Source organism: Homo sapiens, chromosome 6 (genome assembly GCF_000001405.40).
Source record: "Homo sapiens chromosome 6, GRCh38.p14 Primary Assembly".
Lineage (NCBI taxonomy): Eukaryota > Metazoa > Chordata > Mammalia > Primates > Hominidae > Homo > Homo sapiens.
Genome location: NC_000006.12, coordinates 34,018,170 through 34,278,615, shown reverse-complemented (window position 1 = coordinate 34,278,615; position 260,446 = coordinate 34,018,170). Strand labels below are relative to the sequence as shown.

The 260,446-nt window shown below is 52.7% G+C and overlaps 4 protein-coding genes, 1 long non-coding RNA gene, 1 other non-coding gene and 3 pseudogenes across 28 annotated transcripts, besides 48 other annotated features; 3 read left to right on the top strand and 6 right to left on the bottom strand.

Annotated features, from left to right (window-relative positions):
• Window positions 1-14,604: 14,604 nt before the first annotated feature.
• SMIM29-AS1 (SMIM29 antisense RNA 1) lies at window positions 14,605-30,048 on the bottom strand. 2 transcript variants are annotated; one of them, NR_199000.1, is made up of 3 exons: window positions 29,946-30,048; window positions 18,147-18,237; window positions 14,605-15,340 (listed from the first exon to the last, which is right to left on the bottom strand). It is a non-coding gene; the product is annotated as an SMIM29 antisense RNA 1 (long non-coding RNA). The 2 variants fall into 2 exon arrangements; NR_199001.1 differs by lacking the exon at window positions 18,147-18,237.
• Window positions 14,893-15,346, top strand: RPL35P2 (ribosomal protein L35 pseudogene 2; annotated as a pseudogene).
• Window positions 29,301-29,510: a silencer, noted in NCBI's record as "silent region_17071". NCBI's record gives its function as "represses an Ori minimal core promoter by ATAC-STARR-seq in GM12878 lymphoblastoid cells {active_cell/tissue: GM12878}" and the evidence as "EXISTENCE:reporter gene assay evidence [ECO:0000049][PMID:35858748]".
• On the top strand, window positions 29,610-32,221 carry SMIM29 (small integral membrane protein 29). 6 transcript variants are annotated; one of them, NM_001008704.4, is made up of 5 exons: window positions 29,610-29,637; window positions 30,752-30,875; window positions 31,124-31,149; window positions 31,467-31,572; window positions 31,748-32,221. In NM_001008704.4, the coding sequence occupies exons 2-5, from the start codon at window positions 30,825-30,827 to the stop codon at window positions 31,811-31,813; spliced, it is 249 nt and encodes an 82-aa protein (NP_001008704.2). In that variant the 5' UTR covers window positions 29,610-29,637; window positions 30,752-30,824; the 3' UTR covers window positions 31,814-32,221. The 6 variants fall into 6 exon arrangements, 4 of the variants coding, with proteins under 4 accessions (NP_001008704.2, NP_001008703.2, NP_001274325.2 ...); NM_001008703.4 differs by having other exon boundaries at window positions 30,752-30,935; NM_001287396.3 differs by having other exon boundaries at window positions 29,610-29,889.
• Window positions 29,691-29,760: a silencer, noted in NCBI's record as "silent region_17070". NCBI's record gives its function as "represses an Ori minimal core promoter by ATAC-STARR-seq in GM12878 lymphoblastoid cells {active_cell/tissue: GM12878}" and the evidence as "EXISTENCE:reporter gene assay evidence [ECO:0000049][PMID:35858748]".
• Window positions 32,385-41,743, bottom strand: HMGA1 (high mobility group AT-hook 1). 12 transcript variants are annotated; one of them, NM_001319082.2, is made up of 6 exons: window positions 41,633-41,743; window positions 41,299-41,412; window positions 37,701-37,879; window positions 35,821-35,904; window positions 35,098-35,148; window positions 32,385-33,785 (listed from the first exon to the last, which is right to left on the bottom strand). In NM_001319082.2, the coding sequence occupies exons 3-6, from the start codon at window positions 37,833-37,835 to the stop codon at window positions 33,732-33,734; spliced, it is 324 nt and encodes a 107-aa protein (NP_001306011.1). In that variant the 5' UTR covers window positions 37,836-37,879; window positions 41,299-41,412; window positions 41,633-41,743; the 3' UTR covers window positions 32,385-33,731. The 12 variants fall into 12 exon arrangements, with proteins under 12 accessions (NP_001306011.1, NP_665906.1, NP_001306009.1 ...); NM_145899.3 differs by having other exon boundaries at window positions 41,653-41,743; NM_001319080.2 differs by having other exon boundaries at window positions 35,821-35,901; window positions 41,653-41,743.
• Window positions 33,849-33,993: an enhancer, noted in NCBI's record as "145 bp enhancer 296 fragment used in the MPRA reporter construct; PK_construct_3398". NCBI's record gives its function as "activates an SV40 promoter by MPRA in HepG2 cells {active_cell/tissue: HepG2}" and the evidence as "EXISTENCE:reporter gene assay evidence [ECO:0000049][PMID:23512712]".
• Window positions 33,916-33,926: a transcriptional cis regulatory region, noted in NCBI's record as "NFE2L2 motif; enhancer activity is reduced when this motif is scrambled". NCBI's record gives its function as "necessary for full MPRA enhancer 296 activity {active_cell/tissue: HepG2}" and the evidence as "EXISTENCE:site-directed mutagenesis evidence [ECO:0005528][PMID:23512712]".
• Window positions 34,091-35,290: an enhancer, noted in NCBI's record as "P300/CBP strongly-dependent group 1 enhancer chr6:34211103-34212302 (GRCh37/hg19 assembly coordinates)". NCBI's record gives its function as "activates an origin of replication core promoter dependent on BRD2, BRD4, P300/CBP, MED14 and CDK7 cofactors, with strong dependence on P300/CBP, by STARR-seq in HCT116 cells {active_cell/tissue: HCT116}" and the evidence as "EXISTENCE:reporter gene assay evidence [ECO:0000049][PMID:35650434]".
• Window positions 34,098-34,938: an enhancer, noted in NCBI's record as "H3K27ac-H3K4me1 hESC enhancer chr6:34211455-34212295 (GRCh37/hg19 assembly coordinates)". NCBI's record gives its function as "activates a minimal SCP1, AML or CMV promoter by ChIP-STARR-seq in naive H9 embryonic stem cells {active_cell/tissue: H9 hESC(naive)}" and the evidence as "EXISTENCE:reporter gene assay evidence [ECO:0000049][PMID:30033119]".
• MIR6835 (microRNA 6835) lies at window positions 37,880-37,943 on the bottom strand. Its single transcript, NR_106893.1, has one exon. It is a non-coding gene; the product is annotated as a microRNA 6835 (primary transcript).
• Window positions 40,236-42,370, bottom strand: LOC124901225 (translation initiation factor IF-2-like). The gene is made up of 5 exons (XM_047419608.1): window positions 42,360-42,370; window positions 41,886-42,041; window positions 41,653-41,734; window positions 41,299-41,412; window positions 40,236-41,201 (listed from the first exon to the last, which is right to left on the bottom strand). Exons 1-5 carry the CDS (start codon window positions 42,368-42,370, stop codon window positions 40,236-40,238), a joined length of 1,329 nt encoding a protein of 442 aa, XP_047275564.1.
• Window positions 40,332-40,571: a silencer, noted in NCBI's record as "silent region_17069". NCBI's record gives its function as "represses an Ori minimal core promoter by ATAC-STARR-seq in GM12878 lymphoblastoid cells {active_cell/tissue: GM12878}" and the evidence as "EXISTENCE:reporter gene assay evidence [ECO:0000049][PMID:35858748]".
• Window positions 40,762-41,051: a silencer, noted in NCBI's record as "silent region_17068". NCBI's record gives its function as "represses an Ori minimal core promoter by ATAC-STARR-seq in GM12878 lymphoblastoid cells {active_cell/tissue: GM12878}" and the evidence as "EXISTENCE:reporter gene assay evidence [ECO:0000049][PMID:35858748]".
• Window positions 41,272-41,421: a silencer, noted in NCBI's record as "silent region_17067". NCBI's record gives its function as "represses an Ori minimal core promoter by ATAC-STARR-seq in GM12878 lymphoblastoid cells {active_cell/tissue: GM12878}" and the evidence as "EXISTENCE:reporter gene assay evidence [ECO:0000049][PMID:35858748]".
• Window positions 41,672-41,931: a silencer, noted in NCBI's record as "silent region_17066". NCBI's record gives its function as "represses an Ori minimal core promoter by ATAC-STARR-seq in GM12878 lymphoblastoid cells {active_cell/tissue: GM12878}" and the evidence as "EXISTENCE:reporter gene assay evidence [ECO:0000049][PMID:35858748]".
• Window positions 41,672-42,430: a biological region, named in NCBI's record as "NANOG-H3K27ac-H3K4me1 hESC enhancer GRCh37_chr6:34203963-34204584".
• Window positions 41,809-42,430: an enhancer, noted in NCBI's record as "NANOG-H3K27ac-H3K4me1 hESC enhancer chr6:34203963-34204584 (GRCh37/hg19 assembly coordinates)". NCBI's record gives its function as "activates a minimal SCP1, AML or CMV promoter by ChIP-STARR-seq in naive and primed H9 embryonic stem cells {active_cell/tissue: H9 hESC(naive and primed)}" and the evidence as "EXISTENCE:reporter gene assay evidence [ECO:0000049][PMID:30033119]".
• Window positions 41,942-42,231: a silencer, noted in NCBI's record as "silent region_17065". NCBI's record gives its function as "represses an Ori minimal core promoter by ATAC-STARR-seq in GM12878 lymphoblastoid cells {active_cell/tissue: GM12878}" and the evidence as "EXISTENCE:reporter gene assay evidence [ECO:0000049][PMID:35858748]".
• Window positions 42,431-43,054: an enhancer, noted in NCBI's record as "NANOG-H3K27ac-H3K4me1 hESC enhancer chr6:34203339-34203962 (GRCh37/hg19 assembly coordinates)". NCBI's record gives its function as "activates a minimal SCP1, AML or CMV promoter by ChIP-STARR-seq in naive H9 embryonic stem cells {active_cell/tissue: H9 hESC(naive)}" and the evidence as "EXISTENCE:reporter gene assay evidence [ECO:0000049][PMID:30033119]".
• Window positions 42,582-42,831: a silencer, noted in NCBI's record as "silent region_17064". NCBI's record gives its function as "represses an Ori minimal core promoter by ATAC-STARR-seq in GM12878 lymphoblastoid cells {active_cell/tissue: GM12878}" and the evidence as "EXISTENCE:reporter gene assay evidence [ECO:0000049][PMID:35858748]".
• Window positions 42,912-42,961: a silencer, noted in NCBI's record as "silent region_17063". NCBI's record gives its function as "represses an Ori minimal core promoter by ATAC-STARR-seq in GM12878 lymphoblastoid cells {active_cell/tissue: GM12878}" and the evidence as "EXISTENCE:reporter gene assay evidence [ECO:0000049][PMID:35858748]".
• Window positions 43,055-43,678: an enhancer, noted in NCBI's record as "NANOG-H3K27ac-H3K4me1 hESC enhancer chr6:34202715-34203338 (GRCh37/hg19 assembly coordinates)". NCBI's record gives its function as "activates a minimal SCP1, AML or CMV promoter by ChIP-STARR-seq in primed H9 embryonic stem cells {active_cell/tissue: H9 hESC(primed)}" and the evidence as "EXISTENCE:reporter gene assay evidence [ECO:0000049][PMID:30033119]".
• Window positions 43,142-43,231: a silencer, noted in NCBI's record as "silent region_17062". NCBI's record gives its function as "represses an Ori minimal core promoter by ATAC-STARR-seq in GM12878 lymphoblastoid cells {active_cell/tissue: GM12878}" and the evidence as "EXISTENCE:reporter gene assay evidence [ECO:0000049][PMID:35858748]".
• Window positions 43,679-44,302: an enhancer, noted in NCBI's record as "NANOG-H3K27ac-H3K4me1 hESC enhancer chr6:34202091-34202714 (GRCh37/hg19 assembly coordinates)". NCBI's record gives its function as "activates a minimal SCP1, AML or CMV promoter by ChIP-STARR-seq in naive H9 embryonic stem cells {active_cell/tissue: H9 hESC(naive)}" and the evidence as "EXISTENCE:reporter gene assay evidence [ECO:0000049][PMID:30033119]".
• Window positions 48,877-49,421: an enhancer, noted in NCBI's record as "H3K27ac-H3K4me1 hESC enhancer chr6:34196972-34197516 (GRCh37/hg19 assembly coordinates)". NCBI's record gives its function as "activates a minimal SCP1, AML or CMV promoter by ChIP-STARR-seq in naive H9 embryonic stem cells {active_cell/tissue: H9 hESC(naive)}" and the evidence as "EXISTENCE:reporter gene assay evidence [ECO:0000049][PMID:30033119]".
• Window positions 51,649-52,464: an enhancer, noted in NCBI's record as "NANOG-H3K27ac-H3K4me1 hESC enhancer chr6:34193929-34194744 (GRCh37/hg19 assembly coordinates)". NCBI's record gives its function as "activates a minimal SCP1, AML or CMV promoter by ChIP-STARR-seq in naive H9 embryonic stem cells {active_cell/tissue: H9 hESC(naive)}" and the evidence as "EXISTENCE:reporter gene assay evidence [ECO:0000049][PMID:30033119]".
• Window positions 54,226-54,355: a silencer, noted in NCBI's record as "silent region_17061". NCBI's record gives its function as "represses an Ori minimal core promoter by ATAC-STARR-seq in GM12878 lymphoblastoid cells {active_cell/tissue: GM12878}" and the evidence as "EXISTENCE:reporter gene assay evidence [ECO:0000049][PMID:35858748]".
• Window positions 54,456-54,745: a silencer, noted in NCBI's record as "silent region_17060". NCBI's record gives its function as "represses an Ori minimal core promoter by ATAC-STARR-seq in GM12878 lymphoblastoid cells {active_cell/tissue: GM12878}" and the evidence as "EXISTENCE:reporter gene assay evidence [ECO:0000049][PMID:35858748]".
• CYCSP55 (CYCS pseudogene 55) lies at window positions 57,679-59,244 on the bottom strand (annotated as a pseudogene).
• On the bottom strand, window positions 87,472-88,884 carry KRT18P9 (keratin 18 pseudogene 9; annotated as a pseudogene).
• Window positions 88,139-88,208: an enhancer, noted in NCBI's record as "active region_24379". NCBI's record gives its function as "activates an Ori minimal core promoter by ATAC-STARR-seq in GM12878 lymphoblastoid cells {active_cell/tissue: GM12878}" and the evidence as "EXISTENCE:reporter gene assay evidence [ECO:0000049][PMID:35858748]".
• Window positions 88,359-88,418: an enhancer, noted in NCBI's record as "active region_24378". NCBI's record gives its function as "activates an Ori minimal core promoter by ATAC-STARR-seq in GM12878 lymphoblastoid cells {active_cell/tissue: GM12878}" and the evidence as "EXISTENCE:reporter gene assay evidence [ECO:0000049][PMID:35858748]".
• Window positions 95,527-95,856: an enhancer, noted in NCBI's record as "active region_24377". NCBI's record gives its function as "activates an Ori minimal core promoter by ATAC-STARR-seq in GM12878 lymphoblastoid cells {active_cell/tissue: GM12878}" and the evidence as "EXISTENCE:reporter gene assay evidence [ECO:0000049][PMID:35858748]".
• Window positions 114,710-114,919: an enhancer, noted in NCBI's record as "active region_24376". NCBI's record gives its function as "activates an Ori minimal core promoter by ATAC-STARR-seq in GM12878 lymphoblastoid cells {active_cell/tissue: GM12878}" and the evidence as "EXISTENCE:reporter gene assay evidence [ECO:0000049][PMID:35858748]".
• On the top strand, window positions 122,994-259,973 carry GRM4 (glutamate metabotropic receptor 4). 6 transcript variants are annotated; one of them, NM_000841.4, is made up of 11 exons: window positions 132,529-132,616; window positions 144,757-145,638; window positions 186,517-186,733; window positions 216,588-216,723; window positions 219,488-219,642; window positions 221,932-222,072; window positions 237,868-238,068; window positions 238,302-238,438; window positions 242,013-242,948; window positions 250,250-250,496; window positions 255,746-259,973. In NM_000841.4, exons 2-11 carry the CDS (start codon window positions 145,120-145,122, stop codon window positions 255,793-255,795), a joined length of 2,739 nt encoding a protein of 912 aa, NP_000832.1. In that variant the 5' UTR covers window positions 132,529-132,616; window positions 144,757-145,119; the 3' UTR covers window positions 255,796-259,973. The 6 variants fall into 6 exon arrangements, with proteins under 6 accessions (NP_001243738.1, NP_000832.1, NP_001269776.1 ...); NM_001256813.3 differs by lacking the exons at window positions 132,529-132,616; window positions 144,757-145,638 and adding exons at window positions 172,649-172,691; window positions 174,766-175,035; NM_001282847.2 differs by lacking the exon at window positions 186,517-186,733.
• Window positions 123,554-123,783: a silencer, noted in NCBI's record as "silent region_17059". NCBI's record gives its function as "represses an Ori minimal core promoter by ATAC-STARR-seq in GM12878 lymphoblastoid cells {active_cell/tissue: GM12878}" and the evidence as "EXISTENCE:reporter gene assay evidence [ECO:0000049][PMID:35858748]".
• Window positions 124,125-124,982: an enhancer, noted in NCBI's record as "H3K4me1 hESC enhancer chr6:34121411-34122268 (GRCh37/hg19 assembly coordinates)". NCBI's record gives its function as "activates a minimal SCP1, AML or CMV promoter by ChIP-STARR-seq in primed H9 embryonic stem cells {active_cell/tissue: H9 hESC(primed)}" and the evidence as "EXISTENCE:reporter gene assay evidence [ECO:0000049][PMID:30033119]".
• Window positions 145,750-146,044: a silencer, noted in NCBI's record as "tiled region #15272; HepG2 Repressive non-DNase unmatched - State 10:DNaseD, and K562 Repressive non-DNase unmatched - State 12:CtcfO". NCBI's record gives its function as "represses a minimal TATA promoter and a strong SV40 promoter by Sharpr-MPRA in HepG2 and K562 cells {active_cell/tissue: HepG2 | K562}" and the evidence as "EXISTENCE:reporter gene assay evidence [ECO:0000049][PMID:27701403]".
• Window positions 146,252-147,078: an enhancer, noted in NCBI's record as "NANOG-H3K27ac-H3K4me1 hESC enhancer chr6:34099315-34100141 (GRCh37/hg19 assembly coordinates)". NCBI's record gives its function as "activates a minimal SCP1, AML or CMV promoter by ChIP-STARR-seq in primed H9 embryonic stem cells {active_cell/tissue: H9 hESC(primed)}" and the evidence as "EXISTENCE:reporter gene assay evidence [ECO:0000049][PMID:30033119]".
• Window positions 157,627-158,415: an enhancer, noted in NCBI's record as "H3K27ac-H3K4me1 hESC enhancer chr6:34087978-34088766 (GRCh37/hg19 assembly coordinates)". NCBI's record gives its function as "activates a minimal SCP1, AML or CMV promoter by ChIP-STARR-seq in naive H9 embryonic stem cells {active_cell/tissue: H9 hESC(naive)}" and the evidence as "EXISTENCE:reporter gene assay evidence [ECO:0000049][PMID:30033119]".
• Window positions 162,977-163,177: a silencer, noted in NCBI's record as "peak5759 fragment used in MPRA reporter construct". NCBI's record gives its function as "represses an SCP1 promoter by STARR-seq MPRAs in K562 erythroleukemia cells {active_cell/tissue: K562}" and the evidence as "EXISTENCE:reporter gene assay evidence [ECO:0000049][PMID:32103011]".
• Window positions 171,603-172,103: an enhancer, noted in NCBI's record as "H3K4me1 hESC enhancer chr6:34074290-34074790 (GRCh37/hg19 assembly coordinates)". NCBI's record gives its function as "activates a minimal SCP1, AML or CMV promoter by ChIP-STARR-seq in naive H9 embryonic stem cells {active_cell/tissue: H9 hESC(naive)}" and the evidence as "EXISTENCE:reporter gene assay evidence [ECO:0000049][PMID:30033119]".
• Window positions 194,575-195,414: an enhancer, noted in NCBI's record as "H3K4me1 hESC enhancer chr6:34050979-34051818 (GRCh37/hg19 assembly coordinates)". NCBI's record gives its function as "activates a minimal SCP1, AML or CMV promoter by ChIP-STARR-seq in naive H9 embryonic stem cells {active_cell/tissue: H9 hESC(naive)}" and the evidence as "EXISTENCE:reporter gene assay evidence [ECO:0000049][PMID:30033119]".
• Window positions 195,415-196,254: an enhancer, noted in NCBI's record as "H3K4me1 hESC enhancer chr6:34050139-34050978 (GRCh37/hg19 assembly coordinates)". NCBI's record gives its function as "activates a minimal SCP1, AML or CMV promoter by ChIP-STARR-seq in naive H9 embryonic stem cells {active_cell/tissue: H9 hESC(naive)}" and the evidence as "EXISTENCE:reporter gene assay evidence [ECO:0000049][PMID:30033119]".
• Window positions 198,939-199,684: an enhancer, noted in NCBI's record as "H3K4me1 hESC enhancer chr6:34046709-34047454 (GRCh37/hg19 assembly coordinates)". NCBI's record gives its function as "activates a minimal SCP1, AML or CMV promoter by ChIP-STARR-seq in naive H9 embryonic stem cells {active_cell/tissue: H9 hESC(naive)}" and the evidence as "EXISTENCE:reporter gene assay evidence [ECO:0000049][PMID:30033119]".
• Window positions 200,724-201,554: an enhancer, noted in NCBI's record as "H3K4me1 hESC enhancer chr6:34044839-34045669 (GRCh37/hg19 assembly coordinates)". NCBI's record gives its function as "activates a minimal SCP1, AML or CMV promoter by ChIP-STARR-seq in primed H9 embryonic stem cells {active_cell/tissue: H9 hESC(primed)}" and the evidence as "EXISTENCE:reporter gene assay evidence [ECO:0000049][PMID:30033119]".
• Window positions 214,564-215,145: an enhancer, noted in NCBI's record as "H3K27ac-H3K4me1 hESC enhancer chr6:34031248-34031829 (GRCh37/hg19 assembly coordinates)". NCBI's record gives its function as "activates a minimal SCP1, AML or CMV promoter by ChIP-STARR-seq in primed H9 embryonic stem cells {active_cell/tissue: H9 hESC(primed)}" and the evidence as "EXISTENCE:reporter gene assay evidence [ECO:0000049][PMID:30033119]".
• Window positions 222,070-222,364: an enhancer, noted in NCBI's record as "tiled region #4098; K562 Activating DNase matched - State 4:PromP". NCBI's record gives its function as "activates a minimal TATA promoter and a strong SV40 promoter by Sharpr-MPRA in K562 cells {active_cell/tissue: K562}" and the evidence as "EXISTENCE:reporter gene assay evidence [ECO:0000049][PMID:27701403]".
• Window positions 223,010-223,304: a silencer, noted in NCBI's record as "tiled region #5466; HepG2 Repressive DNase unmatched - State 12:CtcfO". NCBI's record gives its function as "represses a minimal TATA promoter and a strong SV40 promoter by Sharpr-MPRA in HepG2 cells {active_cell/tissue: HepG2}" and the evidence as "EXISTENCE:reporter gene assay evidence [ECO:0000049][PMID:27701403]".
• Window positions 229,193-229,746: an enhancer, noted in NCBI's record as "NANOG-H3K4me1 hESC enhancer chr6:34016647-34017200 (GRCh37/hg19 assembly coordinates)". NCBI's record gives its function as "activates a minimal SCP1, AML or CMV promoter by ChIP-STARR-seq in naive H9 embryonic stem cells {active_cell/tissue: H9 hESC(naive)}" and the evidence as "EXISTENCE:reporter gene assay evidence [ECO:0000049][PMID:30033119]".
• Window positions 229,747-230,300: an enhancer, noted in NCBI's record as "NANOG-H3K4me1 hESC enhancer chr6:34016093-34016646 (GRCh37/hg19 assembly coordinates)". NCBI's record gives its function as "activates a minimal SCP1, AML or CMV promoter by ChIP-STARR-seq in naive and primed H9 embryonic stem cells {active_cell/tissue: H9 hESC(naive and primed)}" and the evidence as "EXISTENCE:reporter gene assay evidence [ECO:0000049][PMID:30033119]".
• Window positions 230,301-230,855: an enhancer, noted in NCBI's record as "H3K4me1 hESC enhancer chr6:34015538-34016092 (GRCh37/hg19 assembly coordinates)". NCBI's record gives its function as "activates a minimal SCP1, AML or CMV promoter by ChIP-STARR-seq in primed H9 embryonic stem cells {active_cell/tissue: H9 hESC(primed)}" and the evidence as "EXISTENCE:reporter gene assay evidence [ECO:0000049][PMID:30033119]".
• Window positions 241,575-241,634: an enhancer, noted in NCBI's record as "active region_24375". NCBI's record gives its function as "activates an Ori minimal core promoter by ATAC-STARR-seq in GM12878 lymphoblastoid cells {active_cell/tissue: GM12878}" and the evidence as "EXISTENCE:reporter gene assay evidence [ECO:0000049][PMID:35858748]".
• Window positions 246,776-247,298: an enhancer, noted in NCBI's record as "H3K4me1 hESC enhancer chr6:33999095-33999617 (GRCh37/hg19 assembly coordinates)". NCBI's record gives its function as "activates a minimal SCP1, AML or CMV promoter by ChIP-STARR-seq in naive H9 embryonic stem cells {active_cell/tissue: H9 hESC(naive)}" and the evidence as "EXISTENCE:reporter gene assay evidence [ECO:0000049][PMID:30033119]".
• Window positions 250,741-250,910: a silencer, noted in NCBI's record as "silent region_17058". NCBI's record gives its function as "represses an Ori minimal core promoter by ATAC-STARR-seq in GM12878 lymphoblastoid cells {active_cell/tissue: GM12878}" and the evidence as "EXISTENCE:reporter gene assay evidence [ECO:0000049][PMID:35858748]".
• Window positions 252,083-252,810: an enhancer, noted in NCBI's record as "H3K4me1 hESC enhancer chr6:33993583-33994310 (GRCh37/hg19 assembly coordinates)". NCBI's record gives its function as "activates a minimal SCP1, AML or CMV promoter by ChIP-STARR-seq in primed H9 embryonic stem cells {active_cell/tissue: H9 hESC(primed)}" and the evidence as "EXISTENCE:reporter gene assay evidence [ECO:0000049][PMID:30033119]".

Sequence of the window (260,446 nt, the reverse complement as noted above, 5' to 3'; positions counted from 1 at the left end):
AAAGTTGGTTACTGAGCAATAATAATGGTGTATTGACTTCATTCCACCACAGGACAAATTCCCTATCAGTTGGTCAGAGAACGCTCCCCCTAAAATTCTGATTCTGCAGGCTTCATTGTCCGTTCCATGATGATCACCCTTAATTCCTCCATCAAAGGATTCTTTTGCCAGATTTAGTGTATATGATGAGGCTATGAGCTCATACATGCTGATACAGGTGGGCCAGATTTAGTGTGTGTGATGAGGCTATGAACTCATACATGGTGATACAGGTGATGTACTCTGGAAACCACCAACTGGCCACCTCTAATTGGGATTTGAGTGTTCTGGAAACTTCCCACTCGCCCATGTCAGATCATTATGGACCATTCTAAAGCTGATCCATCATCACATTTACTACATGATGAGGGTAAATGGCAAAGTTCAGGATTACCTTTCTGCAGCCTAGTCTTCCAATGGCCTGCAGGACTTGTGGCTAGAGAGAAAGAACTCTAAAGAGACGCCCCAAAACTTCGGACGTGGGTGGAGAGAGGAAATCAGCCCAAAGGACACCATTGCAGCTCATATCATTGCGGGGAGCAGCACTGCACTTCCTCCATCCTTTGTTGACATGCCAGGTGGTAGCACTGACCGTCTAAGCCAGTTTGAGTTGGTGAAGTAACTGCTCATCCCCAGTCAGGGTGGCTTCCATCTCTGGGCACCTGATAACTGTTCCAAGAAAGCCTGGTGTTAACAAGCTATGGCCTTGCTTGCTTTCTGGTTTCCAACAGATTTAGGCTGTGAAGGGTTTATTTATGTCCTTGATCTTGTGACACCCAGCTAACATCTCAGCATCTGAGGATGTAGCCATGAGGTTCCATGTTCTGTGTTCTGAATACCAGCAGTGTGCTAAACCTAGGACACACAGTCCTCACAGAGGCACCTGCTTGGGTGACAGATGGCATGAAATGGGAGAGGTGACAGCCTGGGAAAAGTAAGCCACGTGGGGGGTGAAGTAGGAAGGAGCAATATCAGAGAGAGCTTGGGTGGGAGGACCATGGAAGGATGAGACGGAGATAAGAAATTCAGAAAAGGGAAGAAGGACAGTCATTCATCCGAAGGCTGCCTGGTGTAATAGAAGATACGAATGTTGGGAATTAGCCCAGGTCTCTGCTCCGCTGCTGACAAGCTCTTTGATCTTGAACAAATTACCATCCCTGCTCCCTCCTGTTCAGTGGGGGAGAAGTCTACTTTGCAGGATTAGTGTGTTAAATAAGTGAAAGAGTGTGTGTGACACCAAAGTCAGTGTGTGATTATCAAATGGTGGCACCTCTTTGGAAATGCCAAGGCCTGTGCTGAGTTCACTAAATAAGACACAAAGTCACAACAGACACAAGTAATCACAATGCAAAGCGATACATGCAATACAAGAAGCCCGAGGGAGTGTCTTAACTCCTCAAAGGAGGCATCGTCTGAGAGGATCCATGAGGGATGCATGGGATCCCAGCGTGAAGGGACAGCATGTTCGAGGGCAGAGCACTGTGTTCAGGGAACATGATAGGGATAGTGGGCAGGGAGGAGGGAGAAGCAGGAGGTGCCATAGGAAAGGTTAGCTGGGGTCAGGTGGCTTAGCAGGCTGTGTTTGAACTTTACTCTGCATGCCTGGGAAGCCAACAATGTTTTTAACAGAACAGTGACTGCATCAGGTTGGGCATTTGGGGAAGATGATACTATCTACTCAATGTTTCTTGTGTTCCTGGCCAGGTGGTGGTCACTGTTTTACACTTAAGTCTTCGCAGGCCTGTGAGGCATAGGTCATGGTAAAGGAAATGGAGGCTTAGGGAAGCTGTTTTCTAAAGGACCTAGACAAACTTATCTAAAAACTACAGGGTAAAGCACCAAGGATGTCTAAGACAATTTGAAGAAACTGCCAGGGAAAACACAGGACTACAATGGAAATCCTATGTTCAATCAGTATCAAGACTTAATATAAAGGTACAGTAACTAAATGTGATAAATGGAATAGCTGGATAGAAATAGAAATCAATTAGACAATAAAAGTGAGCAGGGGACCAAAAAACAGACCTGTGCATACATACATGGGAATATGGTAGGAGCCAGAGGAACCATGCACCTGAGTAGGGAAAGGAAGGGATCTTTAGCAAGTGGGGTTGGGACAATCAAGTAACAAGGATTGCTTGAGCCCAGAAGCAGGAGGCAACAGTGAGCTATGATTGCGCTAGTGCGCTCCAGCCTAGGACACAGAGGGAGACCTGGCTCGAAAAAGAAAAAAAAAGTCACAGTGGCTCATGCCTGTAATCCTAGCACTTTGGGAGGCCAGATCACCTGAGGTCAGGAGTTCAAGACCAGCCCAGCCAACATGGTTAAACCCCATCTCTATGAAAAATACAAAAATTAGCCCGGCGTGGTGGCAGGTGCCTGTAATTCCAGCTACTTGGGAGACTGAGGCAGGAGAATCGCTTGAACCTGGAAGGCAGAGGTTGTAGTGAGCCGAGATCATGCCACTGCACTCCATCCTGCCTGGGCAACAGAGCAAGACTCCGTCTAAAAAAGTAAAAATAAAAATTCCTACCTCCATTCACACCATTTATGAAAATAAATTCACAAATATGAAAAAAGAGTCATTTGTGAAATATCTAAGCTAAAGGAACTATAAATATGAACTTTTTAAGCCTGATTCTTCTTTCACTTACATTTTGTTCTCAAATAAAAGGAAGGTTTTTCTAAAAAAAAAAAAAGAAAAGAAAAAAGTCATAACGTTTAGAAGAAAATGTGGAAGTAAAGTAACATATCCAAGGTAATAGAAGTGCAGTTCAGCATGGGGGTCTGGTGTGCCAGAACCTGCCCACTTGGCAGTTCTCTCTTGGTCCTTTCAGACTGTAAGATGGACCAGGGCAAGGAGAAACTGAAGGTGGGGAGGGGCGAATGAGGGCTGGATTTGCACCTGGTCCCTACACACCTCACAGGAAGGGTTGCAAGGGAGGCAGAGGGAGGGACTTCCTCATGACATCACCATCACTCAATAAACAGGCAGTGGTGATGGGCCTAGATGCTGACAGGTGTCTTTTGTGAGAGAGACCATCAGGTACTCCACACAAACATCTATTGAGGGCAGATGGCTGGTCATTATGCTTAGGTAGGTGTGAAGAGGATACAGATAAAACAATAGCAGTGAATCCTTGCATGATAGAGCAGGAAGGATTTTAGGGATCATCTAGTCCAATCCTCTGTTTCACAGATTTAGAAATAGACACAATGAGAAGGGATTTCACCAGTATTCTAATTTGGAACTCTAAGTGGAAAATACAGATCACTGGCCATGCTGTAAATAGCTAGCTGCTCTGTTTCTATTGACATGAAAATCTTTTTTAAAATGGTTATCCTGGCTGGGCGTGGTGGCTCACACCTGTAATCCCAGCATTTTGGGAGGCCAACGCAGGTGGATCACTTGAGCTTAGGAGTTTGAGACCAGCTTGGCCAACATGGCAAAATCCCATCTCTACTAAAAATACGAAAAAATTAGCAGGGTGTGGTGGTGCATGCCTATAATCTCAGCTACTCGGGAGGCTGAGACATGAGAATTGCTTGAACCCAGGAGGCGGAGGTTGCAGTGAGCCAAGATCGCACCACTGCACTCCAGCCTGGAAGCCAGAGTGAGACTCTGTCTCCAAAAAAAGGTTATCCCACTCTGGCCACCAAACTCTATCAGCCAGTGCCACATCAAGACCCATGCCCATGACTTCATCACTCATTCACCATTAATTACTCCATCTTTCTTGTCCCCATGTCCTTCCAGTGTAGTCTCCCTCAGAATGCCAGACCCGAATTAATCCATCTTTTTTTTTTTTTTTTTGAGACGTCTCACTCTGCACTCTGTCACCAGGCTGGAGGGCAGTGGCACGATCTTGGCTCACTGCAACCTCCACCTCCCGGGTTCAAGCAGTTCTCCTACCTCAGCCTCGCGAGTAGCTGGGATTACAGGCACATGCCACCACACCCAGCTAATTTTCGTATTTTTAGTAGAGATGGGCTTTCACCATGTTGGTTCAGGATGGTCTCGATCTCTTGACCTCATGATCCGCCCGCCTCGGCCTCCCAAAGTGCTGGGATAATCCATCCATTTTTATCCCCTCCTATGTGAGAGCTGAGCCTGCCCAGAGAAAACCATATACACCATGGGGTCACTATGGGTTCATGCCTCCCCTCCACTCAGCCTCCAATGCTTCCTGTCAATGGCCAGTGACTACCACATTGACAAGTCCAAAGGTCACTTGTCAGTTCTCATCTGACCACTGACCACTGGCCCCCAAATCCTGTGGTGTCCTTGGCAACATTTCTTGTTCTCTTCCTACCCACAGCTTTCAGGGTAAGGTTCCACCTCCTTAGATTAGTACCCAATACCTTTTGTGAGTTAGCCCCTGCCCACCTCACCAGACTAATTTCTTGCCACTGCCTCATCCTTGTTTTCTCCTGGCCTCATAGAACTTCTTGCAGTTCTCCAAATGCATCCTATACCATCACACTGTTTCACAATTCACACCTTCTGTGCCCTCCTTTGGGAAAGATCTCTGAGATACTTCTCCCTACGCTGGACTGTGTGTCCGCCTGGACATGCCCCTGTTCTGAAGGTGCCTTCTGAACGAAGGGAAGATATTTCTCCATTGTGGTATCCAGCTAAGTGGTACAGAGCAGGTACCCTGGAAATGAAATATGGGTTGGAACAAGCAAAGAGCCAAATGACATTTTGGGGATGTCCACCACACAAGAAATGTGTGCCAGTGTCACCTGGTCCCCTCAACCCCCTCCCTCCAAATACCCCTTTCACTTCCCCCAAACCCTGGAAGCAAATGCAAGGTCCCCTGGGACCTGGTGTGGGAGACATTTGGAGCAGGTGGAGGAGGTGGGGAGAGCCATGCAAAGAGGCTCTTCCTTTGCGGCAAGGGTGACATTCAAACAGTGTGGCACCCACTGACCAGTCAGAATGAACACATGATGGAGGCCTCTCCTCTGAGGCCCCTTCCCCAGGTTTCTCTTCCTGCCTTGAGTCTGGAGGGCAAAGGAGTAGTAGGAGGAGGTGCTTTTCTAGGGTGAGGAAACCCTCAGTTCCTGCCGGTCCTCTTATCTCAGCTCAGCAGCCTGTGAACTCTCCCAGACCTGTGGCAAGAGCTAATGGGAGGCTGGTCACTTCCTGCCAGGCCTGTGCCTGGGACAGGCAGAGGAAGCCAAGTTTGGGTGAGCCTGGAAAGGAGGAGAAGAGGAGGGGCAGTTATGGGGACTTGCAGTTTATGGGGTGGAGTTGAGGGAAATTTGTTTTGCTTGGGGCGAACTCCATCTGAGGAAGTTGAGTGGACCAATTATAATAGCTAATATTATTTTTCTAGTGTTTTTCAACTTATAAAACACTCTCCCGGCCGGGTGCGGTGGCTCACGCCTGTAATCCCAGCACTTTGGGAGGCCGAGGTGGGCGGATCACAAGGTCAGGAGATTGAGACCATCCTGGCTAACACGGTGAAACCCGGTCTCTACTAAAAACACAAAAAAATTAGCCGGGCGTGGTGGCGGGCGCCTGTAGTCCCAGCTACTTGGGAAGCTGAGGCAGGAGAATGGTGTGAACCCGGGAGGTGGAGCTTGCAGTGAGCCGAGATTGCGCCACTGCACTCCAGCCTGGGCGACAGAGCAAGACTCCGTCTCAAAAAAAAAAAAAAAAAAAAAAAAAAAAAAGCACTCTCCCATCACTTCAGACCATTCCTTGAACACCTACTACCTGCATAGGCCCAGGGCCCAGGACCCAGACCTTCACATCTACCCTGAGAGGCAGGTACTTCCATCCACACCTCACTGCAGAGGCAGTTGAAGCCTGCAGGGGGCTGGAGGACGGGAGGGAAAATCAGTTGAATATGGAGCAGGTTGGGAAGGTGAAGGAAAGCTGGGGATGGAGAACAAGTATGTTGCAAGTCAGGCCTCTGGTGCTGTCAGGGGCTGGTCGGTGAGGGGTTCCCTCCGTTGAATCTTCAGGACTCACTTAGTCCCCGCTCACTTGTCCCTTGGAGGTATGCAGGCCCAGCATGGGGCACCTCATCCTCCCTCCCCCTAGCCTTGGCCCTGCCCAGCTCCACCGACCCCTTACCTCAGAGTGGGGTGGGAGCCCGAGGCCAACCTGGCCCCAGCTCCAGCCTCCCACAGGAGACCAACGGGTTTCCAACTGGCAGAGATGGTGGGAAAACCGCTCGAGTGAAGGTAGGAAAGTGGGAAAACACAGGGGCTGCACAAGGAACAAGTGATTTCGCAAAAAAGTGAGCCAGTGTAGGGAAAAGCCTGGAAGAAGGCGCCCCTGGGGTCAGGACACCCTGGGCTGGCCTGGCAAGGCTGGGCCTGTGCAACAAAGCGGCAGGCAGGAAGAGTCTGCGGGCAGTCTCAGTTCCTCTTCCTTACTGTGTCTGCCTCTTCCCAGTCCCTGGAGCTTGGTCTGTGGAGTTGTCAGTCATTAATTCCACTAATTAATTTTTAAAAGACTCTTTAAAAAACAATTTTTTGGCCAGGCTCAGTGGCTCACACCTGTAGTCCTAACACTTTGGGAGGCTGAGGTGGGAGGATGGCTTGAGCCCAGGAGTTAAAGACCATCCTGGACAACAAACTGAGACTCCCTTTCTACTAAAAATAAAAACCTAGCCAGGCATGGTGCTATGGGCCTGTAATCCCAGCTACTTGGGAGGCTGAGGTAGGAAGATCCCTTGAGCCCAGGAGTTCGAGGCTGCAGTGAACTATGATGGTGCCACTGTACTTCAGCCTGGGTGACAAAATGAGACCCTGTCTCTAAAACAAATTTTTTTAATTAAAATAAATTTAATTACTTAAAATCTTTAAAATAAATTTAAAACAATTTTAGGACAGGCACAATGGCTCATGCCTGTAATTCCAGCACTTTGGGAGGCCGAGGCAAGAGAATTGCTTGAGCCCAGGTTTTTGAGTCCAGCTGGGACTAAAGGCACACGTCACCACATTCTGATAATTTTTTTTTTATTTTTAGTGGAGACGGGGGTCTCACTATTTTGCCCAGGCTAATCTCCCGTTTCCTGGCTCAAGCAGTCCTCTTGCTTGGCGTCCCCAAATAATGGAATTACAGGCATAAGCCACCCCACCCGACTTTAAAAGGCATTCTTTATTACTTTTTTTTTTTTTTTTGTAGACAGTTTTGCTCTTGTCACCCAGGCTGGAGTGTAGTGGCACGACTTTGGCTCACTGCAACCTCCACCTCCCAGGTTCAAGTGATTCTCCTGCCTCAGCCTCCTGAGTGGCTGGGATTACAGGTGCCTGCCACCACGCCCAACTAATTTTTGTATTTTTTGTGGAGAAGGGGTTTTACCATGTTGGCCAGGCTGATCTTGAACTCCTGACCTCAGGTGATCTGCCTGCCTTGGCCTCCCAAAGAGCTAGGATTACAGGTGTGAGCCATCGTGCCCGACCTCTTTATCACATTTTTTAAAAAGTTGTATTGAGGCCGGGAGCAGTGGCTCACACCTGTAATCCCAGCACTTTGGGAGGCCAAGGCGGGTGGATCACAAGGTCAGGAGTTTGAGACCAGCCTGGCCAACATGATGAAACCCCGTCTCTACTAAAAAACACAAAAATTAGCTGGGCATGGTGGCTAAAGCCTGTAATCCCAGCTACTCGGGAGGCTGAGGCAGGAGAATTGCTTGAACCTGGGAGGCAGAGGTTGCATTGAGCCAAGATCGCACCACTGCACTCCAGCCTGGACGACAGAGTGAGACTCCGTCTCAAAAAAAAAAAAACGAAAACAAAAAACAGTATTGAACTATAATTAACATACAATAAGCTGCACATATTTAAAATGCGTAACTTGAAAAGTCATGACATGTTCGCCTATGAAACTATCACTACAACCAAGATAACGTACATATCCATCACTGCCAAAAGTTTTTTGTGCCCCTTTGTGCCCTCTCCCCTGGCCCTTGGCCCCCTAACCCTGGGCAAACACTAATCTGCTTTCTGTCCCATTACATGAGTTTGCATGTTCTAGAGTTTTCTATAAATGAAATCATACATCATAAATGTTGTATATGTTGTGAGGTATAGAGCCGGATTGATTTTTTTCCATGTAGATATCCAATTATTCCAACACCATTTGCTAAAATCCTTATTCCTGGTGTGCTGATTTTTCAGTCATAAAAGGGTGTTGATTTGTCAAATGCATTTTTTTGCATCCATTGAGATGATCATGGCTGGCACAGTGACCCATGCATGTAATCCCAGCACTTTGGGAAACCAAGGCTGGAGGATTGCTTGAGCCCGAGTTCAAGACCAGCCTGGGCAACATAGTGAGCGACCCCCATCTCTACAAAACATAAAAAAACTTAGCTGGGCATGGTGGCATGCACTTGTAGTCTCAGCTACGTGGGAGGCTGAGGTGGGAGGATCACTTGAGCCCAGGAAATTGATGCTGCAGTGAGCTATGATCATACTGTGTCCGGAATTGGTGGGTTCTTGGTCTCACTGACTTAAAGAACAAAGCCACAAACCCTCACGGTGAGTGTTACAGCTCTTAATGTGGCACGTCTGGAGTCTGTGCCTTCTGATCGATGTTCAGATGTGTTCGGAGTTTCTTCCTTCTGGTGGGCTCGTTGTCTCGCTGGCTCAGGAGTGAAACTGCAGATCTTCCCAGTGAGTGTTACAGCTCATAAAAGCAGTGTGGGCACAAAGAATGAGCAGTAGCAACATTTATTGCAAAGAGTGAAACAACAAAGCTTCCACAGTGTAGAAAGGATCCCGAGAGGGTTACCAACAAGGGCTCGGGCAGCCTGCTTTTATTCTCTTATCTGGCCCCACCCACATCCTGCTGATTGGTAGAGCCGAGTGGCCTGTTTTGTCAGGGCGCTGATTGGTGCGTTTACAATCCCTGAGCTAGATACAAAGGTTCTCCACGTCTCCGTCAGATTAGTTAGATACAGAGTTTGGACACACAGGTTCTCCAAGGCCCCACCAGAGCAGCTAGATACAGAGTGTCGATTGGTGCACTCACAAACCTTGAGCTAAACACAGGGTGCTGATTGGTGTATTTACAATCCCTGAGCTACATATAAAGACTCTCCACGTCCCCACCAGACTCAGGAGCCCAGCTGGCTTCACCTAGTGGATCCCGCACCGGGGCTGCAGGTGGAGCTGCCTGCCAGTCCGGCGCCGTGCGCTCGCACTCCTCAGCCCTTGGGTGGTCGATGGGACTGGGCGCCGTGGAGCAGGGGGTGGTGCTCGTTGGGGAGGCTCGGGCGGCACAGGAGCCCATGGAGTGGGTGGGAGGCTCAGGCATGGCGGGCTGCAGGTCCCGAGCCCTGCCCCGCAGGAAGGCAGCTAAGGCCCAGCGAGAAATCGAGCGCAGCGCCGGTGGGCCGGCACTGCTGGGGGACTCAGTACACCCTCTGCAGCCACTGGCCCGGGTGCTAAGTCCCCCATTGCCCGGGGCCAGCAGGGCTGGCTGGCTGCTCCGAGTGCGGGGCCCACCAAGCCCACGCCCACCCGGAACTCCAGCTGGCCCGCAAGCGCCGCACGCAGCCCCGGTTCCCGCTCTTGCCTCTCCCTCCACACCTCCCTGCAAGCTGAGGGAGTGGGCTCCAGCCTTGGCCAGCCCAGAAAGGGGCTCCCACAGTGCAGTGGGGGCGGCTGAAGGGCTCCTCAAATGCCACCAAAGTGGGAGCCCAGGCAGGGGAGGTGCCGAGAGCAAGCGAGGGCTCTGAGGACTGCCAGCATGCTGTCACCTCTCAATACTACATAATCCCACTGCACTCCAGCCTGGGCAACAGAGTGAGATTTTGTCTCAAACATAAATAATAAAATATTTTTATTAAAAAAGAGAGAGACGATCATGTGGGCAGTCTTGTTTCCCACTGTCACACTGCCTGTGCTCACCCTTGCCAGGTTGGCGTGGAGTACCCTGACCCCACTACTCACTACCCTTGGAGCCTCCAGTCACTTAGTACCTTAATCTCAGAGTCCCTAGCTTCAAAATGGAGCTAATGACATCTACCTCATAAAGATTATTAGTAGATTGAAAGAAATAACATACACGGGGTATGTTATTGTCTCACTGTCCTATTAATGTGGTGTATGACATTGAGTTTCTGTTGAACTACCTTTACATTCTTAGAATAAATCTTTGGTCATGGTATATAATCCTTTTTGATGTGCTACTGGATTTTTTATACTAGTTTGCTAGTAGTTGGTTGAGGGTTTTTTGTTTTTTGTTTTTTGAGACAGGGTCTCACTCTTTTGCCCAAGCTGGAGCACAGTGGTGCTATCACGGCTCACTGCAGCCTCAACCTCCCCGGGCTCAGGTGATCCTTCCACCTCAGTTTCCCAAGTAGCTGGGACTGCAGGTGCATGCCACCATGCCCAGCTAATTTTTTGTATTTTCTGTAGAGATGGGGTCTCACCATGTTGCCCAGGCTGGTCTTAAACTCCTGAGCTCAAGTGATTCTCCCCTCTCAGCCTGGCAAAGTGCTGGGATTACAAGCATGAGGCGCCACACCCAGCCTCAAACAACTGTCTTGGCTCAGTGTCCCAAGCGGCTAGGACTACAGGCATGGGCCACCACACCTGGCTAAAAAAATTTTTATTTTATTGATTGATTGATTGATTGCAGACAGTGTCTCACTCTGTTGCCCAGGCTGGAGTACAGTGGTACAATCAGCTCACTGCAGCCTTGAACTTCTGGGCTCAAGGGATTCTGCTGCCTCAGCCTCCTGAGTGGCTAGGACTATAGGTGCTTGTTGAGGATTTTTATATCTATATTCATAAGGAATATTGGTCTATCAATTTCTTGTGGACTCTTTCTCTGGCTTTGGTATCAAGGTAATGCTGGCCTAATAGAATGTGTTAGGAAGTGGATCCTCTTCAATTTTTGCAAGAGGCTGTGTAGGGTTGGTATCCATTCTTTTTTTTTTTCTTTTCTTTTTTTCTTTTTTTTTTCTTGTGGAGTCTCGCTTTGTCTCCCAGACTGGAGTGCAGTGGCGCAATCTCTGCCTCCCGGGTTCAAGCGATTCTCCCACCTCAGCCTCTCAAGTAGCTGGGATTACAGGCATGAGCCACCACACCCAGCTAATTTTTGTACTTTTAGTAGAGTCAGGTTTTCACCATGTTGGTTAGCCAGGCTGGTCTCAAACTCCTGACCACAGGTGATCCACCCGCCTCGGCCTCCCAAAGTGCTGGGATTACAGGCATGAGCCACTGGACCCCACCTACTTTTTTTCTTTTTTTGAGACAAAGTCTCTCTCTGTCAACTAGACTGGAGTACAGTGGTGTGATCATAGCTCACTGTAACCTTAAATTCCTGGGTTCAAACAATCCTCCTACCTTGGCTTCCCAAAGTGTCAATATTACAAGCATGTGCTACTGCACCTAGCCTTAATTTTTCTTTTTCTCTTTTTTTTTGAGATGGAGTCTCGTTCTGTCACCAGGCTGGAGTGCAGTGGCACAATCTCGGGTCACTGCAACCTCTGCCTCCCAGGTTCATGTGATTCTCCTGCCTCAGCCTCCCGAGTGGCTGAAACTACAGGCATGTGCCACCACACCCAGCTGAATTTTGTTGGTATTTTTAGTAGAGATGGGGTTTCACCATGTTGGTCAGGATAGTCTTGATCTCTTGACCTCGTGATCCACCCACCTCAGCCTCCCGAAGTGCTAGGATTACAGGCGTGAGCCACTGCGCCCAGCCCTTAATTTTTCTTTAAATGTTTGATAGAACTGGCCAATGAAGCCAACCTGATCCTGGACTTTTCTTTGTTGGGAGATTTTTTTTTTTTTGAGACAGAGTTTAGTTCTTGTTGCCCAGGCTGGAGTGAGTGCAGTGGCACCATCTCAGCTCTCTGCAAGCTCCACCTCCGGGGTTCAAGTGATTCTCCTGCCTCAACCTCCCTAGTAGCTGGGATTACAGGCATGCACCACCACGCCTGGCTAATTTTGTATTTTTAGTACAGATGAGGTTTCACCATGTTGGCCAGGCTGGTCTTGAACTCCTGACCTCAGGTGATCCAGCCGCCTTGGTCTTCCAAAATGCTGGAATTATAGGCATAAGCCATCGTGCCCAGCTGTTGGGAGATTTTTGAGTACGGATTCTATCTTTTATTATAGGTCTGTTGAGATTTTTTATTTCTTCTTGAGTCAGTTTAGATAATTTGTGTGTTTCTAGGAATTTTTCCATTTCATCCAGATTATTTTATTTGTTGGCATACAATTGTTCATAGTATTTGCTTATAATCCTCTTAATTTCCGTAAGGTCAGTAGCAATATTTCTGCATTTATTTCTGATTTTAGGTATTTGCGTCTTCTCTCTCTTTTTCTTAGTCTAAAGTTTTAATTTTTCTTGGGTCTTTTCAAAGAACCAACTTTGGTTTTACTGATTCTACTTTTTTTTTTGACGGAGTCTCACTCTGTCGCCCAGGGTGGAGTGCAGTGGTACGATCTCGGCTCACTGCAACCTCCGCCTCCCAGGTTCAAGCAGTTCTCCTGTCTCAGCCTCCAGAGTAGCTGGGACTACAGGCGCGTGCCACCACACCCAGCTAACTTCTTTGTATCTTTAGTAGAGACAGGGTTTCACCATATTGGTCAGGCTGGTCTCGAACTGCTGACCTCAGGTAATCTACCTGCCTCAGCCTCCCAAAGTGCTGGGATTACAGGCGTGAGCCATTGAGCTTGGCCAATTCTACTTTTAAAAATTCTCTACATCATTTATCTGTTATCTAATCTTTATTGTTTCTATCCTTCTGCTGGGTTTAGGTTTTGTTTGCTCTTCTTTTTCTAATTCCTTAAGGTGTAAAGCTAGGTTGTTGATTTGAGATCTTTAGGCATTTACAGCTATAAATTTTCCTCTGAGTACTGCCTTTACTACATCCCATCAGTTTTGGTATGTTTTCATTGGTCTAAAAATATCTTATATTTCCCTAGTGGTTTCTTCTTTGACTTGCTGGTTTAAGAGTGTGTGGTTTACTTTCCACATATTTGCAAATTTTCCAGTTTTTCTTCCACATTTGATTTCTAGCTTCATTCCACTGTGGTCAGAGAAAGTACTTTGTATGAGTTTAGTCCTTTGAAATTAATTGAGAATTCTTCCATGGGCTAACACCTATGTTAGTAAGGGATTTTGGCCTGTAGTTTTCTTTTGCACCTTTGTCTGCTTTTGATATCAGGGAAAAACTGAGTCAGAATGAGTTAGAAAATATTCTCTCCTCTCAATTTTTTGGAAGAGTTTAGGAAAGATTGGTATTAATTCTCCTTTAGATGTTTGGTTACAAAAAAAAATTGACCAGTGAAGCCATCTAATTCTGGGCTTTTCTTTGTTGGAAGGTTTTTACGTTTATTAAGATCTGTTTTGTGGCCTAACATATCGTCTATCTGGGAGTGTGTTCCATGTGCCCTTGAGGATACTGTATAGTCTGCTGTTGCTGAGTGGAGGGTTTTGTATATGTCTGTTAGGTCTAGTTGGTTTATACTGGTTTTCTTTTCTTTCTTTTTTTTTTTTTTTAAGACAGTTTCACTCTCGTTGCCCAGGCTGGAGCGATCTCAGCTCACTGCAACCTCCGCCTCCCAGGTTCAAGCGATTCTCCTGCCTCAGTCTCCCGAGTAGCTGGGATTACAGGCATGTACCACCATGCCCGGCTAATTTTGTATTTAGAGACGAGGTTTCTCCATGTTGGTCCAGCTGGTCTCGAACTCCCGACCTCAGGAGATCACCTGCCTCTGCCTCCCAAAGTGCTGGGATTGGAGGCATGAGCCACCACACCCGGCATGGTTTATACTGGTTTTCAAGTCCTATGTTTCCTTATTGATCATCTCTGTAGGAATGTATTCCACCCATTGAGAGTAGGGGATTGAAGTCTCCAACTACTATTGAACTATTTCTAAACAAATACCTCATGTTCCTATGTATGTGGAAAATAAAACAATCAAACTCATAGAAGTGAAGAGTATATTGGCCAGGCGCAGTGGCTCACGCCTGTAATCCCAGCACTTTGGGAGGCCGAGGCGGCTGGATCACGAGGTCAGGAAATCGAGACCATCCTGGCTAACATGGTGAAACCCTGTCTCTACTAAAAAATACAAAAAATTAGCTGGGTGCGGTGGCGGGCGCCTGTAATCCCAGCTACTCGGGAGGCTGAGACAAGATCGCGCCACTGCACTCCAGTCTGGGCGACAGAGCGAGACTCCATCTCAAAAAAAAAAGAAGCAAAGAGTATATTGGTGGTTACCAGAGGCCACGCGTAGGGGGAATGGAGAGATGTTGGTCAAATTGTATAAAGTTGCAGTTAGACAGGAGGAATAAATGGTAAGTATTTAAGGACATGGATATGTAATTCGCTTGATTCAATAATTCCAAACTATAAACATATATAATAATATCACTTTGTACCCCTTAAAGATGTAAAATTATAATTTGTCAAAAATTAAAAATTTTAAATAGTAACTAAATAAAATAATGCTGCTACAGGCCAGGCGCCATGGTGCACGCCTGTAATCCCAGCACTTTGGGAGTCCAAGGTGGGAGGATCACTTGAATCCAAGAGTTCTAGACTGGCTTAGGCAATATAGTGAGACTTCACCTCTACAATTTTTTTTTTTTAATTAGCCAAGCATGGTGGCACACACCTGTAATCCCACCTACTCAAGGAAGTGAAGATGGGAGGATCACATGAGCCCAGGCCGCGAAGGCTGCAGTGAGCCAAGACAGCGCCACTGCATTCCAGCCTGAGTGACAGAGTGAGACCCTGTCTCAAAAAATAATAATCTGCTATAAATATTTTTGTACACATTTGTTGAAGACATATATTTTCATTTTTTTCTGGGCATGTACTTGCCGTATCATTAGGTAAGTTTATATTTGAATCTACGCTCTTTCCCTCGGAGCGGGCGGCGCGGCGGCGTCGGCGGCCTGTGCAGCAATGGCCAAGATCAAGGCTCGAGATCTTCGCGGGAAGAAGGAGGAGCTGCTGAAACAGCTGGACGACCTGAAGGTGGAGCTGTCCCAGCTGCGCGTCGCCAAAGTGACAGGCGGTGCGGCCTCCAAGCTCTCTAAGATCCGAGTCGTCCGCAAATCCATTGCCTGTGTTCTCACTGTTATTAACTAGACTCAGAAAGAAAACCTCAGGAAATTCTACAAGGGCAGGAACTACAAGCCCCTGGACCTGCGGCCTAAGAAGACACGCGCCATGCGCCGCCGGCTCAACAAGCATGAGGAGAACCCGAAGACCAAGAAGCAGCAGCGGAAGGAGCGGCTGTACCCGCTGGGGAAGTACGCGGTCAAGGCCTGAGGAGCGCATTGTCCATAAAGCACGCCTGGCTGAGAAAAAAAAAAAAAATCTATAAGAAAATTCTAAACAGTTTTCCAAAGTGGTTGTACCATGCCACACCACTACCAGTGATGCATGAGAATTTCAGTTGTGCCATATTCTCTTAAAAATTAAATATCTTTCTTTTTTAAAAACTATTTCTGCCCCCAACTCTGCCAATACTTGCTTCATATATTATGGGACTCTGTTGTTCAACATGTATGTTATTATACTTGCCGTATCTTCTTGATGAATTGACTCCTTTATCATTATAAAATGTCTTCCTTTATCTTGTGTAACACTTTTTTACTTAAAATCGATTTTGTCTAATATTAGTATAGCCATTTTTGCTCTCTTTACACTCTTCATGGGATACCTTTCCCATCCTTCCACTTTCAATTTATTTGTGTCTTTGAGTCTAAAGTAAGTTTCTTTTTTTTTTTTTTTTTTGAGGCAGAGTCTTGCTCTGTCACCCAGGCTGGAGTGCAGTGGCGCTATCTCGGCTCACTGCAAGCTCCACCTCCCGGGTTCACGCCATTCTCTTGCCTCTCAAGCTCCACCTCCTGGGTTCACACCATTCTCCTGCCTCAGCCTCCTGAGTAGCTGGGACTACAGGCGCCCGCCACCACGCCTGGCTAATTTTTTGTATTTTTGGTAGAGACGGGGTTTCACCGTGTTAGCCAGGATGATCTCAATCTCCTGACCTCGTGATCCACCCACCTCGGCCTCCCAAAGTGCTGGGATTACAGGCGTGAGCCACCGCACCCGGCCTAAAGTTTCTTATAAATAGCATATACTTAATGTACTTGGATTTTCTTTTCTTTTTTTTTTTTTGAGACAGAGTCTCGCTCTGTCGCCAGGCTGGAGTGCAGTGGCATGATTTCGGCTCACTGCAACCTCTGACTCCCTGGTTCAAGTGATTCTCCTGCCTCAGCCTCCTTAGTAGCTGGGATTACAGGCACGTGCCACCATGCCTTGCTCATTTTTGTGTTTTTAGTAGAGACAGGGTTTCACCATGTTGATAAGGCTGGTGTTGAACTCCTGACATCAGGTGATCCACCCACCTCGGCCTCCCAAAGTGCTGGGATTACAGGCCTGAGCCACCACGCCCAGCCACTTGGATTTTAAAAACCGTTTCAAGGCTGGGCATCGTGGCTCAGAAAAAACACTTTTTTCTGTTTTTTTCAACAGAGCGAGACTCCATCTCAAAAACTAAAGTAAAATAAATTAAAAAAAAAAAAAAAACATTTCTGGCTAGGCGTGGTGGCTCATGCCTGTAATCCCAGCACTTCGGGAGGCCAAGGTAGGCAGATCATGAGGTCAGGAGTTCGAGACCAGCCTGACCAACATGGTGAAAGCCTGTCTCTACTAAAAAAATACAAAAATTAGGTGGGTATGGTGGCCCATGCCTGTAATCCCAGCTACTCAGGTGGCTGAGGCAGGAGAATCATTTGAACCCAGGAGGCGGAGGTTACAATGAGCCAAGGTCACGCCACTGCACTCCAGCCTGGGCAACAGAGCGAGACTCCATCTATAAATAAATAAATAAAATAAACATTTCAACCATTTTTCAGTCTACATTTCAGTGGCATTAAGTACATTCACACTTTACAACTATTGCCACCATCAATTTCCGGAACCTTTTTCCTCTTCCCAAACTGAAACTCTGTACACATTTAACAATAACTCTCATTCTCCTCTCCTCCTAGTCCCTGGAAAGTCCTATTCTTTCTATGAATTTGGTTATTCTAGGTACCTCATATGAGTGGAATCATACAGTTTTTGTTCTTTTTTTGATTGGCTTATTTCATTTAGCATACTGTCTTCCAGGTTCATTTCTGTTGTAGCATGTGTGAGAATTTCATTCTTTTTGAAGGCTGAATAAAATATTCCATTGTATGTATATACCACAGTTTGTTTATTCATTCAATTGTTGATGAGCACTTGGGTTGCTTCCACCTTTTGGCTGTTGTGAATGCTGTGAACATGGGTGTACAAATATCTGTTCAAATCCCTGCTTTCACTTCTTTGGGATAATATCAGATACGGTTTGGCTGTGTTCCCACCCAAATCTCAACTTGAATTGTATCGTCCAGAATTCCCACGTGATGTGGGAGAGGCCCAGAGAGAGGTAATTGAATCATGGGGCCGGTCTTGCCCATGCTATTCTCGCGATAGTGAATAAGTCTCACAAGATCTGATTCGTTTGCTGCAGGGGCGGGGCCCTCATGGAGAACCTCTGCTAAGGCAGTGTGGAAGGGAAATGTGGGGTCGGCGCCCCCACACAGAGTCCTTCCTGGGGCTCTGCCTAGTGAAGCTGTGAGAAGAGGGCCACCATCCTCCAGACCCCAGAATGGTAGATCCACCTACAGCTTGCACCGTGGACCTGGAAAAGACACAGACACTCAACGACAGCCTGTGAAAGCAGCAGCAGGAGGCTGTACCCTGCAAAGCCACAGAGGCGGAGCTGCCCAAGACCGTGGGCACCCCTATCTTGCATCAGCGTGACCTGCATATGAGACCTGAAGTCAAAGGACATCATTTTGGAGTTTTAAAATTTGACTGTCCTGCTGGATTTCAGACTTGCATGCGCCCTGTAACCCGTTTGTTTTGGCCAATTTCTCCCAATTGGAACAGCTGTATTTACCCAATACCTGTGAACCCCATTGTATCTAGGAAGTAGTTAGCTTGCTTTTGATTTTATAGGCTCATAGGTGGAAGGGACTTGCCTTGTCTCAGATGAGGCTTTGAACTGTGGACTTTTGGGTTAATGCTGAAAAGAGTTAAGACTTTGAGACCCGGCGCTGTGGCTCACACCTGTAATCCCAGCACTTTGGGAGGCCGAGGCGGGCGGATCACGAGGTCAGGAGATCAAGACCATCCTGGCTTACACGGTAAAACCCCGTCTCTAATAAAAACAAAAAAATACAAAAAATTAGCTGAGCGTAGTGGCGGGCGCCTCTAGTCCCAGCTACCCCAGAGGCTGAGGCAGGAGAATGGCGTGAACCTGGGAGGCGAAGCTTGCAGTGAGCTGAGATCGTGCCACTGCACTCCAGCCTGTGTGACAGAGCAAGACTCCGTCTCAAAAAAACACAAAAAAACAAAAAAAGACTTTCAGGCACTGTTGGAAAGCCATGATTGGTTTTGAAATGTGAGGACATGAGATTTGGAGGGGCCAGGGGCAGAATGATATGGTGTGGCTGTGTCCCCACCCAAATATCAACTTGAATTGTATCTCCCAGAATTCCCATGTGTTGTGGGAGGATCCCAGGGGAGATAATTGAATCATGGGGGCTGGTCTTTGCCGTGCTATTCTCATGATAGTGAATAAGTCTCACATGATCTGATGGGTTTATCAGGGGTTTCCTCTTTTGCTTCTTCCCATTTTTCTCTTGCCGCCACCATGTAAGAAGTGCCTTTTGCCTCCTACCGTGATGCTGAGGCCTCCCCAGGCATGTGGAACTGTAAGTCCAATTAAATCTCTTTTTCTTCCCAGTCTTGGGTATGGCTTTATCAGCAGCATGAAAATGAACTAATACAATATCCAAAAAAGTGTAATTGCTGAGTCATATGGTAATTCTATTTTTTTTTTTTTTTAAAGACGGGGTCTTCCCATGTTGTCCAGGCTGGTTTCAAACTCCTGAGCTCAAGCAATTCTCCTACGTCAGCCTCCCAAGTAGCTGGGACTACAGGCACATACCATAACGCCTGGCTTATTTTTAATTTTTTGAGGAACTTCCATACTGTTTTCCTTAGTGGCTGCATCTCTTTACATTCCCACCAGCAGGGTACAAGGGTTGTAATTTCTTCACATGCTCATGAACACTTTTTCTGTTTTTTTAAAATATATTATTTAAAAAATGTATTATTTAGAAAATATCCATCCTAACGGGTATGAAGTGGTATCTCATTGTGGTTCTGATTTTTTTTTTTTTTTTTTCTGGTAGAGATGGGCGTCTCACAACGTTGCCCAGGCTGATCTTGAACTCCTGGGCTCAAGCAATCCTCCCATCTCAGCTTCCCAAAATACTGGAATTACAGGCATGAACTAACATGCCTGACCCATTGTGGTTCTGATTTGCATTTCCCTAATTATTAGTGATGTTGAACATATTTTTATTTGCTTATTTGCCATTTGTCTTTCTTCTTTGGATAAATGTCTGTTCAAGAGTAGTTGGATCATTTTAAAATCCATTCTGCCAATCTCTGTCTTATATTCTGAGTGGTAAAATATAAATAATAGGCCAAACATGGTCGCTCATGCCTGTAATCACAGCACTTTGGAAGGCCGAAGTGGGTGCATCACTTAAGGTCAGGAGTTTGCGACCAGGCTGGCCAACATGGAGAAACCCCATCTCTACTAAAAATACAAAAATTAGCCAGGCGTGGTGGTGCGTGCCTGTAATCCCAGCTACTCAGGAGGCTGAGGCACGAGAATTGCTTGAACCCAGGAGGCAGAGGTTGCAGTGAGCTGAGATCATGTCACTGTACTCCAGCCTGGATGACAGAGTAAGACTCTGTCTCAAAAAAAAAAAAAATATATATATATATACACACACACACACACACACACACACACACACATATATGTATACATGTATATATGTGTATATATATAAAATATAAAATTTACCATTTTAACCTTTTTTTTGAGATGGCTATATATATATGTAATTATATATATAATTATATATATCTATATTATATATAATATATATAATAGATTATATAATATATAATAGATATATAATAGATTATATAATATATAATAGATATATAATAGATTATATAATATATAATAGATATATAATAGATTATATAATATATAATATATATATAGAAACCCCGTCTCTACTAAAAATACAAAAAATTAGCCGGGCGTGTTGGCGGGCACCTGTAGGCCCAGCTACTTGGGAGGCTGAGGCAGGAGAATGGCGTGAACCCAGGAGGCGGAGCTTGCAGTAAGCTAAGATCGTGCCACTGCACTCCAGCCTGGGTGACAGGGCGAGACTCCGTCTCAAAATAAATAAATAAATAAATGCATTCTTGTGGGCAGCATATATTGAATCTTGCTTTTTTATCCAGTCTAAAAATCTCTGATATTTAAATAGGTTGTTTAAACCATTTACTTTATTATCATTATTATTTTTCTTGAGACAGAGTCTCACTCTGCTACCCAGGCTGCAGTGCAGTGGTGCAGTCACAGCTCACTGCAGCCTCAACCACCTGGCCTTAAGTGATCCTCCCAACTTAGCCTCCAGGTATCTAGGATTACAGGCATGTGCTACCACGCTGGGCTTTTTTTTTTTTTTTTTTTTTTTGGTAGAGACAGGGTCTTCCTATGTTGCCCAGGCTTGTCTTGAGCTCCTGGGCTCAAGCAAATCTCCCACCTCAGCCACTCCAAGTTCTTGGATTATAGGCAAATGCCACCACGCCTAGCCTCCCATTTACTTTATTATTATTATTTTTTTTTTTGAGACGGAGTCTCGCTCTTTCGCCCAGGCCGGAGTGCAGTGGCGCTATCTTGGCTCACTGCAAACTCCGCCTCCCGGGTTCACGCCATTCTCTTGCCTCAGCCTCCCGAGTAGCTGGGTCTACAGGCGCCCGCCACCGTGCCTGGCTAATTTTTTGTATTTTTAGTAGAGACGGGGTTTCACCGTGTTAGCCAGGATGGTCTCGATCTCCTGACCTCGTGATCTGCCTGCCTCGGCCTCCCAAAGTGCTGGGATTACAGGCTTGAGCCACCGCGCCCGGCCTTTTTTTTTTTTTTTTTTTTTTTTTTTTTTGAGACGGAGTCTAGTTCTGTCACCCAGGCTGGAGTGCAGTGGTGTGATCTTGGCTCACTGCAACCTCTGCCTCCTGGGTTCAAACGATACTCCTGCCTCAGCCTCCCGAGTAGCTGGGATTACAGGCGTGTGCCACCACGCCCAGGTAATTTTTGTATTTTTAGTAGAGACAGGGTTTCACTGTGTTGGCCAGGCTGGTCTCAAACTCTTGACCTCGTGATCCGCCCACCTCGGCCTCACAAAGTGCTGGGATTACAAGCGTGAGCCACCGTGCCCGGCTCCCATTTACTTTTTTTTTTTTTTTTGAGACAGAGTCTTGCTGTGTCGCCCAGGCTGGAGTGCAGTGACAAGATCTCGGCTCACTGCAAGCTCTGCCTCCTGGGTTCACGCCATTCTCCTGCTTCAGCCTCCCGAGCAGCTGGGAATACAGGCGCCCACCTCCATGCCCTGCTAATTTTTTGTGTATTTTTAGTAGAGCCTGGGTTTCACTGTGTTAGCCAGGATGGTCTCAATCTCCTGACCTCGTGATGCGCTCGCCTCGGCCTCGCAGTGCTGGGATTACAGGAGTGAGCCACCGTGCCTGGCCCCCATTTACTTTTAATGTAATGATTGATATAGTATGTTTCATTTTATCATCCTGCTATTTTTTTTTTCTTTTAGACGGAGTCTCGCTCTGTTGCCTAGGCTGGAGTGCAATGGCGCAATCTCTGCTCACTGCAACCTCCGCCTCCCGGGTTGATGCCCTTCTCCTGCCTCAGCCTCCTGAGTAGCTGGGACTACAGGCACATGCCGACATGCCCGGCTAATTTTTTGTATTTTTAGTAAAGACGGGGTTTCACCGTGTTAGCCAGGATGGTCTTGATCTCCTGACCTCATGATCCTCCCGCCTCTGCCTCCCAAAGTGCTGGGATTACAGGCATGAGCCACCATGCCCGGCCTTGTTTTTGTTTTGTTTTGTTTTGTTTTTTGGTTTGTTTGTTTGGAGATGGAGTCTTGCTCTGTTGCCAAGGCTGAAGGGCAGTGGCATGATCTTGGCTCACTGCAACCTCTGCCTCCCGGTTTTAAGTGATTCTCCTGCCTCAGCCTCCCAAGTAGCTGGGATTACAGGCACCTGCCACCATGCCTGGCTAATTTTTGTATTTTTAGTAGAGACGGGGTTTCTCCCTGTTGGCCAGGCTGGTCTCGAACTCTTGATCTCAGGTGATCCACCCGCCTTGGCCTCCCAAAGTGCTGGGATTACAGCGTGAGCCACCGTGCCGGCCTTTGTTATTTGTTTTCTAATTATCTTATCTGTTCTTGGTTCCCCTGTTCCTCTTTTTCTGCTTTTTTTTTTTTTTTAGATTTCTTATTTTATATCCACTTTATTTTCTTTGTTGGTATCTATAACTCTGTTACTTTATTAGTTACTTTAGGGTTCATACTATACATCATTAACTCACCACAGTCTATCATTAAGTGATATTATACAACCTCATATATATATGAATACAGTAGTATATTCCCATTTCTTTCCCAACCTTTATGCTATTAAAGTAATACATTAAATTGAATCCTTTATATTTATCGAGACTTGTTTTTTGTTTTGTTTTGTTTGAGACAGAGTTTCACTCTTGTCACCCAGGCTGTAGTGCAGTGGCATGATCTCTTCTCACTGCAACCTCCGCCTCCCGGGTTCAAGTGATTCTCCTGCCTCAGCTCCCAAGTAGCTGGAATCACATGCATGTGCCACCACACCTGGCTAATTTTTGCATTTTTAGTAGAGACGAGGTTTCACCATGTTGGCCAGGCTAGTCTGGAACTCCTGACATCAGGTGATCCACCCGCCTTGGCCTCCCAAAGTGCTGGGATTACAGGCGTGAGCCACCACGCCTGGCTGAGACTTGTTTTATGGCTCAGAATATGGTCTGTCTTGATAAATGTTCCATGTGCAAAAGTCCCACAATACAGTATTGGGCTTTTTGTTTTGTTTTTTACAATCGATTACTTTTTTTTTTCTTTTTTTGAGATGGAGTCTTGCTCTGTCTTCCAGGGTGGAATGCAGTGGTACAATCTCGGCTCACTTTAACCTTCGTCTCCTGGGTTCAAGCGATTCTCCTGCCTCAGTCTCCCCGAGTAGCTGGGACTACAGGTGCGTGCCACCACACCCGGCTATTTTTAGTAAAGACGGGGTTTCGCCATGTTAGCCAGGCTGGTCTCAAATTCCTTACCTCAGGTGATTGGCCTGCCTTGGCCTCCCAAAGTGTTGGGATTACAGGTGTGAGCCAACGTACCTGGCCTCAATTACCTCTTTAAAAAGATTTAACTAACAGATGGGGCAAGCCGGGCACAGTGACATGCTTCTGTAATCCCAGCTACTTGGGAGGCTGAGGCATGAGGATTGCTTGAACCAAGGAGTTCTAGACCAGCCTAGGCAACATAGGGGGAACTGGTCTCTAAAAACAAACAGGCCAGGCATGGTGGCTCATGCCTGTAATCCCAGCACTTTGCGTGGCTGAGGCGGGTGGGTCACCTGAGGTCAGGAGTTTGAGACTAGCCTGGCCAAGGTGAAACCCCATCTCCACGAAAAATACAAAAATTAGCCGGGCGTGGTGGTGGGTGCCTGTAATCCTAGTTACTCAGGAGGCTGAGGCAGGAGAATCGCTTGAACCTGGGAGGCGGAGGTTGCAGTGAGCCGAGATCGCGCCATTGCACTCCAGCCTGGGCAACAAGAGTGAAACTCTGTCTCAAAAAAATAAATAAATAAAAGCAAACAAAGAAAAATGGTGGTGGTGGAGGGAATATATGTGTATATGTGTGTGGAATATATGTGCATATATGTTTGTACATATATACATACTGACACATATATATATATTTACATATATACATACTCACATAGCTACCATTTTCAGTATTCTTCATTCCTTTGGATAGGTCCATATTTTTTTTGAATTTTTTTTTTCAGTAGGTTTTTGGGGAACAGGTGGTGTTTGGTAAGTTCTTTAGTAGTGATTTCTGAGATTCTGGTGCACCCATCCCCTGAGTCGTGTACACTGTACCCGATGTGTAGTCTTTTATCCCTCACCCCCCTCCCATCCTTTCCCCCAAGTCCTCCAAGTCCACTGTATCATTCTTATGCCTTTGCATCCTCATGGCTTAGCTCCTACTTACAAGTGAGAACATATGGTGTTTGGTTTTCCATTTCTGAGTTACTTCACTTAGAATAATGGTCTCCAACTCCATCCAGGTTGCTGCAAATCCTATTATTTCATTCCTTTTTATGGCTGAGTAGTATTCCATGGTGTGTGTATATATATATATATATATATATATATATATATATATATATATATATATATATAAAATAGTATTCCATGGTATGTATATATATCACATTTTCTTTATTCACTCATTCATTGATGGGCATTTGGGCTGGTTCCATATTTTGGCAATTCCGAATTGTGCTGCTATAAACATGTGTGTGCAAGTGTCTTCTTTCTTTTTCTTTTTTTTGTTGAGACAAGTTCTCGCTCTGTCTTATTCTTTTGCCCAGGCTGGAGTGGAGTGCAGTGGCGTGATCTCGGCTCATTGCAACCTCCACCTCTTGGGTTCAAGCGATTCTCGTGCCTCAGCCTCCAAAGTAGCTGGGACTACAGGTGTGTGCCATCACGCCCAGCTAATTTTTGTAGTTTTAGTAGAGACGGGGTTTCACCATGTTGGCCAGGCTGGTCTCAAACTCCCGACCTTAGGTGATCCGTCCACCTCGGCCTCCCAAAGTGCTGGGACTACAAAGTGCTGAGCCACTGAGCCCAGCTGCAAGTGTCTTTTTTTCATATAATGACTTCTTTTACTCTGGGTAGATACCCAGTAGTGGGATTGCTCAATCAAATGGTAGATCTACTTTTAGTTATTTAAGGAATATCCACACTGTTTTCCACAGTGGTCGTACTAGTTTACATTCCCACCAGCAGCGTAAAAGTGTTCCCTTTTCACCACATCCATGCCAATATCTATTGTGTTTCTTTCTTTTTTTTTTTTTTTTTTTTTGAGGCAGAGTCAGTCTCACTCTGTCGCCCAGGCTGGAGTGCAGTGGCACGATCTCAGTTCACTGCAACCTCCACCTCCCAGGTTCAAGTGATTCTCCTGCCTCAGCCTCCCAAGTAGCTGGGATTACAGGGGCATGCCACCACACCCGGCTAATTTTTTGTATTTTTAGTAGAGACGGGGTTTCATTGGGTTAGCCAGGGTGGTTTCGATCTCCTGACCTCATGATCTGCTCGCCTTGGCCTCCCAAAGTGCTGGGATTACAGACATGAGCCACCATGCCCAGCCTACTTTTTGATTTTTAAAATTATGGCCATCTTGCAGGAGTAAGGTGGTATCACATTGTGGTTTTGATTTGCATTTCCCTGATCATTAGTGATGTTGAGCATTTTTTCATGTTTGTTGGCCACTTGCATATCTTTTTCTTGAGAATTGTCTATTCATTCCTTAGCCTACTTTTTGATGAGATTGTTTGGTTTTTTCTCGCTGATTTGTTTCAGTTCCTTGTAGAATCTGGATATTAGTCCTTTGTTAGATGTATAGATTGTGAAGATTTTCTCCCATTCTGTGGGTTGTCTGTTTGCTGATTATTTCTTTTGCTGTGCAGAAGCTATTTAGTTTAATTAATCCCATCTATTTATCTTTGCTTTTGTTGAATCTGCTTTTGGGTTCTTGGTCATGAAGTCTTTGCCTAAGCCAATGTCTAGAGGGGATTTTCTGATGTTATCTTCTAGAATTTTTATGGTTTTAGGTCTTAGATTTACATCTTTGATCCATCTTGAGTTGATTTTTGTATAAGGTGAGAGATGAGGATCCAGTTTCATTCTCCTACATGTGGCTTGCCAATTATCCCAGCACCATTTGTTGAATAGGGTGTGCTTTCCCCACTTTATGTTTTTGTTTGCTTTGTCAAAGATCATATCATCGGCAAACAGTGACAGTATGACTTCCTCTTTACCGATTTGGATGCTCTTTCTTTCTCTTGTGGGATCATATTTTTATTTGGTACAATTACCTTTCTGCCTGAAGAATTTCCTTTAACAGTTCTTGTAGTGCAGGTCTACTGGTGATGATTCCTTTCAGTTTTGTATGTCTGAAAACATCGTTTTCAAAAATTTTTTAATTTTATGTTTTAATTTTTATCTATTTATTTATTTTGAGACCAGGTTATGAGACTGGCTAATGTTTGTATTTCTGGTAGAGACAGGCTTTGACCATGCTGCCCAGGCTGGTCTCAAACTCCTGGGCTCAAGTGATCCACCCGCCTCGGCTTCCCAAAGTGCTGGAATTACAGGCGTGAGTCACCACGCCTGGCCTGAAAACATCTTTATTTCTTGTTTTTGACAGATTTTTTTTCCCCAATATTCTAGATCGAGAGTTTTTTCTTTAAGTAGTTAAAAGATGTTAGCCAGGCGCGGTGGCTCACGCCTGTAATCCCAGCACTTTTCAAGGCCGAGGCGGGCGTATCACGAGATCAGAGGATCGAGACCATCCTGGCTAACACGGTGAAACCCTGTCTCTACTAAAAATACAAAAAATTAGCAGGGCGTGGTAGTGGGTGCCTGTAGTCCCAGCTACTCGGGAGCCTGAGGCAGGAGAATGGCGGGAACCCTGGAGGCGGAGCTTGCAGTGAGCTGAGATTGCACCACTGCACTCCAGCCTGGGCGACAGAGCGAGACTCTGTCTCAAAAAAAAAAAATAAAATAAAATAAAAATAAATAAAAAAATAAAAGATGTTGCTCCACCATCTTTTCACCTGGATTGTTTCAAGTGAAATTTTATGCCATTCTTAACTTTGTTCCTCTGTGTGTAACATCTTTACCACTGGCTTTGAGCAATTTGATTACGATGTGCTTTGGCACAGTTTCTTCATGTTGCTTGTGCTTGGGCTTATTGTGCTTCCTGGGTCTGTAGGTTTATAGCCATCTTTAAGTTTGGAAAGTTTTTTGTTGTTGTTGTTTTGTTTTTTGAGACGGGAGTTTTGCTCTTGTTGCCCAGGCTGGAGTACAATGGCACAGTCTCAGCTCACTGCAACCTCTGCCTCCCGGGTTCAAGCGATCCTCCTACCTCAGCCTCCCAAGTAGCTGGGATTACAGGCATGTGCCAACACGCCTGGCAAATTTTTGTATTTTTAGTAGAGATGGGGTTTCTTCATGTTGGCCGGCTGGTCTCAAACTCCTGACCTCAGGTGATACACCTGCCTCGGCCTCCCAAAGTGCTGGGATTACAGGAGTGAGCCACTGCGCCTGGCCCAAGTTTGGAAAGCTTTTGGTCATGGTTTCTTCAAATATTTTTCTGTCCTTTCTTTCTTCTCCTTTTGGACCTCTAATTATCCATATATTAGGCCACTTACGGTTATCCCGCAACTCACTGATCCTTTTTTCATTTTTCTTTTTTTTTTTTTTTGGATTTTTTTATCTTTGGGTTTTATTTTGGGTAGTTTCTATTGCTATGCCCTCAAGTTCACTTGTCTTTTCTTCTGTAATATCTAACCTGCCATTAATCCTGTCCAGTGTGATTAATCCTGTCCAGTATGATTTTTTTAATCTGATATTGTAGTTTTCATCTCTAGAAGATCACTGGGATATTTTCATACATTCCTTGTCTTAAGTGCTGGGATTACAAGTGTGAGCCACAGCACCCAGCCAGGGTCCTTTTTTTTTAATTTTTGAGACAGAGTTTCACTCTTGTCACCAGACTGGAGTGCAATGGCATGATCTCGGCTCACTGCAACCTCTGCCTCCTGGGTTCAAGTGATTCTCCTGCCTCAGTCTCCTGAGTAGCTGGAATTACAAGCTCCTGCCACCACGCCCAGCTAATTTTTGTATTTTTAGTAGAGATGGGGTTTCACCTCTTTGGCCAGGCTGGTCTCGAACTCCTGACATCAGGTGATCCACCACCTCGGCCTCCCAAAGTGCTAGGATTACAGGCATGAGCCACCGCACCTGGCCACCAGGTTCCATTTTTTAGTGGATGTCAGATATTATAAAAACTGGATATTTTTGCCTTCCTATAAATCTTCTTGAGCTTCATTCTAAAAGTTAACTGAAAATAGTTCAATCCTTTCAGGTCTTGCTTTTATGGTTTGTTCAGTGGATCCAGAGCTGGAGGACACGAGGATGAGTGAGGCATTAGCTGAAGTGGGCAGACAAGTCCAGGCACTAACCACAGCAGCATGGATCAGGAGGCAGTCAAAACTCGAGCATGGTAGCACAATGTAGCCTCAACCCCACCCTAGCCTCCCGCTTCCTGAAACGGTAGCTGCATGAAGAGGGAAGGCAGAGCTGCAGTTTTCCCGGCTATACTTGGAGGTACTCTCATCAGATATGAAGCCTGAACACAGCAAGACACCAGGCCTCAAATGTAGCTCTGGGGCCGCTGTCAGCAGAGAGCTGTCCAAGAAGAGAGGCCCACCTGTCATCTCATCCCACCCTGCCCTTAATGATCAGGCCAAGGGCCCTGAGAAGTCATCTCATTGCTTGAGCATCAATTAACTCATCTGCAAATTGCGATTGCTCCACTTGCCCTGCCTAGCTCACAAGGGTGTTCTCTCTTAGGAGAAAAGAAAGTAAAATCCGGCCAGGCCCAGTGGCTCACGCCTCTAATCCCAGCACTTTAGGAGGCTGAGACAGGTGGATCACCTGAGGTCAGGTGTTAAGAGACCATCCTGGCGAACATGTTGAAACCCCCTCTCTACTAAAAATACAAAAATTAGCCAGGCATGGTGGTGCACACCTGTAGTCCCAGCTACTCGGGAGGCTGAGGCAAGAGAATAGCTTGAACCAGGGAGGCAGAGATTGCAGTGAGCTGAGATCGTGCCACTGCACTCCAGCCTGGACGACAGAGACAGACTCCATCTCAAAAAAAAAGTAATAATAATAATCCTCACACAGCTTGTTTTACAGACGTTAAGACAGGCGCAGAGAGGGTGGGCGTGCCAGGGCCCTCGGTAGCCCAGACCTGCCGTACTCTACCAGCCGAGCACAGCCCGAAGGCCAGGGAACAAACACAGACGGAGGCCGAGTGGGCCCGGAGCAGGGTCTTGCCGCGAAGGGCCTGGGCTCAACGTTAGAGCGTGGCGCGACCCTATTCTGGCTGCAACGAGAGGGGTGAATGAAGTGGGCGCCGGGGACCTCCCAGAATCGGAGCTCCAGACGCGGGCGGGCCAGGGGCCGCCGGAAAACTGCGCGCGCCCCGCCCTACCCCGTCCGGCCCCGCGTCGCGTTCTCCTCCCCCACTGCGCAGCCCTCGGCTGCCCCCTGCCGCCGCCGGGCGGACCCTGCAAGCCCCGCTGTCCCCGCCTTCGCACCGCCCACCCCCGCCTCCGGATTGGCGGCTCCAGAAATCTCCAGGCCACCGGCTTTCCGCTACCGGATTGGCTGCGTCCGGGTGCTGAGGCCCGGCCCATTTCCCCGGGTCCTTTGATCACGCGCCTGACGGCTTTTCCGGGGCCCGGGAGCCAACCGAGGGCGTTCCTGTCGGGGCTGCAGCGGCGGGAGGTAAGGCATGGCCAGGCCGGCTGGGCTGCAGAGCGCCGGCACGGGTCCACGCCTCGGGTGACGGGCTTCCAGGATGTTCGGGCGCGGGGCGGCCCATCCGCATCCCCCAACACCCCCACCTCCGGCCTGAGCCTCCCAGCGCCGTGGGAACCACCTCCTGTCCGCTGTTGCTGGCCCGCATCCTAGCAGCGGCCTGACGCCCTCCCCACCCTGGCATGCCCCCTTGACCTGGGACGATGAGCATACGACTGGGTAAGGGCAAGCTCGATGCCCCGTGCCCTACGGACACGGGGGTAGGTCGCTCATACCTTGCCCTCTGATAGAGACTCAAGCGAACCTGGGTCGCGGACCTTGGGCCATCAGCGTGCAAACTGCCCCAGGACGATCTCTTTGCTTCTGTCGATGGGGACTGACCCTCTCCACCTCTGCCTGTCAGCTCAGGCCAGGAGGGGAGGGACCTGGGCGGAGCCCCGGGTGGAGACAAGAGGAAGGTGACATCATCTTGAAGATACAATCCAGCTTTACCCACTCGTGTCCACCCTGGCACACGAGACAGATGGGGGAGAGGGTGTTTGGGCTGTATGTCTGAGGTGACACCAGGGACAAGGGCATAGAACTCAGGCATGGAGCCCATCGCTTGAAGTGGGATTGGACCAGGATGGAAGCGGGCTCCTTCAGATGCTCCCATCTCACCCCTGGCTGCAGTGCAGGTCCTTCCTTTAGACCTCATTTATCCATTTTGCTCCACTGGACAGGTGCTGGCAGCCCAATGCCCCAAAAGGGCTGGGGCAGGCACCTGAAACCTGCACTTAATCTTTCCCCAGAAGCTGAGACTTGTAAATGTTTGGCCAGCATCTGAGCTGGGCCCCACCCTGATTTAGGGATAGGAGTTGGGCAAGACTCAGCCCTGGATCCAGGCCTTCCCTTGATCCCCTTTCCTGCCAGGATTTGCCAAGACTCACTGGAGGGTCACACCCAGTACATCTACCTGGAGGATCCCTCCTCCCAGGATTTGACCTGGGACCAGTTTTCATAGATCTTCAGCTCTGGGGGAGGGATCCAGAGTCTGGATGTCACCTGGGTGCAACTGATAACCTCCCTTCCTCCTTCCCAGGGAGCCCAGTGGAGGCGCCCTCCCGAAGCGCCACTGCCCATGCTGACCACCCAGCCCTCCGGCTGCTGATGTCATGAGTAACACCACTGTGCCCAATGCCCCCCAGGCCAACAGCGACTCCATGGTGGGCTATGTGTTGGGGCCCTTCTTCCTCATCACCCTGGTCGGGGTGGTGGTGGCTGTGGTAAGGAGCCCTCATATACACACAGACACCCACAGCTTTGCTAAGGCAGGGGCTGGGTGGGCCTGGTCCAGTCTGCACAGAGTCCCCACTGTCCTGTTAAGGGAGTGAAGGGTGTGGAGGTGGGCCTCTCTCTGCCTGTGGGCCTTCCTGGGCTCAGCAGCCCCCACAGTGCTGTGTCTCTGTTGCAGGTAATGTATGTACAGAAGAAAAAGCGGTGAGTGTCCCTGTCCCCCACCCGCCCTAACCCCACACCCGTTCTGAAATTCCTGCTCATAGGCTCTGACTTTTCTGTAAGATGTCCCTCAGCCATCCTGATACAAGCCTGAAATTTGTTTTCCCTGCCCCAGCCTCAGGTTACTCACTGGGGAAAGCCCCTTTGTAGAATCAGGGTTGTATTCTTGGAGGTATAGTGTGTCCCAAAAGGCACCCACTGGAATTGCCCCTGCCTGGGAAAGGGAGGAGACGAGGCAGCCAGGTGTTTGATGAGGGTTGGGGGGACCTCCTAGCTGAGTCCCCTCCCCTGCTCCCCAGGGTGGACCGGCTGCGCCATCACCTGCTCCCCATGTACAGCTATGACCCAGCTGAGGAACTGCATGAGGCTGAGCAGGAGCTGCTCTCTGACATGGGAGACCCCAAGGTGAGCACTTGGGGGCCAGGGGGAGAATGAGGCAAGGTGGGAGTCAGCCCTGTTCCCAGCCATACTCGTCCACACTGAAACCAGAGCCTGGTTCTGCTTACTTGGGCTGTAACTGGGTGCTGCAGACTCCCAGGGAACACAGCCCAGCCTTGTGGTGTGGTCTCCTCCCCGACAGGTGGTACATGGCTGGCAGAGTGGCTACCAGCACAAGCGGATGCCACTGCTGGATGTCAAGACGTGACCTGACCCCCTTGCCCCACCCTTCAGAGCCTGGGGTCCTGGACTGCCTGGGGCCCTGCCATCTGCTTCCCCTGCTGTCACCTGGCTCCCCCTGCTGGGTGCTGGGTCTCCATTTCTCCCTCCACCCACCCTCAGCAGCATCTGCTTCCCATGCCCTCACCATCACCTCACTGCCCCCAGGCCTTCTGCCCTTTGTGGGTGTTGAGCTCACCGCCCACCCACAGGCACTCATGGGAAGAGGCTTTCCTTCTGGGATGGGGGCGGCTGGTAGACACCTTTGCTTTCTCTAGCCCTCCTGGGCTGGGCTTGGGCACAAATCCCCAGGCAGGCTTTGGAGTTGTTTCCATGGTGATGGGGCCAGATGTATAGTATTCAGTATATATTTTGTAAATAAAATGTTTTGTGGCTAGGGGTTTTGATTTCATCAAGAGGCTTAAAATGACCTTCCCCGGAGGTGATTCCAGTGCTATTTCCCCTCCCTTCCTGCAGCCTGAAGGATGGGGGCCAGAACACAAGTGTCACCCATCCTACCTGCCCCAGGCTTTAGGGGCACACACCACAGGAGACTCCAGTCCAGAAAAGGATATTTTTTTTATTCAAGTAACTGCAAATAGGAAACCAGAGAGGGAGCCCCAGGCTGGGACAAATCATGGCTACCCCTCCCCAACAGAACAGGGGGAGGAGGTGGCCCCTACACCCTTTATGGTCGATTTGGGCCCCCTTGCTCACTCTGCTGCAGCATCCTAGGGGCAGGGCCCCACCTTCCCTGGGACTGGGGTAGTCGGTCACCCAGCCTGCCATGCCCCAGCCCCTCTTCCCCACAAAGAGTATCTTGGGGGAGGGGATCGTGGGCAGAACAGGAGGCAATGAGGATGAACATTTGGCGCTGGTAGCAGCAGCAATGACGGATGTCGAAGAATGGAACATTGAACAAAAAACAACACAACTGTCCAGAGGTAGTTTGTGAACAGAGGAAAAATGGAACCAGAACCTTGGGGGGCAGGGAGGAGCAGGAGGGGGGTTGGGAGCGGGCAGGGTGAGCTCCTTGTTATTGGTGCCCCATCTGAGGAGGGGGAAATGGCTGAGTGGCGGAAGCAAAGTAGGGTTAGGGGAGCAGCCCCAGCCCACCTCAGGTGGCGGCCACAGGGCTCTTGGGCCTCACCTGGACAATAAGTGACTGCATCTCCATCACCACAATATGTACTCAGATCCCAGGCGGAGGGCAAGGGGGCTGTGGCCACAGTGAAGAGGGAGTAGGGGACTCACCCCTCCTGCCTTCCTGTAACCGAAGGGGGCTGTCCAACCTAGTACGGGGACTAGGGAAGTTGGGGAAGGATGAAAAGTGAGCCCCACGTGGTGACAAAGACAGTTTGGCTGGGGGAATCCTGGGGGCCAGCACCCCCCTCCATTGGCCACACCTGCTGCTGCCAGGGCAGTGGAGTAGGGCGTGCCAGGATGAGATGGGGCTTGGGCCCCTTTTAAGGCCAGGGGAACCCTCCCAGGCCCCACTATGGGAAGCCAGAGGGAACAGTGAAGGAGCAGAGAGGGCGCCCCCAAACCAAAAGCCCAGAGAGCAATGTCCCCACCACCAAGGGAGTGGGGACGCAGCAGGTGCAGGGTGCGGCTAAGTGGGATGTTAGCCTTGTCCAGGAGGGCATGTGTGTATGCGTGGGTGGGCGGGGGGAGCTGGGAACTGAGGCCAGGGGAAAACTGCTCCCCACTCAGCCCATGGGAGCCCTGCAGCGGCTGGTGTGCTGTGTAGTGTGGTGGTGAGGGCACAGGTGGAAGATGGGGGTGGCGGCCAGAGGCGGTGGTGATGGTGGGCCTGGGGAAGGGGTGGGGGCGGTGGGAGCGGAGCAAAGCTGTCCAGTCCCAGAAGGAAGCTGCTCCTCCAGTGAGGAGCAGGCGGCACGCATGGGTCACTGCTCCTCCTCCGAGGACTCCTGCGAGATGCCCTCCTCTTCCTCCTTCTCCTGTGAGGTGGGCAGTTGTTGGTGTGAGCTCTGGCCCGGTCCCCCTCTTCCACCCCCAGAGGCTGGCCCCACCCGCTCCCTGCACTCCCTGGCTCTCCTGAAGAGGGATGAGTCAGGGCTGAGTGTGTGGGTGACTCAGCAACCTCCACGGCCCGGCTTCATTCATAAAAAGAATTTAAAAGGAGGAAAAAACCCCACACACATGCTGCTCTCACCCAGAGCCAGGAGCCAAGCCCCCTTGGCCCCCAGGCCCAGGGAGGGCAGGAGGGCAGAGCTCAGGGCAGCAATGAGCTTCAGGATGTGACTGACTCCCTAGGGGAGAAGAGGAGGTGGGGGAAGAGGTGGCTGGGGGAGGAAATGGGAAGGGGTGGCTGGAAGGTGCAAGAGCCCGCTGGTGGGTGCAGGGGAACCAGGTCCTTGGCCCACAGGGGCAGATGCTGTGCTGTGGTGCCCTGGCCCTCCGGGGTGGCCGAGGGCTGACCCTAGGCCGGGGTGGGGAGGAAGGGGAAGTGTGTGCCGCCGGGGCTCACTCACTGGGCGGGAATGTCGGGACACCACACGGGGCTACAGCCCCCGTGCCAGGCACAAACTCCAAAACAACTTGTTTCCTGTTACTCACTCTTGGGGCCTGGCCAGCAGCACCCCCTAACCCCCCCACCCCAGCAGTGGCTCAGCTCAAGGAATGACAGCTTCAGGGATTTGAGGGGGCAGGCTGGGGGTAGGAGAGGGCCAGGAGCTGGAAGGCTGGGGTGACCCTAACTGCAGTGGCCCCCTAGAGGCAGCTTCTTGACTCAGCCCACCGAGCCTTTCCACCAGCTGTTTGGGGACCCAGAATTGGATGGTGCCCTCCAGTGCAGTGTGGTGGGTCACATCAGAACTCCAGCACCGACCCCTCCCAGGGCCCAGCTCCTTCGCTGTTTCTCTTCTGCAGAGGCTCATAGGAAGGACAAACCTTCCCCCTATGGCTTCCTTTCCTCATCTCTAATTGAGGGGGACACAGGCTAGATGACTTCCAAGATCTCCCCTAGAAGTTCTGAGTATTCTAGGAGCAGGAGAGGGAGGGACCCCCACACACAACTAGGGCAGGGCAGGGCAGGGGGATGTGGTCTGATTTATACCTGGGACCCCTCACTTCTCATGGGCACAGCCCAGGCCAGGTACCTTCCCCTCTCTGGACTTCTGTAAAATCTGATGTCCCAGCAGGTCAAGGAGAGCCTTTCCATAGGGGGTGCATAGCATCAGGTACTGTGTACTCAACACCCTCAACTCAAAAGAGCCCAGGAGGCAAGCAGCAGTCTGCTTCTTCACCTACCAGTTTTTTGGGTCTGCCCCTTGGTTTCCTTCCTGGAGTTGTGGTGGTTTTCTAGAGGGTTAGAGAAAATATCTCCTAAGTCCAAAATGCTCATCAGTGCTCACCCGATGCCCAATAGTGATGGGGGGCAGACCTACCTGCCTGTTCAGGGTGACCCAACACTCTCACCCAACAGGCCCACCCAAGTCCAGCTGGCAATGACTGGCCAGCCACATTTGCCCCCTCGACATACACACACGCCCCCTACTCCCACCTCCGCCCATGACTCAGAGGATATGAGTCGTGTCTTAGAAAAAATAAAATAAAAAACAAAACAACTTTTCTGAAAGGCTAATGTCACTGTGAATCTGGCCTTTGCTGCCTGTCCCCACCCCTTCAGGCTCCAGGGAACCCCAAGAGAAGGTAACATTCTCAGCCCAGGGACTGGCAGGGACCCTCCATTCTCCCCACTCTGCCCTTCTCTAGATCAGGAAAGCTGTGGGACTTCTGACCTGATCTCCGCAGTGTCCTGGGCAGGACCAACCCCCCAGAAGTAAGACCTTAGTCATCGCCCCACTCTCCCCAGTTAGCAAAGACTCACTGCCATCCCTGTACCAGGGAAGGGGGTACACAACTGAGATGACTGAGCCCCTTCCCAGACCTCCCCACAGCCGTGGCCATGGTGCCAACAAGAGGATCCTCTGCTAGTCATCCACCCAGGGGTAGTCCCATCTCAAGTCTCACCCGGGTCTTGGCAGCACCCTTGTTTTTGCTTCCCTTTGGTCGGCCCCGAGGTCTCTTAGGTGTTGGCACTTCGCTGGGCTCCTTCTGTAAAGACAGAGGGGGTAGTCAGGGACAGTCATCACCTGTTTCCACCCCCTCAGAAGACACAGCCCTCTGCCTCCTCAACAAGGTTAAGTCAGCAAGAACCAAGAACCACAAACCATCCCTGACCTAGGAATCCCTTCAGGATCCAAAGCTCCAGTTTGAGCATCTTTGCAAAGTGCCTCCCACCTCTCCCCTTGCTTCCCTGCAGGTTTCTAAGATGCAAAATGACAAGAGCCCAGAAGACCCCTAGGAAAGGCATTCTGGGGACAGAAAGACAGTTAGGTGGCTCTGCCCAAGTCTCAGTTCTGACACTTATCTTGGGTGGGACACTTAATGCTGGAGCCTCAGTTTCCTCATCTATAAATGGTGAAGACTTCCCTTGCAGGGTGTCATGGAGATTAAATGGGTAATGTATGGTTATCTAGCACTGGGCCATGATCACTGCCCACCCTCTCAGATGACCTATGCTGGACACACACTCCCTGCCTGCACTTGCAAACCTGGAGCCCATCCAGGCTGCCCCCAGAGAAGGGGAATTATAGCCGGACTCCAGAGATCCCTGCCATCATTCCCACTGAAATTTTAATAAGCCGTAGATAGAATAAAAAGCTGCTGCATAATGCATATAAGGTGTGTGGTGAAGGCGCGCCAGCTACTGTTTCCTAGGGGGCCGCCCATGGTCTGTCTATAACCAGGGTCCAGTAACCCTGCACCCCTCCTGACACCTCCCACTGACCATGGCTAACAGGTGGGGTAGGAGGGGAGGCTGAGGGAGCTAGGCTAAGAGGACAAATGACCCCACCCCAGGCTCTGAATTCCAACACAGCAGACTCCTCACAGCTCGTGTCTCCCTGGGCCCAGGTCAGCACAGACCACTCTCCACCGTACGGACAGGGAAAACCTGCAGGTGAACAACCTGTATCATGTTTAAGGGGCAGAGGTCGAACTCAACTCCTCTTACCTCTCTCCCAGGGAAGGGAAGTAACTGGGCTTCACCAACAGCCACCCTTCACTTGGGTGACAGCTGCCTCTGTAAGAGGCCAATATGGGGTCCCCCCCATGCCCAAATGGCCATGCTCCCTAGGGTGCCCCACAGCGCCAGGCTGGCAGCCTCATCCTTCTATGAGGACTTTGTGGGGAGAGCAGCACCAGGGTTCTGAGGGTCACTGCCACCAACTCCCCAACATTTTTGACTTCTTGGGCTTCAATTTCCATCTAAAGAGCCAGGGGCAATGCCCATTCCAGAACTACTCATAACTGGCCTGTGCACAAACAGGTGCTGGCCCACGCAGGCACCCGTTTCTCACCTGGGATGAGGAAGTACAAGAATCGACCATAAGTATTCAGCAACTTTACAGCAAATTGACAAAAATCATTTTACGTGCACTGAATCTAATGATTAAAAACCCTGGGCTTCTATGTTCATTTTTGTTCATTCGTCTTTACTGCATTTTAAAATTACTGGTCCACAGTGGATTGGAAATTAAGAAAAAGGCGAGTGTTTTAAGCACTGGCCATGTGACCTCTGGGGTGCTTTAGGTTTGGACTGTTTGCCATTGGCTTCAGAATTTATCTTGAATTCCTCGGCCCCCGGTTCTCTCCTGGGGTCTCTATAGAGATCTGACCAGGGTTGCAAGTGGGGCAGGAGTACACACAGGTGGGAGGACACACCCACACGCTTACTGCGCAGAATCATTCTGCACCCTCCATGCATGGTCTCGCCTGCTGAATGAAACTCCAGGCACCTCCCTAGCCCCAAAGGGTAAACCAAGTGAAGCAAAGGTTTGGACACCCACCTGACTCCCTACCAGCGCTGTCCCGGGACTCACCGGAGGCTGCTTGCGCGGCCTGCCCCGGCCCCGCTTCTCAGTGCCGTCCTTTTCCTGCTTGGAGGCCAAGGGCTGGCTGGACTTCGAGCTCGACTCACTCATCTTCCCTTCTCTAAGGAGCAGGTGGAAGAGTGATGGCTGGGATGCTGGGAGACAGAAAAGTGCTTTTAGACAAACATCTCGCTTCAGCCACTTTCTACCCCCTCATCACCCACACCTTCAAGGCACACTGCAGAAAACTGTGCTCCCATGGGCCCCCAGGCCTCCTACTCTGCCCAGGATGGAGGGGTCTGCCCACCCCCAGATGCTGCCAAGGGCGGGGAAGGGCCGTTGGCCCTAATCAGCTTCTTATCTATCTCCTGTTCAGAAGGGCTCTTTGTTGTCCTGCCTTAACACCGCCCCAGTGCAGCGTGGTGGGGGGGGTCCCAGGAGGTACAGCCAGCCCAGACCTAGCTACATGGGTGAGGCCACCCTGGGACAAAGGTGTGGGGAGGTGAGATCTGACGTATTGCCAGCATCCCCTCCTTCTGTAGTCAACTGCTGCCCTTTCTCTTTAAGAGAAAATCCAGCCTACGCAGTTCAGTGGGAAAATGGAAAGAATGAGACCTTGCGATCTGGCAGCTATGGACATTGATCCCCTGCCCACCTCACTGACAATATTGCCTATCTGGCAAGGTGCAAGACTCAGGACCAAAAAGAGCCAATCACACAGCCAGGGGTGGTGCCCACCACCAGCTCTCTTCTCTGTTCTCACCCAGGGTAAATCCCTGGAGAATTCAGATTGGTATAATTGAGGGAGGGAGGAGATGGTTGAAGCTAGTGGGTGAGGTGGGGGAGGAAAGTGAGCCCAAAGCCAAAGGCCACCCTCCTCTTTCCCCTTACCCCTCCTCTGCCCAACTGGAGTCAGATGGGACTTTGTCAGATGGGTAGGGAATTCTCCAACTGAAATGCACCGCCTAACAGACCCTGGCTGGCCCTCATCCTTTAGGATGAGGTTTAGGGCTCATCCTAAAACCTTCTTGGTCATTTTCTAGCATCTTCCTTCTTCTTAGAGGCCTGTTGGGGTTTAATTAACCCCATCAATTTTGAGTTTTCCTAAAACTTCTCATTGGAAGGAGGGCCTGCAACCTGTATTTGGGAATACCCTGTATTACAGGCTTAAAAAGGACAGTCCTCCACATCTTCATCCTAGTCCTTATCCCCAGGCTACAGATGGATGAGACGCCGGAGGCCTAGGCTACACATTTTTCCAGTAACCAATCCCTGCCTGCCATGGTAAGGGGTGGGACAAGCGGCTCCACTTCTGAACCCCTCTCAATCTGTAAGATCAAGGTAATTATAAGGTACCTGCCTGAACTACCTCCTGACTGCTTCAAGGATCAAACTAGGTAATAGTTTAGAAAAACTTAAAATAATAGAAAGAAATCTTCACTCTAACCAAAATAAGAACTAGACCATTTGAAAATGATTTATGGGCCAGGTGAGGTGACTCATGCCTGTAATCCCAGCACTTTGGGATGCCAAAGCAGGAGGACTGCTTGAGGTCAGGAGTTCGAGACCAGCCTGGACAATACGGTGGGACTCCCATGTCTAATTTAAAAGAAAAAAAAAAAAGAAGAAAAAGAGTTTTTACCCCAATGAGAGGAAAAAAACATTTTTGCAAACTTGTGATTTCTAGAGGGCCCAGGACCTCCATTTTCAAGCATCAAGAGACCCTCCAGACAGCAGGACTTTGGTAATTATTCTATCTTATAATGTTTCAGACTTGGAGACCCTTTTAAACAAGGTGGTTGGTGATTTATCCTGCTCCGTCATTAGTGGCTTGGCCTGCTCTGCAATTACAGGCAGTGATTAGAATCTTATATTACACCACAGGTCCCCCTTCAAACTAAACATCAAAATTAATCAACTAAACGAGTGCTGACCTCATATAAGGTCTGCCTGGGGCCCCCTCATCGAGGGGGTTCCAGTTGGGCGAAGCCAGTCCGGAATCCCAGAGAGCCTGGCCCGGCCTGCCTGGAGATCTTGGCGGGTCTCCCTGGAAGCTCTCATACCATCTGGTGCCTCCCCCCACCTCTTGCTGCTGGGGACCCTTTAATCCCCTCAGCCAACCCCCCACGAACTAAATGAAGGCCCGAGGCCCTTTCCAGTGAGGCCAAGAAACGTTCGTCTTTTCCACCTGTTTCTGAACATCAGAGGCCTGTCTTGGAGGAACTACATTTAGGGCCTAACCCCAATCCCTCACTTTGTAATAAGCCCGCTTGGGCCTCAAGCCTGTCTCCTCCATACACTGTGCATGCAAACTGTGCTCCTCAAATACTTAAGGACTCTGCAGGAAAGGCCCTAGGAAATTATCTTGGGGGTTCCCTTGTTTTCTTCCCCGTCCCCCGTAAAAAAGTAGCCCAGAGAAGCCTTGAGTTGCCTAAGGTCACACAGCAAGTTGGCGAGCAGGAAGAAGTAGGTTCCCGGAGACCCTTTCAACCCGACACTTTGCCTACCCGCCTAGCGGCTAGGGCTAAACCCCCGAGGCATCAGGCTCCAGACCCGGCCCGAGGGTGACTCTGCAAGTGTCTGCGCCCGGCCGTTGCAGGCCGGCCGGCGGGACCCGGGGCCAGGGCGCGCGGGGGGAGGGGCGCAGGCCGCTCCTGCAGGCGCGGGAAAGCAGCGCACCCCGACCGCATGCACCGCCACGCGGGTGCACCCGGCCCCACTTCCTGCCAGAGGGGGCACCCAAGCCCGCCTTGGGGCAGGAAACCTGGCGCGCGCGGGCGCGGGGGAGAGGAAGAAAGCCCCCTCCCTCCGTCCCCTCCCCGCAAAATAAAGCCCCAGAAGAAAATAAAATAGAAACGGGGAGTCAAAGGGACTAGTTCCAACAGAGCCCAGCAAAGCAGCGAAACCAGTTTGTGGGGGCGGAGGGCAGGCCCGGCCCCTGGGGCTGAAGAGGCGCGGGCCAGGCCAGAGGTGGGGTCGGGGTGAAGCCCCAAACCCAGGCCCGCGCTCCGGCCTCATCTGCGGAGGGGGCGCGAGAGAAAGGCCGAGAGGGCGTAGGGCCGAATTTGGGGGTTCCTCCCCATCTCCCTCACTTCCAGAACTTCCCTGAGCTGCGGGGGGCGCCCGACCCCCCACTCTCCTGCCGCGCCGCAGCCCGTGTCTCTCCCCGCCCCTCACCCGGGCCCGGGCTCGGGCTCGGGCTCCGGCTCCAGCGGGAGCGGCCGCCGCGCGAGGTGCGCCGGGCTCCTCCGGGCTCCGCCGGGTGCACAACTCGCGCTCGCCGCAGCTGCGCGCCCCCTCCCCCACCGCGCGCCTTTCCCGGGTCCCCGCCCCCCGCAGGGCGCCCGCGGCGCGGGGGAAGGGGTGCGGGCGTCCTCCCCGCGCCGCCGGGCCCCGCCGCCCGCCCCCGCGCCGCGCGGCCCTCCCCCGCCGCCGGCTCGCGCCGCCCCGGCCTGGGAATAAAGCCGGCGGCGCGCGCTGCAGCCCCGGGCGGCTCGCAGGAGGGGCGACGTGCGGGCGGGGGCGCGGGCGCCCCCCTCCGCCGCCGCCGCCGCGGGCCCCGGGGACGACTCACCGCGAGCTCGGCCGCCGGCCTGCGGTGCGCGCTCCGGGTTGCCGGGAGCGGCGGTGCTGGGCGCTGAGGACCGGCCTGGCTCCGCCGCGGCCGCCGCTGGTAGCAAATGCGGATCTGAAACCGGGAGAGAGCAGAGGCGCTCAGAGACCGCCGCCGCCGCGTGCTCGCCGCCCAGGCCCCCGCGGGGTATTTATGTGTCACAGCCAGGCGGGGGGACAAAAATATTCCCCCTCCCCCGAAGGATGGCGAGGGGCAGGAAGCTGGGCACGGCCCGTGCGCGGCCTCAATAAATAAATAATTTAATTAAATTATAGATATAAAAAAAAGAAGCCACCGGAGCGGCCGCGAACTCACGCCTTCTTGGAGCCGCGCCAGCGCCAGAAATAGCCCCGGCTCGGAGTCCCAATTAGAGGAGCGCAGCACCGGCTCAGGGGAGCTTAAAAAGAGCGACCCAGGGGCAGGGGGGACGGGCCCGCCCGCGCCAGCCGTGTCACTCAGGGGGCGGGGCCATGCAAATGAGCCCGGGGATTTAAAAGGGCGGCCGCCCGCCAGCCGCCGCCGCCGCTGCCGCGCGGGTGGGTGCTGACGGCAGGGAGGGGCGTGTGGGAGGCCTGGGCTGCGAACTCGAGTCGACCGCCCACTCCTCGCAGTCCCGGACGGAGGAGGTGTGGGAAGGCACGCGCAGAGGAGTCACGAAGGAGCTTCTGGCGGGGGGTGGTGACGGGTGGCGGTATCCTTCCTCCCTGGTACAGGGGTCCCAGGGAGAGTCACCTCTAGGGGCTTCCAGGGCGTGTGGGCCCGGCCCCCCCCCCAGGGCGTGTGGGGGTGGACGGGGGTCCACGCGGGCCCAGGGGGTGAAGAGAAACGCGCTCGTTAGAGAATTCCGCGGCCTACACGCCGCCCCCTAACTAAAATAGAGAGATGGTAGATTTCCCCTGGGCGGACAGGTGTCAGCATGTGCCTTTCAGTGTCAACCCGCGTGTGGCTGATTGGTGAGATACAAGTCTTGTGAAATTCAAACGTGAAACTTGTGAAATCCAAAGTGTTTTATTAATGGCCACCAGCGAGCCATGATCAAGGTGGAGCCTTCCAGCGAAACCAACGATTGGCTCGTTGGCAGGTACACCCAAGGGAGGCTTCATACCTTGAGGTGACTTAGATGGTGTTCTGGAGATACGCAGGCCCACTTGGGGACCTGGGCCCTTCCGTTGGGACTGTAAATAAAAATAAAAGGTGGGCCAGAGGTCGCCTGGAAGCGCTTTGAGGGCAGGGGCCGAGCACGCAGGCCATCTCCGCCACGCCTGGCCCGCCCGGCGCCCGGCTTAACAAAGACTTGTTGCACCGAGCGAGAAGGAAGCCAAAGGGGAAGATGGCGGGGAGGGCGGTGGGGGAGGAAAGGGCGCAGGCGGAGCGGCGCGCCCTGCAGGCCGGCCCGGGGCCTTCTCGGGCGCACCTCCCGCGCCCGGTCCCCGAGGCGGCCTTCCACACCTCCTGTGATGCAGGGAATTGAAATGCGCTCCAGTGACACACGGCTGTGACTCATGTTTTTCTCTGCTCCCCTTCTTCCTCCCCGGTCAGCCGAGGCCCTGGCCCAGCCCCCTCCTCAGGGGGCGAGCCGGCGGTGGAGGGGACGCAGGAAAGCCCTGGGCCCGGCGCGGAGGCGGGGTGGGGAGCGGCGGGCTGGGCCTTGCAGTTGCAGGAATGTGGCAGGAATGTTTCCGGTGGGGGTGGGGAGCGGGCGGGGGGTGGGCCCAGCCCCCACCCGTGCGGCGGGAAGCGCTCGGGGCCCGGGCAGCACGTGCTTGACCGGGTGGGGGCGGGGGCGCCTGGGCGGGAAGGCGCCAGGGGCCGGGAGCGCGGGTTCAAAGGGGAGGGCGCGGGCCTGGGGCCGGCTCGGCCTAGGGGTGGGCCCGGAGGCCGCCCTCTGCGCGCCGGCTCCCCGCCCCACGTCCAGGTGAAACGCAGTTCCTGAGAAGTCCCGGGGCCGCCCTTGGAGGGGAAAGGAAGTCACCAAAGGGCGGCCCGAGGGGAGGGGAGCAGAGGGCGGCGGGGCCCGCGAAGAAGGCTGGGGGAGGGGCGGCCTGCCCCTTTGTCTGGTGGGTGGGGGTGGGGCGGGTGGATCGCGCCGCTCCCTCCATCTTTGTGCCCTGGGCCCGGAGCGCGCGCTTAGTAGGCCGTGAGTGGTGGTGGCTGGAGGGCGTTCGGTTTCGAGCGCGGGAACCTCTGCGGCGTGGCATGGAGGCGCGATTCCTCAGCCTCCAGCACCCCGTCCCAGGTCACAGGCTCCCCGCCAGCACCTTGGGACCCAGGTCTGGGCTCGGGCTGCCCCCCAGAGCCGCGCGCCCCTCCACTTCGCGCTCTCCAAGGCCGCGGAGGCTGCTAGGCCCGGGCACCGGGCTGGCGGCCTGGCGGCTGGGGAGGTGCGGAGAGGGTCCTGTCCGCCCTCTCTCTCGGGTACATCTCTCCCCGTCCGTGTGGGACGTGTGGCCGCCCCTGAGACGGGGAGGGGAGAGGGACTTCCGCCTCGAGTGGGCTGTGGAAAACTTGGCCAACTTTTTGGCCCACTTGTAGCAAGCCGACTCGATCTTATTTTTCCTACTCTTATTTTCCTCTCGGCCTGATTTCCTCAGCGACTTGTTTTTTACCTTGTATTGTGTGTATTTTTGTCAGCCACCTCAAACCCTTTCTGGAAGGAGGCAGGTATAAATAAATTCGTAGGCAAATAAATATAGTAGCTTGTTCCTCTCCAGGATTACCCACACCCTTGAAATCCAAATAACTCTCTACTCACTGACCCCCACCTCCACGCTTTCTGGATTGTCAATGCCCTGAATTCACTGTCTTTCCTTTCTTTCCCCTTTAAATAAGTATTAAGCAGAAGAGCGAGTGGTAGAGATAAAAAGATGGGTAGGATCTAGTCCTTGTCCCAGCGAATTTCACGTCTAGGGAAATCAGAATCAGGCCTGCACTAGAGAAAACTGAATAGCAGTACAGGAGATGCCATGTTAGAAAACATTTCATTCAGTAGTTATTGAGAACCTACTCTGTAGCAGGAACTGGGCCAAATTCTTGGGGTACAATTAATGAACAAAGTCCCCTGCACTCTTGAAACTTGGACCAAGGGGTCAGGCGCTTACAGACTTAGGAGGAAATACAGGAGGAGAGGATGGGAGCCCAGGGTGGTCAGGGAAGTCCTGGAGGAGACGGGCTTGAGCAGGCCTTCGTGAGACTTGGATAGGTGGGTGGCTGAGGAGTTGGGGACAGGGCAAGCAGGAAGAGGGAGCTATTCCAGGCCAAGGACATGGTCAAGGCCCGGGGGGTTGAGTTGGTCGATACCAGAACCCGTCTTCCCCACAGGAAGCATTTTCTGTTATTGGAGTCAGTCTATACAGTTTGCTCAAGGACGACCCAGTGAGCTTCAGTGAACCCAATGGGAATGTCCAGGGAATGGGGAGTTTGAGTCAACTTTATATTTTGGGACGCTGACTCTTAAGCTCATTTTCTAGATGAGTAGGTGAAAAAACTAATGTGGATGGTTCCATTTAGTTCTATTAAGTATTCAGCTTGATGCATTTTCACAAAGTGAACACCTTTGTGTCACCAGCATGCAGACCAAGAAATACAACATCTCCAGTACCCCTGTGTAACCACCATCTCAACTTAAGCAGCGCTTCGTTTCACCTGTTCGTGCACACGTAGGGATATGGAGTCTTACATTATGTATTCTCCTGGGTTAGTTTCCTTTGCTTACCCTTATGTCTGTGAGGTTCATCCATGCTATTGTGTGTGGCTGCAGAATGTTCATTCTCAGGGCTGCTTAGTGATGTGATATGAATGTACCACAATTTTATATCCATTCTGTTGAAGGACATTTGGATAGTTTCTGGCGGGGGGCTATTATGAATAGTGCTGCCATGAATGTTCTAGAATATAGGTGAGTAGATGTGCAAATTTCTGTTGCGTACGTGCCTAGGAGAGGAATTATTGGATCACAGGATGTGTATGCTCAGCTTCAGCAGACGAGCAGGGCACTTCAGAGTGAAAGCGGCACTATTAATACTTATGGCCAGACAACAGGCATAAACCTGACCTGGCCCCTATCAACCAGGACTGACCCAGGCCGGTAGGAGGTGGGGCTACCCTGGTACACAATGTTTGACCACTCTCCTCAAGAGTCACCCAGCTACTAGTGCATCTGGTCATCTGGCAGGATCAGGCTTCCAGGCTCTGCTGACCACAAGTTCTGCTGCCAGCAAGGCTGGCAGGCCTAGAAGGGGAGGAGGGCCTCTGCTGCTTCCAACTTTCGAGGGAAAAACTCTCAAGTGAAAAGGAGGGCCCAGGAATCAGGGCCCTCTCCGCCTTCCTACTGTGAGCTAATGACCCACCTTGCATGGCCCCAAGATGCCATGGACTTGTCAGCTTACTTCTTCAGGGCTAAATCCCCAAGGAAGCCCAGCTCCTCTCCAACCCCTGAAGAAATCTAAGGAGAGAGTGGAGTTGATAAGCATATACTGAATGCACATGTTCTCTCAGATCCTCCACATCCCTACTGGTGAGTGATACTGTTGCCCCATTTCACAGGTATTAAAACCAGGTCTTGGCCGGGTGTGGTGGCTCAAGCCTGTAATCCCAGCACTTTGGGAGACTGAGGTGGGCGGATCACCTTAGGTCAGGAGTTCGAGACCAGCCTGACCAACATGGGGAAACTCCGTCTCTACTAAAAATACAAAAATAAGCCGAGCTTGGTGACGCGTGCATGTAATCCCAGCTAGCCGGGAGGCTGAGGCAGGAAAATCACTTGAACCTGGGAGGTAGAGGTTGCCGTGAGCCAAGATGGCGCCACTGCACTCCAGCCTGGGCAACAGAGTGAGACTCCCTCTCAAAAAAATAACCAAACAAGTCTTGGGGCAGTTAAATATAAATAGCTAAGGATTTTGCCTCTTTCCGCTCTACTGCTTCTATTCCCAGGCTGGATGGGCTTGCTGCCTCCTCCCAGCCTGGCCAGATGGATCCCTCCACGTACCACCACCAAGGGTGTGGCCTTGAAATGGGTAGCTACATTCCTGTCCTCAAGGGGCTTGCATTGAGTGGGGTGCACGAGGGGATAGACAAGTACACAGGCAATTCCACCAGCGTGGTACATGCTGTAATGCCAGCCTGAGGAAGCACAGGGCAGGGGCCCAGGGTGTGGGTGGAGCATCCCAGGAGGCCTAGGAAGCAGGCAGGTGGGAGCAGTAGGGTGTTTGGCATGGGGCTGGACTTGGGCCTGTGAGAGATGCGGTGGGCAGGTATTTGGTATGCACCATGCCCTACATTCCTTTGAAGCAAGTTTTGGATATGAATTGGGTTCCATCAAAGAAAGAAATTTGGGGCCAGGCACAGTGGCTCATGCCTGTAATCCCAGCATTTTGGGAGGCCGAGGCGGGAGGATCATTTGAAGTCAGGAGTTTGAGACCAGCCTGACCACATGGTGAAACCCATCTCTACTAAAATTACAAAAAACGTAGCCAGGCATGGTGGCGCATGCCTGTGATCTCAGTTACTCGAGAGGCTGAGGCAGGAGGACTGCTTAAACCCTGGAGGCAGAGGTTACAGTGAGCTGAGATCATGCTACCGCACTCCAGCCTGGGCGACAGAGTAAGACTCCGTCTCAAAAACATAAACAAAATAATAAAGTGGCTGGGCGCAGTCGCTCAAGCCTGTAATCCCAGCACTTTGGGAGGCCGAGGCGGCTGGATCACCTGAGGTCGGGAGTTCGAGACCAGCCTGACCAACATGGAGAAACCTCGTCTCTACTAAAAATACAAAATTAGCTGGGCATGGTGGTGCATGCCCGTAATCCCAGCTACTCGGGAGGCTGAGGCAGGAGAATTGCTTGAACCCGGGAGGCAAAGGTTGTGGTGAGCCAACATCGTGCCATTGCTATCCAGCTTGGGCAACAAGAGCGAAACTCCGTCTCAAAAAAAATAAAAATAATAAAGTGAAATTTGGTGGGAGGAAGTGCAGAGGGAAATATTGCTGTGAGGAAGTGCAGAGGGAAATATTGCTGTGTGGGCTGTGGAGATACGGGTTTTCTACAAGACATCCAGCATCTAATCACTAGCTTCATGGTGTTCAAGAGGCAGGTGCAGTGGCACAAGGCCTCCTGACCCTAGATCAGATCTCAACCATGCCCGTGGGGCCTCCTGATTCTGTACCCTCCTCATCAGGGCAGAGGCCAGGCTGGCAGTTCAATCATGTTCCAGTGGGCCCAGCATGGAGCCGGCTCCTCCAGTTCTTCCAATGGTTTTGTAAGCACCTAATTCTTGGCATTCAATCTCTCTACATGAAACCTAAGGCATGTTTCTCCTCTGCTCAGATTCCTCCAGGGTGTCTCATCTCATACAGTAAAAAGAGAGGCTTCCAAGGCCCTGCAGTCTGCCCTCTGACCTCATCTCCTACCTGTTGCTCTCTCTGCTTCAGCCACATGGGCTGCTTGATGTTCCCCAGGCCTGCCAGGCATGAGCCCGCCACAGGGCCTTTGCACTTGCTGTGCCCTCTGCCTGGCATGCTTTTCCCCTGATGTCCTCAGGGCTTGCCCTCTCACTGCCTTCAGGTCTCTGTTCAGTGTTACTCATCTACACTATTTACAACTGTACATCTCTAGCCAGGCCCAGCACTTTGAGAGGCTGAGGTGGGCAGATCACTTGAGAGTTTGAGATAAGCTTTGCCAACATGATGAAACCCTGTCTCTATTAAAAATACAAAAAAATTAGCCAGCCGTTGTGGCACATGCCTGTAATCCCAGCTATTTAGGAGGCTGAGGCACGAGAATCATTTGAACCCAAGAGGCGGAGGTTGCAGTCAGCCGAGATCAGGGCACTGCACTCTAGCCTGGGGGACAGATCTAGATTCTGTCTCAAACAAACAACCTGTACATCTTCCCTTACAATCCCTCATCCACTTGATCATGCTTTTTCTCTTGTAACGCTTATCAATTTCTGACATAAATAAACTCATCTATTTAACTGCTATCGAGTATAAATATGTGTGGTATTTTCTGTGTAGTTCCCTCCACTGGAAAGCCAGCTCCATTAGGTTACGGAATTTTATCTTTTGTGTTCCTTGGGGTATCCCTAGGGCCTAGCGTAGTGTTCAAACTAAAAAAAAAAAATGCGTTGAATGAAGAATGATTAGCCAGAGTGGTTTCTGTTATCCGCAAAGGCCAAGCCACAGGGCATCTGTCCCCAAACCTCAAGGCAAAGAAGAGGTCAGGGAACCCAGCAATCATCATGGGAATGGCAGGGTGGCCAAGCCTGAGACAGGTGGGAAGGCTTTTGCACCTTCCAGAGATAGGCGCTTTTTTTTTTTTTTGAGGTGGAGTTTTGCTCTTGTCGCCCAGGCCGGAGTGCAATGGAGCGATCTTGGCTCACCCCAACCTCTGCCTCCCAGGTTCAAGTGATTCTCCTGCCTCAGCCTCCCAAGTAGCTGGGATTACAGGCATGTGCCACCACGCCTGGCTAATTTTGTATTTTTAGTAGAGACAAGGTTTCCCCATGTTGGTCAGGCTGGTCTTGAACTCCTCATCTCAGGTGATCCGCCCACCTTGGCCTCCCAAAGTGCTGGGATTACAGGCATGAGCCACGGCGCCCGGCCCAGGAAATTGTTTTTTTCACTTGATCTCAGGTTTAGTCACAGGAGCTGGCAGCCATCTGACAACAACCACTTTGTCCCTTTGGTTGGGGCAGACTGGCTGGTTTGCTTGTTGGTGACCAGGCAGTGGTGGCAGCTCACCAGACTGTGAGTTGGGCTGGATGAGTGCAAGATTTTGGCTTTTTGTGGAACAAAATCGTTTCCCTTTGGTCTGAGTAACGTGCAGTCCACAGTCCAATGTTACAGGATCTGCAGGTAAAATGCCCCTAAACACAATGCCCCTTTCCACCCAGGACCAGCTGAAAACACATGCACTGCTAAGCTGTGTAGCCTGTGAAAGCCCCATTCGTGTGAGTCGGTAGAAGGAAGCCTGTTAGGATGGCTACTGCACACACATGTGACCCCATTACCCAGGTGCTGGCGTGTTTTCTGGAATCCAGCTTGAGGCCTGGGCTGGGTTTGCCTCCCAGGCCACACACCAGGATTGGAAGTCCATGTCAGCTCACTAGCCAGCATTAGGAAGTGGGGGGTCAAGTCCTGTAACTTTAGCCACTGCTGCTACCCATGTCACACCCACTAGGGAACAGGCACTGACTGAAGTTTCAGGGGATTCTCATATGGTCTTTAACTTATTTCTCTTGTTTCTATTTCTTGCCTGCTTTTTTTTTTTTTCTTTTTTTTGAAATGGAGTCTCACTCTGTCACCCAGGCTGGAGTGCAGTGGCGCGATCTTAGCTCACTGCAACCTCCACCTCCCAGGTTCAAGCGATTCTCCTGCCTCAGCCTCCCGAGTAGCTGGTATTACAGGCTTGCGGCACCACACCTGGCTAATTTTTGTATTTTTAGTAGAGACGTGGTTTCACCATGTTGGTCAGGCTGGTCTCGAACTCCTGACCTCGTGATCTGCCCACCTTGGCCTCCCAAAGTGCTAGGATTACAGGTGTGAGTCATCGAGCCCAGCCTCTTTTTTGTTTTTGAGACAGAGTCTCACTCTGTCACCCAGGCTCCAGGCTGGAGTGCAGTGGCATGATCTTGGCTCAGGGCAACCTCTGCCACCTGGGTTCAAGCAATTCTTTTTTTTTTTTTGAGACGGAGTCTTGCTCTGTCACCCAGGCTGGAGTGCAGTGGTGTGATCTTGGCTGACTGCAACCTCCACCTCCCGGGTTTGACCGATTCTTCTGCCTTAGCCTCCCAAGCAGCTGGGATTACAGGCGCGTGCCACCATGCCCAGCTAATTTTGTATTTTTAGTAGAGACAGGGTTTCACCATATTGGCCAGGCTGGTCTGGAATTCCCGACCTCGTGATCCACCCACCTTGGCCTCCCAAAGTGCTGGAATTACAGGCGTGAGCCACGGCGCCTGGCAGGGGTTCAAGCAATTTTTATGTTTCCGCCTCCTGAGTAGCTGGGATTACAAGTTTGCACCACCACGCCTGGCTAATTTTTCTGTATTTTTAGCAGAGACAGAATTTCGCCATGTTGGCCAGGCTGGTCGTGAACTCCTGACCTCAAGTGATCCACCCACCTCAGCCTCCCAAAGTGCTAGGATTACAGGCGTGAGTCACCACACCTGGCCTCTTTCCTGCTTTCTAAGCCAGGTGGGAATGTGTTGTGGGCTGTGGAGGGGGAACAGTGACCCCAGGTCTGGCTGCCCTGAGCCTCCAAGCCTGACTGTTCTCCATCATTAGCTGTGGGCAGGCTCCCTCCCACCGCTGTCTGGGTTTGCATGAGTTTTGGGTCATTTCCTTCTGCCTCTACAGGCTGCACCATTTACTGAAGGTGTGTCACGGCTAGGGGACACTGTCCTGATTAGGGAGTCATGTGAGACCAGGACTCCAGGCCACCCTGCGTCCTCACCCCGAACCTTTCTCAGGGCTGAGTATGGTATTGGGGTCTCCGTCCTAGAAGGGGCAGGAGGGTACGCTGCCTGCCTGAAACCAGAAGCACAGGGGTACCTGGGGTGGGACATACAGCCCCACAAGCTGTGGGCCAAAGTCAGGAGATGGAACTGAGAGCCGGGTGGAGGTCGAGGGGTGGGGGTCTGGGCTGGGGTGGAGGTGGGCTAGGGGAAAGGGGCCAACACCAAGCTGGAGATTTGTGGGAAGCCTCCAAGGCTTTGTTTTGTTCTTCTCCACACCCACAAGCTTCGCACCAGGGCCTAAGGGGAACTTGGCGCTCAGCAAAAGTTTGGTGAATGGATGGTTGAATGAGAGTGAAAAGGGCTGGGGGAGGGGTAGAGGAAGTGGGTAGCTGGGGGAGGGGAGGAAAGCAGAGTGGGGGAGGGGAGGTAGCCACTGGTGGGAGAGCGGAGGAGGGAGGCAGGCCAAGCTGGGCAAGCCTGCTGGTCTGGAATCTGGCTAGGAGATGGTGGTGGGGAGCGGCCCAGCTGGCTCCCTCTTCCACGCCAACCTCCTCTCCTGCTCCCTGCTCACCCAGTCCTCAGGTCTTTCCCCCACCCATAAATCCCGGGGGTCGATATACCCTCTAAGACCCAGTTAGTCCTCGCTGTAAATTGGGTTGGAGCCTCTTTATTTTCTTACTTTCTAGGAACCCAGCCACTAGGGGGTCTCTAGAATACCTGAGTGGCCTAGAGGGTGAGCAGCGTGAATCTGGTGGCCAGCCCAGGCTGGGACACCTCCCAACTCCTGCCTTCCCTCTGAGGTCTGCTGGATGGCGGGAAATACAGCTACTGGGAACTGGGCATGCCTTGCAGTCTGGGGTGGGATCTGTAAGGGAGACTGGTAAGCTAGCGAGTAGAGAAACTCCAGGGCCTTCCCTGCTGGCAGCTGCCCGGGACTCCCTGGAAGAGCAGTGGAGCTCGCCATGGGCAGTGTCAGGCAGAAGCTGCTGACATTCAGGTTTCTGTGTCATCATACAGGGGGCCTGTTGAGATCCCCGGCTTTTGGTGAGGGGCAAGGGCGGGTCTGCATCCCAAGGCTGGTCCTGCTGCTGCTTGTCTGGGCACTTCTGGGCCTGCTTTCATCTCCCACCTCCAGCCTTGCTGCAGTCTCAATCTTGGTCCCACAGGTCCCCCAGGAAGGGCTGGTTGTTGATCCCAATACTTCTCTTGTGTTTGTGGGCCTGTTGCCTACCAGCCCAGGTGGAGGTGGAGTGTATAACAGTGATCAACAGCTCCTCTCGAAGCAGCTTCTTGACTTGGGGCCCTCTCCTCCACCCCTGCTCCCTGGGATCTGTGCGCATTTCAGATGCATCCTTTCATATCATTTTTGTCCTTGGCTGGAAGGGGCTTTGAGGGTAGGATGGCTGTTGTGGGCAGAAAAGAGGGCCAGTCGTTTTTTTTTTGAGACAGATTTTTGCTCTTGTTGCCTAGGCTGGAGTGCAATGGCGTGATCTCGGCTCACCGCAACCTCCGGAAAAGAGGGCCGGTTTTTCTCCCAGTTCCCAAAGAGGTGTGGTGGGGTTGGCACCTGGAACCTGCTGGCCCCACCCACCTCAGCATTGGCCTGGGTCCATCTTAAGAGGGTGGCTTGGTCTTCTGGAAGTCTACAATGCTTTTCTTTGAAGAGCTTAAAGCACCTACTACGTAGTGAAACAGAAGCCTGAGAAGGTTAAGTATCTTGCTGTAGCAAGGAGTAGAAATGGATAAAAGATGGAGGGTCTGGGGGTGGGGTGGGGCATAGGCCGCCTTTGGTGGCCATAAGAGTTGCGGGTGGAAAGGATGTGACTCTGAGATTGGGGGCCTGTGCCCTGCCTACTGTTGCAGACAGGTGAGATAAGGATAACATTTAATGAGTGCCTCATAGCCTCAGATGCATAACTCCAATCCACACTGGAGGAAAATGCCCTTATTCAGCAAGGTCAGGTGAATTGCGAAGGCCAGTGGCCAAGCCTGGATTCAGATTGCAGGTAATCTGCAGGTCTTATCTGTGGCCCGACTCCTGTCCTCACCACCCGGTCAGGGCTGCCCAGGGCAGACCACCCCCACTTAGCGCTTCCTATCCCAGCCCCTTTGCCCGCCTCTACTTTCCTTATGTTCCACAGCCCACATCTAACATCAAGACTCTGCTGCCCATTGCTATAGCCATTAGGCACATGTGGCCACTGAGTGCTGGGAATGTGTTCAGGCTGAGCTGAAATGTGCTGGAAGTATAAGTACTCACTGGATTTACAAGGCTTAGTACAAGAAAAAAGAAAAAGAAAAACTCAATAGTTTTTTGTATATTGATTACATGTTGAAATGGTAACATCTGGATATATTGGATTAAATAGAATACATTATTAAAGTTAATTTTGGCCAAGCCCAGTGGCTCACGCCTGTAATCTCAGGGCTTTGGAAGGCTGAGGCAGGAGCATCAGGAGTTGGAGGCCGCAGTGAGGTATGATCGCACCACTGAACTCCAGCCTGGACCACAAAGTAGAGACCTGGTTCCTTAAGGAACCCTTTAAGAAGACCCGGTTCCTTAAAAAAAAAAATTAAAATTGGCCAGGCGCGGTGGCTCACGCCTGTAATCCCAGCACTTTGGGAGGTCAAGGCGGGCGGATCACCTGAGGTCGGGAGTTCGAGACCAGCCTGACCAACATGGAGAAACTCCATCTCTACCAAAAATACAAAATTAGTCAGGAGTGGTGGTGAATACCTGTAATCCCAGCTACTTGGGAGGCTGAGGCAGGGGAATTGCTTGAATTCAGGAGGCAGAGGTTGTGGTGAGTCGACATCATTGTATTCCAGCCTGGGCAACAAGAGCGAAACTCGGTCTCAAAAAAAAAAATTAAAGTTAATTTCATGTGTTTCTTTTTACCATCTTAACATGGTTACTACAAAATTAAACATTACATTCATGGCTTCCCTTCTATTTCTATCGGGCAGCACTAGCCTAGATCATTTGCTTATTTTTTGTTTATCATCTCCCTCACCTAACTAGAATGCCAGTTCCTGAAAGGCAGGGGTTAATATATTTTGTTTACTGTCCTGCTTTGTTTACCATCTTGTCCCAGGTTTTTATAACTTGGCATATAGTCGGTGTTTAATAAATATTTCTGTAACTGAATCCCATCGATTGATTCTAGGATGAGGAGGAGAGCCTGGGGGCAGGAGGGAGTTCATCCCTGGTTCCCCCGGGCGCTGCAGGACCTCAAATTGCCCTCCTCCTTCTGCCATACTCCACGAGGCTCCACAAGGTGACGTGGAAGACCCTCAGGGGTCCTTCTTTACACCTCGTGGGAGAAGTGGGTCTGGGGTCTGGCAGTAGGTGAGCAACGCTAGCTTTTGGAAGCTGGAAAAGGGACTGCCCTGTGGAGGGGCCGGGTCCAGGCTGCTGGACCCTCGATACCCCGCTCGCCCAACCCCACAGGGACGCGCAGGCCCGACCCGGGAGTGCGGGCAGCGGCCGCGTACCGTGAGCCGGCCGGGGGTGTGCGTGCTGCTGTCTGCGGGGAGGGCGTGGGTGGGGGGGGTGTGTGCAGCTAGGGCTCACACAAGGTCACTGTGTCAAAGCAGCGTTTCGAACACTTTCTCTTTCCCTGCGATTCGACTGCAGCTCCGAAAGCCCCTTCCGCAGGGACTTCCCTCCGCGCCTGACTCACGCTGCCTCATGCGTGTGACTCAGGCCGGCGCCGCGCCAGCCCGGGCCCCGCCCCCGCCTGCCACCCGGCCCGCCGCCCAGCGCAGGGGAGGGCGGCCCGGCAGGGGCGGGGCCACGGCGGGCAGAGGGGGCGGAGCTCGGGAATGGCAAAGAAACTGAGCCTTAGGAGGATGCACCCTTGTGAGCCTGCTATAGGGAAAGACTGAGGGAAATGAAGACAGCGACTGAGTGAGGGAGACAAGAAGACTGAGAAAAAAGGGAGAGACAAAGTGGGGAAGCACACAGAGGAAAGGGGCCACAGCCTTCTTGAGAGGAGGCCAGGGGAGGCCCAGCTAAGGCAGACAGAAGGTGGGAGGGTGGGAGAGCTGAGCAGTGAGGGGAGGGAGGAGAAAGGAGGGAGACCGGGAGCATGGGGTGCTGGCCTGCTCCGCGCTCTGCTCGCGCCTTGAGGCTGGGATTGTATTAGGAGGCTGGGCGGAGGGCCTCAGAGCCTGGCTCTCCTCTAGCTCCACCTTCCCAGCTCTGTGGCAGCCGGCAGGTTACTTCATGTCTCTGGGCCTCAGTCTTCTTATCTGCGAAATGGCATGGAGCAGGATAATCCTGCTTCCCTATGCTTGTTATTCTTCCTTCGCCCCGCCCCTTCCCCTCCCATGCCGACTTCGTGGCCCGGGCTCCCTTACCAGCTGGCTTTCTGTTGAGCAGCACCCATGCAGCCGACCTGAGGGGAGGCGAGAGAGAAGTCAGGGTACTCCTGGCCCTGTTTTGGTCCTTGGTCTGACTGTGGCTATGCCCCCTCATGATGTCAGCTCGGGAACACTGCATTTTCCCATTGCCCTTTCAGCCCAGAAGTTGCAGTGTCTTGTCATCACTGCCGGTCCCAATACCCAGGTTGATCCCCTTCACCCTGCCCCCACCCCTGTCGTCCTTCCATTAAAGCCTCTTGCACCCTTTGGTTGGATTCCATTTCCTGCCTGGGCCCTGTTTGCTATACAGCAGGGTGAGCACTAAGTGAGGCAGCACAGGACTTAGCATCCATTAAGTGCTCAATAAATCACAGCTCTTACCATCATCATCCTGCTTCTTCAAGAATAGGGGTGTGGGCAAAAATGATAATCATGAGGGGAATGATGCACAGCCTAAAAAAGCTCTTTTTGTTTTTTGAGACAAGGGTTTGCTCTCTTGCCCAGGCTGGAGCGCAGTGGCATGATGGAACCTCACTGGAACCTCGAACTCCTAGGCTCAAAGCATCCTCCCACCTCAGCCTCCCAGGTAGCTGGGACTACAGGTGCACACCACCAGGCCTGGCTAATTTTTAAATTTTTTTTTTTTTTTGAGACGGAGTTTCACTCTTGTTGCCCAGGCTGGAGTGCAATGGCGTGATCTTGGGTCACCGCAACCTCTGCCTCCCAGGTTCAAGTGATTCTCCTGCCTCAGCCTCCCGAGTAGCTGGGATTAGAAGCCTGCGCCACCACGCCTGGCTTATTTTATATTTTTTAGTAGAGATGGGGTTTCTCCATGTTGGTCAGGCTGGTCTCGAACTCCCGACCTCAAGTGATCCGCCTGCTTGTTTTTAAATTTTTTGTAGAGACAGGGGTCTCACTGTGTTGCCCAGGCTGGTCTCGAACTCCTGACCTCAAGCCATCCTTCATTGTTTGTAATGCTGTCTGTTATGGGTTGACCTGGGTCTCCTGCCAAACTCCTGGCCTCAAGCGATCCTCTCACCTTAGCCTTCCAAAGTACTGGGATTACTTCTGCGAGCCACTGTTTGTGGCCCCCATAAATCTTTAAATCATCACGGTGAGTCTGTGAAGCAGGTACGGGTTATTAGTCATTTAGACGCGCAACCTCTGCCTTCCAGGTTCAAGTGATTCTCCTGCCTTAGCCTCCTGAGTAGCTGGAATTACAGGCAAGTGCCACCACACCCGTCTAATTTTTGTATTTTTTAAGTAGAGACGGGGTTTCACCATGTTGACCAGGCTGGTCTCGAATTCCTGACCTCAAGTAATCCAATCGCCTGGGCCTCCCAAAGTGTTGGGGTCACAGGTGTAGGCCACCACACACGGCCCAATTGGCAGAGTTTTTAAATGACCAGTCTCAGTGCTGGCTGTGTTTCAGCCCACTGAGTCCTCTCACATGTTGCTGATGAGAATGGGAAACATGCTTGATCTTTCTGACAAGCAGCTCAATCGTGTGTAGGACTTGAGAAGAGTTCAGCTTTTCGGCCTGCTAATCCCATTTCTAGGAATCTCTCCTCTGACATAATTTAAAAAGGGGTCAAAGGTTTATGTCCCAGCATCTGAAATGTATTCTATCATTATAGTAATAATAATAACAGCAATAAAAGAAAACAACATAAATGCCCAACAGGAGGCAATTGGTAAAACATATTAAGAGTGAACGGCCAGGCGAGGTGGCTCACACCTGTAATCCCAACACTTTGGGAGGCCAAGGCAGGCGGATCACAAGGTTAGGAGTTGGGGACCAGCCTGGCCAACATAGTGAAACCGTGTCTCTACTAAAAATACAAGAATTAGCTGGGCATGGTGGTGTGCGCCTGTAGTCCCAGTTATTTGGGAGGCTGACGCAGGAGAATCCCTTGAACCCGGGAGGCGGAGGTTGCAGTGAGCTGAGATGGAGCCACTGCCCTCTAGCCTGGACGACAGAGCCAGACTCTGTCTCAAAAAAAAAAAAAAAAAAAAGAGGTCGGGTGCGGTGGCTCACGCATGTAATCCCAGCACTTTGGGAGGCCGAGGCAGGTGGATCACAAGGTCAGGAATTCAAGACCAGACTGGCCAATATGGTGAAACCCTGTCTCTACTAAAAATACAAAAATTAACCGGGTGTGGTGGCAGGCGCCTGTAGTCCCAGCTCCTCGGGAGACTGAGGAAGGAGAATCACTTGAACCCGGGAGGCAGAGGTTGCAGTGAGCTGAGATTGCACCACTGCACTCCAGCATGGGCGACAGAGCGAGACTCCATCTCAGGAAAAAAAAAGAAAAGAAAAAGAGTGAAAGATGATGGATTTTTTTTTGAGGGGGACAGAATCTCACTCAGTCGCCCCGACTGGCGTGCAGTGGTTCGATCTCAGTTCACTGCAACCTCCACCTCCCAGGTTCAAGCCATTCTCCTGCCTCAGCCTCCTGAGTAACTGGGATTACAGGTGCGCACCACTGCACCTGGCTAGTTTTTGTGTGTGTGTGTGTGTGTGTGTGGTTTTCTTTTTAATTATCTTTAGTCTTGTAATCACACATAATTTTAAAATTTGTGTATATCTCCATTACTTTAATCCTTTTAAGTTGGCAAAAGCACCATTCCCAATCACAAATACACAGTTCTACAGTTTTATGTTTCTGAATGGCTGTTTAAAGACAATCCTAAATTATAACCTAGTTTGACTTAGATTGTAAAGAATTCAAGAGTGAAGTTTAACTTGCTACTATTTTAAAAGCATGTGACCTTATAGATCTATAAGATGTGAGAGGTGTTGAATAATCTTTAATATTACACATAAACCACACTAAAATGCCTTTCAATAAGTAAAAGGAACCATTTTAAATACAGGGAATTATAATTAGATTGTTATAGTTAAGGCCAAAACTATAGACATTGCTCCCTTACTTATCTTCAACCCTTGCCTTTAAGAGGCAAATGAACACAAAACACAGGTGAATCTTGCTTGGTTCTAAGACAGTGTAGGAATTTCCCCAGTATTTAAATATATTCACATAACCAGTTATAGAAATCTAAATATAAAACCAATCTCCAGTAAGTTTTAAGATGGCACTCACCATCTTTGTGAAAAGTTGAACATTACTAACGAAGTCTAATCATATCTTTAGAAGGGGTAAACAGTGATAGCATTTACTGAATTGGAGTTACTATTAAAATCAAAAACTGAACATATTCATTTAACCACAAGCCAGTCTTAGTTTTAAATCAGGACTGCCCAACAAAATATTCTGTCAGTCATTCATGATCTGAATTCTGGTGTATGAGATCTATTAAAGGATGGTACACATAAAAAAGTCATGAGACATTTCTGTTTTGTAATAAATAAGGCAGTGGCCAATTATTACTCATTAGTAGCTTTTTTGAGATAAGCTATCAAGTCTGCCCTTTCTTCCTCTTTTTTTTTTTTTTTGTTTTTTTTTTTTTGAGATGGAGTCTCGCTCTGTCACCCAGGCTGGAGTGCAGTGGCGCGATCTCGGCTCACTGCAAGCTCCACCTCCCGGGTTCACGCCATTCTCCTGCCTCAGCCTCCAGAGTAGCTGGGACTACAGGCACCTGCCACCACGCCCGGCTAATTTTTTATATTTTTAGTAGAGACGGGATTTAACCGTGTTAGCCAGGATGGTCTCGATCTCCTGACTTCGTGATCTGTCTGCCTCAGCCTCCCAAAGTGCTCGGATTACAGGCGTGAGCCACCGTGCCCAGCCTCTTCCTTCTTAATGCCGACAAAGATCATTTTTGTTCCAGGGATGTACTTCTTGGGATTCTCCAAATACTCCATCAGTGTATCCTCTCCCCAGATGATGTCTTTGTTCTTAATGGTGGCTATGTAAGAGTGTCCAGGGGCCTGACCTGTCTTCCGCCCGAAGAGACCATGGAGATTTGGCCCAGTCTTATGCTTGCCTCCCTTTTCAACAATGTGGCACTGGGAACGCTTCATAATAAAAATCTTCTTGCCTTTCTCAACATCACCCATATTTAATTCTCTTTTTAGTCGCTGGCGCAACGAAGACTCCCGCTCTGAAGCCGGACGTCCCCACTCTCTCTAGTTTTTATATTTTTAGTGGAGATGGGGTTTCATCATGTTGGCCATGCTGGTCTCCAACTGCTGACCTCATGTGATCTACCTGCCTCGGCCTCCCAAAGTGCTGGGATTACAGGCGTGAGCTACTGTGTCCGGCCAGATGATGGAATATTTTATAGCAATGAATATAATTTTTTCAGAGTAAATGCCATTAGGAATGCTGGACACCTATTATAGAACTCCTAGAAGTAATAACTGAGTTTCTCGTGGCCACAGAATATAAGATCAACACATGAAATTCAATTGTGTTCCTATATGTTAGCAATGAGTAATTAGAAGCTGAAATTAAGAACACAATACTATTTATAATAGCTCTAAAAAGAAAGAAACAAAAAAGGAAATATTTGGGTATAACTAAACCTACACAACATACACAGGATGTTCTAACATAATATATGCAGGATGTCTATGCTGAAAACTACAAAAAAATGCTGATGAAAGAAATCAAAGATCTACACAAATGGAGAAACATACTATGTTCGTGGACTGGAAGACTCAACATAGTAAAGATGTTATTTCTCCCCAAACTAATTGAATTTAGTTTCCTAGGGCTGTCATAACAAAGTGCCACAAACTAAGTGGCTGAAAACAATAGAAATTTATTGTCTCACGGTTCTGGAAGCCAGAAGTCTGAAATTAAGATGTGGGCAGGGCGGTGCTTTCTCTTAAGCCTCCAGGGGAGGATTCTTTTCAGCATCTTTCCAGCTTCTGGTGGCTTGCCTGCAGTCACTGGTGTTCCTTGGCTTGTGACAGAAGCACTCTAACTTCTGCCTCAGTTGTCACCTGGCGTTCTCTCTGTGTCTCTGTGTCTCTTCTCCTCCTATAAGAATATCAAACATATTGGATTAAGGGCTGACCTTATCTTAACTACATCTACAATGTGTCTATTTCCAACTGAGGTCATATTTCAAGGTGTTGAGGGTTAGGGCTTCAACATATCTTTTTTTTTTTTTCCTTTCTTGAGACAAGATCTCCATCTGTCACCCAGGCTGGAGTACAGTGGCGCAAATACAGTTCCGTCCACTGCAGCCTTGACCTCCCAGGCTTAAGCAATCCCCTGCCTCAGCCTCCTGAGTAGCTGGGACCACAGATGTGGGCCACCACACCTGGTTAATCTTTTTTTAAAATTAATTAATTAATTAATTTATTTATTTATTTATTTTTGAGACGGAGTCTCACTCTGTCCCCCAGGCTGGAGTGCAGTGGCTTGATCTAGGCTCACTACAAGCTCCGCCTCCCGGGTTCACGCCGTTCTCCTGCCTCAGCCTCCCGAGTCGACGGGACTACAGGCTCCTGCCACCACACCCAGCTAATTTTTTTTTTTTTGTATTTTTAGTAGAGATGGGGTTTTGCCGTATTAGCCAGGGTGGTATCGATCTCCTGACCTCATGATCCACCTGCCTCAGCCTCCCAAAGTGCTGGGATTACAGGCATGAGCCACCACGCCCGACCAATTTATTTATTTATTTATTTTGTTTATTTTTTTGAGATGGAGTCTCCCTCTGTCACCTGGGCTAGAGTGCAGTGGCGCGATCTGGGCTCACTGCAACCTCCACCTCCTGGGTTCAAGCAATTCTCCTTCCTCAGCCTCCCAAGTAGCTAGGACTACAGGCGTGCGCCACCATGCCCAGCTAATTTTTGTATTTTTGGTAGAGACAGGGTTTCACCATGTTGGTTGGCCAGGATGGTCTCGATCTCTTGACCTTGTGATCCGCCTGCCTTGGCCTCCCAAAGTGCTGGGATTATAGGTGTGAACCACCGTGACCGGCCAATTTTTTTTTTTTTAAATGGAGTTTCACTCTTGTCACCCAGGCTGGAGTGCAGTGGCGTGATCTCAGCTCACTGGAAGCTCTGCCTCCCAGGTTCAAGTGACTCTCCTGCCTCAGCCTCCTGAGCAGCTGGGATTACAGGCATGTGCCACCACGCCCGGCTAATTTTTTGTATTTTTAGTAGAGACGGGGTTTCATCATGTTGGCCAGGATGGTTTCAAACTCCTGACCTCAGATGATCCACCTGCCTCGGCCTTCCAAAGTGCTGGGATTACAGGCATGAGCCACCACGCCTGGCCACTAATCTTTTAAATTTTTTGTAGATATGAGGCCTCACTATATTTCCCAGACTGATCTCAAACTTCTGGACTCAAGTGATCCTCCCACCTTGGCCTCCCAAAGCGCTGGGATTACAGGGATGAGCCACTGTGCCAGGCCCAACATACCTTTTTGGGAGACACAATTCAAACCATAACGCTGATCTGTAGATTTAACACAATTCTAATAAAAATGCCAGCAGGAATTTGTATATATAAAAACAAATTAATCGTAAAACTTATATGGAAAGGCAAAGAATAGCTACAACAATTTTGAAAAAGAAGAATAAAGTTGGAGGAATTACGCTACCTGGTTTTAGGATTTGCTATATAGCAACAGGATGGTATTGTATTGTCAGAGGAATGGACACATAGATCGATGAAACAGAATAGAGAGTCCAGAAATAGACCCACATAAGTATGGACAATTGATTTTTTTTTTTTTTTTTGAGATGGAGTCTCGCTCTGTCGCCCAGGCTGGAGTGCAGTGGCACAATCTCGGCTCACTGCAAGCTCTGCCTCCCAGGTTCACGCCATTCTCCTGCCTCAGCCTCCCGAGTTGCTGGGACTACAGGCGCCTGCCACCACGCCTGGCTAATTTTTTGTATTTTTAGTAGAGACGAGGTTTCACTGTGTTAGCCAGGATGGTCTCAATCTCCTGACCTCGTGATCCGCCTGCCTTGGCCTCCCAAAGTGCTCGGATTACAGGCGTGAGCCACCGTGCCTGGCCAGCCAATTGATTTTTGACAAAGGTGCAAAAGCAATTCAATGGAGAAAGGATAGTCTTTGCAACAAATCGTGCTTGAACAAGCAGACATCCATATACAAAATATGCATGACTCACATCTGTAATCCCAGCACTTTGGGAGGCCAAGTCTGGAGGACTGCTAGAACCAAGTGTTTGAGACCAGCCTGGGCAAAATTGTGAGACCCTGTCCAAAAAAAAGGAAGGAAAGAAGGAAGGAAGGAATGGAGGGAGGGAAGGAAGGAAGGAAGGAAGGAGATCTAAATGTAAGGCCTAAAACTATACAACATCTGGAGGAATACATAGGAGAAAATCTTTGTGATCTGGGGTTAAAGAGTCCTTAAACGTGACACTAGGCCGGGTGCTGTGGCTCATGCCTCTAATCCTAGCACTTTGGGAGGCCATGGCAGGTGGATCTCCTGAGGTCAGGAGTTTGAGACCAGCCTGGTCAACTTGGTGAAACCCTGTCTCTACTAAAAATACAAAAATTAGCCAGGTGTGGTGGCGGGCGCCTGGAATCCTAGCTACTCAGGAGGCTGAGGCAGGAGAATCACTTGAACCCAGGAGGCGGATGTTGCAGTGAGCTGAGATCACACCACTGTACTCCAGCCTGGGCGACAGACCGAGACTCTGTCTCAAGAAAAAAAAAAAAATTCTGGGCACAGTGGCTCACGCCTGTAATCCCAGTACTTTGGGAGGCCAAGGCGGGTGGTTCGCCTGAGGTCAGGAGTTCAAGACCAGCCTGGCCAACATGGTAAAAACCCTGTATCTCCTAAAAATACAAAAATTAGCCGGGTGTGATGGTGGGCGCCTCTAATCCCAGCTACTCAGGAGGCTGAAGCAGGAGAATTGCTTGAACCCCCGGGAGGTGGAGGTTGAACCGAGATCGTACCACTGCACTCCAGCCTGGGTGACAGAGTGAGCCTCCGTCTCAAAAAACAAACAAACAAACAAACAAACAAACAACAACAACAAAAAACACTAAAAGCAGGATCCACAAAAGAATAAAAATTGATCAATTGGACTTCATCAACATTAAAGGCTTTTGCTCTGCAAAAGACACCATTAGGAGAATGAAAAGACAAGTTACAGGCTGAGAGACAATATTTACAAATCACATATTTGACAAAAGACTTGTATCCAGAATATATTTTAAAAACTCTCCCAGGCCTGGCACGGTGGCTTACGCCTGTAATCCTAGCACTTTGGGAGTTCAAGATGCGTGGATCACTACTGGAGGCCAGGGGTTCAAGACCAGCCTGGCCAACATGACGAAACCCTGTCTCTACTGAAACAAAACAAAACAAAGATTAGCCAGGGGTGGTGGCGCACAGCTGTAATCCCAGCTACCCTGGAGGCTGAGGTTGCAGTGAACCAAGATCATGACACTGCTCTCCAGCCTGGATGACAGAGCCTCTGTCTCAAAAAAAAAAACAAACAAAACAAACAAAAACAAGACCTCTTCTAACTACTTAGGACACTGAAATGGGAGGATCCCTTGAACTCAGGAGGGTGAGGCTGCAGTGAGCTGTGGTCACACCGCTTCACTCCAGCCTGAGCGACACAGTGAGATCTTCTCTAAAAATGAAAAGAAAAAGAAAAAAACTCTAAAAACTCAACAGTAAGAAAATAAACAAATAATTTTGTTTGGGAGGGGGTTAACCTCCACAACCCCTCTTTCAACCAACAAATTTTAAAATGAGCAGACACTTCACCAAAAAGAATATACAAATGTGCAGAATATAAAGCACGTGAGAGACATTGGCCAGGCATGGTGGCTTATGCCTGTAACCCCAGAACTTTGGGAGGCCGAGGCGAGCGAGCTGATCGCTTGAACTCAGGAGTTCCAGACCAGTCTGGGCAAAATGGCTATACTCAATCTCTACAAAAAATACAAAAAGTAGCTAGGTGTGGTGGCGCCTGTAATCCCAGCCACCCAGGAGGCTGAGGCAAGAGCATTGCTTGAGCCCGGAAGGTGGAGGTTGCAGTGAGCCGAGATCACACCATTGCACTTCAGCCTGGGCAACAGAGTGAGACACTGTTTCCAAAAAAAAAAAAAAAAAGAAAGAAAAAGAAGAAAGAACGATGCTCAACATCATTAGCCACTGGATGAGTGCGCAAATTCAAATCACAATGACCCAGCATTCACACTTCTAGTTATTTACCCTAGAGAAATAAAGAAAAAAACTTATATTCACACAAAAACCTGTACAAGAATTGTTTTTTTTTTTTTTTTTTTTGAGTCAGGGTCTTGCTCAGTCATCCAGGCTGGAGTGCAGTGGTGTGATCATGGCTCACTGCAGTCCTGAACTCGTGAGCTCAAGCAATCCTCCCACCTCAGCCTCCTGAGTAGCTGAGACTACAGATCCACACCAACACACTCAGCAAATTTTTAAATTTTTTGTAGAGATGGGGGAAGGGGGTGTCTTGCTGTGTTGCCCAGGCTGGTCTCAAACTCCTGGCCTCAAGTGACCCTCCCACCTCGGCCTCCCCAAGTGCTAGGATTACAGGCGTGAGTCATCATGCCTGGACTTATGTGAGAATGTTTAAGCAGCTTTATTCATAATCACCGAAAACTGTAAGCAATAGAAATTGGGCGAATGGATAAACAAACTGTCCATCCATTCATGGAATACTGCTCAGTCATCAAAAGGAATGAACTGTTTTGATATACATAACATTATGGATAGAAGAAGTCAGACTGAGAAGTTTACATGCTGCATGATTCCATTTTCGTAACATTCTAGAAAAGACAAAACAATGGTGATGAGAACAGATTAGTGCTTCTCAGGGTTTAGGGATGGAGGAAGGTGTGGCCACAGGGAATAACAACTAGCGAGTTTTTTGGGAGTGATGGAACTGTTCAGAATCTTAATTGTCAAGGTGGTTACAAGCATCTGTACAAGTAAAATTCATAGAACTATATACCAAAAGAGGTCAGCATGACTGTATGATAATTCAAAGGAAACCCAGCCTGGTGAGGTGGCTCACATCTGTAATCCCAGCACTTTGGGAGGCCAAGGTGGGCGGATCACGAGGTCAAGAGATTGAGACCATCCTGGCCAACATGGTGAAACCCTGTCTCTACTAAAAATAAAAAAATTAGCTGGGCGTGGTGGTGGGCTTCTATAGTCCCAGCTACTCCGGAGGCTGAGGCAGGAGAATCACTTGAACCTGGGAGGAGGAGGTTGCAGTGAGTCAAGATGGCACCACTGCACTCCAGCCTGGTGACAAAGCCTGACTCTGTCTCAAAAAAAAACCAAAAAACAAAAACAAAAAAAACCCATATCCAGTTGGATAACTGTGTGATAAAGCAAGTTTAGTACAGTGTTAATGGGAGAATCCAGGTGGTGGGGATGAGTGTTCAACAAACATTTCTTTTAGCTTTGCTGTTTGAAAATATTCATAATAAAATGTTGAAAAAAAGTCTATATCCACAATGGCACTGAGTTTGTTTTAAAAATCTCTCTTTTGGCCTGGTGCAGTGGCTCACGCCTGTAATCCCAGCACTTCGGGAGGCTCAGGCAGGCAGTTCTCAAGGTCAGGAGTTCGAGACCAGCCTGGCCAATATGGTGAAAACTCATCTCTACTAAAAATACAAAAAAAAATTAGCTGGGCGTGGTGGTGGGCGCCTGTAGTCCCAGCTACTCGGGAGGCCGAGGCAGGAGAATTGCTTGAACCCAGGAGGAGGAGGTTGCAGTGAGCTGAGATCGCGCCACTGCACTTCAGCCCGGGCGACAGAGATCAAGATTTCGTCTCAAAAAACAAACAAACAAAAAAAAACAACTCTCTTCTCTCTCTACTTATCTACCCCTATATGTGTAGGGAAAAGAGTGAAGGTATTATGCCAATATACTATCAGTGGTGATCTTGCTGAAGAGTGAAAATGCAGGTGATTACAAATTTCTTTTTGTATATTCATGTGTTTTATTTTGTTTTCCTTTTTTTTTGAGACGGAGTTTCACTCTCGTCACCCAGGCTGGAGTGCAATGGCACGATCTCGGCTCACTGCAACCTCTGCCTCCTGGGTTCAAGCGATTCTCCTGCCTCAGCCTCCAGAGTAGCTGGGAGTACAGGCGCCTGCCACCACACCCAGCTAATTTTTGTGTTTTTTTTTTAGTAGAGAGAGGGTTTCACCATGTTGGCCAGGCTGGTCTCAAACTCCTGACCTCAGGTGATCTGCCTGCCTCAGCCTCCCAAAGTGTTGGGATTACAGGCGGGAGCCACCGCGCCTGACCTATATTCATGTGTTTTCTATAACCGGCATATATTATTTAGGGAGATTATAAACTATATTTTTAAAATGCTTTTTAAACAAATTTACATGTGCAATGCATACTTGTTGTAAAGTTCAAATGATACAGCAATCTGAATCTCCCAAGGGCAAATCCCTCATGCTTACTCCTGACACTGTTAATAATCTGTGTATATTCTAAGGGCTATATATTATATATATATATATATATATATATTTTTTTTTTTTTTTTTTTTTTTTTTTTGAGACAGGGTCTTGCTCTGTTGCCGGGCTGGAGTGCTGTGGTGCCGTCACTGCTCACTGCAGCCTCGACCTCCCAGGCTCAGGTAATCCTCCCATTTCAGCCTCCTGAGTAGCTAGGACTGTATGTAGGTGTGAGCCACCAAGCCTGGCTAATTTGTTTTTTTTTTTTTTTTTCAAGACAGAGTCTTGCTCTGTCACCCAGGCTGGAGTGCAGTGGCGTGATCTCAGCTCACTGCAACCTCCACCTTCTGGGTTCAAGCAATTCTTCTGCCTCAGACTCCCGAGTAGCTGGGATTACAGGTGCCTGGCACCAAACCTGGCGAATTTTTGTATTTTGTATTTTTTTTAGATGGAGTCTCACTCTGTTGCTCAGGCTGGAGTGCAGTGGCGTGATCTCGGCTAACTTCAACCTCCCCCTCCTGGGTCATATGATTCTCCTGCCTCAGCCTCCTGAGTAGCTGGGATTACAGGCACGTGATACCAAGCCCGGCTAATTTTTGTATTTTTAGTAGAGATGGGTTTTCATCATGTTGGCCAGGCTTGTCTCGAACTCCTGACCTTGTATCCGCCCGTCTTGGCCTCCCAAAGTACTGGGATTACAGGCGTGAGCCACCGTGCCTGGCCAATTTTTGTATTGTTGGTAGAGACAGAATTTTGCCATGTTGGCCAGGCTTGTCTCGAACCCCTGACCTCAGGTGATCCGCCTGCCTCGGCCTCTCAAAGTGCTGGGATTACAGGTGAGCCACTGCACCCAGCAATTTTTGTATTTTTTGTAGAGACATGGTTTCACCATATTGCCCAGGCTGATTTTGAACTCCTGGTCTCAAATTATATATATATAATTAAATTAAATTAAAATAAAATAAAATACAAAAAAAGGGTGACTCCATGTTTCAAGGAGGCAAATTTTCCTGGTCCAATTCTCGGAACCAGAAGTTATTGCACTTTACATTCTCTTCACTTCAGGATCTGTGCCTTGAACCTATAGAATAGAAGCCATTTTCTGGCCAGGCACATTGGCTCACGCCTGTAATCCCAGCACTTTGGGAGGCCGAGGCAGGAGGATCATGAGGTCAGGAGATCGATACCATCCTGGCTAACACGGTGAAACCCTGTCTCTACTAAAAATACAAAAAATTAGCTGGGCGAGGTGGCGGGCGCCTGTAGTCCCAGCTACTCAGGAGGCTGAGGCAGGAGCTCCTGAGGCAGGTGCTGGGATGCCACCTGTCTTGGCATCCCAAAGTGCTGGGATTACAGGCGGGAGCGACAACACCTGGCCCTAAAGGCTAAATCTTACATTCAGGTTCGTTGCTTTCATATTTTGTCATCTTTTCAAAATTAAGCAGCTCTTATATACTGTTTTTATTTGTCAGTTAAAACAAGTAAAATTAAGTCGAGTGTGGTGGTGCACGCCTATACTATAGTTCTAGCTATTCAGGAGCCTGTGGTGGGAGGATCACTTGAGCCCAGGAGTTCCAGGCCAGCCTGGGCCACACCAAAAGACCTGAGACCTCCGATCTAAAAATAAATAAATAATAAAAAAGTAAAAAGCAAGCAAACAAACAAAAACAAAAACTAGGCAGCTCCAACATATTTTATTTTTATTTCCCATTATTAACATCACTTAGCAATAAGTTCTATGTTTAAAGAAAGAAAATGGCTTCCTTTTTTTTTTTTTTGAGATGGGGTCTCCCTCTGTCGCCCAGGCTGGAGTGCAGTGGCAGATCTCGGCTCACCTCGGCTCACTGCAAGCTTCGCCTCTCAGGTTCACGCCATTCTCCTGCCTCAGCCTCCTGAGTAGCTGGGACTACAGGCGCCCGCCACCTCGCCCAGCTAATTTTTTGTATTTTTAGTAGAGACAGGGTTTCACCGTGTTAGCCAGGATGGTATCGATCTCCTGACCTCATGATCCTCCTGCCTTGGCCTCCCAAAGTGCTGGGATTACAGGCGTGAGCCACTGTGCCTGGCCAGAAAATGGCTTCTATTCTATAGGTTCAAGGCACAGATCCTGAAGTGAAGAGAATGTAAAGTGCAATAACTTCTGGTTCCGAGAATTGGACCAGGAAAATTTGCCTCCTTGAAACATGGAGTCACCCTTTTTTTGTATTTTATTTTATTTTAATTTAATTTAATTATATATATATATATTTATATATATATATATATATATATATATATATATATATATATATATATATATTTTGAGACAGAGTCTTGCTCTGTCACCCAGGCTGGAGTGCAGTGTCATGATTTTGGTTCACTGCAACTTCAATCTCCCGGGTTCAAGGGATCCTCCTTCCTCAGCTTCCCGAGTAGCTGGGATTATAGGAGTCTGCCACCACGCCAGGCTAATTTTTTGTATTTTTAGTAGAGACGGGGTTTCATCATGTTGGCCAGATTGGTCTTGAACTCCTGACCTCAGGTGATCCACTTGCCTCAGCCTCGGCCTTCCAAATTGCTGGGATTACAGGCGTGAGTCACTGCACCTGGCCCTTTTTTGTTATTTTAAAAGATATAACTATAAATACTCGTTTTCAATTTCTTTTGTAACATAGGTCAAACCTCTGTTGTTGTACGTTTGTGTGTTTCAGCTCCCTGATTATAAAATAATACCAGCTGAGGAAACTAAGGCCAGAGTAGGGAGGGACTGCAGGGGTCAGGGTGTACCTCTGGCACAGCCACCAACTCTGTGACTCCTCTCTGGGCCTCAGCTTCCTAAACTGTAATATTTTATAATGAAGAATAAGCAAATGAAAGTAATAATAAAACCCTGTTACTGGGTAGCAGTGTGGAGAGCACTGCAGACTGTCCCTCATGCCCGATCTCCTTTTCTTCCTGAGTACTAAACCTCTGTATTTTTAGCTGAGCACATGACACATTTTGACCCTCAAAATAGACTGCTTTTCCTTGCCTCCTTTGCTAGATACGGTTAGTGGAAAACAAACAAAATGTTTTTAAAGGCAAGGGATGTTTTGTTTTTCTCCAGTTACTCCTTTCTAATGGCTAGAATGTGGACATGATGGCTGGCGTACATGCAGCTATTTTAGATTATGAGGTAGCCTTGGGGATGAAAGCTGCCCACTGCAGAGCAACGAGATGGAAGGTACTCGCCTGGGTTCCTGGCACTGTAGCACATCATGCCAGCTCTGGACTGCCTGCCTTGGGCCTTCTCAAACAGGAGAGAGAAATACACCTCTGTCTAGCAGAATCTACAGATATTTGGGGATTTTGTTCTTTGCAGCTGTATACAAGGTAGGAAAATTGGTGAGGAGGCTGTTTCAATAATTGAGGGAAGAGACCAGGGGCCTGAACAGTGGCAGAGAATGGATTGAAGAGATATTTGTCTGGGACATGCCAAGCTCCCAGGGCCTGAGGGCCTTCACAAGGGCTGCTGATTGAGTTGATCTGAAGTTCAGTAGAAAGGTCTGAACTGGAGAAAAGAGATACGTTCAGAGAGGTAAAGATGCCCCTGGTAATATGGCCAGGAGGGCTGGACTCTGAATGGAGTGCATATTAGTTATCTATTAAAGAGTAGCACATTACTACAAAACCTTAATGAGTGGGAGGTCAGAAATCTGGGATCTGCTTAGCTAGGTGGTTCTGGCTTGGGGGTTCTCTCCTGAGATTGCAGTTAAGATCTTGGCCAGGACTGCAGTCATATGAAGGCTTGATGGGGGCTAGAGGAGCCACTTACATGGTGGCTGACTCACATGGCTGTAGGCAGAGGCCCTAGTTTCTCACCACGTGTGCCTCTCCCTAGGGCTGTGTGGGCCTCCTCATGACCTGGTGGCTGGGTCTCCCCAGAGTGAGTTATCCAGAGTGCAAGCAAGGCAGTTACCGTGATGCCTTTTATGACCTCCTTGGAAGCCACACATTGTCAGTTCTGCCATATCTTGTTGGTTATGCAGGTCACCTTATACCATGTGGGAGGGACCACACAAAGGTGTCAGTGCCAGGAGATGGGGACCCTTGGGCCTCATCTTGAGGCTGGCTACCACATAGGGAGGATCAGTAAGGGCTGGAGGAGACCAGAGCTGACCTGCTCTGGTGACCTGCCATGTGCCGAACATTTCATGGGAGCAAAGATTGATGCCACTTCCTGGGCATGTGTCACATGGTGGTTAGACGTGCAGGCAGGGCCTTTGAAGGCTATGTGGCCTCTGAGAAGTTCCAGCAAAGGCAGTTTTGATGATTAAGAGAAATAATGTGTAAAAGGCAAAGGGACCACAGGAAGTGCTCACTAAATGTCAGCTCCTGAGGCCAGGTGCAGTGGCTCACACCTATAATCCCAACACTTTGGGAGAGTGAGGCAGGCAGATCGCTCGAGTCTAGAAGTTCAAGAGCAGCCTGGGCAACATGGTGAAACCTCGTATCTACAGAAAATACAAAAATTAGCTGGGCGTGTGCCTGTAGTCCCAGCTACTCAGGAGGCTAAGGTGGGAGGATCGAGCCCAGGAGGTTGAGGCTGTAGTAAGCTGAGATCGTGCCACTGCCACTGCACTCCAGCCCTGGTGACAGAGTGAGACCCTGTTTCAAACAACAACAACAAAGTCAGCTCCTGGTGAGGACAGGGTCAGAAAGACTGAGGGTCAAGTCCCCACTTTGTCGCTTGGTAGTTGCAGTGCCTTAGCCATCAAATGGGGATGCCAATATCCATCTTACAGGGCGTTGTGAGGATTGAGGGAGGAAATACATGTAAAATGCCGACACAGTGCCTGGCATATCAGAATTACTCAAATAAAGCTTTCTGATGGTTAATTTCTCTGCTCAGAATTCTCAGCGGCTTCCCCTAGCCTGCATCACCAAGGGCATTCGAAGCCTTCCCTGACCTAGCTTTGCCAACTGAATTTCATCTCCACGCCTGTGCGACCCCGTTCCCGCCACCCCACAGGCCATCCCCCTGCCCAGCCTCTTCCTTCTGTTCATCTCTTCCCCAAGCCTTTCCCCCGGGGTCTCCCAGATAGGGCCTCACCTGCTTTTTATCCCAGAGCACTTTATGTCTCTCAGGCATGTCCCTGCCTTGTTCCCTGTGCCTGGAGACATGCTGGGCACAGCCTGGGGTGGTGGAAATCCACACAGGGACTGTGTCAATGACTCAGCTGAGATGAGGGTCACCGGGGGCTAACTGGGCTGACTGGGGAGCAGGAGGGTAACCCACTGAGACGGGAAGCAGCGAGAAAGGGGAGAACTGCCCCAGGAAGGCTGCCCGGAGGTGATGAGTAGTGCCCCTCCCTCCCGCCCCTTCAGGATGTCCAGCCAGCAAAGGGTGGAAATTGAGTCTTTTTCATCTGCACACTTTAGGTGCTCAATAGTTAAATTAAAATTTGAATTTAGTTGGGAAAAGTGTAATTTAAGCATTTGAGGGTAATAAAATCCCTGCTTTTCCCCCAAATAAACTCCATACCAGCTTGCTCAAGGTGCCTGAAATCCTCCTAGTAGAATCGTGTTCAGCTTAAAAGCTGGCATCTCCAGAAAGCTCCCGTTCCAACCTGCACCCAGTGTGTTCCGTGGGAGGGTAACAAAGGGCCCATGAGTCCCGATTAACTGATCTGACAAACCGTCTGTCACCCACAGCCCTAAGCCACACTGTGAAACTGCCTAGGGTGGCACCAGCTTTTTATCTTCCTCAGGGTCCTCCCCTCAGGCCCCCAAGTCACCCCATCATGGTCCAGATTCTCCCCTGAGTGACTCCATCCCCATGGTCATCTCCCCTCCTGAGCCTCCCCCTCTGAGGGCCAAGGGCTGTCCTCAGGGCCCTCCTGGGGCTTCCTGGTGGGGAACAACCTGAGGCAGGATAAGCTCTTATTCAGAGCGTTGAGAGGAAATGCCCCCACCTCCACTCCTCTCCCCACACACTACCCTGGCAGGAATGTAGGGCCCTGTCCTGAGTCTTCGCCCATGGAATGCAGGTGCAGCTGTGCTGGGGTAGAGTAAGGTGGGGTCATACAGCCACAGGGCTCAGAGTTGCAAGGAACCCCAAGAAGTCAGTTGGTCCAGTCCCCTGCTGTTAGGCAGGCAAGGGACTGCTGATTGTCCATGGTTTTGAATGAGCTATTTCATTGGTGGTATTATCCACCTCCCTGGATAATACCAGCAATCTCTCTCATGGGGAAGTGCTTCTCACCTGGGGCTTTTGCATGGGATTGTCTCACAACATGCCCAGGAGGGAGATAGGAGTGCTGTACCGGTGAGCAAGATTCAGGCTGCCTATCCCTGGACACCTTGACTCAAATGGCTCCAACGATGAGGACATTTATACTCTCTGGTAACAAGGTGGCCGGAGTGGGGTGTTTCCCATGCTGATTAATTGAGTGACTCAACAGCATCATCAAGGACTGAGGTTGTTTTTAGCTTTCATTTCTGCCATTGCCAAAGGGTAGGCCATGTTTTTTCTCATAGTCACAAGATGGCTGCCTGTCACCAGGCACTATGTCTAGACATGACAACATGAAGTGAAAAGAGAGCAGCCTTCCCAGGAGCTGCCAACAATATGTCCTCCTGTTTCAGTGGCCACAATTACACCACTGCTCTCATAATCTGATATTAGTGCAATGTTGGGAGACAATTACTTCTCCATGATTCTCTCATGTTTCTGCATATCAGGTGAGCAGAGAGTGTCTTTTTCTGTCTTTTTTGTGTTTTCTTTGTAAGCAATAGCTGTACATATTCTGATTGTCTTTTTCCTATCTTTTCAAGGAGGTTTATATAGTGAACAGCTTTGGAAGATAATGTTTTCCTCCAACCAAAGGGCAGGTTTGCTTAGGTCCCATTATAAAATATTCAGGTTCCCGGCTGGGCGCAGTGGTTCATGCCTGTAATCCCAGCACTTTGGGAGGCCGAAGGGGCAGATCATTTGAGGTCAGGAGTTCAAGACTAGCCTGGCCAACATGGTGAAACCCCATCTCTACTAAAAATACAAAAATTAGCCGGGCGTCATGGCGCACTCCTGTATCCCAGCTACTCAGGAGGCTGAGGCAGGAGAATCGTTTGAACCCAGGAGGTGGAGATTGCAGTAAGCTGAGAAGTGCCACTGCACTCCAGCCTGGGTGGCAGAGCAAGACTCTGTCTCAAAAAAAATTTCCTCCCCTGTAATAGCCCACTTCAGTCACATGACCACACCTCACCCCAAGGGATGCTGGGAAATATAATCTTTAACTAGACAGTCATGTGCTTAGCTAAAATTTCCATTTCTTGTATGTATGTGTGTATGTATGTATGTATTTTTGCAACAGAGTCTTGCCCCATTGCCCAATGGGGAGTGCAATGGTGCCTGGAGTGCAATGGTGCCATCACATCTCACTGCAGCCTCAACCTCAGCCTCCCAAGTAGCTGGGACCACACAGGTACACACCACCATGCCTGGCTTTTTTTTTTTTTTTTTTTTTTTTTGAGATGGAGTCTCGCTCTGTCGCCCAGGCTAGAGTGCGGTGGCGCGATCTCGGCTCACTGCAAGCTCCGCCTCCCGGGTTCACGCCATTCTCCTGCTTCAGCCTCCAGAGTAGCTGGGACTACAGGCACCTGCCACCACGCCCGGCTAGTTTTTCCTATTTTTTAGTAGAGATGGGGTTTCACCGTGTTAGCCAGGATGGTCTCGACCTCCTGACCTCATGATCCGCCAGCCTTGGCCTCCCAAAGTGCTCGGATTACAGGCGTGAGCCACGGCGCCCGGCCCACCATGCCTGGCTTTTAAAATTTATTTATTTATTTACTTATTTTATTTTTTTTGTGTGTCGGAGTTTCACTGTTGTTGCACTGGAGTGCAATGGGGCAATCTTGGCTCACCACAACCTCCGCCTCCCAGGTTCAAGCAATTATCCTGCCTCAGCCTCCCGAGTAGATGGGATTATAGGCATGCACCACCACACCTGGCTAATTTTATATTTTTAGTAGAGATGGGGTTTCTCCACGTTGGTCAGGATGGTCTCGAACTCCCAACCTCAGGTGATCTGCCTGCCTCAGCCTCCCAAAGTGCTGGGATTACAGGCCTGAGCTACCGTGCCCAGCTACTTAAATTTATTTTTAAAATTAATTATTTTTTGTTGTTGTAGAGTTGAGGTCTCACTATGTTGCCCAAGCTGGTCTAAACTCCTAGGCTCAAGCGGTCCTCTCTCTTCAGCCTCTCAAAGTATTGGGATTACAGACATGAGCCACTGCACCTGGCCTAAAGTTTTCATTTCTACCTAAGAATGGAGAATGTATACTGGGGCAATTGGTGGTCTGTGCCACAGTTACCCCAATAAATCTGGGGTTCTACTAGGGAGTCAGGAGGAATAGTGTTGGAGAGACAACAGCAGTATCTGCCATGGTAGGGTTAGTGCTGTGTCCGCATTTTATAGATAGGGACTGGGTTCCAGAGTGGGCGGTATTGCTGCCAGGTCCAGAACCCAGGCCGCTGACTCCTGACTTTAGTTTTCTTCCATTCTTTTCCTGCTTCTGCATCAATACAGATCAGGTTAGGCTGTGGGCAGGTGAAGCCTCCCACTGGCCTTGGCGTGCGGGGCCACATCCTCTTCTCAAGACACTCAGTCCCTTTGGCTTCCTGAGTCCTCTCTCTCCTGCTGTTCTTCAGGTCTTTGGCCTCTCTTCCTCAGGCTCCTTCTCTGCTTCCTTTTCTTTCCAGCCTGTCACTTCCAGAGTTCCTCAGGTGCTCACTTGCACCTGTGTTTGCTGGTTCAAATTAAATATCATCTCTTGCCATGTCCCCACACTCCTGGCGGTGGCTGCTGCCATCACGCCAGCTGCAGCAGGGAGGTACGGCTGGGGCTGCACACTCCATGGAGCCAGTGGGAGCCCCGCCCCTTCTGAGTTGGGGGCAGGAGCGCCCTGGGGTGCCGCTGCAGCCACCCAAACCATGGCCACCCAAACCAAACGGAGGCAGACCCGGGCCTCCGGCTCCATGGAGCCGACAGAAGCCCCGCCCTCTTGGGCGGGGCTACAGCCACCCAAACTGTGGCTGCGGATCGGAGCCTCCCTGTGCTCTTGGAGGGGGTCAGGAGCAGGCAGGAGCTGCCCTCCTGGGTGCAGCTGCAACCACCTGACCGGTGGCTGCAGACCTGGACCTCTTGCTACATGGAGCAGGCAGGAGCCGGGGACAAGCAGGAACTGAGCCCCTTCTGAGCTGGTGGGGTGGGAGCTCCCAGGTGCAACTGCAGCCACCTTCCCTGGCGCAGGACCCGGGCATCTCTGCAGCCTGCACCCTCGGGGCCTCAGGAAGAACCCACCCCCTTTCTGTCCCTGCAGGCTCGGGGGTGTCTGCTCCCGCTGCCTAGCTTCTTTCCACTCCCAGGGCCTGCTCAGATCTTGGAGCAGGGGTTGGGGCAGAGCCCCAGGGGCTTTGAATGGCAGTGGGAGGCTGATTCCTGAGTGGAAGTGGGTGGGTCCCCAGTAAGGCCCCACCTTCAGGCCAAGGAGGGCCTGAAGTCTGGGGGCGGGGCTGCCAGTCCCAAGGACTGGAGTAGGAACTTGTGGTGCCTCTCTGGGCTGCCCACGGCCATCCATGGACCAATCAGCATGCACTTCCTCTCCTCTGAGGTCCATAAAAGCCCCGGGCTCAGCCAGAACAGGGCAGAGGATGGCCAGAGGATGAAGAGGGCAGAGTGATGGCAGGATGACCAGCTGCAGAGAGGAGCTGCTCTCTCTGCTGATAGCTGGAGATGACAGAATGACCAGTTGCAGAGAAGAGCTACCCTCTCTGCTGAGAGCTGCAGAGACAACCTGCCAGCAGAGAAGAGCCACCCTCTCCAGGGCCTCCTCTCTGAGAGCTGAAAACTCGAGGGATGACCTGCCTACAGAGAGGAGCTACCCACTGTTGGTCTCTGAGCTGTTGTAACACTTGATAAAGCTCATCTTCATCTTCACGCTTCGCTTGTCTGCGTACCTCATTCTTCCTGGACGCACCTGGACACAGGACAAGAACTCAGGCAAAGGTGCCAGGGCCACAGGGGTTTCCGGCCTGAAACTGACACCTTAAAGACCCTGTTACACTCCTATCTGCCTAGACCTCTCTGTGTGCTCTGGGCTTGTGTATCCAGCTGCCCATCTCACATCCCATTTGGGTGTCATACAGGCACCCTGATGTCATGTTTAAAAGTGAACTCATAGCTGGGCATGGTGACTCACACCTGTAATCCTAGCATTATGGGAAGCTGAGGCGGCAGGATCCTAGAGCCCAGCTAGGAGTTTGAGACCAGCCTGGGTAAAATAGTGAGACCCCTGTCTCTACAAAAAAATGAAAAATTTGCCAGGCATGGTAGCATGCGTCTGTAGTCCCAGGTATTCAGGAGGTTGGGGCAGGAGGATCCTTTGAGCCAAGGAGGTCAAGAGTGTAGTGAGCTGTGATCTCATCAGTGTACTCCAGTTCACCACAGAGTGAGACCCTGTGTAAAAAACAAAACAAAACAAAACAAAAACTCATGACATCACCCACAAACTTGCTTTTTCACTCTCGGCAATCTCAGTAAATGCTTCCACCCTCCAGCTAGCAATGTTGGCACCTTTGATGCCTTCCTTTACCTCTCCCTCCACATCCATCCCCCTGCATACCAGATTATTGCCATAGCCTCCTACTCTGCCTCCCTGAAGCTACCCTGGCTTGCCCATCCATTCCTTACTATCTTTTTTTTTTTCTTTTTTTCGAGAAGGAGTCTCTCTCTGTTGCCCAGGCTGGAGTGCAGTGGTGTGATCTCAGCTCACTGCAACCTCCACCCCCCCCGTTTAAGCGATTCTCCTGCCTCAGCCCCCCAAGTAGCTGGGATTACAGGTGCGCACCACTTCACTAGGCTAATTTTTGTGTTTTTAGTAGAGACGGGGTTTCACCATGTTGGCCAGGCTGGTCTTGAACTCCTGACCTCGTGATCCATCCACCTTGGCCTCCCAAAGTGCTGAGATTACAGGCGTGAGCCACCGCACCCAGCTCTTTTCTATCTTAAAATGCAAGTATGATCACACTAACCTTCTTAAAAATCTTCAATGGCTTGCCATTGCTTTTAGGATAAAGACCAACATTCTTTAAATGATGTGGCAGAACACTTGCCCCTCCCTTGTCCATTCTTTTCAATTTGTAGCTGGGCACAAAGCCATTTAAATAAATATTCCACTTCCCAGCCTCCCTTGTGACTGGGTGGGACCACGTGACTAAATCCTGGCCAATTGGATGCAGACAGAAATGTAACGTTCTTAGGTAGGGAGGGGGCAGGACTTCTTTTGACCTTTCCTCTTGCCTGCTGATAAGCATGAGAAGCAGCCATCTTGGACCAGCAGGAGGATTGCTGAGGCTGGGGGAGCACTACCTTAGAAGAACACACACTAGCCTTAGATCGCCTACCTACCTTCGGGCTTTGGTTATGGAAAACAGTTAAGCACTGAGCTTGTTTGAGTCACTATTTTGCATTTTCTCACAGCCCAAACAAATCCTGCCTGAATCACATGGCCCCACTGGGCCCTTCCCCTTGCTTACTCTGCTCTAGCCACAGTGGTAGTGTTGAGTTTCTTCTGCATACCTACCTTCTTGACTCAGGGCCTTTGCACATACTCCTGCCTCTGCCTGCAGCACCCTCCTCATCACACTTTCCTGGTAATCTCCAACCCACCCTTTCAGGTGGGATGTTGCTTACTCCAGGAAGCCTTCCTTGACGGCAAGGTCATACCTACAGTAGTTCATACCTAGAGCATAATTTTCTTAAGGTTTTTTTGGACAGCATAGAGCAGGTATATATTTTTTTTAACACCTCTCCTTTATTCAACATTACCTTCAATAATAATAATGACTTGAATAATAATAACGACCAATAAAAATGCAGTAAAATAAAGTTCTTTCTTTCCTTTTTTTTTTTTTTTTTTTTTGAGACAGGGTCTCACTCTGTCACCCAGGTTGGAGTGCAGTGGCACAATCCTAGCTCACTGCAGCCTCAACCACCCGGGGCTCAAGTGATCCTCCCACTTGAGCCTCCTGAATAGCTGGAGCTACAGACGCACTTTTTTGTATTTTTTACTAGAGACTGGGTTGCATTATGTTGCCTGGGCTGGTCTTGAACTCCTGAGCTCAAGCCATCCTCTTGCCTTAGGTTCCTGGAGTGTTGGGATTACAGGCGTGAGCCACCACGCCTGGCCAAAAATTTTCTTTTATTGGATTTCATACATATACAATTATCCTAGTTAAAAAAAAAAAACAAATATGATAGAACCAAAAAAAAAAGAAAGAGGCCGGGCGCGGTGGCTCACGCCTGTAATCCCAGCACTTTGGGAGGCTGAGGCAGGTGGATCACCAGGTCAAGAGATAGAGACCATCCTGGCCAACATGGTGAAACATCGTCTCTACTAAAAATACAAAAATTAGCTGGGTGTGGTGGCGTGTGCCTGTAGTCCCAGCTACTTGGGAGGCTGAGGCAGGAGAATGGATTGAACCTGGGAGGTGGAGGTTGCAGTGAGCCAAGATTGCACCACTGCACCCCAACCTGGTGACAGAGTGAGACTTTGTCTCAAAAAAAAAAAAGTATTAGGTTAATATTTTTAAATTATATTAATGCGTTTTTTGACAAAAGAGAAAAATGAATATCTAGATCTATTGCAGCAATGAATAACATTACATTTTGTTTTCCAGCCTTCTGCAAATTTGTCAAAGACTTTGTCAAAACTGATCTTTGCATATTCGTGTTCTAGTGTAGGCAAATTTGTCATAGAAGATTTGTTTATCTTCTATCATAGTTGACCAAAAAACACTTCTTACTAATTTTTATTTGGGGCCGGGCGCGGTGGCTCAAGCCTGTAATCCCAGCACTTTGGTAGGCTGAGGCGGGTGGATCACCTGAGGTCAGGAGTTCGAGACGAGCCTGGCCAGCATGGTGAAACCCCATCTCTACTAAAAATACAAAAAATTATCCAGGCGTAGTGGCGCGCGCCTGTAGTCCCAGCTACTCGGGAGGCTGAGGCAGGAGAATTGCTTGAATCCAGCAGGCGGAGGTTGTAGCTAGCCAAGGTCACGCCACTGCACACTCCAGTCTGGGTGCCAGAGTGAGACTCCATTTCCAAAAAAAAAAAATTACTTGGAAATGTTTCTTTTCGCATGAGGCAATAGATACACAAATAGTTAGGGAAAGCCTTAAACATAAGGATAAGTTTGGCAGAAATTCATTCATTTTTGTAAAATGAAAAAAAATCATTTTACAATAAATTCCAGAAATTACAGTACTGTCAATATCTGTGTTTCTTTGAGATTGATTGTAAAAGCTTTCGAGTATCTTCCCAGTGGAAAAACTTTAAACAAATACAAACTCCCAAGTGACCACATAAAATTATGCTACCAATGTTTGTTTCAAACCCAATGTTTAAACACAGAACAATATAGTACAACAGGGATTCTAGACACAACTTTTCTCTGCAGTGAGTGTAAATAATTCTGAATCCATATGGACAGGGGCAGCTGGGTTCTCCTGTGCTGGGGATTGGCTAAAATAACAGGGAATTCTCTCAATTAACTACCAGGCAAAATCAATGCTTATTAAAGAATAAGTAATAAAATTGTGTTAATTTGAGACTTACATATAGGTTATTAAAAGTCAACAGTAAGGGAAGCAATTGTTGAGGTTTTAAACCACCAAAATAATTTGCAGGGGAGAACGTTGTTTAGAGTCGCTTGTGTGTAGTGATCCTAAAGAGCAGACTGGCTTTTAGCTCCTTCTTATTGTTTGAAAATGTGTTACCGACACCCCCTCTTATTGCTGGCATCAGTGCGGATGTGCAGCCACTTACCCCTGGTGCGTTCTCTGAGGTTCTGACTCCCGACATTCTCCTTCGAGGCACTTGCCTCAATTATGAGTTCAGACTGTGATTGTGTCACAATTTGTTTTTTTCATTTTTTCCCCTCTGTTCTTTATTTTTAGGGAGGATGTCATTATTTCTTTGAGATCTGTTCCCCACTAGGCTGTCTGCTCAACTCCAAGTGGGTGGTCACTGCTGTGTATGGCTATGCCCAGCTCCCAGCAGAGTACCTGGCACTCGAAAGGGCCTCAATACCTATTTGTTGAACGAATGTAGGTGAAGAACCTGGCACAGAGTATGCATTTCATAAAGGCAGTGACAGTGACCGTCACCTGCAGCACATTCAAGGTCAACACCCCTTCTTGGTTCCCTTCAGGCAAACCTATGTCTCCCTCTCCTGGATCGCTTTATCTCTGGAAAAGAACCTTATCTTGGCCAACAGTCCTTCCTGGAGGGCGGCAGTCACATCTCATTCATCTCTGGGGTTCCCTGAACCCCAGCAGAGGGCCTGGCACAAAATAGGAGTTAATCGATACTCCTGGAGGCCGGGCGCGGTGGCTCACGCCTGTAATCCCAGCACTTTGGGAGGCCGAGGCGGGCGGATCACGAGGTCAGGAGATCGAGACCATCCTGGCTAACACGGTGAAACCCCGTCTCTACTAAAAATACAAAAAAATTAGCCAGGTGTGGTGGCGGGCGCCTATAGTCCCAGCTATTCGGGAGGCTGAGGGAGGAGAATGGCTTGAACCCGGGAGGCAGAGCTTGCAGTGAGCGGAGATCCCGCCACTGCACTCTAGCCTGGGCGACAGAGCGAAACTGTCTCGAAAAAGAAAAAAACAATTAATACTCCTGGAATAATCATAGTTTATTGAGCGTCCACACACAACAGGTATTTTATGTCATGCATATGGTTTCGCTTCTCCAGGGTGAGCATGAGGAAAGTTAAATGATGTGTCCAAGATCACACAGCCAGTAGTGGCAGAACCCGCTTTAGTCCAGATCTCCAGATCTCTGAGGCTCCAAAGCCCCTGTTCTTTCTATGATTCCTCTTCCTAGGACAGGGCGTGTCGGGGAGGTGGGGGGGGGCGGGGGGGGGGCTGAGGGGGGTAGGGGGGCTGAGAGGGGTAGGGGGGTGGGGTCGATGGGGAGGACTCCAGTACTGGGGCGCGCCTATCCTGGGGATCCAGCTTGCTCAGGCAGCAGGAGCCTGGGCTTCCGGTCAGGCACGTGCCAGGTACCTGGGCTGATTCCTGGTCAGCACCTCTGCCTTTCCATGGGATGGAGGAGCCCAGGTGTGGACCGGGAGCTCCAATGCCAGCCCCACCACTGGTGAGCTGTGCAGCCTGGGCAGGGCAGAAAATCCCTCCAGGTTTTGGTTTCTCCACACATACAACGGCAGGCCATAGGTGCACCCCAATCAAGATGACCAGTACTGTACTGCCTAAGGCATCGGCCCCAGGCGGAGCTCTGCCAGTGCCAGTGTCTTTGGGTCCATGTTCCGTTCTCCCCGCTCCCTTTCACAATGCAGGAGGCGCAAGGTGCACTCCGACGGGCCGCGCACGGAGGGCGTGCAGCACACTTGATGGGCCGCAGCGGTCCCCAGGCTCCTTCCACAAGGACGCCTCTGTGGCCGCACCGGGATGCCAGGCAGCCGGCTCCCCTGTAAACTGGGGTTCCCGTGCGGACAGGAGTTGAGAGGGATTCGACTTGCAGCAGTCAGCAGCGTGGAGGCACGGGCGCCGTGTGTGCCGACTTGGGAAGCGGAAGAGTAGTGCGGCTGGTGGCCCGCGTGGGCCTGACCCTGGGAGTCTCGCGTGGCTGCCTGGCGCCCCCTCGCGGTCGTGGCCCGCTTCGCCGCGCCTATTCAGCGGAGCTGCTGGAGGGCGCGGGTGGACTGGGCTTGGGACAATTTGGGCTCTTGGGCTGCGATACTGCGACAAACTCCCAACCCCGTTTCCTGTCTTCCGAGGGAGGGAAAACCAAGGCTTTGAGGGTCCTCTGAGGCCTGCGGCGAGCCGGGAAGGCTGGGAAGGAAACACCCAGTGAGGCAGGTTGGGACGAAGGACCCTCCTGGAGCTCAGGAGGCCGCCCAGCGTCCACACCATGGCTCAGATTCCACCGTCCAGTCCCGCAGCCTTTCAGTTGTAAATCTGCGGCCCAGGCTGGATACCCAGGCGTGGAGATGGGCTTGAAGCATGGTCCACTGTCTCCTGACCACTGCAGACAGATGGCGGAAGCTGGGGCTTGGCCCTAACTCCTGTCCTGGACCAGGGACCCGGAGTGTGACTGTGGAACTGAGACGAGCTCCCGGGCCAGCCCTCCTCAGCAGTGGGGCTCCCATGGCTTTGGTGGCTCAGTGCCAGCAGCCAGCGTCTATCTTTTGCCTTGAGACACCTCCAAGCTGGCAACATGATTAAGGCAGCCAAGGGTGGCTGGGCAGCAGTGTGGGGGACTCTGGGTCCCCCAGATTCCCCAGGATGCCCCAGCACCCTCACAGCAGTGCCAGGGGCTGCTCTGGTCCCTGTTGGAGAGAAGGGGCAGTCCAGGAGCGACCCTCAGGAGAAGCTGTGGGCATCTGTTGGTCTGCAGTTTGAAGTCACAGCCCTCATCTGTCTCATGGGTCCCCACGGTAGAGGGTGAGACCTAGGGCCACCTCCCTGGCTTGACCTCCTGCAGCTTCCACCTCAAACTTTCCATCTCCGTAGCCCTTGCCTGTCTTGCTCTGTACACCCGCGTCCCTTACGCCGGTGGGTCATGCTCTCTTCTCCACTCTTTTCTTCTTCAGCCAACATGTAAACCTAGATACTTTAATCAGGAAGGTTTTGCACATAAATGAATGAAAAAGCGGTCAATATAAAAACTGGGTAGAAGCACAGGTCTGTCTGCGAATGAGACGGGCACTGCTAGTGCTGTTGGATGAAGCCTCCGCTGGACAGAGCCTCTGGTCCCAGTCAGCCTTCAGCTACCCTGAGAGGGGACAAAAGCCCCTTCTGGAAAAGTCAGTGGGTGAGGTCGATAATGAGTCTTGAAAACTGGGGGCTCCCTACAGGTCTAGAGCGAGGTGTGTGTCTGGGGGCCCAGCGGGCATCTGTGTAGGAGCAGGCCCCTCTGGATTTCTGCTTCTCAGTTTCCTCTGGCTGGAGGGTAGGTGATCTCTAGGGATCTGGGGTGGTGCCAGCCAGCCCTGTTGTCAGGTAGGGGCACTGAGTCCTAGGGACACAGGGCAGGGGGTGGAGGAGGTCAGAGACCCTGGGATTCCAGGCAGGGATGGAAAACAGTGCCCTCTTGTTGTCGCTCCCCTGCCCTGCCGGCACCAGGCAGCATCACTGGGGTATCCCAGCACTCTTTCTGTTTGTTTTACTTTTAATTACTCATTTAAAAATATTTGACTCATAAAGAAAAATACAAAAAATGATATAAAAACACACATACACCCTCCAACAAGATGATTTTGTTTTTAATATTTTGACTATTTGCTTCAGATCCTTTTTTTTTTTGAGACAGAATCTCACTGTGTCGCCCAGTTTTGAGTACAGTAGTGCAATCACAGTTCACTGTAACCTTGACCTCCCAGGCTCAAGTGCAATCCTCCCACCTCACCCTCCTGAGTAGCTGAGACTACAGGTGCATGCCACCACACCCTGCTAACTTCTGTATTTTTTGTAGAGACAAGGTCTCCTTCTGTTACCCAGGCTGGTCTCGAACTCCTGGGCTCAAGCAATCTGGCTTCCTCAGCCTCCTAAAGTGTTGGGATTACAGGAGTGAGCCACGATGCCCGGGCATCTTTTTTCTTTTTTTTCGAGACTGGGTCTCACTCTGTTGCCCAGGCTGGAGTGCAATGGTGTGATTACAGTTCACTGCAGCCTCGACCTCACCCCAGCTCAGGTGATCCCCCCACCTCAGCCTCCAGAGTAGCTGGTAACATGGTTGTGCCACCATGCCTAACTAATTTTTCTTTTTTCTTTGAGGCTGAGTTTTGTTCTTGTTGCCCAGGTGTGATCTCGGCTCACTGCAACCTCCACCTCCCGGGTTTAAGCGATTCTCCTGCCTCAGCCTCCCAAGTAGCTGGATTACAGGCATGCACCACTATGCCTGGATAATTTTCTATTTTTTAGTAGAGACAGGGTTTCTCCATGTTAGTCAGGCTGCTCTCGAACTCCTGACCTCAGGTGATCCGCCTGCCTCAGCCTCCCAAAGTGCTGGGAATTACAGGCGTGCGGCAGGCCTAATTTTTGTATTTTTTGTAGAGACGGGATTTCTCCATGTTGCTCAGACTGGTCTCGAACTCCTGGGTTCAATCTTCCCGTCTAGGCCTCCCAAAGTATTGGGATTACAGGTGTGAGCCACCACACCTGACCTCTTTTTTTTTTAATATAAAATGTCACAGAAATAACTAAAGCCCACCCTTGTGGCCTCTCCCCTCTCCCTTCCCTGAAGTTGTTTTTTTTTTTTCTGAGATGGAGTCTTGCTCTGTCACCTAGGCTGGAGTGCAGTTACACGATCTCGGCTCACTGCAACCTCTGCCTCCCGGGATCAAGCGATTCTCCTGCCACAGCCTCCCGAGTAGCTGGGATTACAGGCACGGGCCACCATGACCGGCTAATTTTTGTATTTTTAGTAGAGACAGGGTTTCACCATGTTGGCCAGGCTGGTCTCAATCTCCTGACCTCATGATCCACCCCCCTTGGCCTCCCAAAGTGTTGGGATTACAGGCGTGAGCCACTGTGCCCAGTCTGTATTTTTTATTCTCAAACATGTTTTAAAACTTTTACCCAATAGGTATATATCTTTATTTTATTTTTTATTTTTTTTGAGATGCAGTGTTGCTCTGTCACCCAGGCTGGAGTGCAGTGGCGTGATCTCGGCTCACTGCAACCTCTGCCTCCTGGGTTCAAGCAATTCTTCTGCCACAGCCTCCCGAGTAGCTGGGATTACAAGTGCACGCCACCACACCCAGCTAATTTTTGTATTTTTAGTAGAGACAGGGTTTGACCATGTTGGCCAGGCTGATCTCAAACTCCTGACCTTGTGATATGCCCTCCTCGGCCTCCCAAAGGGCTGGGATTACAGGCGTGAGCCACTGTGCCTGGCCCAGGTATATATCTTTAAACAATATATGGTATTGCTTTATGTTCTAAAATTTTACATGAATGGTGTCATAATGTTATATATCATTTTGCAAATTACTTTATCTCAACATTATGCTTTTGAGATCTATCAGTGCTTATCTTTGTAAATTTAATCCATTCATTGTAATCTCTGTGTGTCTTTCATTTTAACTACTCTCCTGCTGAGAATAGGTTGCTTGTAAAATGTCATAATTATGATCAATGCCTCAGAGAACCTTCTTGAGCACATCTCCTTGGAAAAGAAACAAAAGTTTATCTACAGTATCAACTGGAAATGGAAGTTCTGGGTCATGATGCTCATGCATCTTCACCTTGACAAAGATTTGTCAAATTGCTTTTCAAAGTGGTTGTACAAATTTACACTCCCATGGACAAACTATATAACTCCCATTTCTTCAATTACTCTTATTGGGTGTATTAATTTTTGCCAGTCTGTTGGGTGTGAAATGGTATTTCAATCTTGTTTTAATTTGCATTTCCCTAATTACTAGTGAGACTAAACAGCTTTTCATGTATATTGGGCATGAGTGGCCTCCTCTTCTTTGAAAAGCCTGTTCAGATCCTTTGCCTATTTTTAGTTTAGGTTGTTTATCTTTATCTTTTTTTTCTTTCTTTCTTATTATTATTATTATTATTATTATTATTATTATACTTTAAGTTTTAGGGTCTTTTTTTTTTTTTTTTTTGAGATGGAGTTTTGCTCTTGTTGCCCAGGCTGGAGTGCAATGGCACGATCTTGGCTCGCCGCAACCTCCACCTCCCGGGTTCAAGCAATGCTCCTGCCTCAGCCTCCTAAGTAGCTGGGATTACATGCATGCGCCACCATGCCCGGCTAATTTTGTATTTTTAGTGGAGACGGTTTCTCCATGTTGGTCAGGCTGGTCTCGAACTCCCTACCTCAGGTGATCTACCCACCTTGGCCTCCCAAAGTGCTGGGATTACAGGTGTGAGGCATGGTGCTCGGCCAATTTTTGTATTTTTAATAGAGATAGAATTTCGCCTTGTTGGCCAGGCTGGTCATGAACTCCTGGCCTCAGGTGATGTGCCTGCCTTGGCCTCCCAAAGTGATAGGATTACAGGTATGAGCTACCGCACCCCTCCCCAACTTTATTTGTTTACTTTATTTTTTATTTTATTTATTTATTTATTTTGAGACAGAGTCTCGCTCTGTCGCCCAGGCTAGAGTGCAATGGCGTGATCTCGGCTCACTGCCACCTCCGCCTCCCGGTTCAAGCGATTCTCCTGCCTCAGCTTCCTGAGTAGCTGGGACTACAGGTGCCTGCCACCGTGCCTGGCTAATTTTTTGTATTTTTAGTAGAGACTGGGTTCCACCGTGTTAGCCAGGATGGTCCTGATCTCCTGACCTCGTGATCCGCCCGCCTTGGCCTCCCAAAGTGCTGGGATTACAGGCGTGAGCCACCGTAACCGGACTTTTTTTGTGTTTCCTGAGACAGAGTCTCATTCTGTTACCCAGGCTAGAGTGCAGTGGCATGATCTTGGCTCACTGCCACTGCCACCTCTTGGGTTCAAGTGATTCTCCTGCCTCAGCCTCCCAAGTAGCTGGAACTACAGGCGCCTGCCACCACGCCTGGCTAATTTTTGTCTTTTTGGTAGAGATGGGGTTTGGTCAGGCTGGTCTCGAAAATCGCCCGCCTCGGCCTCCCAAAGTGCTGGGATTACAGGCGTGAGCCACTGCGCCTGGCCTTTATTTTTTATTTTTTAGAGATAGGCTCTTGTTCTGTCACCCAGGCTGGAGTGCACCAGCACAATCATGGCTCACTGCAGCTTTAAACTCCTGGGCTCAAGGGATCCTCTTGCCCAGCCTCCCAAGTAGCTGGGACTACAGGTGTGAGCCATTGCACCTGGCCTATGTCTAAGTATTTTTAAATTACTTTTAACTGTTTGATAAGAATATGTTTTTTTTTAAAAAACTTTTTGTTTATTTACTTATTTATTATTTCTTTTTTTTTTTCCACAATGACCTTGGAACTTTTTATTGGCCTTCTGCTCCCCAAAGGGTACCCTGCTTCTGCTGGCTCAATGCCTCTGAACTTTGGTGTTGTTAGTCTCGTACACCACTTTGCCATCCACTATCCTGGCGGCGGGGGGAGGGTGGTCTGTTGGATGGTGGTCGTTTGCATGGAATTGCTGCTGTCCAGGGCATCCCAAGATTGAAGTCCTTGCCGTCTTCCAGCAGGTGGTGGTAGGTGGCCATCTCGGCCTCCAGCTTGACCTGGATATTCAGCAGGGCCTTGTACTCCTGGGCCTGGCGCTGCTCCTCTGCCCGGGTCTGTGCCAGCTCCAACTCCAGGTGCAGCAGGACCCCACTGGGCTACTCCATCTGCAGGGCGTAGTGGGCCTTCGCCTCCCTCAGGCTGTTCTCCAAGCTGGCCTTCAGATTTCTCACTGAGTCCAGGTTGATCTCCAAGGACTGGACTGTACGTCTCAGCTTCATGAGCGTCATCTCAGCAGCTCTGATCTTGGCAGACTGCGTGGTGACCACTGTGGTGCTCTCCTCAGTCTGGTGGGAGCAGTACTGGTTCAGCTTCTCTCGATTCTTCTGAGACAGCTTGTCATATTGGGCCTGGATGTCTGCCATGATCTTGGCAAGATCCTGTGATTTGGGGGCATCTACCTCCACGGTTAACCCAGAGCTGGCAATTAGGGCTTGTTGGCCTTTAACTTCCTCATGTTATTCTTCTTCATGAAGAGCAGTTCCTCCTCGAAAACCTTGATCTCTGTCTCCAGCTGCAACCGAGTGACATTGGTGTCATCTTTGACCTAGCAGAGCCTACAGATGTCGCTCTCCAGACTGGCACATGGCCAGCTCTGTCTCATCAGCGGCAAGATGGGGATTGTCAATCTGCAGAATGATGCTGGCATTGTTCACAGAATTTGCGAAGATCTGAGCCCTCAGGTCCTCCATGGTCTTGAAGTAATGCCCCCAATCTCTGACCTGGGGTCCCTTCTTCTCCAGATACTCCTGGATTTTGCTCTCCAGCCTCCGATTCTCAGTCTCCAGGCTCCTCACTCTATCCAGGTAGGAGGCCAGGCAGCCGTTCAAGCCTTGATTGGTCTCCTTCTGGTTCTAGATGTCCCCCATTTCAGCCAGACCCCTGGCCATCCATGTGGCCAAGCCTCCAGACCCCAAGGCACCCTGGAAGCTGGTGGAGTGGGACACAGAGATCTGAGAGCCTGGGCCCTCTGAGAGCCTGGGCCCTCAGCATCTGCATAGACGCTGGCTGTGCCGCTGACCAGCTGGGCGCTGTACCTGGGCGGCTGCATTGAGTCCAGGGACTGGTAGTTGGTGGAGAAGGTGGTAGAGCGAGTGGTGAAGCTCATGCTGTCCAGGGAAGAAAGCGAGAGGACAGGACTCAGGTTTTGCCGAGGGCCTGTTTAATTTCTTTAGAGATGGAGACTAGCTATGTTGCCCAGCCTGATCTTGAACTCCTGGGCTCAAATGATTCTCCCACTTCAGCCTCCCAAAGTGCTGGGATTATAGGTGCACACTACCATGCTTAAAAAGCTTTTTGTTATGGAAAAAAGGAAATATATAAAAGATAAGAGATTATATAATGAACCGCAGTGGGTACCTGTTAGCCAGGTTCAGCAGCATTATTAACATGGCCAGTCTTTTTAAAATCTATATTCCCATATACTCCTCCAATTCCCAGACCGGATTTATTTTGAAACATTGTGTTTTAAATTCTCAAATGTATGGAAAGTTTTTTTTTTTTTTTTTTAGACGGAGTCTTGCTCTGTCGCCCAGGCTGGAGTGCAGTGTCATGATCTTGGCTCACTGCAAGCTCCGCCTCCCGGGTTCATGCCATTCTCCTGCCTCAGCCTCCCAAGTAGCTGGGACTACAGGTGCCTGCCACCACGCCTGGCTAACTTTTTTGTATTTTTAATAGAGACGAAGTTTTACCATGTTAGCCAGGATGGTCTCGATCTCCTGAACTTGTGATCTGCCTGCCTCGGCCTCCCAAAGTACTGGGATTACAGACATGAGCCACCATGCCCAGCCAAATGTATGGAAAGTTTTTATTTATCTTTTTTTGCTAATAACTAATAACATAATTGCATTATAGTCAAAGATTATGGTCTGCATGATACTGAATTGCCAATATTACTTGAGACTTGCTCTGTGACTAGCGTGTGATCATTTTTGGTATATGTGACATGTGTGTTTGAGAGTAATGTGTATTCTCCAATTGTTTGGTGCAGGCTTCTACATACTAAAGTTTGTTAATTTTGTCATTCAAGTCTTCTATACCTTTGCTGACTTTTTATCTTCTTTATTTATTAGTAGTTGGAAGGCGGGGTGAATTACACCTGTGATCCCGGCACTTTGGGAGGCTGAGGCAGGAGGATCACTTGAGCCCAGGAATTCAAGACCAGCCTGGGCAACATAGTGAGACCCTGTCTCTACAAAAAATTAAAAAAATTAGCTGGGCATGACAGTGCACACCTGTAGTCCTAGCTACTCGGGAGGCTGAAACAGGAGGATTACTTGAGCCTAGGAGGTCGAGGCTGCAGTGAGCCGTGATCGTGGCCCTGCACTCCAGCCTGGGCAACAGAGCAAGACCTTGTAACAACAACAATAACAACAACAACAACAGCAGCTGCAAACTCCATTCTTGTCTGATATTAATAAAGATATGCTAAGGGCTGGGCGAGGTGGCTCACTCCTGTAATCCCAGCAATTTGGGAGTCTGAGGCGGGTGAATCACTTGAGATCAGGAGTTTGAGACCAGCCTGGCCAACATGGTGAAACCCTGTCTCTACTAAAAATACAAAAATTAGCTGGGCATGGTGGTTCATGCCTGTAGTCCCCGCTATTCGGGAGGCTGAGGCAGCAGAATTGCTTGAACCCAGGAGGTGGACGTTGCAGTGAGCTGAGATCCTGCCGCTGAACTCCAGCCTGGAAGAAAGAGGGGGACTCCATCTCAAAAAAGAAAAAAAAAGATATGCTAAAGTTTTGGGGGGAATGTTAATATTTACCCGCTATATCTTTTTTCATCCTTTGACTTTCAGACTTGCTGTGTCTTATGACTTCGATGTGTCTTTTATAAACAGTATATAGCAGGCTTTTAAAAAATGCATATGTAGCTTAACAGAATGTATAATTAAACAATATATTATCCCCTTTCCTAAATACTGCAAGAAAGACCTCAGAAAACTTCAGTGCTGGCCATCCTCCTTTGCCTGGCTTGTTGTGTATTTTAGGTCTGTCCTCTTTTTTGCACCCTCAAATTCTACCTTACTATTGTTACTTTATGACGATGGGGCTTGTTTGAATTTCCTCACGCTTACCACGGGATTGTTCACTGTTTCTTCCTGCAGCTCAGGCTTCCCTTCTGGGATGGCTTTGCCTCCTCCTGCAGTACATCCTCCACCTGTAGATCTGATAGTGGCAAGCACTCCCGGTTTCATTTTGTTTGGAACTTTTAAAAATTTTTACTTATTTATTTATTTTGAGATGGAGTCTCGCTCTGTCGCCCAGGCTGGAGTACAGTGGTGCAATCTCAGCTCACTGCAACCTCCGCTTCCCGGGTTCAAGCGATTCTCCTGCCTCAGCCTCCCGAGTAGCTGGGACTACAGGAGCATACCACCACGCCCAGCTAATTTTTTGTATTTTTAGTAGAGATGGGGTTTCACTGTGTTAGCCAGGATGGTCTCGATCTCCTGACCTTGTGATCCACCTGCCTCGGCCTTCCAAAGTGTTGAGATTACAGGCGTGAGCCACTGTGCCCGGAACTTTTAAATAATTATAAAATACAACACACATAGAAAAATGCATAAGACAGGCCAGGCGCAGTGGCTCACGCCTGTAATCCCAGCACTTTGGGAGGCCGAGGCAGGTGGATCACGAGGTCAGGAGATCGAGACCATCCTGGCTAACACGGTGAAACCCCGTCTCTACTAAGAATACAATAGATTAGCTGGACGTGGTGGCGGGCGCCTGTAGTCCCAGCTACTCTGGAGGCTGAGGCAGGGGAATGGCGTGAACCCGGGAGGCAGAGCTTGCAGTGAGCCGAGATGGCGCCACTGCACTCCAGCCTGGGCAACAGAGCGAGACTCTGTCTCAAAAAAAAAAAAAAAAAAAAAGAAAAGAAAAAAGAAAAAAGAAAAATGCATAAGACAAAAATGGACAGAATAATTATAAAATGAACACTAGAAGCACCACTGGTGTCCTGCCCCCCTACTTTTTTTTTTTTGAGACGAGGTCTGGCTTTGTCAACCCAGGCTGGAGTGCAGTGGCCTGATCACGGTTCACTGCAGCCTTGACTTCCCAGACTCAAGTGATCCTCCCACCCCAGCCTCCTGAGTAGCTGGGACTATGGGCATGCGCCACCACGCCTGGCTAATTTTTGAATTTTTGTAGAGATGGAGTCTTCCTATGTTGCCCATGCTGGTCTCAAACTCCTGGGCTAAGCAATCCTCCTGTCTCGGCTTCCCAAAGTGTTCAGATTACAGGCATGAGCCACTGCACCTGGCCCTGTGTCCCTTTAGGATCATGTCTCAGTCTCTATCCTTTTTTGTTAATCATGTCCTTGCATTTCTTTATAGTTCCATCTACTTATTTTTTTTTATTTATTTATTTTGAGATGGAGTCTTGCGCTGTTGCCCAGGCTGGAGTGCAGTGGCGCAATCTCAGCTCACTGCAAGCTCCACCTCCCGGGTTCACGCCATTCTCCTGCCTCAGCCTCCTGAGTAGCTGGGGCTACAAGTGCCCGCCAACACGCCCAGCTAATTTATTGTGTTTTTAGCAGAGACAGGGTTTCACCGTGTTAGCCAGGATGGTCTCGATCTCCTGACCTTGTGATCTGCCCGCCTCGGCCTCCCAAAGTGTTGGGATTACAGGCGTGAGCCACTGCGCCCGGTCTGTTTATTTATTTTTGAGATGGAGTCTTTCTCTGTCGCCCAGGCTGGAGTGCAGTGGCGCAACCTGGGCTCACTGCAACCTCCGCCTCCCAGGTTCAAGCGATTCTCCTGCCTCAGCCTCCTGAGTAGCTGGGATTATGCACCCCACCACACCTGGCCAATTTTTGTATTTATTTATTTATTTATTTATTTATTTTTTGAGATGGAGTCTTGCTCTGTCACCCAGGCTGGAGTGCAGTGGCACAATTTCAGCTCACTGAAAGCTCCGCCTCCTGGGTTTATGCCCAGCTAATTTTTTTTGTATTTTTAGTAGAGATGGGGTTTCACCATGTTAGCCAGGATGGTCTTGATCTCCTGACTTCGTGATCAGCCTGCCTCAGCCTCCCAAAGTGCTGGGATTACAGGTGTGAGCCACCACACCCGGCCTCAATTTTTGTGTTTTTAGTAGAGACAAGGTTTTGCCATGTTGGCCAGGCTGGCCTTGAACTCCTGACCTCAGGTGATCCACCCGCCTCAGCCTCGCAAAGTGTTGGGATTACAGCCGTGCGCCACTGCGTCCGGTCATAGTTCCATCTACTTATGCATCTGATGATATACTAGAGATTAGTATATCGAAGGATCTAATTTCGAACCTTCTACAGGTGGAATCTTTCTGCATGTAGCTTTTTGCCTCTGGCTCTTTCTCTCAGCATTGCTAGTAAGGCTCATCGAGATTGTTTCATGTAGTTGAAATTCACTTATTTTTATTACCATATTGTATCTTATCATATTACTATGCCATAATTTATCTAGGCCTCTGCTGATGGGCCTATGGATTGTTTACAGTGGGGCTGTCATGAACAAGGCTGCTGTGAGCACTTTCAGCATGTCCCTTGTGCATGTGTATGTGTGTGGGCGGGTGCATTTCTCCAGTCCAGTGTATAGACTCAGGACTGGACTTGCTGGGTTATAGGTTAGGCATATTTTCAGTTTCATCAGATAATGCCCAGATTTACACCTATGCACCCATTTACACTCCTACCACATCCTTGACAACACGTGGTCTTGTCAGATTATAAATTTCTCTCTGTTTTTATTTATATGAAAACAATTTTATTTCATCCTAGTCCTTGAAAGGTAGTTTTGCCAGGCACAGAATCTAGCCTTACTTTAAAAAAAAATAAATTAATTAAATTTTTTTTCTTTTTGAGACAGAGTATCACTGTGTTGCCCAGGCTGCCAGGCCCAAGTGTAGTGACACTATCTCGGCTCACTGCAACCTCTGCCTCCCAGGTTCAAGTGATTCTCCCACGTCGGCCTCCCAAGTAGCTGGGACTACAGGTGTGCACCACCATGCCCAGCTGATTTTTGTATTTTTAGTAGAGGCAGGGTTTTGCCATGTTGGTCAGGCTGGTCTTGAACTCCTGGCCTCTGATCCACCCACCTCGGCCTCCCAAAGTGCTAGGATTATAGGCATGAGCCAACATACTCGGCCTGTTTTTATTTTTTAGGTAAAGGGACAACAGCAATGGGGTCTTGCAGTGATGATGGGGAGGGTGTATTTACTACAAGGTATCGAGGCGTGGGCTTTTCTTTATTTAGCTGCTTGGCATATGTGCTCTTTTTGTGGATTTATGTTGCTTATCACTTCTCCAGGTTTCATAGTCATTATCTCTTTTTTTTTTTTTTTTTTTTTTTTGAGACGGAGTCTTGCTCTGTCACCCAGGTTGGAGTGCAGTGGCATGATCTCAGCTCACTGAAACCTCTGCCTCCTGGGTTCAAGCGATTCTCCTGCCTCAGCCCCCTGAGTAGCTGGGATTACAGGCACCCGCCACCACACCCGGTTAATTTATTTTACTATATATATATATATATATATATATATTTTTTTTTTTTTGAGACGGAGTCTCGCTGTGTCGCCCAGGCTGGAGTGTAGTGGCGCGATCTCGGCTCACTGCAACCTCCGCCTCCTGGGTTCAAGCGATTCTCCTGCCTCAGCCTCCTGAGTAGCTGGGATTACAGGCACCTGGCACCATGCCCGGCTAATTTTTTGTATTTTTAGTAGAGACGGGGTTTCACCATGTTGGCCAGGCTGGTTTCGAACTCCTCACCTCAAGTGATCCGCCCGCCTTGGCCTCCCAAAGTGCTGGGATTACAGGTGTCAGCCACTGCGCCCGGCCTAATTTTTTTCTATTTTTAATAGAGACAGGGTTTCACTATGTTGGCCAGGCTGGTCTCAAACTCCTGATTTCAGGTGATCCACCCACCTTGGCCTCCCAAAGTGCTGGGATTACAGGCGTGAGCCACTGCACCCAGCCATCATTATCTCTTTAAATATCTCATCTCCTTCTTTTTCTCTATTCTTTCTTTTTCAGATGCTGATCAAATATATATTAAATCTTCTTCTATCCTCTACGGCTCTTAAAATCTTTTTCAAACTCATTTTCTTGCCTCATTGTGCTGTTTTCTAGGCAAATTCTTTGGAAGTATTTTCAGCTCACTAACTGTCTCTTCAGCTATAACTAATATACTTTTAATAAGATTTTACATTTCAACCTTTATATTTTTTATTTCTCAAAGTTCCATGTAAAAATCTATCTATTCATTCCTAATGGTCTTTTGTTGAGTGTATTTTTTTAAAATACATCTTTTATTTCTTTAAGTATGTCATAAATATCTACTTGACATTTTGTATCTGAAAATCCTCAAATCTTTAGTCCTTAGGGATCTGCAGTTCATTGTTTCTGCCACCTCACGGACAGAGTACCTCACCTCCTTGTGTGCTGGTGATCTTTGTGAGTTCATTGTTTGTTTAAAATTTGTAGAAGTCTCAGTTTGGGGAAGAGTTTTGCAGACAGCATTTGCATTTCTATTTCTGTTGGTATCAGGAAGTGATCTGAGATTACTTCATATCCCCTTGAAAGAACAAGTCCCAGACTCCCTTTCTCAATTTTGAGCTGGCTCAAGGCTCAGTTTCCCCACAACACGGCAATTTACCTAACTGCCTGCCGCTTCAGCCCTGGCCAGTCCCCATTTCCTTGTCTGGGAGGTAGTATTTTTGGAAACATACCCTATCTCTTGTCAGATCAGCTACATCTAAAAAAATTATGCTGTTCAGGGTTTAACTGTTCTCAGTCATGATGCCACAATGGCTGAGAACCTCTAATACTTTCCTTTTCTACTTCTCTGACTGGCCATGGGTCACATGACCCAAGATAGCCAACTGGAGTCCTTCCCTGGGATTTTCTGAATTAGAGTGGTAAGAGAAGCTTCTTCCTCTTTGGGGCAGCATCTTAAGGATGTGAGCTCAGTGAGGGTGGCAGTCATGCTTCCCACACATGGGGAGAAAGCCTGCCGAGAATGGAACCGCATGCTGAGAGATGAGAGAAGGTGGGAGACAGGGGAAGCTGCAGCATTTCCTGTATGATCTGTGGTTTGATCACGTGAGCCAGAATATTCGGCCCTTGTTGCTTGGGTTTTCTGTCTTTTGCGGTCTTGGTTTTTACATAGTGAGATGATGGATGGTGATTATTTTGTTTTCTGCTTTTCTGTGTTTTAAAATGCTCTATCTATCTATCTATCTATATTTTTTTGAGAGAGGGTCTCACTCTGTTGCCCAGGCTGGAGTGCAGCGGTGCAATCGTGGCTCACTATAGCCTTGACCTCCCAGACTCGAATGATCCTCATGTCTCAGCCTCCTGAGTAGCTGGGACTACAGGTGCGTGCCACCACATCCAGCTAATTTTTAAATTTTTGTAGAGACAGGGTCTCACCATGTTGTCGAGGCTGGTCTTGAACTTCTGGCCTCAAGCAATCTTCCTGCCTTGGCCTCCTAAAGTGTTGGGATTACAGGCGTGAGTCAGTGTGCCTGGCCGTCTGTATATTTTTTAAAAATAAGGAAGTATTATTAATTTAAAAAGTGTTATCTAAAAATCCTGCTTTCATTTCTTTGGTGAAGAAAATATCCTAACCCCAGTTGATTTCTGTAAAGTGAGATCACACATTGGGTTTGGCTAAAGCAGGGACCTGTGAAGTGGTTGAGGACTGAGTTGTATGTCCTTCTGTTGATGGTGAGGGAGCAGCATGCCATCCGCATGAAAGACAGCCTGGGCTTGTTTGTGCCAAGTGTCTGTGGTGTCCCTGATGGTGGAACAGTGGCTTTGGAGCTCCCTGCCCTGTGCCAGCCTCTGCCTCTGACTCCCCCTCACAAGGCTGTACTGTTTGAGGGACTGCTCAGTCACCCTGGTGTCCCTGGCACCCAGCACTGAACTGCCAAGAAATGTTTTTGATTGACTTATGCTAGACCTCATTTTTTTTTTCTTTGAGATGGAGTCTCACTCTGTTGCTCAAGCTGGAGTGCAGTGGCACGAGCTCACTGCCATCTTTGCTTCCCAGGTTCAAGTGATTCTCCTGCCTCAGCCTCCCGAGTGGAATTACAGGCTCTCACCACCATGCCCAGCTACTTTTTGTATTTTTAGTAGAGACGGGGTTTCATCATGTTGGCCAGGCTGATCTCAGACTCCTGGTCTCAGGTGATCTGTCCACCCTGGCCTCCCAAGGTGCTGGGATTATGGGTGTGAGCCACTGCACCTGGCCTGGACTTCAAATTTTTTGTTTTTTTGAGACGGAGTCTCGCTCTGTCGCCCAGGCTGGAGTGCAGTGGCGCGATCTTGGCTCACTGCAAGCTCCGCCTCCCGGGTTCACGCCATTGTCTTGACTCAGCCTCCCGAGTAGCTGGGACTACAGGCGCCAGTCACCACGCCTGGCTAATTTTTTGTATTTTTAGTAGAGACAGGGTTTCACCGTATTAGCCAGGATAGGATGGTCTTGATCTCCTGACCTCATGATCCGCCCTCCTTAGCCTCCCAAAGTGCTGGGATTACAGGCGTGAGCCACCGTGCCCGGCGGACCTCAAATTTTTATTTTATTTTTGAGACGGAGTCTCGCCCTGTTGCCCAGGCTGGAGTGCAGTGGCACAATCTTGGCTCACTACAACCTCCATCACCCGGGTTCAAGTGATTCTCCTGCCTCAGCCTCCAGAGTAGCTGGGATTACAGGTGTGCACTACCACGCCTGGATAATTTTTGTATTTTTAGTAGAGACGGGGTTTCACCATGTTGACCAGGCTGGTCTCAAACTCCTGACTTCAGTGATCTGCCTGCCTCGGCCTCCCAAAGTGCTGGGATTACAGGCATAACCCACTGCGCCCAGCTGCTGGGCTAATTTATTATTATTATTATTATTATTATTATTATTATTATTATTATTTTGAGACAGAGTCTTGCTCTGTCACTCAGGCTGGAGTGCAGTGGCACTATCTCGGCTCACTATAACCTTCACCTCCCAGGTTCAAGCAATTCTTATGCCTCAGCCACCGAAGTAGCTGGGACTACAGATATGCATCACCATACCTGGCTAATTTTTGTATGTTTAGTAGAGACAGAGTTTCACCATGTTGGCCAGGCTGGTCTCGAACTCTTGACCTCAGGTGTTGTGCCCGCTTTGGCCTCCCAAAGTGCTGGGATTGCAGGCGTGAGCCACTGCGCCTGGCCTTAATTTTTTAATTTTATTTTTCACAGAAACGAGGTCTTGCTGTGATGCCTAGGCTAGTCTTGAACTCCTGGGCTCAAGCAATCCTCCTGCCTTGGCCTCCCAAAGTGCTAGGATTACAGGTCTGAGCCAGTGCACCCAGCCCAGACTCAGATTTTGAGGTCTCCACACAGCTTAGTGCAATCAGAATGAGTCAAAAAAAGATACGGGATGCTTTGAGATACTTGGCTTCTCTGAGTCTCAGTTTCCTCTTCTGTAAAGTGGGTGCAACAATAGGTAACCTTCTGCAGCGTTGTTGTAAGGATTGGACACAATGTACAGAGTGCGAGCATTGGCTCAGTAATCCAACTATGATGTCGGGGGAGAAGGAAAGATTAAATGGTAGGTGTTGACAGTCCCAAATTGTGTAAAAGCATATTGAATCAGGCTTTTCTTGTTGTCACTTAGAATCACAGTTGGGACAAAGAAGCATTAAGACTCATAGTCTAGAGAACGTGGACATTACCGTGTGGCAGACTCCTCCAGGACCTGTTAAAAGGTGGATGAACCAGTTCTGCTTCTCCTGAACATTCTGCCAGTTACCAGCAAGGATGGCGTGTTCCTAAACTAAGTAACTGGTGAAGTTGCCTAATTTCCCTGTGCCTCAGGCACCTCACCTGTAAAATAGGGATAATAATAGTATCCACCTTTTTTTTTTTGAGACAGAGTCTTGCTGTGTCTCCCAATCTCTGCCTCCCAGGTTCAAGTGATTCTCCTGCCTCAGCCTCCTGAGTAGCTGGGATTACAGGTGCCCGCCACAGTGCCTGGCTAATTTTTGTATTTTTAGTAGAGATGGGGTTTCACTGTATTGGCCAGGCTGGTCTTGAACTCCTGACCTCAGGTAATCCGCCTGCCTCAGACTCCCAAAGTGCTGGGATTACAGGTGTGAGTGACTGTACCCTGCGTAGTACCCACCTTTTAGGGTTGCTGTGAGGATTAAGTGAGTCTGATGGTGGTAGTGGTCCGTCTGGAGTGGCTGCTGAAAAGACTCTGGCTGCAGTGGGGGAGGCATGACCGGGGCTGCTAGCTCCACGGAGCCAGCAGGAACCAGAAACAGGCGGGAGCTGCGCCCCCTTCTGAGTTGTTAGGGTGGGAACAGCTGCAGCCGCCCAGCCACAACTGTGGACCCCAGCATCCCTGTGCTCTCAGGGCCCTGGGAAACCCCTCCACCCCCGCAGGCTCGGCAGTGCCTGCTCCCACTGCCTGGCCTCTCCCCACTTCTACTGCCTGCTCTGATATCACAGCAAAGTTGTGGCCAAGTCCAGGTGCTGTCACACCCAGAGCCTGGGTGCTGTCATGACCCAGCTGGGTGTGCATGCACTTGGTGCAGTGCTGACACACCAGCCCCCTGCCGCCTTGGCCCCCTCCAGACTTTGGGTGCTGACAAGCATGGGAGGGTGTCCAAAGTGGGGCTGAGGGTGCGTTGGCTCAGGCCTGCAGGTGCCCCTCGACATGAACAGCCTGGGCACCATGAATGGTGGCAGGAGGCAGACAGGTTTCTGGGTGGAAAGGGGTGGATCCCTGGTGAAACCCCACCTTCAAGCCACGGACAGCCTGAAGTCTAGGGGCCAGGCTGCCAGTTCTGCTGACTGGAGTAAGAACTTATAGTGCTTTTACCAGGCCTCCCATGGCCGCCCATGGACCAATCAGCACACACTTCCTCCCCTCTGAAGCCCATTAAAAACCCCAGACTTGGTCAGACTTGGGCAGACAATGGATGACCTGCCTGCAGATAGGAGCTACCCACTCCGGGTCTCCTGAGAGCTGTACTGTCGCTCAGTAAAGCACCTCTTCACCTTGCTTACACAAACAGGGCTGAAACACGCACCCTGCTTGCCATGTTGCGAGCAACAAGAAGGATTGAAGAGAGAAAGAAAGAAGAGCTTCAGCCCTTCGGTGAACCCAGGCTTGGGAGCTCCCCAAGCCAGGGTTTGACATGCTTTTTGGGGCTCTGCAGTTCCTGGCATCTCCAAGCTTCTGGGCGCCACCATGTTCCCTGGTGCCCACAGTGGAAGCTGCTTGTGGTACGTCTGGACCAGCTGCAGCAGGGAGCCAGTGCCTGTGCTGGCGCCTGGAGCGGCCTGCCTCGCCGCAGCTGGTGTGCCCGGCTGTGTACGCAGTGGCCGGACCCTGTGCCTGCTCGCTCACACACCCCTTGCCACTCCGCACCTGGCTCGCCTTTGGCAGGCATGGGATCCAGGCTGGTAGCAAAAGCTGAATGCAGCCTGCCAGGCCAAGTGGGTAGAACAAGCCAGTGGGCCTGAGCAAAACTTGTGAAAAGGCGCCAACAGCCACAGAGGTTTCCAGCTGGTGAAGTGATACCCTGAGGATCCCGTAACAAATCAATGCAAGAACAGTGACCAGGACCTCAGAAGCAATGTATCCTTTATTAGCATTGCTTTTGTTTTTGTTTTGAGATGGAGTCTCGCTCTGTTGCCCAGGCTGGAGTGCAGTGGTACAATCTCGGCTCACTGCAACCTCCACCTCCCAGGTTCAAGTGATTCTCCGACCTTAGCCTCCAGAGTAGCTGGGATTACAGGCACGAGCCACTATGCCTGGCTAATTTTTTATATTTCTAGTAGAGACTGGGTTTCACCATGTTGGCTAGGCTGGTCTTGAACTCCTGAGCTCAAGTAATTCACCTGCCTCGGCCTCTCAAAGTGCTGGGATTACAGGCATGAGCCACAGTGCCTGCCTCTGATATTAGTATTATTACCCCAATTCCTTACCTACCCCCAACTCCCATCTGGGTCTATATAAGCCAGAATTTAGGAAATCTAGAGAAATCCTAGGAGAGAGGGTGGTGGCTTTCCTCTCTCACTCCTCTAGCCAGCTATGGGTGGGGGGCGGGGGAGATGCTAGGGCTTCCTCTCCTGGCGGTGGGGGGGTCGGGGGAGTGCCTGTAGAAAGGGGAGCCCACATTGCATTCTCTGGCTGGATGTTTGCCTCCTCAGTGGTCAGGCTAATCTTCCCCTAGGCCCACTTGAGCAGTGACAGGTGGGATGAGGACAGCAGGGGTCTCTTACATGGCCCCTGCTTGGTGAGGCCAGGATGAGTGAGTGTGCTGTGGCCAAGTGGGCTCTGGGAGCATGAGAGCCACTTTGCTTGTCTCCCCAGGGAGGGCTGGCTGCTGGGCAAGGGGCCCTTAGCAGCAGGAGAGGGAGCTGGACCCCAGGTGGGAGCTGAGAGGTGGTAAAAGGGCTGGGGCCAGCACAGGGGTCCCCTGTCAAGGCACTGAATTGGCAGGGACCCAGCCGGGACCCTGCCAGCCCACCATCACTCTACGAGAGGCTGGCTGTGTGGCTGCCACACAGCAGGGAGCCGCTGACACCCACAGGGAGGCGATGCTGTGAAGCACAGGGTCCCTCACTTCACCCCTCCCTCCTTCCCAGAGGGGGGAAGGCCTGGGTCCCTCCTGTTCACAGGTCCCTGGGCATGGCCGTGGGCCAGGGAGGGAGGAGGGGAGTGCTTGACCAGACATCAGGTGGAGTTCAAGTTGGCACCAGATGGGGCAGGGCTTTTTTATGTCTGAAAGTCACCAGAAAGCAATGGGATGTGCTTGAGATGGTGCTAAGGGGTAGGAAGATGTTAAAGGCTGGATGTGAGGGAGACAAATGTTTTGTGTTAAAGCACTGCTGAGCTGAGAAGGTCCTTGGAACCAGTCACCAGTTCAGTGTCCCTGAGGCAGGGTGGTGGCCTCTGCTCACCCTGGCGCTGTGCCAGGGGTGTCCAGCTCAACACAAGGAACTGGGGGTGAGTGACTCCTGAAGTGAGGCTAAGCCCCCTGCCCTTGCCAGGCATGATGTGGGCAGCCTTGGGGTTGAGGAGGGAGCCCTCCTGGTCTGACACCCCTGTCTGACCCACAGTTTAGGGCAACGGAGGCCGAGTAGGAGGGTAAGTCCCCAAAACTGCATCAGCCGGGCATGGGGCCTGATAGCAACCCTCCCTCCCATCCTTCCTCTGTAGGGGTCAAGCTCAGACCAGGGTCAGATGACAGCAAAAGGTCCTTGGAGACCCAGAGGAGTAACACCTGTGACAAGAGCAGAGGCAGGGGGCTCTGCCAGGGCAGAGAAACAAGATGGTGGCTCTCCCTGGTGGCCTGAGCCTAGGCCTGGCTGAGGGAACAGGGTCAGAGGGCAGCAGTGTGGGCTGCTTCAGGCCACAGGGCCCCAGAGAGGGCAAGATGGGTGGACCAAGGACAAACCCATGCCAGAGACCAGCTGAGGAAACCAGGCAGGGAACCAGGATCCCAAAGGGTTCCCGCCAAAGCGAGGCATCTGTTTTGGGCTGGGACCTGCCGGGGGACACTACCTGGCCTGCCTGCTGTTTGCAGCCTCAGACGGCTCTCTTTTGTTGGTGTTTTTCTTATCGTTGCTTTTGTAAGGTCTTTTAATTTAAACCTTGTTTGCTGAGTGAATGAAAGTAGACCTTTTTCCAGGAGCTGTGTACACTTGATGGAAAAAGTTTCCAAAGAAAACCTTTTTTTTTTTTTTTTTTTTTTTTTTGAGACGGAGTCTTGCTGCTCTGTGGCCCAGGCTGGAGTGCAGTGATGTGATCTCAGCTCACTGCAACCTCCGCCTCCCTGGTTCAAGCAATTCTCCTGTTTCAGCCTCCTGAGTAGCTGAGATTACAGGTGCCCGCCACCACACCTGGCTAATTTTTGTATTTTTAGTAGAGACGGGGTTTCACCACATTGGTCAGTCTGGTCTTGAACTCCTGACCTTAGGTGATCCACACACCTTACTCCTGACCTTAGGTGATCCACACACCTTGGCCTCCCAAAGTGCTGGGATTACAGGCGTGAGCCACCTAGCCAAGCCCCAAAGACAACCTTTCTAAGCCTGAATTTCCTCACACATGAATGGGGAGTAGCAATATTTACCTGAAAGGGCTGATGTGAGGGGTAAGTGAAATAGTGTAAAGGGTCTGGCACAGTGCCTGGGACACAATAGGTACTCAGTAAATGGCAGGTTGTTATTCTGCCTCCTCCTTCTATACCCACATACCTTCCCATGTTTCCTGGTACCTGTATTAAGAAGGAAAAGGTTACAAGGAAGAGGTGAAGCAAGATGGCAGAATAGAAGGCCCCACTGATCATCTCCCCCACAGAAACACCAGATTCCACAACTATCTACATAAAAAGCACCTTAATAAGAAACAAAAATGAGGTGAGCATTTACAGTACCTGGTTTTAACTTCACGTCACTGAGAGTGGCACTGAAGAGGGTAAGAAAGGCAGTCTTGAATTGCCAACACTACCCCTTCCCATTCCCCTGCAGCAGCTACATGGTGCAGAGAAGTCTGTGATTGGGAAAGGGAGAGCGCAGTGATTCTGAGACTTCAGATTGAGCCCAGTGCTGCCCTGCCACAGTGGAAAGCAAAAGCAGGCTGAGCTCAGCTGATGCCCATGCATAAGGGGAGCATTCAGATCAGCTCTAACCAGAGGGGAATCACCCCTCCCAGTGGTCAGAAATTGAGTTCTGGCAAGCCTTGCCACCACAGGCTAAAGTGCTCCAGGGTCTTAAATAAACTTGAAATGCTGTCTAGGCCACAAGGACTGCAACTCCTAGGTGAGTCCTAGTATTGAGCTGGGGTTGGAGCCAGTGGACCCGGGGGGCACACAACCTATTGAGGGTGGCTAAGGAAGTGCTTGCACCACCCATCCTCCGGCCCCATGCTGCACAGCTCATGGCTGCAAAAGAGATCCATTCCTTCTGCTTGAAGAGAGGAGAGGAGAGGGAAGAGTAAAGAGGACTTTGTCTTGCATCTTGGATACCAGCCTAGCCACAGTAGGATAGGGCATCAGGCAGAGTCATGAGTCTAAGGCTCCCATTCCAGGATCCCAGATGACATTTCTAGGCACACTCAGGGCTAGAAGGGAATCTGCTGCGTTGAAGGGAAGGGCCCAGGCCTGGCGGGATCCATCACTTGCTGACTGTAAGAGCCCTTGGGCCCTGAATAACCAGCAGCAATACCCAGGTAGTACACTGTGGGCCTTGGGTGAGACACTGAGGTGTGGCTTCAGTGTGACCCAACACAATCCCAGCTGTGGTGGCTATGGTGAGAGACTCCTTCTTGAAAAAAGCAGAGGGAAAAGTAAGGGAGATTTTTTCTTGCACCTTAGGCACCAGCCTATCTGCAGTGGGGTAGAACACCAAGCAGGCCCTTGGCGTCCTCGATTCCAGACCTTAGCTCTTGGATGGCATTTCTGGGCCTGCTCTGGGCCAGAGGGGAGCCTGCTGCCCTGGGAGGAGAGACCTGGGCCGGACAGCATCCACCACGAGCTGACTGAAGAGCTCTTGGGCCTTAACCCTTTTCTCGTTTAGGAAAAAAAAAAAAAGTGCAGCTCACTGCCAGCACTCATTTAATTTTACATAAACACGCTCTTTGAGGCTGAAGCAAATCTGACTGATTTTCAACGTGAAAATAAAATATAAAAACTGTTCTTGGAGTTATTTCTAAACAGAACTAATATCATCAGAATCATCTGAATCATTAGAATCATCTATTTCAGGAAAATCGGATTCATTAAATGAATCTTTGGCCAAAAACTGTTCGAGAATGATGTTAACATCAAGCGTAGGAATGCTATGTTTTCTAGGATTTGACATTTTCAGCAATCAAGAATTACTATATTTTGTAAATGGAAATATCACTACTAAAACCAGAATGCTCTAAATAGAATAATGTCTTTTGTTTTCAAAGTCAATATACTAGGACAATGTGAAAATAATAATAAAAAGGAGATATTTTGTGACAAAGTTATCTCAGAGTAAAGCACTCCAGCAAGTATTCTTGGCGCAAATGGGAAATTCAGTGAACATCAGCAGTGGCCTGGCAGTGCTTCCCATGGACCTGTGGTGGTGGCCATGGGGTGAGGCTCCTGTGCCTGCGGAAAGGGGAGGGAAGAGTGGGAAGAACTGTGTCTTGTGTTTTGAGGGCTGCCTCAGCCACAGAGAAAACCAGGTAGACTTCTAAGGTTTTTGACTCCTGTCCCTAGCTCCCAGATGGCACCTCTGGACCCACTTGGGGCCCAGGAGAACTCACCACCCTGAAGGGAAGGACACAGCCTGGCTGGCTTCACCACCTGCTAATCGTAGAGCCGTAGGGACTTGAGTGAACATAAGTGGTAGCGAGGCCGCAGTTACAGCAGGCCTTGGGCAAGGCCCAGAGCTGTGCTGGCTTTAAGTCTGACCCAGTCCAGTCCCAGCCACAGGAGTGCTTGTATCACCCCTCCGCCAGGACTGAGACCAGGACCAGGTAGCTCAGGAGAGAGAGGGAGAGGGAGAGGGAGAGGGAGAGGGAGAGGGAGAGGGAGACTATTTATTTGGGAGAAAGTAAGGGAAGAGAATAAGGGTCTTTGCCTGCTGATCCAGAGAATTCTTCTGATCTTATCCAAAACCACCAAAGCAGTACCTCTATCAGTCTGCGAGAACTACAGCATAACTGGGCTTGGGCTGCTCCCTATTGCACACGCAGCTTGGATCACAACACCCAAATCCTTTTGAATACTTGGAAAGCCTTTCTAAGAAGGACAGGTACAAACAAGCCCAGACTGCAAAGACTACAATAAATACCTAACTCTTCAATGTCCAGACACCAACAAACATCAATGAGCATCAAAACCATGCAGGAAAACATGACCTTGCCAACCGAACTAAACAAGGCACCAGAGACCACTCCTGGAGAAACAGATATGTGACCTTTCAGACAGTAAATTCAAAATAGCTGTTTTGAGGAAACTCAAAGACATTCAAGATAACACAGAGAAGGAATTCAGAATTCTATCAGATGCATTTAACAAAGGGATCGAAATAATTTTTAAAAATCAGATGCATTTAACAAAGGGATCAAAATAATTTTTAAAAATCAAGCAGAAATTCTGAAGTTAAAAAACGCAATTCACATACTGAAGAATGCATGAGTCTCTCTCCCTCTCTCTTTTTTTTTTTTGAGACGGAGTTTCACTCTTGTTGCCCAGGCTAGAGTGCAATGGCGCGATCTCTGCTCACTGCAACCTCCACCTCCCGGATTCAAGCGATTCTTCTGCCTCAGCCTCCCAGGTAGCTGGGATTACAGGCATGTGCCACTACGCCTAGATAATTTTGTATTGTTAGTAGACATGGGGTTTCTCCATGTTGGCCAGGGTAGTCTCAAACTCCTGACCTCAGGTGATCCGCCCGTCTCAGCCTCCCAAAGTGCTGGGATTACAGGCTGAGCCATCGTGCCCGGCCAAGAGTCTCTTAATAGCAGAACTGATCAAGCACGGCTGGGCACGACGGCTTATGCCTGTAATCCCAGCACTTTGGCAGGCCGAGGTGGGTGGATCACCTGAGGTCAGGAGTTCAAGATCAGCCTGGCCAACATGGTGAAAACCCATCCCTACTAAAAATACAAAACTCAGGCAGGTGTGGTGGCACGTGCCTGTATTCCCAGCTACTTGGGAGGCTGAGGCAGGAAAATCTCTTGAACCTGAGAGGCAGAGGTTGCAGTGAGCCGAGATCGTGCCACTGTACTCCAGCCTGGGCGACAGAGCAAGACTCGGCCTCAAAAACAAAGCAAAACAAAAAAATAAGTGATCAAGCAGAAGAAAGAATTAGTGAGCTTGAAGACAGGCTATTTGAAAATACACAGTCAGAGGAGACAAAAGGAAAAAGAATAAAAAATAATAAAGCACACCTACAGGATTCAGAAAATAGCCTCAAAGGACAAATCTAAGAGTTACTGGCCTTAAAGAAGAGGTGGAGAAAGAGACGGGTAGAAAGTTTATTCAAAGGGATAATAACAGAGAACTTCTCAAACCTAGAGAAAGATATCAATACCCAAGTACAAGAAGGTTCTAGAACAGCAAGCAGATTTAACCCAAAGAAGACTACCTCAAAACATTTAATAATCAAACTCCAAAAGGTCAAGGATAAAGAAAGGATACTAAAAGCAGCCAGAGAAAAGAAACAAACAAAATACAACGGAGCTCCAGCACACCTGGCAGCAGACTTTTCAGTGGGAGATTTACAGGCCAAGAGAGAGTGGCATGACATATTTAAAGTGCTGAAGGAAAGAAACTGTTACCGTAGAATAGTATATCTGGTGAAAATACCCTTCAAACACGAGGGAGAAATACTTTCTCAGACAAACAAAAGCTAAGGGATTTCATCAAAGTCCAAAATAAATGCAAAAGAGAGTTCTTCAATCCGAAAGAAAATAACGTTAATGAGCAATAAGACATCATCTGAAAGTACAAAACTCACTGGCAATAGTAAGTACACTGAAAAACATAGAATATTATAACACTGTAACTGTGATGTGTAAACACTCTTAAGTACAAAGACTAAAAGATGAACCAATCAAAAATAGTAACTACAACAACGTTTCAAGACATAGGCAGTAAACATTCTTCCTCCCTCCCTCCCTCCCTCCTTCCCTCCCTCCCTCCCTCCCTCCTTTCTTTCCTTCTTTCTTTCCTTCCTTCCTTCCTTCCTTCCTCTCTCTCTCTCTCTCTCTCTTTCTTTCTTTCTTTTTTTCTCTCTCTTTCTTGACAGAGTTTCTCTCTGTTGCCCAGGCTGGAGTGCAGCGTCACAGTCTCAGCTTACTGCAGCCTCTGCCTCCTGGGTTCAAGTAATCCTCCTGCCTCAGCCTCCTGAGTAGCTGGGTTGACAGGCACACATCAGGGCACCCGGCTAGTTTTTGTATTTTTAGTAGAGATGGGGTTTCATCATATTGGCCCTATACTGCTCTCTAACTCCTGGCATCATGTGATCCACCCATCTCAGCCTCACAAAGTGCTGGGATTACAGGTGTGAGCCACCATGCCTGACCTATCCTTCACTCTTAATATGTTTTACCAATTGTCTCTTGTTGGACATTTATATTTTTTCTTTTATTATTGTTATTATTATTATTATTATTATTATTACTGTAATGATGGAATGAATTTCAGATGCTGGGACATAAACCTCTGACCCCTTTTTAAATTATGTCAGAGAGAGATTCCTAGAAATGGGATTAGCAGATCGAAGAGCTGAATCCTCCTCAAGTCCTATGCACAATTGAGCTGCTTGCCAGAAAGGTCAAGCATGTTTCCCATTCTCATCAGCAACACGTGAGAGGACTCAGTGAGCTGAAACACGGCCAGCGCTGCAACTGGTCATTTAAAAACTCTGCCAATTGGGGCCAGGCCTGGTGGCTCCATGAGGCTTTGTTGTTTCTATGAAAAAGTGGGGAGACAAAGTTAAAGTGTAGAGTTTTTACTAGTTTTCTTCTTGCTTGTTAGTTTGTGCAAGCAGAATTAAGTTGTTATCAGCTTAAAATAATGGGTTATAAGATAGTATTTGCAAGCCTCATGGTAACCTCAAATTGAGAAACACAACAGATACACAAAAAATAAAAAAAGCAGGAAATTAAATCATATCACCAGAGAAAATCACCTTCACTACAAAAAAAGACAGGAAGAAAGGAAAGAGGATGAGAAGATCACAAAACAACCAGAAAACAAATAACAAAATGGCAGAAGTAAGTCCTTACTTATCAAGAATAACATTGCATGTAAATGGACTAAACTCTCCAATCAAAAGACATAGAATGGCTCAATGGATAAAAAAACAAGACCCAATAATCTGTTGCCTGCAAGAAACACACCTCACCTATGAATACACATATAGGCTGAAAATAAAAGGATAGGAAAAGATATTCCATGCCAATGAAAACAAAAAAAGAGCGGGAGCAGCTATACTGATATCAGACAAAATAGATTTCAAGACAAAAACTATAAGAAGGGAAAAAGAAAGTATGTAGACCAAAGCCAGATGTGGTGGCTCACACCTGTAATTGTGGCACTTTTGGAGGCTGAGGCAAGTGGGTCACTTGAGGCCAGGAGTTTGAAACCAGCCTGGCTATCATGGTGAAACCCCATCTCTATTAAAAATACAAAAGTGTAATCCCAACACTTTGGGAGGCCAAGACAGGCAGATCCCCTGAGGTCAGGAGTTCGAGACCAACCTGGTCAACATGGCAAAACCCCATCTCTACTGAAAATACAAAAATTAGCAAGGTGTGGTGGCATGCATCTGTAGTCCCAGCTACTCGGGAGGCCAAGGCAGGAGAATCACTTGAACCTAGGAGGTGGTTGTTGCAGGGGACCAAGATTACACCACTGTACTGCAGTCTGGGCTACAGAGAGAGATTCTGTCTAAAATAAATAAATAAATAAATAAATAATAAAAATTTAGCTGGGCATGGTGGCATGCACTTGTAGTCCCAGCTACTCAGGAGACTGAGGCATGAGAATTGCTTGAACCTGGGAGGCAGAGGTTGCAGTGAGCCTAGATCATGCCACTGCACTCCATCCTGGGTGACAGAATGAGACTCTGTCTGAAAAAAAGAAAAAAAGCCTGGGCGCAGTGGCTCATGCCTGTAATCCCAGCACTTTGGGAGGCCGAGACAGGTGGATCCCTTAAAGTCAGGAGTTAGAGAGCAGTCTGGCCAACATGGTGAAACCCCTTCTCTACTAAAAATACAAAAATTAGCCAGGCATGGTGGTGCACACCTGTAGTCCCAGCTACTCAGGAGGCTGAGCTGGGAGAATTGCTTCAACCCAGGAGGTGGAGGTTGCAGTGAGCCGAGATTGTGCCATTGCACTCCAACCTGGGTGACAGAGTGAGACTCTGTTTCAAAAAAAAAAAAAAAAAAAAAAGAGTAGACCAAATGTTAGGTGACAAAATACAACTTAAAACATTCAAAAAAATTTGAAATAATATCAAGCATCTTCTCTGACTACAATGGAATAAAGCTAGAAATCAATAACAACAGGAATTTTGGCAACTATACAAACAAATGGAAATTAAATAATATGCTCCTGAATGACCAGTGGGTCAACGAAGAAATTAAGAAGAAAGTTGAAAAAGTTATTGAAACAGATGATAATAGAAAACAACATACCAAAACCTACGGGATACAGCAAAAGCAGTACTAAGAGGGAAATTTATACTTAAAAGTGCCTACATCAAAAAATAAGAAAAACTTCAAATAAACAACATAATGATGCATCTTAAAGAACTACAAGATCAGGAACAAACCAAAACCAAAATTAGTAGAAGAAAATAAATAATAAAGAGCAGAGATAAATGAAATTGAAATGACGAAAATAATACAAAATATCAGTGAAACAAAAAGTTGTTTTATTGAAAAGGTAAATAAAATTGACAAACCCTTAGCCAGACTAACTAGAAAAAAGAGAGAAGGCCCGAATAAATAAAATCAGAGATGGAAAAGGAGATATTACGACCAATATCGCAGAAACTCAAAGGATCATTATGGCTATTATGGGCAACTATATGCCAATAAATTGGAAAATCTAGAAGAAATGGATAAATTCCTAGACACACACCACCTACCAAGATTGAACCATGAAGAAATCCAAAACCTGAATAAACCAATAACAAGTAATGATATCAAAGCTGTATTAGTCTGTGCTCACATTACAAGAAAGAAATACCTGAGACTGGGTAATCTCTAAAGAAAAGAGGTTAATTGGCTGATGGTTCTGCAAGCTGTACAGGAAGCATAATGCTGCCATCTGCTTGGCTTCTGGGGAGGCCTTTGGAAGCTTGCAGTCATGGCAGAAGGTGAAGTAGGAGCTTGCACATTACACGGCCAGAGCAGGGGCAAGCGACAGGATGAGGAGGGAGGTGGTACACACTTTTAGACAATCAGATCTCTTGAGAACTCATTCACTATTTTTTTTTTTTTGAGATGGAGTTTTGCTCTTGTTGCCCAGGCTGGAGTGCAATGGTGTGATCTCGGCTCACCATAACCTCCGCCTCCCGGGTTCAAGCGATTCTCCTGCCTCAGCCTCCCGAGTAGCTGGGATTACAGGCATGTGCCACCACGCCTGGCTAATTTTGTATTTTTAGTAGAGACAGGGTTTCTCCATGTTGGTCAGGCTGATCTCGAACTTCCGACCTCAGGTGATCCACCCGCCTGGGCCTCCCAAAGTGCTGGGATTACAGGCTTGAGCCACTGCGCCCGGCCTAGACTCATGCACCCTCATAAGAACAGCACCAAAGGGATGGCGCTAAACCATTAATGAGAAACACCTCCATGATCCAGTCGCCTCCCACCAGGCCCCACCTCCAACATTGGGGATTACAATTCCACATGAAATTTGGTGGAGAGAGAGATCCAAACCATATCAGAAGCCATAATAAAAAGTCTCCAGCAAAGATAAGCCTGAGACCTGATGACTTCACTGTTGAATTCTACCAAAGACTTAAAGAAGAATGAATACAGATCCTACTCAAACTAGACCAAAAAATAGAGAAGGAGAGAATATTTCCAACTCATTCCATAAGGCTACTATTACCCTGATACCAAAACCAGACAAGGATACATTAAAAAAAACTACAGGCTAATATTGCTGATGAATATTGATGCAAAAATCCTCAACAAAATACTAGTAAACTGAATTCAACAACACATTGGAAAGATCGTTCATCATCACCAAGTGAGATTTATCCCATGAATGATTAAACATATGCAAATCAATCCATGTGATACATCATATCAACAGAACGAAGGACAAAAACCAACTGATGCTGAAAAAGCATTTGATAAAATGCAACATCCTTTCGTGATAAAACTGGGTAGAAGGAACATACCTCAACATAATAAAAGCCATATATGACAGATCCATGGCTAGTATCAAACTGAATGAGGATAAACTGAAAGTCATTCCTCTAAGATCTGGAACATGACAAGGATGCCCACTTTTACCACTGTTGTTCAACATAGCACTGGAAGGCATAGCTAGAACAATCAGACAAGAGAAGGAAATAAAGGGCATCCAACTTGGAAAGAAAGAAGTCAAATTATCCTTGTTTGCAGATGATATGATCTTACATTTAGAAACACCTAAAGACTCCACCAAAACACTATTACAACTGATAAATTCAGTAGAGTTGCAGGATACAAAATCAACACATAACGATCAGTAGCATTTATACATGCCAACAGTGAAAAATCTGAAAAAGAAATCAAGGAAGTAATCTCATTTGTGATAGCTACAAATAAAATAGAATACCTAGGAATTAACTGAACCAAATAAGTGAAAGATCGCTACAATCAAAACTATAAAACACAGATGCAAGGCATTGAAGAGGACACACAAAAAATGGAAAGATATTCCATGTTCATGGATTGGAAGAATCAATATTGTTAAAATGTCCATACTACCCAAAGCAGTATACAGATTTAATGCAATCTCTACAAAAATACCAATGACATCCTTCACAGAAATAGAAAAAAAATTCCTAAGATTTATATGTAATCACAAAAGACCCAGAATAGCCAAAGCTATCCTAAGCAAAATGAACAAAAGTGGAGAGATCGCATTACCTGACTTCAAATTATACTACAGAGCTATAGGAACCAAAATGGCATGGTACTGGCATAAAAACGGAGACATAGACCAGTGGAACAGAATAGAGAAGCCAGAAATAAATCCTTACATTTACAGTGAACTCGTTTTTGACAAAGGTGCCAAGAACATACAGTCTCTTGGACAGTCTCTTCAATAAACGATGCTGGGAAAACTGGATATCCATATGCAGAAGAATGAAGGTAGGCCCCTATCTCTCACCATATACAAACATCAAATCAAAATGGATTAAAGACTTAAATCTAAGACTTCAAACTATGAAACTACTAAAAGAAAACACTAGGGAAACCCCCCAAGACATTGGAGTGGGCAGAAATTTCTTGACTAATACCCCACAAGCACAGGCAACCAAAACAAAAATGGTCAAATGGGACCATATCATGTTAAAAAGCTCCAGCACAGCAGAGGAACCGATCAACAAAGGGAAGAAACAACCCAAGAAATGGTAGAAAATATATCAAAACTACCCGTCTGACAGGGGATTAATAACCAGAATATATAAGGAGTTCAAATAACTCTATAAGGAATAACCTAATAAAAATCTAATAAAAAGTGGGCAAAAGGTCTGAATAGACATTTCGTAAAAGAAGACATACAAATGGCAAACAGGCATATGAAAATGTACTCAATATCACTGATCATCAGATAAATGCAAATCAAAACTACAATGAAATGTCATCTCACCCCAGTTGAAATGGCTTTTATTCCAAGACAGGCGATAATGAATGCTGGGGGTGTTGTGGAGAAAAGAAAACCCTCATACACTGTTGGTGAGAATGTAAAGTAGTACAGCCACTATGGAGAACAGTTTGGAGGTTCCTCAAAAAACTAAAAATAGAAGTACCATATGATCCAGCAATCCCACTGCTAGGTATACACCCAAAGAAAGGAAATCAGTGTGTCGAAGAGATATCTGCACTCCCATTTTTCTGCAGCACTATTCACAGTAGCCAAGATTTGGAAGCAACCTAAATGTTCATCAGCAGATGAATGGATAAAGAAAATGTGGTACTTATACACAATGGAGCACTATTCAGCGATAAAAAAAATAAGATGCTGTCGTTTACAACAACATGGATAGAACTGGAGGTCATCATGTTAAGTGAAATAAGCCAGACACAGAAAGACAAACTTTGCATGTTCTCACTTATTTGTGAGAACTAAAAATAAAAACAATTGAACTCATGGAGATAGAGAGTAGAAGGATGGTTACCAGCGGGTTGGGAAGGGTAGTTGGGGGGTGGCGGGGAAGTGGAGATGGTTAATGGATACAAAAAATAGAAAGAATGGATAGACCTAGTATTTGCCAGCACAACAGGGTGACTAGAGTAAAAAATATATTTTTTTATTTTTTATTTTTTTGAGACAGAGTCTCACTCTGTTGCCCAGGCTGGAGTGCAGTGATCTCGACGCACTGCAACCTCCACCTCCTGGGTTCAAGTGATTCTCGTGCCTTAGCCTCCTGAGTAGCTGGGATTACAGGCATGTACCACCACGCCTGCCTCATTTTGTATTTTTAGTAGAGATGGGGTTTTACCATGTTGGCCAGGCTAGTCTCAAACTCCTGACCTCAAGTGATCAGCCCGCCTTGGCCTCCCAAAGTGCTGGGATTACAGGCATGAGCCACTGTGCCAGGGCTATAGTAAAAAATAATTTAATTGTACATTTAAAAAAACAAATAATATAATTGGATTGTGTGTAACACAAAGGATAAATGCTTCAGGTGATGGATACATTTACCCTGATGTGATTATTACACATTGCATGCGTGCATCAGAATGTCTTATGTAACCCGTAAAATATATACACCTACTATGTATCCACAAAAATTAAAAAATAATTTAAAAAAAGGAAAAATAGTCCTGGCGTGGTGGCTCACGCCTGTAATCCCAGCGGTTTGGGAGGCCGAGGCGGGCGGATTACAAGGTCAGGAGTTCGAGACCAGCCTGGTCAACATGGTGAAACCCCGTCTCTACTAAAAATACAAAAAATTAGCCGGGCGTGGTGGCAGGTGCCTGTAATCCCAGCTCCTAGGGAGGCTGAGGCAGGAGAATCGCTTGAACCCGGAAGGTGGAGGTTGCGGTGAGCCGAGGTGAACCGAGATCTGCCACTGCACTCCAGCTTGGGCAACAGAGCAAGACTCCGTCTCAAGAAAAAAAAAAAAAAAGAGAGAGAAAGGAAAAGGTCAAAAAGAGAAACGAGGTTGAAAGGACCAAAAGGGGTGTTGGAGTGCCCTCTGCTGGCCAGTGTTGACTGAGGGCTGAGTCAGAACCTGTCAAAGAACCAGGCCGGCTGAGAAAGCAGCTGCCCTGTCCTCCTTCCTAAGATCCCTGTCTTCTCGAGAGGAGGGAGCAGCTTCTGTCCCTGTGGGGAGGGGTATCAGTAGCTGCCCAGGCACATCTGCTACAGCAGGGACACGCGCTCCCCGATTCTGTTACTCTTGCACTGTGAGGGTCTCCTGGCTGGCAACACTTTCGGCAGATGTGGTTGGAGGGAGGAGGCGCGGGAGGCCCGGGGAGGCTCGGTGCAGGCCTGGAATGTGGTACCGAGTCATCTGCTCCCAAGCTTGTGATCGCCCCCATTGCCCCCACATTGAGTAGCTCTCCTGCCTGGGAGAGTTCTTCATGGTTACAAAGTGGGTCACCTTCAGCCTCTCACTGGTTCCTCATACAGTCCATGACAGATTTTCATTCCTCTCTACAGCTACTTTTCAGAGAGGTTTAGGGACTTGGCCAAGGCCAAGCTTTGTGGTTGTCTCAGACCCGAGGCTCCAAGTCCTGCGTTCTTCGTGTTCTTCATGTTGCCTCTCAGAGAATCATAGAAATTTTATCTCCTGACCAGGCACGGTGGCTCACGCTTGTAATCCCAGCACTTTGGGAGGCCGAGGCGGGTGGATCACCTAAGGTCAGGACTTTGAGACCAGCCTGGCCAACACGGTGAAACCCAGTCTTTACTGAAAATATACAAATTAGCTAGGCATGGGCTGGGTGCGGTGGCTCAAGCCTGTGATCCCAGCACTTTGGGAGGCCGAGGTGGGTGGATCACGAGGTCAGGAGTTCAAGACCAGCCTGGCCAAGATGGTGAAACCCTGTCTCTACTAAAAATACAAAAAGTAGCCAGGTATGGTGGTTGGCGCCTGTAATCCCAGCTACTCGAGATGCTGAGGCAGAGAATTGCTTGAACCCAAGAGGCGGAGGTTGCAGTGAGCTGAGATCGCGCCACTGCACTCCAGCCTGGGTGACAGAGTGAGACTCCGTTTCAAAAACAAAAAACAAAAAGCAAATTAGCTGGCGTGGTGGTGTGCACCTGTAATCTCAGCTACTAGGGAGGCTGAGGCAGCAGAATCGCTTGAACCCGGGAGGAGGAAGTTGCAGTGAGCTGAGATTGTGCCACTGAACTCCAGGATGGGCAACAGAGCAAGACTCTGTCTCAAAAAAAAAAAAAAAAAAGAAAAGAAAAGAAATTTGATCTCCTTGTTGTCTGATGCTTGAGTCACCTGCAGTATCTGTGACACGTGGCCATGCAGTGATGCTGGTCCTCCAGTGCACACCTTGCCGGGCAAGGACCTCCCTTTCCCTGGGGCAGCCGTTCCCGCGGTGGCCGACTGCTTCAGCCTCCTGACTTGGATTCGCCATGTGGAAGACACTTCTTCCTGTCTGTGGTTTCTCTCTCTGGACAAGTTCTCCTCCTTGGGCCATGGAATGAGAATATTCAACCTGCTGCCTGGAAATATTTGAAGATATTATTGGGGATCCCTGAATCTTTCCCTGGCAGACCCCAATTCTGCTTCTCCTGTGTTCCCAACATCAACCAACACTGGCATCATTGGCTCAGCTCTACACCTCCTAGATGGGTCCCTTCTGAGCCCGCCCCCGTGACCCGAGCCAGGCCGACTCTCCCCTATCGTCTCTGCATCTTTTCCTTCTCCACCCCCTGCCACCTGTCTGAGCTCTGTGTGACCCTTAGGATTACCCCAACAGCTTCCTAATGGGCCTCCCTGCCTCCAGCTTTGCCCCCTTGGGGCCATTATCCACTCTACATCAAGAGGATTTTCCTAAAAGGTTTCATCACCAGCGTCCATTGCCTTGCAGTAAGTCCCAACTCCTTCCCCCATCAGAGGGGACCCTGTGCCCACACCCTCCCTGGACCTTGGGCTTGTTGAATGATTCCCCCCAGCTGCTTGGTTTGGGCTTCTGACCTCTTCGCTTTGTACTTGTGGGAGGACTGGAGCTGGGAAGAACAGAGGCCCCTTTCAGCTGCATGAAGGGGAGCCATGGTCAGAGGTGGGCAGGGACACGGCCAGGTCTAAGGAGGCAAGCTCATTTTCCCTCTTCCTTCTCCATATGTGGGCAGATTTTCATTTCCTCTCAGGCTGCAGGGCGGTGAGTGTCCCAATTCATGAATGACAGGTGCAGCACACAATTAGAGTCAATCTCTCTCTCTCTCTCTTCCAGGTTCCTGGGAGAAAACACCAGGCTGGTCTAAGCCCGCTGCTGTGCAGGGCAGGGGCACGTGAGGCAACCTGGAGTGCCCATCACTCCAAGGCCCAACCCTGGTGTTTGCCCAGCAGCCTCCCTGCCCTCACCCAGGTCTGAGCCTGCTGCTTCTCCTCTGGGCTCTAAGGTTATCCAGGGTTCACCCTGCATAGTGGACAATGTCTGTTCAGAATCCCCCTTTTCCTAGAATCCCCCACCTCCTAGAATCCTCCACCTCCTAGAATCCCCCACTTCCCCCATAACACGTAAAGCAGCCACTTTCTTTTCTTTTCTTTCTTTCTTTTTTTTTTTTGAGACGGACTCTCACTCTGTCGCCCAGACTGGAGTGCAGTGGCACAATCTCAGCTCACTGCAACTTCCACCTTCTGGGCTCAAGCAATTCTCCTGCCTCAGCCTCCCGAGTAGCTGAGATTACAGTCACGCATCACCATACCCAGCTAATTTTTTTTTTTTTTTGAGACAGGTTCTTGCTCTGTGGCCCAGGCTGGCGTGCAGTGGCTTGATCTTGGCTCACTGCAACCTCTGCTTCTGGGTTCAAGCCATTCTCCTGTCTCAGAACCCGAGTAGCTGGGATTACAGGTGTCCGCCACCATGCCTGGCTAATTTTTGTAGTTTTAGTAGAGATGGGGTTTCACCATGTTGGCCAGGCTGGTCTTGAACTCCTGACCTCAGGTGATCCACCCGCCTCGGCCTCCCAAAGTGCTGGGATTACAGGCGTGCGACCGCACCCAGCCCCTACTATTTTTGTCTGATGCCAGGTGGTATGGTGTGTGTGTAATCCCAACTACTCGAGAGGCTGAGGCAGAAGGATTCCTTGAGACTGGGAGTTCAAGTCCAGCCTGGGCAACACAGTGAGATCCCCACTTCTAAATATATATATATATATATATATATATATATATATATATATATATGTGTTTGTGTGTGTGGGGTTGTATAGATATAAATATATATGAGTATATGTGTGTGTATATATATGTATATAAATATATATATGTGATGGTTTCCTCATAATTAGATTCAGGTTAAAACATTTTTAGCAAGAGGCCGGGCATGGTGGCTCACGCCTGTAATCCCAGCACTTTGGGAGGCCGAGGCGGCGGATCATGAGATCAGGAGATTGAGACCATCCTGGCTAACACAGTGAAACCCCATCTCCACTAAAAATACAAAAAATTAGCCAGGCGTGGTGGCGGGCACCTGTAGTCCCAGCTACTTGGGAGGCTGAGGCAAGAGAATGGAGTGAACCTGGGAGGCGGAGGTTGCAGTGAGCCGAGATCGTGCCACTGCACTCCAGCCTGGGTGACTGAGCGAGACTCCATCTCAAACAAAACAAAACAAAGCATTTTTAGCAAGAATGCTACCTAGGTGGTATCATGTACTTTCTGTAGCACATCTGGGGACACACAATGTCAGTGGTGATGCTGAACTGGATCACCTGCTTAAGGTGGAGTCCACCAGATTTTCCATGGTAAAGGTGCCTTTCTCCTTTTCCAGGTTTTTACTAAGATATAATTCAGAGTCCACTATTCCAGGTCAACTTCTCTAAATACTTGATGGGCCCCTTCAATTTGTAGACTCAAGTTGTTCATTTCTAGAAAGTTTCCTCTTTTTGCCTGGGGAGGGGTTATGCTTTAGTTTGATATTTTTTCTGTTGTTTTGTTCTTCTTCAGGCACTCCAATTATGTGTATGTTGGATTATCTTTGCCTATCTTCTTTAGCCATGTCTTTCTCTTTCTCTCTGACATTTAAAAAAATATCTTTTTTTTTTTTGCAACATGGCTCCCTCTGTCACCCAGGCTGGAGTGCAGTGGCACAATCCTAGCTCACTGCAACCTCAACCTCCTGGGCTAAAGTGATCCTCCCACCTTAGCCTCCTGAGGAGCTGGGACTACAGACGTGCACAACTATGCCTGGATACTTTTAAATTTTTTTGTAGAGATGAGGTTTCACTTTGTTGCCTAGACTCGTCTCGAACTCCTGGATGCAAGCAACTCTCCTGTCTCAGCCTCCCAAAGTGCTGAGATTACAGGTATGTACCACTGTGCCTGGTGGAAAACTCTTTTTATTGATTTTATTTCTGTTCTCTTGGCTCTTTTCATTTCTTTCATGAATCTCTTATTATATTTTCCATTAAATTTAATTTCCCCTTAGAGTATCTTTCAATTTATTTATTTAAATATTTTATTTTATTTTATGTTTATATTTATATTTTTTTGAGATGGAGTCACCCAGGATGGAGTGCAATGGCCCAATCTTGGCTCATTGCAAACTCCACCTCCTGGGCTCAAGTGATTCTCCTGCCTCAGCTTCATGAGTAGCTGTGATTACAGGCGTGCACCACCACATCTGGTTAATTTTTGGATTTTTAGTAGAGACAGATACCTGTCTCTACTGTTTCACCATGTTGGCCAAGCTGGTCTCGAACTCCTGATATCAGATGATCTGCCTACCTCGGCTTCCCAAAGTGCTGCAATTACAGGCATGAGCTGCTGTACCTGGCCATATTTTTAATTTTTATTTTTATGGGTGAGTACCTTGCAATTTAATCTTCATTTCTGAAATGATTTTGACTTTTCTTTTTTTTTTTTTTTGAGACAGGGTCTCACTACATTGCCCTGGCTGGAGTGCAGTGGCACAATCTCAGCTCACTGCAACCTCTGCCTCCCGGGCTCAAGGGATCCTTCCATCTCAGCCTCCCATGTAGCTGGGACTACAGGCGTGCGCCACCACACCTAGCTAATTTTGTATTTCTCACTATGTTGCCCAGATCTGTCACTTTTTCTTTAATTTCTTTCCTGATTTTTGTTAACTCTCATTTCCTGCTTTTCCCCTTTTTTGGTCTATTTCTGTTTGGTGTTTTAAAAGTTTTTATTTAAAGGGTGTTTCAGGCTGCAAATGCTTATGTAAGAATACTTAGTTTGGGTTGGAGTATTGTGTTACAGTTTTCTGCTTGGTATTTTTCTGGAGGAGAATTTTCATCAGCTAAAATGTTTTGATTCTCACTTTCTATTTTTTTCTTATAGTAGATTCGTATGAATGTTTGCTTTTTTCAGTTCATGTTGAAATATCTGCTATTTCCCTTGACCAGCAATATAGGCACTTGCAGACAGAAGCAGGGGGTTTGGGTGGATTACTAGGTTTCTTAGTTCAAGGGCACCCTCTTCTAAAGAAATTTTTTTCCCCTAGGCTCTGTTGCCCAGGCTGGTGTGCAGTGGCACCATCTCAGCTCACTGCAGCTTCAACCTCCTGGGCTCAAGCGATCCTCCTGCCTCAGGCCTCCCCCATCTTCCCCCAGTAGCTGGGACTACAGGTGCACACCACCACACCCAGCTAATTTTTGTATTTTTTGGTAGCTATGAGGTTTTACCATGTTGTCTAGGCTGGTCTCGAACTCCTGGACTCAAGTGATCCACCTGCCTCAGCCCCGCAAAGTGCTGGGATTACAGGCGTGAGCCACCACGCCCAGCCTCTAAAGAATTTTTTTAAAAAAATCAGTGATACTTTTGTTGTGGGGAGGGGATGATACGTCTTTTGATTTTGTGATTGTTATTGTTTTGTAAAACCTTTAACTTCCACAGCTTACTCCCTTCTCTGCGTTCACCACCAAGCTTCCAAGGGACACCTTCCCCTTTCGGGTCGCCCCCTCTCCCTTCCACTTCCTCAGCCCTTTCAAGACTGCCACTCTGGCCCTGCACATTCTCAATTCCCCCAGAAGTCCGTGCTCTGATCCACCCAGCATCAGCCCTTTCTCAGCATTGCCCCACTCAGAGCAGGCCTTGCTCTCTCTGGGGTCATTGTTTGTGTCTACACTCAGGCCTTGGCTGCCCTCTCCTCTTTTGTATGGAGTCTCCACCGGACTGTGTACTCTCTGGGCTCCAGACCTTGTTCTGTCATTTTCAGATGTTTATTTCTCTACTTGGTTGTGGAAGGAGTTTGTAGTGCTCCATCCACAGATGATGTTAAGGGCAGGGTGTAGGAATGACTTTCTTTGCTCTCCCTGTTGTTCTGCATGGCTTTGGGGGGCTATGCAAAGAGGCTGGGTTACGGTGGCTGCCATTATCCTAAGGGAGCCTGGAAGGCAGCTCACGTCCTCTCAGTGAACAGCAGTGACCGTCAGCAAGTTACACGTGTGTTGTCAAGTCAGTTCCTGTTATTTTCTTTTACAATTTTTACATTTATTGCTTAAATTGGCCAGAGGCATCCTGCTGTTTGCAGCTGAAGAATCCTAGATGCAGCAGCGTACTTCCTGCCACCTGGATGAGGCTGGATTGCAGGGCGAGGCGGAGGTGAGCTGGAGGGAGAGGTGGAGATGCTTGGAGCTCCTGTTTCAAGCCATCCCGAGTGCAGGGGCATTTCTGGGAACTGGACACCTTTGGAATTCCTTTATTTATTTATTTACAGACATGGTCTCACTCTGTCACCCAGGGTGGAGTGCAGTGGTGCAATCTCAGCTCACGGCAGCCTCAACGTCCTGTGTTCCAGTGATCCTCCCACCTCAGCCTCCTGAGTAGCTGTGACCACAAGCACATACCACCATACCTGGCTATTTTTTTTTATTGTTTATTTTTTGTAGAGACAGGGTCTTCTTATGTTTCTCAGGCTGGTCTCAAACTTCTGGGCTCAAGCGATCCTCCTGCCTTGGCCTCCTAAAGTGTTGGGATTACAGGCATGAGCCACTGCACCCCCTCCATGTATTTATTGAAACAAAACACTTTCAGAGTGAACACACCCATGTCATCAGCACCCAGGTGAAGGACAGAACAGCACCCAGGTGAAGGAAGAAGCCCCCAGGGGCCCCTGCATGTCCCTTTTGGTCTCTACCCACTTCAAAGGTAACCAATATTCTGACTTCTCTCACTATAGGCCGGTTTTTATACTTTGTAGAAATGGAATCACATAGAGTTTGTGCATGTCTGCTTGAGTCTGGCTTCTTTTGCTCAACATTACCTCTGAGTTCCCCCCATGTGGATGTGTAGATGCAGAATATGTTTTGGAGTTGGAAGTGACGGGACTTGGAGATTCATCCAGTGCCCTTGGACAAACCACTTCACATCTCCCACTCAGTCCCTTTGTCTTTCAAATGGGGCAGATGGTGACAATACACAGCTGTTAGTGCTGCAGTTTTCACATCCCGGTCTGTTAACGGACCTGGAATAGGGCAGAGGCCCCAGGGCCCTCTCCCCCACTTTGCCTGAGAGGGTGGGGCCTGGGAGCACTTGAGCTTCAGTTGGCTCCAGTGTGTGAAACTCACACACCTCTCCCTACCCACACACTCCTTGACATTTGCACTTTTAACTTTTAAAATAGCTCTTTTCTTTTCTTCCTTTCTTTCTCTCTTTCTTTCTCTCTCTCTTTCTCTCTTTCTTTCTTTCTTAGATGGAGTCTCGCTCTGTCGCCCAGGCTGGAGTGCAATGGCGCAATCTTGGCTCACTGCAACCTCCATCTCCTGGATTTAGCGATTCTCCTGCCTCAGCCTCCTGAGAAGCTGGGACTACGCGCCTAGTTAATTTTTGTATTTTTAGTAGAGACGGGGTTTCGCCAAGCTGGCCAGGCTGGTCTCAAACTCCTGACCTCAGATGATCCACCCTCCTCGGCCTCCCAAAGTGTTGGGATTACAGGCATGAGCCACCGCACCCGGCCTAAAATAGCTCTTTTCATGGAGTGCCTGCCTGCCCTGGCTCTCCACTCTGTCCCTCTGTCCTCAGCGCTTGGGCCCCTGGCAGGACATGGCTGTATTATTAGTAAAAATATTAAAATATTGCACAGGTAATGACACATGTTAGTGACAATCTCTCTCAGCATATGGGGCTTTAGTTTGCCTGGACAGACATGGCACAGGGCTGGGCGTAGGGGGTTGAAGCCCAACTCCTGGCTAAGTTCTCTTAGCTTCTGAAGATAGAGAACGCCCTATGTACCTCTGGGGCTGTGATGAAGATGAAAGGGGCTACCCCCTGCCAGAGTCTGCCGACGCTGTGCCTATAATGCCTGGCAGCGCCTGTAATGCCTGGCATGGAGGTCTCAGGCGTGGCTGCACCTGGCATCTTCTGGGATAGCTGGAGCCTGGGTCCTCCCGCACACAATCTGGTTTAGGCCGGCGCCGCAGCTCCTGTCCGTAATCCCAGCGCTTTGCTGGAGGATCGCTTGAGCCCAGGAATTCAAGACCAGCCTGGGCAACATGGCGAGACCCTGTCTGTCCCAAAACAAAAAAACAGATTTTAATTGGTTTGGGATGCGGCCTGGACACAGGGAAATTTTAAAGCTCTCTAGGTAACTCCAATGTGCGTCGAGGTTGCGAACCGCCGGCCTGTCACACAGAGGGAGCTCAGGAGATGCTGAGAGTGGGAGGATGCCGGCTTGGGAGCCTGGAGTTGCAGCTTCCTGCGGCTGGCGCGCCCCTCCTTGCTCCCCTCTACGCCTCTGCATCGCACCCCACCCCTGTACCCCACCTTCCTCCCACCAAGGAAACCTCACCTGCCGCCTCCCGCCCAGGTCCTTTGGATTTTGCCGGTGTGTGTGGGTGCGCACAAGAGGCCCCTCCCTGCCAGGAGAGCAGGTGAGCCTGGCCGCGCACGAATCCGAGGGGGCGGCCGCCCAGCTGGGAAGCAGCCCTGAAATAGACCCCCGCCGCCCCCGCTGCCTCCTTCCGGAATCTGCTCAGGTGAAAAACAAGCCTCTCAATCCGGGCGTGTCCCCGGGCGTGGGACGGGGAGGTGCCCAGCACTGTGGGAGGCGTAGACTGGGCCTGGGTCCCGCTCGGACCCGCCCCAGGCCCGGCCGCTGGGTGCAATGAGGGCGTTCGGCCACCGGGCGGCGGTGCTGGCCCGCGATGGGGAGCCTGGCTGGTGGGGCGCTAGGCTCGCGCTCGGGCGCGCGGGAATCGAGGCTCCTCACGTTCTTCTCAGCGATCTTGCCGCGTTTCTGGGGTGGCTGAACTGGCCCTCCATCCTGAGGAGGCCGGCGCAAGGGGCCTGCCCGGGGCAGTGGCACTCCCTTCTGCGGGCACAGAGAGCCGGGCCGGGGTGCCGACTCCCCCCCACGTGTCTGTCTCCCTGCCCTCCTGCTGCTGCTTTTTGTCCCGCATTTCCCACGAGCTTCCTGAAGTCTAAGAGTGTGTGTGTGTGTGTGTGTGTGTGTGTGTGTGTGTGTAGTCAGGACCATCCGTCCATCTAACCTCCCATCTGTCTGTCCATCCGACCACCCACCCATGTCACATTTGTTGCCCAAGGACTGTAAACCAGCTGGACCAAAGAAATGGGGTGGGAAGGGACACATTCCTTCCGGTCTGGGAAGGCAGACCAGTGAGCGGGATGCCTCGGAATTCTGGACTAGGGGTGCTGCTTAAGCTGGGCCTTGAAAGTTGAGGAGGGGGCTTTTGGGTGCCGAAGAGAAGGTAATTTGGCCACAGAGGTGAGAACGAGAGGGCCCAGGGGCTGGGCTGGGCTGGGGTCGGGGAGCAGGACCGCGGTGAGGGGAGGTGTGTGCGGGGAGCCGTGCTCACCATCTCACAGGGCCATCGCAGCAGCCTGAGCTGTGGGCTTTATCTTCCTCTCCTTACCAATGAGGAAACCTGGGCTGGAGAGGTCAAGTGCCCACGCAGTGGGGAATGTCACAGCCCAGGCTGAATACGGCTGAATGTGGCTGTGGAAAGAGCCTAGCCTTTAACACAGAGCGTGACACTTGGGAGAGTGCTGTGCCAGGGTCAGCCCGCACCCACAGACAGTCCCAAACACCCCATGTGGTCCTGGACCTGGCGCTGGCCTCCCAGGAATACAGGGGGTCTTTCCTGGCTTCAACTTTTTTTTTTTTTTTTTGAGACAGAGTCTCACTCTGTTGTCAGGTTGGAGTGCAGTGGAGTGATCTTGGTTCATTGCAATCTCTGCCTCCCAGGTTCAAGTGATTCTCATGCCTCAGCCTCCCCAGTAGCCGGGATTACAGGCATGTGCCACCACGCCTGGCTAACTTTTGTATTTTTAGTAGAAACGGGGTTCACACCTGGCTAACTTTTGTATTTTTAGTAGAAACGGGGTTTCACCATGTTGGTCAGGCTGGTCTTGAACTCCTGACCTCAGGTGATCCGCCCACCTCAGCCTCCCAAAGTGCTAGGATTACAGGTGTGAGCCACCACACCCGGTCCTGGCTTCTACTTTTGTGCCCCCAAGTTTCCTGTGGTTCTGTTCTCCCCGCTCACAGCTGCTCACAGGAGAGCGTCAGCCATGACCTCTGCAGTGTTCGGCAAAAGGCTTTGCCCCTGGGCAGGCAATTCAGTTTTGTCAACAGGTGGGGAGCACTTGGTGGGGACAAGCCAAGGCAGTCTTGGGGTTCCCAGCAGTCCTGAGGATGGAGATGCCCGGAGTGTGGGGGATGGAGGCTTGGAGCTGGGCTGGCCAGAATCTGGGGCAGGGACTGAGGCCAGAGACTGAGCCAGGCATGAAATCTCTGTGCAGCCCTGGCCTCTCTGGGCCCTGCGTGCGTGTCTGTACCCTGAAGGGGTGATGCAGATCCCGGAGGTAGGGAGGGCTGAGGAGAGGCTCAGGGGTGGGGATATAGGGATGAGCTGGGTGTGTGCGTCGGGGAGCCCTGGGTTTTCTGCCAAGGTCCCTTCTTGTCCAGGGTGGAGTCCATATGTCTCAGCAGGTGAGGAGGTCTCCAGGGTCGCACCGCAGGGGCTCACACCTGGACCCTCCCTCCTCTGTGCCTCTCAGCTTCCCCATTTGTGGAGTGGAATCATTGCACTGGCTGGTCCATCACAGGGCTGTTGTGGAGACTCTGATGAGCACCTGGCATGCAGCAAGGGCTCCGGTGTGCCACCTACTCCACCCCCAGCCTGGGTCTCTGCAGGCCCTGGCCCTCCTGAGATGCCCCACCTTCCCATCCCCAGCCACCCTCCCACCTTGCTCCTGCCTGTCCCCCTTGTCTTCCATTGTGGGGGCCTCATACCCCACTCCAGCTGGTTAGAATTCTATTAATATTTCAGTTTGATGAATTAAAGATTCTTTTCTACCCTCATTCTGATGTCCCAGGAGGGAATTAAAAGCGCATCGGATCCAATCAAACGCCATTAAAATGCAGCCCACGAGGGTAGGAGCTGGCGTGTGGGCTTTTCTTCCCCAGCACTGCTTTGTCCTCTTTGGGGGGTCTAGGTGATGGGTCGGTTGCTGGGAGGTGGGTACAGGAAGAGAGGGAGAAAGCTGAAGAGGAGGAGGAGGACAAGGGGTGTTTGCAGAAATGCTGCTGCCTCCTTCGAGGGGAGCAGAATCCTCCCCACCCCTGTAGCTCATGTTTCCCCAGGAATGAGGAGGACAGAGTTGGGGGCAGTGCAGCTGTGACCTCAGCCCCAGGACCAGACCACAATACCCCTTCTCCTCTGCCTTGATGGGACTTTTTCCAGGGCAGTGCAGCCTGCCTGGTGTCCGTGCTGGAGATACCGCAGCAGCCAGGCTTGGAGGTGGCCTGAGTGGGATGCGGGCTCCTCCAGGCTCTGCCGGTGGGAGGTCCCGGGGCCTACGTCCAGCTCTCTGTCTTGTCAGCTGTCTGGGTCCTGCTTGGGAAGGAGCAAACATTGTCCATGGAGTTTCCTAAGTAGAACCAAGGCTAGAGTGTGGTAGGGGGACATTGACAGAGGGGCCCACCTGGTATTCTCAACTGCCGATCAGTTAACGAGCTTGTGTGGTCTTTGCCCTGTGCCAAGGGGCCTGGAGCTTGCTTGGAAGACAGGGGCATCAGACACAATCTAAGGCCCCAGTCGTGAGGTCCCTGGCCCTTGAAAAGCATTTCTCACTCCATTCTTTCATCCCCCAAACTGCCCCGAGTGGCCTGCCACATTGGGACTCACATTTGGCAGTGGATGACGCTAAGGCTCAAAGTAGTGGAGTGCCATGGAACACTCACTTGTGAGGACCCTGAGTGCTGTGGACAGTGTCCACACTGGTCTGTTCGTGGAGTGTGTGCAACAAGATCCTGGAAGAGTGCAGTGGAGAGCTCGGAAAAAGGATTGGAGGGTCTGAGGAAGATGGGTGGGGTGGGGGTGGGGGCGGGGTGGGCAGCGCTCCAGGTTGGGGGCAGTGAAGCAAGGACACTGGCCTCCCAGGGCACCGCCTCCTGCAGGTCTCCTCCCAGGGCCAGGTGGACTGCGCCCCTCCCGTGCCTGTCACCTGGCTGCTCCCCCTGGCGCCCGGAGCCCTGCCACTCTGCCGAAGGAGCAGGCGGCCACGAGGTCTTGGGCGGAAGGGGCTTTTAAATGTTAATTGTATTTTGACATCCCGGCTTGTGACATCCATGCTAATGACATTTGGCTCACGGCTGACAGCCCCCGGACATGTGGAGAGAGAGATGATAAGTTGTTTTAAATTGCAGCGAGGCAAAGAGGCTGGAAAATCGTGAGTCTTAAGAAAAAAGAGACAGGGAGAGGACCAAGAGAGAGAAGGAGGAGGAGAAAGAGTCTTTCTAGGTGGGTCGTTCATTCATTCATTTAACAATTTGTTGGACAATAAATTCTTACTGTAAACTCGGCACAGTGTCAGCCCAGTGGAGGGCCAGGTGCTCAGTCTGGCCGTGTATCCCACTCCCCCTTAGCTAGGTCTCTCGGCTCTTCTAAATCCTACTTGTCTTTTAGGGTCTAATTCAAGGGGAGGCCTCCTTTGACCTCCCAGCCTCAGCCATCCCTGCCTTCCTGGCCACTCTTATGCTGGAGGCAGCACCAGGTGCTTAGCGCATGGCAGGGCGTGGGAGGGGCACAGTCAGGACCTGTGCCTGCGTCCTCTGCTTCATACCACCAGGACCTGTGCTTTAGGGGTGACCCATTGAGCACCCAGCCTACCACTTGCTGCCCTGCTCTGAGAATAAGGCGCAGTCCCGAATCCCACCATCCCTCCCTTCTTTTTGAATAAAGTGCTTCCTCCTCTCTGCCCAGTGGCAGGAGGAATTTCACTCTGGCTTCTCTCAACTTCTGCCCCGTGGCCGCTGGAAAGGAAGAAGCAGTTTTCCTGCTTCCTCTGCTTTTCCTTTCTCATATTCCCTCCCTCTTCAGCCCTATAGGTGGGGAAACTGAGGCTGGGGAAGGGAAGTGGAAGCATCATCTCTCAGGTCAGGGAGCCCTATAGGCGGGGAAACTGAGGCTGGGGAAGGAAAGAGGAAGCATCATCTCTCAGGTCAGGGAACTCTGGAGCAGACAATTGGAAAGGCTCAAGTTGACCTTGGACCACTCGTCTCCTTCACCCACCCCACTCACAGCCCTTCTGCCCACCCCCCAGCCACTTGGTGAGCATCCCCTCCTTCCCAGCTGCCTTGACCTCCATGCAAGTGGGAAGAGACAGAGACCCCAGCCTAGCCTCTAACTCTCTGTCCTGCACCCCCACTCTTGCGGGGTGCTCCTGCAGCATGTGTGAAGGCCTCTCTAGCATGCTGGTGCCAAATGTACTCTATCATAAATCCTCACCTACCTGCTCCTGCTTAGTCCTGGGTGAATGCATTTAGCAGAGCTGTGTTCAGATCCAGCTCTCTCTGCTCTTAGCCTGCTTGGCCCCAGCCAGTCTCTCTCCTCCTTCAGCCTGCCAGGGCAGGTGGGGTACAGGTACAAATGCGCTGTGTACCTGGGAAAGCCCTTAGTCCAAATGGGATGATTACAGGTGCAAGGCCCTTATCTGAGACCCTTGGGGCCAGGTCTTTTTTGGAATTTAGAAAGATATTATGGTGCAAATGCCATACAGTATGCAATACCCCCAGGAGGCCTGGGGCAGTATCCTGAGAGCAAATTTGGGCTGGCCTTCCTGCAGTGCAACAGACAGTGTTCCCCCACCAAGGCACTAGGCAGGGGCAGGGAATAGCTTTGATGCAAGTTTTGTTGCCAGTTGAGTTGCCGAAAACTATGGACAAACTTGTGGCTTTCAGAGCATTTCGGATTTTGGAATTGTGGAAAGGGGAGTTTAGTCTTAGTCAAGTTATTACTCCAAGCCAAAAGCTGGAGAAAGTCCCAGAGAGGTGGGAGGATTCCTGGAGGCTGGATTCATACTGGCCTGAGGGAAGAGCAAATTCCCAGGGCTCTGTCCCCTAGCCATCAAAGGTGTCACTCATACCTGTCCCAGCCTGTCCCGAGCAGGCTGTGGGAATTTCTAAGTGCCCTTGAGGTGAAGGAGCGGGGCTGAGGTGACCTCTGGAGGCAGGACAGGGACAACTTACCCCAGGATTGTTAACCCGGGGCCCTAGCCCCTTGACCTCAGCCCATGGCTCCTCCTCAGTGCCTGCGGGGTGACTTACGGCTCCCTGGAGAGCCTGGGGCCACTGCATTCTCTTTGCAGTCAGCTCTTCATCCTGAAAATGTCCTGCCAGGGGACAGTTATTGTTTAAACAGACTCCCCCATCAGAGACATTTTCATCTAATGGCCTGGTTTAGGGGAAACCAAAATTGAAACCCATCAGACACAGAGGCTGAGGTGATGGCTGGGTCAGCTCAACACGGAAGCATTTATCAGGTGTTCTGGGTCTGCTCGGTTCTCTCAGGGAATCTGCACCTCCAGGCTCACTTTATTTCAACAAATCCTAAAGGTCAGGATTTTCAAAGACAATTGTCCTCCTCTATTAGGATTCTTTCAAAAGGTTGGGGGGGAGTTGCTTTCCCTCACCAGGGAGGCCAGAAAAAGAGCAGGAAGAAACAATCTGATGCAGCAGGAGGGAGTTAGGTCAGACCTCAGGAAGAACTTCCAGGTCACACAGGTATGAAACACAGGCTCAGGACTCTGTATTATTATTTTCTCTAGAACTCCCTGCCTCTCTCTCTTCCCTTCACCCTTCCCCTTCCCCTGCAGAGATGGTGTTGCCATTTCCCTGGATGAGGACTGGTGCAGGAACGGGCGGGTCAGCATCACTCCCTGCTTACTCCACGAGTAGCAGGCCAGCCTCCTTTAAAGGTTTAAGAGTGAGACCCAGTTCTGAATCCCAGCATCCTTAGGGAGACCTTGGCCCAGCCCCTGGTCTCACTGATGGGAAAACCAATGCTCAGAGAGGCTGGGGGGCTCCCCCACGTCACATGGTTCTTAGCGCAGAAGTCTCGGCTTCCTGGTTTCCCACCTTGTGTCCTCTTCCCCTCACCCCAACTCTTCCCAGTCAGAGCACGACTTACAGGGGAGGCAGCTTGTTGGAGACACGGTTAGAAATCAGGCCTTGGAGCAGCTGGTCCAGGCCAAGTCCCTTGAAACATGACTCCTTGAGGTCATCTCTGATTGCTTTTCTCCCACAGCATGGTCCCCTAGCTCCCCCAGGGCAGGGGACGCCACTGGAAGTTCTTTGAGGTGTGTGTGTGTGTGTCTCTCAGTGTGTGTGTTAGTCTATGTGTCTGTGTGTGTGTCTCTGTGTGTGTGTGTGTGAGTCTGTGTTTGGGTCTCTGAGTCTGTCTCCATGGCAAGTCAAGTCAGCCACGACCCAGCAGAGAGAACAAGAGTGAGAAGAGCGTGCCCCAGCTGGGCAAGGGGGGCCCACAGGTGAGGGCCGCTGACGGAGCGCTTGGCCACTGTGATGGTCTGGAGGCCCGGGGTGGTCAGGATGTTGCCCGGAAGAGCTAGGCCTCAGGCTGGGAACCTGCAAACTGGACGAGTCCACAAACTCAGCCATCTGCCAGCCAACAGTGTTTCTTTTTTTAACCCCTGAAAAATATAGCCTGCCCAGCCTTCTGCGACACAGCTGGTGGGGGGCGGGGGGTGGGATAATTATGGCCAGAGTGAAAGCAACACTGAGGGGCAGGGGGTGGGGAGAGTGGCTGGGTTTGTTTTATCTCTCAATAAACCATGGCCCATGTTATCTTCACTTTAATTAGTTCATTCATTCATTCATTCATTCATTCATTCAACAAAAGTATATTGAGGATTCTGTTCTGTGTTAAAAATTTCAGTGGCTCCCACTTACAGCCGCCTAAATACAGTACTAGGTGCTGGGCATACATTATTTCATTCTGTTTTTATGAACACCTTGTAAGTAGGGCCCCAGTCACTAGCCCATATGGTACCTCTGAGAAGATCAGAAAAAGGAAACCCATCTTTTGGGCAGACACAGCCACAAGTCAGGATGTGTCACTTGTCAAGACCAAGGCAGGGTGAATTTGAGCTGTCCTGAGCCCCCTCAACTGGGTGGCCTCTTGGCAGTGAACGATGCACACCCCATACCTGCAGTTCTGCTTTGAGATTAGTGTCGTAATCCTTGTTCTACAGATAGGAAACTGAGGACCTTGAGCAATGTGACCCAGACATGCACATGTGACACAGGCGGGTTTGAACCCAGGCAGGCTGTTCCCAAGAACACTGCCTCTCCAGGAATAACTTGAGTTCCCTGCAAGCCCAGAGCAGTGCACACTTGGCTGGGCAGAGCTGCTGGGCAGCAGGAACTTTCAAGGCCTTTGCTTATATCTCTACAAAATGTGTGGTGCTGAGGTCCGAATGGCCACGGGGTGCACTCCTCAAGGGCAGAACTGCGTTCAGTCGTGTGTTTACACCTAGAGCTGGGAATGGAGCAGGACCTCAGTCAGTGTTGTTTGCATTAAAAAAAATAAAAGCATGAATGAATGAACAATCTGGGTGCTTCCCTCAGAGACTTCAGACCGATTGGGTAAATGAGACATGTATTTGGGTCATTACATGTGACAGCAAAGAGAGTGCAAGCTTTGCCAACATTTATTCACTCACCAAACATTCCTTGAGCTTACGCTACCGTTCAGGCATGGTGCCAGGCTCCATGGCCAAATGATGCTGAACGAGATGTGGTTTTGGCCTAGCATAGTCTGGAGATCTGGAGGAGGTGGAGCCTAAGCAGGTCTTCAGGAAAGGGCAGGAGCATGGAAAAGGGCAAGGAGGGAGAAAGGGCAGTCCAGTTGCAAGGGATGGGGGTCTGTCCCTGTTATTCCCAGACCCTCCCAGACATTCCCCTCACCTAATTTCCCCTGTAGAAATTAGGGTTGGCCGAGTCCTGCCAGGCCTGGGCATCGTCAAGCACAAGGTAGCACTTGGCAGGTCAGCCGGGGGTCGAGGTACTGATGGGGAGGGAGGCCTCTGGCCAACCTCTCCAGCTCTGCTGCCTGCCACCTTCTTCCCCCAGCTCTCTGGCACAGTGTTGTGCTCCCTCCCCAGGACAAGGACAGTCACACATCACGGCTCTAATTGAAGCCGCTTCTGCAGTCTGGGGTGAGATGCTCTTGCAATCCTAAGAGGGCTGCGTGGCTCCCTCACTTCCACGCTGCCTGCCTCTAGCAACACTCTCCTGAGAGTTTTCAAGCCCCCTCTGGGAAGGGGGCGAGCTGGCTTTATGGTTGGCTAAGGGATTCTTCCCGAGTCTCACTGCAGCCTGCCGACCAGGAGGCCACCTGTTACACTTTTGCCATCCAGTGCTGGAGGGAGACCAGCGGGTGGGGTGTTTCCCTAGCCTGGTGGGGTTTTGAGGTGGTAAGGGGGCTCTGTGGAAAGTGTCCCCTGGACAGGCTGTGAGATCTGGGGCAAGTGGAGTCACCTCACTGGGCCTCAGTTTCTCCCCTTGTTATATACTTGAATCAGGAGCAGTGGGGTGTGCAAATGAACATGCCACATGGGGGCATACGCCACGTGCGCGCGGATGTGTGAGGTTCCAGTGACGCACCAGGGTGGGAGTAGCGCGCCCCTCTGCGTCCCTGTGCTTTGCTGTACTTTTCTGGGTGTGTGTTAGGGAGGCTATGTTCCTGACCCTCCCCCTCTGGGGTGAGAAGGGGTCCCCGCCATGTCCTCGGGGTAGGTGAGCTGGCACGCGCACGGGGAGGAGGAAGGGGGGGGCTTCCGGAAGAGGGCGCCGGTGGGGTGTGGTGGAAGGGGGAGCTGCCAGCAGGGCGGGTGTGGAGGGGTGGCGGAGCGCCGCGAGAGCCCTGGCCTTCCGGAGGTGGAGGTGTGGGGTAGGGGGTGGGCTCCAGGTGCTCTCTCTTTAAAAGGCCGGCAGAAGCGCCGTGAGCTTGGCCCGCACTTTCAGCGCAAACTTGCCGGATTGGTCTCGTGCCTCCTCGGGTGCAGCAGCGGCTGTGGGCGCCGGGGCAAGCGGCTGCGGCCCCCTCGCCCCCTTGCGCTTCCCGGCTCTCCCGCCCTCTCCCGCAGCCTCCCCTCTCAGCGCCTTCCTCGCTCTCTCGTCTCTCGCTCCCTCTCTCGCTCGCTCTCCAGCGCGCTCTCTAGCTCGCTCTCATTTTTTTTCCTGCTGCTGTTGCCGCTGTTGCGGCGCCGCCAGGCGCCCGTACCTCGGCCGGCTGCGCTCGCTGGTCGCTCCCGCTCCGCTCCCTTCCCAGCCCGGAGCTCTCGGCCAGACCCAGCTCCTCTTGCCGCCTCTCCCGCTCCTTCCGGCTCGGACGCCGGGCTCCGCCGCAGCAGGAGCAGGGGTTGCCGCCGATCTCCCTCTCGCTTGCTCGCTTGCCGGAGCAGCAGCCGAACGCCGCGCGCTTGGCGGCGGCTCCGGCCGGGCGGCCGCCAGCTCATCCCTGCTGCGTCCCGGACTCCGGGCGGCTCCGCGGCGCGCTGGGTCCGCAGCGTCAGCGCTGCCCGCCGCGGCCCGGGCTCTGGGCACCGCGAGAACCGTGCCTCCGGCCGTCGACTGCCTGCGCCCCCGGGGCAGGCCGGCACGCAGCCGACCCCTCGCCGCGGCTTAAACCTTGCTGGCGCGCGGTGAGTTGTGGCCCGAGGGGGACCGACAGAGGGGACCGTGCCCTCCGGCCTCCTGGGGCGAGGGCTGCGGCGGGGACATCGGGGCTCGGGGAGGTGGCCTCCGGCGAGCTCCCGCGCTTGGAGTGCTCCGAGGAGAGCTGGCGCCCCCGGAGCCCTAGGGGCCGGAGGGCGCGGGATCTGAACTAGAGGGTCTCCCCTCGGGGCTAAGGCAGGCTTTCCGGGTGCCCCTGAGGGAGGGAATGGGGCAGAGGCTTTTTTGCGGGCCCGGTGGAAAGTACTGTCTCTGTATACAGGGGCTTCCACCGGATGGAGGGTCGTGCCAGCTTTCAGGTGGGGGCGGCGGCATTAGCGCATCCCGGTCTGCGGAGAGGCGGGACAGGCGGGGGCGCGGGGCATTATTTGCACCTCTTCCCGGCAGTCTCCCGGCGGGAGGGCACCCAGCCTCGCGCGCCTCGGCTCCTTTCCCAGGCACCGCGTCCAGCTCCCGTGCCCGCCCCAGCGCCGCCTTCGCCAGCGGCCGGAGCCCGGCAACCGCTTGCCCGTGGCCTCGGCAGGTTGTGGGGGTCTCTAGGGTCTGGGGTCTCCCTGCAGCCCCAGGACTTCAGGGTCAGGCTCTCTCCGGACACTCGGGACCGTCCCTCCCCGGGACCGTGATGAACCTGCGCGTCTACGCGGCCGCCGGGCGAGCGGACCGGCAGTGGTCTCTGTGTGTGCATGTGTGTACGCGCGTGTGTGCTGGGGGTCCCCGCTCCGGGGTCGGTCTTCCCCGGCGCTCGCAGGTGGGAGGCGTCTCCTCCCCGCGCGGGGGCGGGGCCGGGAGGTGGAGGCCTCGACTGCGAGAGGCGCCCCCGCACCAGGGCGGTCTGAGGCTGTTTGTGCTGAGATGGGGCAGCAGCATCGGCGGCGGCAGGGAGTCCTGAGGCCCGAACGTACGAGCGCCCCCTGCCCCTAGGCCTTGAGTGACATCCCGCCCTCAGACTTTCAGTCCCTGTCGGAGGAGGCGCCTTGCTTCTTTCTCCCCTCTCCGCACCATTGCCGGCCCCTGGCGCGGGAGAACGCGGCCTTTCCGGACACCGACTGAGCTGGGCTTGCCTAGCTGGGTGCCCGAAGCCACGTGTCTCTCAGAGCGGTGGCTGCCCCTGTGTCAATCTGGCAGAAAGCCCGAAGTGACAGGGAGGGAGGGGCATGTATGTTCCCATCATAGTCCCTCGCCTTGTCCGTTCTGGGGTGAGTGGGGGCCTAGGGCAGGCAGGGAGACCAGTGCTCCCAGGGTCTCCATACGGAGCACCCCATCCCACACCCTGCCATTCTGCAGCGCTCAGCCTCCCGCCCCGGGGCCAGCCAATGGTGGACGTGAAGAATGCTCTCATACCCATCTGCCCACACTCCCGGGATGCGTCCTGGGCTAGCCCCACTTTCCCCCGGATCCCAATGGGATGCTGAACCTCAGGCTCTGGTTCTGCATGCTCAGCTCCTCAGAGCCCAGAAGGGCCTCAGGGCCTTCCGGCCTAGGGTAGGGGGAAGCTTTCATGAAGAGGGGAGGACTAGCAGGAGCCCTTTCGGAGGTGGCAGAACTTCCGCAGAGGCCTCTGGGTACTCTGGGGTGTGAGCACCCATAGCGCAGGGGCCTCGTCACCTCTTCTTGGCAGGCCCTGGGGACTGCTGAACCGGCTCTCGAAATGGGCCTGGCTGCGGTGGAGAGTGGAGGTTGGAGCCTTGTCCCCTCTCTCACTTCCTGGAGGGCTTCACCAGCCCTTAGTCAGATCCTGTCCTTGGGGTGCGGTGGGCGGGGGGCTTTGAGGATGGTGCCTCCAAGCCTCTGCTCAGCACTGGGCTGGGCGTGATGTCCGCTTGTGAATTGGGTGGCCGCTGTCTTTATGTTCCTCCAACTTCTGTCCTTTTACACATAAGCTTTTGCCTACCTGCCAATACCTTCACACCTGTCAGGGACAAAAATACCTCAAAAGTTATCCCCCCCACACCCCGCACCTTAGCCACTTCAGGGACTACCCTTTCCAGGGGCATCTGCATTTAAGAGAGACGGGAGAGGAAGATGGCAAGGCTTAACCCAAAGGAGTGCTCTACCCTACTCATGGATTCTTAGGCATTTTCAGGAGCGAGATATATTGGTGGGGGGGTGGCAGCATGTAGCTCGTCACCAAGCACAGGTCCTGAGCAGGCGGAGGGGAGGCGGGAGCATGTCAGGAGTTGAGCTGCTTTCTGGGCCTCAGTGGCCTTGCGTAGGCCGCTCCTCCTCCCCCCCTCCTCCCTCCTCCCCCAACCTGCGTCTGGGCGGCTTCATTCCGTTGGAGGCGTGACTTCTCTGAGAGGGAGCGCCTTGCACAGCGGCAGGCAGCCCGAGGTAGGTGAGAGAGCGAGCGGGTGAGCGATCGAGTGAAACTGGAACTGAGCAGTGTGCTAGCCAGAAGGGTCAGGGGGCCGGGTTCAGGCCTAGAAGGGCTCTGCAGCTCCCACTCACTTCCTGAGGGGTCCACAGTCCAGCGCCAGGATGTGTGGCCACACCCATCCCCACCCTGCTGCGGGGGACAGCTGGCAGCAAAAGATGGGAGCAGAACCCACAGGCTCCTTAGCTGAATAATTACTGCCGATAGACGTGTCCTCTCTCCTAGACAAGTGTGGAGCCTGCAGCCTCTAATTACCACCCACCCCAAGATATCTGCCCACCCCACTGTCCTCCTCTGCTCGGTCTAGAACCCAACTTTCCAGTGGGCAGGACGCACTGGCAGCCTGGACAGCTGGGCCTGCCGGCTGTTGGCTGGCAGGTTATCTCATTTCTGCAGAGTGGCGGCTGCCTTTGCCTCCTGAAGAAGGCATGTGGGGAGCTGGCATTGGAGCTCTGGCCCCACTCACCGGGGCTGCAGAAGAGCTGCTGGCTGTCTTGGCGGGCCTAAGGGGCTTGCACTGGTGGGCATGGGCCTGGAGCACTGGACACCAGCTCTCTGTCACTCCCACTCAGACTGATGGCTCCTGGAAAGAACGGAGAGGGCTCATTTTCTTAAGTGTCACCTCTGCTGTAGTTAGCAGGGGACTATAAAAAATTAAGTTAGAGGGTTTTGCTGCCTTTGGTCCCTGTAGAGTGCAGGCTGCTTTTTCTTGGTCCTGCGAGCTGTTTATGTCTCTCCTCTCTCTGTGTACTCTCTCTGGGCTCCCTCTCCCTGCTGCCTCCCAGATGAACCTGAGGCTGGTAGTTCCTCCTTCACAACTAATTCCTTCTCCCTGCCTGCCCTGGGGGCTTCTGCCTTGGTTTCCCACTTCTCCCCTCCACCTGGCTTGCCTTGCCTGAGCCTGCTCCTGGAAGGGAGGCATGTCAATGGAACTTGCTTAGAAGAGATGAAGCCTGCTAGCTAGCAGCCAGCCCACCCCGCGGCCCTGCCCACCCCCGCCCCTCGACTGCAGGCCCGAGAGACTGTTCCAGTCTGTCCATGTTTCTCTTGGCTCCTTGGAAAAACGAGCACCACAAGGATAGTAAAAATCACCCCTTAAATTAAAGCTGATGACTCCTGTCAAAATGTTTTATTATTAACCTCACCATTTAGCAATCTCGTGGCAGCAGTGAGGCATCAATGTATGTGTACACACGTATATTAAATAAATTGGGGAACGCAGTGCATAATGACATTATCTGGACCCCATTCAATTAAGGTAGATATTATCTGTGGTAATTGGGAAATGCCAGCCCATAATGCCAGCCCACGCCATTTGGGGCCGAGCCATGCTGACAGGCAGGCCGTGGTGTCTAGCTAAGGCTCTCAGTTCTCCCGAGAAGGCACTGGTCGCCCATTGGTGGTGATGATGGTGAGTCCCAGGAGAGCCTGGACAGCTGCTCTCCCCGGGCTGGGCCACCAGCATGGGAACCAGGAGGTCTGGGTTCCACCCAGTCCTTCACACTTGGCTCTCCCAGCCACCCCTCTGTTCCTTAGGGTGACACAAGCTAGCCCCTGGATCTATTTCCTGGTTAGGGGCATGACTTCTAGTAAAAACTCTGTCATTGCTACAGGGTTATTTTTAGGTTTAAATATAGAAATAAAGATTGGAGACTCGACCTGATTCCTAAGCTTGTGGAGGGTGATTGCTTCTCAGGTATCACTCACTGCCTCTTTTCAGTGCCTGACCTCGGTGCAGCCGAGGGATGGAAGTCTCCCCACCAACCACAGTTATATTCATGCGGTGCAGTTTGGATGTTGATTGGGCTAAGCCAGTGGCCCCTGCTTTCCAGGGCAGTGCTGGGTTGTTGAGGGGACAGGAAGAGGGAGGAGAGAGGAAGAAGCAGTATTAGTGGCGAAGGCCAAAATAGTAACAGCTGCAAACAAAGACACTTGCCCACTTGGGTCTTGTGCTGGAAAACTAGAGATGGCGGCATGTAGGGATGGGGAGGAGAGGCCTGGGGGTCTGCATGGTTGGGGCTTGCTGGATGGAGGAGATCCAGGCAAGCGTGAGCCTGGTGGCTGGTCCCCTGGCTCTGGGAGAGGAGGAAGGTCAGGGTGGGGTATTTTCTAGGCTGAGCAGGGAGGCCCAAGGGCTGATGAGATGTGCTTGCCTTGTCGATGGGACTTGCTGCTGTGAGCTGCTGTGGCCTTTGCACGTGGCTGTCCTTCTAAGTCTCAGGTTTCTCTGGTGATGAGTCCCTGCCTGTGCTGTGCTCAAACCCTTCTGTGGCCCCTCATTTCCCTGTCCACACCGTGGTCGATAAGGTCCTGTTGATCTTGTGTTCCAGGCCCTCTCTGACTTCATCGCATCAACCCTCTCCCCACTGCCCCCTGGTCACGTTGGCCTCCTTGCTCATTCTCGAACATCAAGTGCCAAGCCTGTGCCCACCTCAGGGCCTTTGCACTTGCTGTTCTTTCTCTTTGGAATCCTCTTCTCCCAGATGTTCACATGGCTCATGCCTTCACTGCTTTTACTCTAGGATCAAATGCCACTTCCCCAGAGAAGCCTTCCCTGATTATTCTTTTCTGAAAAAGCCCTTCTGGGTCATTCCCTGTCCCCTTATCTGCCTTATTTTTTTTCATATCGCCTGATCCCCTGAAGTCCCAGCCATCTATATGTTCAGGTATTTGTTGTTCGTCCTGTGCCCACCCGCTTTGGGACGTGGGCTCCAGAGGGCAGGCGTCTGTGCCTGTTTCACTCCCAGTGTTTCCCCAGCGCCCACCCAGAGCAGAGGCTGGTGCACAGTGGGTGCTCAGAGCACCTTTGAATGTCACACCGAGGGACTGAATGGTTGTGACAGAGGGGACTGTCTTCTATGCTTGAGCACACAACAGAGTTGTGAGAATTCAGTGCGAGGTCCGAGTGCCACTCTGGACCGGGCGCACTGCTGCAGATCCCCTGTCCTGGGCTTTGCTCTGGGCAGGGCGCTGGCTTTGCCTGGTCAGTTACTGAGTCTTTCCTGTGTTCTGAACCTCGGACTGGGCGTGGGGAACATAGAGATGAGGGCAGTGCTGTCCATGCAGGCCTTTAATGTGCTCCCAGCCTGGTCATTGTTAACATGAGAGAGGTTCTGTGTCATTAACTGCGGAGGAAGGAGATGACAAGAATTGTAATAATCAGGGCAGGCTTCCTGGAGGAGGAAGGATCTCAGCTGCTTCTTGAAGGGAGAGCTTCACAGAGAGGAGGCTGGAGGGAATCATAGGTTGGGGGAAGGCAGGGGCAATGGATTTAAAGTTTTCTGCTCCAAGTTTACACTGGCATTAGGCAAAAGAATTACTTCCTCTTTCCCTAAGAATTACCTTCCTTTTTTCCCTCCCTGCTCTCCTCTGGGGCATTCCACCCCATGCCCATGACAGAGCCAGTTGCCTCTGAATCAGGGCCCTGTTGTTTTGGCAGAACAGGGAGGGGACAGCTTGTGGATTGGGGTCTGGGATTTCTGACATCAGGAGGCTTCCTGGTCGAGGCTGGTGAGCCGGAGCAGCTCACGGGGGAAGGAAAGGGAAGCCGGTTGGGGCCAGACCCCCACTGTGCTTCTTGCTCTTAGCTCTTAGCATGCGGCTGTGGCCATTCTGGCTGACTGCCTGGGAGCAGGGCTTCTCTTTAGGCAGAATAAAGCCCCAGCTGGCCTGGGGTGGGTTGAAGGTTCCAAGATGCCTCCTTATAGCTGAATCAATCCTTAGTTTCCCTGCCTGAAACTATGCCTCACATTCCACCATTAGAATCAGTCCTGTGGGTTAAAGAGTTGCTTATGGAAGGGGCCTTAAACACAGAGATAGATTACTTGAACGAGAGGCCCTGGAATCATTTGGCTCACATCACGTCATTCATTCACCTCCACAAAGCCTGCTGGGGATGCCAGGCTCTGTGCAGGACTGGGCTGCAGAGGTCAGCACGAGGAGGGCTGTGCTGCGAGGATTTGAAGGGCTAACTGGTCATCCACCTTCCCCATGGCCTGCGAGTCGCACAGTGCAGCTGGCAGGGGTGGCACAGTTCTGACAACCCGATTCCTGTCCTGTCCTACAAACCACACCTCTGCCCAGCCAGTGGGGGCCCGGATGGATAGCAGAGGGGTCACAGAGCTGAGGGGAGGGGAGAGGCCTCCAGTTCTCCCTCATTTCCCCTTTGGGGCAGTGGCGCTGCCATCCCCCTTCTGGGAGATGTGGGATGTGGGTGATGAGGCATCTAAACAGCTCAGGAATTGAAACCAGACTCCACACAGCCATTCACAATTCTAGAGCGCTCCTGAGCACCTGGGCTGGGTGGGCCCTGCAGAGACAAAGGTGAATGGAGATGAAGGAAGTGCTGGTGGGAACACAGGGAAGGTTGGGAGCTGAGAGGAAGGTGGGAGGGAGCTCTTGGCCTGGCTCTTTTTGCTGAACCCCAAGGGGCTCGGGCCTGAGTCCCCAAGCCCTTTTCCTATGGGAGCTGACCCTCAGAGGGCCAAGAGCAGGAACCAGGGACTCTGGCAATGACCCTGACCCTGGGAAACAAAGGACAAGGTTGTTCTCTCGATTTACCCTTTATTCTGGTGTTTGGGTTTTGTTCTATTTTCTTAGTTTTGGAAGAATAAAAAGAAACTCAATGAAAAATAATTGGGGGTTTGGTAAATCACAGCAGTTCTCTTCGGATCCGGTTGTTGTTTTGTGGTTTGTGGTTCTTTCTGGCTTGGGCCCTGGATGCAGAGGGAAGGATTGAAGTTGGAAAAGCACGAAGGTCCTGCTTGTTAATATTATACTAAGAAGAGGGCCGGGCAAAGTGGCTGACACCTGTATTCCCAGTACTTTGGGAGGCTGAGGCTGGAGGATCGCTTGAGCTCAGGAGTTCGAGACCAGCCTGGGCAAGCGACATAGTGAGATGTCATCTCTGCAAAAAAAAAAAAAAAAAAAAAATTATGTGGGCATGATGGCGCATTCCTGTAGTCCCAGCTGTTCAGGAGGCTGAGGTAGGAGGATCGCTTGAGCCTGAGAGGTTGAGGCTGCAGTGAGTCGTGATTGCACCACTGCACTCCAGCCTAGGCAACAGAATGAGACCCTGTCTCAAAAAAAAAAGAAAAAAAAGGGACTTAGAAGTGGCCACAAGGCAGGTTCCTGGAGTTCCTGCACAAAAGCCCTAGATAACAGAGAGGTCCCAGCTGGGATGTGTGGGGACTCCCCCATCCCCCTTACCCTGACTGTTGGTTGGGGAAAGGGGTAGTCTGCAGCTGTCCCCCACCAGCTCCCCTTACATCCCCATTCACTGGAAAGAATGTTCTGGAAAACACTGTTGGCCTGAGAGCTGTTGCTATGTGGAGGTGACCCAGTCGCTCTCATCCCTGCCCCTCAGGGCTCTCATTCCTCCATGCCTGGCTCTGTCCTCCCCTGGAACCAAGGAACCTAGTGGAGCCAGAGAAGAGGAGAGAGACTGGGAGAGGGTGGTGGGGAAGGGAGAAGGAAAGGAAAGGGGGAAGAGGCCCGTCTGGGGGTGGGGCCCACACTGGCTTGGACTCACAGTCATCCCGATGATTTCACCTGGGGAAGGATGCCCCTAACTGACCCAGGCTTGAGCTCTCCTGGCTATTTTGGAATTGGCGGGGGAGTGTCTGAAAACTGGGCAAGGACTTTAAAGAAGGACCCCTTCTATGTGCCCCCAGCTCTTCCCTCTGCAGAAGGAAGCAGGCCCTGCGGGGGAAGGGAGCATCCGCCTGGCCCCCACCCCAACCCACCCCACCACACCCTGCCTCTGCTCTCAGTGGCTCCTTTCACTCATGGGGTATTTTTACTTTTCCCTTGTTCCTGTTACATGATCAAAGGAGGGAGGGGAAGCTAAAAGAGGCAGTGGCTTGCCCAGCTCTCTGGAGAAGCTCAGAAAAGGCAGGCCTGGTGGGACTGAGGGGTGGATAGGGACCTGTGGGCAGGGGCTGGGACCCAGTCCTGTGGGAGGGAAGTCTCGCAGGGGATCTGACCAGCTTGAGGCTCCAGGCTCTTGATTCTAATCTGCGGGTGTTTGCCTTTCTCCTCTTGGAGGCCTCCTTCCCCCATGGCATCTGTCCTTCCCCGTGTGTGTGTGTGTGTGTGTGTGTGTGTGTGTGTGTGTGTGTCCGCACGCGCGCATGCACTGCTCAGCCCAGACGTGCTCCGGCCTCAAGGAGAAGCCAGTGTGAGCCCTCACGAAGGATCTGGAAGCCTAAGCAGGGCCTGACTTCAAAAGCTGCTGTGCATTGGTCTCCCAGCCTGAATCTGCCCTGCTGTAGCCCCAGCACACAGCCTGTCATGATGCCAAAAAGCCCTCTGTTTGAAATTCATGGAAACCGATCATAAACTCACAGGACCTTAGAACTGGCAAGGCCTGAGAGATCCTCTGGGCCAGCACAGAGGAGCAGCCAGGGGCACGGGCAGCCTGCACAAGCTCTGTGCCCCTGGCTAGATGTTGCTTAAGCACTTGGTGCCTTGGCTTCCTCATCTGTGAGATAGGGATAAAAATACCATGAAGCTCATAGGGATGTGGGGATTACATGAGAAAATGTAGGTAAAGCACTTAGAACAGTGCTTGGCACATGGCAGTGGTTGTCTTTTGCTGTGATTTCTCCACGAGGCACCGTCGGCATTTGGACAGGATGGTGTTTAACTGTGCAGGCTCTCCCACCCACAGCTGGCCAGTTAGCATCTCTGCCCCCTGCCTGCACACGGGCTAGTAGCCGACTCTCCTCCATCATTGCAACAACTGAAAATTTGTCAGCAGGGGCAGTATGGCCCCCAGATTGGATTTCACTCCAACTCACCCATTTTACAGATTTTCCTGAGAACTAGCAGGGATGTGCCTTATCTCTAGCTACTGCAGCAGGACCATGAGATTCGTCTATGGCTCTTATGGTTTCTCTCTTCTGAATTACCTGGTACTTGCATCAGCAACTCATACCCCACCTCCTGTCACTATGCATAGCCATCTAGGACAGAGATCTGATAAATTCATTCACAGGAAGGAATGAGTGATGATGACAGCTCCATACAGGTGCAGCTCCCCGCCTTGTATTTTAATGGCTCTTAAGCCTTCCTCAAAGCACTGGCCTTGGCCCCTAGTCCTAGGTCCCTGGCTCCTGGCTCCAGGGGAGAGGGTGGTATTATGAAACTTTCTGTCAGCTTCGCTGGGGCTTCCCAGTGTGGCTGACATGGCTTCTAGTCCTGGATGCATCTTGATTTGCTGTGTGACTTTGGGAGAATTATGTGATACCTCTGGGCTACCGGTTCACCTGCAGCATGGGGCCAGGGAGAATTAGTAGCCATATTCTTGGTTTCTGAGGAGGTAATATGAAGGGAGCATTTTGAGGAAGGGGTGAAATGTGAAATGAGGGTCTAGAAGGCTGGAGAAGCTCAGGAGCTGAGGCTGGACTCTGGGGCACTGCAGCTTCCTTCCCTCCCCTTGGCCCAGAACTGGAGCAGTCAGGGATTCTGTAGGGGGAATGACGGGGGAGGGATGACCCTGAGACCACGGCTTGGTCTTGATGGAGGGACCACATCTCTGGGGAAGCCTCGCAATCCCAACACAAGCTCCTCTTCCAACTGCTTGGGGAAACTGAGGCACAGAATGGACAAGTGGCTTGCTGGTCTTCATTTGACAAACCCCTGGGGAAGGGGGCCTTGGGTTTGGCCCCCAGCCAAGCCCTGACTCAGCTTCCATCCCTTCTCCCTGTGGCCTCCTAAGTGGTGGGGAGGGAGGTTGCTGGCTTTGAGTGGGGAGGCTGGGGTGAGGGAAGTAACCCCGGGGGGAAATTAGCCCAAATTAGCAGTGAGAATGAGGAAGGGCTGGTGTTCTCTTCTCTACTCTTGCAGATAAATATTTAATCACAACAACAATAATGATGATGATGATCTTAATAATGTGCCAGTAGCTCAGGCCATAACCCGAGCCCCGCTCTCAGAGGGAGGAAGTGGGGGTGGGGAGAAAGAGCAGTGGAGAGATGGAGAGATGAAGAAAGTCAGGGAGGGAGGGAGGGAGGGAGGATGTGCAAGCTGAATGGAGGCCTGCTCCTCATGCAGGGGCTGCTGGGTTTCCCCTGCTCTGCCTGGGGTAGCTGTGTAGCTGGGGTGGAAGCAGGAGAGTACAGGGTCCACCTTGCGCTCCCTGATTCAGGATGAAAATCCAGAACCCCCACAGCCTCAGCTCCTCCCTGGCCTTCCCTTGGCCTTCAGAGTGAGCAGCTCCCAGCCTACACCACTGCGTTCCAGGATGATTTCTTGAGGGGGCCTTATTTGTGTTCCTGGGTCTCTGAGTCCCGGAAGAGCCAAAGTGTCTCGGGTTCCAGAGCTGACAGCAGGAAAGCTGGGCTGCAGTAGGCATTGTCCAAGCTTTATCTGAGCTTGTAATTAAACTGCACACTCCCTGCGTGACTCAGGCAAAATGCTCTCCTGCTCTGGGCCTCAGTTTCCTCATCTCTGTAATGGGATTGGGCCCATAGGACCTGTTTCTTGCTCTCCTTCATGTGGATGTGTTGAGGAAGGCCCCTCTTCCTTCCAAGCCAGTTCGAGGCTGTTCCTGGGGATTGTGCTCTCTGATGCCCGGGCTACTGATAGCAGTGGGTACAGGCCTTAGGAAGCTTCAAACATGACCTAATTTCTGCCATACACTCTCCCATTTAAGCCAGATTTGAGCAATGGCGGAGAGGAAACCAAGTTCAGGAGATTTATGGAATCTTCGGCGATAACCTCTAGCATCTCCTTCTCTCAGGCTCCTGATGAGAGATGAGACTAGCTAATGTCTTCTTTGGGCTTCTGTTTGATATTCTCTCTCTCTCTTCCCCTTCTAAGGTTGGTAGGAGGAGAGGATTGGAGCTGTTTTCTCCTTGATGCCAAGATACGCCAAGCTAGGAGCATTCTGCCCTTTCCACAGTCATCCACCGAGAACAGGCCTGCAGGACGGGACAAGGATCAGAGCCTTCCTGCAACCCCGGCCACTGCCTGCTGTCTGTGGGCCTGGACTGTGCGGGCAACTGTGCTTGGCCCGAGTGACAAGGAGGTGGGAGAGGGTAGCAGCATGGGCTACGCGGTTGGCTGCCCTCAGTCCCCCTGCTGCTGAAGCTGCCCTGCCCATGCCCACCCAGGCCGTGGGGCCAGGGGCCTGCCAGGGCTAGGAGTGGGCCTGCCGTTCATGGGTCTCTAGGGATTTCCGAGATGCCTGGGAAGAGAGGCTTGGGCTGGTGGTGGGCCCGGCTGCCCCTTTGCCTGCTCCTCAGCCTTTACGGCCCCTGGATGCCTTCCTCCCTGGGAAAGCCCAAAGGCCACCCTCACATGAATTCCATCCGCATAGATGGGGACATCACACTGGGAGGCCTGTTCCCGGTGCATGGCCGGGGCTCAGAGGGCAAGCCCTGTGGAGAACTTAAGAAGGAAAAGGGCATCCACCGGCTGGAGGCCATGCTGTTCGCCCTGGATCGCATCAACAACGACCCGGACCTGCTGCCTAACATCACGCTGGGCGCCCGCATTCTGGACACCTGCTCCAGGGACACCCATGCCCTCGAGCAGTCGCTGACCTTTGTGCAGGCGCTCATCGAGAAGGATGGCACAGAGGTCCGCTGTGGCAGTGGCGGCCCACCCATCATCACCAAGCCTGAACGTGTGGTGGGTGTCATCGGTGCTTCAGGGAGCTCGGTCTCCATCATGGTGGCCAACATCCTTCGCCTCTTCAAGGTCAGTGCCTTGGTTGGTCCCCTGAGGTGCTCTTCCCCCAACGGACTCTGCCCGCCCCACTTCAGGGTGCCAGGCCTGGCCGACCAGCCCCTTTTTCCTCCTTTTTTCCTCACTCTAAGGGACAGTTTTTTCCTCAGAGCAGTGTCTGAGAATTTGGGGCAGCTCTTCCTGGTTTCAGTATGTTGTCTTGTGGTCTCAGCACAGGCACAGCAGATGAAAGGCATCGGGACCCAGCCTTGTGGCGCTGACCGAGGTGCTGAAACAGCACCTGCCGCTGGAGGCTCGGTGAGCAACTCCACTCCTCTCTGGGGAATTCTGTACCAGGAGGAAAAGGATGTTCTGGAGAACGACAGAGGGAGGAGGAGATAGGCAGACAGACAGATAAAAAGATACGCAGGTGGATAGACAGACAGACAGACAGATAAGAAGAATGGAAATATGAATGCTGGAGATTGCCAGGGAGAAAAAGCAAGACTTTTGTTTTGACACTGTTTTCATATAATTGCAATTCCCAAGAAAGATGTTTTTCTTCTGGGTAGTTGAGGAAGCTCCCTGTGGCCCTCCTGCCCTACCCGAGATTATGGTTGGAGAATGTGTCCTCATTTTTTGGATGGGGTGTGGGGCTGCTGAGCCTGCAGAGAATGCAGATGAGGACGGGAAAACTGAGGCCTGAGAGAGTAGGCGGTCTCTGTTTCTGGTGCCCTGGGCCCTGAACCAAGCTTCCCTCTGTGATTTCCTTCCTTCTGCCCTTCTTCCATGCACACCTTTCTCCCTTTCCTTCTGGAATCCCTCCCAGCCCCCTCCTTGCCGCCTCCTTTCCTCTCTTCCTGGGGCAAGAGCTGCTGATTTGCAATTCAATTGGAGCCAAGTGCTTCGCTAAGCTGCTAAAACAACTGAAAGCTACCGGGTAGAGAGAAAAACATTACAAGCATTTTACCAATAATTATGTGCCCGTTTCTCTCTTGGAGCCTGTCTTGTTTGCTCTGTGTGTGTGTGTGTGTGCATGTGTGTGTGTTTGTGCATGTTTGTGTGTGTAGGGAGGGGAGGAGAGAATGGGGAGAGGGAAGAGGAAGGGACACAGAGGAAGCTGCTTGGTCCCTCCCTCACCCTGGTGTCAGATTCTCGGCCTCTGGAGTTGACCTTTGTCTCCCCAAAGTCTCCAGGGCTAGGAAGTAGACTGAGAGAGGCTGTTTTGCACTAGGCACGGTGGGGAGAGCTGAGCCTGGACCACTCTCACCGGGACTCTTTCTGGAAGCCATTAGCCCACTTCCCATGATGCATCAGGACTTGGGGGCATGTCTGGGGGCCCAGGTAGAAGTGGAGATGAAGGGAAAGGATGGTCCCAGTGTTGGGGTGGGGGTGAGGAAGCTGGTGAGCGGGAGTGGCAAAGGGAGGAGGCCAGAGTTGTGCTGTCACAAGTCTGGGTGGGGCAGGACTTTTGCCATTGGCTGCTCTGGGGCTGAAGAGCACGTGTGCGCCCACCTGTGTATGCAGTCATGTCTCTGGTATGCTCTGTGGGCCTCGAATATAGGGCTTTTCCTGGAGTGTTGGTTTTACTTGATGAGTTGGATGAAAACACAATTTTAATTTTAAAGCAAATGGATGCATTATGAAGACTGCAAAATTTGTACATGGTTTTGTTTTTTATTTTTTTATGATCAGTGGTTGAACATGGATGTACGTAGTTTGAAGATGAAGCAGGAAACTTGAAAACATTTCTGCCCTCGCGGTAGGCAGCTGGAACAATCCCCGGGGGCTGTGTCGCTGTGATCATCTTTTGCAGTTCTTTGGCAGGATGGTTTGGGAATGGTAGCCTGGTTCAGTCCTCCCACCGCACCCAGTTTTATGGTGGGGACTGGAGACAAAAGGAGAGGAGGAGCTGGCTGGGCTGTCCCAGGCCAGGGCCTAGTGATGGCTCAGGCCAGATGAGTCATCACTTCAGCCCTCCTGGCCCTGGCCTGGGAGCTGAGGCAGCCTGGGCCATCCAGCAGAGGGGACAAGCCTTGGACTCCTCCTTGTCAGCCTGGCAGGGTGGGGCACAGATCCCCAGCCTCCAGGAAGGCCACCCCACAAGGGAGGCTGCTGTATTCTCTTTATCTGAGTTGTAATTAAACTCCTTTAGTGACTCTGGGTCTTTTAGAAAGATGGTAAAACAGCCTGGTCCAGCCCTTGAACCTGTGACATTGGTGAGGATCCCTTCCCCTGTTTTCCAGAGCGGAGTGAGTGCCTACTTTACAGGGAGGTGGAGAGGCCCAAAGGAGCTGAGAGTGCCCCATCACTTGGTACATGGCGAAGGCTCAAGGAATGGTCACTCAGAGTTAGGTCTTAAAGTGTGTTCTTGGGAACATAGATATTTTGAGATGAGACGCTCAGTGCCCCAGACAGGGGAGTGGGCTGCAGCTGCTGTGCTAACCTCTCCCAGCATGGGGAAGGGCCAGGGTGGGGTGAGGGGCCTGGGGTGAAGAGCCTTACCATCCTGGGGGTTCATGGTGTCCCCTGTTTGTCTGGCCACAGAGGAGCATGGTGTGGTCTCAGTTTGGTCTGTGCCTCCTCAGAACACAGGATGGAGTGGTTGGGGCAGGGGTCAGGAGCCCCTCAGGCTGCACAGAGAGCAAGGCAGGACCGGGAGGTAGAGACCTGGGGAGTGGAGAAGAAAGCAGGACAGCAAGGAAAGGGAGGGACAGCGGGGAGAAAACCAGCCGGCTGTGGCCTGCATTCCCTGGGTCCCTTTTAACAGCCTTAATGTTCCAGGCTGGTGACAAGAGGCCTCCTCAATAATTAAACTGATAGAAATGAGAGGCTGGGTGAGAAACTTAAAAGCCATTTACAGAAGCAAAAAGATTGAACTTTGGGGAGGGAGGTCGGGAGCAGGAGCCTCGGGAAGGAGAGGGTGAGGGAGGGATGCCTTGGGGGAGGGGACCTGCGCCCACCACCAGGTGTCCATTTCAAAGGGCACCACTGCAGCCCCCGCCCTGCTCCCCTAATGATGGGTTAATGTGGCCTGCTGGGAACTTGGCACCAGAGGCTGTGATGATAGCTTTCCTTCCTGCAAGAGGTGGACTTCCGGTGCTTGGCTCAGAGGGGAGCCCTGGGTGTGGGGGCACTCAGGTGATTTCCTGCATGGAGAATGCTAATGGAGTGCAGTCAGGGTCAGGATATGAGCAAAACTCACAAGGCTCAGAGCTGGAAGGGGCCAACCTCTTGCTCTAGAGATGTGGAGGCTGAACCCTGATAACATGACAGGGCAGGGCTCAAAGCCGGGTGCCCTCTCCCAGGCCTGACTCCTGGGAGACTGCCTGCTCAAGAGACAGCTGAGTCAGAAGTGGGACTTGAACAGGCCTCTGTTGCGGACCAGAAGGCCTGACTCTGGGAACTCATAGGTCTGACAGCTTCTATCCCTAACTTCCCTGCTCCCACCCCTTCCTTCATTTGCAATTTGTCCCATTCTTTCAGGACAGGGGTGCTGATGGGTGTGAAGAATACCTTTTGGTGGGCACCCAAGCCCAGTGGTTGTAGCCTGTACAATGCACTGTTGTGGGCCCAGCCCAGGTTGTGGAGAAAGTCAGGCCTGGGTTTGAATCCCTGATCCACTAGTTACCTCACCTCCACTTACCATGTCAGTTATTTACACCATACTGTGAATGAGCCCATAAGACCTTTCTGTGGCTGGCGCAGTGGCTCACACCTGTAATCCCAGCACATTGGGAGGCCAACGCGGGTGGATCACCTGAGGTCAGGAGTTCGAGACCAGCCTGGACAACATGGTGAAACCCCGTCTCTACTAAAAATACAAAAATTAGCCAGGTGTGGTGGCATGTGCCTGTAATCCCAGCCACTCGGCAGGCTGAGGCAGGAGAATCACTTGAGCCCGGGAGGCAGAGGTTGCAGTGAGCCGAGATCGCACCACTGCACTCCAGCCTGGGTGACAGAGTGAGACTCCATCTCAAAAAAAAAAAATACCTTTTCCTGAAAAGTCATTGTTCGGGGGAGGAAGAGCAGACTGGAGACACCCCCAGAGGGAAGCAGTTTCCAAATTCTGTACCTGTAAGAGCTCAGGGGGATCCAGAAATAATTTCTTTGAGTCTTTTATTCATTTTGCAGTGGAAGAAGCTAAGGCTTGGAGAAGGGGGCGCTGCACAGCATGGGGGTAAGCATTTGGACTCTGGAGCCAGGCAGCCTGAGGTCTGACCACCCTGGCAAACTGCTTAACCCTTCTCTGCCTCAGTTTCCTCATTTGTAAAATAGAGATGATAATGGTGCCAGCCTCATAGGACAGCACGGGGATTAAAAATTAAGGTCCAGCTAGGTGTGGTGGCTCACGCCTGTAATCCCAGCACTTTGGGAGGCTGAGGTGGGCAGATCACTTGAGGTCAGGAGTTCGAGACCAGCCTGGCCAACATGGTAAAACCCCGTCTCTACTAAAAATACAATAATTAGCTGGGCGTGGTGGCAGTTACCTGTAATCCCAGCTACTTGGGAGGCTGAGGCAGATGAATCGCTTGAACCCGGGAGGCAGAGGTTGTAGTCAGCGAGATCCTACCATTGCATCCCAGCCTGGGCGACAAGAGCGAAACTCAGTCTCAAAAAAAAAAAAAAAAGAAAAGAAAAAAAAAAGAGTTAAGGTCCAAGAAGGCCTAGCATGGTGCCTGGCACACAGTCAGCCCACAGGAAATGTCACAGCACAGCTTGTAGCTGGGCCTTAAGTCAGCATGAGGGACTCCGGCGATGCGGAAGAGGATGGAGCGGGCAGGCAGCGACAGACGGTGACCTTTAAGGCTGATCCCGGAGAGTTCCCCACCATCTGCTGGGCCTCTTGCGTCTTCCTGCCACGAGTGCAGCACTCAGTGTTGAGACCGAGCAGACAACTTAACTTTGAGTAATGAGAATTTCTTGCTATCACGAAATGGGGCATGGGAAGGGGGAGCAGAGGTGGCCTGTATGTGCCACCCCTAGCCTGGCGGTGTGAGTTCCCTCCCCTCGTCCCATGTTGGGCTGCATGTGCCCCCTGGGCTCTTGGCTGCTTCTGGAGCCGGGGCTATGGGTGTGGCCCTGGGGGAACACTGTCTTAGATCCCACAAGATGTTCTGTCGAGGACGTGGCTTTGTGTCTTTATGTGTTTTCACTACACAGCCAGGAGGAACTCTAGAGAGAGCCCACCCACCCTACTGCACCCATCTTGACCAGGCCAAGGAATCTGGAGGCATTTTTGACCACCGTCTTTCTGTTCGTCAGCTCACCCTGCAGGCTCCACTTTCAGAACTTGTCCTGGGCATGACAACTCCTCACGGCCTCCATCCCCATAGTCTCTTACCCAGCCCATTACAGAAGCCTGGTCTTTCCTCTCCCTGCCTCCAAATGGCCTCTCCACAGCCAAACCTTCACTCAGCAGCCGGAGAGATCTTTCTAAAACCCAGATGGAATCCACTCAACCCTCTGCTTAAACCTTTTATTGGCTTCCCGTTGCTCTTAGATTAAAATGTGAACTCCTTTCCTGTCTGAGAGGCCCTGTGCTACCTGGTGCCCCTGATGTCCCTTTGTCTCTCTGGGCACTGCCCACACCAGTCATACTGTTTTCTTTATGCTCCTTGAAGACACCATGCTATTTTCCAACTGCAGGGCCTTTGCACCTGCTTGCCTTGCTGTCTGGAGTCTTCTCTTCCCACTCTTTGAAGCTGGATCTTTCTCATTCAGCCTTGAGCTTAAATGGCCTCTCTTCGGAGAAGCTCCCTGGCCCCTGGCTATTCTGTCTCTTTCCCTGTTCTTTTCCTTGATGGCGCTCATCACAGTTGCAGTCATGTACACATTTGTTTTCCTTTTTGCTATTGAGTTCCCCTCTAGCCCAGGGGTTAGCAAACGATAGACTAGGAGCCAAATCTGGCCTGGTTTTGTACAGTTCATGAGCTAAAAAAGGCCTTTATGTTTTAAAGGGTTGAAAAACAAAATACAAAGAAAAATAATGTCATGATACTGGAAAATCATATGAAACTCAAATTTCTGTGTCCATAAATAAAGGTTTATGGGAACACAGTCATGCCGATTCACTTGTGTCTTGTCTAGGGCTGCTGTCAAGCTACAAGCACAGAACTGAGTAGAGGAGACAGAGACAGAGCTGGCCCCCGCTAGGCTCTACGCCCCACCCATAGAACTCCCAGCTGATGCAGGCAGACGGTGGCCCTCAGGAAACCCTCGCCAAATGGACTCATGGAGGGATGGGGAATGGGAGGGAGACCTCTGCAGCCCCCATGTCTGCAGCAACAGCTGGGCTGGTCTTGGGAGCTGAAGTCTTGGGAGCTCTCTGCGAGCTCCTGGCTGTGGGGATGGGTGTGGCTGGACCTACCTTACCATTGGGTCAAGCCAGTGCCCACTAGTGCCCACTACTGGTGGTATCCAGGGTCACCTGGATATGTTTCTTCCCCTCAAAACACCTTCTCCAGGTCCCCACTGACTCAGGGAATTCCTTTCACCTAAAGCTTTGCTCCTAGTCAGGGGGGATTGCCATGTACCATTTTAGGCTGTCATTAGAGATTTGTCCCAACAGGGCTTGCTCTGTAAATGTTGGGGGTGGGGGCTGAACGAGGGACCCTCTCTAAGAGGTGACTGAGGTGAAATAATTGGAACATTTACATAGCACTTACCCTGTGCCAGGCTGGTCCTAACCCTCATAGCAACCCCAGGGGCAGGTATACAGTTGTTATCCCTATTTTGCAGAACTGAGAACTAAGGCACAGAGAAGCTAAGCAACTTGCCCAAGGTCACACAGCTAGTAAGTGGTGGAGCCTGGATTTGAGCCCAGGCCATCTGGCCCTGAATCTACCTTTTTTCACCACTCTGCTCTCCTGCTTCTTGACCACCAGCTAGGGGTGGGTTTGAGACCTGGCCTGATGCTTACTTACTGCATGGCCTCTACAAGCGTCAGTTTACTCGCCTGTGAAATGGGTGTGATGATACCCAGCTGGCAGAAGCGATAATGTGCCCAAAGCCCTCAGGAGGTGCTCAGGGGAGGCTAGGGATACAGAATAGGATTCAATAGATGCTGGAGTGCTCGTGAGGTGCTGGGGATGGAGAGAAAGGGTTGTCCGAAGTAGGTCTTGCTGAGGGTGACTGTCAGGGGCAGTTCTCCTGAGGGGAGGGCAGAGAAGCCCCCTGCCGAGATAGTCTCTCTTTCCCCCAAACCCCCACTGTGGTGAGAGCCTGGGAAGGGGAACCTCCAGACCAGAGCCAGGCCTGAGCCTGAATAGAGAGGGGAAGGGACGTGGAAGGAGGGGAACCCTGGCATTGGGCAGCCCCAGGAGCCCTGAGGGGAAGCTCAGAGCCCCCGTGGCTACTGGCAGCCAATCCTCTGCGTGCCCTTGGGCAGGCCCTTCCCTGTGGATTGGGGCCAGTGGGGCAGAAGTTGCTTTGCTCTAGTTGCTCTCAAGCCTAGCAGCTTGTCACAGTCATGGGGGAGTTCGGGGAGCATTGGATTCCTGGATCCCCAGCAGGTTGATAAGACTGTGAGCCCAGGGTCTTTTTTTGGACACCTAGTAGCCTCAGCTGGCCACTGACCCAGATGCCTCGAGTCCTTGGTTTTCTTCTCCAGGGAGCGCCCCACCCACCCTGCAGTCCTCTCAAGCCTGCTTCCTCCGAGGGGAACCCTGAGGTATGGGGGGTTTGGAATGGAGGCAGGCAGGATGTCAGCTTTAGCGTGCGGTGACTGGATGGGCAAACAGGCTCATTCCTGCAGAGTTAAAAGGTAAGCGTCCTTTGGGAAGCCAAGGCGGGCGGATCACGAGGTCAGGAGATCGAGACCATCCTGGTGAACACGGTGAAACCCTATCTCTACTAAAAATACAAAAAATTAGCTGGGTGTGGTGGCGGGCACCTGTAGTCCCAACTACTCAGGAGGCTGAGGCAGGAGAATGGCGTGAACCCGGGAGGCGGAGCTTGCAGTGAGCAGAGATAGCGCCACCGCACTCCAGCCTGGGCGACAGAGCGAGACTATGTCTCAGAAAAAAAAAAGTAAGTGTGGAGGCCTTTGGGGGCCTCTGGGAAGACCTCCTAGAGAGGCTCCTGGAGCCCAGGTAGGAGCTGATGGGGCCTCTGGATGTGATGCATGGCATTATGGAAGGGCTGAGGTGAAGGCTGAGTCTAGGGGGGGGTCCTCAAGTTCATGAGTGCTGGCTTCTGGCTTTCTGTCTCCCATCTGGAACTCACTTTGTCCATCTGTAAAGAGTCATGCATTTATTTGTTCATTTACTGAACCTACTGGCCATCTCCATGCCCGGCACTGCTAGAGCAGCGGTCCGTCTCAGCTGCACATTGGAATCACTTGGGGAGTTTAGAGAAGCCTCATACCCCGGCCCACCTCAGGAATTCAGATTTAATTGAAATTGGGCCTGGGCTGCCCGAGTGATGACAGGTGCATTCCAGGTGGAGAACCACCCCTCGAAGTGAACTTTATCACGCAGGAAGCACTCGGGTGAGCCCTGCCCTGGTGGGCTTCCACACTGGAGGGAGACGGCAGGCAGTGGGAAGACAAAGCATGTAGTGCGCATCGTCAGGGGAGCAGTGTCCTGCAGAATCACAAAGCAAGGAGTGGCTGGAGAGCCGCATGGGAGGGAATGTCAGTCTAGGCAGGGTTGGTGGGGGGGCCTTGTTCAGAGCGGACTTTTGTGCAGAACCTGAACGGAGTGGAGGGGCCGCCCTGTGGCTGTAAGAGTGTTCTAGGCAGAGGCAGTAACACGTGCAGAGACCCCGGGGACAGGACTCTGCTTGGCAGTTGATCTGAGCGGGGACCTTGAGATGTGGGTCCGAGACAGTCCGGGGATCAGGGAGAAGGCCTTCAAACCCCTCCTGATCTTCTTGCTGGCAGAGGGTGTCGTGGGAGGACAAGTCACCAGGTCTCTTGGGACCCCTGTTTCCTCACCTATAAAGTGGGCAGATGGTCCCTGAGCAGCCCTTGTGAAGCCACGGAGGTGAGAGCTCCCTGTGAGAGGCTCATTCTTCCCCTGGGCTCCCACCCTGATGACTTTTGCACACTCGGGCCTTCCTGGGCCTCTTCGGACCCCACCCCGTTACTCCCCCCAGCCCCCAGCCTGAGGATGGACAGAGTTGGGTGCTGGAGACCAGAGAGAGGAAGGGCCAGCCAGATGGGGATCCCCGAGGGGCAGTAATGTGGTGGCTGCCGCATGGACCCTGGGGCCAGCTGGCCTGGGTTCATACCCCTGCTCTGCCATTTGTTGCCTGGGAAAGCCTCTCTGTGCCCCCGTTTCCTTGTGTGTAAAATGGGGATGCCTGCAGCACCCACTTCATAGGTGCTGTGAGGATGAAATGCGTGCACAGCAAGGGCCAGGGCAGTGCCTGGCGTGTAGACCGTGGAGTGTGGAACAAAGTACCAGCTCTGGAGGCGGCATGTGGCAGTTGGTGCAGATCCTGGCTCCAGAAGTCTGACCCTCCTGGACCTCGCTCATCTCAGCTGGGAAATGGGCAGAATCACGTGCACCTTTCCAGGTGCAGGTGAAAATTGCAGTGGGAGCTGGTAGTGTGGCGGGCTCACACAGGGCCCGGTCATGTTTGTCCTCATCTCCTGCCGAAGGAGCATCTAAGGGGCGTTCGAGGGGTGTGGCCTGAGTCACGGAGCATGGTGATGGGGAGGGGCACATCACTGCATTGAGCCACAGGATGACTCTGGTAGGTGTGCCAGAGCCTCCTTGCATGGGGACTTACTGACCTGGGGTCCTCTGGCCCTTCACACTGTTGGGTGGCCCTGCTGCGGGCGCTGGGGTGATCTCTGGCTCTCTATGCAAGGCAGGGCTGAGGGTCTCCCCTTGCCAGTGAAGCAACCTGTGGCCCAGGTCCTGCTTTTGGGGCCTGCCTCTGCTGCCAACTCGCTGTGTGACCTTGGGTAACGTGGCCGCCCTCTCTGTAACTGAGAGCACAGGATTAGGCAGGCTTTGAGGCTCTGAGGTGACCCTGCTCCCCCTCACCCCGTCATGCTCTGTGCCTTCCACGGCCTGCCTCCTGGCCCTGCTCGGGCCGTGTCCTTCTGGAATGCCCTTCTTGCTGCCTTGTGGGCAGTCATACTGACTCGAATCCAGCAGGACTTAACTGACCTTCCCAGGGAATGTGGGGGCTCTTGCGGGAATCGTGTCTCTCCCCACAGTTCTGAGTTTCTTGAGGGCAGGATTGGGCTGAACCGCTCTTGGTCTTCCCCCCCTACTTCCAGTGCCTGGCCCAGAGACAGACAGACAGACAGACAGACAGACAGACAAACCGGGGAAGCCGCCAGCCCGGGGCCTTGGTGTGGAACTGAGGAACAGGATGGTGCCCGCAGCAGGGGTGGACCCCCCTTAGTCTGCAGGGTTAGCTGCCCCCCCCACCCCCCGCCCACCGCTGAATGAACCATGTGCCTTCATTTTTCTCCCGACTTTCTAAACTAGCATTTTTATGACCCAGACATGTTGGAAATGAAAGGAAAGCAAATTCTGCTTTATATTCCAATTGACCTTTATGCTTGCCACTCACTCGAGGCCTGGGCTGGGGGCAGTGAGGAGAGGCAGGGCCGGCCTCTATGCTTGGTTCCGTGTGGAGAGTGGTGGCCCGCAGCGCTGTTGCGGGGAGGGGAGCCGGAACACAGTTTTGTCCCCTCTTTCCCTGTCTGTCTATCCCCAGCTTCCTGCCTCCTTCTGTCTGACTGTGGCTTTCTGTTCCCCTCTCATGTCCTCCACCCCATCTCTTTCTTCCCCCTGGTGCCTGTTGGACGCCTTGTTGTCCCACACCACCCAAGCACAGAGAGAGAGTGTTGGGGCTCCCTCTCTGTTTGGGTGGTGTGGGACAGCCTCAGCCTTGGTGGCCTGTGGTTAAGGGCTGGAGGCAGAACGGCTGTCAAGCCCACCTGTTCCCTGTGGGACACATCCCAGCCTCTCTCCTACTTGGCTGCCCACCTGCTTGCCCGCCTGCCTCATACCTTGATTACGGCCTCGGGCATCTCAGTACTGAGCACTTCCTGGTGGGCACCCGCCCCACCCAGACCCCTCCCTCCGACTCAGGGTGCCCCTCAATCCCACCACAAGTCTTGGCACTGCTCAGGGCCCTGCTCTCCTTGCCTGTGGGTAGGGTGGAACAGCACAAGGTGATTAGCTCAGTGCCTGGCACATCGCAGGCCCTCAGGAAACAGGAGGTGTTGTAAAGTGGGCCCATGTGTGAGGAGAAGGCTGGATTCTCCTTCCTGTCCCTCCTCCCATTCCTTCATTCCTGGACCTCAGTTGTCTCCAGGCCTCAGTTTCTCCCTGGGGTTTGCTAAGAGGTGGTGCCCCAGGAGGAGGGATGCTCTGCTCAGCCCTGGCCCTGGCCCAGCAGAGGTGCCCTGAGCGGGGATCTGCCTCGAAGGTGCTGCCTGCTCCTGGTCTCCAGCCACCTCCAGGGCGAAGAGGGATTGAAAACTATCAGAGTTGAAATCTCCTGGAGGGGGAGCTCTGGCTGGGTAGAGCGGGGCCCTAATGGGAGCCCTAATGGGAGCGGACAGAGGTAGCACTTGCCACGTTCTCTGTCCCTGGGGTTGTGGCCGAGGGGAGGATGGGCAGCATTAACCTCTGTCAGGGCCCTGGAGAGGGTGGTGTTTATGTTCAGTGCAGTCTTCTCTCTCCTTCCCAGCTCAGGCTCTGGAAGCTGTCAGGGAGTCCAGTGAGGTCCCCACAGCAGAGCAGCTGGAAGAGAACAACCCTTAATCCCAGGGAATGAATTCCAGCTGGGAGACCCTAGCCAGGGAAGGAGTCTGAGGCTTAGGACTGGGGGGCGGTGTGTGAGGGTGAGTGGTTTCCGGGGTCAGGACTGTTCTGAGAGGAGACTTCAGCAGGAAGTGGAGTGTGTGCAGCTCTCACCACGCCGCCTTTTACTTTATTGAAAATGAGTGGCATGTTCAATGTGGGTCCGTCATGAAGGGCTTACTCTCTTTCACCAAGGTGTGCACGTATCTTAATAAATGATTTAAAACATATGGAAAATTATAGAGGATAATATAATGAATTAGCCTGTACCCAAGACCTGGCCACATATTGATATCTTCCAGTAACAGTTTCAAAATTGTTTAAGAAAGAAAACTTTGCAGGCTGGGCGCAGTGGCTCATGCCTGTAATCCAAGCACTTTGGGAGGCCGAGGTGGGCGGATCACAAGGTCAGGAGATCGAGACCACCCTGGCTAACACAATGAAACCCTGTCTCTATTAAAAATACAGAAAAATTTGGCCAGGTGTTGTGGCGCGCCCTGAGAGAGGGCATGATGTGCTCGTGTGTGGAGGTTGGCTATCCTGCTCCTGGGAGGCTGCTGGGGCTTAGGGGGTGATGTGGCAGGAGCTGGGGACCTGACAAAGGTGTCTTCCTGCCCGAATTGGTAGCTCCTGACAGCCAGGTCTCTGGTTGCTGCTGGAAGGAGGTTTTTGAGAAGCCTGAAGTGCGAGGAAATGTTAAGTGCCTTGTAAGTACTTTGATTATTTTAAATTCCTTAAGTGGTTTTCTAAGATGGTCCTAAGTATCCCAGGGACACAGACACAAAATCAATTAGGAAAGTACAACAAACCCAACAGGGGGAAAGAAGGGGAAGCCAGGAGCCCTCACCTGCCTTCCTTGCCTCCCTCACCCCCACAGGACCTGGCTGATCAGCCTGGGCCAGGACTTCCTCCCTCACCTCCCAGCCCTGGGCCAGGGAGCCCCAGGCCCTGTGCTGAGGCCTCGTGGAGGGAAAGAGTGTGCATGCTGGAGAGGGGTGCCTGAGGGTCTCCTTCAAAGATGGGTTTCTCTCTCTCCTGAATGAGCCTTTATTCAGTGGCCTTGGAGGAGACTGGGTTCCCCAGGCCTGGCTTACCCTTCAACCCCACAGATGCAAAATCTTTGGTCATTCTTCTAAGTTACGGTATTACTGTTTGAATGCATCATACATTCCCATGGTTCGGTCTTCAAGGTACCAAGAGACACACCCCAACCCCAGCCTGGCCCTGGAGGCAGCCATTATTCCCTGCGCACCCTTCCAGAGAAACTCAGGCCTGCGTACGGGCTGGGGTGCGTGTTGCCTCCAGAGGCTGGGTTCTCTGGATATCCTCACCGCAGGCCTGGGGTAGGAAGGGGATTAAATGCATATATATGGCTCCCGCATTCTGCCCCCTCTACGCCCCACCAAAGCTGCAGCACCTGCTGGGTCACCTGGCAGCATTTCCAGGGACATGCTTCGTCAGTGCATAAGGACCTTTTACTTTGTGTGGCTGCGTAGTGCCCCTGCTTCTGGTCTCCTCATGATGGACATTAGGTGGTTTCCAATCTAGGCTCCGACAGAACTGCGGTGGAAGTCTCTGCATGGGCCACTTTGCACGTCTCTGCAGGACAGACTCCTCCCCACAGAGGGCTTGGTCAAAGGGCAGGTGTGTTTGCAATTTCCCTGTACGTGGCCGCATTGCCCTCCTGCCAGAGAGGGGCAGGGCTGGTGCCGTGGTGCCCTGTGACACCTCCACCTCTGCAGGACATGCCCAGAAGGAGGCCCTGTGGCTGATCCCGACCTGGCCTCATGTAGCAGGTCAGGGACTTCCTCACTCACTCCCTCTCTCTCTTTCTTTCTTTCATGGAGTCTCTCTCTGTCGCCCAGGCTGGAGTGCAGTGGTGCGATCTCAGCTCACTGCAACCTTCGCCTCCTGGTTTCAAGCAATCCTCCTGCCTTAGCCTCCCGAGTAACTGGGATTACAGGCGCCCGCCACCATGCCTGGCTAATTTTTGTATTTTTAGTAGAGATGGGGTTTCACCATGTTGACCAGGTTGGTCTTGAACTCCTGACCTCAAATGATCCACCCGCCTTGGCCTCCTAAAGTGCTGGGATTACAGGCGTGATCCACTGTGCCCGGCCTCATCATCTGTTTCTTTTGTGGATCTCCACGGAATCTAGAGGGATGAATCACATATTTTTATTTGTTTTAACAGAGAGTTGTCAATATAGGAAAACAAATCTCTGCTCCTAAAAGAAATGAGGCAGAGAACCTACTGGAAGTTAGCAGCGAGTACCTGATTCAACCATGAACATTTTAATCTTCATGAGAGATTAAGTTAGTGGGTTTGGTTCCAGTTTGTACAGTTGTATTCATTTGGTAAATGTTTACTGAAGATGTGTGACAGGCCCTCAATTTTGCTGTTGAACCAGGAGGTGGGTTTTTCCTTTGCTTTTGTTTGCTTTCCAGTTCAATTAAAAAATGCATATTTTATGTGCACCTTGGGAATTAGCATGTGAGGATGGCCCACAGTTTTCAGGACTCTCAGATGCCTGCTGTAGGCGGCTTCTGGGCATTTCTTAGAAACTGCAATGGGACAGAGGGCCTGGTGGAGAACAGTAATAGGGAACTCAGGGATAAATCCTAATAGCTCACAATTTACAGGCTTTCACAGTCACTTCTTGATCATTCCACACAAGAGTCCTACAACGCGGTCAGGACGGCTTTTTTACAGATGAGGAAACTGAGGCCCAGAGAAGTTAATGTGTGGGGGGCCACCTCAGCCAGTTAGAATCAGAGCTGGGCTTCGAATCAGGGTCCCAGCCCCCCAGCACAGTGCCCTGCCCCTGCCCACACCTGGAAGTCATGAGTGTGTCCTCCTAGTCCAGCAGCTCTTAGTGCAGGAGCCTATGGGTGCTTTGCAGGCTGGAATCAGGTCAGCCCTTGCTCTATCCCATTAAGCACGGAACAGGCAGCCATGGGTCCCTGTGTGAGTGTGGCTCGATGTCCCTTAGCCCCTTCCTGTTATGGTGGCTATAAAAGCCAGCATGTTTGTCACAGATTTGGAAGAAAACAGCAAAGCATAAAGAAGCAATTTGAAATTGCTCATTCATTCTGCTATCCAGGATGGCAACCTTGATACATGTGTGTATTTCCTTCCAGCCCTTTTTCTGTGTAATTTACCAAATTGAGATCACAGCATCTATATGGTTCTGTAGCCAGCTTTTGTCCACTAGACTACAGTGGTGAGCATGTTCCAATATCCTTGATTAGTCTTTGAAGCCTGGCATTCAATGGCTAGGTCATCACCCAAGGGGCCCTCGCATCTTTCATATACTATGTCTCGCTGGTGGCTGGTTGGATGTGAGATCTTGGGGCTGCTTACCTGGCTGCATCTATGTATTTCCAGTGGCCTCTCTCCATGAGGAGATGCGACAGTGCAGCCTTGGGTGCTGGGTGGTGAGGAGCAGGAGGTGGGAGGCCCTTCCTAATTGGAGCGGTTATCATGGGAAAGACAGGTGCTCAGGTGAGCTCCCCATGGGGGCAGGTGAGGAGGTGGATGTGGCAGGTGGAGTGTAGGAGGCAGCCAGGTGTCCCAGGTGATACTCAGGGCCCTGGAGAGACGTGCCGGATGAACTGCAGGCATGGGAGCCAGGGACTATGGCTTCACTTCATGCTTGCTCAGGATGAAAGCCCCCTAAACCCCGGAAATTCAACTCAGGGATTTAAATCCAGTGTGGCAGCTGAGGTAGTGGGTGGGCAGGGAGCCAGGCTGGCAGGGAGGGATGACCTCACAAGTATACTTCACCATGGACAGGTGGGGTTTGTGGCAGGGGGGCCTGGGAGAAGGAGGCAGATACCCCTGAGGCTCTCAGGTTGGCATGGCCTTGGAAGCCCTTTTGGGCTGGCCCAGCCTGTCTCGCCCACCTCATCTTTGTTCCCTCCCTCCGGCCCTGCCATTTTCAGTTCCATTTCCCCCGAGGCCAGTCTCTAAATCCCCCCAGCTTCCCATCTGCCAGGCCTCTGCTTCTGATGGTCCACCTGCCCCGAAGAATGCTCTGTCTGCCTTTTCATTCCTTTACATTTTTCTTTAAAATGGAGGTACAACTTATACACTGTAAGATACACAAATTTCAGGTGTATGACTTGTTGAACTTTTATAAATGCATTTGCCGGTATCCGATAGAGAACATTCTCAGTGCCCTGGAAAGCTCCCTTGAGCCCCTCCTAGTTAATATCCTTTCCTCCCCAAGGATAATCAATAGCCTGATTTCTAACTGTGTAGACTGGTGTTGCCTGGTTTTGAGCCTCACGTAACAGAATCGTGCAGCAAGGTTTTTATGTCCAGCTTCTTTTGCTCACATTGTCTGTGAGAACCCCCTGGGGTTGGGTCTGTTGGTGGTTTGCTCACTTCTATTGCTCTGTACTCTTTCATTGTATCATTGTTTGGGTAATTCATCATTTATTTACCCTTTCTGCTGCCACTGGACATTTGGGCTGAATCCAGTGTTTGGCTATTATGAATAGAGCCACTCTTAACATTTGTGTACGTGTCTTTTAGTGGATGTAAACGCTCGTTTCTCATATATATATATTAAGTGGAATTGTTGGCTCATAGGTTGCATGAATGATTAGCTTTAGGAGGTGCTGCCAATCATTTTCCCAAAGAGACTGTACCTTCTTGCCACCTTTCTTTGCTTTGGTAATTCCACATTTGTTTTGAGGCCCATCTCCAATGCCCCCTCTTCTGCTGTCCTGAAGAGAATAACCCTGGTCACTGGGGTGTCAGCTCTACCAGGCAAGGTTGTGTCTCTCTTCTTCCCTGCTCTGGTCTCCAGTGCCTGGAACATAGTAGGTGCTTAATAAAATGAATGGTTGGATTTATGTGCCTGGTGTGTGCTAGGTGTTTTACACAGGTTATCTTGTGTGAGTCGCCAGCTAGGAAGTCAGTATCACCGGCCCCATTTTACAGGAGAGGAAACTGAGGCTTGCTCAGAAAGCAGTGGAGGGAGGCCTGCAGCGCTGCCTGTCCCTGAAGCCGGTGCTCATTCTGCAGTTCTAGGCGGCATGTGTTTGGAATTTCTTGCTCTTTTTCAGCTCGCCCACTTTGATTTCACTCGGCCTCATATTCTAGTCCGGGGGTTGTTGAATTAAATCTTGTGGGTGACCCAGTTAGTTTGTGACCCAGCCAACTCCTGAAGGATCTGTCAGCTTTTTCTTCATTCTGAGTCTGTGCCCCAGAATCAGGGATTTCCAGGTTGGATAGGGGTGGCGAGGCCGCAGAAAACCCACTTGTATGTAATTAAAGCCCTCTTCTGGTGCGGCCAACATCGGTACCTCATTTTTACCTTTTCAAAGTCCCTTTCCATTGATTGACCGTCCATGGAGGTCACAGTCTGGCCACTGTCATTTGCATTCTCTGAGTGATAACAAATGGAGCCCAGGGAGGTGTGATGTGTCCGCAGTTTCTCCTGGAGCCTGAAGAGCTGGGGTGAGAACCTCGAACTCCTCCTCCAGCCTCGCGCTGCACAGTTATTTAGGGAGGGCTGGGAGCAGACAGAGGATTGGAGTTGGGCCCAAAACCCAGCAAGGCTTGTCCCAGGGCCCCTTTGGGAAGCTAGAAAGGCTCTTTCAGAGCATCGATTTACTAAATGGTCTTTTAGAGGCCTGAAAGGTTTGCCGAGTGTCTTCGGGCAGACCCCTGGAGGCTGCTGTCCAAGGTCCTGAACCAGGACCTTGTGGCTGGGAGCAGGGGAAGGGGCAGCAATTTGGGCTTGGGGGTGGTTATGCTTCCCAGGGGGTGCGCTCCTGCCAGTTTTGGTGGGAGTTGGGCATGTGGCCGGGCAGACGGTGCGGGTGCCGTGATATTTTAATTGAAGCCTGGAGACACGGTTGCTCTCTCTACTGCGCTAACAATGTAGGGAATAAATAATTCAGCAGTGGCTGTGTTGTGCCTGCTGTCCTCACCCACGGGGGTGGCCACACGCATGCACACACACACACACGCATACACGCACGCACGCACACATGCAAGCTGTGGAGTGGGCCAGGAGCTGCTGTTCTGGCTGGTGGCTGGCCCAGAGGCAGCGTGTTGGCGTTTAGGCAGGGCCCTGACCACCTCTCAACCCTGGTGAACCTCTTTGCACCCAGGCAACCCCTGAGGAGAGGTTAGCAGCATCTGGGGACAGCTGCTCCTGGATGCAGTGATTAGTGGCACTTAAAGGTCCGTTTGTCCTCAGACCAGCCTGAGATGCTGGCAACCTGGAGGAAAGGCTTCTCTTAATGGACATGCTTCCTGGGCTGTGTTTTGAATGGATTCCATTTGATTCAGCAAACATGTATGGAGCTCCAAGTTTGTGCAAGATACTGGAGCAGGTGGTGGGGATGGGCAGGATTGCCGAGTGAATAAATCTGGGTCCTTCCTGGATGGGGAGGTGTGATGGGCATGTGATTTGCCACAGCTCAAACTGGGGTATGGGAGGGCTGTGAGGGGGTACAGGTGAGGGTCTAGGGGCTCAGAGGAGGGCGAGGGCAGTTCTGACAAGGCGTGCATGGGGCAGCCTTTGTCAGAGGTGGAGCCGGGCAGTGTCCTCAGGGTAGAGGGTGGGCACCGGTGGGACCTTGGGCTTGTCTGTGACAGGGATGTGGCATGCAGGAGGGTTGGGCAGAGGGTGAGTGGAGAGGGGCTGGAGGAAATTGGGGGGCTTAGGTCAAGAAGGTGGACTTGATCCTGCAGGATGGTGCCTGCTTGGATTTGGGAGTTAAAAGTATTCCTTTGGGTGTGGACTGGAGGGTTGGTTGCAGGGCAAGGCCTGAAGCTGAGAGAGTGATGAGGAGATGGATAGAACAATTCAGCCTGGAGGTGATGGTGGCCCGGATGATGGCCTTATGCATAGTGACATCCATTGGTTCATATATCCACCAAATAGCTGGTGAGCATCTTTTAGTAGCAGATGTTGGGTTGGGCTGAGAATGCAGCAGAGTGAGCCAAATGCATACCGTCCTTGCCCACATGGAGCTGACCTTCTGGAGTGGGAAGAAAGACAGGAGACATGATGTAATCACTTACATGAGTGGGGACAGGTGCTGTGGAGGGGACCTGCCCAGGGCCAGGGGCTAGAGAGTTGTGAAGGAGGGGAAGGGCTCTTGTACACAAGGCAGTCAGGGAAGACCTGGGGAGGGGACTTTGGAACACAGACCCAGGTGAGTGAGGAAGGCAGCCAGGTGGCTGGGTGGTGTTTTGGGTGGCAGGCACAGCCAGTGCAAAGACCCTGAAGCAGGAACATTTTTGGCCCATCTGAGGAGCAAGGGGGTTGCTCAGAGGGGAGGGGAAGGTGTGGCAGGGTTGGGTCAGCAGGGCCTGTGGGCTCTGAGACAGAGGAGAACTTTTACTCCAGGTGCAGTAGATAGCCTTGGAGAGTTTTAAGCAGAGTGACATAATTAGACTTACGTTTTAAAAAGTGCTCCCTGGCTGCCATGTGAGGACCAGATTTGCAGCACTGTCAGAGCCTTCAGCTGCACCCTGCTCCCCCACTCCTTCCTCCCTTCTCCTCTCACTCCTCCCAGAGAGTCGTCAGCCTCAGCTCTGCTCCACAGAAAGCCCCTGAGGAGACTTCCAGAGGGCTGGGCAGTTCTGCAGAGCCCCATCCTCCCTCCGAGTCCCACCCCAATCCTCAAAGCTCAGCCCAACCAAGCTGGGACCTCCAGCTACTGCTAGATAAACCCTGCACAAGGACCCGCATCTGTTTTCCTTATAAAGTGGGCATTTCAACAAATATCTCCCTACCTGGGTAGACGTTAGGTTTAAATGGGAGAACGTGGCCAGGCATGGTGGCTCAGGCCTGTAATCCCGAGGTGGGAGAATCACTTGAGCCCAGGAGTTCGAGACCAGCCTGGGCAACATAGTGAGACCCCATCTCTGCAAAAAATTTAAAAATTAGCCAGGTGTGGTGGTGAGCACCTGTGGTCCCAGCTTATCAGGAGGCCGAGGTGGGAGCATCGCTTGAACTCAGGCGTTTGAGGCTGTAGTGAGCTGTCATTGCACTGTTGTACTCCAGCCTGGGCAACATCTCTAAAATAGAAAGAAATGAAAAGAAAGGAAGGAAGGGAGGGAGGGAAGGGAAGGGAAGGAGGAAGGAAGGAAGGGAAAGAAGAAAGGGAAGGGAGGAAGGAAGGAGGGAAAACAGAGAATGTATGTAAAAGCTGTAAATGGAAGGTCATTATTATTGCAATTTTCAAACCCAGAGGGAATGACCAAAGGGAATGGTTAAGGACAGACCCTGAGAGCAGTTGTTTAGCAACCTGTGACTCCAAAAGATGGCCCTGGCGAAAACATAAGTGGATTCAAAGCTGCAGGGAAGAGAAGTTCGGGGAAGCAGATGCCTAGCAAACTGACAGAGGAAGTTAGGGGTATGGGAGCATCCCTGGCCGAGAGGTGCAGTGAGGGCATCTGTGCCACTCGCATTCTTGGTGTTTCATGCCCTGAGCCCCAGGCAAGGGAGGGAGCCAGGCAGGGGATAGGGCGGGGGGCTGAGTCCTGTTTTCACTAGAGGTTTTTCCTGAGCTTCCCCTGCCGCCTCCAACCCCTTCCCACCAAGAAGTTGGGGCCAGGATAGGGTTTCCAGCTGGAACCTGCCATGGGCACTAAAGTGTCCTCATTTGGGGGGAAGCTCACACTCCCCACCTTCCACACTCAGGCCCTTCTCTCCCCCACAGAGAAACTGGTGAGTCCCCCCAGCTGCATCAGATAAGACCCAACAACAGGGACCTCCCTCTCTCCCACCTCAGGAGGGTGGTTGAGTTAACTGCCTTTCATATTTTTGGCAGAGAGCTGGCAGTGAGACCCAAACAGGGAATGCACTAATTGAGGGGCTCCTTCTGGGAAACCCCTCTGATTGGTGTCCAGGAATCATGGGTCTGCCATGGCCGCCAGCCCAGCATGGCTTATAGAGCTGTAAGCAGGGAGATGCTGCCTCCCTGGGGCGGGGGAGAGGAGGAAAAGAAAGGGGCTATTTAATTTAATTCCGTGTTTTATCGCTCGTTGGATAAATAACCTTCATTAAGATGGAAGGTGGGGGGATGGACAGGGAGAAGTTTGATTAATTTCAATCTGGTTTCTCATTTGTTAATTTTCTCCCAGTTCAGCAGGATTATTAAAACAAATTACAGGCACTGCTTTCTCCTCCCTGGGCTGAAGCAGGGCTTTCCAGGAGTGATCATGTCCCCCCCTTCCACTACGTTTATTTAGGTGCAACTTGGGGTGAGTGAGGAGACCTCCCCATTTCAGAATCTCCAGGCAAGTCTCCTTTTCTTATTGAGAAACCTCAATAAGATCTGGACAATCAGGAAATGGAACAGGTGGGGGTGCGTCTGGTCTGGCCACACTCCCCCAAGCAGTGCCAATTCCTGGGCAGGCTGGTGACTGAGGAGAGGGGCAATGCTGCCAACATCAGCCCATGGTGTCCCGGGGGGCAGCCTCTGGGCATCCCCAAGCTGGTGCCAGTGCCCAGCGACCTTAATCCTCCTCCATCCCCACTGCCACCTGGCTGCTGCCCATTCTGACCCCCACCCAGCCCATCAGCTCTTGCCCACCTTGAGCTTTGCCCCTGCCAGGCTGGTTCTCCCATGGGCAGGATCCAGCCCTGCAGAAAGCTGTCCCCTGCCGGGGTGTGGATGGGGGACAGCACTCTCTTGCCTACCATGGGCAGTTAAGAGTTCCAGCTGCTTGATGGGCAGCTGGGCAGGATGGCAAGATCAGGGGTGGGTTATGAACACTCTCTTGTGCTCCCCAAAATACACTGTTAATGCTGCCTCCACCAGTGCTGACTCTATGTGTGTGTGTTTGTGTGTGTGTGTGTGTGTGTGTGCACGGTTGGTTGTACTTACCACCAAGAGGCCTGTGAGTGTGAGTCCAGGAAAGTATGTGTGGGACTCAAGGAGTGGCTCCTCATATGTGTGTGGGCACACCTGTGTGAGCTGCTGCTCTTGAATGTGTGTGGGGTGGGGGTGTCTAGGGATGCTCAGTGCACCCATGTGCCTGAAGTGTTCTTGCCTGTCTGACAGCATGCCTCCACCAGCTCCTGGAAGGGTTGGATCCTGGCGTGTGTGTGTGTGTGTGTGTGTGTGTGTGTGTGTGTGTGTATGTGGCCTGTGTGTGTCTCCTCCTCCCTGGCCCCTGCTGCTGTCAGCTGATATCCAAATGCATGAGACGGATTGTCTGGAGCTGCCCCCAAGCCTTGGCAGCCTGAGGGTGCCCATGGGGAGCCCTGTCTCCGCTTGGCTCCTTGCAGTCTGTGGGGCACAGCGTTCCCCTGGAGAGAGGCTGTTCCTTGTGGGCTCTTACTGTCCATACTCCCAGCCTGCCCTGGGGGGAACTTCCTGCTATCTCCTCACCTCCAGGCCTGAGCTGGAGGAAGGCTGGGCAGAGGAGAGCTGCCAGGCAAGACAGATGGCCTGCAGCCTGGGCCAGGGAGGGGCACCACTTTGATCTCTGATGCCCTGGGGACTCACGGGCTGCAGGTGCTACCAGCCCAGCACCCCGGCACAGCGGGGAGGCTGAGGCAGACACACGCTCCTGGAGAGACATGTCATGTAAGGTGGGGATGAGAAGGGGTATGGTAAGGGGGTAGGGAGCAGGGCTGCTGTGGCTGAGATATTCAGCAACAACCTCTCTGAGAAGATGACATTCAATCAGAGATGTGGATGGTGTGAAGGAGGATATTCTGCGGAAAAGCCCAGTTGGCAGAGGGCACTGCACATGCAAAGGCTGTGAGGCTGGCCATGCTTAGGGTGCTCGGTGGAGGCCAGTGTGGCCAGGTCGGGTGGGGGAGGGGGGCTGGTAAGTGCAGAGGTAAGTGAGGCAGGGGAGCTGACACAGGGCCACGGCTTTCCTTCAACGTGGGGAGGGCTTGGGACACCATGTGGGGTTTTTTTTTTTTTTTTTTTTGGTGGGTGTTGTTTTTGAGACAGGGTCTTGCTCTTTCACCCAGGCTATAGTGCAGTAGCGCAACCATGGCTCACTGCAGCCTCGACCTCCCGGGCTCAAGCGATCCTCGTACCTCAGCTTCCCGAGTAGCTGGAACTATAGTTGTGCACCGCCATGCCTGGCTAATTTTAAATTTTTTGTAGAGACAGTCTTGCTGTATTGCCCAGGCTGGTCTTGAACTCCTGGGCTCAAGGAATCTGCCCGCTTCAGCCTCCCAAGGGACACCATGGTTTAAGTGGCGGTTGTGCCTGAACATGTGACCTGTGTCCCCCGTGTGTCTGTGTGCACATGTGTGGACCTAGACCACCAAGGGAAGGGCAGCAGGCTGCTGGGGGGTGGTGTACATGGAGCAGAGAGTCAAAGAGCCTTGGAGGTCCTTCCAGCTGAGGGCACAGTCAGAGTCTCCATGGCTCCAGAGAACTTGGAACCACATGACAGTGACAGGGAGGCAGATTTCAGCTCAGTATCCTGAAAGCCTGGCAGCCGCAGGTGCTGGAATTGACTACCGTGTGAAGTGGTGAGCTGCCTGTTGCAGGAGGCAGGCAAGCAGAAGCCAGAGGCCACAGTCAGGGACACCGTAGAGGGTAATCCTGCCCTCCACAGCTAAGAGTCTATGGTTAAAGGCCTCCTTCCAGGTGACATGGGTGGGTTTGAACAGAAATCGGCTTTTGAGACTGGGCAGCAGGCATTGTGGAGGCCTTGGAGGACTGGGCAGGGCTTTGGGCCTCCCTTTGAATGTACTCTGCAGATGCCCATTGTCTGCTGGTGCCCGGGAGGCCTGGCCGTGCCTGCTGACTGGGGTGGGTGGCCCCTCTGCAGGCTCTGCTCCAGAGGCAGCCCCTGCAGGGACCCACTGAGGCCTGGGTTGGTGGTGGCAGAGCTTTGTCAACCTTCCACCTTTTATGAAGATTCTGGGGCAGGGGCCTGGGTGGGTGGGACAGGGTGGGAGGGGCTAAGATCAACGAGGGGCTTCCCTCTCAGAGTGGGTCAGCTCAGATCACCAGTTGCTGGCAATTGGACACATCGAACCTGGACAGGGGGAGCCAGCGGGCATCTCCTGCCTGTCCCCTCATTGTCTGGACAGGACCCAGATGTGCTGGTGGCTCTTGCTGGCAGGGGAGGAGGGAGGCCAGGCAGCAGCAAGGAAGGGTTTCGATCTTTGGCATTGATGGGCCTAGGCTTCAGTCAGCTGCTGGCAGCTGAGGATGGCAACTTCTCTCTAGTCCCCAGGTCCTCACCCCGAGTGGCGGGTGATAATTCCTACTGGGAAGGGCTGCTATAGGGGTGGCATGAAGGGAGATGACGGTGGAAAGCACTATCACAGGTGGGTCCCCTGGAATAGACCTGAGTGAGGGTTGCAGGCACTCTACCTGGGAGGGGACCTCGAGGTGCACCGGTACAGGACGGGAGGTGAGAGGCAGGGATGGGGGGCTGGTGCCAGTGCCTTCGTGAGCAGGGGACCTCGGTGGGCAGCCAGGAGATGGCGGAAGCAGATCCTCAATACAGGGCGGGGGCTGCCCTGTTCTCTGCCACCTCCCAGCACCTGGCACACTGTGGGCACTGAACTGGACATTGGGAGGTCTCTGCAGGCGTGGAGGGAAGTAGAAGGGCTGTGGGAGAGGCCCACCCCAAATCAGGTCTGCCATCCTTTCGGAGAAACTGGGAGGCTGGATTTCTGGGCTGAGGATCATAGGAGGCAGCCACGACAGAGCCAGAGAGTCTTAGGTGATTCCGTCCAATCCTTATTTCTCTGTGGAGGCAGCATAGTGTGATGGCAGGCAGGGCCCGGCTGTGAGGGTTCAAGCCCTGGCTCAGCCACTTACCAGCTGAGTATCTCTGGGCAAGTCCCCTCAGCAGTGCACTGGGCTAGGCGCTAGCAGCTCTGTCTGCAACAGGTTTCTGGTGAGGCCTAAATAAATCAATGCGTAAGCAGTGCTGAGAGCAGAGGCTGGCACATCATAAGTGCTTGAGAGCTGTTAACTCTTATTATAGCGGCTGTTAGGATTATTAGATGAGAAACCTGGGGCACAGGAAGGAGGACTGTCTGGTTTGAGGTCATGCGGTGAGTTAGAATTCAGATCTTCCCGTCGTGGCAAGCTCACGGAGCTGCGGAGTGTGGCAGTGGTGGAGGTGGGGCAGGGTGGCCTTCTCCTCATGCTCTGGGCTGGGTCCCTGCCCCTCCTCACCCAGCCTGTGCTGCAGAGGTAGCTAGAGAACCTGCAGCAGCCCTGTTTTCTTGAAGGAATGGGCTTGGCCCAGAGGGGAACCACTCAGCTGTCCTTGGAGAACTTGTTAGCCTTGTCTCCTGGCTCCAGGCCCTTGTGTTTTTGGTGGGCTCAGTGTCTAGGCAAGGGCTTGTCAACTGTTTGTCACAAGGAGGAGACACCTGGGAGCCAGAGGGTTTGAGGGAGGGTTGTATTTCTCTCCATCTCCATAGACACCCCGGTCCAGGCTGCTGTCTTCTCTCACCTGGACCATTGCAGTGGCCTCCCGTGGGTATCCAGGGCTCATCCTGCCCGTCAAGCTGTGTCTCCCATCCTCTGTTTTGGCCTTTTAGTTTCTTGGACCTGCCATGGGCCCTTGGCCACAGGGCCTTTGTACCTGCTGCCTCTTCTGTCTGGGATGTGCTTCCCTCCCCTCTTCACCTGGGTTTTGCCTACCTCTCTTCCAGGTGTCAGCGTAATGCTGCCTTCTAAGGGGAGTGCTCCATTGCTACCCTGGCTAGATCCAGGACCTTGTTCCGGGCTCTCATCCCCATCGCCTCTCGGTCATCACGATTTTGTGTGTATTCGTGTGTGGGTCCGGTGAGAGGCCAGCTCTCCTTCTGGACTCAGCAATACGAGCATACGGCTTTGTCTGCTTTTGCTCACTGTGGCCTCCTGGTGCTTGCCATGGCGCCAGGCACATAGAGGGTGCTCAGGAGGTATATTCTGAATGTGTCCATCATGGGGTGGAGCCATATCGCCTCTCCCCCCTTGCCAGGGGCTAGAGGGAGTGGAAGCTTACCATGAGTACCTGTATGTGGGCCCCTTCCTGCAGACACCACCAGAGATCAGGTCAGAGCAAGGGGCCGCCAGTGTCCAAGGACAGCCGTGGGAGGCAGCCAGGAATCAGGCAAAGATCCCCTGGGGTCCTTCTCACCCCTGGCTTCGGAGATACCCCCTGCAGCCTGAGTGCTCAGCAGCCAGCTCTACCCTAGGGCCATGGAGGCCGTGCTGGGCAGAGGGAGGGGCCAGCCTCCAGCCACCTGTGGTCTTGGCTGAATTGCTGCCACTTGGCCCGTCCATTCCTCAGCTGCCTCATCCACACCAGGCCAGGAGTTTCCAGATTCTCTTTGGAAGGAGAAAGTTTCCCCCAACAGAATCTTGAAGAAACCTGATAATGAGAAGCAGGTGAAAGCCAACTGCCGCTCAGGCTCGCCTGTTTGTAGTTGTCATTAATATTTATTTGCAGAACCTGCAAGATGACAGTGTGGGTGCCAGGCATTGTCCTAAGTCCTGGGGCTCTAGCAGTGAGCAAGGCCGACAAATCCCCTGCCCTCATGGGACTGACGTGCCAGCGGGAGGCAAACAGTCCTCACTAGATGCGTGAATGAAAGGTGTGGTGTTGCAGGGAGTGGTGTGTGGAAACAGCCAGTGCAAAGGCCCTGAGGTGGGCTCCTGCCTGCTCTGTTGGGAGGAACAACATGGACGTTGGAGTGGCTGGACAGGGTGAGTGAGGGGGAGGGTGGTAGGAAGGGAGGCCAGGGGGCTAATGGTGCAGGTCGTGTAGAGGCCTTGGGAGCCATTGAAAGCTGTGGTTTTCACTCTATGAGAAGGGAGCCTCTGTTTTTTCTTTCTTTCTTTTTTTTTTTTTTGAGACTGAGCCTTGCTCTGTCTCCCAGGTTGGAGTGCAGTGGTGCGATCTCAGCTCACTGCAATCTCCGCCTCCTGGGTTCAAGTGATTCTCCTGCCCCAGCCTCCTGAGTAGCTGGGATTACAGGCGCCGGCCACCACCCCTGGCTAATTTTTGTATTTTTGGTAGAGATGGGGTTTCACCATGTTGGCAAGGTTAGTCTCAAACTCCTAACCTCAGGTGATCCACCTGCCTCGGCCTCCCAAAGTGCTGGGATTACAGGCATGAGCCACCATGCCTGGCCATGATGGGATCCTCTTAAAGAGAGGACCCCTGTGGTGTCACTCAGGTTTTAATCGGGTTCCTCTAGCTGCCAGGTGGGAGTGCACTGTGCATGTGTGTGGGAGTGGCAAGTGTGGGAGGCCGGAGCCCAATAGGAGGCTAAGGGCCCTGTTGTGATAGCCCAGACAGAGATGCTGGAGCTGTGGACCTGGGCGGTCCTGGTGGAGGAGGTGAGTCGTGGTTGGATTTTGGATCCTTTTCAAGTAGAGCCAACAATATTTGCTGATAAATCAGGTTTGGGATGTGTGAGAAAAGGACTCAAGGATTTGCCCAACACTCTGGCCTGCATAACTGGAAGGCAGAGTAGCAGTTACCTGGCGGGGACGGACTTTGAACCTGCTGAATTTGCGACACCCATTGGATAGCCCAGGGGAGCAGCAGCTGGATGGGAGCCTGGAGTTCAGGGGTGCATGCTGTGTCTCCTCGCCTGCCATGGTGAGATCTGGTGAACCCCTGAGAAGGCAGTCCCAGGCCCCAGGGAGTGAGTGGAGAGGCAGACAGAGGGAAGGGAGCGCTGAGCCCTGGGGACCACCAGGGTCGGATCAGGGAGAGGAGGCAGGACAGCAAAGGAAGCTGAGAGGAAGGAGGGGACAAGGAGCGCCAGGAGCGGGACCACCAAGCGAGGAAGGGACTACCGGGTCAAATACTGCAGTGGGGCCAAGTGCAATGAGGACTGGCATCGGGGAGAGGGGACTGAGCATCCCCAGCCACAGCTCAGCACCCCCAGCCCGGCCGGTCACCTAGCCTTGCCTCCATCTTCCTTCCAAGCTGGTTTTTGACTCCCCTCCCAGGGGTCAGGACCCTTTTCCCCAGTGGAAGCCCCCAGAGCCCCAGGGGGGCCTCCTCTCTGCCAGCTTGGGGCTGCCAGCCTGGCCCTGGCCTGGCTGTGATATAAATTATGTGGAAAGATGGTGATGTGACTTTTATCGGCTCATGTGTTCAATAATGGTAATATATCCCATTATATCATATTATATTAATATAGTGCAATATATTACATACAGCACTGCACATTAACTTGACTCGAGAACGCACTGGGCAGACACCATGGTTAATTTTCTCGGCCTGGCCACGCCCCACTGCTGGCACTCAGTGCTCCTGGTGATGTGGTCATCAGGACATGGGGTGCAGTTACCGACACCCCAGACGCTACACTGAGGTTTTCCCAGCCCCGCCCCTGCCTCCCACGGCCTGTGTGAGGATTGTCGGCTTTTGCAGAACGGGCTTTTGGATGTTACTCCCACCTTGTGGAGGCCTCCCTGTCCTTACCCGTCAGTGCAGCAGGGGTCATGTAATTAAGCCCCCATTGAACAGATGCAGAAACTGAGGCTCAGAGATGTGAAGTGGCACCCAAGGGATGTGGTGGGGAAACACCTGGAACAGGGACTCTCAGCTCCCCATCCTGGCTGCTTCCTGGGTGCGGGGATGGTGTAGGCAAAGGGCAGGAGGCTGGGAATGGACACGCAGTGTGTGCCAGGTGGGGAGCAGGGGGTGAGAGTGCTTAGGGGCTGGGGCCAGACAGACCTGGGTTCAAATCTCACTTTGCCACTTGCTGTGTCATCCTGTTTCCATGTATTCTTGGGCCTCCATTTCCTCATCTGAAAAATGAAGGTAATAAGTAGTGTTCACTTCATGGGATTATTGTGTGAGGGAGAAGTGAATAATCCACACGAAGTGCTTGGCACAGAGTAGGTGCTCGTTAGCCAACAGCCACCAGTCCTGTTATGATGACACGAACACTCCAGTAGCCTCGTGCTGCTGCCGCCTCCTGCCCACTGGCAAGGATGCCTGGCCCTGGCCCAGCCTGCTCCATGTCCCCAGCCCCGGGGAAGCCCACCCTGCTCCACCCTCAGCCTCGCCCCTTTGGGTCCCGCAGCCTCCCTGGGCTGCCCCCAGCTCTCTCTGCCCCTTGGACATTTGGGTGTGACCTAAGGTCATCATTGCCTGTGTCCTGGCCCACAGACAGCACTGTGGCACAGAGGAAGCCTGGCTTGCCATTGGGTGGGCCTGGGTGTGAACCCAGGCATGTTCCTCAGCTTCGGAGGGGCAGCTTCTCTTCTGAGGATCGGGCTCTGGCTTCCTACCTCGGGGCCGTGGTGAGGGTTACCAAGGGAGGCTGTGCATGAGCCCCTGTCGCACCTCCTGTGTGTGAGAGAGGTGCATGGCTGGCTCTGAACATCTGGGCCAATTCCTCCCCTCTCCCCAGGCTTCTGTAACACTCATTCTCCCTCGGGACCCTCGCAGTGCCTGACACATCCCAGTCTTTCACCGTGGTGCCTGTGGACAGATGAGGAGACTGAGGCTCACAAAGGAGGTGACTTGCCCAAGGTCACACAGCGAGGCAGCTTCTCACCTATGGGAGTTGGACTTTGAGCCCTCCTTGGAAAAGGGGGCATGGCTGTGCCCCTTGGGGCTCCTTGCTGGGCCTCTGCCCTGCCTGCCTGGGCTCCTCCCGGCCTCCCCCACAGATCACTGTTGACAAGGTTACTGAGTCAGCATGTAAAACCTGCAAAAGTGAGTATAATTTATTGATCTACATTTCGCCTATGAAATAGGACAAGTGCTGATTTGAGGATCGCGTTTGCTCTCCCTCGCCCGCCGCCCCCGCCTGCTCTCTCGGGCGCTCTTATCTGCGGCCCTGCCTCTGAGCCTGCATCGAGCCGCCTCCTTTGTCAGCCCTGCCGAGGCTCTCCCCTCCGTACCCACTATTCTTCTCCAGCTTCTGGGCCTTATCGGGCCCCTCTTTTTTCCTGGGTGCCTAAGAAAACATATAATGTTTAAAAGGGTGAGACAAGGGACTGAATAAAGAGCTTTCTGGGGAAATATTTGTCCAAAGGCCTGTTGCCTGCGTCTGTCTGGTTCTCTCCTGGAAAACGTAATTCAGAATGGGCCTGGAAATTAATCCAAGTGTCCGCTTGTTTTCCTGATAAGAGGCTGGGCAGGACCCGGGGATGGGGAGACAGAGGTGGCATGGGGCAGCTTCCCAGCGTTTGCTTCCTGGGGTGTCAGTGGGGGACAGGGTGTGACAGGCCCCAGGAGGTGAGGGATGCCAGAGGGAGGGTCCTGCCTGAACCCAGGAGGGAGGAAGGAGACCTCAGAGCACCTTCTATGTGCTGGGCACTGCCGTGGGTGGCCCACTTACTGCAGAGTGACGCCACTGGCTTGCCCAGGCGCAGCGTCAGACCATGTGAGAATTGGAGCTGCTGACCAGCTCTGCGACCTTGGCAAGGCCCTGAGGCTTTGGGCTTCAGCTTCCTCACTGGCTGAAGGTGCTTCAGCACTGTGGTGCTTGTCTCATGGGCGGGCTGTGCAGAAGGAATGAGGTGTCCCCTTTGTTCAATGAATGCCTGTCCTGTGGCAGGTGTCTGAAGACACAGTGGGGGAATAACATGAAGCCCCAGGCTGATGTTTTAGAGGGAGATGGATACTAAATGAAATAAGTAAGGAAATGTAGTGTGTTAGTAGGTGATCATTGTGCAGAAAATCAAAGCAGAGGAGGTGAAGGTGGAGTTCAGGGGAGGGAGGTGGGATTGGTCAGGGAAGGCCTGCCTGAGAAGGAGACATTTGAGCAAAGTCTTGAAGTGAGGGATGAGAGGGAGCGAGCCACATGCATATCTGGGGGAAGAGCATTCAGGCAGCAGAACAGCCAGTGCAAAGGCCCTGAGGCGGAGTGTGCCTGGAGAGTTCGAGGCACAGTAAGGAGGCTGGCGTGACTGGAGCCGAGTCAGTGAGGCCAAGCTGGGAGTGGCTGGAGATGAGATCAGAGGTGTTGAGCATGAAAATGCTTTGTTAAAATGCCAAGTGTAATTCTGACAGACTGCTCTGAGCTGAGCTGTAAAGGGCATTTTATTAGCACTTGGCAGGGGCTCCCAAAGGAAGGCTGGTGTGTGAATTTTGCAGGAAGTGGGGAGACCTATTATTGCTCCTGTCCCCTGCACACCTTAAATGCCCCAGTCCTTCCGGCTGGCTGCAAGATGGTGCAAACTCTTCCCAAGCTATTTCCCCATGATGGCGCCAAGAGAAAAAAGAGGACCCTTAGGACTTCAGGGCCATGCTTTGGGGGTGGAGGACAGGTAAGGATCCTGGTGAGAGGCCCTGACCTGGCCACTAGGGCACAGGTGGCAGTGGAGGTCCACACGTCCTGGCCATACCCCTGGCCTCCGGGAGAGAAGCCAGGGGCCACGAGATCACTCTCTGGCAGCCTCGTGTGGGGTTGGTGATCCTAATTAAAAGTTCAGATGCAAAAGGCTTGATGATGGAATTTCTAATTAAATCAATTTCATCTCGTCTGGGAGACAGGTTTGCCTATAATAAGCATGAAATTAATAATTATGTATAGAAACTAGCTATTGCTCAAAGCAGAGCCGTTTTACACAACCTTCCAGGGCTCCTGCCCGATCTTTTGTGTTGGAGACGAGTGGGCCACTTCAGCCCTTAGTTTGACAGCCAGGAGTGGAGGCGGGGGCTCAGCAAGGAGAGGAAGCAGGGCTGGTCTCCCAGCTGCTGCCCTGAGGATCCTGCCCCACAGGATGGGGGCGGCCTTCTCACTAGAGGCTGCAGTGTCACCCTCAGATTCTCAGTGTGTGTGTGTAGATGTTGCATGTGTGTGTGTAAATGCATATGCATGTGTAGGCCCACCGTGTACGCAGGAGACAGGTTTTACCTGACAGCAGCATGGGCTCTGCAGCTAGTTCGAGTTCAAATCCTGGCTCAGCCACTCACTAGCTGTGTGAGCTTGGGCAAGTGACTTAACATCTCTGTACCTCAGTTTCAGAAAAATGGGGAGAATAAGAGGGCCCACCTCATAGGACTATGGTAAGATTGAAGGTGTTAAGGTGCATGAAGCTACTTAGGACAGTTCTTGGCACATAGTAAGCACCCAGTAAGTGTTAGGTCTCATGATGATGAGGATTGCATGTGTGTGTGTGAATCTAATTCAATACAATTCCGCCCAAACCAGCCTGTGATGAGTGTGAACTTGACACATCCATGCCCTTGAGGTGGAAATAAATAAGAGTCATTCCTGGCTCTCCCAGAGGTGGAGCCTAATGTTTACCGCTCCCTGTGTCTGTCAGCATAGGTGAGGTGATGCTGCCATAACAAAAAACCCTCAAAGCTCCGTGGCTTAAAATAGCGTCAGCTTAACTCTTGCAGTGTGACATGTCTATGGAGGTTGGCTAGGCACTCTACTCAGGGACCCGGGCTGGGCTGGAACAGTGCTCAGGGACCCATTGCTTACAGTAGCAGAGGAAATGTGTACCCTGTAGGTCTCACGACTGCAATTCAGTGCTGTGGGACAGAAGCGATAGACATGTTCTGCTTTCAGCTCATTGTCCAGAACTTTTCAAGTGGTCCCAAGAAGGCAGAGATCTTGAAATGTTTGGCTGATGGCCCTTGCCCAGCACCCAGCATTAGCTCTGTGTGTATTCATTCACTATTGATTGTCTCTCCCACTCGGATGTCCGCTCCATGAAGGCAGGGATCATGCAGAGCACTCAGTGGGTGCTCAGTAAACCCTGGTCAAGTGAGTGAATTAATGAATGGCCTGACAGAGCTTTGGAGGAGCATGAGTGGATGCTGGGAGAGTGTATGGGGGGAGGCTGGTGGACACAGGAGCAGCTGAGGCAAAGGGACCCCATGGGCCTCGTGGCCAGTTCGACTGTCTTTGATAGTAGTGCCTGCAGCCTAGGACACTCTGACATGCACTCTCCATCACAGAGGGGAAACTGCAGATCACGGTGTGATAGGAAGGGGGCCATAGGTTATACGGGCAGAGGAGGGCCAGAGAAACCCTGGAACTGGGCAGAGGGGAGGTCCATCTCCAGACCGGGGGGAGGAGCAGAGCAAGGGAGGCCAAGGGCCCTGGGGTGGCAACTGCAGCTTTCTCAGCTGCCAGGAAGAAGGCTGAGTCTGGGCTGGCCCAAGGTGGGCCCTCGCAGGCTGATCAATTGCACTGGAGCACAGGCCGGCCTGCCAGGGCCAGACAGGGGCACATGGTCAGGCCCCAGAGTGACCAGATGCTCAGGGCAGGAGTAGGCAGCTGGTCTAAATCCACAGAGCAGAGGAATAGATCTGATTAATGAGGGAGTCAAGTCCTGAGGTGAGTGCCTAGGCAGGGCTGATTCGAATTCCCGGAGGGTCTGTGGCGAAGGGGTTGGTGCTCCCCAGATGGCTCTGGCGGGTGTTGGGGAAGGCGGTATTGAAGGGGAAGGGCCCCAATGTGTGGCCCTGGAGGAGGCGCTGGGGCAAGGACAGACAGTCTCCCGATCTGGGGCCTATCCTGCTCCTCCCAAAGACCACCCAGTTGTGCCCACACAGTCCCCTGCCCAGGTGCCCCCCGCCATTTCCCCTAGGCCTTGTTCTTTGATCACTGGGGACAGGGCAGCTCCATGGAGGGCGTGGGTGTGTGAGGCCTCCGTGGGGCTGTCCCAAGCTGTCTGGGTCACTCTAACCTTCTGCTCCTGAACCCAGCGGTGCGCATCAGGGATGGGCCTGGTCAGGGCTGAAGGCCGGGGACTGCTGGCATCCTCTCTATGTGCTGGCCCCACCCTGCTCCCTCTGCTGCCTCCCTGCACCCCCCTGCTAGTCCCCACTCTCTCTGTGGCCACATATAATTGATCCCCAATGCCGTGAGTCTCCCGCTAAGTGCCTGCCGCCCACCTCCCCTCCACCCCGAAGCCCCTGTCTTGGTTCAGGCAACATCAGCTACTGTCTGCCGTGCACTCACCACCTTCTCCTGGACTTCTGGGCCTGCATCTCCAGACTCTTCCCCTGCAGGCTGAGGGCAGGCTGAGGGCCATCTGACCACCTGTACCCCTGCTCAGGCTCCCTCCACAGCTCCCCTGGCTCCCAGGAAAGTCCCGCTCTCCTTGGCGGGGCCTGGGAAGCCCCTGTGGCTGGACCTCTGTGCGCAGACAGCCTGGTCCCCAGGCCCTGCCATCGTTTCCCTCACCCTGTGGCTCTTCCCTTGCCCATGGGAGGTTGGGGGAAATCTTTGTTCTCCCAGCCACAAGCCTGACTCCCCAACTAGGCTGGTTATCTGAGTGTTATTTAAATCTGTGTCCTCAGCACCTGGCCAGAGGGGTGCTCAGGTGCTCTGTGAGGGGGAGCCCTGGGGAGGTGCAGGTGAGACCGGCTCCCAGCCCACAGAGGGAGGGAGGGAGGGAAGGGCAGCTGGCAACCCCATCTCTTGCACCTCTGGGCACCCCCTCCCAGCCCCCACCCCCTCTCTGCAGCTAAGGCGCTGTAGGGGAGGCTGCACTGCTCAGGCCCCTGAGGGGTCAGGGTGGGGGATGTTGCAGGCAAGGCCTTTGGAAGCCAGCACTCTCCTCCTCTTTCTCTGAACCACACATTCCTGTCCGCCACAGCTTTCATGTTACCTGAAAGCATCACTGGCTTTTATCTGTGAAGCAAACAGCTGATGCTGAGAGCCGGCAGTGGAGGGCCTGAAGCAGCCAGGATCAGAAGGGCAAGGAGCAGGCAGCCAAGCCTGGGGCTTGTGCTGGCCCCGTGCAGGGTCCCCTGCTCCCTGGGGGATAGGGGCTGCGCCAGGCAGGTGGGGATCTTAAAGTCTGCCTGGGTCCTGGCTGGGCCTAGGCTGGTGGCCAGAGGTGGCTGCAAGATCCCAGCCTCAATCTGTGGTGGCCTGGCCTGGCCCATGGGTGGAACAGAAAGAGCAGAGTCAGCAAGGAGGGTGGGGCAGAGCTGGAGGCCTGGAGGGCATGCCCAGGAGGGTGGGAACATGGGCCGGAGCAGCTCAGTCAGCACCTTGTTTCTGACATCTCCTGGTGAGATACTCAGAGGACACTATCATCTCTCCAAGCCTCAGCTTCCTCATCTACAAAATGGGCACAGTGATCCTAGCCCTGCCTTTCTCTCTAATAAGAATATCTAGCATTTGCCCAGGGCCCCCATGCACCTGGCTTGTTCTAAGCACTTTTTGCATATTTGCTGATGCAGTCCTCTCTGTTGTGATGGTGACGACTTTACGGGGAAGAAACTGAGGCCCAGAGAGTTCACTTGATTGCCTAAGGTTGCACAGTTGGATAGCGAAGCTGGGTCACACAGCCCTGGGCAGGGCGGCTCCGATGGGTGCTGGACACTTACGTGCTGTGCCAAGCATTAGGGCAGAGGAGGAAAGGCAAAGGTGCTTTTAACAGAAAAGGTCACAGGAAGAGGAGTGTGGGCTTTGTCAGGTAGCCCCTGGAGTGTCTGTGGTGATGGCCCTGGATGTCTGGTCACTTGACTTGAGCCCACTTGACTTGTGGGGTTCGTGGTGGGGATTTCAACCCTGACTGAGCTGAACAGTCTTGAACAAAGCTCCAGCCTTCAGAGACCCTGAGGACTGTGCTCCGGGTGGGCACTGAGATGCTGGACACATTCCCTGCCCTCCAGCATCCCCGTTCCACCTTTGGATGGTGTGGGATGTGGACCAGCTGCCCTCAGCGGGTTTTCAGATTCTGCAGTTCTGGGAACCAGTTACCCAGAGCTGGAGCTGTGGGCGTTCTGGGTCACCACCCGTGTGCTAGCCGGTATCAGCATGCCTGGGCTGGTTGTGTGAGGCTGCTGGCTGGGCCTGGGGCAGCCTGAGGGCAGATCCAGGCACTAAGCACACATGTGTGCCTGGATACACACATGCGCGCGCACACACACACACACACACACAGGCATGCACACATGCTCACACAAACACAGGCATGCACCATGCTCACACACACACACAGGCATGCATACATGTTCACACACACACACAGACATGCACACATGGCCTTTGCACTGGCTGCTCCCTGGGCCTGGAACACCTTGGCCTCAAATACCCCTCCCTGCTGGGGTCTTCACACAGACTGTAAAAGAGGTCTCTCTGGCCACTCTGCAACACTCCCCTGTTCCTTTCCTTTCTTTTTCCTCCTGGCTCCTCATCCCCATCTAACAGACTCAGAAGCTTATGATGCACCTCTGCATGACCTGCCTCCATCTAGATTGGAGCCCGCTGACGGCAGTTGTTCATAGTCCATCCCCAGCCCTCAGAACTATGCCTGGAGGCCGTGGGTGTTCCATGCCTCTTTGTAGGAGGAATAAATGAATGAATGTGCGGGGCACCCATGTGCTCAAGGACACACGCTCTAGCCCGTGTGCCCACGTGCATGCACACACTCACACAGACACACACACACACACACTCAGATGTACTTGGAATCCATCTTCATTGTTGCTTAAGTCCGGAAGCAGCTTTTGTCTTTCCCCATGTGGCATGGATCTCCTTGTCACTCTAGAAGCCAGAGACAGAGGGAGAGGGAGAGAGGTTTATTCATGCATCCTTCCACCCCTCAGTCACTCACCCCTTACCTCAGCTGAGGCTCTCCTGGGTGGTGGCTGCAGGCACACTGCGTGTCACTCCAGGGGCCATACAACCTACCCCTCTTCGGGGGGCCCAGACAGTGGAGCACTTTTTGCACAAACACTTTCTGCTGTCTCTGCTGATGTCTCCCAGAACGCAGTGGGTATTGACTAGTGTTTGGGGTGGGATCAGTCTAGTTCAACTCTGCATCTCTCCACGTGGCCTTGCCTGCACAAGGTGGGGTGCTTGGAGGGCCTGTTGAATTGATGAGTAGGCAGAGAATAGTAACACCGGGAGGACGTGCCTGGTGCCCTTGGGGCAGCCGCATTCAGTGCTGTGGGAGGCTAGGCCCCCTCTGGAGGATGAGGGCTCAGGGAGGGCTGCCTGGAGGAGGTGACATTTGAGTTGGGCCTTGATGAGAAGGGGGATTTGGATGTGGGAGATGAGGTCATGGACTCTGGGGACAGAGGAAAATAGACAAAGAGGAAGGAGAAAGGGACAGAGGGACCTAGAGCAGGACGCCTGTGCTTGGTCAGGGGCTGCTGGAATCTGAGTTCTGACTCTTGCCCCATGAGGGTGTGACACAAGGTGCTGTGTCCCCAGCACCTGGAACAGTGTCCAGTGTACAGTAGGTGCTCAATGTGTTGGGTGAGGGAAGCAAAGGAGGCAGAGGGATGGAGCAGCTGGCACCAGGGCGGGCACCATTCCCTCCCTCCCCTCCTGCTGCTGCTGTTGGGAGAGGAGAGGAGCATTCTCCTCAGAGAATGTAAATTGCACGTCCCCCTCCTGCTCGGGCTGGGCTGCGCAGACAGTGGGAGTTGAAGAGACGTCAGAGCCCCACATGGGCCAGGTTGTCACAGTCACCTGCTTAGACGCAGACGTGGCTCCCTGCCCACCTGTGGCGGCCCCTGGCACCTCCTGCCCCCGATCCCTCCACTCCAGGGTGGGGCAAGAGAGCCTTGGAGAGCCCAATAGCATTCCCAGGATGTCCCTGTGACAATGACAATGACAACAACGAGACCATGGAGAGAGTGTGTGATGGGAGGGGGCCGGCAGAGAGGGAGAGTCCTAGGAGGTAAAGTCAGAGAGAGGCAAGAGAAGGCGATTGCTGCCAGAGGAGGTTTAGCGGGAGGAATGGCAGCTCCCCTAAGAGCTGACCCTTAGTGCTTACCGCCTGCCAGGCACTGTTCTGAGTGCTTTGCTTGAATTCCCTCATGTGACCCTCACAGCCTTAGGAGACAGCTATTGTAATTATTCCCATTGTGCAGCTGAAGAAACTGAGGCCGGGGAGGTGAAGTAACTTGCCCAAGTTTTTTTTCAGCTGGTGAGAGGTGGAGCTGGGATTTGAACTTAAGCAGTATAGCTCCCCAAAGTCTGCTTGAAACTGTCTCCCTAGGAAGTGTGGGTGGGGCTGGAGCTGAGGAGGGAGGCTGCGGGGAGAGCAGACAGGAGAGGCTGGCAGGTGGACACATCGCAGGAGGCTGGCTTATCCCCGGGATCCTGTTCAGGAGCCTGTGATTCCCTCACCCGCATCTCAAAGTTGGGTCCTTGTTCTAGTGTCTCAGGAATTATTGGGGGAAGGTCAGGGGCCCCTCCTGCGCTCTTGAAATCAGGGGTCCGGGGCTCTCCTGCAGGCTGACGCGCATATCCTGCAGGAGCACATGCTTGGCCCCCCACCCTCTGGGAGAATGCAGTGTGTGCCGTGGGCCAGGGCCAGTGTGCCAGGGCCTCACTCTGGATTTGGGCCAGGGTCTGAAGGCTTCTAACGAGTCTGGCCCCACAGGGGATGCCCGGACATCCATCCGTCCATCCACTGCTCACCACCTGTGCTGAGCACCACCTGGGCCTGGAAAGGAGCTTGGAAGGAGGAATAGGGATGAGTGAGAAGGAGCCACTTCATCTTGGGGGGGCCTCTGTTTCCATTTGCCGCCGGCTGTGTGGCCCGGGTTGAGCCCTCAACCCCTGCCGGGAATCAAGGACTGGTGGGAGGAAACACCAGAAGTAGGGACAAGCTTCTGATCAGGAGGGGCGTGGAGGCAGGCAGGTGATGATCGCTCCTGGCTAGGGCCCAGCAGAGGCCAGCAAGAGAGGTAAACAAAACACTTGTCTCTCAGGGACCTCCCCCCAGCAAAGAACTAACCTCCCCTGCACAGTGTGAAGAGTGCAAAGGCTGAGAAACTGCTCTAAAACACAAGACTTCCTAAAAACAAACCAGCCATGACTCTAATACCATTTTCAGACCTCAAAAATAACAACCTTAAAGTGAATTAATAAATATCCAATCCGAGCTCACATTTTAGAGGGTGCTGTTTTTATGCCAAGTGTTCTCCAAGGCAGAGAGGACTGGGCTAGTTTTCAGTCACTGCTGACAGAGCAGGTGAGGGGACACATAGATTCCAGTATAGTCGAGTGTGGTTTGCTTTCCAAATGGGTGGAAGACGTGCATGGTTCTACATTGGAAACCTACAAAGGGTAGAAGGTGAAAGGTCCCTGCCATATCCTGTCTCGGCCACTTGCTTTCCTCCCCTGAGGCAATGCACATGTTTTGTTTCAGAGCAGCAAGTATGCACCTCCCCTTTCACACAGTAAACAGCTTCCACCTGCATGTTGCCTCCTTATTGCTGTTGTTTTTACCCCAGAATATCTTGGAGACCCACCCAGAGCAGTGCCTGGAAATCAGCCTCATTCCTTTTCACAGCTGTGTAATATTCCTCATCTGGCTGGAACTTCTTTAAACAATCCCCTCTTGATGGACATGTGGGTCGTTTCCAAACTTTTACTGTTACAAACAGTGCCAGTGGATAATGTAGTACATGCCATTTTATAAAGACTACAAGAGCTGCAGTGAGGGGGTTTGGGAGTTAACCCTTGGTTGCTTAGAAAATCCAAAAAACCAGTTAACTGTTTGCCCTAACCACATCCTCACCCGTGAAGGTCTCAGTGGTTTGGGCTTTTCCCACAGGGGAGGCGGAGAGCGGGCCAGCTGGGTGGCCGAGCTGGGCCATGCTTTTGGCAATGGACGTTCTCAGGGGAGGGTGGACCCTCACTGTCCCCAGTCAACTTCCTTATTGTCATTTGTCCCTTTATTAAGAGGCTGTGGGACCTACTATGCATTGACTCTCCCCATCCTGCTCTGCTCCAGCCACACAGACCCCTTGCTAGGCCACCCATACACCACCTGCCACCCCGATGTCCCACCCCCTTATGCCACTCTGTGAGGCCTCATCGCTGTGGAGAATGGTCCCGGTCACTTGTTAGCTTGCTTGCTCCTCTCCTCCCACTAGAAGGAAGCTCCGTGAGTGTTTTATTCACTGCTGTCCTCAGCACTTAGGACATCATAGGTGCTCAATAAAGTCTTTGTTGAAGTGAATAGAGTTGAATGTCGGGATATTGAGGTGGGGCTTCTAGGTCGGCAGAACCTCTGCCCTGTCCTGAGGAAGGGGAGCTGACTGGTCTGGGGGGTGGCCCCAGGGATAGGGACACACTAGGCTTTGGCCAAGTGGGCAACCACTTGCCAGGGGCACCCCCAACCCTCCTGTCCCAGGAACATTTCCCCACCCACAGTTGCCACTGGGCCTGAAGTCTGGCCACAGGTTTCTTGGCCAGGATTGAATCTGAGTGATTCCTTAGGGGCATAAAATCTTAGTTTCGACGCCAGCCTGGATCAATATGCATTCCCCACCCCTGTCTCCCTGGACAACTGAGCGGGCAGAGGGCACACAGGAAAGAGGAGTGTCCCTGTGGGCCAAGCGGGGAGTGGAGCCCACAAGCCCTGAGCAGCCGGGAGAGCAGAGCAGTGGGTGGCGCCCTGGAGGGGAGGGGCGGAGAGGAGGGACCATACCCCTTCCCTGTCCTGGGGATGGTTGGGTGTATCTACAGGAGGCAGGGGGTCTGAGTCTCATTCCTGCCTGGGGAGGGTCCAGGTGGGGCCTGTGGAGGCGGGAAGATGCCCCGTGACTGGAAAGCCCCGGGGCTGGGGCAGGGCCCCGGGTCGGCTCTGCCTTGGAGAGGCTGTGGGACCCGGCAGGGTGGTGACTCTCTGGGCTCAGTGTCCCCAGCTCCAGAGAGAAGGGAATTCCTGAAGCCCACCCCACTAGCTTCCTGGGCTTCCATCCTTGGGGTTGGAGTGGGGGACAGGGGAGCTGGAATCGAGGCTCCATCTCCTCTGAGCAGGGCACGAGGAAGGAGGCTGAGCTGGCAGAGAGCTGTGGGGACAGGGTCTGCTGGGTCCTGACCAGAGGAGCTGCCTGGGGACATGGGATGGGCCACATGACCCCTCAGGGCCCCTCCCAACACCCAAATCCCACCCCATCCCCAGGCTGAATCATCTCACGTATGTGGGGATTTTCCCTGGGCTGGGATCTTTGAGCTCTTTGTGTAAATTTAGGCAGCCAGAGGCTCCCAGGGTGTATGTGTGTGTGGTGTATGTATGTGTGTGCCTGTGTGTGTATCTGTGTGTGGTTGGGGTGTCTTTGGGGACCCCAGGGAGGCCGGTTGGGAGACTTTCTGGAGGAGGAGGCATCGCCCATGGGGAGGGGTGGGCTGTGGTGGTCCCAAGGCTGTGGGGACCAAAGGGAGGTTGGTGTGTAGGGGAATGGGGCTGGCTAGGCAGGGTGGGGAGCCAGTCGCCACCCTCAGCAGCCCCTCTCGCCCCTCAGATACCCCAGATCAGCTACGCCTCCACAGCGCCAGACCTGAGTGACAACAGCCGCTACGACTTCTTCTCCCGCGTGGTGCCCTCGGACACGTACCAGGCCCAGGCCATGGTGGACATCGTCCGTGCCCTCAAGTGGAACTATGTGTCCACAGTGGCCTCGGAGGGCAGCTATGGTGAGAGCGGTGTGGAGGCCTTCATCCAGAAGTCCCGTGAGGACGGTGAGTCAAACGCCTGGCCGCAGAGTCATGCCAGGCTCGGGGGTGTCCCGGCACAGTGACTGACCCACCAGGAGCTCCCAGCCGGGGCCTGATACAGGCTCTGACTGCCTGGCTGTTGCCAGGTGGGCCTCGGCCTCTTCTTTGAGCACTGTGGTTTGGTCCATGGCCTCACTGGGCTCTGGGTGACTCCGGTCAACGGCGACTGTGAGGCCTTTGCAGACGTGGGTGTGCAGATGAGGGGACTGTTGACCTCCCTGGTGCAGGAGCCTGCGGGGCGGCCGCTCTCCTCACAGCAGAGGAAGGGATGGGGTGGGGACGAGGGGCCTTGTTTAGAGGGCTGTCAGGGACTCAGGTGATGGGCGGACAGCCAGGCAGGCTCTCAGAGGAATGAGGAATTTGGAGCCCCTAAAATTAACCTGTCTGTGGTGGGGGTGAGGGTGGAGGGCCGCGGGTGGTCTGTGCTGGTTTGGGCATCAGTAAAGAAGGTGTCCCTGTGGGTGGGGTTTGAGGAACTCTGGCAAGTATTTATTCTCCTCGAGGTCTCCCCCTCGTACCCTGATGCCATCTTCCCCCATTAAGCGTGCTGAATTGCCTTAAATTGCTGTCCTCAGATGCTCTGTGATAAAGCTTTCAGGTGTCCCCAGTGATAAGTGGCTGAGCGATAACAAGGGTTATCCCCTTGGCAGGTGACTCCCACCTAGCAGGGCCCGGGAGCAGGCCCCTGGCTGGGTCTGTGCTGCTGCTGGTGCCCTGAGAGGGCTGGCTGCATGGGCTGCAGCTGTGGGCATCTTGGGGCAGCAGGCAGCCCTAGGCTGGGGGCCTCCACCTGGGCTGGGGTGAGCCAAGAGGGGACAGCTCCTGGGGGGCTGTGGGGCTGAAGGATGGTGCCTGTGACTTCCTCGGGGCCCTGTTGTGTGTGGGGGAAGTGGGGAGGCCCTTCTCCCTCCTGGCAGACCCACCTCCTGCAGAGAGGGCCCGTCTGCCCTGCCCCTGGTCTCTCCCAAGGCCCTGCCTCTACACAGCTCACCAGTGCCCGAGACCTTGGGTGATGGCGTCTGTATATTTATACCCTCATGGCCTCAGGACTCTAATTGCTTTTCCTAAGGACTACAGAGTGTCCAGAGGCTGCCGTTGGTAACACCCCGTGGGCATAATCCTGCTATAAATCTCGGATAAGCCCCTTTAATTGTACAGCTGAAGCTGCTTGGGGGCCTCCACCTGGTGGAGGGGGCAGCGGGGCGGCGGGAAGTGGGGCAGCACTGACTGATGGCTGAGGCTCCAGGCTACTCCCCACTTCTGCAGCCTGGCAGAGCAAAAGGAAGCAGAGGTGAACAGGACTCCACTCCCAGCTCCAGATGGGCTGGCAATAGCACCTGGGAACCCTGGCGGACAGTGTCAGAGCCTCCGAGCCCCAGAGCCCAGCCCCTCCCTTGGGCCACCCACATGTCCTTTCCTCCTTTGCTCAGACCCAAGACCTGGGCACCTACCTCTGGACAGCACCTCCCACTCTGCTCTGCTGGCTCCTTTCCTCCTCTGTGGCTTCAACTCTTCCCCAAACCAACCTCCTACCTTTTCTGTTTAATGCATGACCTCTGCAGGATTTAGGGGCAAAGGTATAGGATGGGGGAAGGGATCAAGGGCCCTGAGTCTCCGTGTTCAGTTGTGTTCAGTCCCTGCCCTGAGGGACCTCAAAGCCACCCCCAGTGCTCATGCAGGCCTCCCTCTGTGCCCAGCACCTGCTGTCCTGGGCAGTCCTTCCTGCCCTACGAGGTAGATGCTGCCTCATCCCCATTTTGCAGGAGAGGAAGTGCAGGCACAGAGAGGCTGAATAATAGCTAGCACCAGGCCACACAGCAAGTAAGAGGTGGAGAAGGGATTTGAACCCAGGATGGCTGGCTCCGGAACTAGAGGTCTCATCTGTTTCTGTACTCTTGTCTTCTCTGTCTTCTGTCATTTGCGTGCTCACTGAGACCCACATGGGCCAGCCCCTGTGCAAGTGCTAGGGTATGACAGGGACACACAGGCACACCCATGTACACACAGCCTGGAGGGACAGGAGAGGCATGGGATGGGGGTGGGGTCTGGGCATTGTGTTTTGGCTGAAGGTAAGCCTATTGTTTAATTTTTTTTTTATCAACATCTAATCAAGTATTGGGCGGTTAGAAAAAATAAAGTCTACTCAAGATTTTTTAAAAGGACTTCATGATCTAGAAAAATAAAATTTGCCATTATGCAAGGGCCTCCAGCTCGGGGCACTCCTGTCCTGGCAGAGGCGCCCCTCACAATACCTGCCACACCCCATGCACCATCTGAGGGCCTGGCTTCCTGCTTGGCTGGGCCTCCCACGTCCCCAAACTTCCAAGGCCACCCCATGCCAGTGTGCAACATCCTACGGGGGCCTGGCCAGGGCAGTTCAGGCAGCTAGGTCTCGTCGCGCAACCCAATAAATGAAATTTGATTTGGAGGAACATCTTTTAGTGGGTGAAAAGAAAGGAAGAGAGAGAGAGAGAGCTGCACTTCAGCTGGCCAAATTGAAATCAGAATTGAGCAGCCAGTAGAAAGAGGCCACTGTACCTTGTAGCCTAATCCCTGTGAAAGATTAAAGATGTCTTTGGCCGTATATTGTATTGATTCGTACTCTGAAGTATAAATCATCTGTGAGTTGCTCAGAGGAGCACCAGAGAGGGGAGTGGTGGGGAGGGCATGCTGGCCAGGCTGGGATGCATGTTGGAAGTGTGGTGAGTGAGTCCTGGGTGCCAACTGTGTGCTGGTCTCTGGGTGCTTCAGAGGAGCATGACTATGCCCATTTTATAGATGGGGAAATGGAGGCCAGAGGGGGTGGGTCACTTTCCCAAGGCCACAGAGCTAGAACATGGAGGAGCTGGGATGGGAACCTGGCTCTGTCCTGCAGGTGGGGAGCCTGTAGGTGGCACATGGAGTGGCCCAATACTGACTGGGCCACTGGCACCAGGCCTAAAGGAAGCCCTGGCACTGGCATTCCCCACTCCCACCCTTGTCTACACATGCTCTGGGCAATCCTGTGGCCCTTGACTGAGCCCTGCCTGGGCCAGACACCCCCTGTGACTATTACAGATCCTGGTAATAACCATGTGGCTAGGTGAAACACCCGTGGGCTAGGTGTTTTTTTCCCATTTTGCAGATGGGAGAACTGAGCCTTAGAGAAGTGATGTGGCTTGCCTAGGGTCACACAGCCAGGTGTCAGAGCAGGACTTGGAGCTAGGGCTGTCAGACCAGGTACTCTACCTATACACCCTGTCTCCTCCAGCTTGCATTGCAGAAGCGGCGGCAGGTGCTTAAGAGGTCAGGCTCCTTCGGGCAGACCTGTGCCCTGTCTCGGATGCTGATTGGCTGTGCGGTCTTGGGAAAATCATTTCGTCTTTCTGGGCTCAGTTTCTTATCTGTGAAATGGGAATAAAGCAAGGTATAAGAGTAAAATGTGTGGTCGGGTACGGTGGCTCACACCTGTAATCCCAGCACTTTGGGAGGCCGAGGCAGGCGGATCACGAGGTCAGGAGTTTGAGACCAGCTTGGCCAACATGGTGAAACGCCGTCTCTACTAAAAATACAAAAATTAGCTGGGACTGGTGGCACGAGCCTGTAATCCCAAGCTACTTGGGAGGCTGAGGCAAGAGAATCGCTTGAACCTGGGAGGTGGAGGTTGCAGTGAGCCGAGATTGCGCCATTGCACTCCAACCTGGGTGACAGAGCAAGAATCTGTCTTAAAAAAAAAGGAGTGAAACGTGCTCCTGGCACATACAGGCGGGAGCTCAGGAATGCGCACTGGAGGGTTTGTCAGGGTCTGGCTGCCTGGGTCCCAGCCCTACCTGGGGCCTGGCTAGTCCTGGGGAGGCCTGGGAAGTGCTGGGCCCCGTGCTGTGCCGTAAATGGAGATACAGGTGTGTCCAGGGATGGGGCTAGAGACAAAACTACAGGAGCCCAGGCTAGCCTGGTTCTTAGGGTATGGCTGGTCTGGTGGGGAGAGGGCAGCAAGGTGAACTCCAAAGGCAGCTAGGCCAGGACGTGTGTGTGTGTGTGTGTGTGTGTGTGTGTGTGTGTGTGTGTAGGGGTGCATGTCTGGGAAGTTCTGGTCATGTGACTGGTAGGCCTGCCTTGGTGGGGATATCTGTAGACTGGGCCTGTGTGTGTGTGTGTGGGGGGGGGGTTGTGTGTGTGTGTGCGGGCACGTGTGGACCTTCTGGTTGCAGCCAGGACTTCTTCCTCCCTGTCAAGGCTGAGGCTGCACCAGGGAAAGGCAAGGAGGCTGCCCTTCCCTCCCGGGCTCCTCTGCAGCATCACCAGGGCTGGATTAGACATGCAGAGCAGGCCTCGCCTGGGCTCTGGAGATAATGCCAGTGAGTCACTGAGGAGGGAGAAAGGCAGGCGGTGGCAAGCGGGTGGCACAGACGTGGGCACAGATGTGGCAGGCTTTTTTTTTTTTTTTTTGAGATGGAGTCTCGCTCTGTCACCCAGGCTGGAGTGCAGTGGCGTGATCTCAGCTCACTGCAACCTCCACCTCCCGGATTCAAACGATTCTCCTGCCTCAGCCTCCCAAGTAGCTGGGACTACAGGCATGCACCACCATGCCTGGCTAATTTTTGTATATTTAGTAGAGACGGGGTTTCACAATGTTGGCCCGGTTGGTCTCGAATCCCTGACTTCAGGTGATCCACCCGCCTTGGCCTCCCAAAGTGCTGGGATTACAGGCGTGAGCCACCATGCCTGGCCTTTTTTTTTTTGGAGATTGGGTCTCACTCTCTTGCCCAGGCTGGAGTGCAGTAGTACAATCACAGCTCATTGGAGCCTCAACCTCTCAGGCTCAAGCAATCCTCCTGCCTCAGCCTCCCGAGTAGCTGGAACCACAGGCATATACCACCATGCTCGGCTAATTTTGTTTTCATTTTTTGTAGGGATGGGGTCTCACCATGTTGCCCGGGCTGGCCTCAAACTTCTGGGCTCAAGTGATGCTCCCACTTTGGTCTCCCAAAGTGCTGGGATTATAGGCATGAACCACTGCACCTGGCCCAGGCCTGTTTTAAGTGCTTTGTACATATTACCTCATTTAGCTCTCAAGACAGCTCATTATACCAATGGCTAAACAGAGGCTCAGAGAGGTTAAGTAACTCCCATGAGGCCACACAGCTAGGAAGTGGCAGGGGCAGGATTTGAATCCTGCAGATACTCTCCCCAGCCACTGAACTTACCCTCTGTGGTGCATGGGGCAGGAAGTCCTATCCACGGGGTCACCTGAGAGTTTGTCTCTAGTCCTCTCAGGTAAGTGCATCTAGCATGTCTGGGCACATCTGTGCCTTAAGGGTGGAAACAAGATGGCCTCTCTGAGTGTGGCAGGAAGGAGTGTGGGGGGCTTGGCCTGCTCCTTGGAGGATGTCTCGTTCCTTGAACAGCAGGAAATTCTGAGGCCCTACCTCTTGGCTGTGTTGCTGTGCCCTCCATTGATATTCCAGAGATGCGGGTGAGTCAAGCTGTTGCTGGGTCTGACCTCCTGCTCCGACTCCCAGGGCTGAGCATCAGACTTGCATGTAGATGGCCTCTGTCAGCACAGTGGCATGGCATGGCTGGCAGCCCGCTGAGGAGACAGTGCTTGGGCAGCAGGAGGCCCAGGCTGGGCAGCTCCTCATCCAGTGGGCTGTGAGACTCTCGGCATGTGGCGTCCCTGGCTGTAAATGGAGCACCCCATCTACGGAGGCTCCACGGGGATGAGGTGGAGATCTGTACGGCCAGAGCCAAGGGGGCTGGCCCCACTCACATTAAGGGTGCCTGTTCCGCTGCCTCTCCTCACTCTCTGGCCTTGCCTCCTTCCGTGCCTCTCCCTCGCTCTTGCCACAGCAGCTATCTTGCAGCTCCTCAAATGTTCCAGGCACCAGCTCGCCTCAGGGCCTTTGCACGGGCTGGTCCTCCTGTGGGAAAGCTTCTCCTGCATGTCCACACGGCCTGCATTCTTGGTGTCTTCAGGTATCTTCTCGGATGTCTCCCTTCAGAGAGGCCTCTGACCAGCCTATCTGAAACAGCCCCTGCCTCCGTCCTACTCTCCAGTCCCCGTACCCTGCTCTGTTTTTCTTTATAGCACCAGACTAATACATTTTTATTTGTTTGTATATGGTCCACCAAGGCAGAGATTTTAATCTGTTTTGTTCTCCGCTGCATCTCCAGCATCTAACACAGCCCTGGCACATAGTAGTTGCTCAATAAATGTTTGTTGAATGAATGGTTAATTGCAAAATCCAGCCCCCAACTACTCACTTCTTCTTTAGCTCTCTTCCCACCCCTAGACCTGAGAGGTTGCTCTCTCAGCCTACAGAGGGGCAAACTGAGGCTGACGGGGTGTAGGCATTGGGGGTGAGGCCAGGCTACCCTGGGACCTCCACCTCCTGCCCTACTGAGCTCCCTGGCTGTTCCCCTTCCTCTCTCTACTGACTCACTGAGGACAGAAATCCATTCCTGGAGGCATAAGGTAGGGAGCAGGAACTTGGGGCCTGTCAGCAGCTGCGTCAGGTGAACTGTGGGGTGCGCCTCCTGCCATTCCTCACTGCTGGCCTTGGGTGCTTCATCCTGCAGTGCTGCTGCCCTGGGGGACAGGAAGGGAAAGAGGCTCAGTCCTCCACCAGCTTGAGTCTCCAGTTGGCTGGGACTTCCTAGATTTATTTCGCCCCTGTGCTGTGCCCCCTGCCCTCCTTTGCATATAGAGGGCCTCAGCATAGCATATGACTCTGTAGAGTGAAGTGTGAGTGAACAGACGACCAGCCCTGTTCCCTGGGCACGTTCCCAGCCCCAGCGTGAGACAGAGACAGGCTGCAGGCCCTGCTCTCAGGCCCTTTTGGTGGGCATGAGAGGAGCCATGCACAGCCAGCCCTAGCACCTGCCCTGCACACAGTAGGTGCTCAGCAGAGCCCGCCTGAATAAGTAAAAAAAGGGATGTGGTGATGTGTCCATTGAAGTGAAGACACAAATCCCAGGACTGCGGGGGCTCCAGCCTAGCCAGGCTGGGCAGGCAAGCAGGGCTTGGAGGAGGTGTATTTGGACAAGAGGAGGAAGGAAAGGGCACGCCAGGTGGGAGAACAGTAGGAACAAAAGCCTGGAGGTGTGAATGAACAGGCAGATGGAAGCGATGAGAGGCCTGGGTTGGAGCTCCTGTGGCCGTGGGGTGGGGAGCCATGTGAGGTGGGGCTGAGGAGAGTTTCTTTTAGGCCAATGCCGCATGTTGAAATGTTTTGGCACTTGGGGTCGTGCTGGGGTCGCGCTGGCTTGGCTGACCATCTCCACTTGTCGTGCCTAACTTGCTCAGGGCCCTGAGGGGTCCCCTTGCCATTGAGGCTCAGAGCCAAGGCCCCTCCTCCCTGCAGGTGCCCCTCACCTGCCCTGTCCCAAACAGAGCTGTGCTCCTTGGTGGAGCAGGCGGGGGTGGAGTTTTCCCCCCCAGGCTCCCTGGGAAGCCCCTTCAGGTGGGCTACAGCGCCTGCTGACCCTTCCCTCTGCCCCTGCCCCACTGATGGCTCCTGAGGCCAGGGAGGGACAGGACCCCACCTAGCTCTGTGCCCCCTGCCCTCCCTCGCACATAGCAGGGCCTCAGCACACGCTGCAGAGTGAAGAGTGAGTGAGCAGATGACCAGCCCTCTTCCCTGGGCTTCCTCCTCTCACCTGTGATGGGAGTGGGTACAGCAGCCCGCCTCTGAGGTCCAGCTGGCACGGACAGGCTGCATCCTCGCCCTCCATGGCCTTGGCTCTAGGCATCCTTCATGAGAGCAAAGACCTGTTCCCCACAATTTGGACCCATCCTGAAGACACCCTCAGACACCCACTGAAAACTACTTGTTTAGAATGTGTCTCTCAGAGGAGTGCTGGAAAGGAAGCGTCCGGCAAGGCCTAAAGGAGTGGATGTCAGGGGTGACCCCTCAGGGCTTGGCGTTTCGGTTCAGGAATGATTGGGGCCAATTGCATGGTGGCAGTGCCTGGAGCATGCAACCCTCCCACCTCATCAGATGACCCATGGTTGAAATGAGCAGGGAGCGGGGGTTTGAGGTGGGTAGAAGCAGGCAGGGGTGCTGCCGCTGGCTTTAGCTTGTATCCAAGTATCAGGTGACTTTTAGCAGCTTCAAAGCGGGAGGCCTCTGTACTGTTCCACCAGCTGCCTCCTGGGACCCAGGGACCCTGCGGCCCAAGGCTGAGCACTCTGCCCTCTGACGTTGTGTTTTCCCAGGACGCAGGGGAGTGGGCCCCACCCTGCAGCCAGAACCTCCCATTCTAACCTATCAACCAGGGCTTTCTAGACCCAAGACCCATCTTGCCTTCCGCTGCCCTTGTACGCCACCTGTCACTCTGCTGCGGGTGGAAATTAAGTGGACCTGGCACGTGTGCCCCCTGCCAAGCCACGAGACCCACCACGCGCCAGCTGGGTCTCCTTGCCAGGGCTTGGAGATTGGCAAGGTGTTGGTGTTAATGTGACTGCTCATGATTGCCAGGTCAGTCTCTGTTCTGTTGTGAAGATGAACCACGCGCTTGTTTGGTGCGCCTCCGGGACTGCGCCTGTCGGCTTGGATTCCTCTGCCATTCTGACCTGTGCAGGGCCTGACACCTCTGCATTTTGTAAGTCCCCAGGTTGGTGTCGCCGGGCCTGCTGCTTTTCTTTCAGTGCGGCCACTTTTCCTGGCTCCCTCTGCCTGATGCGCTCGTCCAGACGGGGACATGCTCCCGTCTGCATTCGCCTCTGAGCTTGATGGGAATGACAGGAGGAAAACGTCAGATGCTGAGCCCTTTTTGCTCTGAATTTGCATCTCTTCCCTCCTGACAGGAAGCAACATTTTCTTTCACAGCCTCCTTTGTGGAATGTGTTTGAAGATTCCTTTGGGGTTTGAAAAAATTCCCTTTGCTGGTGGCAGCCCCTTTGTGGCTTTGGCGTTCTGAATCCGGTCCTTTTCCCCAGTGATGCAGGAGAATAGAGTGGCCAAGAGCCCAGACACTGGGGCAGACGGCCTGGCTTCAAATCTGGCTCTGCCATCATGAGTTGTGCTGCCCTGAACAGTTACCGAGGGGCTCTGTGCCTCAGTTTCCACCTTTGTCAAACAGGGATAGTAATAGTCCTTCACTTACAGCTTGTTGTGAGGTTAAGTGCGTGAATACCTATACGGTGCTTGCCGGGTGGGCCGGGCACTGCACCGAGCACTGGTGCTCTCAAAGGCATTAGTTGTTTTCCTTCTTAACCAGAGAATAGGAGCAGGGCAGCGGGCCCTGGGCTGGGAGGCGGGCTGAGTTCTGGTCCTGGCTCTTGTCCCTGGGCGGCTGTGTGACTTCAGGCTGGTAACCTTCCCTCTCTGAGCCTCAGCTTTATCGACAGCATGCAGCCAACACATCAGGGGACCTCTGAGTCCCCCACAACACAGGTCTTCACATCCCTCACTGACTTCTCGTGGCTTTCCTGTCTCACTTTGCCACATGGAGGGTCAAGCACCACAGTTGGTCTCTGGCTTCCTGTGTGTCTTGTTCTTGGGCCCAGTGGGGAGCCCACAGAGTAGCTACTTCCACAGCGGTCTGCCCCCTAACTTCTCTGGCCTCTGTTTATTTATTTATTTATTTATTTTGATATATTTGACAAATCTCTAAACTGGAATCCCATTTCTTCAAGCTCATTTTCTTCTGTTGTTTCTTTCTCCTCCTTACTGAGCCTCTTCACTCAGAGCACACAGGGATCTGTCCCCCAGGCTCCCACTGGACAGGGATCTGTCCCGCAGGCTCCCACTGGACAGGGATCTGTCCCGCAGGCTCCCACTGGACAGGGATCTGTCCCGCAGGCTCCCATTGGACAGGGATCTGTCCCGCAGGCTCCCATTGGACAGGGATCCTTCCAGTTTCTTCCCTTGGCTAAAGGGCAAGTGGTGAAGCCTGCGGCCCTGCTCACCCCAGCTCGGGTTTGGGCCTTGACCTTCAGGAAAGCGTCTTCACCTGTTTGCTGACCCTGGACTTCTGCCTGCTTTCCTGGCTGGGGTGGGGTTCCTGGCACTCCAAGTCCCCCACTCTGAGCTCCTTGGGGATGTGGCTGAGATAAGCCCCAGCTGCCTTTTTCTCTGCATCCCTGGAGGGACGCTGTGAACCCACCGTTTCCTTCCTTGTCTCACATTCACCACCCAGCGCTTCCCACCTCAGGCCTACATGGGCCCACCAAGTGCCCTGGGGCGGGGATGTCCAGCAGCCTGCGTCCCACTCTCAGCCCCACCCTCTACCACTGTATGGCCGTACATGATTCACTTCTCCCTGAGCCTCCGGTTTTTCATTTCTAAGACCAAAAAGGGACTGTGTGCCTTCCTCAGTGAGCTCATGTATTTGGGCACGAATGGTGCATGCGGACATTTCTGCCTTGATATTCCATGTTCCCCAACCTGGTCCCTCTTCCTTCTTCCCAGAGCCCTTGAGCCTGAAGAGACTCGGCCTCCCATGCCAGCCACACAGCCAGCCTGGCCTGGCCTGTGTACAGACCCCTGAGACTCCTTGTGTGTAATACACACATTTTGAGGCCATGTTCATGAACTGTCATGACAGATGCTGCTCCCCGGCCCCAGCCTCAGCCCCTGCACAGAAGTCCTGAGCATTGTCCCCACTTTAGAGGAGGTGACTGCAGCCCAGGGTGCCCAGGAGCTTGCCTGGGCCCTCCCAGCTTGTCAGGGCAGAGCTGGGCTTTGTAGCCAGTTCTGCATGACTCCGAAACTGGCCCTTGCTCTGGAGCTCGAAGGTGGGAAGACTGAGTCCTCCTTTTAAGTGGAGAATTTGGTTCCCTTCATCTGGCCTTCCCCAGGGAAGCATTGGTGGGCTTGTCAGATGGGCAGGCCTCAGAAGGCCCTGCCCCACAGAGGCCAGCAGTTCTAGGGCTAGGGAGGAAAGAGGTAGGGATGGGGGCAGGGTAATCTCAAAGGGTCCCTGGTTTCGCCACCTGGTCTGAGGCTTGGAAGACCTTGGCATGGTAAGGGTTGTGTGTGTGTGTGTGTGTATATGTATGTGTATGTGTGTGTGTATGTGTGTGTGTGTGTGAGAGAGAGAGAGAGAAGAGAGAAGTGGATCAGGATCCCTCAAGTCACGTGTGACTCCTGCGTGACCAAGTATGAGCTGTGACGGCCCCTTTCTGAAAGTGGTCTGGGAGGGCTGAATCCCCTGGCAGCCACTGCTCTGGTGCTGGCTCCCCTCATGCTTCTGGGACTTTCAGGGACTCAGAAGGTGGGACCCGGGCCTCCCAATCCCACAGACTTGCCCCAGGGGTATGGCTGGTGAGGAGGGGCGTGGCCATTTTTTTCCTTCTGCCCTCCAGCCTTTGCATCCCTTTCCTCCACAGTAATTTATTCATCTGCAGAATGAATATTTATTGAGCACTGACTATGTGCCAGGCATTGGACCAGGACACTGGGGTACGGCCGTGGACTAAGCAGATGAAGCTCCTGGCCTTGTGGGGCTCACACTTGGGGAAAGGGCAGGAGGAGCTTCCAGTGAATAAGCAAACACATCACTGTATAATTATAATTTGAGATACCAGCTGTGAAAGATGCTGCTCTGAAGAGGAACAAAGCAGTGTAAGTGGACAGAGAGGGGCAAGTAAGGGAGACTCTTCCCTGCAAGGTTGACGGCCTTTCGGTCCTCACCCTGGCTTTCTGCAGGGGTGACTTTTGGCAGATCCCCAGCTGCAGCGAGGGCATTAGCCAGGTGGAGATCTGTGGGAAGAGGGCCCCAGGCAGGGGAACTGGCATGTGCAAAGGCCCTGAGGTGGTGCCTGCCCGGCATTTGGAGAATAACCAGGAGGCAGGGGCAGAATGAGTGAGGCAGGGAGACATACGGCCGGAGGAGGGCAAATTGCATGGGGCCCTGGGGGGGCCTGTGGGGACTTTGGCTTTTGTTCTGGGTGAGCTGGGAGCCGTTGGAGGGTCAGGAGCAGAGGAGGGTCGAGATCCCTCTGGCTGTTGTGCAGGGAATAGAGTGGGGCCCTGGGCCAGTGTGGAGGCCACTGTAGTCCAGGCAAGAGGTGACAATGGCCTGGACCAAGGGTGGGGGTGGTAAGAAGGGACAGATTTGGGGTTTATTTGAAGTCTGGGCCCACCAGCCTTGCTTCTGGGTTGCCTGTGGCCAGAGGGCTGGAGGATGAGGGGTTGCGGGGCCAGGCACGGCACTCCTGGCTTCAATACCATGGACGGTGAGTCTGCCCCAAGGTCAGCTGCTCTGGGAAGTCCTGGTTGGCTCCAGCCCAACCAAGGGCTCCTTTCTGGGCAAGTCTTATGGATGCTGAGTGGGGCCTCATCTGTGAAGTGCAGTCTCTTCCCCTTGGTTTTGTTACCAGTTTCTTTTTTAGCTATATACATGTTTATTTCTGGGCACTGCTGCAAATTCTTTTTGGGACAAGGCAGGTCTGAATGCAACGATGAAGCTGGGACGAGAGGTTTGAAGCAGTTGTCTCCAAAAATCTCTTGTGTCTCTGGCTAAACTGTTGTTGCAGGGATGGGAAGGCCAGGCAGGAGTCGGGGAAGGGAGGCTGCCTTGAGGAGCAGTGATGGGAGAGACCTCCAGGGGAGGTGGTCCTATCTCAGGGTGGTGGGAGGGTGTCCTGGCTGCATGCCTGCCTTCTGAGAGTAAGGAGGGGCAGCCTTCCTGAAAGAGCAGCAGGTGACGTGAGGCGGGTGGGCTGGCCCTGGCAGAGAGCGCTTTCCCCGGCCTGCTGGACTTGCCTTGTGTCCATGGATGAGCCACTGTTCCTCACTGGCTCTTGGTTTCTCCACCTGTAGTATGGGGACAACTGTATTCCGACTTTGCTGGTTATTGTAAGAATTACAGAGATAGGAATTAGCCAACAGAAAGGCCTAGTGAGAGCTGGAGGGAGTGAGGGGCTGCCTCTGAGGCCTCAGACCTGGGGGTGCGCCTGGGCCTCTCTCAGCCTCCCGTTGTGACCGTCCTTTCCTCTCTCCCTCACTTACATGCTGCCCCATTATATCTGTGCCCCATTTTGCGGTAGACAGAATGATCATATGGATATTCTATGCAAATTCTGCTTTTTAATGAGCCAGAAGGAAAGCTAACGACTCTTGCAGACGGCTTGGGGCCCCAGGGAGGCCTTGGGATATGGGGAGGAGAGGAAGCAGGACAAAGTGACAAGTAAGAGGAGAGGAGGGAGGGAGGGCGGAGAGTGAACAGAGGGCCACGCAGTAGGGGCTGCGGAGGGGTGCGGGACAGGGGACAGTGGAGGCCCTGTGACCATCTCCCTGAGCCTCCATGCCCACCCCATTTCACAGGTAGGAAACAGGCTGAGAGAGCAGAGGCCACTTGTCAGGTCAACCCAGAAGGCAGGAAGCAGAGAGGACGGTGAGATAGAAAGGTGGAGGTGGGGAAGAAGACGGGGTGGAAGAAGGGAAGGTGTGGACCGCAGCACTGGGCTCTGGCTGGTGGGGCTTGGTTTCCTTATCTGTAAAATGGTCATCATACCTAGGACCTGGGTGGACTGGAAGGAGCTCAGGAGACAACACGTAGAAAGGTTACTCTACTGGGAGTGCTGTGTGAACATGAGGGGCTGTGCAATGATCGAAGAGAGTGTGTATTTGGGGGGAGACAGAGAAGAAGCAGAAGGTGGGCAGGAGAGAGTAGGGGAAGACAGGAAGCGCAGAGGAACAGGAGCTGGAGATGGGTCCGGGAGCCTTCCGGACAATAGGTCAAATGTTAGTTAATTAACCACCTAGCATGTTCATTCATTTGTTCATTCTTTCATCCCTATTGTTGGCTTCATAGATGGATGTCAGCTCCACGAGGGCAGGCTTATCTGTCCTATTCCAGGCTGTACCCACAGAATCTAGGACAGCTCCTGGCACTGGAGGTTGCTGAGTCAGTGACAGTGACTGCTCTGTGCCTGGCAGTGTGTGGATCCAGGGCCCAGCAGTGGCCACTGCTGGAGTCAGAGGCTGGTGGGCACAGAGGCATCTAGTCCCGTAACTTTCATTCACTGTGCGAAGTGCAGTGATTGAGACATTGAGATTGTTATAGGTGCCCAGGGGAGGAGGAGCTTGGGGATACCCATAAAGGCTTCCTGGAGGAGGAGGCCCGAGCTGAATCCTTAAGAACAGATGGAGCTGACTTGAAGAAAAGAGTCTGGGAAGGTGAATCAGACATCAAAGGCAGAGCAAAGAGTCTGACTAAAGGCTCTGATGTATGTTGGAAACTGCAGGTGCTGTTAGAGTTGGGGGTGGGAGAGGAGGCTGGGGGTGGATGAAGTCAGTCCTGCAGGGCCTCAGGACAGGGCTGAGGATTGGACTTGGCCCTGAGGGAGGTGAGAGCCACTGAAGGTGTGAGGGATGGGAGTGACCAGGTGGGACTAGAGTTTTGGTGGAAAGTTGTAAGGGCCAGGCTGGGTAGGCTGAGGTTTGTGTGGCAGGTGTGGGGCTGTGGTCTGGAAAGATGGTGTCGACAGGAGTGGAGGTGCGCCGTGAATTAGGGCCTGAGGGGTCAGCTGGCTGCTACCAGGTGTGGCTGGACCTGCCCCAGGGACGCTGAGCTATCTGGGGCTCCAGAGCCAGCCTGAGAGGGGCCTGGGCAGAATGTGTGAGAGCGGCATGTGCTGGTCAGCCTCGGGCAAATCCTGGCCCCTCTCTGGTTTAGATCAGAAAGGAGCTTTCAACTCTGGACAGCTGCACCCTACCTCTGGGGACATGTGGGACATGTGGGGAAATATGTGGGGCACTTTGGATTATCACAATTACTTGAGCGTCTAGTCCCTTGCACTGTAACACGGGACAGTCCCACACTGTGAAAAGCTGTCCCACTCCAAATGTCTGTTGAGAAAAACTTGCAGAGGCTACCCACCCCTCCCCCAGCTCCAGCTCCAGCATACAGGAAGAGGCCCTGCCCCTTGCCCTTGCTCCCCAAGGCTCTCCTGACCCTACTCAAGGCTGCTCCCAGGATCCAAGCCTGGAATCCCCTTTCCCTCCCTACCTGGTTCCTGTCTTCCACCCCCCATGTCCCCCATCTAGCCAAGCAAGCCCCCAAGCGTTGAGGCTCCAAGCCTTTTCCCAACAGTGCTAAGAGCCTGGGGAAGTTTTCTGGGGTGGGGTGGGGACTTCTTCAGCTCAAGGCTCACATCTGGGCCCTGGGCCCCAGCCCCCAGCATCTGTCCATCAGCTTCGCCAACCTGAGTCCCCACAGGCCTGTGTCTCAAGAAGGCCTCTCCTGCTGCCCTGGGTGAGGCTGGTCCCTGCTGCCGTGCTCACTTTGGGAAGGCATCCTGTTACCACCCCCTCCACCAAGGCCAGCTGACGGAGCTCTCACATCCATCTTCTTGGTCCCTCCTCCCCGGTGTGGGCCAGCAGCCCCATTTTCCAGCTGAGGAAGCTTGGTGGAGTGAAGGGATTGTCTGGTTATATCCAGTGCTGGGGCTTGACCCAGCCCCCCGGTTTTCTGTATTTCTTGCTGTTCTGCCACCAAAAGGAGTGGCCTGCGGGAGCCAGAGCCGGGCTCTTTGCCACCCCTTGCTCCTAGCCTGGCCTGAAGAGGAGGGGCAAGGGCTAGCTCAGGAGAAGGGTCCAGGGGGACTTCATTACCCAACGCCTACTTGTGGCGGTGGGGTGGGTGGGAGGGGGCATCGAGCCTGCCTCTGGCAGGGAGACATGCTTGGCCTGCCTGGGTAATTACATCTCAGCATTTCATTTTGCTTTTCAGTTTCCACTTCCAAGGGATGTGGGCTCCTAAATATTTCATCCCAGCCTGCACTGTCTGTTCTTCTCTGGCCAAGCCACATGCCCAGCTGCTGGCCTATAACCCTGGCCAGGCCCAACTGCTGGCCTGACTGTGCCTCGGCTCCTGCCATGGAGTGGAGCTGACGAGGTCATCTTCCCCATGCCTCTCTCTGCCCCAACACAGGGTCTCTGCCACTAGCCCAGCGCTGGCTCCCATTCCCAGGGTATCTGGGGTGAATAGGCTGGGGAGACAACATTGTCAGAAACTAGGTTCATTTCCGCTATCGTCGGTTGAGCATGGAAACGGGGTGGTTAGAAATGGGAAAGACACAGTCTGCCCTTGAAGCGGCTCATGGGCTGATGGAGGAAACCAACAATAAGAGTATAATAATAATAAACACTTCCTGAGCACTAATGTGCCAGGAACTGTTCTAAGCACCTTATGTATATTAACTTGCTTATTCTTCACACTTTGTTATGTGGAGATAAGGCTCAGAGAGATTAAGGAACTTGTCCAAAGTCACACAGCTAAGAAGTAGCAGAGCTGGGATTTGAACCTGAAGCAGGCCAGTTCCAAAACTGACCACAGCACAAAGTGGAGGATGGCAAGTGCCAGTGGAGAGGAGCAGACGGGCACGATGAGCTTCCACTGCAGGAAAGGGCTGGGATATTTCATGGGGGAAGAGGCAGAGAAGTGGGGCCCTAGGGCTGGATGGGGTTGGGCAGATAGAGACGTGAGAAGGGCATTTCTGGCAGAGGGACCAGTACTGGGAAAGGTCTAGAGGGGAACGTTCTGGCTGAGTTGGAGAAAGTGGTCCTGCTGTGGTAGAGGTGAAGTGAGGCGGAGGAGAGGACTGGAAAGCGATTTATGACCTCCTCCACCAGGGTGTCACTGGAGTTGGGGAAGGTGGGAAGAAACTTGGGGGCCTTGTCCTGTGAGTGGCTCCTCCAGTATCCTCAGCCACACTCCACAGTGTCCCGGCCTTGACCGTGGCCTGAGGCGGGGACAGAGCCATGCAGTCAGGCTGAGGGCCCTGCTCGCCACAGCCCCACTGCACTGCCCGCGGGTCAGACCAGGGCATGACCTCGGTAGGGACCCTGTCCCACACTCAGCAGTCTTGGGTCTGGCTCCTGGTTGGCCTCTGACGCTGTGCAAGCCTTGAGCAGACTCCCTTCCCTTCATGAACTGAACCCAAGAAATGGGTGGGATTCCCTCATCAGTGAATGCTGGGTACAGCCACTGAGGGTGGGGGACAGTAGGGCCTGGGTGGGTTGACCTGGGGTAGGGACCTCTGGGGGGCTTTTGGTGGGGGCCAGGAACCAGCCATCTCTTTGTGTCCTGCCCCATCCAGGCCCCTCCTGCCACCATCTGCCTCCAAACACCACGGCTTCCCTTTTCTATTATTTTTCCGCCTTTCTCGCTTCAAAGGTGTTTTGCCTAAGTGGGTTTGTGTTGAGATATTAAGTCGATCACTCAGCAAATTTCCCTCTGCTCAGAGCCTAGCGCCATGAATAATGCAGCTGTGAGCCACACTGCTTGCGCTGCCCAGCGGCCTCCTCTCCTGGCAGGGGACGGCAGGGCTCAGCTCTGAGCCACACTGCCTGCGCCGCCCAGCAGCCTCCTCTCCTGGCAGGGGACGGCAGGGCTCAGCTCTGAGCCACACTGCCTGCGCTGCCCAGCAGCCTCCTGGTAGGGGGCGGAAGGGCTCAGCTCTGAGATGTTGAGCCTCACAGCTGCCCTGGCAGGTCCTCCAAGGCCTGCATCCTCCTCCACACCCCAAAATATCCCCTAGGGGCTGACCCTGTCCACGGGCAATCCGCTCTAATCCTCACCGCAACCCTGCTATGTCTCGGGGACAGGGTTCATACCATCCCATTTCACAGATGGGGAAATGGAGGGTTGGAGAGTGGGCAACGTGGCTTTCATCACGAAGCAGTAGGTGGTTGAGATGGGACATGCCCCTGTCTGTGCCCAGACTCCGCTTCCTCATATCACACTAGTCTGGCTGTCGTATGTCTGTGTCCCCCTCTTCTTCCCCATCGGCGCCCCTGCACCTCGAGATCCAGCCCCGTTCTCCTGGCAGGGGAAGGGATGGGCAGGAATGGAGAGCCTGGTGGCAGAGGTGGGGTTTCAGAGGCAAGAGGAGGGCTTTGCCTTAATGTTCTGGCCACAGAGCCGCTCCATGAATAGCCGTGCCATCCCCTCCATCCAGTTGCTGGACCATAGGCCCCTCCATGGTCACCCCAGCCAGTGAGGACCAGGCCAAGGGAGGAGGTGCTAATGGTGCTGAGGTGTGGCTGGGCCCCCAAGCAGTGTGAGGGGTGTGAGCTTCTGCCAGCCCCTGGTGCATGCTAGGGCCTCGCAGGGCCTCCGTGGGAAAGGATTCAGGCTAATTGGGGCATTCACTGGGGAGACTCAGCAAGGAGGCGTTTCTCAGTTAAGAAGAGATGGGCTGGAGGGGTGCTTTGTTCACGTGCGGTGACTGTGTGAGAGCCACCAGGCAGTGTGAGGGTGGGGGTGTGGATGCTTCACGGTGGGCACCGCCTGCTTGTGCTTAATGGAGCAGGGTTGGCCATGGTCAGGCAGGCTTGTTATATGTGACTGTCCAGGGTTACCTGTGTCTGTGTGTGGTGTATTTGTGACTCTGTGTGTGGTTATGTGTATTTGTGTGTGGTGCGTATCTGACTGTGTATGGTGATGTGTGGATGTGTTTCTGTGTGTGGTATGATGGTGTGTGTGTGTGTGTGGTGTGTATGTGACTGTGTGTGTATCTGTGTGTAGTGATGTGTATGGTGTTATCTGTGTGGGGGTGTGAATCTGGTGAAGTGTGAGTGTGTGTGTGTGGTGTGTATCTGTGTGGTGATGTGTGGATGTGTGTGTGGTATCTGTGTGGTGACGTGGTATCTATGTGGTGATGTGTGTGTGTGGCATGTATTTGGTGATGTGTGTTTGTGTGATGTGTGGGTGTTTGTGTAATGTGTATTTGTGTGGTGGTGTGTGGGTGTGTGTCTGTGGTGATGTGTGTGTGTGTGTGTGGTGTGTATCTGTGTGGTGATGTGTGTGTGTGGTGTGTATCTGTATGGTCATGTGTGTGGTGTGTATCTGTGTGGTGATGTGTGTGTGTGGTGTGTATCTGTGGTGATGTGTGTGTGTGGTGTGTATCTGTGTGATGTGTGTGTGTGGTATGTATCTGTGTGGTGATGCATGTGTGTGGTGTGTATCTGTGTGGTGATTGTGTGTATGTATCTGTGTGGTGATGTGTGTGTGGTATCTGTGTGATGATGTGTGGGTGTGCATCTGTGTGGTGATTGTGTGTGTGGTGTGTATCTGTGTGGTGATGTGTGGTTGTGTGTGGTGTGTATATGTGTGGTGATGTGTTTGGGTCTGTGTGTGGTGTGTATCTGTGTGGTGTGTGGTGATTGTGTGGGTGTGGTGTGTAATCTGTGGTGATATGTGTGTGTGGTGCGTATCTGTATGGTGATGTGTGTGTGTGTGGTGTGTATCTATGTGGTGATGTGTGTGTGTGTGGTGTGTATCTATGCGGTGATGTGTGTGTGTGTGTGTGTGGTCTGTATCTGTGTGATATGTGTGTGTGTTGTGTATCTGTGTGGTGATGTGTGAGTCTGTGTGTGGGGTATCTATGTGGTGATGTGTGTGTGTGGTTTGTATCTGTGTGATGTGTGTGGGTGTGTATCTGTATGGTGGTATGTGTGTGGCGTGTGGTGAGTGTGTGTGTGCTGTGTATCTGTGTGGTGATGTAAGGGTGTGTGTGTGTGTGCTGTGTATCTGTGTGGTGATGTAAGGATGTGTGTGTGGTGTGCATCCATGTGGTGATGTGTGTGTGGTGTGTATCTGTGTGATGTGTGTGTGGTATCTGTGTGATGTGTGGTGATCGTGTGTCTGTGTGTGCTGTGTATCTGTGTGATGTGTGTGTGGTGTGCATCTGTGTGGTTTGTGGTGATTGTGTGTCTGTGTGTGGTGTGTATCTGTGTGGTGATGTATGGGTGTGTGTGGTGTGTATCTGTGTGGTGATGTGTGTCTATGTGTGGTGTGTATCTGTGGTGGGTGGTGATTGTGTGTCTGTGTGTGGTATCTGTGGTGATGTATGGGTGTGTGTGTGGCATGTATCTGTGGTGATAGGTGTGTGTGTCTCTGTGTGGTGTGTATTTTTGTGGTGATGTGTGGGAGTGTGTGTGTGGTGTGTATCTGTGTGGTGATATGTGTGTGTCTGTGTGTGCTGTGTATCTGTGTGGTGTGTGGTGATTGTGTGTCTGTGTGTGCTGTGTAGCTGTGTGTTGATGTATGGTTGTGTGTGTGGTTTGTATCTGTGTGGTGCTGTCTGTGTGTGGTGTGTATCTGTGTGGTGAGTGGTGATTGTGTGTCTATGTGTGCTGTATATCTGTGTGGTGATGTATGGTTGTGTGTGGTTTATATCTGTGTGGTGATGTGTGTGCATGGTGTGTATCTGTGTGGTGTGTGGTGATTGTGTGTGGTGTGCGTCTGTGTGCTGATGAATGGGTGTGTGTGGTGTGTATCTGTGTGGTGATGTATGGGTGTGTGTGGTATGTATCTGTGTGGTGATGTGTGTGTGTGTGTGGTGTTTATCTGTGTGATGTGTGTATGGTGTGTATCCGTGTGGTGATGTGTGGGTATGTGTGGTGTGTATGTGTGTGGTGATGTGTGTGTGTTTGTGGTGTGTATCTCTGTGGTGATGTGTGTGTGTGGTGTGTATCTGTGTGGTGATGTGTGTGTCTGTGTGGTGTTTATCCATGTGATGTGTGTGGTGTGTATGTGTGTGGTGATGTGTGTGTGTGGTGCGGTGTTTATCTGTGTGATGTGTGTGTGTGGTGTGTATCTCTGTGGTGATGTGTGTGTGTGGTGTGTATCTCTGTGGTGATGTGTGTGTATGTGTGTGGTGATGTGTGGGTATGTGTGGTGTGTATCTGTGTGGTGATGTATAGGTGTGTGTCTGTGTGTGGCTAGGGGTTGTCTGAAATTATAATTGGATGCAAATATGTGTGAGGTTGGGGATTTACATGACTTGCGTGCCCGGGTTTGTGGGTGTGTATGTGGAGGATGTGATGGGATTGGGTGTAGTGTGTGTGTTTGTGCGAGGCTGTGTGATGACTGGGTGAGCCTGTGTGGCTGTGGGACTATGGGATCTGTGACTCTGTCAGTGTGTGCGTATGGCCCTGTGCCCATCTTTGTGGCTATGAGGCTGTACGAGGTTCTTAGTGGGTCCATAAGTGTGATGGGAGCTGTGTCCCTGGTGAGCGTGTGTGACCGTGAAACTTTGTGAGCTTGTGGTGGTGTGTAGTATGTGATTTTGTAAGGGTGTGCATTGCCGTGTGTGTGTGTGTGTGTGTGTGTGTGGCTGGGGGTGTGGCGGGGGTGTGGTGGGGGTGCTGAGAGCCTTCAGGAGGGAAAGGATGTGTGTGCTGCCTTGGATAATCCTGGTGCCCTGGTCCCCCCGCCCAGCTGTAGACCTCCCCAGCCCTGGGTCCTGGGTCCTGGCCTGGCTAAGTGATGAGGCCCCTGTCCTCCGAGCTCCTGCCCTCCTGCCTCAGCAGCCCCACCCCACTAGGCCTTACCCGCTCCCCAGAGGTGTTGGCTCCAGGGGGCAGACCTGCACAAACACCACTACACTGGGCCCTCACACTAGCCCTATCGGGTGGAGTTTAAACTATCAACTGAGTCACCTGTCTTCAGGCAGGGCCCTTGTGACCCGGTGCCTTTGCACAGCCAGCATGCACCTTTCTTCACTTGCTCATCCTTTGCAGGCCGATTTCCTGAGCACTCATGATAAGGAATTGATGTCTTGGTGGAGAAAGTAAAATCCCAGCAGAAGGCAGGACGGAGGGAGACGTCCAGGTGCACGTGGGTACCCACCCCACGCGTGTGGACGCTGAGCACAGAGTATCACTGTGGACCAGAGCAAAGTAGATGCCAGGCTCAAATGGGGTGTCCAGTGGCTGTGCATGTAAGGAGGTGGCAGCTCAGAGGGGAGGTCACCGAGGGGATGGGAGCGTGTGAGCAGGTGCGAGTGTTCACCTCCAACTCCTACAGAGCCTCTGCCCTCACGCCCATGCTGGCAGCTCCTGCCGAGCTGTCCCTTCAAAACCCCGTCAGTCAGGAACTCAGTTCTCCATTCGTCCAGCAAGTGTGGATTACCGCCGTCCTGGGCAGGCCCCGCACGTGTCCTGGGCTCTGTAAGGCCCCAGGCAGAAAGACCCCAGGGAGATAAATGCAGTCCAGCCAGGGAAGAACTGGGTGGGGAGCTAGAGGGTGGCTGAGCAGCTGAGGTGGGGGTGCTCCTGGCAGAGGGAGCAGCATGTGCAGAGGCCTGTTGGGGGCACAGACGTGGCCAGATGGGTGGATCCTGGTGGGGACTGGGGCAGTCCTGGATGTTGCAGTAAATCCAAATTCACTGGGTGCATCAGGGAGACCCTCCTGGGAGAAGAGGCAGGCGCTCAGGGTCACACACACACACACACACACACACACACACACACACACACTGGGGGCTGCCAAGGGTTGTAAAGCCGGGAGTGTGTTGAGGGGCTGGAGACTGATGAGCTGGGGAGCGGGGTCACACGCAGGAGCAGATGGGGCAGGGGTGACAGGTGACGGGAACTAGGCCTGGCCCTCTGTGCAGTCCCAGATCCAGCTGGAGCCAGCCCAGCCCTCGTGTGTCCCGCACCCAGCTCACTCTGGAGCAGCCGCATGGGGAGGGCCTTTGCTGGGGCCTGGTGTCCTTCTTACCTTGAAACCCCCTCTGGCCACAACACTGCTGCCTGGGCTCCATTATTTACATTCAGGCTTCGCCCCCAGCTGAAAATAAAAGTAGCAGTCACCAGTCACCAAGCCCTCTGAGCAGCTATTTCTGGTCCCCTTCCTGAGAGCTGTTTTGGGGAAGGGCCTGGCTTTGGAAGTCAGAAGGAAGGAGCCGTGTGTGCGTGCGTGTGTGTGTGTGTGTGTGTGTGTGTGTGTGTGTGTGTATACGCCCATGAGGGTCCAGGGGTAGCTTCCAGCCCCTGTCCTCCCCTCTGTCCTCCCCTATGGGAGCCGGGGGGACCTGCTCTCCTGCCCCTGTCCCTGTGTGTAACTCCCCACCCCCTACCCCACTGGAAATTGCTGCCTTCACATTTTGCCATAAGGTAGATTTTTCCACTTGAATTCCTAGGGTTTGTCTTTTCATTATTTTCCTCTCTTTTTAAATTAAAAAAAAATTCTTTTTAAAGGAAGGGAGAAAGCGAGGATGTGCCTATGTCTCTGCTGGCCTCAGGACCAGCTGGCTGGGCCCCGAGAGGCCGGGCCTGGAGACCACCAGAGCGAGCTGGCTCAGGGGTCTGGAGGAGGATTTTTCTCCTTCCTTGTCTGGAGCCCAGTGTCCAAGGTGACAGCCTGGGGGACCCCTGACTGTCTCCCCACAGCAGGGAGTGGGTGAGGCAGGGCACAAGCCGGCTCCTCTTACGGGAGGCCTTTCCTTTCAGCCCGCCCAGGCTGACTGCATGAGATAGGCACATCCCACAAGTGGTGGTGCGGGGGGATGGGTCTTTGAAGGCAGGTGATCTGGAGGCTGCTGGAGGGCTGGCCTTGCAGGATGGAGGGGGGACTTTTTGAGACAGGTGGGGTGGGGAGAGCCATGCCAGGGAGGATGGGGAAGTGCTGCAAGGAGAGCATCCCAGGCACAGTGGGGGCTCAGAGGGTCCTGCCACGGTCAGACCTCCTGTAAACCTAAGCTCACCTCAGGCTCAGACAACCCCAGGTCGTGCAGGACAGAAATGTGAATTCATTTAGCAGCACGTCCCGCCTCACTTGAAGGTAAGTGGGATTTACAAGTCCAGAGTGTTCTCAATTCCTGGGGTCTCGGGCAAGGCAGCAGCTCCTAGAGAATAGTCAGACCCGAGTTCAGATCCAGCCTCTGCCTCTCCAGCTGCGTGGCCCAGCCCAAGCCTCCCTGTTCTCCAGGGTGAATCCAGGTGGGCTGAGGGGATGCAGCCCCCCCGTCTCCCTCCAGCACGTCATGCTGCTGCTGTCCTCCTCTGCACCGATTCCAGGATGTTTACGGTTCCTTCCCACCCTGGGACGCAGGCTGCATGGCGCCGGGCTTCTGTCCTCTGCATGGCTGCATCCCAGTGTCTCACGCCATGCCTGGCACATAGGAGGCGCTCAGTACACGTCTGCGGGCTCCACGAAGGGAAAGTGGTGGCAGCAGGCAGGCAGGTGATGTGAGAGGGGCCTGTACTTCCCTGAAGATGTGCCTGCAGATGCTCAGTAAATGTGGGCTGCTGAAGAATGGTGCTTAGGGGTTGTGCGGTGGGGGTGTGGCTCCAGGGGGCCCTTCCTCTGCCACCTGCATGCTCAGGCTGACCCGGAGCACTGTCTCCTTGTGCTTCTGCTCAGGATGATGGCTTTTCCTTCTGGTCTTGCTTCCCCAGCTAGACTGAGAGCTCCTGAGGAAGGAGTCTTACTCAATATCATTTCTTAGGGACTGACTATACCAGGAACTGAGCAGGGCAGTGGAAGGAAGGAGGAAGGGAGGGAGGAAGGCATGAAGGGAGGAAGAAAGGGAGGGAGGAAAGGAGGGAGAGAGGAAGGAAGGGAGGAAGGGACAGAGGGAGGGAGGAAGAAAGGGAGGGAGGGATGGAGGAAGGAAGGAAAGAAGGAAGAAAGGAAGGAAGAGAGGGAGGGAGGGAAGGACGGAGGGAGGGAGGGAAGGAAGGACGGAGGGAGGGAAGGACGGAGGGAGGGAGGGAAGGACGGAGGGAGGGAGGGAAGGACGGAGGGAGGGAGCGAAGGAAGGAGGAAGGAAGAGAGGAAGAAAGGAAGAAAGGACATAGACCTGACCCTGACCTTGGGAAGTGCAGCGGGAGGTGGACATTGACACAGTTATGTCAGCTGGGCCTGGAGACCACCAGGAAAGGTCACCAGACCACAGATGGAAAGGACGGAGAGACTGAAAAATACGACAGGAAACTGATACCAAGTTTCATCCACGAAGTGTCTATGTCATGTTCACGTGGGGATGCCTGAAGCCTGGGGTGGTGACGGTTCCAGCTCACACCAGCGGAGGGCTGGCCAGGTGAGAGCCTGCTCTCACGGGACGATGGGATTTCAGGAACCACACGGCTGGGAGGACAGGGGCAGCCCCAGGCAGGTGGGCATGGAGGAAGGTGGAGGAAGGCAGGCAGCTTCCCTATGGAAGCCCCTGGGCTAGCTGCGGCTATGCAGCCCATTTCACAGATGAACACAAGGAGGCTCTGGTGTGCCCTGCTGTGTTCTCTGTCAGGCGGCACCACGTGAGGACCGCGGCACCCTTGCTGTCACCCATATCTAAAAGTTTTGTCCAGCTGGGGTTCTGTGGCCCAGATTTGCTGAGTAGTCCCATGTTGCCACATCTGCTTGATTCTGATTATTTTTTTAAAGAAATAAAACATGGATTGAGTCGGAACCTTCTTCAGTCCTGTTCCTCTCTTCTCCCTTGAGGTAACCATGATTTTGAGAGGTGGCAGGTTCCCTTCCTGTCCTTGTTTAGTCACTCAGCGAACACTTGAGAGCACCTACTATGGGCCAGGCAGTGTTCTAGGCACTGGGGAAGAGTGTGATGAAAACAACGGACAAAGTCTCCCGCCCTCATGCAGCCTTCACTCATATATGTATAGTACATATATATGCATCTTCATAAATATTGTATGTGGTCTTTAGATTTTACATAAAATCTAAATCCTGCTGCAACTTGCTTTTGTCCGTCAATTTTATGATTTCAGGATTTGTCATGTTGACACATGAGAACTGTTATTCATCTTAACTCCATAATATCCCATTGGGCAAACACACCACAGTTTATTCATTCTTCTGTTGTAAAACATTTAGGTTGTTTCCATTTTTTTGCAGTTTCAGACAGTGCTGTGTTGAGCGACTCTGTGTGGGTCTCCTGTGCCCACGTGCCGGGGTTTCCCTGGGGACGAGTGTGGACGGGGAAGCACTGGCTTGGAGGCAGCCGGCACGTTCAGCTTTACTAGACGCTGCCGTGTGGTTCTGCAGAGGGTTCCAATGGACACGCCTTGATCAGGTGTCCAGCTGTCTTGTAGTAAAGGCGGGCCCCGAGGGATGGGGCCAAGCATAAGTCGGTTTTGATGGGTGGGGTAGCCCAGGGAGGAGGGGAGGTGTGGAACCTGGGCGGGCTGGGGAGGAGGCGCAGAGCTGGGAGAGATAGCGGTTCCTGCTGGAAAGCAGTCAGGGGCTGGCCTGGATCCCAAACTTCCCAGCGCAGTGGTGAGAGCCTCGTCTGAAGGTGGCTCTGCTCCTGCTACTGTGTGCCCCTGGGCAAGGCCTCTCTGGCCTCTGTCTCCTCACTCTCCATCCAACTTGGGCCAGGAGGTCTCCAAGGTCCCCACGGACTTGATATGCTCAGATTTTCTTGGCAAGAGGCTGTGGCTTCCTGCCCCTGGCCGGCGAGCAGACGCACCAGCTTGGCCGGGATGGCAGAGCTTGCAGCTGGCAAGTGGCATTCGGGTGTTTGTCAGGAGCCTGGGCGGCTGGGGTCCTGGCAGGAGGCTGGGCAGGGGCTTGCCAAGGGAGACCCAGGAAAGCCAAGGAGGCCATGGGGACCCCCAGACTTCTTCATGTGTGTCCCCCTCCCCGTATGGTCCTGTGCCTGGAGCCTGGGGAGTGGAGGGCTCCAGCCTCTGCCCTGAGATACGGAGTGGGCTTGTTCCCTGAGGGCTTTGTGGGCTTTCATTTGATTCTATCTACTCTCAGTATGGACCCATGGATTCTTACTTTATTCAACGAGAGAGACTTGGGGCACAGGGTGAGGAGGCGTGCCCCTCCCTAGGGGAGAGGTTAGAAGCAGGCGTCTGCGGGAGTGTTAGTCGTGTGGCCCAGGGGCTGGGCACAGGGATGGCTGGTGGGCTTGGTGTGACTTTGGGTCTGTAGCAGCGTGGCCTGGAATGCACAGGGTGGGCTGTGGTGATGGTGGATGTTGATCTGTGCCAGTGCGTGCATTCTGTGACTGTGTGTGGACACATGTGTGCACACATGTACATGAACCCACCTAAACAACAGGGGCTGCAGAAGAGGCTCCGGCACATGAAACACTGCCCCTTTATTCTCAGTGGCTGCTGCGGAGTCATTGCTTTGCAAGGAAAGGGAACTGTCCAGGAGCGGCTGCAGGAAATGGGGGCCTCTCCGCCTCAGGGAGGCTCTGGACACAGACCAGGATTGCAGTCCCACTGACTGGCTGTGTGACCTTGGTTAGGCTATTTAGCAACCTGAGCCTCAGTTTCCTCATCTGTGAGATGGGGATATTAGCACCGGCTAATGTGTAAGGATTCATTGAGACTGGGCCTCGCATGGTGCCAGGCATGCAGGGGGTGCTCAGTGGCCTCTCGGGCCGCTCTGGTCTTCTCTGGCTGCAGCAGGCACCAAGAGAGCAGTTGAGGCAGAGATTGTGCCACTGCCAGGAGCTTGTGTCATCCCAGGAGAGGGCCTGGCTTGTGAGCCAGTTCCTTTACCCACTCCCCTGAGCGGACATGCTGACAATAGGGCTGTGAAACAGAGGGAACCCACGGGCACTTGGTTTCTCATCCTGGGGGCAGCAACACCAGTGGGCACTCACCCCAGCATGGGCACCATGCCCCATCATGCCCATGGGCCCACAAGCCCCCTCAACTCCACAATCCTATCCATTCACTACATGACTGGATGAAAGGTGGCCGCTGGAGCCAGATGGCCCAAGTTCAAACCCCACCTCTTCCCCTGACTATCTTTGTGATCCTGGGGAAGCTACTTAACCTCTCTGTGCCTCAATTTCTTCATTTATAAATTGGAGATATGGTGATTACACTGGCCTCAGATGAGTGAATCCATGTAAAATTTGCAGAATAGCATTTCCCATGCATTGGACACTCCATAAATGTTCATTAGTATTACGGAGCTCTGCACACCCCCGCCCCCCGCACTCCCTTCTGGTCTGAATCTCTTGCAGTTGCAAGAATATCAAACCCTCCTCAGACTGCACTTGCATCTCAAGTTGCTTGTGGCTCACTCACACTCCCGCTGACTGAGCCGTGGTCACCTAATCCTTCCTTCACCAGCAAAACGAAGCTTGCAAGATATGCCCTGAGGTGCCAGGCAAGACCATCACGCGGATCCTCTTAGAGGAGCATCTCAGAAATATGACTTAACCTAACAGTTTCTCCCTGTTTGAGAGCAATTAACTCCCTTCTCCTGCCTTCCTTCCCGCTCCTGGAGCCAGGTGGCTCATCCTTCCCTTCCCTCTCCTCCCAGTCCAGCCTCTTCCTCTGTCCATCTGTCTCCCCAGATGGGGGGAGGAATGTCGCAATTGGCCCACTTTCTAAGTGGAAAGAAACCATATGGAGGGTTTAGCTGGGAACTGAGAGCCGGCCCGGCCAGTGGTGCAGCCAGTGGCTGCCTCCCTTGGCTCCCTCTGTGACCCCAGACTGACAGGGGCCCCAGTCCTGCCCAAGCACCTTGCTCCTTCTCCCCCCTCCCCATGAGCTCCTAGTAAACATGCTCTTCTCTAGCACTTGGGACTTCTTGGTGTCTTAGGAGAGACCTGAGGAGCTGTGTGTGTGTGTGCACGCACATGTGCGTGTGTGTGCATGCGTGTGTGTGTGTTGTGTCCTGTGGCCCCAGGCCAGCAGGGTGCCTGGCACAGAGCAGCCACTCCTTCCAGAGCGTACCCTGTTCTCTCCAGAATGCCTGCCGCCTGGCCACTTGCATCCTCTGAGGACTCAGCCCAGTGTCACTGCCTTTGGGCAGCCTTCCCTGGCGGCCATCTCCCTGCCCACAGGTAGGGACCCCTCCATGGGTGGAGCTGGGTGCTGGCACTGCCCTGTGGGGCTGGTGGTAGTCGTGTCCCCGGCACTCTGAGCCCCTGGCAGCTCCACCCAGAGTTTTCTGATGTAATGGGGCAAGTCTGTGTAGAAGGCTCAGGTGGCCCCAGCCTGGACCTCCAGGTCATTTGGAAGCCCAGCGGTGCCCAGCCTAGGTGTTTGGTTTGAGGCATTGTGTTGAGTTGAGTGGGACCCAGAGGAGGGCAGCCCTTAGATACCAAGACCGGCTTCAAGATTAATCCCTCATGCTTTTCCATCGACTGCCACCAGGGGCTTCTGGGGTCTTATTCTCTGGGGGTCTCCAGCTCCTGGACTCCAGTAGGGCAGGTAACTGTGTGGCTTTGGGTAAGCCACTTCTCTTCTCTGAGCTTCAGTTTCCTCATCCGTCAAAGGCAGTGGCTGACACAAGCATGGCCCACAGATGCTCTGTACCACGAGGTCGGGTGAGATTTAAATACGTGAATGACATCTGTCCCCTGCCAGCACTTGAGAGGCACATCTGGGGCTGGGGATGGCTGGGACAAAGTGCTCCCAGGGTCTCTGATGGCCACCCAGCCTGGTCGTGAATCCTGACAACATCAAGTACTGACCCTCTCCTGATGGTTCCAGCCAGTGGCCATGCACGCTGCTCCTACCAAGGGCCTGGTGATGGGCATGGGGCCCAGGGACAGGAGTCCTGAGAAGCACATGGATATGGGTGTAGCAGGGACTGATGCCTCAGGGTGGGCTCTATTCCCAGCTTTAACCCTCCAAGAAACATTGTGAGCGGGTTACAATAAAAATAATCAACATTTACTAAGCACTAGGTACCGGATGTTGTCTTTATATGCATTACCTCACTTGTTTTATAACAGTTCTATGAAATAGGTAATACCATTATTTCCACTTTATAGGTGATGTATGTTCATCACAGAGAGGTCCAGTAACTGACCTAAGGTCACACAGCAGTAAGTGGCAGAGCTGAGATTTGAACCCAGGCAGTCTAGCTCCTAAGCATGATGCCGTGCTGCTTCTAGCTGCTATATGGGGAAACTGAGGCTCAGAGTACTTAAGTGACATATCCAGGGTCACCAGCTGGTAAGTGGAGCCAAGACTGGCACTGAAGCTGTCCTGACTGCACAGCCCATATCCAGAGGCTGGGATCCCAGGGCTGGGAGTCAGGCTGGGGAGCCTGGGCAGCACCCAGCCCCCATCTCCCGGAGTGTATGTTGGGAGAGTGGTGGGGAGACTCAGGTTCCCCTGCCCACCCCAACTAACTGGTGCCCCTCCTGCAGGGGGCGTGTGCATCGCCCAGTCGGTGAAGATACCACGGGAGCCCAAGGCAGGCGAGTTCGACAAGATCATCCGCCGCCTCCTGGAGACTTCGAACGCCAGGGCAGTCATCATCTTTGCCAACGAGGATGACATCAGGTGAGGGCAGGTGGCAGCAGGGTGGGCACCGGGAGCCATGCAGGTGTGGGCAAAGCCACGGGTCCTGTCCTGCTGGAGACCTTCCCAGGCGAGCCTGACCCCACCCTGGGATCCAGAGAGGTGGGTGCTGGTGAGTGGGTATGTGGGCAGGGAGACCCACAGGCTAGAGCACAAGCTACTGCTATGGGGCACTCCTTCCCTCCCCTCTCCATTTCCTGCATCCATTCCACCTGCTAGGGATGGCTACCTGGGTGCTTTAACAGAGGGCTGAGGCCGTGAGCTTGGGGCCGGACCACTTAGGTTCTAATGCTGTTCTCCCACCTACTAGCTGTGTGACCCCAGGTGAATTTCTTAACCTCTCTGGGCCTCTGCTGCTAAAAAACAAATGAGTTAATGATACCTGCCTGATAGTGTTTGAGAATTCAATGCAGGAATGTGCATAAAAGGCTTAGAGTAAGGTCTGGCGTGAAATAGGCACCCAGTAAATGTGGGCCACCTCAGCCCCTCCCTCCTTTCTGTGGTGAGCTCAGAGTACAGAGAAGAGCTCTGGGCTGTGTTTGGTTCTAGTCTTGGCTTAGGCTCAGAGAGCCCAACCTGAGGGGAGACACAGCTCTGTCCTCACGGAGCCCCAGGATAAGGGGAGATACAGCCCTGCCTAGAATCTGGCAGGGCCCTCTAGTCCCTGCTGGTCACCTCTCCTTCAGAGAGGAGGCTGAGAGCAGATGTGGCCCCTGCCAGGTCTCCTCAGATATCTGGCCCGGGCTGGCAGAGCCTGCTGTGCCCTCAGACTCCCCCTCACTGGACCAGCCAAGGCTGCTCCGTGTACCCAGTCCTTCCCAGGAGGCTTCCTCCTATTCCTCACCAGTGCTCCCAAGCCATTTCTCATGTTCTAACCTGGACTCCAGAGTTGCTGCAAAACAGATACCCTCCCAGGCCATTGGTGGGTCCCTGGAGGGATGGAGGAGGGCTTCTGGAAGATCATCACGGCCTCAAAAGCCAAAAGGACAAACTGCAATGGTTGTCTCAGGCAGCGAAAGGCCAGGGAGGGGAGGCCCTCAAGCCCCATCCTGACACCCTCAGAGCTGCACAGAGGCGGCACCCAGTCCCTTGAGGTGTGCAGGTCCCCTGAGTTCTGGCTCTGAACGTGTATGATGGCCACCGCTCAGCCAGCTCCTGGGGAAGCTTCTGAGCCACCGGGCCCCACTCCCTGACTTCCTGCCCCCTACTCCCATCCCAAAGCCTGGTAAGATTAGGCTCCCACACCGCACCCAGCTATGTGCCTCACTCCAGGCCTGCTGTTTTTGAGGACACCTTCAGCTCAGATGGACCCACATTCTGGGAGGGGGACTGAAAGCACTTGGCCTTTTGTCCCAGCGAAGAAGCCCCTAGGGGAGGGCTGGAAGGGAGCTAGACTGACTTCCAGAGCAGGCTGCGGGAAGTGGGGTAGGAGGCGGGGGTCATTTCTGGAAATCCACACGCATTTTCAGAAGCAAACAGAAGTAAAAATAAACCCAGGTGACTCTGCAGGGCTGGATGATCGGGAGCTCTGGCCATCTCAGGCTGGCCGGATGCAGACGGGTATTAATAGGGTGTGGGTGTGGGTTCTGAGAGCAGCCTTACCTGCCATTAGTGGTGACCTAGGGTGCGGGGGGGCTACACCAGTGAGCAGAGCTGGAAAGCCTCAGGAGTTGGGAGATGATGGAGGGTGGGGTGGGATGAGATGGACAAGGCCAGCTCAGGTGAAAGCTCTGGGGCCTGGAAACATTTGTTTCTCCCTGGAAGCCCAGGCCCTCCAGTCCCAGCTGGCCGCCTCCTGCACAGGCCCAGCAGCCACCCCCCAGCCCTGGAGTCTGTGCCCTGGTCCTCACCAACGGAAGGGCCTGGACAGTTTGTAGTATCACAGCCTCTCACTTGCTGTGTGACTGTGAGCAAGTTCCTTGCCTCCTCCCTACCTCAGTCTCTTTTTGTGGGAGCTGGGTTAGGGGAATTCTGCCCATTCCTCCTTGTTTTTCCCCTCTGAGATGTCTTTGAGGGGCCACTTAATTCATGCCTCCATGAAGCCCTGGCTGAGCGCTTGCTGTGGGCTCCTCAGCCCCGGGCTGGGCTCTTGGGTCCCTGGTTTGATTTATATTACCATCACAGGCAGACTGGGCTGTGTGTGAGCACTGGGCAGCTGGCTCCACACCCATCTCCCTCCATCACCCACTCCCACTCAGGGTGTGGGGAGCAGCTCTCTGAAGGACCTGGAATTTTGGCACAGAGGGCGGTGAATGAAGAGGGAGCTGTGGGCAGAAGGCAGCATGTGCAGAGGGGTGAGGGCGGCGGTTGTGTGATGGTGGATGCGTGTGAGAATGGGCAAGGAATGTGGGGGTGGATGAGCCAGGAAGGCATGCGTCTCAGGGGACCGGGGCTGGGCAGAGGTGGTTGTGGGGCCTGAGTCAGACGTGGGGCGGGTGTGGATCTGGAGGGGAGAGGTGTGGTCTTTGCAGGGACAGATGTAGGCCTGGAGAATCACGCTGGGCCTGCAGCAGGCGTGGGCCCAGGGGCAGGCAGGTTGGATGAGGCGGTAGCCATGGGTCTATGAGCAGGTGAGGGCAGCGGGTAGGGGGAATCCATGGCTTGGGGTGAAAGCATCGGTGCTGGGACAGTTGTGGACCCTGGGCTTCTGGGGGTGAGGGACGTGGGCCCAAAGCAAGTGTGGCCAGGAGTGGGGGCAGTTTCGTGGACAGACGCGGCTGGGCTGGGCTGGTGTATGTTCCTACAGGCGTGTGCTGGAGGCAGCACGAAGGGCCAACCAGACAGGCCATTTCTTCTGGATGGGCTCTGACAGCTGGGGCTCCAAGATTGCACCTGTGCTGCACCTGGAGGAGGTGGCTGAGGGTGCTGTCACGATCCTCCCCAAGAGGATGTCCGTACGAGGTAAGGCTGGGCGGGTGCAGGTGGTCGGCACCATCCTGGACTGCTCCTCCTGCCATCCCTCCTCGGCTTCCTTCCCCTTCTGCTCCGCCTCTTTCCATATCCTTCCTTTTCTCTTCCTTGGCCCACAGCCTCTTATGTTCTGAGGTTTTGGGCTGGGAGTTCTTTTAGGCCACGTGCAACAAAGCAGAATTTGAATCCAGATTCAAGACCTTCCCTCCTCTCTTCTCAGACATTTTTGGGGTGGAAGGTGTGTGGAGAGTCCGCTGCTGAAAGAGGCTGGGAGCCGCCCTGCCGGGGCTACAGGACAGGCCTTTCCTGAAGAGTCTGCCTGGGGTTGACAGGCCCCAGGATGGTGCTGAGGTTGGGCCTGCCTCACCCTGAATCCCCTCCTCTCAGGGCAGAACCCACAGTCACCTGGGCAGGAACGAACTTCTCTGGCCAGAACCTCACAGAGAGTGAGGTGTGACGTTCTCGTTAATGGCCTGATTTGGCAGGGACCTGGCAGTCCTCACCATGGGGAGAAGGCTCCCTGGGCCCTCTCCTTCCCTGCCCTCCCTCCCTTCAATAGAATCCAGCATTAATGGAGCTGGGAGGGACTGCAGACATCTGCCTCTCCAAGGTACTTCCCAAGACACGGAGGCCTGAGGAGGGGAGGGACTTGCTCAAAGTCACACAGCAGTGTCCTCTCTTCATACTGAGGCAGAGGGAGCTCCCTGGCCCATGGCGCCTTCTAGCCCTGGCCCATACCTGTCCAGAGGCCCATGGCTACCATGTCATCCAAACCTGCCCCCCGGGTCTACGTCTGCCTACAGGCCCAGTGTGATCCCCCAGGCCCATGCCTGTCCCTGCAAAGACCACATCTGTCCCCCCACATCCACACCTGCCCCATGTCTGACTCAGGCTCTGGAACCACCTCTGCCCAGCCCCGGTCCTCTCAGACTCATGCCTTCCTGGCTCATCCATCCCCACAGCTCTTACCCCATCACACATTCAACACGCCTCCACCCACCCACCACACACACATAGCGAGAGTTTCCATACCAGCCCCAGCCACAATAAACACAACATAACAATAACTGCTATGGTGCTTACCAGTGCCAGGCCCCTTACAGACATCTCCTTTAGCCTCCCCAGCATCCCTGTGATGCACTCTTCCCCGCATTTAGTAGATGGATACACAGGGCTCAGAGAGCTTGAGACACACACAGTACAGCGAGTGGCAGAGTTGGGACCAGAATCCAGGACTTGCCTGACAAGTACTTTTTCTCTCAGGAACATTAGAGAAACTTTTAGAACAATGGTCCTTATCTGGGGGCGATTTTGCCCCCCAAGGGGATATTTGGCAATTTCTGGAGCCATTTTTGGTTGTCACAGTTGGGGGATGCTGCTGCTGGCCTCCAGTGGGTAGAGGTCGGGGTACTGCTCAGTATCGTACGGTGCACAGGATGGCCCCCCACAGGAATTATCCCGCCCAGAGCGTCCACAGTGCCGAGGCTGAGAAATCCTACTGCAGGCCAAACCTCCTGCTCGATGCCAGTGCGTCTCCTGCCACGTGGCCGGTCATTTTGCTTCCACTTGGACGCTTCCATGGGCAGGAAGCTCCACGTGGCCCCGCTGAGCTTTCAGGCCTCTGGCCCATACAGAGCAGCTCAGTCCACAGTGCCTAGAACAGTCAGTATGGCAGGGGGGCGTCTGGGAGGAGGAGGGGGTGTTGTTCACCGCCAGCCTGCCCACCCTAGGACAGGCTTTCCAAGGCTGAGAGCAGAAGTGTGAGCCACGCAGAGCATGTGGAGGAGGCAGGCAGCCTCTGTCAGTGATGGGGACGTCCTGGATGTGAAGGAAGAAGGTCCAGGTCCTGGTCTTGCTGTGTGATCTGGGTGGTTCCCTCCCTCCTTGTCTGGCCTGGTCTCCTCTTCAGGTGCTCCCCGGGTTGGGCAGCCCCACCAGCCTCTGTGCTGTAATCTCAGGACTCCCAGGCGGCTCCTTCTCAAAGCCCGCTGTTAGCATTGCAGCGGTTAAAGGCCGTGGAAACATCCTCATCGGTGTGCTTCTCTTCCATAAAGGCAGCAGTTGTAGATTACACACGATCCCCCTGGGACCTAATACAGCTCTTTTCATTTTGAAAGAAACGAAATGCTCCACATTTTGTTTTCTCCTGGATCAGAGGATGTGCTCCTCCTGGTCTCTCTCCCTCCGCCTGGACCATCTCTTATCCTGGGGGAGGCGGGGAGGGCTGGGGCTGGTGGGGAAGAAGGCCAGTGAGGCCCTGACGTCCTGGTTCCCTGCCAGGCTTCGACCGCTACTTCTCCAGCCGCACGCTGGACAACAACCGGCGCAACATCTGGTTTGCCGAGTTCTGGGAGGACAACTTCCACTGCAAGCTGAGCCGCCACGCCCTCAAGAAGGGCAGCCACGTCAAGAAGTGCACCAGTGAGCACGCGGGCCGGGCAGGGCCGGGCGGGCTCTAGGAGGAGCCGGGGAGGGCCGAGCCTGGGGGCCTGAGGCCGAGAGTCTCCCTTTGTCTGTCGTCGGCCGGCCGTGGCAGGACGTGCAGTTGGGCCTGCACCTGGGGTGGAGTTGGGAGGCCTGGGGCGGGGCCTTGAGGGGCGGGGCCACAGCAGATTTGGGGTGTGGCCTTGAGATCCTTGGGAGTGGTAAGGCCTCTGGCCGCCTCGGGGTTGATGTGGACGGCCCTAGGGCCAGCCCACAGCACTGAACTGACCCCTCCTAACCTGTATCCAGTCTTGATGCACACCAGGCTGGGCACTTTCCAGAAACTACCTCTAACCTCCAGGGTTCCCTCAGTCACTCAGCAAGCACCAGTTTGGCTCCTAGGCCGTGCCTTGCCCTGTTCTAAGCATGGTGGATATATAGCAGTGAAGAAAGAGTCCAATGGCGCTTGGAGTTTTTATTCTAATGGGGAGACAGACGATCAACAAGACGAGTGAATGATAGAATATGTCAGAACAGAAATGTGCAGAAGAAACAAAACAGACAATAAAAAGAACGGAAAGTGTGAGGGGAAGGGAAACTGCAACTGTGAAGTGGCCAGGGACGGCCTGCTTGCGCAGGTGACATCTGAGCCCTCACATGAGAGGGATAGGCCGCACAGGGGAGGGGCAGTGATCGGGCCATTTTACAGATGGGAGAACCGAGGCTTAGAGGAGGTGAGTAGAGGGACTTGAATTCCCATAGATAGAGGGCGGTAGAGCATGACTTGCTCCTGGGTCTGAGCCCTAGGGCCCCCGCCCCCTAGGTAGCCATCATGGCGTGTCCACTTCAGATACATCCGGACAGGGGTCTTTGCGCGCCCTGGGTCTGGGTGGCTCTGCGGCAGGACCCAGACTCAATAACATTGGGGTGCTCTGGTGCCTCTCAGCCTGAGTGGTGCCTAATCGAGGATGATGAGTTATCTCCTGTATTCTCTCAGACTTGATCGTGCAGTTTGGGCAAAGGGCGGGGGACGCGCTGCATGGAGTCTTAGCTCCTCCAGAGCCAGGGGAGAAGTGAGTGTGATGAGGGTGGGTGGGGAGCATGCTGCCCTCTGGTGGCCAGAGCCCACGGGGACTTGCAGCCACTGGACCACTGGGGACCCAGAGAAGCTCACAGCCAAACCCACCTGATCTGCAGAGTGAGTGCTAGTGTGTGAGTGTGCCCAGTGTGGCAGTGTTTGTGTATACACCTGTGGCACATGACTTTGCATGTGTGTGAGCTGGTGTTCCTGAGAGAGAAGGGATGTGTGTGCCTGTGTCTTATGTGGGGCTTATGTATTCCTGGGTGAGCTAAACATAAACATTGCTGTTTACTATGTATCCACTGTGTTCAGACACTTTAAAGACATCATCTTTAAAATGTGAAAGACATTTCACTCTCACAGCAACTCTAGGAACTCTTAAGATTCCTGCACTCTAGACGAGGATATGGAGAGTCAGAGAGACCAAGTGACTTGCCCGAGGCTGCTCAGCAAATGCCTGCATCAGGCAGTAATCACAATAGAGGTGTGAGAAGTGAAAAGATGCCTGGGTGTGGAGGCTGAGCCCTCATGGGTGGGGTGACCGTGCATCCTGTCTCCCGTGTTCTGGTGTAATTATTGAGAGCATCCCCTTCGGTTCTTGGAAGTGCCCAGGCGGGATGGAAAATTGTATGGGCACCCTGATTTAGATCAGCAGACCTAGATCAGATCAGGGGTGAGGGTGGGGATGGATGAGGTGGGGATGGGGTGGAAAGACTGGAAGTGGTGGCAAGATGGACAGCTGGTGCCTCCTGGACCCAGTGCCTAGGCTGTCGAGGGGTCTGGGTTGTCAAGGGGAAGGGCTTTCTGGAATCTTCTCTTTGAGAGGGACAGGAGGGGAGAAGGCTTTGGTCAGTTCCTGTAGGCTCTGTCCAGACTCCTAGTCCTTGGGGCAGGATTCAAGAAACTCTCCAGCAGTCCTAAGGGAGGCGTTTGGTCTGATTGTCAGCTCAGGTGGGGAAGGAGGACTGGAGCAGGGTTCAGAAGAGCACAGAGCTCGGCTGGGCGTGGTGGCACATGCCTGTAATCCCAGCACTTTGGGGGGCCGAGGCGGGCGGAGTTCATCTGAGGTCAGGAGTTCAAGACCAGCTTGGTCAACATGCTGAAACCCCGTCTCTACTAAAAATACAAAAATTAGCCGGGTTTAGTGGTGGGCACCTGTAATCCCAGCTACTCGGGGGGCCGAGGTACGAGAATTGCTTGAGCCTGGGGAAGTGGAGGTTGCAGTGAGCCGAGATTGTGCCAGTGCACTCCAGCCTGGGCAACAGAGTGATATTCTGTCTCAAAAAAAAAAAAAAAAAAAGAGCACAGAGCTTTCCCATGAGCCTGAGGCAAGCTCTACAACCTTTCTGGGCCTTTGCTTTCTCATCTGAGCAACGGGATTGATGAGCCAGCCCAGAGGGTGTCTCCAGAAGGAAGTGAAGCGTTAATGGAGGCACTTCCTGATCTGTAAGTGGCAGCTGTAAAGCCTGGAGGTGCGTTAGAGTCACCTGGGAGCTTTTAACACCATACCAGGGCGCCACCCCCAGACCAACTAGATCAGAACCTTAGGGGTGGGGCCTAGGCCGTGGATTTTTACAAAGCTCCCTAGGTGATTTTAATGTGTGTTTAGGGCTGGAGCAGTGGTTTCCAAGCTTTGTTCACAATGAATCACCTGGGGATCTTTTAAAAATACGGTTACCCTAGACATTCCGGTTTAATTTGCACTGGATGCAACCTGAGCGTCAGGATTTTTTGAAGTGCCCCAGGTGGTTCTACTATGCAGCAAAGTTTGCGAGCCTCTGGCTTGGAGGGAAGGGTGGGTGACGCCCCTCCTAAATCAGGAGGGTGCCCTAAATCAGGCGTGCGCCCTAAACAGGTGAGGAGGCATGAGCAAAAGGGCAGGGGCTCTAGACGCGGTATGTCTCAGCTGACCCGAATCCTTCCTGCTGCACTGGGAGCCCCAGCAGAGACAGGTCAGAGTCCCTGTGTGGCCCCAGGCCAGGCGCTGTGAGCCTCTCTGTCTATCTCTGGGTGAGGTGAGGGGCGGGTGAGGGGGCTGCTGGGAATGTTTGTGGGACCTGAGACCCTGGGGGGAGGGGCAGGCAGCTCTGGTTTCCCCATGGTCCTGCCCCTGAGCTGAGCCTGTCCCACAGGAGAAGGCCTTAGGCCAGGAGGGCTGGAGTGACACCCACAGAGAGCTGGGAGCAGGGGCAGGGGAAGGACCCACCCCTGGGTCTGAGTCTGGCTCTGCCTCCTCCCTGCTGTGTGACCTTGGACAAGTTATCTAACTTCTCTGAGTCTCAGCTGCTGTCAGTAGATCAGGGAAGGCAACAGCTATCTCAGTGAGCTGTGAGGTTTAGAGATAAGCGTGTGAGGAGGCTGGCTGAGAATGATGTGTATGATAGGTGCTGATAAAATGATTGTTATTGCTGATACAGAGAGGAAGTGGGAGAGTTGGGATTTAGACAGGCAATTGGGTAATCTAATAGTCCAAGTCTGTTGGTACCAATTCTGTCTGTCTGCTGTAAAATCCCGGAGGAAAGAATGTGCCATCCTGAAGGTGGGTAGTATAGATGGTCACAGATGCAACTCCCATTTTACAGAAGAGGAAACTGAGGCAACTTGTGACTATCACAGAGCTAGAGAGTTGTCAGAGCTGATTCACACCCAGGCAGCCTGGCTGTCAAGCCAGTGCCCACCCCTGCCCTTCCCCTCCTTCCCTCTCACTCCTCCAGGGCCCCTCTCTCTTGCCCTCAGCCAGCCCAGGCATGCTCTGTGGTCTCCGAGACCTATTCTCCACCTGCCCCCACTCTGTCTCCAGAGTCTAGCTTCCCCCTCACTTCTTTAGGATCAGCTCACTCTGTTCTCTCGGGTGCTCACATTCCATAGTCGGCCTCTGTTTCAGTCCCACAGGCCTGCCCTGCTCAAGGTCTCACGGAGAGCAAGTGCCACTCCTGGGTCCTTTGCCAAATCCATTCCTTCCCACCCCAGGTGATGGATGGGCCTGGTGACCGTCCAAGAGGGTGGGAAGGACCCTTATCCTGGGATCTTACACTTGGGAAGATTTCATTCATCCTTCAATGCTGTCTGAAGTGGAGTTCCCCCAAGAAGAGGATTTGATAGCAAGTAGCTGATTTAGGAGGGGATTCCAGGAAAGAAGAGAGAAAGCAGAGATGAAGGGTGTGAGATCAAGCTGGTTGCCACTGTGAACAATTGGAGCTTAATCCTCTTGGGACAGAGGAACAGACCTCTCAGTCATCACACAGAGAGCGAGAGGGAGCCGGGGTGTGTGTGTGCCCCATCAGGCATTGGTGGAGGGATGCTCCGAGAGGCCATTAATTCCTTGGCACCTCCAGCCTGCCAAGTGCCTGGGCAGAGAGGGCTCCTGTGCCCAAGAAAGCCTCAGAAGGGTGGCACATGCTGGCAGCTGGAGGCTGGACTGGTGTGTGCTGAAGGGGTCAGGGTTGGATGTATGGTGGAGCACTCATTCTTTCTCAAGCATACGGCTATTAGAGTCCTGCAGACCTGGGTGTGAATGCTGGTGCTGCCACTTCCCAGCCACGTGGCCTTGGGCAGGTTACCTCACCTCTGGGGGCCTCGATTTCCTCACCTGTGCAATGGGAATTATATTATCCCCTCCCATTCTCCCAAGAGCTCCATCCCCAGCAGAGTGCTACCTCCCTCATGGCTTCCAAGGAAGTGATGGGAGCTTATCTGCAGGAAGCACTTGCAGATGGCCTGTGGATCCCCCCAACCTCAGTGAGCTGGGGTCACCAAGAGGGGCATCTCTGCAGCTGTCAAGCCTACGGGAAGATAGCGCCTGCCTCCTCCTTTCCTCCCAGGCCCTCCCTGGGAGCCCAAAGAACAGGGTTTGGGAATTAAAGTCGTAAACAAGGCAGATGTGGCATCCGTCTTTTTGACAGTGCTGCCAGCCAGGTGACGGCTGAGCGGAGGAAGGCCTGGTTTATAAGGAGATAGGAAAAATTTACTGCCTGCTGCACACAGGGGCTGGGAGCTCAGAGAGGGAGGGCAGCTGCATGGTGGCTGGGGGTGTGTGGGGAGATGCCAGTCACCCAGCCTGTGCTACCAGCAGTGACAACAATAATAGTGAAAACATAATCACAGCTAATATTTATATAGCATTTATTAATTGTCAAGCTCTGTTCCAGTATTTTGCATTTAATTTTTGGAGCAACCCACATTACAGATGAGGCAACTGAAGCACAGAGAGGTTAGGGACTTGCCCAGAGTCACACAGAGTTAGGGTTTGAATCCGACCATTTGGCTCCAGAGACATTTTGCTTAGACCAGGTGCTATCCCAGCCCCAGGCCCCTCCTGGCTTCTCCACCCTGCCGGTGAAAGGTCTTCCCACCTCTGCATCCTGAAGAGAACCTGAGGAAGCCTCCCTCCTTGGGCAAGTAAGAAAGGCCAACATTTGGAAGCACCCTTTATGTGCCAGGCCGTGCCTCCATTAGAGGAACTCACAGTTGTTCAAACCATTGGCCCTTCACTCAGTGCTGCTTCCCACTCATCAACTGAGAAACCAACAGCATAGACGAAGAGCCTGACTGTGTGCCCAGCCAGCTCTGTGTTGGGCTCAGTGAGGGGGACAGACCTGCCCTGGGGAGCCGTCCTGCGAGTGGCCTTGCAGACAAGGTATAGTGGATGGTGGCGTGGCCTGGCAGTCAGTGCTGTGGCTCCAGAAAAGGCCTAACTGTGAGGGTGGAGAAGGCAGAGCCTGGAGGCCTCTTGGAGGAAACTGGGAGTGCTGGGAGGACAGGAATGCTGCACTTTTAAGTCAGAAGTTCTCAGTGAGAAGGTGTGTGCTAGTCTGTTTGCACTGCTATAAAGGAATACCTGAGGCTGGGTAATTCATAAAGAAAAGAGGCTTATTTGGCTCACGTTTCTGCAGATTGTGCGAGAAGCGTGGCACCTGCATCTGCTTCTGGTGAGGGCTTCAGGAGGCTTCCCGTCATGGTGGGAGGGAGACGGGAAAGAGAGGAGGAGGAGCCAGGCTCTTTTTAACAATCAAATCTTGTAACTAATAGAGTGAGAACTCACTCATTACCATGAGGACGGCGTCCAGCCACTCATGAGGAATCCGCCCCCATGATTCAAACACATCCCACCAGGCCCCACCTTCAACACTGGGGATCACATTTCGACATGAGATTTGGAGGGGACAAACATCCTAACGATTTCAGGGTGATCCTGGAGCAAACACCTGAAGGCCGTGAGAGAGAGAGCCATGTGGAGACCTAGGAAAGGGCACACCAGGCACAGCGCTCAGCAAGTGCAAAGGCCCTGGGGTGGGCTCATGCCTGGCAAGCCTGGGGGAGCAATGAGGAGGCCAGTGTGGCTGAAGCAGAGAGAGCAACAGGCAGGAGATAGGGTCATGGGGGAGCAACGGGCAGGTAGTGCAGATCATGTGGGCCTTGTGGGCAGTTTGTAAGGATTTAGTTTTTTATGCAGAATGGGACAAGCCATTGCAGGGTTTGAAAGAGGATTGACGTTACCTGATTTATGTCCTAATGAGATCACTGGGCCACTAACTGCTCACTCCTCTCTGGGAGCGAGGGCAGAGTGGGAGACCAGTTAGGAGGCTGGTGCTGTAATCCAGGTGGGGATGATGGGCCTGGGGCGGGTGGTGGTCATGGAGGTGGTGCGAAGGGGTCAGATTCTTTGTAAACTTTGCAGTGTGGCCGTGGTGTTTATGGAAGGATTGAAGGTGAGAGAGAGATGACAGAAAGTCAAGGATGGCTTCAGCATTCTCTGCTGGAACAAGGAGATGGATGAAATGGCCACGCACTACGATGGGGTGGGCGGGAGGAGGAGCAGGCTGGGAAGGAAGGCAGGGCTTTGGTGGAGACCATGTGGAGAGTGGGATGCCTGCTGGGACCCACGTGGCCTTGTGGAGTAGGCGCTGGAGTCAGGGAGAGGCTGGAGTGGCCATGTGACTAGGGAGGTGGCAGAGTACAGATGGGGCTGGCTGGGAGCACCAAGGAGTGTGTGTGGCTAGAGAAGAGGTCCCAGTGAGCCCTGGATGCTGGAGTGTTGGGGGCAGAGAGAAGGGGGCCAGCATGGAAGCTGAGAAGGGGCAGCCTGGGAGGCAGCAGGGCCCAGAGCGTGGTGTCCCGGCGGCGATAAAGAGAGGACTGGAGGAGGGAGTGACTGTCTCCATCACATGCTGTCCAGGGGCCAAGTGAGACAAGGGCTGGACGGGGCCATTGTATTTAGCCACCTGGGGGGCGATTGTGACCTCCACAAAAGCAGTCTCCTTAGAGAGGTGGGTGCAAAAGCCAGACTGGAGTTGGTCAGGAGACAGAGGAGAGAAACTGATGACAGTGAGCAGAGGCACCTCTTATGAGGAGCTACATTGTAAGCAGGAACAGAGAAAGGGGATGCTAGCTGGGGAGGGGTGGGTCAAGAGAGGGGATTTGTTTGTTTGCTTAAATCGGAGAAATGACCTCGTATTTCTACCTTAAAGAGAAAGACCTAGTGTGTTAGTTGTTCTCACGCTGCTATAAAGAACTACCTTAGACTGGGTAATTTATGAAGACAGGAGGTTTAATTGGCTCACAGTTCTGCAGGCTGTACAGGAAGCGCGACTGGGAGGCCTCAGGAAACTTACAATCATGGTGGAAGGCGAAGAGGAAGCAAGCACGGCTTACCATGGTGGAACAGGAGAGAGAAGGCGAGAGGGGAAGTGCCACACTTTTAAACCCTCAGATCTCTTGAGAACTCACTATCATGAAAACAGCATGGGGGAAATCCACCCCCATGATCCAATCACCTCCCACCAAGTCCCTTCCCTGACATGTGGGGATTATGATTCGAGGTGAGATTTGGGGTGGGGACACAGAGCCAAACCTTGTCACCTAGTAAGGTGGAAAGCTAGATGCTCCTTGAAGGGAGGCTGCTGAATAATGGGGGAGAGGGATGTCTGCGTTGGGAGTTGTTAGCAGGGGCGGCTCATCCACATTTGCCTGAGAGTCAGTCCCCAGAGTTCCCCCACCCCCAGCCCCAGCCCCTCCTGTGTGGGAGAGCTGAGCCCCAGCTCCTCAGCCGAGGTGTGTTGGCCTCAGAACCAGGCAGGAGTCGAGAGCTGATCCTTCTTGGGCACGGGGCTGTGCAGGCGCCAGGTGTGACTCTCCTTGCCTAGTCCCAGGTGCCAGCTTTACTTCACAGACGAGGGGCCTGAAGCTCATAGATGCTAAGTGACTTGCCAGGCCCAGCAAGGGGCTGAGTGGGGGTTTCCAGCTGGCCCCACCAGACCCTGGGGCTCGAATCCTGTTTCTCAAAGCTAGGTCTGTGGACATCTGAGGACACATTCTTGAGGCCAGATTCGCAGGGACACAGGAGTGCCGTGAGGATTCTTAAAGTCTGCATTCTCATGTTGATGGCCATCCCCAAGTGAGCTCTCCCAGTCTGAGAGACACGGCTTCTCTGCTGCTGTGGTCATTTACAGTTGGGCTTCACTGTCATAGCCAAGCTCTCAGCTTCTCTCCTTAGTGTTTTTTTGCTGGGGTCATATTCTTGAGGGTTTGCAAGAATGGTTTCCTTCAAAAGGAGCCTGTGGCTGGCTCAAGGTTGAAGAGCCCCAGGCGATGCTACCACAGAGCTCTTGGAGCTTGTAAAAGAACACTTGAGAGGGAGTCAAGAATCGACTCCCACTGGGTAAGCTGCTTCACCTCCTCAGGCCTCAGTTTCCTTATCACTGAGATGGGGATCCCTTTTGGCCCAACCACTAAGCCCTCGAAACACCTGGATGCATCATTCACTGGGACTGGAAGGAGTTGGTGTTGGGCCAAGGCTGAGTTGTGGGGGACAGAGCTAGGGATGGAGGAGACCCAGCCAAGTGGGTTAGAAATTCCCAGACTGGAAGGCAGGCGACTTGATGAGGATGAAAATTCGAGAGGAGGGGGCCGGCAAAACTGCGGTATAGGGCTGAAAAGCAAGCGTGTGACTCTGGGCCAGGGAGATCCTGGCTGGTGACTTCTGGGAATTTGGGGGCTTGTGGGATGGTGAGCCTGGACTCGGGAACAGGACTTGAGGGACAGAAGGAACTGAATGTCTGAGGAAGCACAGAGTGGCAGCTTTCTCCACCCCATCCATATGTTGGGCTAGGTCTGGGTCTGTCTATGCGGTGGGCATCCCTCGCCCATCGCATGTTGGTGGGGAAGGAGTGGGGAGAATCAGCACTAGAGCCAGTGCCAGCCAGGCTGCAGACAGGATGGAGGGGAGGCCTCCAGGGGTGGGGTGTCATCCAGCAGGGGCGTGTCAGGGAGGAAAGGAGAGCTGAGGCTGAGAGAGGACTTCTGTGCACAAGACATGGTGTTGCATCTCCCTCAGTCCTCCCAGTGGCCCCTCGAAGTAAGTCTTACTATCCGGAATTCACACTTGGGAGACTGAGGCACTAGAACACTCCCATACTTGGCCTAGAGTGTATAGCTGGGCCATGGCCCAGCCAAGAGTCAGAGCCATGTGTGTTTGTTTGGTCCATGACACCAGACAGCCCTCTGATGGGGTTCTGGGACCCCCTTGTTTTACTCCCTACTCCCTGGAAGTTTGCTTAAGAGACAAAAACGGGTGTAGGTGTATATTTGTGGCTCATGCTCACCCAGAGCCTTCGTGTGCCTGGCACCTCACCTTCCCACAGCTCTGGGAGACAGGCTGTGTAAATGCAGGTTTATATCTGTGTAGGTGTGTGGTGTAGACATGGATCGATGCTTGACTGCACATGTGAATGAGTGCATGTTTAGCAGATGCTATCGCTGCCCCAGCCGTACCCCTCAGCACTCACCATCCCTGTGTGCACCAATGGGGCTCATGCCCCTGAGAGCAGCCCTCAGCCTAGGACTGGCGGAGCTGGAGCATTTATCCCTGTGGATGGGACAATGCTGAGGTGTAGTTTGCAGGGTCTCCTGGAGGTCCCCAGCAGGACGGAACCCCACAGGCTGGCATTAGTTGACTTTCCTCCCCCACCTCACCTCCCTGTCCCCTCCTCATGCTTCCGGGCATCACCCACCAATAAAACCCTTGCTCTCAACTCCTCCTCAGCATCTGCTTGGGGACTTCTCAGCCTAAGCCAGTGGGTGAATCTGAATGCCCATGTGTTTGTATTAGTGTCGTGTTAAATGTGTAGCTGTAGCTATATTAGAAGCATTTATATGTACATCTGTGTTAGAGCATGCATGTGTGTGTAGACATGTGTAAATGCATGAAGGTTTGTGTATTTGCTACTCTATGCATGCAGATGTGAATACCTGTGAGTGTCTGTGTGGTGGATTTTGTCTACCCTGGCGTGAGGGAGCTGCTTCAGCAATGTGTGTGCACGCACGTGTGTACCAGTGCTAGAACTGGAGGATTGTGGCTGGGCTGGTGAGTTGTGGAGAAGTGAGGGGGGAGACGAGAAGGACTCTGATTATTTCAACCTTGAAAACTCATTTCAATTACAATTTACAACCTGCAGACAAAGGCTGCAGTCGCCGTAGTAACCACGCTTCGGGGTTTTGACAGAGAAAATCCTCCCTGGATGGTTCCCCAGCTGACTGTCACCCATGGCAGAGCCAAATGCATCTCTGCCTCACTGTGCCCCGGGACACAATTAGGACATCTTCAAACTGTTGCTACTGTCACTGCCATGTGTCTGGAATTTGTCTCCTACAACAGCTCTCAGAAATGCATGTCTTGCTTCCTCCCAGAACTGCGGTGCCCCTGCCTGGTCCTGGGGTTCCTGCCCACCCATGAGAGGGGATTTTCCTACCCCTTTCTCTTCACTGCCACCTTCCTGTTCTAGACCTGCAGACAGGGAGTCCTTAATCCCTGGTTGGGCCTGGCCAGACAATGGGGGCAGGGCCTGGGTCGCAGGACAGTGGGGAAGGAGGCAGGTCAGCGGCTAAATGGAGGAGGGGCAGTTCAGGGTGCTGAAGACTTTTTTGGACAACCAAAGACATCTGGGTTCAAGTCCCAGCCCCACCACTTCCGAGCTAGCTCCATCTACAGGTATGTGTCAAACACCTACTTGGTGCCAGGATTCCTGTGAGGCTCTGGGACGCCACCCACCCACCTGCAAACCTTGCTACCTCCCCTGTGAGGGGGCCAGTGAAGCCTGTCTCCCAGAGCTGTGGGAAGGCGAGGTGCCAGGCACACGATGGCTCTGGGTAAGCATGAGCCACGGCTGCAGAGTCACCTGCTGAGGAGCCGGGTTGTGTGAGCCCAAAGCTGCTGCCGTCACAGGCATAGTTGCAGCTGCTCATTTAGGCCAGAGCGTCCTGTCTTGTTTAGTGAGGGTTTGTGGTTCCTGCAGTATCCCCCACCCCTCCCCTACATGCCCCGCTACCCCGCCAGGGGAGTCACCTAGGTCCTGTCGTTGTTTCCTGTGGGGCACAAGGGAAGGGCCTGAGGCATCTGAGGTCAGAGTTGAGGAGTGTGTGTGGTGTGGTGGGGGTGTGTGTGTGTATCTGTGTGGTGTGTGTGTGTTTATTTCAGTGTATCTGTGTGTGCGTGTATGTGTATATATGTGTATGTATGTCTATGTGTGTGTGTGTCTGTGTATATATGTGTATGTATGTCTGTGTGTGTATGTGTATGTCTGTATATATGTGTATGTATGTCTGTGTGTGTGTCTATGTATATATGTGTATGTATGTCTATGTGTGTGTGACTATATATGTGTATGTATGTATGTCTGTGTGTGTATGTGTATGTCTATGTGTGTGTATGTGTATATATGTGTATGTATGTATGTCTGTGTGTGTATGTGTGTGTGTCTGTATATATGTGTATGTATGTCTGTGTGTGTGTGTCTGTGTATATATGTGTATGTATGTATATGTGTGTGTGTCTGCGTGTATATATGTGTATGTATGTATGTCTATGTGTGTGTCTGTGTCTGTGTATATATGTGTATGTATGTCTGTGTGTTTGTGTGTGTGTCTGTATATATGTGTATGTATGTATGTCTGTGTGTGTATGTGTGTATGTCTATGTATATGTGTATGTATGTATGTCTGTGTGTGTGTCTATATATGTGTATGTATGTATGTCTGTGTGTATGTGTGTGTCTGTGTATATATGTGTATGTATGTATGTCTATGTGTGTGTATGTGTGTGTCTGTGTATATATGTGTATGTATGTATGTCTGTGTGTATGTGTGTCTGTGTATATATGTGTATGTATGTATGTCTATGTGTGTGTGTATGTGTATATGTGTATGTATGTATGTCTCTGTGTGTGTATGTGTGTGTCTGTATATATGTGTATGTATGTATATATATGTGTGTGTATATATGTGTATGTATGTATATGTGTGTGTATGTGTATATATGTGTATGTATGTATATGTGTGTGTGTGTGTCTGTGTATATATGTGTATGTATGTCTATGTGTGTGTGTGTGTCTGTGTATATATGTGTATGTATGTATGTCTATGTGTGTGTGTGTGTATGTGTGTGGTGGGCATCCTCCTGGTCTGGTCACTTCACTGCACCCCAGTCTTTCCATATGCTACTGGGGGTAGACTTGAGACAAAAGTCCAGGAGGCCACAGGGAGCTGAGAAGTTGCTAGAAGTCCACGCTGCTGTGACAGCACTGGGATGGATGCTCTGTAAGGGCAGCACCCGAGGCCTAGCACTCTGGAGCCCTTCCCCCAGAGCTGCCCTGGGTGGAGGCAGGTTACCCTGGTGAGGGGGCTCCTGCGGGATATCCACACTAGCATCCATACTGATGGCTTCGTGACCCCAGAGAGAGCACTTGGCCCCGAGCCCAAGTGGCCCAGGAGTGGATGCTTCAGCGGGAGCCTCTGAGGAGAGGCTGAGGCCAGCCTCCTGGGGGAGGTGTGTTTCCCCAGAGATCCAGCTAGCCTCCCATGGCTGGGTGCGTCCTTGGCCTTGAGAGAGAGCTGCCTTCTCTCTGCAGCGGCCGTAGCCTCCCACTCCATCCCTGGTTAATAATTTAGTCTCTCATCCATATGAGATGAGGGTGTGATGGGAGCTGTGGGGGAGTCAAGTAGTGTTTTATGCTTCTTCAGGCTGGAGAGGGAAGGGCCTAGGGGCCTGCGGGGAGCAAGTGTGGGTCCAGGGAGGGTCTTTCCAGGCGACACTGTCCCAGCCTTCTCTATGTCCTTTGGGGATGGGATCGTCCATTCCATTTCTCCCTAGGCCCTCGTGACCTTGTGATCAGAGGCCTTGGACAAGGCAGGATGGTGAAGCTGTCTTTTGTGTTCATCCTGTCTGTTTGTGCCTTGGCCTGGAAAAAGTGTTGCTGGTTAGCAAAGCTAGCAGACACGACCCAAGTCAAATGCAGCCTGGGATGGAGCAGGGGTGGGGTCTAGAAGCTGGAAGTGCCCATCCTGTCGCCCTTGGCTATGTGACCTGGGCTTTCCCACCAGCCTCAGTTTTCTTGTCTTTAAAATGGCAGCGGGGGCAGATGACCCCCGTGGTCCTGGTGTCCCTAGTGTTGTGGTTCTATGGTTTCTACTGTCCACTCAGCAATATCTGAGTACCTACCCTGAGGAAGGCTGAAAATGGGATGTGGTTCTGGCTGGCAGGGTTAATGAGCGACCAGGCCAGCTATCCCCCATCCCCACATCCTTGTGTGGGTGTGGCCACTGGTGTGGCCAGGATTAGAGGGTGTGAGGGGATTAGAGGGTACTGCCTCAGGGAGAGGCAGTGAGATCCCCTGCACCCTGGGTCTGCCTTCAGGGTGTCCAAGGCAGGGGGCTGGACACAGTGACCTCTGGAGTCCCCGGGGAATCACTGCCTCATGTGGACCCAGCTTAACCCTGGCCTATGGGGGCAGGACACAGGTGCAGGTGTGCACCCTGCTGCCCTCTGGGGAATTGCCTCTGTGCAGTGTGGCATGTGCCCTCTAGCTGAGAGGCACGGGCTAGGAGTAGAATGATAGGAGGAGTAATTTCCTCGTCCTGTCCTTGAGGAAGAAGGCCATGCTGTATGCAAGGGCTGTGGTCTTAGGAGGGGAATCCAGGCTTCCCTATCTCTGCCCATCCTCCCCCTTCCTCCTCCCAGCCATCCTCCTGCCATGTCCTCACTTCAGATCCCTGGTCCCCTCCCCACATTCCTGCCCACCTGCATCCCTGTGTGGCAGAGTGTGGTGCTCAGGGTTGGAGTTGGAGTACCTGGGTTCACATCAGCTTTTCATAGTCGTGGAATGTTACTGAGCTTTTCTGTGCTCAGGGCTTCAGTTTCTTTTTGAGATGGAGTCTCACTCTGTCGCTCAGGCTGGAGTGCAATGGTGCAATCTCAGCTCACTGCAAGCTCCGCCTCCCGGGTTCATGTGATCCTTGTGCCTCAGCCTCCTGAGTAGCAGGGATTACAGCTACCTCCCATCAGGCCTCTCCTGATGTTCCCAGCTAATTTTGGTATTTTGAGTAGAGATGGGGTTTCAGCGTGTTGGCTGGGCTGGTCTTGAACTCCTGACCTCAAGTGATCCACCCACCTCAGTCTCCCAAAGTGCTGGGATTACAGGTGTGAGCCACCATGCCCAGTTAGTTTCTTCATCTCTACAATGGAGGTGATTACACCTTAGCATTGTTGTGAGAAATCAATGAGTGAATATACATCAAGAGTTCCGTACAATGCCTGACACATAGCAAGTACTGGTGGAAGTTACTTACTTAATGTTATTGTTGTTATTCAATATGTTATCTAATATCATGATTACCCAGGGCCCAGGCCAAGAACCACCTTCCCCTCCACAAAGTCGTCCCACCTGCTCCAGCCCAGGGACCTCCATAGCCCTCTTGGAAGCCCCTGTTCTGCCCACTTAGCACATAGGACACTGTGGACGAGCCATCTGCTGGCTGTCAAGTGTTTTCGGTACCTTATCTCATGGAAGCCTCATGGCAGCTCTGTGAGGTGGGATCATGATCCCCTTTTTGCTGACGTGGACAACCAAGGAGGCTGCACAGGGCCCCAGAGCAGAGGTCAGTGGACACGGAGGGGAGGGGAGGAGGATGGGAGGTCAGACCCCAGGTCACGGTGCCTTGGGGAGTCATTGCAATTAGCAGTGAGAAGCCCATGGGGATGGGTTTCTCAGTTTGCAAAGTTCACTTATCCTTGCCACTGGGGGACAAGAGGGTTGTCCCTGAGGTAGAAGAGGGATGGATGGGGCAATGGTGACTTCTGGTATTTAGGGTGACTAGAAACCATTGAGGGCAGTCTTTCAGCCTCTCTGGGCCTCAGTTTCCCTACCCATACCCTGGGGTGAGGGCAACATCCTCTGGCTGGAGCAACTGCCCATGGGTGAGTGGCTTTAAGGACACTCCCCTCATTGATGGACATAGCCCCTGTCCTGGCTGTTTCCCAGACTTCGAGAGGGGCAGCTGCTCTCAAGATTATCCCAGGCCAGGCTTGGGGGAAGGCAACAAGGGCCACAGCCACAGGGAGACCTCTGGGACACTGCCTTCCATGGTGAAAGGTGACAAGGTAGTCTGCCCTGGATATTCTGGGACCTTGGGTGGCACAGGCATCAGTGGTACGGTGTCCAGGCCGGTGGACCCTCCCATTACACCCATGGGCCTGTCTCCAGGCACCTCCACAGGGCCATCTCCTGGGTGATAGAGCACTGGGCTGGGAGTCAGGAGGCCTGGCCATGCACAGATGGGCCGTGCCACTTCTCCAGGTGGCCAGAGGGTGGTCTGGCCCCCATGACACCACTGTGAGGACAGTGGGCCTCACGAGTGTCCCTGTTCCTGGTGTTTCATTGCAGACCGTGAGCGAATTGGGCAGGATTCAGCTTATGAGCAGGAGGGGAAGGTGCAGTTTGTGATCGATGCCGTGTACGCCATGGGCCACGCGCTGCACGCCATGCACCGTGACCTGTGTCCCGGCCGCGTGGGGCTCTGCCCGCGCATGGACCCTGTAGATGGCACCCAGCTGCTTAAGTACATCCGAAACGTCAACTTCTCAGGTGGGGGTGTGGTGCGGACTGTGCCTGACCCTGGGTATCCTGGGCCATGCCCGAGGGGAGGGGCCCTTAGGCTCTGTGGGGTGGGAATGGGAGGCCTCTCCTGATGTTTCCAAGAGGTGAAATCTCCCAGAATGTTCCATGAATGGGTGTGTCAGAGAGGTCTCTGCCCCAGGCTCATCATCCGCCCTGCCTCTGGGTAAAGGCTCTGCAAAGACACCCGCCCACCCTTACAGGCATCGCAGGGAACCCTGTGACCTTCAATGAGAATGGAGATGCGCCTGGGCGCTATGACATCTACCAATACCAGCTGCGCAACGATTCTGCCGAGTACAAGGTCATTGGCTCCTGGACTGACCACCTGCACCTTAGAGTAAGTGGGAGGGCAGGGAGTGGGTGGAGAGTGACTCACGCAGTTCCAGCCCCTGGGAGGGGGGCCCAAGGGGAGGCTGCTGCTGATTAGCCCTGACCTCCAGGACCGCTGCTGCCAGGCTGGGGCTTCCTTCCCAGTGCCCTCTCCCAGACCTCAGCGGCTCTGAGGCCCCCACCCTGAAATGGAAGACAGGGCAGTCGGAGTTCTGCTGCCATTCTGGTCCCTGCCCCCTCCCTTAGCCTGGGGCCTTCTTGCCTGCTACCCACTGAGGAGGGGATGGGGGGACTCTGGATAGAAGAATTCACACCAGTGTGAAATGGCTCAAAGGCTTTTTGGGTGGGCAAGTGGGGGGTGATGGGGGGGGCATGGGGGAATAAGGTGAGGAGGGGGAGGGCTGCATTTGGACAAAGGAGGAAGTCTTAAGGCAAAGGACCCAGGTTGAACGGTGGGATTTGTGCCACTGACTGGTGGGTAGTGAGCCAGTTGCCAGTTCCCCAGCCCCATCAAAGCACGATAGAAGGCAGCCATTTTTCTGGGTCCTCCTAGCCACGCTTTCCTAGCTCATGGAATGTCCCACGGATGTGGTGACTTTCCCTCTCTGGCCCTCAGTATCCCAGCTGTGAAACAGAGCAGTGTTTTCGGAGAGAAAGGACCTTTGGTTTGTTCCTCAACAAAGTGCTTGTGGACTTGGTCTCTACCTTGCAAGGGGAAGGGGTGAGCCATAACCGGGGTGGGCCCACTGTGACCCCGTGGATAGACTGGAGAGACTCAGAGACAGGTCCTCATCTGGCCTCCACTCTCCTTGTCCTGGGATCCCGTGGGTGCTGCATCGAGGCCCCGCCGTCTCCTCTTGTCATAATCTCTTCCAGCGAGGAACCCCTCGTGCTCTGCTCTTCAAAGCACTCTTGGCCTGCAGTCTTATTTAGCCCAACCTTATCTTCTAAGTCAGAGGAAATCTCCCAGGAAAACCAGCCCTGGGGAGGCAGAAGGACTCTCCTAAAGGCCACACCGTGTGGCAGGAACAGCCTGTTCCTAAATGAGGCTCCTTGGATTGCTGTGTGGAGAGCGATGGGCACAACAGGGTGTGAGGAGCACTTGGCAAAGTGGGATAACACCAAGTCGATGTGCCCGTTTTGTTTTGGTGCAGTGGGCAGAGCACGGGGGCCGGGGACTGCAACTCACTAGCGGCAGCAGCTAGCACTTACTGAGTACCTGCTGTGTCCGAGCTGCTACTCTAAGCACGTCCCCTTGCTGTGAAGATGACAGCTCTGTGAGGCAGGCAGTTATCCCCATTTTCCAGATGTCCTAACTGAAGGTGGCAGGGACTGGGCACGTGTGGGTGGCAGTGGGCCCTTCCCCTGAAAGTCCCCTCCCCAGGAATACAAGGCCCCTCCACCGGCCAGACCGTCTTCATGGCCCATTCTGATGCAGCTCCCAATGCCCTCTTAGTCCTCCTCACCTGTAAGGCCCAGACAGAGCTGAGGTGGTGGGGGGAGGTGAGATGGGGTTGGACTTTAACCATCAACCTTCCCCACTTTCTCCGTGAGTGGCTCAGTTTGGGCTGTGCTGTGAGGGCCACAGAGCAAGCAAGGTACCTGTAACCACCTACCTGGCTACTGTCCTCCTCCAGGGTCTCAGGGTGTGGCGGCGTCGCATCACTGGTACCCTGGACCTTCTTGCCTGTGTAGTTATTCTTTCATAGATTCCACAGAGACCTGCTGGGCCTCTACTATGTGCCAGCCTGTGCTGAGGGCTGGAGACACAGCAGGGAAGTTAACACAATGCCTCTGCCCTCATGGAGCTGACGTTCTAGTGAAATATTAAAAAGTATATCCATTATGACTTCTAAATGGAGGTCACTCCAAGTAACAAAGGGCAAAGTGGCTTCATATCTGCTTTCATTGGATCAGATGAGAAAACAAAGGCTCAGAGAGGAGAAGCCATTTGCTCAAGGACGCACAGCCAGGTAGCAACAGAACTGTGATCCCAGGACTTGACCTCAGTCACTGCTCTTTCCATCTGAATCACAGAGTTTTCCGGAACACTCACCATCGCCCCGTGTCCTCTGGGGAAGGGTCTTTCCCCTGCAGTTGCACAGCTGCAGTCCACAGGGACCGTCTCGCCTCCACATTCCTGCAGGACAGGTGGCACTTGTCCTTGCTCTGTGCGCTTTGGCTTCTGAGTTAATCCACATCCTGTCATGCCCAGAGCCACAGGACAACCTTCTACCTTGAGGTTTTCTTCCTACCTTGCCACGAGGCATCCCTACTTACCCACCTTACCCCTTTCCTTTATTCTTTTTTTTTTTTTTTTTTTGAGACGGAATCTTGCTCTGTCGTCAGGCTGGAGCGCAGTGGCATGATCTTGGCTCACTGAAACCTCTACCTCCTGGGTTCAAGCCATTCTCTTGCCTCAGCCTCCTGAGTAGCTAGGATTATAGGTGCACGCCACCACACCCAGCTAATTTTTGTATTTTCAGTAGAGACGGGGTTTCACCATGTTGGCCAGGCTGGTCTCGATCTCTTGACCTCATGATCCTCCCGCCTTGCCCTCCCAAAGTGCTGGGATTACAGACCTGAGCTACCATGCCTGGCCCCTTTTCCTTTATTCTAAAGCCCTCCCCACACCCCCCAACCAGCTAGTTACACTTTATCAGGAGGTAGCACCCAGTGCAAATGCACCAGTCTAGCCAGGCTTGCTGTGCTCTGAGAGTGAGCACTTCCTAAGAGACACTTTATTTAGAACAGTCGCTTTGAATACAGCTCCCAGGTGTAGTCAAGTCCCTTTGCCTGATGCCTGAGACTCTTTTGGGACTCTCACTTTCCAGAATATTGTAACATATTCAGTAGGGTGTGACAACACTCGTGTGGCTCTATTGCTCACAGTCATTGTGTCTTCAGGGACGTGTAACTGTGGGTAGCACTAATTTAGAGCAAGATGTAAAGAAATGCTAACCCCTGAGCACACATTAAGCATCCTCTGATTAAACCTTTGTTCAGCTCTCTGCTGAATCCAACTCCCTGCTGTTTGGCAGAGGTGCCTTGGGCTGGGCCGTAGGGCAGCACATCTTCCACTCCAGTGTGCACAGGAATCATCTGGGGGTCTTGCTGAAACTCAGATTCTGAGTTAGTAGGTCTGGGATGGGGCTGGAATTTGCCTTTCCAACAAGCTCCTGGGTGAGGCTGCTGCTGCCGCCCTGGGGACCACTGTGAGCAGCAAGGCCTTAGGGGCTAAGAGTCAGGACTCTTGAGTTCTCTTTGCTCTGCACTGTTGTTTCCTGTGACTCTAGGTTGTCACTACTGCTTTCTGGGCTCAGTTTCTTCATATGAGTCTTGAGAGTTTCGGGTTCAGTCAGGATTCCCTGTAGGTCAATTATGTCTGAGTTATGCCGGAGACCTTTTTTAACTCCAGCTGTTAGATTCAGTAAGTCCCTGTGGGGTCCGGGCAGCTGGACTTTTAGCCAACTAGCTGGGTGATTTGAGTGTGGGGCTACAAGGTGCCACCACCCAGTAGGATGGTCCGGGGCACCGGGTGGCATGTTCTGAGGCCTGCTTTACGGTGCTGTCATTGCCAGATAGAGCGGATGCACTGGCCGGGGAGCGGGCAGCAGCTGCCCCGCTCCATCTGCAGCCTGCCCTGCCAACCGGGTGAGCGGAAGAAGACAGTGAAGGGCATGCCTTGCTGCTGGCACTGCGAGCCTTGCACAGGGTACCAGTACCAGGTGGACCGCTACACCTGTAAGACGTGTCCCTATGACATGCGGCCCACAGAGAACCGCACGGGCTGCCGGCCCATCCCCATCATCAAGCTTGAGTGGGGCTCGCCCTGGGCCGTGCTGCCCCTCTTCCTGGCCGTGGTGGGCATCGCTGCCACGTTGTTCGTGGTGATCACCTTTGTGCGCTACAACGACACGCCCATCGTCAAGGCCTCGGGCCGTGAACTGAGCTACGTGCTGCTGGCAGGCATCTTCCTGTGCTATGCCACCACCTTCCTCATGATCGCTGAGCCCGACCTTGGCACCTGCTCGCTGCGCCGAATCTTCCTGGGACTAGGGATGAGCATCAGCTATGCAGCCCTGCTCACCAAGACCAACCGCATCTACCGCATCTTCGAGCAGGGCAAGCGCTCGGTCAGTGCCCCACGCTTCATCAGCCCCGCCTCACAGCTGGCCATCACCTTCAGCCTCATCTCGCTGCAGCTGCTGGGCATCTGTGTGTGGTTTGTGGTGGACCCCTCCCACTCGGTGGTGGACTTCCAGGACCAGCGGACACTCGACCCCCGCTTCGCCAGGGGTGTGCTCAAGTGTGACATCTCGGACCTGTCGCTCATCTGCCTGCTGGGCTACAGCATGCTGCTCATGGTCACGTGCACCGTGTATGCCATCAAGACACGCGGCGTGCCCGAGACCTTCAATGAGGCCAAGCCCATTGGCTTCACCATGTACACCACTTGCATCGTCTGGCTGGCCTTCATCCCCATCTTCTTTGGCACCTCGCAGTCGGCCGACAAGGTGAGTGGTGGGGGCCGGGGGTGGACGGTGGGTAGGTGAGGGCAGTGAGCAAGGGGCAGCCTCCTGAGGCTGGCTGGCCTCCCCCCTGCTCCAGAAATGCCTTCTTTCATGCCTCATTCTGCCTTCTTTCTTGCCTCATTCTGCCTTCTTTCATGCCTCATTCTGCCTTCTCTCCCAGCTGCAAGTTTTCTCTCTGGGTTCTGGGTTTTCTCTCCTCTTTCTCTGTTTTTGCCCCTCTCCCTCTTCTCTCTCCCCCTTTCTCTCTGTCTCATCTCTCCTTTTTTCTCTCCTCCTTTTGTCTCCTTCAGCCCCACTTTACTCCCTCTTTCCATCCTCCCCCTGTTCTCCTTCCCCCTCCTCCTCTTTCTCCCTGTCTCTCCATCCCTGCTGCCCTTACCCCATCTCCTTTCATTCTTTCCTCCTCCTATTCTCTCACCCCTTCCCCCCTCCATAAGCCTGGAGCGCTGTACCCTCCTTCACTCTTCATTCTTTTCTAGACTCCTTTCTCTTACCTCTCTCCCTACTCAACCCTGTCTTCCTTTTGGTTCACTCCTCTCTTCTCCCTCCTCCATCTACCCCTCACAAGATCCCCATGGGACCCCCCTTCTCTCCCCAGCCCCAAGCTGCCCTGGAAGCCTAAAGGCTAGGGGCTGGCAGAGGGCCTTTCCTTCCCTTGGCTGGAGTTGCAGAGTGGCTACCTCTGCCTCCTGTTGGCTTGGTCCGAGGACCTGGGCACACCCCAAGAGACCTGTATGCTCGGCCCACATCCCAGTCCTGGTGCTGGCTGGGTGACTCGGGGGTGTTATCTGGAAGTACTGGGAGTCACTGAAGGCAGGGCATCAAGGTGCACCAAGGACCCAGGTCTTGGTCTGAGTGCCATGTATAAGTGTGGGATCTGGGCAAGCCAGTTGGCCTCCCTGGCCTCAGTTTCTTCATCAGTAAATTGGGACCATGTCCCTTTCCCTGCAGTCTTTCCAGGTATTGTCACAATCACATGACACAGTGGGTGCACAAACAGTTAATACACTGTAAGGAGTGTGGAGCTGAGGAAGCCAGAGGAGTGGGGAACGAGATCAGAGAGGTGACAGGCCAGATGGTGGCAATGACATTGGCTTTTACCATGAGTGAGAAGAGAGGCCGCTGCAGGCTTCTGAGCAGGTGAGGGTGCTATCTGATGTAGGTTGAAAAGGACCCTCTGGCTGCCAAGAGCAGCTGTGAGAAGGTCACTGTCATGCTCTGCAGGAGAGGGTGTCCCCAGCAGATGCAGTGGGGAGTGGGGGAGTCTGGGCCTGTCTGGAGACTGGCTGGTCAGGTTTCCAATGGATGGCACGTTGGGTGGGAGACGAGGAGACAGTCGAGTCAAGGAGGACACCATGCTTTGAGGCCTGAGCAATCAGGAAGGAAGGAGTTTCCCATGCTAAGGAAGAGCAGACAATGAGAGGAGCCTGGGAGGGGCAGGAGAAGGGGTCCTTTGGACATGCTAAGTTTGGGATGCTCATTAGACGTCCAAATGCAGCTGCCAAGTCAGTGGTTGAATATAGGAGTCTGGAGTTCAGGGGCAAGTTCTGGGCTGGAGACATATCTGAGGAGTTGTCAGCCTGAGCCTGGCATCTAGAGCTGTGAGCCCAAGGCTGGGTGTGGTGGCTCATGCCTATAATCCCAGCACTTTGGGAGGCTGAGGCGGGTGGATCACTTGAGGTCAGGAGTTCGAGACCAGCCTGACCAACATGGTGAAACCCTGTCTCTAGCAAAAATACAAAAACGTAGCCAGGCATGGTGGCTTATGCTTGTAGTCCAAGCTATTCAGGAGGCTGAGGCAGGAGAAATGCTTGAACTTGGGAGACGGAGGTTGCAGTGAGCTGAGATTGTGACACTGCACTCCAGCCAGGGTGACAGAGTGACAGTCTATCTCATGAAAAAGAAAAGAAAAGAAATAAAGAGAGAGAGAGGGAGAGAGAAAGAAAGAGAAAGAGAGAGAGAGAGAGAAAGAGAAAGAAAGAGAGAGAAAGAAAGAGCGAGCTGTGAGCGCCAGTCTGAGCTCCCAGGGTTGCCTAGTTTTCAGTGAGGCAGCCATGGGATGGGGTGCTCGTCATGTGGAGACAGTTTACCTAACGGCCGTTTGGCCCCATGGCAGCTGGTGAGGTCTCATCATCCCCTGCTTACAGATGAGGACTCAGGGGCACAGAGAGGGGGAGTGACTTGCCTTGGTGGCACAGCTGGACTTGTCCCCACTTTGTCTAACTTAGGAGCACCCCCCCATCCCCAGCACACCCTTCCCCCCTGCAGCTCTGGGATACCTCATGCCCTGGGACTTCCTTGGTAGGTGCCCACCTCTTTTCCAACAGCTCCTCAAGGGTCATCTTCCAATGGGGGCCCTGTGGGGGCCCTAAGAGGCAGACCTTGGGGCTGGCAGTGAGTGTCCTAAGATCTGAGATCTGAGACTGGGTCTGCTTCAGCAGGGGGATCCCACCTTGCAAGCCTGAGCCAAGCAGCCCTGGTGCAGCCATGGCGCCCGGCCCATGCTGTGAGCTGGGTCTCTGGCCTCCACCAGGCCTGCTGTGGGAGACCCTCCCTGCTGAGCGCAGGTGCAGGCAGAGGCCCTCACGCCTCTCAATGCTCATGGGCCCCATGGAGCCAGCAGGGAGGCCATCCCATACCCCAGGAAACTGGCAGCTTGAGAAATTACCCTCAACAATACCAGGAGGCCCCTTCCCACACCTCCTCAGGGAGTAAAGGTACCTGGCTGGGAGGCCCACACGTGATGGTTAAGCCCCTCCCTCCACCTTGCCATATTTCCCCCTGGCTGCCTGCCAGCAGCCCACTCCCCAGTGGGGTCCCTGTCATCCCAGGATATCAGGCTCTCCAGTCTCCAGATGTTGCAACCCAGCCCCCCAACTCAGCCTCCCTACCCTTTCAATCTCTGCAGGTGACCTACCAGCCTCTGATTCCTGCCTTTTTAGGAGGCTCCCCCAGCCAGCCCTGATTATGAAGGGAGTCCCTGAGATGATCAGTTCATAGGCCCAGAGAGGGACAGGGACTTGTCCCAGGTCATACGACAGGCTGGCCTCACACCAGTGTGCTCTCTCCCTGGTGGCCTAGGACATGGGACATACACCTCTCCCACTCTGGGCCTCTGAACGGGAGGCGGTGGAGGACATGTGTTCTGAAGTTCCTGCGGTTCAGACTACCAGGCTTCTTAGAGACTCAGGCAACCTGGGGCTGTGTCTGGGCCATGTCATGCCGAGCTGCAAGATGCCCCAGTGCAAGCTGCAGGTCTGGCTGCTAAGTGTGTGTGTTTGCATGTAGATCAAGCGGGGTGTGGCTGTTGTCAGGAGTTGTGGTGTGCCTACAGAGGTGTGTGTGTATAGACGTGTGTGTGCCTTTCTGTGCATGTACATGCTCAGTGGTGCATGTGTGGTGTGTGTGCACAGGTGTGTGCCCATGTGCATGCAGATTAAGCGGGGATGGGTTGATGGGTGTGCTGAAGGGTATGTAGCTGCTGGTGTGTGTATGGATGTGTAGGCTGAGCATATGTGCCCAGGAGTGTTTGTGCACACAAGTGTGCAGATGTGTGAGTGCAAATGTTAGTGAGTGTGTGCAGGTGGATGTGTGTAGATGTGTGAGTACATTTGTGTCTATGTATATGTGTGTACCCATGTGTGAAGAGGTGTGTGTGTGTGTGTGTTTGTGTGTGTGTGAGAGAGAGAGAGAGAGAGCCCAGCTGAGTCAGATGCAAATGTGCAGCTGTGAGGTCAGGTGTATGTGTCAATGCAGGTACGTACGTGTATATTGATGTGTGTGTGAGCAGGCATGCATGTATGCACACACGCACTTGCACATGCTCAGCTGCACCCGTTCCCCCAGGGTTCAGGTGCTGTCACAGAGTGAAGCTGTCTGTGCCACTCTGGTGAGCAGGCGGCTGGATTTCCCAGCCTTAGCCCGGATTTCCAGGGCTTAACACCACAGCCATTTGGAATTACACTGAGCGGGCTTTCTCCACTACGTGGGGTTACTGCTCAGTCATGCTTGGGCAGGACGTGGCTGCAGAGGCAATCAGGGTGTGGGGAAGTTTATTTGTCTGGTTTGTACAGATTTGGAGGATCTTGGTTCCTATCAGGGTCAGCCGGCAGAAGCACAAGGCAGGCAGAGCTCCCTGGTGCCCCCACTGGGGCCCCTCGAACCCTGTACCCACCAGGCCTAGCACGAAAGCAGGAAATTCATCATCCACATCTACAGCTGCTCCTTCCTGTGCCCTATCCTCACCCCAGGTGTCCTCTGTCCTCCTGTATCAAACTCAGCTCAGACAAGCTCCTTCACCATGGGGAGCACATGACTAGTGAGGTTGAATGCAGGATTCCTCATGGAGGATGGAGTGCAGTGAGGGCCCATCCACACAGGAGAGCAGGGATGGTGGGAGTTCAGGCACCAGCGGGCTAAGAGGCAGGTGGGTGGGAGAGGAGGGGAGATCATAGCCCGAAGGCCGCCTCTCGCTCTACCTCCCTTTAGGACCTTCCTGGTGCCTGGGTTCAGCCCCTCGGGAGTGCCTGCTGGGGTCTAGAGGACCACTGTTTCTCTGATAAGGGTTAACCTGCTACCACCTCCTGGTGGCCATGTGTACCTTCACAGAGGGGGCTCCAGAAACAATGTCTGACCCAGAGGCAGGCTCCCATGGTGGGGCTCAAATTCCACACCCTGGGGCAAGGAGCAGAACTGGCGGTGGGCAGCCCCACTCCTGCTGTGTACAGGGCCTACCTCCCAGCTGGGGATGGCTAGAGGAGCCCCCAGGGCCCATGCTGGGAGGGAGGGTTTTGATCTATTTATATCCCTTGAATTTTGTTCGCAGAAAGGCTCCTAGGCTGAAAAACAATATAGAAGAGAATACCAATGACTGTGCCCATGCCTGTGTTGAGAGTTGGCTATATAATTTTCAGCGCCCAGCACAAAATGAAAACGAAGGGCCCACTGTTCAGAAATTATCCACGATTCAATATGGTGGCAGAAGGACCTTAAACTGAGAGCTAGGCACAGGCCCCTGGGTGACTGCACAGGTTGTACACTCATAGCGCTGGCCCTGCCTGTGTTCATGGAGGGGCATCTGGTGCCCAGAGAGGGGTGGAAACTTGTTAGCATCCCACAGTGGGCTGAGGCAGAGTAGAATCTGGAACCCAGGACGCTGGCCCTCGACATAGAACTGTGTCCACTGCAAGGGTTCCTCTGCCCAGAGAAGGGCCTCAATCCCTGGTCCCACCAACTCCATGTGGGCCCAATTGCACTGCACCCATCAACAAGGAGCAGGCAAAGGGTCTAAGATGGGTGTCTTACCTGGGACACAACCCCTATTTCCAAGAACCCCCAGTGTGAGAGGAGAGCCAGCCCTGCCCTCAGGGAACCCTGATGTAATCAGGGAGACACACCTTGTCCCTAGGGAACTCCTAGTCTCATGGTGAAGACCCAGATGACAAGCCTATTCTCCATTAGCCCGAGACTCTACGATATTCCCCAAGCGTCTGTTTTGATGCTCTGGAGCTTCTTCCTGCCTTCTCACCCTGGCCACCAGCCCCAGTTTGGGCAGGAGAGACGGCCAGCACGGCCCCGCTGGCTGGTCATGACCTTTCCCTCCAGGAGAGCTCCATGCCCAGGGGTGAGAGTGTAAGTAGTATCTGAGGATGGAGGCCTGTCTGTGTCTGGAGCGGCATGTGCTCACTGGGGGACAGGCTTTCATTTTCCCTGGGCCTGTGACATTTCCCTGAACCAGTGGCCACTCTCGGCCTCCTTCCCCTCGGAGCTCTGCCTGACCTGGGCCACGCCAGCCTGGAGGCTGCACTTTGAGGAGTGTCAGTGCCTTGGCTTGGGCACATCATGGCTGTCCGGTCATGCCCCCGTGTCCCCCATGTCTCTTCTCCTCACCTTCATCTCAGTGCCTGCGGTCACTAAAAGCAAGTTTCACATGGCTTCACAGTCTGTGCTTGGGGTACCCTCATGGTTTGGGTGAGGTAGCTGCTTTCATCCCATTGCACTGAGGGAAAAACTGAGGCCCACAGAAGGGCAGGATTCTCCTTTTAGGCCCTATGGCTTCTCCAGTCCCTCTCCCAAAGGTAGGAAACCCAGGGCAGGGTGGCTGGAAATGAAGGTCATCCCATCCAGTGTCATGAGGCATCTATGGAGCGGCGTGCAAGGGACAGGGAGGAATATAAGAATGGGAAGACCTGGTCCCTACATGGGGGGTACTGCCAGATGAGGCCAGGGCCCCTGTGCCTTCAGGAAACAAGTCCAGACCTGTGTCCACACTGCTGGTCTGGGTAGAAGAAATGAAGGGTATCATGGGGGCCCATAGAGCTGGGGGTCAGGAGAGGATTCCTGGAGGAAGCACACCAGCCATGTACCAGGGCAGGACCCAGGCTCAGAAAGAGCAGATTTGGGAAAGAGCATTTCCTGCTTCCTTCATGCCCAGACCCAGGAGGCCTAGCCTGGGTCTCCTTTGGTCCCACCTTGGCTGAGGAGGTTCAGAGGGGCGGCTGAGGCCTGGAGGACCCGAAGGAAGGGAGAGGCAGGGAGGGGAATCCCAGACGGGGACAGTGGGAATTGCCGGACCCTGCCTGGAAGGCTCTACTATTGTAAAATGGATTATCCGACACCCAGATTAATGGGCTTTCATTTTGCTAAACATCTGTCACTGTTAGTGCTGGCGAGCGAGCATGAAATGAGCTCTGACTGCTGCCACCACCATATCGCGATGGGTGCCGAGGATCCCATGCTCTGCACTGGGGGACCGTTGCGGGGGCAGTCATTGAATGGAGGTCTGATCCGAGGGGCTGTGACGTGGCCACTGGGTGTTATCCCAAAGCACCAAGGGGTGCTCCTCTCGCCCTCAGCCCTGAGAAGGGCCAGCTGTGGTCTCCTGAGAGCCTCTCCTCAGGCGCACGTCCTCCACATAGCAAATAACAGCGGTAACCTGAAATGGCACTTACCATGTGCCAGATGTTTTCCACACTTTTAAAACATTTATTAAGTCACTTAATTCTCACAACAGCCCTAGGAGGTAAGTACTATCATTATCACGCCCACATTATACGTGAGGAAACTGAGGCACAAGGATGTGACGTGTCTAATATCACACAGCTGGAAGTAGTGAGCCAAGATTTGAATGCAGAAACCCTGGTCTGCAGTCCCAGCTCCAAGCCACGACTTCCTTCTGCCTGAAGGCAGCGGGATGCCGGGTGGGTCCCTGGGTGGGAACTGGCGGGAGTCAGGGCCCTCAGTCGGGGCAGAGCCTGCTCTGACGCCACCGTGCCCTCCGCCAGCTGTACATCCAGACGACGACGCTGACGGTCTCGGTGAGTCTGAGCGCCTCGGTGTCCCTGGGAATGCTCTACATGCCCAAAGTCTACATCATCCTCTTCCACCCGGAGCAGAACGTGCCCAAGCGCAAGCGCAGCCTCAAAGCCGTCGTTACGGCGGCCACCATGTCCAACAAGTTCACGCAGAAGGGCAACTTCCGGCCCAACGGAGAGGCCAAGTCTGAGCTCTGCGAGAACCTTGAGGCCCCAGGTGAGTGCCTGGCCCCGTTCTGCCCTCTCGGGCCCCAGGCCCCGCTCCTTTTGCAGCAGGTGGGCTGAGCTCCTGCCCCTCCCCACCCCGCCCTGCCCCGATGCCCCATCCTGGGGAGGCGGCGGGGGACACTGGGGGAACCCTGAGGCTACAGGTGGGAGCCAGCCTCTCAGGGAGAGCCCTGAGGCACCACATTAGAGCCCGTTCTGTCCTGCCCCTCCTGGTGGCCTGGAGAGAACCTCAAGGTTTCCCCAGCTGGTGCCCTAGCAGCGCCCTTCCAGGGATCTGTGCCCCACCCCGAGGCAGGCCACCAGGGGGCGCCTGGGCCCTGAGGGTGAGCGGGGACCCCGGGATTTCCCTGTGCTGGGGCCTGGGTCTCTGCCTGTGCCCCTGCCTGTGCCCTTTCAGCCCCTCTGGGAGAAGGAATCGTCCCCGGGGCCCTGCACACTGGCCCTTTGGTAACCCGGTGGGGTGGGAGCGGCCCTGAGCCCAGAGCAGCTGTAACACCCAGCTCGGCTTTGTTCAGCCACCCCCTAGCAGGCACCTGAGCTATGGGGACCCGGGACATGGGCCGGCCAGGACCGGTGAGTGAGGGCAGGGTGAGGCAGAGGGGCCTACAGGACTGCCTAGCGGCGCTCAGGTAGTTGCCTGTCTGGGGGACTGTCCGGGGAGACCCAGCAGGAAAGGGTCATGCTTTGTGGTGGGGGAGGGCACCAGGCAGGGACCTCGGCAGCTGAGGGGCAGGCCTGTGGTCTGGAGCTGGCCAGGACAGGTCCCTCCAGGGCTGGTAACGGAGCAGTGCCACCATCTTTGCCAACTTCCCTCTTCCTCGGAGATCCAGCCTGTGCACCTCTGTTGTGGAGAGTATACTGGCTTCTGATACCCTTCCCTCTCTGATCAACACCCCTGATGCCTGTGTGTCCCCCTTTTCCTGCCCTGCGACCTCTGGTTCTTTCCAGTCCTCCTCCTCCCCACAGAACACCAGCTTCCCTCAACCTACGACCCTGGGGTTCCCTTCGGGTGCCATGCTGGCCCCCATGCAGAGCGGGGAAGGGACAGAGGGGCCCATGGGACTCCCACCTTTGGCCTTTCATGTCTACCTGGATGTTCGGAAACCCCAGATGAAGTCCTGACCAGGCCTTTCTGCCAAATTGGGGACCCTCTCCCTGTTCCAGTTTTCCTCCTTCCCATGGAGACCTTCCTTCCCAGGTCCCAGGTCCTGTTCCATCCAGACCACCTCTCTGCTGCGTGCAGGAGCAGGTCTGTCAGATATGCTTTTCCCCAGTGCTCCTGAGAGCTAGGGGGTATTAGCCCCTCCCGGAGGTGACACCCTGGCCCCAAAGGGTGACACCGCGGGTGCTGTGACAGGGCAGAGGGTCCCATAAAGGGTGGGGCCCTCACAGAGAGCTCTGATGGCTCAGTACGGGTACTGCCCTCTGCCTCTGCTCCAGCCAGTCACCTGGGAACATGGGACAATTACCCACTCCTGCCAGAGGAGGGGTGTGGAGGCCTGGGGAGGGAGACCCCGTATCCCCAGGCCCCTGCTTCCTGCCCAGAGGGGCCTGGGGGTCTCCAGGCTGTGGGGCAGCCCCCATGGGCCTCACTTCCAGCTGCTCTGGGGTTGGGAGGGACCGAGGGGTCTGTGGTCACCCAGACCCCCTGCAGGCCTTGGCATCCTCCCCTCTGAAAGTCTTAGGGGCTTCCATGGTAGGGAAGTGGGGAGCCCCTCTCCCCACCTCCTGTGTGAAGGGCAGCAACCAGCACCCTGTGCCCCCACTGTCTCTCAGCTCAGTGACAACAGGGGCCATGGAGGCACCGGGCAGGAGCCAGGTGATTAATTCTGGGGACAGCCGGATGGAGGGGGTGTGAGCAGGAGGAGTGGGAAGGTGTCACTCCTGTGGAACAGGGACATTTTTCACTCTGTCACTGGCAGGCTACATATCTTTAAACAAACAACAGAATAAATAATTCAGGGGCCTGATTGCAGGCAGATTGGGTGCGGAGACAAGGGGTGACAAACGGGGACTGTCAGCTGGTGCCTAGCACTGCCTGGCTAATTGTTATCTGCGCCTCCGGCAACTGAAAACCAGCAGCCAGGGCCTATTGTCAGCACCGGGTGGGCTCGGGGCCTCGGCCCACACCCCTTGGCCTTCCCCTCACACTGAGGGTGCTCCGGGAGTGTTGCTGTCCCTATCCAGTCCCCAGTGCTGGAATAATTCCAGCCCTGTCCTTCTGCCCAGCATTTTGCAGGATTTAAAGAGTGTTTCTGTTCACCTCTTGGCTGACCCCACGTGGTGTTTATTATCACCCCATCTTACAGATGAGAGACTCTCGGCTCTGAGAAGGTCAGTTTGTTAGAAGGGCCACATGGCAGGTGTCGAGATTCCCCCACAGCATTGCGGGCAGGACTGGTCCCCAAGTGTCCTGACTTCCGGTGAACCTTTCCCTTGGAGCCTCACTGTTAGCTCATGGGGGCCCTGGGCAGACTCACGGCTCCCATTTTCCAGATGGTGAGACTGAGGCTTGGGTGAAGAGCTCCCCAGCTTCTGGAACCTGTGAGCTGGGTTTTCTAGGGCAGACAGGTAGGGCATTAGAGGAGAGCAGAGGCCCTGTGGTCCTTCCTCTCTACACTTTCTCTAGTCTGCAGCTGCCCCTGGTGCCCCTCAGCTGCCCTCAGGCTCGCATCCCCTGCAGTCAGTGGAGATTTTGTTGTGGCTGCTGAGAGTTTTTTTCACCTCTGAGCCAGGAGCTGCTGATGGGTTTTACAGGCTTGGAAGCTCAGTTTTATCAGTTCCCCCAGGGGGTGACGGAGCTCTGGGGAATTGATTCTCACCAGCCTGGCCTGCTGTGATTCGCATAGCCACTGCTGTTCCTTTTCTGACCATGGGGGATAGAATGGGGTGAAGATGTTGGAGGCAGTTGGAAGCCCCTCAGGAGAAGTAGTCTAGGCAAAAAGGGCCACTTTGCTCAAGTTACAAGCAGGGAAACTGAGGCCCAGCAAAGGAGGGGAAGAGCTGCCTGAGGCTCAGAGAGAGTGTGAGGCCTCCCAGCAACTAGAATCTCGGCTCCCGCCCTCAGGGTGCTGGTCTGTGCTCATCTCCCTCTCAGCACCTGCCATCCCAGGCTACCTCCTGGATGCTGCCCCATCCAAAATGACCTGTCCTGTGGTCCCTCTGCCCTCTTGGTCATCCAGCACCCTGGAAGGACATGGGTCATTTCAGAGATGAAGGTGGGAATTCTTCATGAGCTGTAAGGTGCCATGCTGTGTTCTTATTCTTTTTTTGGATGTTGTGGCACCATTTTCTTCCATTGGCACCTGTCCAGGTAGCACATAAACCTTGAAACTTGCCCACCACCATCCGGCTAAGTGATTCTTCATCGTCTGCTTGAATTTTTCTGTTGACAGGGAGCTCATAGGCCACTGACTCCACCCAACTCTGGCCAGGAGAAAATTCTTCCTTTAACTGAGCTGGACCCTGACCTTCATGCCTCCCTACTGGTCCCATGGTGGACCCCTCTGCTCACCCCATCCTCAAGCAGTTTGCTTCGTCCACATGTGATAGACTGATAGTTGGACACCAAACTTCTGCCTGTGTTAGTGGGCTTCCAGTTACACTGCTGTGACAAAGAGGTCCCAGAACTGAGCAGCTCAAATCAGACAGATGTTTGTTGCTCTCTGCCGTAATAGGACATGGTGGGTGGGTGGGAGTGAGGACCCAGGATCCTTCCATCTTGTTGCTCCATTGGCTCCCTGAAGATTGAGGCTAGATGACCTCAATGGTTGTTCTGCTCATGGAAGGGAAAAGAGAAGACGCATGGGGGAAAGACCCATTTTAATTGAATGACATGGGAGCTGCACACAGTCCTTCCATGTGTATTTCATGAGGAAGAACACAGTCAGGTAAGGCCTCAGCTAGCTGCAAGGGAGGCTGGGAAACCTAGTCCTTCAGAGTCATGTGCCCAGTGAAATAGGGGAGAGAGGATCGGGGGGACAATTTGTAGACCACCACACTTGTCCCCCAGTTTTCTCTTCTCCAGATGCCCCTGGCTGAGTCTGGCAGATGTGCCTCCTTTTTGAGCCAACAGATCCTGACCGAGGGTCAGGGCAGCTTTTAGACAAAGGACAGCTGGTTTCTCCCACCCACTGCTTCTCTCCAGACTCGCAGATCAGCCCCTGCCCCAGGCAGCAATACTGCCCTGATTACCACCACTGAGGCGGCTCCCAGGCCACTGAGGGAGGCCCTAAACCCTGGCTAGACAGGACAAAACCAAGGGTCTGGCCAGGCCCCTCACCCCTCTGGCCTCAGTTCCTCATCTGTCAAGTTGGGCAATGCTTCATTGGCTGCCTCACTAGGCTGCTGTGGGGTCTGCACTCTGGAGGGGTGGGGGACACTCACACTGCTCATGAGAGCTGCTGGCGTCACTCAGCTGTGGACAGGAATGGGAGATACCCCCATGTACCACCCCAGTCCTGGTGTGGAGTAAGGGCCAGAGGGACAGGGGCAGAAAAGGGGGGCTCAAGACTGAGAGAGACAGGGGCACCAAGAAGTAGAAAGGGTAGGTGCTCAGAGGGCCCTGGGGATCTGGGGGACTTGTGTTTCCTTGGGTGTAGGGCGGAGGGCTGAGTCAATCGCATGCCTCAGTTTCTAGCCATGCACGGCCCCACTCTGGTTTTCATTATTTATTTCCTCTGTCCCTGTTCCCCACTCTCTTCCCTTAGGCCACTGTTCTAGTTTAATGTATATTCCTTACATGTGCGCATCCAAAATGCGTGTGGTTGAACTTCTGAAAGACTTCCCTTTGATAATATTTTAAGGTTATATGATGTCATAAAAAAAGGTTTCTTTTGAAGGGTGGTAGAATTAGGAGGTGGCAGGGGCCCCGTGCTGGGGAGCCCCTCACACAGGAGTGGGGTTTGGGAAGGAGTGCTAGAGGAAGGAGTCATCTCTAGAGTACAAAGGGAAGAGGAAAGGCACTCCAGGCAAGCAGCCCAGCCCGGCAAAGGCGTGGAGGTGCGAAACATGGGCCCAGTCCCTGGATGGGGAGCTAGGAACAGCAGGAGAAGCAACCGGGTGGGCCAGGCGGGGCCGGTGCAGTTTGGGGCAGTGTCGATTGCTCAGCTCAGGACTGGATGCCATGAGAGGCGGGGAGCTATGGTAGGTTCTTGTGCAGGGCTGTGCCCATGTGGAAGGACAGTTTGAGAAAAGCAGCCCCTGACTCCTGGGTACCCCTGGTCTCTCTCCTTCCAGCGCTGGCCACCAAACAGACTTACGTCACTTACACCAACCATGCAATCTAGCGAGTCCATGGAGCTGAGCAGCAGGAGGAGGAGCCGTGACCCTGTGGAAGGTGCGTCGGGCCAGGGCCACACCCAAGGGCCCAGCTGTCTTGCCTGCCCGTGGGCACCCACGGACGTGGCTTGGTGCTGAGGATAGCAGAGCCCCCAGCCATCACTGCTGGCAGCCTGGGCAAACCGGGTGAGCAACAGGAGGACGAGGGGCCGGGGCGGTGCCAGGCTACCACAAGAACCTGCGTCTTGGACCATTGCCCCTCCCGGCCCCAAACCACAGGGGCTCAGGTCGTGTGGGCCCCAGTGCTAGATCTCTCCCTCCCTTCGTCTCTGTCTGTGCTGTTGGCGACCCCTCTGTCTGTCTCCAGCCCTGTCTTTCTGTTCTCTTATCTCTTTGTTTCACCTTTTCCCTCTCTGGCGTCCCCGGCTGCTTGTACTCTTGGCCTTTTCTGTGTCTCCTTTCTGGCTCTTGCCTCCGCCTCTCTCTCTCATCCTCTTTGTCCTCAGCTCCTCCTGCTTTCTTGGGTCCCACCAGTGTCACTTTTCTGCCGTTTTCTTTCCTGTTCTCCTCTGCTTCATTCTCGTCCAGCCATTGCTCCCCTCTCCCTGCCACCCTTCCCCAGTTCACCAAACCTTACATGTTGCAAAAGAGAAAAAAGGAAAAAAAATCAAAACACAAAAAAGCCAAAACGAAAACAAATCTCGAGTGTGTTGCCAAGTGCTGCGTCCTCCTGGTGGCCTCTGTGTGTGTCCCTGTGGCCCGCAGCCTGCCCGCCTGCCCCGCCCATCTGCCGTGTGTCTTGCCCGCCTGCCCCGCCCGTCTGCCGTCTGTCTTGCCCGCCTGCCCGCCTGCCCCTCCTGCCGACCACACGGAGTTCAGTGCCTGGGTGTTTGGTGATGGTTATTGACGACAATGTGTAGCGCATGATTGTTTTTATACCAAGAACATTTCTAATAAAAATAAACACATGGTTTTGCACCCGGGCTCCACATCCACTGAGGGTCCTGCCATGGGACCACAGGCTCAGCCTGCAGCTGGAGGGCTTAGACCTAGAGGGAAGCGGGAACTGGGCTCTGGAGACCCAGGGCTTGGGGGCTGTGGAGACTGCTCCCTAGGCTGGGATCTAGTGTGGTGTGGTGAGGCCTTGGGCATGGAGGGGCCAGATTCCCAGGTAAGGGGCAGGGACATTGCAGGAAATTCCAGGAATCAGCACCTAGTAGTCCCCTAATTAGGGGGTATGCTCTGTCCCCTGCCCTGCAGCCCTGGGAGGGTAACATTTCTGCCTTGCCTGTCCTCTGTCTCACACCCCTCACACCTGGGACTGCCCTTCCACCCCTGCCCCCATAACCTGTGCCTCTCTCCTTCCAGCCAGGAAGTCCTCTTCTTGAGAAGTTAGCTTCCCGGGCTGCCAGCACTCATAGCCGTCCCCTCCTGCTTGTGTTGGCTCCAGGCTCGGGTGCTAAGAAGATGTGTGTCTGTCCTGGAGATCAGTGTGTTGTTATGTGTCCACGTGGGCCCACAAGTGCACGGCACAGGCATGGCCGTGTGGCTGTGTTGGCTGTGTTGGCTGTGTGTCTGTGTGCACGTCCAGCGCCTCCATGCGCATGCGTGCCTGTCTTGTTTGCGTGTCTGATCATCTGTTTGGGCCCCGGTGGCTCATGCAGATGCCTGTCTCAGGCCCATGGCGAGTGTTCACCTCAGCTGGCTTCCCTGGCAGGTTGGGAGGTGGGAAACAGGAGCGCTTAGGGGCTGGGCTCTGGCTGGGGTAAATTATAGAGCCAGAAACACAATGAGGCCATAGGCAGCAGCTGGAGCCTGGGCTGCCTGTGCCGTCCCCTCCTGCCCTGCCCCTGGGTCCTGCACCCCCTCCCACCTCCAGGCTAGCTGACAGCGCTATGGAGCACAGTGGAAGGGACTGGAGGAACCCTAGGCAGGGGGCCACGCAGGGACAGAGTATGAGAGTGTGTGTATAACTGAGGCTGGGACATTGAATCATGCCAGGTATGTCTTCTCCATCAGCCCACTCTTACTCCTGGCCTGGGCATCTCACACATCTGTGCATAGGAAATCTCTTCTTCCCTGGGGTCTGTGTGCAGCACCTAGTAGATGCTCAATAAATGTTTGTGTGAGGGAAGGAGACAGGAAAGGAAGTGTCTCGCTGATCATCTTGCGGAATGGTTCCTAAGACCTCTGCCCAGGAAAGATTCCACCCAGTGCTCCAGCCCGGTCAGGCAGAACTAGGTTGCCAGATCAAGGGTATCTCCCAAAAGCTTCCAGGGCAGTTGGGGGTGGGGGGGTGGGGGGTAGGGATGGGGAATGCAGAAGCGGGTGCAGCCAGCTCTCCCCCAGGGTGACTCTGGCAGCACCCCCATCCTGGGCACCCTGCCTGCTCTGTGGCTCACGCCCCTCCTGAAGTGACTGATGCTCTGAGGCCCAAGGCTAGGTCCAGGGCAGGGCCTGCAGGGGTTTCATGCTCAGTCCAGGACTTGCCTAGGTCCCCCTACATCTGTGGGGCCCCCATCTAGGTTCTAACAGGAGAATCACCTCTCCAAGGGGGATGCTGCCCCTCGGCTCCCCTTGGCTCTCAGGAGGGGCCCTCAGGGACTACCAGTCCCCTGCCAGTGGGAAGAAATAGCCCTGCCCTCAGGGAGCTTCCAGTGTGATGGGGGAGATACAGCAGACTGTGTCCCAAAGTAAAATGACTGTTAGAATGAGGTGGGTGGAGGAGGGAAGCCTTGGGTGGGTGTGACTTTGGGCATCTGAGCCTGGGGTGCAGAGGTGGGCTCTGTGGGCCTGAGGTGGACAGGAGGGAACCAGGCCCTAGCAAGACTTTTGCCAGCTAGACCTGCTGCAGCAGTTGGGAGGGTGGGTGCTGCTGGAGTCCTGGGTCCATCACCTAGAAGGCTCAGGCCAGTGCAGCCAGGGCTGGGGCCCACAGCTGGCCTGGGTGGGACCTGCCCTGATGCCCATGGCAGGAGGGACGCCTGGCCCTTCACAATTGGCTTGGCTGCTCACCTTTGCTCTCATCCTCAATTATTAATGACTGGAGAAAGCTGCTAAGTATCTTCAGAATGTTAGATTTCAACAAGATGGGGGGTTCAGGGTCCCTGGCACCCTGGATAGGGAGCCAGCGGCCCCTAGAGACCTTTGCTGTGTGCAGGGGGTATGTGCTCACCCCCGTGGCCTCAGCCTCCTCAATGTCTGAATGAAGGATTGGGCTAGCAGACATCCCACCCCACAGCACACTTTCTAACCAGCAGGGGAACTTCTAGACAATAGAGACGCTGGGCTCCCTCCAGAACACTGGACCTGAACTTCTGGGGGGAGGGCTGGGCACGGGCATATTTTAAAAGCTCCCCAGCAGATGGGCCGTGCAGTCAAGTGGGCCAAGAGTGGCACCAGACTTTGGGGCTTGTGAAGTCAGGAGGGAGCAACAGTGCCCACTCGAGCTTGCCTGGGGCTCAAGCCCAAGGCTGGGCTGCTGCCAGCCTGAGCAGACACCCAGGAGCTTCCAGGCCAGCTGGATGCACAGGGCACCTTTGTGGAACTCCTAGGACCCTGGGGAGACCCACCTCAGGAGCAGAGTCTCAGGTCCCTTCCGGCTCTGAGGGGCTGTTCTGAGCTCTAATGTCTTATGGTCTGCCCCTCCCATCCTTACTTCTCAGGCCCTGGAGGCAGAGGCATAGAGCCAGGCAGGACAGAGGTCTCAGTGGGCCACATGCCAGCTGCCCCCACACTGCCTCAGCCTCCAGGCCTCCAAGGGGTCCTGGGGAGCCCCTGAGAAGATGCTGAGCCTGCATAAGGCTGGGCGCCCCTCTTTCTGACACCCTCACTGGCTCCACGGCTCCCCCTTCCCATCCCAGGTTTCCATCTGCCCACTGAACAGGGAGGGGAAACTGAGGCACTCCCCTGGCACTGAGGGCTCCTTCTGTCATCCTGCCTGCCCTGGATGGTCCTGGCTGCCCCTCAGGGCTTGGCCCTGGCACTGTGAGCCTCACAGGGCTCAGACCCCCACCCCCAACCCAGCACTAAATGGCACTCGGCACCAGAATCTCACTTCAGTTGGCAAAAGCAGCAATTAGCATGTAATGAGGCTTCTTGCTTTATTTTTAGGTAACCTCCAAGGCCCTGCCTGTGTAATTCAGCCCGCCATTGCTCGGTGGATAATTAAAGCATGTCACCATAATTTGCCTTTTTTTTCTATAAAGCACCATAATTATGTTTTTATTGCGAGTGAGGGGGGGAAGGGGGGAGGGAGAAGACAAAGAAAGGTGGAGTTGGGGTAGGAAATGGGGCCTGGCTCCTTCAGCCAGACCTCCTCCTACTCCATCCACAGAACCAGGACCCCCACCCCCATTCTGGGTGCAGCTACCCCCTGGGACCCACTTAACTTCCAGGGCACCTCTTCTCCCTTTTCTTATAAAACCAGCCCCAGTTCGCTTCAAAGTACACAGGGCAGGGAGCAGCAGAGCTGAAGCCAACGTGGCCAAAAGTGGATGATTCTTGAGCGGGCAGTCTTTATCCTGCTCTCCTTCCTGTATATCGGGAAAATTTCCATAATGAGTTAAACAGAGCTCCACCCCCAGGAAAGGGTTTGCTGACTGCAGGGCAACTGGTATCTGCCCTCAGGGCACTTCTTTCTTTCTGACTATGAGGTGA

Coding starts and splice junctions, on each gene's coding strand:
- SMIM29 (NM_001008703.4), top strand. CDS start 30,825: ATGAGTAACACCACTGTGCCCAATGCCCCCCAGGCCAACAGCGACTCC. Junction 30,936..31,123: donor TCGGGGTGGTGGTGGCTGTG/GTAAGGAGCCCT, acceptor TCTCTGTTGCAG/GTAATGTATGTACAGAAGAA. Junction 31,573..31,747: donor CTGACATGGGAGACCCCAAG/GTGAGCACTTGG, acceptor CCTCCCCGACAG/GTGGTACATGGCTGGCAGAG.
- HMGA1 (NM_145901.3), bottom strand. CDS start 37,835: ATGAGTGAGTCGAGCTCGAAGTCCAGCCAGCCCTTGGCCTCCAAGCAG. Junction 35,905..37,700: donor CAGCGCTGGTAGGGAGTCAG/GTGGGTGTCCAA, acceptor CTGTCTTTACAG/AAGGAGCCCAGCGAAGTGCC. Junction 35,149..35,820: donor AGGGTGCTGCCAAGACCCGG/GTGAGACTTGAG, acceptor CTAACCCTCTAG/AAAACCACCACAACTCCAGG.
- LOC124901225 (XM_047419608.1), bottom strand. Junction 41,735..41,885: donor CCCACACGCCCCTCCCTGCC/GTCAGCACCCAC, acceptor GCTCTTTTTAAG/CTCCCCTGAGCCGGTGCTGC. Junction 41,413..41,652: donor TGGCGCGGCTCCAAGAAGGC/GTGAGTTCGCGG, acceptor TCCCGGTTTCAG/ATCCGCATTTGCTACCAGCG.
- GRM4 (NM_000841.4), top strand. CDS start 145,120: ATGCCTGGGAAGAGAGGCTTGGGCTGGTGGTGGGCCCGGCTGCCCCTT. Junction 242,949..250,249: donor CCTCGCAGTCGGCCGACAAG/GTGAGTGGTGGG, acceptor GCCCTCCGCCAG/CTGTACATCCAGACGACGAC. Junction 250,497..255,745: donor CGAGAACCTTGAGGCCCCAG/GTGAGTGCCTGG, acceptor CTCTCCTTCCAG/CGCTGGCCACCAAACAGACT.